Source organism: Lemur catta, chromosome Y, assembly GCF_020740605.2.
Source record: "Lemur catta isolate mLemCat1 chromosome Y, mLemCat1.pri, whole genome shotgun sequence".
Classification (NCBI taxonomy): Eukaryota; Metazoa; Chordata; class Mammalia; order Primates; family Lemuridae; genus Lemur; species Lemur catta.
This window is the reverse complement of record NC_059156.1, coordinates 4,215,207-4,503,564: the sequence shown is the minus strand read 5'-3', so window position 1 is coordinate 4,503,564 and position 288,358 is coordinate 4,215,207. Positions and strand designations below refer to the sequence as shown.

The following is a 288,358-nucleotide window of genomic DNA, read 5'->3' as shown; positions in this document are numbered from 1 at the left end:
TATTTTTTTTTTTTTTTTACTTTTCTTAATGGGCTACCATAAAAATTTAAATGACACATGCAGCTCACATTGTGGCTTGCATTCTATTTCTATTGGCCAGCACTGGTTCTAGACTATTCCACACAGTAATTTGATCAGCTGGACAGTATTATCACCTCCAAATTCTAGGTGAGGAAATTGAAGCTTAGAGAACTTAAGTCAATTGCTGTGATCATCCAGCTGTCTTAAACACAAATATGTCTGCCTCGGACACTGAATTCTTATCCGTTACTCTTGCAGTCTTCCCTGTCACCCAGAAATATAACCCGTGTATTACAGAAATGGTTATGATCTTAAGCTCTGTCAAACAGCTGTTTTCACATCTCTATTGTAGAGCATAAGCAAATCTGTCTGTGCAATTCTGTAAGGCAGAATTTAGGCTGTAGTTGGGGGAAATTGACCATGAGAAAATTTCTGAAATACTAATTCTTTCTTTGTAACAGTTTGGGGCTCACCCATTGAGAATAGAAGGTAGCTGAAATGCTTCAGTGTTTGCCCTGATTTCTATGATTCTGATACAATTCACATCAGATTCACAGGTTAGCCTCTGCTCTAACAGTCACAATGAGATGGGTATAATGACATGAATTAGTGCTTCACTTTCATTCTTTCTGTTTTTTTCCTGTAGAGGGTTTTAATTTTATTTGAACTTGTGAAAACCTCAATAGGACATTCTTCACAGCAGTCTTACCCTCTTCTAGGTTAAAGCAGAGAGGACAGGCAAAACTGGAAAAGAGAGAAACCATTCTCTAAAATGTTAAACCATTCTCTAAAATATATGTTTTAACTCAGTCAAGTCTTCCTTTTCCTAAGGGCATTAGTGTTCTTCAGTCATAAAAAATTCTCATGTGTGCATCATTAATGCTAGCTGTTACTATATTTTTTAAATGCTATGACTTAATTTTATTTGCATTTTACAAATACTTGTGTTAAACCTGTATCATGAGTATAATTTACTTATTTAATTTCAAATACCAAAGAGGAAGCTAGTTGAGAACACTAGCTCCCTGAGCTATTTTTCCAAGTTGGGAAAGGCCAGCAGAGGACTGGGAGTTGAGCTTTTCCATGGAGCTTCATTTCCAAGTGTTTAAACCCTCTCCTATTCTTCAGAGCTAGAAATGTTGCTGAGAACTGTTAAGCAAAAAAAATCCCATTCATTTCTTTTTGATTTTTCCCTCTACACTATAAGTTTACATTATACCAAAAAATATGGCAACTTTACTCCTGTATGATTAAGTGCAACTCAAAAATCAAACTCTAGAGAGAGAAGATGGCAGAGTGGAGATGACCACCTAGATTCATGCTCCCAGAGAGAAAGGCATGGATCTCGGTCTGCCACAATGCTAGAGGATCACTCCCCCACAAGAACAGTGGTGTGAATCCATGGAAAATCAGTATGGTACACAGAAAGCAAGAAAAGACTGAGGTGAATGAGAAATAAGATCACAAAAATCTGGAGAGTGCTGGATGGAAAATAGAGAGTGGAGTGCAGGACAGCTGTACCTGCCTCACTGGTGAGTGAGGTGGATTCAGCCCCACAGGAAAGTGGCTTGTTTCCCCACTGACCTCCATACCCACTCAATTAGGGATCTGCCGATGTCAGTGTAGAATCACCGTGGGAGATGTGGGGCTCTGCGGAGAGGAGACATTAGCGGGAGGCATTTTGGACCCCGGAGCTCTGTGCACAGACTGTGCCTGGCAGGGGAGAGTTAGCTCTAGGCTGCAGAGAAAGGTAGCTAGGAGACTTCGAACTGTCTTACTTGGCAGCTTTCTAGCCTGGAGACTGCAGGTGGCTGGGCATCCTCAATCCCTGGCTCCTCCTGCCCCTGCTGGACTCTGAACATTCACCCCTAGCTCCAGCAATCTGGACACGGGCAGCCACCATTGTTGGGGTCCACAGCCTAGCCGCTGCGGAGTGACTGGGTACCAGGCCTCTCCCTGGGCAGCTCCCTCCCCTAGTCTGTGGACCCCCACTAGGAGCTCCACCTTTGCGTGAACACAGAGTGCTTCCCCAGTTGCAAGAGAGTGGAGCATTGAACTTGCGGACATTAGGGTGGAGCAGACCATCACCTGTGGGAGTTGCAGCAGTTGGGGCACACGGTGAATGAGGGCACCGCCCCCTCCCTCTGGCCACTGTTTTTCACGTGGAGAGAGGCAGAAACCATCTCTAGAGGAAGAGACAAGAAAAAGACGCTTTGTGTCTGAAACCAGCACAGCCCAGTGACTTAACTTGTCAAATCAGTTTTAGTTCAAATTAATTCTCTGGGGCTAGACCCAACAGGAGCAGCCCCCCAGCTTAGGTAGCAAAATCCTAAACAACACATAACAGGCTGCCCCTAGTGACAAAGGAAGCAACTCACCTAGGCTGCTATACAGCCTAAGAACAGCACACATGGTGTGTCTCTATCCAGACTAAAGCTGAAAGAAGTGATCTAATGATTGATCCACATGGGAAGGGCTCAGCAAAAGAACATGGGGAGTATAAAGAATCAAACTGAAATCTTGCCCCCAAAAGGAATACCAGCTCTCTACCAATTGACACAAACCAGATTCAAAATACCAACATGTCACAGGAAGAATTTCAAACATGGATCATAAATAAGCTGAATATTATGCAACACAAAATGGATAACTAACACAAAGAAACCACACACACAAAAAAAATCCAGGACTTGGAAGAAAAATTCACTAAAGAAATCAAAATACTGAAGAAAAATCAAACTGAACTCCTGGAAATGACAAATTTATTCAGGGAGCTACAAAACACAGTGGAAAGTCTGAAGAGCAGGGTAGATAAAACAGAAGAAAGAATCTCAGAGATTGAAGATAACACTTTCCAATTAAATAAGTCAGTCACAGAGATAGAGCAAAGAAATAAGAGAAAAGACCAGAGTCCATAACAAATGTGGGATTATGTGAAGAAGCCGAATGTGAGAGTTACTGACATTCCTGAGGGTGAAGAAGACAATAACTAAGGGTTGGATAAGCTATTTGAAGATATAATTGAGGAAAATTTCCCAGGCATTGCCAAAACTCTAGTTATAAAGGTTCAAGAAGCTCAAAGAACCCCTGGGAGATTCATACCAAATAGGAAGACACCATGTCATGCAGTCATCAGACTGACCAAAATATCCACTAAAGAGGCCCTTCTTCAAGCTGTAAGGAGAAAGAAACAAGAAACATAAAAAGGAAAGCCCGTCCAAATTATGCCAGATTTCTCAACTGAAACCTTACAAGCAAGAAGAGATTGGGGCACCATTCTCACTCTTCTGAAACAGAATAATGCCTAGCCTAGAATCTTATACCCAGCTAAGCTCAGCTTTATATATGAAGGAGAAATTAAGACATTCACAGATAAACCAGGACTGAGGGAATTCACCAAGACAAGACCAGCTCTCCAAGAAGTACTCAAAACAGAGTTACACACGGACCAGCACAAGAAAGACCCATGAATGTAAAACTACTCAAGAGATAAAGATCAAAACCCAGTTATCACAATGGCTCAAGAGAGAATACATAACAATGAAGTTCTACCCAACAACATGAACAAAAATCTGTCTCACTTACCAATTCTCTTTTTTTTTTTTTTTTTTTTGAGACCGAGTCTCACTCTGTTGCCCGGGCTAGAGTGAGTGCCGTGGCATCAGCCTAGCTCACAGCAACCTCAGACTCCTGGGCTTAAGCGATCCTACTGCCTCAGCCTCCCGAGTAGCTGGGACTACAGGCATAAGCCACCATGCCCGGCTAATTTTTTTTTTGTATATATATTTTTAGTTGGCCAGATAATTTCTTTCTATTTTTAGTAGAGACGGGGTCTCACTCTTGCTCAGGCTGGTCTCGAACTCCTGACCTCGAGCGATCCACCCGCCTCGGCCTCCCAGAGCTAGGATTACAGGCGTGAGCCACCGCGCCCGGCTAATTCTCTTATTAAATGTGAATGGCTTGAATTCCCCACTCAAGAGACATAGACTGGCCCAATGGATAAAAAATACAAGCCAAGTACCTGCTGTCTTCAGGAAACCCATCTAACCTTCAAGGATGCATTTAGACTGAAAATAAAGGGGTGGAAATCAATATTTCAACCAAATGGAAGCCAAAAGAAAGCTGGTGTGGTGGTTTTAATTTCTGATAACTTAGTTTTTAAATCAACAAAAGTAAAGAAAGACAAAGATGGTTACTATATACTGGTGAAGGGTACAATTGAACAAGAAGACATAACTATACTTAATATATATGCACCCAACTTAGGTGAACGCAGATTCATAAAGCAAACTCTACTTGACCTGAATCAAATGATAGATAACAATACTATAATAGCCAGAGACTTTAACACACTGCTGACAGTACAGGCCAGATCCTCCAAACAGAAAATAAACAAAGAAATAATGGGCTTAAATACAATGCTAGAACAAATGGGCCTGACTGACATCGACAGGACATTTTACCCAAAATCCACTGAATATACTTTCTTCTCATCAGCTCATGGGACATTCTCTAAGATTGACCATATCCTAAGACATAAAGCATGGGTTAAAAAATTTAAAAAAATAGAAATTATACCATGCATCTTCTCAGATCACAGCAGAATAAAATTAATAATGAACCCTAACAGAAATTCTCATTCCTACTCAAAGTCATGGAAACTAAACAACCTTATCCTGAATGATTATTTTATAAATGAAGAATTCAAGATGGAAATCAAAAGATTCTTTGAATTAAATGACAAAGGAGACACAACTTATCAAAATCTGTGAGACACAGCTAAAGCAGTTGAGAAGAAAATTTATTTCCATAATTGCCTATGTCAAAAACTTATAAATAGACAACCTAATGAATAGACTCAAAGAGCTGGAGAAAGAAGAACAGATCAACTCCAAACCCAGCAGAAGGAGAGAAATTATTAAGATCAAATCAGAACTAAATGAAAAGGACAACAAAGAAACCATAAGGGAGATTAATAAAACAAAAAGTTGGTTCTTTGAAAAGATAAACAAAATAGACACACCTCTGGCTAGACTAACCAAGAGCAGAAAAGAAAAATCGCTAATAACTTCCATCAGGAACATGAAAGGAGAAGTCACAACTGATGCCACAGAGATACATGATGTCATCTATGAATTCTACAGACATCTTTATGCACAAAAACTGGAAAATGAGAAGGAAATGGACAAATTTTTAGAAACACACAGCCTTCCCAGGCTCAACCAGGAAGAAATAGAATTCCTGAATAGACCAATATCTAGATCTGAAATCAAAACAGCAATGAAAAAACCTTCCAAAAAGAAAAGCCTTGGACCATATGGGTTCACACCTGAATTTTACTATACCTACAAAGAAGAACTGGTGCCTATCCTACATAAACTATTCTCCTATAGAAGGATGGAATTCTTCCCAACACATTTTCCAAACCAACATAATTTTGATACCAAAACCAGGAAAGGATGCAACAACAACAACAACAACAAAAAAAAAAAACAAAAAAAACTACAGACCAATATTCCTCATGAATATAGATGAAAAAATTCTCAATAAAATCCTAGCAAATAGAACTCAAGTGCTTATCAAAAAAATAATCCATCATGACCAAGTGGGCTTCATCCCAGAGATGCAGGGATGGCTTAACATACACAAATCTATAAATGTAATTCACCACATAAATAGAAGCAAAAATAAAGACCATATTATCCTCTCAATAGATGCAGAAAAAGCATTTGACAAAATCCAACACCCTTTTATGATAAGAATGCTTAACAAAATAGGCATAGATGGGGCCTATCTAAAAATGATACAAGCCATATATAACAAACCCACAGCCAACATAATACTAAATGGGAAAAATTGAAAGCATTCTCACTTAGAACTGGAACCAGACAAGACTGCCCACTGTCCCCATTACTTTTCAACATAGTATTGGAAGTCCTTGCAAGAGCTATCAGGTAAGAGAGCAGAATCAAGGGAGTCCAAATAGGGAAAGAAGAGATCAAACTCTCACTCTTTGCTGACAATATGATGTTATATCTAGAAAACCTCAAGGATTCAACCAAGAGGCTCCTAGAATTGATCAATGAATTCAGTAAAGTCTCAGGATACAAAATCAATACACACAAATTGGAGGCATTCATATATGCCAATAACAGTCAAATGGAGAACCAAATTAAGGACTCAATACCTTTCAAAATAGCAACAAAGAAAATAAAATACCTAGGAATATATTTAACTAAAGAGGTAAAGGACCTCTATAGGGAGAACTATGAAACACTGAGGAAGGAAATCACAGAACATTTAAATAGGTGTAAAACCATACCGTGCTCATGGATCAGAAGAATCAACATTGTTAAAATGTCTATACTACCCAAAGTGATCTACAGATTGAATGCAATCCCCATTAAATTACCAACATCATTTTTCACAAATATAGAAAACATAATTTTACACTTCGTATGGAATCAGAGAAGACCCCGTTTAGCAAAAGCAATTTTAAACAATAAAAACAAAATGGGAGGTGTTAATTTGCCAGACTTCAAACTATACTACAAAGCTGTGGTGCTTAAAACTGCTTGGTATTGGCACAAGGGCAGGGACACAGACCAGTGGAACAGAACAGAAAATCCAAATATAAAACCTTCCTCATGTAGCCATATAATCTTTGACAAAGCAAACAAAAACATACTCTGGGAAAAAAATTCCTTATTCAATAAATGGTGCTGGGAAAACTTGATAGCCACATGTAGAAGACTGAAACAGGATCCACAGCTTTCACCTCTCACAAAAATCAAATCATGGTGGATAACAGACTTAAACCTTAGGTGTGAAACTATTAGAATTCTAGAAGAAAATGTAGGAGAAACTCTTACAGACATTGGCCTAGGCAAAGAATTTATGAAGAAGACCCCTAAGGCAATCACAGCAACAACAAAAATAAATCAATGGGACCTAATTAAATTAAAAAGCTTCTGCACAGCCAAAGAAACAATCAGGAGAATAAACAGACAACCTACAGAATGGGAAAAAGTTTTCGCATACTACACCTCAGATAAAGGACTCATAACAAGAATCTATTTAGAACTCAGGAAAATCAGTAAGAAAAAATTGAACAACCCTATCAAAACATGGGCAAAGGACATGAATAGAATTTTTTCAGAAAAAGATATAAGAATGGCTAACAAACATATGAAAAAATGTTTCACATCTCTAATCATCAGGGAAATGCAAATCAAAACCACAATGAAATGTCACTTAACTCCAGTGAGAATGGTCTTTATCAAAAAGTCCCAAAACAATACATGTTGGTGTGGATGCGGAGAGACAGGAACATCCATACACTGCTGGTGGGACTGCAAACTAGTGCAACCGCTGTGGAAAGCATTATGGAGATACCTTAAACAGATTCAAGTAGACCTGCCATTTGATCCAGCAATCCCATTATTGGGCATCTACCCAGAGGAACAAACATCAATCTATAAAAAAGACACCTGCACCCAAATGTTTATAGCAGCACAAATCACAATTGCAAAGATGTAGAAACAACCCAAATGCCCATTAATTCATGAATGGATTAGTAAAATGTGGTATATGTATACCATGGAGTATTACTCAGCTATAAGAAATAATGGTGATATGGCATCTCTTTGGTTCTCCTGGAGAGAGTTGGAACCCATTCTATTAAGTGAAGTATCCCAAGAATGGAAAAATAAGCACCACATGTACTCACCAGCAAATTGGTTTCCCTGATCATCACCTAAGTACACATTTGGGAATAACACCAATTGTGTATCAGACTGAGGAGGGGGGGTGGGGGGAGGGGATGGGTGTATACCTACATGATGAGTGTGATGAGCACTGTCTGGGGAATAGACACACTTGAATTTCTGATACGAGGGGATGGGGGTGGGGGGATGAGGGTTAAGGGAGGGGATGGGTGTATACCTACATGATAAATGCAATGTGCACTGTCTGGGAAATGGACACACTTGAAGCTCAGACTCAGAGGGATGGGGGGGGACATGGGCAATATATATAACCTCAACTTTTGTACTCCCATAATAAGCTGAAATTTTAAAAAAATCAAACTCTAAGAAGCTAAAAAGTTTCTAGACATGTATGTGCTATGAGGTTATTTATTTATTTATTTATTTATTATTTGCTGTTGTTGTTTTTTATTATTTTTTTTCAATTCAGAGTCAAATTTTCAGTGGCCCTAAATTCAGTTTGGCTTAAATAGCTACATGGAAAATACATTCCAGCATTTGTTTTTTAGGTAGTCATTCTTCCTTAAAATTCCCTAGTACTTTCAAACGTCATTTGGATTAGATGACAATGAATCATACAAAGAAGTCAGAAAGACAGAATGGTATTGGGAAAGGTATATGGAGCTAGAAATCAGATGACCTGATTCTATTCTGTTTTAAGAACAAATTAGCAACAAGATCTTGGGGAATTTCTGTTTGACAAACATTCCTTAGATACCTACTATGTTCAAGACATTGCAGTAAATGCTGTAGGAGCTACAAAGACAAAGAAGACAGAAATCTTCAAGGAAGCTATCACCTAGTAGGAAAGAACACTTATTCACAAAACTATTACATGACACAGAATGTGTGAGTGATGGAATAGAACTTCTGGGAACACAGAAGCACAATTCCAGCCAGGGAGACTAGGAGTGGCTTCATGAGAAAATGATATTTGGGGTGATCTGAGAAGTAGGTAGAATCTCTGCATGGGTCTGGGAGAGAAGGGTGTTTTAAACAGAAAGTGCAGGAAGGAGAGACAATGAAGCGAAGGTGTATAGTGAGAAGGTGCAGAGCTGGTTCAAGAAACTGGTTAGAGAGGAAGGCACAGTTACTTCTGAATAATAGGAGATAAGTTTTGACCACCAGATCACAATGAAATGGTGGTAGGGCTTGAATTCCAATCTAAAAAATTTGGGCCTTCTTAGTCATGAGGGGCAGGGAGGTAGCAAGGGTAATCAGCAGGCCCATAAACAACCAGTTTGCTGGGACTATTGCTGGGGTGGTGCTGGGTAGAGGCGTGGCGAGCAGAAGGACAGAAGGCTGGGGGATGAATTGGAAAACTGTTCTAGTGGGCTCTGGGACATGGGAACGAAGATAGAAGGCGGATGCCAGAGACATTTTGGACAGAGACTTGACAGGGCTTGGTGTCAATTGGTTTTGAGATGTAAAAGATGGCTGAGGTTTTGAGCATTGGTGAGTCAGACGACGGAGAGGCTGAGAATGTAGGAGCTTTGGCAGGAAAGAAGTTGAGTTTGGTTTCGAGCATATTTAGTGAATTCTGAGCACATTGGCTAATGGAATCATATAAAGCACAAGCCAATCCCTGACTTCCCCCTGCTCAAAACCTTTCAATCTTCCACAGAGTAAAAGAAAAATCCTTACAACAAGCCTCACATGTCCTGGAGGCCACTGTGCCTTCAAGCTTATCTTTTTCCATGACCCCTTTTCGCAAGGGGCACTTTCCCCAATGGCTGCCCAATGTGGATCTGCCTTAGGGCCTTTCTTGGTGTTTTCTCTCCCTAAAGCCCTCTTTGCTCAGGCAGTTGTCATACCTTTTCAGAAAGGCCTTTCCTGATCATTCTATATAAACAGCAATTCCAACTTCCTGCCACTTTCCCTGTCCCCACCTTCCTGCCCCACAGTGCTCATGCCCAGGAGACATACTAGGTGATACTATGTGTTTACTTGCTCATTATCACAGCCTGGAGACTGACACTGTGAAAAAATAAAATGGGGAAATGATCCAGTGTTTTCAAGGGTACAATGAGGTTTGTTACTCCCAGATATCATTTTTGGGACTGGCCATTGACGTAATTCTAGTAAGTATGAAGAGTCATAAAATCTTCAAGTTCAGGAACATTTGATGTTTTGGAAATTCTGAAAGTCAACTCTAAAAAGAAAATGTAAAATGTGGAAAAGAATATCAAGAAGTTGGGAAGATTCTAAACATCTAACAATATAAGGAGATAGTTAAATTAAGTAAATTACTGTTCATTTACTTAATGGTATATTATTCACTTGTTAAGAGGATAGTTATGAAAAGCTGGTTAGCAATAAGGGAAATGTTTATAAGATAATGTTAGATTTAAAAGAACAGGATCCAAACTAGAAGGAAATTAACGCAAATGCTAATAAATGCAACAGGCAAACAGAATTATAGATGGCTTATTTTTTTCTAAATCTTTTAGATTTTCTCTATTTAGGTTATATACTTTCTGTTATGTGGTTATTTGATTTTAAAAAATAATCAGTTAAAAAATATACTCAAAAGAAACTGCTGCTACAACTCAACTCACCATCTACTGCATTGTTGTTGCATATCAGTGTTAAGTGTGAGTTTCCAGGCTGATGGAACGTGTCTTTAGGACTGAAGGCCACTGAAACCAATGGCTGGCCCTACTGTTCATTAGCCCCTTATGTCTTGGTTTCTGGATCTCCTTATTCCTGACTCCTTCCTTTCTGCTACTTCCCTGTATAATTTTAACGTGTGTTCTCCTGGTTAAGAAGGCTGGAATCGTGAAACAATGAAGACTTTAAAAGCACAACTTGCTCCGTGCACCTTGACAACATCTATGTGCATAGATTGAGGTTAAGCCACCTTATTGATCGCTCCTATTTTTTCTTATTCTAGCTAATCCTTCCCCTATTGGTAAACATTTAGTGCAGTGGCTCTTAGCCTTTTTGGCACCAGGGACCAGTTTCATGGAAGACAATTTTTCCACAGATGGCGGGGAGATGGTTTTGGAATGATTCAAGAACGTTACATTTATTGTGCACTTTATTTCTATTATTATTACAGTGTAATATATAATAAAATAATTATACAATTCATTATAATGCAGACTTTAATGCCACTGCTGATCTGACAGGAGGCAGAGCTCAGGCAGTGATGCAAGTGATGGGGAGTGGCTATAAATACAGATGAAGTTTTGCTTGCTCTCCCGCAGCTCACCTCCTGCTGTGCAGCCCAGTTCCTACCAGGCCATCGACTGATACAGGTCCACCGTCTGGGGTTTGGGGACTGCAGATTTAGGGTTCCTCTTTTACCGTTCTCCATAGCACTTATCACCATCTGACATATTTTGTAGTTACTTGTTTATTATCATGGCTGAGAAACTGGAGTGACTTTAAAAAGAAAAAAATTAATTCAGTGTCTACCTAGTAGGCGTTAGTTAAGCTGTTTATGTATATTACTTCATTTTTGTCCTTATAAGCCAGCAAAATAAGTGTTACATTTTAGGAATGAGGTAACTGAGGCTTAGGTTAAACAATTTGCCCGAGTTCCCTTACATGGGAAGTTACCAAATGGAAATTTCAGCCCTCATGTTCTGGCCTTAAGTCCTCTGCTCTTAGCTGCTACACTGACAAACACACATCAATTATTGAAACAGCCTAATTTACTATATAGACATTGCCCAGGTGAAGCAAACAATTGAATAACTGAATACTTCACCCTGAAACTTGTAATCAATTGATGTCAAATGTCTCTATGTCTGAATTAACCAGCTTATTGCTTCATATTTTCTCTGTGTATGTCCACAGTGTCTCAATAACTATTAGAGACCCTAAAATTCACAATTTGAAGCATTTTAACTACTTTGGTTATCTGCAGTATTCTAAGCATTTATTTATTAGCTAAAATTAATTTCATCTGTTTTGATTAATGGCATCTTTTGAAGGATTCAGAAGTCTTTTTTGGGACAAAAATCTTTGTTTGATAAAGCAAAATCCTTAGTTATTATATATTAAGGTAGGCCCTTTCAATTGGCTAATTAGACTTAAGAATTGAGACTATTAATAGAAGACATGTAAGATGTTGAAAAGAATGCACAGTCTAGTTACAACTAATACTGTATCAGAGGAAATTTTTTACGTATATTTTCCATTTAATAACCCATTTATTTCAACAATAGTCAGTTTAATAAAGATTCTAAAGAAATTCATTATAAAGGGAATGAAGGAATTGAATAGGATTTCCCAAGAAATATTGTTCATAATGTTCAGTATGTCACAGAAGGCATTCTTCGTGTGACTTCTGTGACTAAAGTCACATTAGAAAACCTTTCAGCTCCTAACATAGATGTGCAAAGCCATAATGTGGTCACCCTCATCACAGCTAACATTTTTGAAAACTTACTGTGAGGCAGGCTTTGCTGCACACTGCACTCGATTATCTCATTTTAATGTTCAAAATCCAATAAAATTGGCACAAATGTCATGCTCACTATAAAATGACATAATTTACATAGATAAGATAAAATACATAATTTATATATATTATATAAGATAAAGAAACTGAGGCATAGAAATATTAAGTAACTTGTTCAAAAGAGAGTATTTAAAATAAAACACAAGATATGTCATATTGCCTGTCTCACGTTCTCTGTGAAGCTCAGAAAATAACATTTCTAAAGGAATGTCAAGTTCAGCTTTACAGCTGTTAAGTTAAAAAGAAAAATGAAAACCTTATTGAATTACTGTGGCTGTCATGCCTGTGACTAATTGCATTGGAAAATTGGTTCTGAGGATTGAAATTTTAGAAGTCTAAAGCATGTGAGAAAGTGGGTTTCCCTTGGATAGCGTGTGCTATGGTTTTCCCCATAATTCTTTCCACCAGCAGCCTGCACTGTAAATCTCTCTCATTCTAAGACATTTTCATCTCTGAGGGTTTGTAATTGGTGGAGCTGTCCTTGGTCTGACAAGACAGAGAAGAAAAGTTTTGCCTGAGGTCTCTACCTTTTCACAAAGTTGCTGCACTTCTCAGCTGATTGGTAGAAAGCCACCAACCCATAATGCAGAATAGATTGGGAGAATTCTTAGGAGAGGCCATGAAAATTCTAAAATACTTCAACATAGAACATTTTAATTTTTTTCTCCATTTGAGCAGAGCTTTCCCACTTGAGATCAGGAAATGGAGAACCTGAAGTTCACTTATTCAATAAAATCATGTTGAATACCTGTTTTGTGCATAAGGTAGTTTTAAGCATGGCAAAAGATCAAGATAACGTTCCTTCCTTTAAAAATTTTAATTCCAGTGATAAGACATTCATGAATAAAAAAGTAAAGTATGCAATATCAAAAAGAGATGAATCTGAAGCCAATAAAGTACCATGGATACCAAGTGTTTGAAATCCAAGGCAGAGCAATGAGGGAGGAGGTTATTGGATGCTGAAATGATGACAGAAGCTTCAAAGGAGAGAGAAAATTGTTTAATAATATAGATCTTGAAGAGGAGGAAGCTAGCCATAGAACAGAGTGTATACTATAACCCCACTTATGTAAAAACCAAACCAAAAAACTGAAATGCAGGTATATTAAATGAAGAGAAAAGAAGTTAGAAGGATACCTAGCACATCTGAAGAACAAGAGTGTAGTTGGCAGATGGTCAGAAAGGACAGGGAATGGCTGGAATTCATAGGAACTTTAAGTTTTTGCTGTACGTATATTTCTATATTGTTTGACTATTTTTCTAAAGAGAATGCATTCATATGTTATTTTGTATAATTAAGAAATACAAAATTAGGACTCAGTATGGTGGCTCACACCTGTAATCTTCACACTTTGGAAGGCCAAGGTGGGAGGATCGCTTGAGGCCAGAAGTTCAAGAGCAGCATAAGCAATGTAGTGAGGCCCATTTCTCCAAAAATGTTTTAAAAAATTGGACAGGCTTGGTGGTGTGCCTAGAACCCCAAGCTACTTGGGAGGCAGGAGGATCGCTTGAGCCCAGGAGTTTGAGGTTGCAGTGACCTATGATCACCTCACTGCATTCCTGCCTGGATGACAGAGTGAGATGCTGTCTCAAAAAAATAATAATAAAAGGAAGAAGAAAGAAATACAAAATTAACAAAGAAAGGATAATACTTGGTCTTGTAGAGCAAAAGGGAAGGGAGTGTTTTAGGTGAGAAGAAAAACTTGAGTAAATGCCTGAATGTGGGGATGTCCAGGGTGTGTTTGGGGAACAGGGTGTGGACCAGCACAGAAGGGACATAGTAGCTGGTAGATTAGAGCCAGGTGGAGAAGAGCTATAAATACAAGACCTAGGAGCCTTTCATCTTTGACCAGAGCAATGAGGAGCTTTTGAAGGATTGGTTTGGGGTTAATTAACCTGTCTACAGAAGACTGTATTTACCTGTGAGTATTCTTGTAAACGCAGCAAACTTAGATAATATAAATTCAAATCTACTTATCTTGCACACCATGAAAGACCATAGAAATGTCCCCTGTAGTAACTGCAGCAAGAAAGGCTCTGACTTATGCAAATCTGTTGTTTGGCTTTTCAGGAAACATGGAAAAATAGAAATGCTGTCAGATGGAAGTGGGAAGCAACCACTTATCCTTGATCCACAGTGTTAATTCCTGCTGTATAAATCTTTGTGTAATATTTAACATTTATGATGAATGACTCAAACGTATGAGGGAGATTTCTATACCCAGCATATGAGAAATGACTCAGTCAAATTTGTAAAAGTTGAGTAAAAATTACTTGATTTTAAAAAATGAAAATCAGATGTATTCTGTAACATGGTATTTGTTTTAGTTAATTTGTCCTTTACTAGGGTGCATTGACAACATTAATATTTTCTTTAAACATGTTTTTATAATTATACCACTATTTTATTTTTTGTTTTTTCTTTTTTTTTTTTTTCTATATGTATTTTTAGTTGGCCAGATAATTTTTTTCTATTTTTTAGTAGAGATGGGGTCTTGCTCTTGCTCAGGCTGGTCTCGAACTCCTGACCTCGAGCGATCCACCCACCTCAGCCTCCCAGAGTGCTAGGATTACAGGCGTGAGCCACCGCGCCCAGCCTATAGCACTATTTTAAATACTACATAGGTACATACTATATTTTGTACATACACACACATTCATACAACAGATACAATAGAACAAAAGTCTTCAGCTACCTAGGGGTGGGGAAGTAACTGACCTATAAGCCAATCTTGGAAGAAACATTAAACCTAACATGAGGAAAAATGCTGTTGTTAGTGGAACCTCGAGCCATGCCTGCTGACTCATTGTAAATGATTGGATGCTGGATGAGATAAATTTCTTTACTGACCAACAAGTGGAAGAGGCACACATCAGAGTCCCAGAATGATGATAGGAGTTAGGTTTACAAAAATATTGTCTTCATCTACTGCAGATTGTCTTGTAATCATAAGCGCTATTTGAGGAAGAAATTGACAATTGAATTTGATTTTCAGTTTTCACTTTTCATCTTCAAACTTTAAGGAAGTTTCATCCCATTTATCCCTCACCCCAGTTTCCTTCCCATCCCATGCTGTGTGTCCTTCTTCAGAGAGGCAGATGGAACTCTTAATAGGCAAAACAAACAAACAAAAACCCTAAAACTTAGTTTCTTTGCTTGGTAACTGGAAAACAAATATTAATAACAAGGAACAAGAAAGATTCAAAAAGCTTTAAAAATTATGTGGAAAAAGAGATTCCTAATATCGTATGTTACATTTTCCTCAGAACCTTTTCTCTGTTCTTCTTAATCCTTCTTTATACTTTAAAATTACTTTGTGGCATGTCTTTCCATCATGCGCATGAGGGTGACAGAAGGCCTCTGACCACTCCGCGGTATAGTTCCGCTGTCACAAGCCTGTTCTCTGTCTCTCTCTTCTCTCTCCCCTCTCTCTCAGTCTCTCCTGCTCTCTCCGTCTCCCTCCCTGATAAATGGGAAATGGATGGATAGATAGAAAGTAGCTGGAAGAAACTTTTTCCTGAGTTTGACTTTCTTCTACACATGAAAAGAAGATGGATCATCTATGCATGACTGTAGCTTAAGCAAAGACAGGGAAAGTATATTTCTGAGTTCAGAAGTTACTGAGAAGGTCATTCTAAGCAGAAAGGTGGGACCTGATGTGGTAATCACACAAAATTTTTAAAGGAGAGGTGGGAGTGGGGATTGGTGAAAAACTGATACCCTAAGATAACATTAAGAAAAATCAGGAACACATAAAGAGATAGGAAATGTTTAGGACCAAAAAACAAACAAAAAAAAAACCCCACGATCCTCAGTTTATCTATCTGTACATTAACATGTTTGAGATGAAACATACAAAAATATAAAAACACAAATATGACTCTGATGTTGTTAGAGATCACCAAAGGCAAAGGAACAATACCCTATTTATTCCCCGCTGCCATCAGTCACTTTGTCCTGGGTTTGTGACCTAAAATGAGTTGCAGTGGTTACTATATTCAGTTCATGTCTGCTTTCCCTCTAAATTCAGGGATAAAATTTTTAATTGTTTACTGTAGCTAATATTTTTATTAAAGTGAATTTTATTAAAAGTATATGTCAACATATTAAATACTTATGGTTTATAACCTATCCTACATTATTTGTAATTTGCTTATATGAAATAATAATCTGTTAAAATACGCAATTGCTAGTATTTTTGATAGACTGGCAAATGGTCACATATTAAAGTACTTGTTTGTAAAACTCTGTCTTTTCTTTACCTACTTTTAAGTGTTTTAAACAATACTATGTTTTGCTTTTATGATAGTAATATTTTATTTTGTGGGGTTTTCTTTGGAAGATATACAGTAGTGTTTTTCTTTTCCTAACCAACAGCTAAATTTAAAAGTTCTATCATAAATCACAAATGATCCTTGTTCGTACAAAAAGTTTGTATTTTGGGGAGCCATAAAGATGTCTCGTCCTTTAAGGCTTATTTATGAAGTTTTTTCAATTGTTTCCTACTGTCCCTCATATTAGCTTGCCAGAAATAAGCAACAATAAAGCTGGGACTGTGTCAAAAAAATTCAGTGGCCCACATTCATCCTTCTGCAGCAGGGTTTACTCAATAGTGTGCCCCATTCAGTGACCGTGCCAGCCAGCGGAAACAGCTAGTTGTTGTCTGAAATGAAGAATAATTGGAAACATGGTGCCTGTTTCTTTTCCTGCAAGTAACAACTCATCCATTTAACATTCTTTTGGTGCTCTTGAATTCTGTGCTAGACAGCCTTGTGTTCACTGTTCAATGGAAGCCAATCTGAGAAATGTTAACCATGTGGCAGTAGGAGCTTTATGTAGGTACATTGTCCTCAGGCTGGAAAATCGTAGGATTGGAGGGATAATAATAATTATAAAAGATGAAATTTCTGGCTACTTTGATCCACACTCTATAGAGAAAGAAACAAAGCTCAGAAAGGTTAAGTAATTTTGCTAGCAAGCTGTAGAGCAGACTGTTTCCAACACCTTTCTTCTTTACCCTACACTACAATCTTTTATGGCCACGTATGTGTAAATGTTCCACACACATATAAAAGATTGCATATTCTGTTTTTGTAGGGTATATCTATGGGTATATATATATATATATATATATGTGTTTATACTGTTTAATCACACACATATACTCATATATATGTGTGTGTAGAATACACTTTAGATTATTATAACTTTCTATATTCTTGCTTGTTTTTGACATCATGGTCTATCAGTTCTGAAAGGAGTATGTTAAATCTACCAGTATGGTTGTTGTTTCATCAATTGCTCCTTGTATTTTGATTTTTTAAATTGTGTGCTATGTTTTTTAGTGCATAATAGCTGACAACTGTTATAACTTTTTCAAGTTTATGCTCATGCCACAGGAAATTGGTCTGGCTGCATATAAAAGGATAAGAAAATAATAATGGCTTAACTAAGTAAAATTGTATTTTTCTCTAATATAAAAGATGTTTGGAGACAGGAAGTCCAGGGCTGGTAGAGTGGCTCCATGGCCACCTGGAATGCAGGCTTCTTCTGTTTTCCTATTTTGCCACCTTTTTTTTTCTTTTTTGAGACAGAGTCTTACTTTGTTGCCTGGGCTAGAGTGAGTGCCGTGGCGTCAGCCTAGCTCACAGCAACCTCAAACTCCTGGGCTTAAGGGATCCTACTGCCTCAGCCTCCCGAGTAGCTGGGACTACAGGCATGCACCACCATGCCAGGGTAATTTTTTCTATATATATTTTTAGTTGTCCAGATAACTTATTTCTATTTTTAGTAGAGATGGGGTCTGGCTCAGGCTGGTCTCGAACTCCTGACCTCGACCGATCCACCCGTCTCGGCCTCCCAGAGGGCTAGGATTACAGGTGTGACCCACCGCGCCCGGCCATATTTTGCCACCTTTAATATGTGGTGCTCATTCTCCAAGTCATGGTTGCAAGATGGCTCCTGCAGCTCCAGACATCACATACATATTCCAGACAGGAAGGAGGAAAAAGAGATAGGTATAAAGGAGTCATTTCCAGCTGAATTAGATTTCAACAGGCCTCATCTAATAACCTCTGCTTACAACTTATTGTTAAACCTACCTGTAAAAAGAAACTGAAAAATTAACTTTTAAAAAATCTGGACACATTGCTACTCTGAATTAAATTGAGGTTTTGTTAGTTATAATGAAGAGGAATGGACATTGTGTAGGCATCTTGCAGTCTCTGCCACAGTACCCTTAATCGTTCTATTCTGTCATTCCTATTGAATGCTTTTTGCCTTGAAATACTTGATGTGAATATTACCATTCTTGCTTTGGGGTTTGCCTGACATATATCTGCCCATTGATTTCCAAACTTTCATAGTAACCTTCTTTGAGGTGAGTTCCTTATACATAAATTAATTTTTATTTGTTTTTTTTTTCAGCGCAATCTGAAACTTTGTCTTTAGACATGGAGATCCAACTCATTCAAATGTATACTCACAACTGATATATTTATTTTTATTTTATTTTTACTATCCATTGTACTTCATTGCTATTTCCTTTTCTCCCCTTTCCTTAGGTTTACTGACTTATTATTTTTTTAAAGGTATGTCCCTCTCTAGTAAGTAGAAAGTTTTCCCATGAAGTGCTTACTTCTCTTCAACAAATGCCTTTTTATGACCAAATAACCATATCATTGTATGTCAGAGATAAGTTGTTAGCATGCTGAACAGGAAATGCAATCTATTTCTTTAACAGAGAAATAATAAATAAAGTCATTGGTGCCATATAAGAATTAAGGAAATTTATTTCCATTCCTTCAACTTCATATGTAGGCAGCAACAAGTATTTCACCGACTCTCTTAAGCAGAGCTAGAAATTAGGTCCATCTTGACAGCCCTGCTCTGGCAGCACCTCCCAGATTCCTTTTAGGGTCTCCCTATCGAAGTAAAAAGGACAGTTCTTGTCCTAGAATTCCAAAGTTCACATGGAAATGACCAGTATTCATCCTTACACTTCTCTACCTCTTTACTGAATGCAAAATAAGTTATCATGGTTGATGACACGAATAGTGACAAGTAATAACACCATAGTATGCCCCGTGTCTTGCTTTCTCCATTGCATTTGTTTTAAAAGAAGTTTTAAAACCTTTTTCCATTGAAAGCTTGAGTTCTGCAAGGTTTATTATAGCTCTGTAAAGAACTTGCATGCGAAATAAAGCTCTAGGTTACTTAGTGAAATTATTAATCCTTTTTTGATAGTTTTATGTTTACATGAATATATTGTTTCTGAGAGAAGACTTTATTGCATCTGGCTCCAACTTATACCTTCCCCTTCAGGCCACAGCAGGACACTTGTTCCCAAGAACAATCACAGATCCTAAAATTAAGCAAATGGTACAAGCGTTGCCATTTATGTAGTAATATTGCTGTTTGTGCCATGGAGAACAATATAAAAGAAGAAACCAAAGTTTTTATTAAAGCTGTATAACTTTTACCCAACTTCATTGTTCTGATTTACTTCTTTTTTTTTTTTTTTTCTTCCAAGACAGGATATCACTCTGTCGCCCAGGCTGGAGTGCAGTGGCGTCATCATAGCTCACAGCAGCCTCAAACTCCTGGGCTCAAGTGATCCTCCTGCCTCAGCCTCATGAGTAGATGGGACTACAGGCACATGGCATCATGCCCAGCTAATTTTTTTTTTTATTTTTTGTACTGATGGGGTCTTGCTATGTTACGCAGGCTGGTCTTAAACTCCTAGGATCAAGTGACCTTCCTGCTTTGGCCTCCCAAACTGCTGAGATCAATCACAGGTGTAAGCCCCTGTGCCCAGCCTGATTTACTGCTTTCTTAAAAATTATTATTTTAGATCTGTTATGGATATGATTTGTCTACAAACTGGTATGCATTTTCATATCTTAGAATGATAATTGTACAGAACAAACTCTGTATTCTGCAAAAATATATATGTAAATATACAATAAATTAATAAGTAACCTATAACATATAGGAAACTGTCCACCTTGAAACATTTGTCTCTGGTGTTCCTCTTTCCTTTAGTATCAGTGAGCTCCTTACAGTATCTGCTGGTCAACAGACATTCCCGGGGCAAAGGTACAAAGAATCAGTTCTACTGTTGGAAGCACCTCCATTTGCATCACCACTATTTTCCTACAACTCTTTGGGCAAAGAGGACAGGGCATGGTGTCACAGGAAAAGAATAATTAATTATTTTTAGTCTACCGCTTCCTCCTCTTCTTAAGTATTTTCCCTCTAGTATTCATTAGGAGTAGTGGGAGAGATTTGAGAGTGAGAAATAAAAGTGTCTGATGAAAATAAAATTATTATAGAAAAATATGTGTGAATAAGCATGTTATCAGGTTTGAACATTAAAATGTATTAGTGTATAGTGGTAAGTTTAATTTTACTGGCTACTAACACCCATTAAGAATGAGGCTTTATAGCTGTTGCTGTAGGGTGGGTTCATAAGGTTGGAAGTTGGTTCATTTTTATTCCTTTCTTACTTTTTGTATGTTTGAGACTATTCTGTAACAAAAGTTATTAAAAGAAAATAAGTAATGTTTCACAAAACTTTTCTGGATCGGTTAATTCTAAAAGAAGAGATTCCTCTATTATGTAAAAAGCCTCCATATAAAAGAACATCATAAATATGTTCATCAGTGGAGTTCAAGAGCAGTCTGGATTCAATACATTAACAAAATCTCCAAACTGAATACAAGCTGACACTCTGTGACTGAACTTGGAAAAACAGACTTTCATGGCTTTCAGGAATAGCATTTGAAAGTACTGAATTTGAAAAGTTTCAATGAGAGAAGACAATACTTACCACAGTCAAGCCCTCGATTCTCTAGTTATTTTTACTTTCATGTTATTTGGATCCAGAGAACCAGATATGGAAACAGGAGTTTATATAAATGACTCCCTGGAATATACAACTTAATTTATCTCTTAATGTCTCCATTTTTCTCACTGTTAAGTGAGAAGAAACCCTGAGACTAAACTCTGTATCTCCAAGAAGCATTCTGACAAATAACTGTGTTTGAAAGATTTTTGTAATGTATCATATAGAATTCCATTACTACACAGGAATTGTCTTCTTTGCTAAGAACAAATAGAGAATGAAGAGTCTGTTTTATAGTGTCACTTCTTTGTGAAATTCCCCTCGTAAACTGCCATGTCTTATTTTCTTCTCAGCTAGCCTAAACTGCCATGACTTATTTTCTTCTCAGCTAGCCTGGGATTAGAGAGATAATCTGCCACTCTCATGTGTCAACTATGTGCTAGAATACAGAAATATACAGAATCCTTACCTAGGGTTAAATCTGAGTGAACTGATGTAGCAGCACAAGAAAGGCTCTGAAACCTTAGTGGATACACATGCATTGATATTGACAAGTCCTGTGTGGTCAATGTGACCGTGGCATGCTTTGTGACTTTTTTGGTTGCTTGCTTAGATTTCAATCAAATGATAAAGGTAATTGTGGGGTAAAAAAGCACTAGGGGACATATCACACAATATCAGGAAGATGTGGAGTGGCTTTGCTGCCCAAATAAAATTAAATTCTGAGAAATAAAACCCTCAAAGGATATAGAAGAGAAAGGGGAAGACAATACTGTTAGGGTACAAAGTCTGTACGTGGGCTGAGAAAGATTTTTTACACAATGATTAGGACATACAGAAGTAAAAGTTTATTTATTTTTCTGAGAAAAAAAGAGTGTGGCAGTGGCACTGAAGAAAACTTAGAGGGTAGTGTTGGGCAGCTGAGGAAAGTTGTTTGGTGTTTTTAAAGGTAAAAATGGCTTTTTTTACCCCCGTGTCAGCAGGCTGTTAACAGAAGCAGCTGCAAAGATATTGTAGGTGTTTTTTATTTTTCTTTTCTCCATGAGGCTGGGTTATCTGAGTCCTTGAAACTTGGTGCTGGTGAGAACTGAACTGGGGAGATAATACTCTTATCTTCCGCTTAAGGCTCTTCAAGACTGAGAAAACGAAGTCTTAGACCAAGTTAAACCGTAGGTATTTTAATTAAACAAAACAAAGGGGGTAGTTGTGTTGTGGTTGTTTTTTTTTTTTTTTCCACTTTTTGTTAGTTTATTTTCCTCTGTTAGATAGGTTATTAGTAAGACCACCTTTCACATATCTTATCATTAAAGATTAGTCAGATATTTACTGACTCTTCTGATGATTTCTTACATTTCAGTTGCTAGCAAATCTTGGTTCACAAAATACTTTTACATCCATTATCTTATTTGATCCTCCTAAAAAAACTGTGAAGTAAAAGAGGTGATCTAAAGATGAGGAAATTGCATCTCTGAGACTACAGTGCTTCCTGAAGACCTGTGTGCAGTTTGAGGGGTCAGGGAGCACTGGAGCTATCCAGGTCTCCAAACACTCTGTCCTGTGGTCATTCCTCCCCAGCCACCAGCACTGTGCTCCTTCAATCTGGGTTTGGTCCTGTGGAGGGGCCCAAAGAAGTGAAGACAATCCTTGTTCTCTGGGAGTTTCTGATCTAGGTGGCAGAATGCCCGTTTTTATAACAAAACAAGCAGAGAATTGTTGTGTTAAAAACTGTATGAAACAGGCTATACATACAGTAACAACTGGATTATTTTCATTAGAAAACAATGTGCTATAAATTCTACCCAATTCCCTGAAAAATATGTAGGTACCCAAAAATTTGACCAACTGAATGTTTCTGAAGTTTTCCAGCTAGGCAGTCAGTGCTTTCCTAGAGAAGTCCCATGATTAATTCTTGACTAGGAGGAAAGCCAACAAGCATAATCATGCACACAGCTGTATAGTGACTTTCTTTCTTTTTTCTTTTCTTCTCTCCTTTTTTTTTTTTTTTTGAGAGTGAGTCTTGCTCTCTCACCCTGGGTAGAGTGCAGTGGGATCACCCTAGCTCACTGTAACCTGAAACTCCTGGCCTCAACCAATCCTCCTGTGTCAGCCTCCCCCATAATTGGGCCTACTACCACACCTGGCTAATTTTTTCTACTTTGAGTAGAGACAAGGTCTCTCTCTTGCTCAGGCTGATCTTCAACTCTTGACCTCAAGCAATCCTCCCACCTCAGCCTCCTAGAGTGCTAGTATTACAGGCATAAGCCACCATGCCCTCGGCCCTGAGAGCCAATTCCTGAATACTTGAATTCTTATTGGCCTCTGCTGTACCTCAGACTGAGTATTGGGAGCTTGTGAGAGCTAGACCTGGTCCTGGCACATGGGTGGGTCCTCTAAACTATCAGTAAAGGCCTCAAAGGAAATTGCCTCTTCTTCTCATGCTATTTATGTAATTTGCAAAGGGAGTAAACGAAGAGTCCAGTTTTTTAAAGAAAACTGCCTAAAGGTGGGAGAATGAAAACATTTGTTCTGTACTCAAAGAGATCCTAGACCAAAATTCTACAGGAACTCTGTGATTGCTTTTCTTTTCTCTCTTTTTCTTTTAATTTTTTTTTTTTTTTTAGAGTTTGGGGTCTCACTATGTTGCCCAGGCTGGAGTGCAGTAGCTATTCATAGACACAATCATAGCACACTAGAGCCTCCTGCCTCAGCCTTCTGGGTAGCCAGGTCTAAGGTACACACTACTGCCTCTGGCTTTATCTTCTAATGTCCTAATGCTCAGACCTAAAATTCTCCAAATCCATATCTGTTTCAGAAACAAAATTCTATTCCAAATATCTGGTCTTTCTTTTTCAGCAGAGTAAGCCTGCCCTCAGAGACAGCTGCAGGCCAGTCTCTGTCTATCCCTGTCTTTGTCTTCCCCACCAAGTGGCATGTTGCCTAAAAGGCCCCATGGGGACTTCCAAAGCCTTCAGTCAATGAACAGCAACAATGTTTTTTAAAAATTCATGGGCCCAAGCAGCTTCACCTGCATTATGGACATTCCTATGCAGTCTTCTTAAAAATGCTAATTTGCTAAAGTGTCCAGTGGAAAGGCCAGCGTGATCAGATTTACCATATAATCCTGCTTGTCACCAGGGAAGAGCTAAAACAGCAGACACATGCCGGAAGAAGCTGTGCTGGAGTTGCTCCCAAACACTGATGCATGCCACCCAAGAGGAGGGGAAGGTGGTGGGAAAAATCAGATTGGAGTTCAGAGTATAACCATAATGCTCTGTGAGAAATGTGAGTATGTCACCTGCAGGTGTGTCAACACGGCAATAACACTACTCACTTACATTGAGCACTTGAGTGGGAACATGAGCATGAATCTGTTTGACTCCTAAGCCTCAGCCCATCACCACCACCACTAGACCACTCACATCCTCAGAGATGCCTCCTTTGCATTACTTTTCCAGAAATAGAAAAAATTTATGCTGAGTCATCCAAGCTTTCATTTCATCCAGTGCTTGTGAACACGGACTCTGGAACCAGCTCTGTCACATATTAGCTGTGTGACCTTGGAAAGTTACCTAAAAATTCTCATGGCTTCAATTCCCCATATGTGAAATGGTGATAATTATATCAGCTACCCAATAAAGTTGTTATGGGGATTAAATGAGTTTAGACATGAAAAGAGGTTAGAACGTGGCCCAGCCAGCCCACGTTCTATGCCATGTAAGTATTAACTATTTTCATTTGTTCTTCTAATATTAATTTGAAATCTCTGCTCTGGACACTGCTAGGCATGACAGGTAAAGAACATTGGGCAAAGAGTCTACAAGTTACAATTTTCTTCATCTTTTTTGCCTAGCACAATAATTGGAAAGTGCTCAATAAATGTTTCTGAATGTATGACAGGCTTGAGGAAATGGGCAAGCATACCAAAAATTTCAATTAAATGGCAATCTATTATAGTGTATGGCACATAGGAATTGCCTGGTACCATATAAGCATTAGCTATTTTCATTATTAGTTTAGTAGAATAAATGCTGAGATTGAGTGTGCGGGCTGGAGGTTGGGGGTGAGGAGGTGGAGGTGCACTCAGGGAAGTCTTCCAAGAGGCAGTATCATTGGGCTTAGTTTAGATCAGTGAGCAGGCATTAGCCTGTAAGAGAAGAGGGCTAAGTGTGTTCTAGGCAGAAGGAGCGGTGTGTGCAGAGTTAGAGAGGCGTGAAATAGCACAATACATCCAAGGAATTCCAAATAGACAAAGTAGGTACTGGAGCGCCATCCTCATTGTGACATACAGCATGCATTTGTTAAATTAGTGTTTGAGATTACAAGCTGTGAAATGAGACAAAACAATTGAGACATTGTCTGTGTCACTCTGGGCTTTCGTGTTCAACTAAATAACCAGGCACAGACTAAGTGGCTAGCAGATTTTAAGATGTTTAGCATAGTACTTGACGGCATTGCTCTGTAGTAAGACCCTTGTTGTCTTCTGCTAGAGCAAGTAAATTCACTTAATTTATCTGTTTTTTCAAAGTAATTGAGATGAATTACAATTAAGTTGATGGGATCATAGTATAGATGAAGATGTTTTTCCATAGTAACATATTGCTGTGGATGAAAGGTCAGAAAACTGTGGCCTGAGAGCCAAATCCAGGCTACAACCTGTTTTTATAATTAAGTTTTATTGGAACACAGCCATGCTTATTTGTTTACATGTTGTCTGTGGCTGCTTTAGCTCTACAAAAGCAGAATTAGTAGTTGCGATGGAGACTCTATGACCTGCAAAGCCTGAAATATTTATTGTCTGGACATTTACAGAAAATGTTTGCCCGTCTTTACTCTAGATTCATCTGTTATAATCTGATCAGTAAAAACCACCTAAATGTTTAAAACAAGGGATTGAGTTGGTTTAGAACAATCATGGCAAACAATAGGTTATTGAAGTTTAAAAATTGACTATTAAGGAGAGAGAAGATTCCAAATATGTTAGTCATAAAGAATGCAATAAACATGAATAAATGAACATAGATTCTGTGATTGACTTTCAAATTTGTCTCTGAGCTTCCTGGCAATCAGAAAAAAAAAAAAAATTTAAAAAGGGAACAGTCATCTGTATTAGTTACCTATTGCTTCATAACAAATCATCTGAAAATTTAGTGGGTTAAAACAGCTACCATTTACTATTTCTCGTGAGTGAGTTGGCTGAGTAGTTTAGCAGATTTGGGCTGGGCCAGCTGATCTTTGTGGGCTTGCTTACACATGTGTGATAACCTGGTATGTGAGCTTGAAGCTGGTCCAGGACAGCCTCAGCTAGGACAGCTCATCTCTACTCCACAGGATCTCTCATCCTCCAGCAGGCTAGCCTGGACTTGTTCATGTAGCAGTGACAGATTCCAAGAAAGAAAGTGGAAGTGCACCCCTGAGGCTTAGACATGGAAATGGCACACTGTTACCTCACTGACATTCTGGCTGCCAAAGCAAGTCAAAAGGCTGACCAGCATTCAAAGGTTGGGGAGCTGAACTCCAACTCACGATGGGAGGAGCTGCAAAGTCACATTGGAAGGGGTGTGGAAACAAGGACAGAACAGGGCCATGTTTGATAACACAATCAATCAGTAGTCATGTTCTAAAACAGCATGTATTCCAACCACAGTTTTTACAAAATCATGTCTGTGCTCTCAAGTGGAAAGAAATATTCATCCTATTTTAGTCTATTCAGCCCCACCCACAGATATGAATCATCAGTGTCTTCAACTATGAGGACTAAGATCCTCTAGCTAATGACAAATGCAGAGAAGTGCAAAGAAGCCTGTTGGAAATAGGGTACATATGTAGGGCCCAGAGCCATATTCAAACAACACTTGATGAATTTCAGCAGGGAATTAGACTCAATTTGCATGGGTTAAAGGAATAATGAAAATTATCACAGATGTAACTAATGACTAACCGTTAGCCTTTGAGAGGCAAGCTCTTGCCAACAATTCCCATTCCCTGCCACTTTCACCATCAAGTGGTGTTAAAATTGGTCACCATTGTATTCAAAGGTGATGTTGCTATCTATGGATAAGGGTGTGATTGAAAAGACAGATAAGGGATACTTTTTTTGAACTCACTAGCCATGTGATGATTTAAATTTATTGCTTGAAAATCTTCACTGTTCCCAAACTTGCCTCAGTAAAAATAGTGTTAAGTATAAATAGCTACAGTGATGTCAGAAGACTTCCTTAGCTGTCCTTTCCCTGGTACCATGGGGCTGTCAATAACAAGAAAATAAACATAGATAGCTCTTGCTTCTTAGAGCATTTCAGAATCCCCCCAAAATATAAAACAAACAAACAAAGAAAAAGCAGGATCAAAAACAAAACTCTCAATTTACCCAGACAAAAAACCACACAGGTTAGGTTTGAGAATGTTCTTTCTGACCTAGAGACAGGATCCTTGGCTTTGTTTGCAAGAAGCCAGTGCTTTATGGTTGGACTTCTGTGTAGCTGCCAGTATCAGACTTTTGTAGTAACAGCAGTAGTGAGTGGGGAAGAACATGATGGAATTCAGGGAACTATTAGATGTCTGTTAACTCAGACATCGGGACCAGCTGTGAATGGAAATATCTTTCAACTTAGACACAGTGAAAGGGAATAGAGCTGCTGATATTATTGAAGAGGTGGAGACAAAACCTTCAGGATGCTTGCAGATGACTAGTTTATGGGAGGGGTGGGGATAGTTAGGACTGTCTCAGAAAGAACAAATGGTGCTTCAAAATCTGGGTGCAGAAAATCAGAAGTTAACTTTGGGTGGGTCACAAGGTTAAAGGAAATGAAGGTTAATGGTGACAAGGTTAAACAATATGACATATAGAAAATACCTGATGGATTACTTAGAAGAGTAGACCTTAACAAATGTTGGTTCCCTTCCTCACTCTGATCTCCTACCACCTTAGGGATTTCTTAACAAACAAAAAACCTGCCAGCCAGCTGCCACTGGAAGTATGTCAGGTGGGATAAGCCACTGATAGGTGGTAAGGCTCAACAAGATTCATGTTCAGGTGGGTGGAGTGGGTGTGTTACCTCTCCTGCCCCTCCCCTCATCACAGCTTGGAGCCAGCACTAAGAAATTCCTTCCTTCCTGCCAAGGAAGTGTATGTGTTCTCTCAGATGTACCTTGGCATTTGTTGATGTTTTACAGAAGCAGATGACCCTGGCTGAGCAAGACAGTCAGCAGAACAGCAGCCCTTGATGCTGCAATTGGAAATTTCCATTCTTTGCTTGCAGCTCTGAAAAAAAAATCTGAAGGGCCCAGTAGCTGGGAAATTTCCACAATAGAAAATTTTAACATATTCTTTGGCTCTAAACTATGCAGGTTTATAGAGACTATTTTTTTTCTTTTGCTAATTTCCTTCTTTAACAATAATTTGTGAACGTGGTAACACTATAGCTATGGGAATAGGGAGGGCAAGATGACTTGGAGGGGAATGAATATAGTTTGGCTAGTGGGAGGCTGTGCTGTGTACATGTTTGACCACCCAAACCATAGAAATGCAGATTGCTATAAGACCCACTGGTTGGGAACTCATGCAAAATAGAGATAGTTTGTTCTGGAGCACTGCAGAGAGATCTGTGTAGAGAATGGAAGTAAAAGGTGAATGGATACCACTTGGGAACAGGACATGTTGCGTTCTGTTGCTAGACAAAGCAAATCAGGGAGACCCTTTAGACCACTGCGGCTTAAACCTAACTGCGCATCCGAATCACCTTTTTAAGATGCAGATTTGGATTCTGGAGTGGGACCTGAGACTGTGCTTGGAACTGGCTCTCAAGTAATGCTGGTGTTGCCCTTCTGAGGACCACACTGTAAGTAGCCAGGTCACAGACAACAGGTCCTACTCAATCTGAGGTCCCTCTCAGTATAAGATCACCAGCTCTCCTTCCATAGCAAAACACTGCCTAAGGGCACCTGGAGGTGAGCTCTCTTGGCATTGCTTTCTCATGTTACAAAGCTAAAGTCTAACAGTAGAACCCATTGTTTTCTGAAGAGATGCTCTGGGCAAGTCTAGGTAAGGTGGATCTCTTGAAATGTGGGAAGACAAGCAGTTGCCAGAAGCCTGCCTACTCCAGCAGATGCAAGGTGGGGGCTTCTAGAAATCATTGTCTTTCTAGAGAAAACTCCTTACATCAAATTGGTTGAACTTGGCACATAGTGAAGCACCAATGAACTAGCTCCAAATATTGAAGGAGGACCATTGACTAGAATAATGTGAATGGGAGGAGTGCAGAGAATAAATTACTTCCTCCCTAGCCAGAATATTTGTCTCACTGTCACTGAAATAAAATAAAAGGGAATCGGAGAATTTTCCATTTTCTTTATACCTATCTTACCTTTGTGTTACGTACTTTATATAGAGAGAGAAAGATCAAAATCTGTGGCATCTTCATTCCAGGGTTTTATTCCCAATGGGTCTGTAATGTATTTGCTGTGCATACTTTTTTTTTTTTTGAGACAGAGTCTCACTTTGTTGCCCAGGCTAGAGTGAGTGCCGTGGCGTCAGCCCAGCTCACAGCAACCTCAAACTCCTGGGCTTAAGCAATACTCCTGCCTCAGCCTCCCGAGTAGCTGGGACTACAGGCATGCGCCACCATGCCCAGTTAATTTTTTCTATATATACTTTTAGTTGTCCAGATAATTTATTTCTATTCTTATTAGAGATGGGGTCTGGCTCAGGCTGGTCTCGAACTCCTGACCTCGACCGATCCACCCATCTCGGTCTCCCAGAGGGCTAGGATTACAGGCGTGAGCCACCATGCCCAGCCTGCTGTGCGTATTTTTAAAGCAATATCTGTCCCATTCGTTGTTTTGCATTCAGTTGAGTTCTAGATGCGTTATAACTACCTATTAATACTTTTCAAATTAAAATACACAGAGGAACATAGGAAGGGAAGAGGGAGATTACAATCATGAAAATGTGATGTTGCAATCAGAGTGTAACAAGCATGAAATTAATTTGATTATATAATACAAAGTATTAAAATATATTAGAAATAAATAGGCATCCCAGTATGCCAACATCTACAGAATTTTGAAAAATTCTAAATGATCTACAGAATTGTTTAGGGATTTGGACTTATTGGCTAATGTCTTCCCTTTCAAAACACTTCATGGTAGTGTCAAGGTATGATTCAGCAGTGAAATAGTCTTTCTGATGGCTTAATTAAAGGAGATCAGTTTGGTTTTTTCCTTATTATGGGTCTCGATGAGCAGTTATTCACCTAAGAACCATCTTACAGCCTACAGCCAATCAAATAGAATTTGTTTGATCTATCCAAAGTCACATTTTTAAGGAGTGCTTTCTTTTATCATTGAGGTGAAATTCACATAACATAAAATTACTTATTTTAAATTGAATAATTCAATTAGCATTTAGTATATTCACAACATTGTGCAGCTACCACTTGTGTCTAGTTCCAAAACATTTTTATCATCCCAAAAGGAAACTCCACATGCATTAAGCAGTTGCTTCTAATTTCCTCCTCCAGCTCCTGGCAACCACCAATCTACCTTCTGTCTCCATGGATTTACCTGTTCTGGCCATTTCATATAAATGGATTCATACAATATGTGGTCTTTTGTAAAAAGTCACATCTTCTTAATAAGAAACGTCATAATTATAATAAAATCTAATGTTAATGAGCTCTCATAACAAGTGAGACACTAACTCCTCACCACAAGCTTATAAATAGATACTATTATATAGATGAGAAAACTGTGACTTCAATTAAATAAAGTGTCTGAGATCCACATGTGTGGTCAAGCAGGAAATAATTGTCTTTGGCCAGGGCCACTTACTCCAGTACTCTTTTCCAAATGCCACAGATATATACCAGCTTCATGTCCCATATCACAAACAGATGGGATAGATACTCCTTCTCAAGTTTAACAACTTCACAGAGCTTGATTCAAATACTGAATGTGTTGTTAGTTGTTTACAGCTGCTATTTCTCTAGCAGTGCAGTAAGTCCAGGCAAAGTCTTTTGAAGAGCTCATTAAAACTGCTAAAATAAAGTCTTAGAAGCAGGTGCATTCATTAGCTGAAATGCAGACGATTATGTTAATATTGCATTCAGGTGACAAATTTAAAGGCATCAAAATCACGGAGGATAAAAGCATTTTCAAAGCTAAAGTTAACTTCTGCCTTTGTAGGGCTCTTTGTTCTGTTAAGCATGTGACTGATAGCATCTGTCAACATGGGGACCTCTAATGTTATCTGACAAAAACAAAGCTATTTTGCAGTATTATATTTCCTTTACAATTTCTTGGGTCTCTATTCTGGAAAAGAAAGGTAATTGTCTACAACACAAGTGCCATTTTTCAAACAAGAGATCATGCACTCTACTTACAATTTATCATCATACTGGGACCAAGAATAGAGGAGATATGTTAAGGAACATAATTAACATACATGGACAATAATTCCCATTTTGGAAAAGATGAACCAACAACTTTTTAGCTCTTTTACTTGATCTTTTTTAATCCATCTCAAAGAAATATTGAGCATGAACTATATAGGTGAGCACATATATGTATTTTGGGAGACTATGTTAACAATAGTTTCACCAAGATAATTCTAATTTTCTTTTTTGTGTGTATTTTTTATATCTAGAATTTTCTATGATAAATATGTAGATTTTTATCAATTTTAAATTAAATTTTAGTTTTAAATTTGTTTAATTTTTAAAAGTTATTACACAGCACTTAGACTCTCTACATTCAGTTGTTTGAAGTATAAAATTGGGTTACTATTTAATTTTTTAGCACATGGAAGCTGGATGAGCTGTGTGCCCAAATTCCCTTCCTCTTCTCACATCTAGGATGTCTGTGCAAACATTGCCTCCTCCTTTCAGAAGGAAATAGAAGAAAACATGGCTAGGTAGTCAGGCACTTATAAACCAGTATAAACATGCTTAAAGATTTTTATATCTTTCTTCAGAACTTCAATCGAGTGAGTACTCATCATAGTAATATGTCTGCCACTTGCAAACGAAAAAAGACTGAGTAATATTTTTAGGCCAAATTTACTTTTTATTTGTTTATTTTTTTTGGAGACACAGTCTTGCTCTGTCACCCCAACTGCAGTCCACTGGCAGCACCAAAGACTGGCAGTACATAGTCATCACAGCTCACAGCAACCTCAAACTCCTGAGCTCAGGTGATCTTTCTGCCTCAGCCTCCTGAGTAGCTGGGACTACTGGCACGTGCCACCATGGCCAGCTAATTTTTTCTACTTTGAGTAAAGTCCAGGTCTTGCTCTTGTTCAGGCTGGTCTTGAACACCTGAGTTCAAGTGATCCTTCCTACCTTGGCCTCCCAGAGTACTAGGATTACAGGTGTGAGACACTACGCCCGATCCTTTTTAATTTTTAATTTTTTTAGTTATACACTCTGTGAAGCCTTTGTTAGCTAATACTTGACGTGCTAAAATGATGGTATTACTGATTGCAAAATATGAAATAACGAAGCTGCTATAAACTTGAATCTTCTACTGATAGGGCATGCTTACACACGGTGTGTGTGTGTTTGCTGTACAGTGTAATAGTGCTATTTTTGCCTTCCTTCCTTTTCAACTCCTCTCCTGCCATGTCTTCCTGCACATTATTACTTTGTCTCTTTTTTTCCTACATAATTTAGAAGACTGTTGTTGACTCCATTTAAAATGAAAAGCAAAACATAAAGCAGGACAAATCCCCTTGGGGTGGGGCTGGGTGAGCATATACTTCTATAGCTTCCTGAGGGCAAGCCTGTTGTGTTCTGTCTTGCATTGCTAGCATGGAGCAGAATGCCTGGTACAAATAATTTGCCTTCTTTGGCTCTTCCTCCCCAGCCAACCTCCTGTGAAAGAGGACAAAGGCCAAGTGGTTCTGCAAGCCAATTCCTCAAACAAAGGCACTCTCTCCTCAGGGAACAGAAGGGAACAATTTTGAATATTTGTGATTTGCTATTTGTCCTGGTCACACCTAACTATTCTTTACTTCTCAGTTATGCTTATCCGAGCTCTTTTGGATTTCACTTGCCTAAAGATAAGATATCATTTCTGCTTCCCAAAACAGAATTGCCACACACTTTGTAAGAAAAAAATACCAAGTGGGAGGAAGACAGTGAAATGAAATCACTACCAGGCCACAGTGCACACGGCTGTGCAGCCTGGGTCAGCCCCGCACGGGAGGAAAAAGGGTGAGGCAATCAGCAAGTATTTGCATCTATGCAGCTTGCCTTTGTTCCTTCCCTGGTTGTTAGTCACTGCCTGATGCTAGTCACTGCCTTTATTCTCCTGTGTTTGTTTTTTTCACTTGGCCAAAAATAGAGAATCCAAAAAAGTTTCCTTGTACTTCCTTCAGCTTGTCTACTTCATTTGTTGTGTGTTTGGTTTCCTCTTGCAGGGCTCCTTCCTTCTTCCTGCCACCAGCTGGTTTCCCTGCTTTTCCTACCTTTCTCGATTAATTGTGGCTTTTCCTTGTGTTCCGTCGCCCTCGCTCGGTGCAGGTATTCATGATGGACAGGTAAGTGCAGCATTTAGTCACAGCACAGACACAGAGCCAGACAAGACCCTCAGGGACTCCCATTTCTGGTCCAGGCACTGGATAGAGGTCCCAGTGGTTGCTTCTGGCCTGGCATTGGCCTGGCCTTGGCCCTGCGCATGCACATTGCTAAGATTCCGAGTGGAACAGAAGTGCCTTGCCAAGCACTGGAGAACAGTCTCGAGGCACCTTTCTAGCTTCTCGTGCTGGTTGGAGGATAAGTACAGACCAGAGCCAATCGAAGACCTTCTTAGAAGACTGGCTCAATCATAGAACCCACTGAGGTTTCCAGACCTGGAGATTGGATCATATTACATTTTAAATGTGACACTTAAATAGTTCTTGCTATGTGGCAGACACTTTCCTAAGTGCTTTTAAATATCAGCTCATTTAATCCTTTAAATATTAACTCATTTAATCTTTACAACAATGCTATGAGCTGGGAACTGCTATCATGTGCATTTTATGGATAAGAAAACTGAGGCCCAGAGAGGTGAAGTGACTTGCTCAAGGTCACACAGTAATAGCACACAGTATGGTTCCTGAATTCATACTTTTAACCACTGTGCTATGTTGCCTCTCTGGTTTAGCTAGTCTCCCAGGATTTCCTTTGGAGATTTCATACCTGATTTTACAAAATGTCTTCTGCAAGGTATAACATCCTCTGTTGGGTGTTGGGTAATGTGTGTATCCCTCTGAAACTTCTGTGTGGTTCTTCCACTGGCAGTGGTGTGTCCACAGGCTTCATCCCACAGAAGACATCAGAATCTGACCTTCTTTCTTTCCAGGGATCAACATACAATGAAGCAAATTCTACCCTTGCTAATTTTAAGAAACAAGATTTCAAACATTATGCTATCTTCCTCATATGAAGTGCCCTGCCCCCACATAAAGAAGGACATTACCTTGGAATCCACCACCAATCAAGGTGAGTTTGCAGGTAAGTCATCCTCACATTGTGAGTAGGATCATGAATTTTTTAGATTGTTGGCTGGGGTCAGAGAGTAGTTCAGAGCTGTAGGGCAGATCTTCTGATGAGGGTAGCAAACTGGTCTGGACAGAAGCCCATGACCTTGGCTTCCTTACCCTGGAAGTTCATGGCCATGGCCCTGAATGTTCCAGAGTGCTATTCCAAACCTCTGACCTTCTACGTGTCCCTCTGGTTGTGTCCCAAATGACTTTCCCTAGTAAGAACTGGTTAGCAGAGAAGAAGGATTTACAGAAACTTAGGGTGAACTTGAGTTTCTGCTCCCTGCACTAATTCTGACTTGGGTTGGAGGACAAAGCCTCATTGCTATACAGAGAGATTTGTCTCTTCCTCTTCCACGCCTCCTGCCAGCTTCCTGCTCATAAATCCCAAGGCCTCTCTCTGCCTATTCCCCATCTCCAAAATGCTTTTCCTGGATCTTCTCGCCATAGGGCCCTGATGCTGCTAAGCTGGCTAGAACTGGTAGGAAGTAAATTCTTGCTAGGAAATTAACTGATAACATCTGAATTATGGCCTCTGCTCTACACATGGCATTTGCATTTTAATAGGGACATCAAAAGAGTGAACATCAAGGGCTACAATGTCAGGCTGGCTACAATGTCAGGCCCCTTGACATGTGAGAGATTAGGGGAGCTGGTGTCTTAGTCTATTCAGGATGCTGCAAAAAGATACCATAGACTGTGTGGCTTACAAACATTGGAAATTTATTCTTACAGTTTTGGAGTCTGGAAATCCATGATAAAGGTACAGCAGATTTGGTGTCTGGTGAGGGCCCACTTTCTGGCTCATGGATGCCATCTTCTCACTGTGTCCCCTTACATGGTGGGAGAAAGGAAAGCAGTTCCCTGGGGTGTCTTCTACAAGGGCGCTAATTGGAGCCCGCATGACCTAATCCCCTCTCAAAGGCTCCACCACCTTGGGAGTTAGATTTTCAATATATGTATTTGGGGGGACACAAACAGTCCATAGTAGTTGGTGTCCTGCGGATCTCACATTTTGTATACGCTTCTAAAACCGGCCCCAATGTCAGTGTCAGGTCCGCGGGCATCCTCAGATCCAGAATAAAAGCATTCACTTTGGAGCAACAGCTGTCTCCCTGAGCTTGTTCTTTGATTCACCAAACTCTAGCACCCAGGGCATGCTAACTTGTTCAGTTTCTCAGCAACTAGAGTAGGGTCCCTTGTCAAGTGTGGTATTTCCTCGGACATCACTGGGCTGCTCAGCAAGTTTTTGCAGTAGGTCTGTGCTGGGAAAACCTGAACTGAAGAGAAGGCTTGGTCTTCAAGAAAGGCAGCTTGTGTCCAGGGAGGCTAGGTGTGTCTGCTCCAGCCCAGCCTCTCATGGCTGCTGATAGTCTGGGTTAATGTACTTTTGACCCAAGAGGGGAAAAACAGTGTAAACAGTGGTGCTATAGCAGTTGTCTGTGATGGGGGGGACTTGTGAACTGGAGGGCCGGTGTCAGCCCAGCCCTCCCTCCTCACCCCTCCAGTCCCCACCGCCATATTCGCCCCTACACCACTTCTCATAAAGACCAGCTGCCTGGGTGACACCTTTTGCTTCCAAAACTCTTTGTTTTTCCTCCTTGGCCCCTTTCTCAGAATATTCCTCTCTCTTTTCTCCCTCAATGCCAGACTGTTGAAATCTGTCTCCCTGTCTTGTGCAGGCTGCCATTTCTCACTCACCATGGTTTCATAATTGTCTCTGGTTAAAGTTTAAATAGATGGGTTTCAGCCCAAGAAAAAAATGTAAAGAAGACCTTTCTGCAGTCTTTCAGAACTGCTGACTTCCAGAGCTTTTGAATTCTGTGCTAGGAAAGTCATTCTACTCCTCACTAACCAAGGAATTGAGAAACACTACGGGGCTTTCAGAGCTGTAAGAGCCTCTCTGAGATCATTGAGAGGCTTTTAGAGGTCTGCACTTTTCTTTTTAATTCAATTAAGCCATCAGGATCCAGTTCCCATTCTAGCATGTTTGTCTGGTGTATTGAGATGAGAGAATAGTTTACCAATCTTCACGGTCTGGCTTCTGAATACGAAGGAAGGTAAGGGAATTGTCATTTCCCTGCTGGAATTTTTTATTTGGAGGGAAGAGTGGATTGCGTTTGTTTCCCCAGGTTTTTGGGTTGATGGGGGTTGTCTTGTGAGTCATGAGAATGGGCCCATTCCTGGCTACTGTAGAAGGAAGAGGGCAGGCCAGGTTCGAGTTGAGCATCCAGGATATATCCCTTCATTTGCTATGTTTTTTTTTTTCCAGAAGTAAGTGGACTTTTGTTTTTGTTTTTAGTCTTGGTTAAGAATATTGATTTTCTATATTTTTCTGCTTTCTGTACTTTGTATACTTGTGATCTGGTGTCAGGATGGATTCAGCAATAATGTAGGATGTTTTAGTCAAGGATTTGATTGGATCTTTGCCTTCTCCTACTCAAGAACCTTCAATAATTCCCCATTTCAAGTTCAGAATCTTATTCAAAACCTTCTGTGGTCTTCCCCCAACCCATCTTCACCTTCCACTATTCCAGCCATACACTGGACTCCCATGAACTTTTTGACCCAGCTCCTGTAACCTATTGCCTTCCTCTGTTGTGTCCTCCCACCTGGGCCTCCTTCCCTGCTCTGCTCAGCATCTTCTCAGAAGCATCTCCCAGTGTTCTGTGAAACTTTCCTTGCCCTCTTGGCACAACCAGAACCAACTCCTCCTTCCTTTAGTCCTCAGGTCCAAGGTGACCCTCTCCACAGTGACCTGCCATTCATTGTCTGCCATTCAGCCTGTGTTTACACATCAGCTTCCTGCACCCCATACTTAGCTTTTTGAGCACAGGATGCTTTATTCTATTCTGTTGTGTTCCATATTGTACAGCCTCATATGTGGCCCATCATAATTGCTCAATAAATATTTGATCTTTATTTTCAGCCTGTCTGAAAAGTTGATGTCGACTGCGGGGGAGGGTGTGCTCCATTTATGTATTTTTACAATGTCCTTTCTTTTCTTTATTTTCTTAATTGACTAATACAAGTCATATTTATGGTGTACAACATGATGTTTTGATATCTGCATACATTGTGGAATGGCTACATCAAGCTAGTTAACATACACATGTGTTACCTTATATACTTGTCACTTTTTGTGAAGTGAGAAATGAATTTGAAAATTTTCTCGTTTTATGCCAATGTCATCATGTCCTATGTTTACATTAACTGTCTTTCTGTTGAAGGTCTTCCACTCAAGATATACTGTTAATTTAAAAAAAAGCAAGATAGAGAATAGAGTATGCCACTTTTGTATAGGAAAAGGGAAATAATAATAGCTATATGTATTTGCTTGCATATATGATGACTCTGGGAGGATACCCAAGAAACCATGGAGACTAGAGTGGGGACGGAGGGAGGACAGAGACATCAGTGGGATCCAGACTTCATGGATGCCTTTAAATATTGTGTTATTATTTATTTATTTCTAAAAATATATAATTTTTATTTTTTTAGAGACAGGGTCTTGCTCTGTCGCCCTGGGTAGAGTACACTGGAAATCAAAGCTCACAGCAACCTCGACCGCCTGGGCTCAAGTGATCCTCCTGCCTCAGCTTCAGAGTAGCTGGGACTGACTATCGGCACATGCCACCATGCCCAGTTTATTTTATATATACATATATATCTCCTTTTTTTTTTTTTTTTTTTAGAGAAAAGGTCTCGCTATTGTCAAGGGTGGTCTCAAGCTCCTGGCCTCAAATAATTCTCCCACTTCAGCTTCCCAAAGTGCTAGGATTACAGGCATGAGCCACCATGCTCAGCTTAAAAAATATAACTTTTAAAACCATTTCCTTTTATTGGAGAAGAGTTTTTCACAGACTGACCTCTTGTTTTCAAACAAAGAAAGGATGAGAATAGGACATTTGGGAAGGTGAGCAGGGCATAACTTACAAGCCAGAGGTAAAAATAGTCACAAATATGGTTGCCTTTTCTGTTATAATCAGCCTATACTGGATTAATTAGAGTTTTCAAAAGAAAAGAAAAGAATAATAATGCAACACATTGGTTTTATGTGGAATTATCTAAAAGTCTCAGAGTGCTTTTATAGCCAATCTTTGTTTATTGATATAACATTCCTAATAACTATGATAAAAAATGTTTAAATTAACTTTTTGTTTTATAAGATACTGCCAGAGCCAAGAATAAGAGTTGAACTGTCTACAAATTCATATTAGACTTGCAGACCAACCTTCTTGATTTCTGGGTAGCATCATTATAAAAAGTATGATTAAAAAACAAAAACCTCTGTATTGTAGCATTTTTACAAATATTTCCTCATTTAGTCTGCCCATAAGACACATGAATTAATTGGGTCTGGTATTATCTCAACTTCAGAGATGAAAAAACAATGGCGGACACTACAAATAAAGTTAAAAGGGTGATGAGAAATTGGGGGATAGGAGACTGTCCTTAATATATAAAGCACTATTACAAATCAATAATTAAAAGGCAAATACCCATATAGAAATGTCGCGCCCGCCTCGCCAGCAAGGAAGACGCGGCAACAGGAGTTCTTCTACAGTGCTTTATTGGGGATCCCTCTAAGCTTCAAGATGCGGAAGACCCTGAGCACAAGCTCTCACACAGTAATATACCCTCAGGGAAACAGGAAGTAACAGTGATAGGCCACAATCAATCACAAGCGGTCACCAATAGGCCAAGCCAGAAAACCTCATATGCATACTTATGTAACAGACCTACAGATGTACTACGCATGCGCCACACTTGTTTACCTCAGCCAGGCCACCGGAAATCGGCGCCATCTTGTAATGGCGTCCGCGCTCCCCACATAGAAATATTGGCAAAGGACATAAACTAAAAATCATAGAGATGTCAATAACAATCAAATAAACATTAAAAAATTTTTTCTCCGGAAAATGAAGATAAAAGAAAAATAGTATCCAGTATAGACAAAGGCATATGGAAATAGGAACATTGATATTTTTCTAATAGAGATATTATTAATAATTGGCAAAACCATTTCAGAATTAAATTTGGAAATATATTAAAACTTTAAACACATTTATACACTATAATCTTTAACTTCATTCTACTAATTTATCCTAATAAAATATTCAGAGAAACATACCAATTTATGGCAAATATTAATATTAGCATTCTTATGAGTTCAGTGAAAGGTGGATAAAATGACATAGGAAGGAAATAGGATACCAAGTTGTCATTAAAGAACTAGCTAAGAGCTAAAGGAAATTCTTAAGTGAAAAAGCATGATTCAAAAAAATACACAGAAATGTGTATACACCTTACAAACAGGTGAATTCTGAAAGACTGTTAGTAAGACAAACTGGCTAAGAGTGATTTAAGCTTAGAAAGACACATTGGTCCTTCAAGATTTAAAACGAGGCAGAGTTCTCTCCTTCTTGCTAATATCTGTTCTAGTGGGCCACTTTATCCAAAATAGACCAGTCCATACAAATCAGTCAAGGCAGCCCTTAATGAGCTCTGCCAAGTGTCACAAAGAACTCCTTACTGACCCCCATTAGAGTTTCCTGTTGTGTAGATCTAACAGGTCTTGAATCTATGGAACCCTCTCTGGTGTTCAGCAAAGGTTTCAGAATGAGAACTTTCACTACACCTAGCTTTTAAATGCTTAAACATAATTTTAGCTCTCACCTGAAGTAATATTTGGATCATAGGCATTCAAAGTTGATTCCAGTTCTCTAATGATACACTCAAAATTGTTTCCATTTCTTGGATTACTTTTCCTCCTTTCTTGCTGATTGTTGTTCTTTGCATAGACCCAGCCAGCAGTTTTCACATGTTTTGAACCTCTCTTTGTCTTTCAGAATCACCCTTGTTGACTAATGTTCCATCTCTTACCACGTGCAACATTAGGGATTTTTCTTACCACAATCAATCTGTTAATCTCTTTTATTTTCATCATAATCATAAACCTGTTGTCAACAGGACATTCAGCATTCTCATTGCTTTTACAATTATCAGACATACTGGGGTTAGTAATATTTCAAAACACCCAAGATTAAATACAGCAAACCTGGCTGCAACAACCATGGCCAACTGCTGTTGTGGTCTGTTGAGGGCTGGCAAAGCTGACTTTGCCTTTTGGAGCAAAGTACTTTTCATCTCCATGAAAGTTCACAGTGGCCAAGGTGCCCAAGAAGCCACGCCTTTCCATAGCCATGGAACCATTCTAGGGAAGTATGTTTGAGACAACAGTCACCAAATTACAAATATACATGTTATCAACCAAACTTATTTTTAGATAGCTGAACTAGTTTTTATGTTGTCTAAATGGGCTAAGGCTGTGAATTTGATCTGTGTGGGCTATTTAGCACATGAGAAAAATTGTGTCACTCAAGTGGTTTATACCTGTGTCCAGCCATCTCACACATACATGTGCTTCAGGGAGCCTAGGTATAGTGTGTGGCAGGGGGAGACAGTCATATCATTTCAGTATAGTCCTTATAGGACCGTGCAATTACCAATCTTCATAACCATGTGTGACCCTGAAATCTTCAAACCAAAACCCCAAGTAGCCATTAACAAGAAAGAAAATGTCTTAGTTATGTGTTTAATTTTTTAAAAAGTATATCTATGATTACAACGTGGATCACAAGCCTATCCAAATGTAAAATACTAAAGAAAGGCTGGGCGTGGTGGCTCATGCCTATAATCCTCGCACTCTGGGAGGACGAGGTGGGAGGATCGCTTAACTTCAGGAGTTCAAGACCAGCCTTGAGCAAGAGCGAGACCCTGTCTCTACTAAAATTAGCAAAAATTAGCCAGGTGTGGTGGTGCACACCTATAGTCCCAGCTACTCGGGAAGTTGAGGAGGAGAATCACTTGAGCCCAGGAGTCTGAGGTTGCTGTGAGCTAGGCTGACGCCACCACAGTCTAGCATGTGTAACAGAGTGAGACTCTGTCTCAACAACAAAGATAAATAAATAAATAAAATGAAATACTGAAGAAAGTCAATAGAGGCCCATTTTTCTGATTGAGCTTATTAGAAAAGTAGATGATGGTATTCAATTTACCTCTACTCCCAGGGCTCTGATGACAACTAATGCCTATTAAGTTATTATTCTAAAATCTGTTATAGAGCAGGTCAATGTCACTAGCAAATGCTACACATTTCTGAAAGAACAGAAGGGTATACAGATTCACAACTCAGCTTCTGGCCTCAAATGCAATTTTCTCCCTCTGTTTTCAGAATCTGCTCCTTCCTCCAACACCAGAGCTGCAGGCAGTTCTCTAAATAACACCGTGTCCCTGACCTCCTAGCTCCCATGTGAACATTTCAGCAGGACTCCTTTAAGGTCTGCCCCCCACCGCCTCCCCTCTCCCAGGCTTCTTGTTCCTTCATTCCTTTATCTGAGTCAGCCCGTGAGTCACTTCATCATTAGGGGAACTCAGAATGCCTCTCCATCCTCCAGATCCCTTTATCTCCCTAGTTGTAACTGGTTTTCTGGCAGCCTAAGAGCTGTGGACAACCTCAAAGCTAGAAGCCTGGTCGCTACCAAGATGTTCTGCTCAGTAAAGAGGTTGGCAGACAGCAAGTAGAATGAAAGTGAAGATGATAATGATGATGATGATGGCAGCACACAGTTGCCTCAAAAGGACTTTAGTGGCCAGATGTGGCATCTCTGCCTGTGTCCGTTCATAGGACAGCATGGGGGTCCTTGATTCTTGGTGCCTTCTTTTCTCTTCCTAGTCCTTCCTTTCCCACCTCCCCAGCTGAACATGTGGGTCCGAGCTCTGTCAAAAGATGGGGGAAACAGCAATGTCCTTACATTGGTGGGCCCTTCCTCCCGCCATGTCAGCCCTGTTGTTCTCATTCTTGCTCATTTGATTTTAGGTCCCTGGTGCTTTCCCTTTTGTGAGAGGTGGACTGGAAAGGATGAGTGAGAATTTAGCCCTCTTTGGTGTCTCCTGGGCATATAAAGAAGCCCAGTGACATGATACGAATATGAAACTGTGAAGTCACTGTGGAAAATATCAGTACCAAAACACTGTTATTCATTCTTAATCTCACTTAAAACCTTTTGTAAAATGGGTGATGCAGTCATGCCCCACATAGCAACATTTCAGTCAACCGACAGACTGCAGGTTTGAGGGTGGTCCTGTAAGATTGTAATACTGTTGTTTTGACTATCCCTTTTCTATGTTTAGATATGCTTTGATACACAAATACTATTTGTTACAATTTGCCTTACTGTGTACAGGAACAGTACAGGAACATGCTGCATAGGTCTGTAGCCTATGCACAGGGGATATGCACAGGAAACCTTAGGAGAACTTAGAGAAGGCCCTTCACTTAAGATTGGAGAGTTGAGAAAGCTTCACCAAGCACTTGTGACAGGCTTATAAAGCAGAGGGGACAGGGCATTGCAGGCTGAGGAGACAGCAGTGCCAGGTCACACAGGCTAGAAAGAGCACAGGCCACCTTGGGGACATAAAGGGGATTGGTAGGGCTGAGGTCAGAACATGCAGGGTAGGGGGAAAGAGATGATGGCTAGGAGGAGAGCAGAGGTCTGATTATAAAGGTGTGATCTCAAGGGGCATGCTAGGGGGTCTGAAATCTATCCTGAGGACACGGGAACCACTCACTGACTTTCTGTAACTTTGTGAAGGGCATGGGCAGGTCTGCTTTTCAAAGACATTTTCTCAGTGGTTATAATGTGGAGATTGGATGGAAGGAAAGCAAGCATGGAAGTACAAGGACCCATTTGGAGGATCTTGCAGTAACAGAAGACAGAAATGATATGGCCTGACCTATATCAGAGGCAACAGGGGTGTAGAAAAGAATAGTTTGAGAGATGTATAGGAGTTGTCCCAACTGATCCTGGCAATCAGCCACAGGTAGGGCCTGTGAGCTCAGAATGACTTCATCTTTGGTGGGTGGAAGGAGATGGGGGGAGATGATGACCTCATCTTTGGTGGGTGGAAGGAGATGGGGGGAGATGATGAGTTGAAGCTGAAGCAGGAACCTAGGGCAGAAACCCTTCCATTGGCCTCATTATCAGTCTGAATGTCACGGTAACTCAGTGGAGACAGGCACTCCCCAGGTGTACCCCAAATGAGGCTTGATGGCAGTTCTAGACCCTGTTGGCTAGAGAGGATGAGGCTCCTAACACACTGGCTGGGTTGTTAAGACTGAATGGTGCAGGATTGAAGCTGCAGATGAGAGGTCTTCAGTACCTGTAGCCAAGCAGGGCCTGACTACCCGTTGCCATGGAGATGCAGGGTGGGCAGGAGGAAGTGAGTGGGACTGCTGATCTATTCCAGAGCCTTGGGTCACAAGGCTGTGGTGGGCTAATAGATAAACAGGAAAAGGAGAGAGTCAATCAGAAAAGGATGTTAAAACTATTCCCAGTTAATTGGAGGTTGTAGCATCACAATTCTAGATTAAGTCTAACAATTGGGAAGGATTGGGGTAAGCTTTTGGAGCTCTTCAGAAAACTCAGATGCTGGCAAAGCTCCAGATTGGATATTGTTTTAGCAACTTGAGGAACATTCTGGACAGAGGGCTGGCAGCAATTGGGCCCCAACTGTATGTGTGTGTGCATCTGCATGTTCACCTCTGGTAAAATAGACATACATGAAGTTTGTCATTTTGACCATTTTTAAGTACAATTCAGTGGCATTAAGGATATTCACAATCTCATATAACCATCACCATTATCTGTTTCCAAAACTTTACCATCACCCAAAACAAAAATTCAATAACCATTAAGCTCCCCACTGGGCTCCAAAGACTTTAAACAACTTTATTGTGAAATAAAAGCATTCCAAGCTAAAGAAAATCTCAGAGAATTCATTAATAAGCTTATAAGAAGCTCTTTGGGTAGAATGCAAGTGATCCCAGTCAGTAATTCAAATCCAACAACTTGGCCTGCCAAGCAGGAGGATGTTTTGGCTGCTGTAAGTGAGAAACCCAGATTGATCTTGTTTGGTCAATTGTTCTCAATTCAGGCCTGGATTTTTTTTCCCAAAGATTTCTTGTCCTGTGGGTGAGCTTGTTAAACCTAATCTCTGAAAGGAGATTGACTTTAACCACCTTAATGACTGGTGGGATGTATTAACTTTAATTGCCAAGACATTCAAATGGCTGATGGGAGTGTTTATTGAGAAGACAGTAAATACTAAGTTGGGGCAACAGGCCCTTATAAAGATCCTTCTGTAGACACACTTGGTTCCCAAGGTAGATGGGCATAACTGTGGGATTAATTGTCTAGAAACCAACTTCATTTTAAGTAAACAAAAACAGCAGTGCCTGGGGAGGATAAGATATCATTCTGGCTTAGAACAGTAGACCATGAGTGGAAGATCAGAACCTGAAATTCCAAATGTTGCACTTCTCTTTATTTCACAAATTAAAACATTTAATATGTAACCTAAACATTTGTACCACAGTAATATGCTAAAATAAAAAATAAAAAAAACATTTAGTGAGAGTAGACTTAAGCCTTAGTGACTTCGTTTCCTAATGCAACAAGTTCAAGGTGTTGAACATGATGCTTATAGGCCAAGGCTCATTCTGAAGTTCACAAACCCAAAACAGCAACAACCCACCAAACCCAGAGAGATATCTCACAGATGCACAGGGTCAGTCACAAAGGACAGCAGGAGGGAAAAGAAATGGGATTGATTTAGTGAAAATTGCTTCACTATAAACACAGTCTAAACCACCTGCCTTATTTTGGGGACTGTGGTGAGACAAATACTTTAGCACAATATACTATTCCTGAGAACTGGAGCTCAGAGGAAGTTGGCTGGCTTGTCATCCAGAAAACCAGGGAGATAACTAAGAGTTAGTACCTTTGTCCCCTGATACCTAGTCTAGTGTTTGATTTTGATCAGCACCTGTGGTATTCTGTACTTGGGATGCACACAGGAGATGGTTCTCAGAGCCTCTCTATAAAGTTTTTGTACTATTAGGAGTGATCAATCAGTACCTTTATCTCCAAATTCACCTCCAATTTAGTCTTAATAGTTCACTGTTTTTTCATCAGAACCCAATCCTTGGATGGAAGCTCAAGACAAACGTTGTTAGCAATCAACAAAATATTTGGTGTATTAAGATCCTATTAGGTGATGATTTCCAAGATGGTGGTCTGAGGAGTTCCACAGACCAAGACCCAATGAAACAACCATAACTGATGAAAGTTTTTTTTTTTATTTCAGCTTATTATGGGGGTACAAAAGTTCAGTTTATGTATATTGCCCATGCACCCCCATCCTCCCAAGTCAGAGCTTCAAGCGTGTCCATTCCCCAGACAGTGCACATCACACTCATTATGTAGGTATACACCAATCCCCTCCCCCCACCCCCCACATCTGTCCAACACCCAATTGGTGTTATTCCCAAATGTGCACTTAGGTGATGATCAGGGAAACCAATTTGCTGGTGAGTACATGTGGTGCTTATTTTTCCATTCTTGGGATGCTTCATGTAGTAGAATGGGTTCCAGCTCTATCCAGGAGAACATACTCCATAGTATACATACACCACGTTTTATTAATACACTCATGTATTGATGGGCATTTGGGTTATTTCCACATCTTTGCAGTTGTGAATTGTGCTGCTATAAACATTCGGGTGCAGATGTCTTTTTTATAGAATATCTTTTGTTCTTTTGGGGAGATGCCCAATAATGGGATTGCTGGATCAAATGGCAGGTCTACTTGTATTTGTTTAAGGTGTCTCCATATTGCTTTACACAGGGGTTGCACTAGTTTGCAGTCCCACCAGCAGTGTACGAGTGTTCCTGTCTCTACAAATCCACACCAATATTTGTTGTTTTGGGACTTTTTAATAAAGGCCATTCTCACTGGAGTTAAGTAATATCTCATTGTGGTTTTGATTTGCATTTTCCTGATGATTAGAGATGTTGAGCATTTTTTCATGTATTTGTTGGCCATTCTTCTGTCTTCTTTTGAAAAATTTCTGTTCATGTTCTTTGCCCACTTTTTGATAGGGTTGTTTGATTTTTTTCTTGCTGTTTTTCCTGAGTTCTAAATAGATTCTAGCTATCAGTCATTGATCAGATGTGTAGTATGAGAAAATTTTTTCCCATTCTGTAGGCTGTCTATTTACTCTCATGACAGTTTCTTTGGCTGTGCAGAAGCTTTTTAAATTAATCAGGTCCAATTTATTTATTTTTGTTGTTGCTGTGATTGCCTTTGGGGTCTTCTTCATAAATTCTTTGCCTAGGCCAACATCTATAAGATTCTTTCCCACATTTTCTTCTAGAATTCTAATAGTTTCACACCTAAAGTTTAAGTCTGTTATCCACTGTGATTTGATTTTTGTGAGAGGTGAAAGGTGGGAGTCCTATTTCAGTCTTCTGTATGTGGCTATCCAGTTTTCCCAGCACCATTTGTTGAATAAGGATTCTTTTCCCCAGAGTATGTTTTTGTCTGCTTTGTCAAAGATTAGATGGCTATATGAGGATGGTTTTATATCTGAATTCTGAGTTCTGTTCCACTGGTCTGTGCCCCGTTTCTTGTGCCAATACCAGGGTGTATTAATAACCACAGCCTTGTAGCATAGTTTGAAGTCTGGTAAATTAGTACCTCCCATTTTGTTCTTATTGCCTAAAATTGCTTTTGCTAAACGAGGTCTTCTCTTATTCCATACAAAGTGTAAAATTATTTTTTCTATATCTGTGGAAAATGATGTTGGTAAGTTAATAGGGATTGCATTGAATCTATAGATCACTTTGGGTAGTGTAGACATTTTAACAACGGTGATTCTTCCCATCCACGAGCATGGTATGATTTTTCACCTGTTTATGTGCTCTGCAATTTCCTTCCTCAGTGTTTATGAGTTCTCCCTGTAGAGGTCTTTTACTTCCTTAGTTAAATGTATTCCTAGGTACTTTATTTTCTTTGTTGCTATTGTGAAGGGTATTGAGTCCTTAATTTGGTTCTCCATTTGACTGTTATTGGCATATATGAATGCCTCTGATTTGTGTGTATTGATTTTGTATCTTGAGACTCTACTGAATTCATTTAACCTAGTACACAAATCATGTCTTAAAAATTTTTTTTAAATAAAAATTATACCATGCATCTTCTCAGATCACAGAGGAATAAAGGTAGAAATCAACCCTAACAGAAATTCTCATTTCTACTCAAAGTCATGGAAGCTAAACAACCTTCTCCTGAATGATCATTTCATAAATGAGGAAATCAAGATGGAAATCAAAAGATTCTTTGAACTAAATGACACAGGAGACACAAGTTATCAAAATCTGTGGGACACAGCTAAAGCAGTCCTGAGAGGAAAGTTTATTTCCATAATTGCCTATATCAAAAAGATAAAAAATTTACAAATAGACAACCTAATAAGTAGACTCAAAGAGCTGGAGAAAGAACAGACTGACCCCAAACCCAGCAGAAGGAGTGAAATTAGTAAGATCAAATCAGAACTAAATGAAATGTACAACAGGGAAACTATATGAGAGATTAAAAAAACAAAAAGTTGGTTCTTTGAAAAGATAAAAAAAAATGACATGCCCTTGGCTGGACTAACTAAGACCAGAAAAGAAAAATCTCTAATAACCTCCATAAGGAATGTGAAAGGAGAAATTACAACTGATGCCACAGAGATCAAGATATCATCCGTGAATTCTATAAAAACCTTTATGCACACAAATTGCAAAATGTGGAGGAAATGGACACATTTTTAGAAACACACAGCCTCCCTAGGCTCAACCAGGAAGAAATGGAATTTCTGAACAGACCAATATCAAGAACTGAAATCGAAACAGCAATAAAAAACCTCCCCAAAAACAAAACCCCAGGATAAGATGGTTTCACACACGAATTTTACCACACCTACAAAGAAGAACTGGTGCCTATCCTACAAAAGTTATTCCACAACATCAAGAACTATAGAATCCTCCCCAACACATTTTATGAAGTCAACATAACTCTAATACCAAAACCAGTAAAGGATGCAACAAAAATAGAAAACTACAGAGCAATATCCTTTATGAATATAGATGCAAAAATTCTCAATAAAATCCTATCAAATCGAATCCAGGTGCTCATCAAGAAAATAATCCATCACGACCAAGTGGGCTTCATCCCAGAGATGCAGGAATGGTTCAACATACGCAAATCTATCAATGTAACACACCACATAAATAGAAGCAAAAACAAAGACCATATGATCCTCTCAATAGAAAGCATTTGACAAAATTCAACACCCTTTTTTGATAAGAATGCTTAACAAAATGGGCATAGATGGCGCCTACCTAAAAAGGACAGAAACTATACGACAGACCCGCAGCCAACATCATGCTGAATGGGGGAAAATTAAAAGCATTCCCACTTAGAACTGGAACCAGACAAGTTTGCCCACTGTCCCCACTGCTATGCAACATAGTGCTGGAAGTCCTTGTGTGAGCAATCAGGCAAGAGAGCAGAATCAAGGGTGTCCAAATGGGGGCAGAAGAGATCAAACTCTCACTCTTCGCTGATGACATGATATTGTATCTGGAAAACCCCAAGGACTCAACCAAGAGACTCCTGGAATTAATTAATGAATTCAGTAATGTCTGATATGATGTTATATCCAGAAAACCCCAAGGATTCAACAAAGGCAATTTTTTTTTAAAGCATTTAAAGTACTAAAAAATACTTTAAGATGAATGAAAATGCAGGCAGGGAGCAGTGGCTCATGCCTGTAATCCTATCTCTTTGGGAGGCTGAGAAGGAAGGATTCCTTGAGCTCAGGAGTTTGAGACTAGCCTAAGCAAGAGTGAGTCCCTGTCTCTACTAAAAATAGAAAAATTAGCTGGATGTGGTGGCATACATCTGTAGTTGCAGATACTCAGGAGGCTGAGGAAAGAGAGTCACTTGAGCCCAGGAGTTTCAGGTTGCAGTGAGCTCTTATAATGCCACTGCACTTTAGCCAGGGTAACAGAACAAGACCATGTCTCAAAAAAAAAAAAATGAATAAAAATGAAAGCAAAACATACCAAAACTTATGGGATGCCTAAAATTAGGTTGTGCCTAAAATGTAAATACAGAGCTCTCTGATAAGCTGGTCTGGACCTCATAGCCAAGACTAAAGATTTATGGGGTATTTTTCCTTGCTGTAAACCCAAATCTGAATCACAATTTTACCAAACACCACAAAATGTAAAGATAAGAGAACAAGCAAGCATACTTAGGGAACAGATGAGAACCAAATGGCTCAACTTTATCTCATGTCAGAGAAATGCCCTCTTAATATGGAGACCACCTAAAAGGAGGGAGAGAAGAGAGAAGGGGAAGAGAGAGAAGAGTAGGGGAGGGCAGAAGCAAGGAGGAGAGGAAATCTCCTTTTCCCACATGGTGAAAAGTCCTGGGTGCTTAGTTTACCATTTCAACATCAAGAAAGCAGAGAGGACAATACCAGAGAAAAAGTTACACTCCCATGTGTGATCTTTTAACATCCAGTGGCCTTCTCTTACAGAATAGGAAGGAGATGGTAAAGAGAAGAGTAGATGTTCCTCTCCTGAGATACTCTTTTGTTGGGAGGAATATTCCTGGCAGAGATATAAAGATGCTGGTAGCAGAGAAGATGAGTGAAACCAAACCTGAGTAGAGTGCCCCAGTGAGTAAGAATTCTTTGCAGTCCCTTGCAAATCAAAGATCTATTAGGGAAGTTGGGCATTTCAAGATTTCCAAGTAAGAATTTAACCTGGAAAGAAACTGCAGAATTATTAAAGCAACTTGTATTGCATAGCAAGGTTACAATTGTTGGTATAAATGAAGTGCTTTGAAGATGTTATGAGATATTTTGGGTAGAGGAAACCATCCATATACATTCCCAGAGCTGTACTTTATTAGTGCATTGTGTGGCTAGTCCCCACTTTTTCTTGCCTTCTCTTCTGAGCTCACTTCTAGTCAGGCTACACTAAATGTCTATTCATGAAAAAGAGTAAGGTTGGAGATGAACTTAATAACTGTCTAGAAAAGACACGACGACCTAGTGAGTTGCTTTCTGGTGCATTCATTTGTAAAAGGTAAAGGATCTACAGGGTGCCTTTGATGAAAATAGTCCCTTTATCCTCTGTTTAGCCCCCAGAAATGCGACAGACTGGCCTTGCAGTGTGATGAAGCAGCTCAAACCTTGAGGGAGGATGTGGTAGGTGAGGAGCCAGTGCTAGCTGAGAGCAATGATTCTCTGGGCAGACTTGCTGTGTGCACTCTGGCTTCCTGTTGAAACTTTTCCTCCATTCTTTCAAACTGTCTTTTTGGATTTTTTTTTTTTTAATATGTAACATCTCTGTTAGACTTACATGGCTCTGATGCCCACACTTATCCTGTGCCTCCCTGGCCTTCCCAAGAGTGTCACCTCAGGGAAACTCCTGTTTCCAGTTTAGAACTTCGTTCAAGATTAGATCATACAGACAGGGCTGTGTTCATGGTGCCCCCTCCCTTGCATAATTCTAATATAGAAAAGGAGAAAAAATAGTTTAATAGAAACCTAATGTCTGTTACCTACATCAAACGAGTGCTAACATTTTTGCCAGTGGTTTTCATCTTTCTTTTTCTTTTCTTCTTTTCAGAAGTAAAGTTAGTGATTGATATATATATACACACACACATATATATATTCACCCCTAAATACTTCAACATTCCTCTGTAAAAATTAAGCTCATTTTTGTGAAGTAATCCCATTATCTCACTTAATAAGACTCCTATAATGTCTCAATAGCATTAAATACTCATCAACATTAAAATTTTTCCTATTTGTGCCCAAAATATCTTTTTTATTGTGGTAAAATATGTATTATGTAAAATTTACAATTTTAGCCATTTTTAAGTATACAATTCAGTGGCATTAAGTACATTCACAACCTACTTGTACAATCATCACCATGATCTGCTTCCAGACTTTTTCATTACTCCAAACAGAAACTCTACACCCATTAAGAATACCTCCCCACTTCTCCCTCCCCCAATATGTCTTTTAATTCTGGTTAATTCAAAGATGATCCACATATCTCCATCGGTTATTATGCTTCTCAAGGCTCTTCATGAGAAATGTCTTATATGTCATGATTTAAACATATGATTAAACTAATGATTTTTCAGGTTTTCATCAAATATTTGGACATTGACAGAGAATTAAAATTTTGGAATTATGAGATTTTGGATTTGCAAGACTATCCAATTCTTATAGTCAATCCTGGCTTTCAGAACAGGATTCTACTACTTATCTAGGACTCTAAGGCATGAAAGACTATCAATTTGTGGAATCCAATAGCAGAACAGGATTAAACAGGAGTCATATGATGTACAGCACCACATCACAAGGGTCAGCAAATTCCTTCATGCTTTACAGTAATTTCATTGTTACCTCTTCTGTAGAAAGAGAAAAAAAACAAAAAAAAATGTTAGTTTCTTCCATGGCATCCCAAGTGTTTCTCAGTGACTAAGCATTGGCACAAGACTTAAGATGAATAACTTGGATAATGGCATTGCTGAATTGAATGGTAGGTCTAGTTGAATCTGTTTAAGGTATCTCCATAATGCTTTCCACAGGAGTTGCACTAGTTTGCATTCCCACCAGCAGTGTATGAGTGTTCCTATCTCTCCACATCCACGCCAACATGTGTTGCTTTGGGACTTTTTGATAAAGGTCATTCTCACTGGAGTTAAGTGGTGTCTCATTGTGGTTTTGATTTGTATTTCCCTGATGATTAGGGATGTTGAGCATTTTTTCATATGTTTGTTAGCCATTCTTATATCTTCTTTTGAAAAACTTCTATTCATGTCATTTGCCCACTTTTGGATAGGGTTGTTCGATTTTTTGTTGTTGATTTTCCTGAGTTCTAAATAGATTCTTGTTATCAGTCCTTTATCTGATGTGTAGTATGTGAAAATTTTTTCCCATTCTGTAGGTTGTCTGTTTACTCTCATGACTGTTTCTTTGGTTGTCCAGAAGCTTTTTAATTTAATCAGGTCCCATTCATTTATTTTTGTTGTTGCTATGATTGCCTTAGGGGTCTTCTTCATAAATTCTTTGCCTAGGCCAACGTCTGTAAGAGTCTTTCCTACATTTTCTTCTAGGATTCTAATAGTTTCACACCTAAGGTTTAAGTCTGTTGTCCACCGTGATTTGATTTTTGTGAGAGGTTAAAGCTGTGGGTCCTGTTTCAGTCTTCTGCATGTGGCTATCCGATTTTCCCAGCACTATTTATTGAATAAGAATTCTTGTCCCCAGAGTATGTTTTTGTCCGCTTTGTCAAAGATTAGATGGCTATATGAGGACAGTTTTATATTTGGATTTTCTGTTCTGTTCCATTGATCTGTGTCCCTGCACTTGTGCCAATACCAAGCAGTTTTAAGAACCACAGCCTTGTAGTATAGTTTGAAGTCTGGCAAATTAATACCTCTCATTTTATTTTTATTGCTCACCTAAATATACATTTGGGAATGACACCAATTGGGTATCAGACTGAGGTGGGAGGTTGGGGGAGTATGACTACATGATGAGTGCAATGTACACTGTCTGGGGAATGGACATGCTTGAAGCTCTGACTCAGGGGGATGGGTGGTACACGGGCAATATATATAACCTGAACTTTTGTACCCCCATAATAAGCTGAAATTTTAAAAAAAGAAAAAAATAAATAAAATGATTAAATAGATATTTAATCCACCAGATATTTGGGGATGTTAAAACAAAATCCTTAAATCTAAAGTCAAGCTTTAGAACAGAAATTTAAGCAAGATAAAATAATTACACAAATATGAAAAGCACAACAATGCAATGTAAAATTAGAGAAAAGAGTCATTGAAGTTTAGTAAATTTAAAAATATATATCAGAGACTAATTTTCATCCCGCATTACAAATAAACTTGTACGTCCAGAAGAAATGGAGAGATTTTACAAAAACAAAATTTGTCAAATTTAACCCAATTAGATGTAGAAAATTTATGAAAGACTAATTTCCATTAATAAAGTATAAACATTTATTAAAAGAAAGACCAAAGAAAAAATCAACAGGCACAAAGGATTTCAAGAGAATGCAGCTCTCAAAATCAGACAGACCTCATGTCACAGAAAATGCTACAGACTAGAAAAATGATGAAAATTTCCATGTTTTAGTGAAGAAAGTACAATATACATACATATCAAAACTTGATAAAAAGAATATATTAAATTTTCAGACTAATATCACCTATGTATTAAATTAAATATTAGTGAACAGATTAAAACAAATTTTAAAAAGGTAAGCAATGTTCAAGTTTGAGTTATTTCTGTTGTAGAAATAGACAGTTACGAGATTTAAAACAGACTAATTGTCCCAAGAGTTATATCAATGAGGACCTTCCTGGTAAAAATACTTTGATGTTAGAACTCATAACTGAAAATATCAGACCTGAAAGAGATTATCCTAACAAATTCCATTAGAGAATATGACCTCCAAATCAGAGTAAGGAGTAGTTGAAGTACTTTAGCTGTAGAGGTGGGAAAAAGATGAGTTTCCCTGCCCCAGAATTCAGCAGCATTCATACCCACTGCACTGTTTCTTTCCTTTTATAAAATGGGAGGAGGTACAGAATTGAGCAATGTCACTGTAAAAGGTCATTTGCCCTGTGTGGCTTACCAATTCAAGTATACTAAACCCAATGGAGCAAACAATTCTATTCCCAGGTGACGTCAAATCTGTCCTGCATATTCTAGGATACGAGAAATATTCTATTCAGGGGTGGCTGAGTGGGTCATAGAATAATCTCTGGAGCCCCATTGCATCAATGTTTATGCTTCTCTAAACTAGAGCATGGAATGGAAACATATTACACAAATATATGTGTGGTTGGCATCATTCATATAATATTTAAATTGCCCTTCTTTGCATGTCATATACAAATCAATTTATTCTTTTTGGAAATTTACATGATGCATAGAATGGTACATAAAAGTTAATTTAAAAACACTTATGAGTACAAATTTGGCTGGGTAAAATTTTTTGAATTGCCATCAAAAAATGAAAAATAAGCAAGAAAAATTATTGTAGCTTATTCTAGCATGGTAAGAGACTGGAGCCAAACAACTCTGCTTTAAGTCTTAGATGTACAATAAGTGTCTTGTAAACTTGCATATATTCTCTGTGTATAAGCGATCTTATTTGTAAAAAGAAATAAATATGACATGCTCCTTGTAAGTATTAAATGATTTATTACATCAAAAATGCTTAAAACAGTGTCTAAAATATGAACACACCATGTAAGTGTAGAATAGAGTCCTAGAAATGGATTAAAGCATGTTTAAGTGGTTAATGAAAACACTATATAAAAGAACTGTATCATTTATGGAAACATCAGCAAATTAAACACATTAAAATTTTTTTAAAGATCTTTATCAAGTAGAATTTATTTGAGAAACAGAAGATTTTTTCAGTTTCTGAAAACTAAGAAATGTAATTCCCTTTAAGAGAATAAAAGAGAAAATCATATGAACCCATAAGTAGTCAGCTATTAATGATTGAAGAATCTTGACAATTAGAAATAGCAATAGACTAAATCTGATAAAGAATATCATGAATCACCTATAGGTAACATCATCATTCTTGCAAAAATTTTGATTGATTTTCCCATAACATGAGGAATCACCAGGCAGTTAAATAAAGGAAGAAAAATCATGAGGGGCAGAAGGAAAGAGTGTTTGAGATTGAAAAGGAAAAATAATATTGTCTGTATTACCAGATGGCTAGGTGACAAATCTCACAAGAAATGTACATTTAAAAAGGCAATTACTGCTTGAAGCTCTGACTCAGGGGGATGGGCAGGACATGGGCAATATATATAACCTGAACTTTTGTACCCGTATAATAAGCTGAAATTTAAAAAAAAGGGAAAAAAAGGCAATTACTAAAATTAAAAGGGAAATATATTAGGATTACAGGATATAAGGTCAATATATAAAAATTAATTGTATTTCTGTACTGTAAGGTTTTTGGATAGACCAGCACCAGAGAAAGAAAGATGAGCAGAGTTGAAAGGGATAATAAAGAGGCTTCATTGGGGTGCTCCCAGGTGGGGGTAATGAATCCCAAGAAAGGGACCCAGGTGAGCTTTACGGGACCCATGGAGTGGTACCAGAGAAGTCGCCCTGCCCAGAAGTCTGGGTGGGCTTATATATGCTTTTTGGGGATGGGGGATGGGAGTTTTTCCAGAGGGAAGGTTTTGGTGGGAAGAGTGAGAAATTTGTTTGTTTGAGCTTTAGGGCGGGTATTGAGGAATAGGAGGGACTTCATTTTTTTCATTAGGGAAGGGAGGGGTGCCTGTCACCAGCCTTACATTCCAGCCTTTTAGTGATAATAGGGTGTCCCGGTCTTTCTGGCTATGTCTTTCTTTTGAGGGGCATAGTGGGGGCTATGGGCCAGAGTAGGCTGGTGGAGGGGTGACTGGAAGAAGAGAGTAGGGATGAAGAAGCATCTGATTTACTGCCACTCTAGATAATTTCTGCAGGTGGCATTGGAGAAACGAGTTGCTAGGCTGTCACAGAGAAGTTACCTGAGGAGAGAAAGATATGGGAAACAGGAGGCCAAAGGTGGGGGCTGGGCTGGAAGATAATGGTCAATGAGAAAAGGCCTAATAAGAAAAGGCCGGCCATACATGAGTTTGAAATCTCTGTGAGGTGGCGTTTGTAAGAGAGAGTCTCAAAGTTTTGGGAATGTATGGCAGACAGCCTGAGGGTTTAACAGAGGGCCAGTGGAGGCATCACATGCTGCCCCATAGAGGGGTTTGGCAAGGAGAGAAAAGTTGGGGATCCAGTGTCAGAAGAAACCAATGAACCTGAGGGAGGATAGAATTTGTTTTGCAGTAGTCAGAGGCTGGAGATTGTGGAGGGCCCATTGGCGATCAACAGTCAGATGACAGGAAGTGGGGGTGAGACTAAGTCCAAAGTATGTGACGGTAGGCTTAGACAGCTGAACTTTGGAGGGAGACACCTGATGGCCCATAGAGGCAAGAGAGTTGAGTAGAGAGGCAGTGTGTGTAGCTGCCAGAGTATGAGGGGCTGTAGAGTAATAAATTGTCCACATACCTGAGGACAGTACTTGGCTGTAAGGGGCATTGAAGAAGATCTTGGGTGAGAGCCTGACCAAAGAGGTAGAGGCTGTCCCTGAACCCCTGGGGCAGGACAGTCCAAGTGAGTTATAGAGATGTGTTTGTGTCAGGATCTTCCCAAGTGAAGACAAAGAGATTATAGCTGGCTAGGTTGAAAGGAATGGTAAAAAAAAAAAAAAAAAGTGTCTTTGAGATCCTGGAGGAAAAGTGGAGGGTGATGCCCAGCTTGGTTAATCAGTCCCTTCCCAATACTGGAGTGGGACAGGAGGGCATGATAAGGAAGGAATCGGTGATGGGACAGTCATATATTAGAGAGGTTAGGGGACCGGTGTGGGGGGGGGGATGTCGAGAGGGATTCCCATCAATTCCCACAACTGACACCTGGGAAGGATAAGTAGGGCCTGAAAAGGAAGGCAGGACAGAGTAGGCAGCCCCCATGTCAACCAGGAAGGACACTGACTTACCTGCTACCTTGATTGTTACCCTGGGCTCCACGAGGGTTATGGGGTTGCGGAGTCAGGGCCTCTTCAGTCTTCAGCAGCCAGACCCAAAGCTGCCATCAGCAGGTCTAGGGATGGAAGGACTGACCCTTCAGACTTCTGTCCCAAGGGGCAGTCACTTTTCCAGTGTCCCTCTTGACCACATGCCGGGCAAGATGTGGTGGGTGGAAGTGGCTACGGGCACCATTTGGCCCAGTGTCCTTCCTTACCACACTTGAAGCAGGTGCCTGGTGGAGCACAGTTGGTCACCTTAGACAAGGTTGATGGCATCACAGTTCCTGCCAGCTGCAGGGTGGTAAACAAGGCTTGAGCTTGCAAGTGTGCCTTTTGGCAGTCATGGGCCTCCTCTTGGTCCTCAGCCTGTTCATCTTGGGAATTAAAAAGTTTAAATGCCATGTTCGCCATGTATCGGATAGGGGTCTGAGGGCCCTCCTCTGCCTTTTTGAGTTTCTTTCTAATGTCAGGGGAGGACTGAGTAATAAAGTGGGTTGCAAGGACAGTAGTCCCTGTGGGGGAGGTAGGATCTAGGCGGCTATATTGGATAACGGCATCTGTAAGGCAGCTGAGAAAGGCCACGGGGTTTTGTCTGCCCTTTGAGTGATTTCCCTGAGTTTATCATAATTTACAGCATGGTGGGTGGCAGCCTGGAGGCTGGCAAGGACACACTGTAACATGCAGTCCCACCGTTTCCTGCCCTCCTGGCCAGCTGGGGTGTCGAGTTGGTATTCCTACTCTGGCTCTGTGTGAGGGACAGCCTTGGCCCCTACTGGCCTAGAGCAGTCCATAAGATAGACTTGGTCAGCATGTTCCTGAGCCGCTGCCCAGCTGCACTCCCTTTCATCAGTAGTGAGGGTAGAGGATAGTATAACAAAAATATCATGCCAGGTAAGGTCATATGCCTGTGTCAAGTAACGGAACTCTTTGGTATAGGCTACAATGTCATTAGAAAATGAACCTAGGTGCTTTTCAATCTGGGAAAGGTCAGAAAGGGAGAAGGGAACATGTACATGTATGACCCCCTCAGCACCTGCCACCTCCCATGGTGGCCAGAGGAGGGGCTGGTCTGAGGGATTTGTGTGAGAGCGACTGTGATGGCTGATGGAAGATGTTGGTGGCAAGTGGCTGGGTGGTGTGGGAGGATGAGTGGGCACATGTGGGTATGGTGGTGGTCAAGTGGGGGTAGGGCTGAGAGACTCGGGTGGATAGGAGAAAGCAGAAGGGGCATCTGAAGAGACGTCCAGTGGAGAGTTAGAGGGAGAAGGGGTGGAGGGGAGTGGGGGATCCAGCACAAGGAGAACCTGTGCAGGGTGGCAGGTCAGACAGAGAGCACTGGGGCAGAAACAGAAAAAGGCTTGGACATATGGGATCTCCGACCATTTGCGGTTCCTGTGACAAAAGTTATAAAGGTCTTATAGAATATTGACATCGAAAGTCCCATTTTTAGGCCATTGGGAGCCATTGTCCAATTTATACATTGGCAGGCAGTGTTGCAGTAAAGAATGAGGCGCTTGGGCTGGATGTCTAAATCCAGGACCTTCAGATTGGCCAGCAGACACTCTAGGGGTGTCTTGTGGGGAATTTTGGAATTTTGGTTACCCATGTACCTGAACCTGGATGGGGAAACAGCCAGGAACAGTTTCCTGGCTACGGAGGCAGCAAAAGTCTGGAGGGATGTCTCCGCCTGAGACTAGAGTGTCTGCACGGAAAGGGGTGAGAGGAATTCAGGCATCCCCGAATAGCCTCAGTCCCTGGAATGGGGAGCCTCCCCAATGTGGGCCCATGGTTTAATGGACAGGGAACAGCTTCCCGGAGGGAATGGAGGCTCCCAGTGGGGAATCCGGGTTGAGACAACCCGAGGTGACTCACCCAGGCTGAGGTCATCAATCAGGGACTTGAAGGCAGTCAGTAGAGGTCATGGTCCAAAATGTGAGAGTTCGCAGAATGGGGTGGTGCAGCCAAGGCCCCAGAGTGAGCCAGCGCAGCCAAACACCCCTCCCAGGTTTTGGCACCAAATGTAAAGTTTTAAGATTGGAGTTTATGGGAGGGGCGGCACAGCCAAAAGTCAAAGCACCTTCCTGGGTTTCAGCACCAAATGTAAGGTTTTTTGGAGTGGCCGGTGCCAGAGAAAGAAAGACAAGGAGAGTTGAAAGGGATAAGTAAAGAGGCTTTATTGGAGGGCTCCCAGGTGAGGGTAACAACTCCCAAGAGAGGGACCCGAGCGAGCTTTACAGTCCCATGGAGTGGGACCAGAGAATCCGCCCCACCCAGAAGTCTGAGTGGACTTATATATGTTTTCAGGGCTGGTGGATGACAGTTTCTCCGGAGGGAAGGTTTCATCATGAAGAGTGGGGAATTTCTTTGTTTCAGTTTTAGAGAGGGTATTGAGGAATAGGAGGGGCTTCTTTTTCCATTGGGGAAGGGAAGGGTGACTGGCACCAGCCTTACAGTTAAAATAAGGGCTGAATTGAATTAGACCCCTCAAAGAATAATAATAAAAGCAAGAATCCCACATTACATTTAGATCTGGGGGGAAATTTCCCTTTTGTTTCTCAACATAGTATTCCTAGGGAAAAAAAAAAAGAAATGGTTTCTCTTTTGGAACAAGCACTGTTCTTCACAGTCATTGTTTGCTTATCTGTCAGGAGCTGGCCTGCTAGTTCCATGAGTCAGCAGTTCTGTTGGGCAAAAAGAACATCTGAGGTCTTAATAAAGACTGCTTACAGACAGAAAAATATTTTCAGAATAGTTGGATGTTCAATGTGTTACTTTCTTTGTAGTAACTATATTTTCTGTTGTTGTAATAAATAGTTGTAAATGAAAACCTGTATCTTTTTCCTGTAAGGATTTGTGAATAAGTAAAATTTTTTGAATGAATTTAACTCTTGGTTATTTCTGTAAAGGCCCACTTGAAAACCTATGCTTGCCCACTAGGTGACACATGTCCGTCCACTTGACCTATGTCTATAATTTAAACCTATGCTTGCTCACTAGGTGACCTATGTCCGCTTGACCTATGTCTGTAATTGGAAAAATGTACCCTGTGGAGATAAAACAAAGGAATTAATTTGTAACTGATTGTTTAAACTATCCAGCTGCCTGTAGTTAAAATTTATTGTGCTTGCTTAATGCCTGAAAGAATGTTCCTTAGTTGATGCTATCTGCCTCTGTAAACCTGCTTGTTTAAAGATTGTAACTGGAACAGGGGGTGGGGGGCTCTGAGGTTGGTCCCAGACCCCACAGCTATGGAGAAGATGATGTAATGTTGTTTCACCCACCATGCCTAAAGTCATGAAGCTCTAACTTAGGATAGTATAAAACCTTCCTATTTTTTTGGCTCAGGACCATTCTCTGTACCTGTACCCTAATAGGACAGGGGTTATCACTGGTCAGCTAATAAAGAATCATAACTTGGCTCAATTCAGTTAAAGTGTGAGTTTCATGCTGAAAAATCATTAATCTGCCATTCTGCTTCTGTAAACCTGCTTGCTCCTGCTTACTCAAGATAGTACCCCTAGCACAGAAATTCCTAAGTGACTACAACACGCATGTTCTATGTAAAACAATTACAACACCCATGTTTTGCATGAACAAGGTATGATCCGGAGCCCAAACTGCCCAGATCCTGTTACACCAAAGATAAGAAAATGATGTAATGCTCACTCAAGGCTTTTTGTACTCATGCTTGCTCAATCTTAATAATTTTCCACCCACAAACTTACAATATAAAACCTTTCTGTTTCAAAGGGTCACTGGTGCTCTCTGTGCCACTGCCTTTTGAGGTGCACAGGGTAGTCACTGGCCAGCTAGTAAAGACTCCTAATTTGGCTCAATTCAGTCTTTAGGTGGTCATTTCTTGCATCTAAGTCCATAACATTTGGAGGCCCGAGCGAGATTCTGCCCTAATCTAGGGCAGCTGGCCACCACCGGTGCCTGGAGACCAGGTGCGGAAGTAGAGTGTCTTGCCTAGGGGAAGGCCTCTGAGAGATGTTCCTCAGCCCTGGGGAGAGGCTTGACAATGCACCAGCCCTGACACCTTCAAAACTGCAAATTCTTCTGGACAAGTCTCTTGATTCTGTTCACTGGTGAGTTCTTTTCTGGTCTGTTTCTGGCTCCAGATTGTCTGGCACCTCAGGAGATTGGCTGGACACAGCTTCACTCCTCAGGTGGGTTCCAAGAGGTGAGATGTCACCTGGAACTTATTGGATCTTGTCAGAATCTTACTCTGTTTCCCTTTTCCTCAGGCGAGTCCTAGGGTGTGAGGCATCACCTAGAACTTGTGAGTTCTGGTCAGATTGTAGAAATATGACTCTGTTTCCTTTTTCCTCAGGCAAGTCCCAGGGCATGAGATGTCACCTAGGACTTGCGAGTCCTGGTCAGATTCTCAGGATCTGAGTTTGTTTCCCTTTTCCTCAGGCGAGTCCTGGGACATGAGACATCACATAGGACTTGTGAGTCCAGGTCAGATTCCTGAGTATTTTCTTTCAGATTACTCTTCTACTTTCATTTCTCTTTGCTGCGATTCCATTTTGGTTTCACCTGTCTTCTGGACTCTAGATTATAGTTTTGAACTTTAAAGAACAGTGCACGCTTATCATTGGGATCCGTGATTGTCAGTTTCCTATCTGTCTTTTTCCTGAGGCCATCCAGGGTGGTAGAATCAGGCCTCTCCCTCCCTCTCCCTCTCTCTCTGTCCATGGCTTTCCCTTTGTGTGGTCCTCAGATCTTTTTTCTTTTTCCAAGGAGTGGGAGGCATCCAAGAGCAGTGAGACCAGAGCCACACTGCAGAAATTATGGTTCTGGTTTTCTGGTATTCTGGCTTCTGGGTGGTTAGTACAGAGCCAGTCTATTATGTCACCATTGGCACTTTTGGGTTGTTGGTCCTGTTGGGGCTTCGGTGTCTCTCTTGGATTACATCTTAATTAGTTGTAAGTGTGAAATTGTGCAACTAAAATGTAAAATCAGGTCATGGTCTAAGGTAATAATAAGGCTGACCCCAGGGCTGCCCAACACATGCATCTGCCACTGACTGCCCACCAGATGCAGTGCAGTCAAGAATGATATCAGCTGTCTTTGTCTTTGTAAGGTTTTTGGATAGGCTGGTGCCAGAGAAAGAAAGATGAGCAGAGTGGAAAGGGGTAAGCAAGGATGCTTTATTTGAGCGCTCCCAGGTGAGGGTAACAGGTCCCAAGAGAGGGGCCCAGACGAGGTTCACAGGTCCCAAGAGAGAGGGGCCTGAGAAGTCATGCTCCCCAGAAGTTTTTTTGGGCTTATATATGTTTTAGAGTTGGGGGATGGGGGTTTTTCTGGCGTGAAGAGTTTTGGCACAGAGAGTTAGAAATTTTCCCTTACAGTTTTAGGGTGGGTATTGAGAACTAGGAGGGAATGGTGGCATGTGTAGATTCCAAGAACTGAGACCCTTATTAGGGTAAACCATCCAGGTGTGTCTATTCTTTAACTTAGCTGGGCCTTGTAGGCATTGTTTTTGGCAGGTCTCATGGGCTTCTTCTTTTTTCATTAGGGAGGGGAGGGGTGCCCACCACCAGCCTTACAGTCTTTATGGAGTTCTTCTGAATGATATTGGCCAATTGTGTTTCTGTTTGTTCTGGTCTGTCTCCTCATGCTGTCTTTGTCTTCATGCCTCACAAAAGGTAGTCCTTTTGTCACCAGTATGGACCAATCCCAGTCTTGTGTCAAACGTGGTCTGCTTAGATGTTAAATTTTGTCTAATTCAGAGGTTATATAAAGGTTGATTCAAAATATAGATTTAGGAAGAAAATAGAAACAAGATAGAAAGTAACCAGTAAAGTAAGAGAAAGAGATGTAAAAAGGCTATAAATATATGAACATATTTTTGGTAAGAAAGGTTAAATAGAGAGGAGACTAATATTGTATAAGAAAGAATCTTGTATGGTAAAAATGGGAAAGTTAAGGCAAAACAGAAGGTTTTAAGTATGTTGTAGCTGGTCTGTGAAAGTTGGGATGAAATCCACAAAAGGGGATTTAAGCCACTGATATTTGACAGACTTTCCAAAATCCAAATTCCAGTCTTTTTGACCTGAAGCTAGCTTTTTTAAAATATTAAGGCCACTGAAATTCTAAGAAAGACATTTTAGGCTTGTTTGGTATGTTAAAACTGTAAGGCTGGTGGTGGAAACCCCTCTCCTCCCTAATGTAAAAAAGAAAAAGGCCCAGGAGACCGGCTGAGAACAATGCCTGCTAGGCCCAGCTGAGTTAAAACAATAACCACACCTGATGGTTACCATGACAAGGGTCTCGGCTCCTGGAGTCCTTCATGGTTCCTGGAGTATACCCATACCACCACCCCCTTCTATTTCTCCACACCTGCCCTAAAACTGCAACAGAAATTTCCTTGCTCTCCCTGCCATAAATCTTTCCATCAAAGAAACCCCCACACCCAGCCCTAAAAAAAACATATATAAACCCATTCAAACCTCTGGGTGGTGCAACTTCTCAGGTCTCTCTCTCTCTCTCCCCCGCCTCCCCAGGACCTGGGAACCTTGCCTGGGTCCCCGCTTGGGACTCATTACCCCCACCCAGGAGCACTCCAATAAAGCCTCTTTACTTATCCCTTTCAACTCTGCTTGTCTTTCTTTCTCTGGTGCTGGCCAAACCCAGGAGGGGTGTTTGGCTGTGCCAGCCAGCTCTGGGGCCCTGGCTACACCACCCCCTGCCTTGAACTCTCTCATTCTGGACCGGGACCTCCGCTGGCTGCCTTCCAGTCCCTGATTGATGACTTCAGCCTGGATGAGTCACCCCGTGTTGTCTCAACCTGGATCCCCCGCTAGGAGCCTCTGTTCCCTGGGAAGCTGTTCCTTGCAAACTGTGGGCCCATGTCAGAGGCTCCCGTGTTCCAGGGGCTGAGGCTATTCGGGGATGCCTGAATTTCTCTCACCTTTTTCCATGCTGGCACACTAGTCTTGGGTGGAGATGTCCCCCCAGACTTTTGCTGCCTCCATAGCCAGGAAACTGTTCCTGGATGTTTCCCCATCCGGATTGAGATGACATGTGTAGGGACCATCCCTGCTAGGCTCTGTTCAATGGAATGAGTCCACAGGAAATATCTCCTGTCCTAATAACTGCTCTTTATATACCTGCCTTAACCACTCTTCATGAGCTAACTTCAATGCTAGTTCAGAAAGTTTATGTGTTTTAAGGGCTAGGACAGAGCTTTGGATTCTAGTTAATTTATCCCGGCCTTGGAGTGAATCTGCCTTAATTACCACCTTTTTGAACAAAATAACTTCCTTGAGCCTCCGAGTTAAGAGAGCTATCGGTCTTATAATTGCCATTGTGGCAGGATTAATATCTATAGCTGCCACAGCTGCTACAGGAGGAGTAGTGTTGCAACAATCTGTTCAAACTGCTGACTTCATCCCTAAGTGGCATGAAGACTCCTACAGACTGTGGCAACACCAACAGGAAATTGATAGATGTTTGGAAGGAGAAATCTTGCACTTACAAAGTATTGTCCAATGGCTGGGAGATCAAATTCAAGTCCTAACCACTCAGTCATTTTTGCATTGCGATTGGAATTCTTCCAGGTTTTGTGTTATGCCTATTCCTTTTAACATTGGCGAGGTCTATGCCAACTGCTAGCTGGAAGGCGTAACCTGACGGCTGATTTGCAAAGCCTAGAACAAGAAATAACCAGTACATTCCAGAAAAATTTGCCAGAATTTAATGAACAAGATTCTTTCAAGGTTTGGCAAATGGCCTGTCACAAACTAATCCTTTAACAACTTTTAAATCTTTCCTTAATAACATAGGAACTAATGCTGGAATTTTAATTGTCTATATTCTTTGCCTGTTTTCAGTCTACAGATGCTGGCACTACCAAAAAATAAAAATCAACCAACGTAATCAAGATATCATAACAGTCTTTGAGCATATTCGATCTCAAACTTAAAAGAAGAGGGTGAGATGTAGGGACCATCCCTGGGCAAGAATTAGCTTGAGCCCAGAGTCAGCAAAGCTGGACATGTTTCTTGGGGCCAAAAGTCAATAGGTCCAGAATGCTCCTTGAGGCCAGAAGTTAATAGGTCTGGACATGGCCTATTGACTGCTGAAGGATTCCTGGAGCTAGAGGTCAATGGCCTGTTGAACAGACAAACTGTTCCCTGTGGCGAATAGCCAAGGGCCTTAAGTCTTGCACACAAGCCAAGGCGTGTCTCATTGTCCTGCACACCGGGTAATGAGGTTCAAAGGTTAAGATGCAAAGGTCTGCCTTCCTTGAGCAATTTCCATAAGAAATGAAACATGTCGCCTCAGGGCTCTAAAGATAGTCACATACCAGGAAGTATCTGCTGGACAAAAGGAGTATAAAAATAAAGCGACTGGTGCTTTCCGCACTGCAGTCTTGTACCGTCTTTGTGTGTCTGTGTGTTTCTTTATGTGTCTGTATGTTTCTTTCTGTGTTCATCCCCCATTCTGTAATTGGGCCGCTACAACATGGGTAGCCAATCTTCTGAAATTCCCTGTGAGACGTCCCTAGGGTGCCTGCTGGACAACCTGAAGGCCCTCAATTTAGACATCCAGACCAAGTGCCTCATTCTTTACTGGAATACTGCCTGGGCAATGTATAAATTGGACAATGGCTCCCAATGGCCTGAGAATGGGACTTTCAATTTTAATATTTTACAAGACCTTGATAACTTTTGTCACAGGAACAGCAGATGGTTGGAGATCCCATATGTCCAAGCTAAATTTTTCTATATATATTTTATTTGGCCAGATAATTTCTTTCTATTTTTAGTAGAGCCTGGGTCTCGATCTTGCTCAGGCTGGTCTCGAACTTCTGACCTTGAGCAATCCATCTGCCTCGGTCTCCCAGAGTGCTAGGATTACTGGTGTGAGGCACCTTTCCCAGCCCCAAGCCTTTTTCTGTTTGCGCTCCTATTCTTCTCTCTGTCTAAACTGCCACCTCGCCCAACTCCTCCTTGCATGGGGTCCTGCACTGCCCTCCACCTCTTCTCCCTCTAACTCTCCACCAGGTGTCTCCTCAGATGCCCCTTCTGCTGTCTCCGACCCACCTGACTCTCTCAGCCCTCCCCCCACTCAGCCTCCACCATACCCAGAGGTACCCCCTCACCCTTCCACACCACCCAGCCACTCGCCACCATCCTGTCACATCTCCTGTCATCCAGCACACTCGCTCTCAAGCAAACCCCTCCACTTTCCTCAATTGTCTCACTGACATTCTCATTCAGTACACCCATCTAGACCCGACATCCCCAGTGGACAATATTGTACTTACAATACATTTCATAACCCAATCCTCCGCTGATATCAGAAAGAAACTCAAAAAGGCAGAGGAGGGCCTCAGACCCCTATCCAAGACCTGGTGAACATGGCATTTAAAGTCTTTAATTCCCAAGATGAGCAGGCAGATGCCCAAAAGGAAGCCCATGTCCACCAAAAGGCACAACGGCAAGCCCAAGCCTTGGTTGCAGCCCTGCAGCTGGTGGGGCCCACAAAGCCATCAACCTAATCCAGGATGACCAGCTGACTTCCACCAGGCATCTGCTTCAAGCATGATAAGGAAGGCCACTGGGCCAAGCAGTGCCTACAGCCACGTCCACCCACCAAGACTTGCCCGGCATGTGGTCAAGAGGGATGCTGGAAAAGTGACTGCCCCTTGGGACAGAAGTCCGGAGAGCCAGTCCTTCCATCCTTAGACCTGCTGATGGAGGTTTTGGGTTTGGCTGCTGAAGACTGAAGAGGCCCCGACTCAGTGACCCTGATAACCCTCGCAGAGTTCAAGTGTTAGAGCCGGATTCCCTCGGCCCTGGGAACAGAATGACAGAGTCACTGAGGCTGTAAAAGGCAAAGGAGTTTATTGACTAGTTCAAACTAGGGTTCAAGCCCTGAGCACCAACGCAGTGGTCTCTTTCCATGGGCAGGGACCCCGCGCAGCGGGAGTACATGTCTTTTATATTCTTTGCTGGAATTCGTTACAGCCAGTTACCTCCAATAAGGGGACATACGCCCCTCACAAGCTTATTCACCTATTGATCAGGACTTGGCCCCCTTATCAGGAAGCTACTCGTGGTTGTTTTTCTCTAACTACATTGGAGCATGCTTTTTTAGTTCTCTGTCACAACCAAGCATTAAGCAGCAAGCCTTGTGTACAAAAGCGGACTTTGGCTGTTAGCTATAAGCAAAACAAGTCATCACAGAAATAACTAAAACATTGTTTCAGTCCTGTTCTGCACAGGGAACAATCAAGGTAGCAGGTAAGGTAGTGTCTTTTCTGGCTGACATGAAGGCTACCTACTCTGTCCTGCCTTCTTTTTCAGGCCCTGCTTATCCTTCCCAGGTGTCGGTCATGGGTATTGACAGCAATCCCTCTCAGTCCCCCACCACCAGTTCCCTAACCTGTCTAATATATGACCATCCCATCACCCATTCCTTCCTATCATGCCCTCCTGTCCTGCTCCACAATTGAGAAAGGACTTATTAACCAAATTGGACATCACCCTCTACTTTACCTCCGGAACCTCTGCCCTACTTCTCTTATCTCTCTCTCTCCAGATTCCTCAGCTCTTCCCACAGCCTCTCCCACCTTACCAAGTCCTATATACCCCCTCCCACCTGAACTCGTAGACCTCCCCAGGTTTGGGACACCTCCACCCCAGTGGTGGCCACACACCACATCCCCATCCTCAACCAACTCAAATACCCCTCATCCTTTCCTTCCCAGCCACAGTTCCCTATTTCACCAAACCACTGCAGAGGTCTAAAACCCATTATAGAACATCTTCTGTGCAAAACAAACAAACACCTTTTAATTCTGACCAACTCCCCCTAGGACACACTCATTCTCCCAGAAAAAAAGCCAAATGGCTCCTACCAGCTAGTCCAGGACCTCAGACTCATTAATGAGACAGTTTTCCCCATAAACCCTATAGTGCCTAATCCCTATACTTTACTCTCTCATATTCCCCCCTCTGCTACCCAATTTTCTGTCCTGGACCTCAAAGATGCTTTCTTTACCATTCCTTTAGACCCAGTCAACCACAATCTCTTTGCCTTTACATGGGAAGATCCTGACACATACACGTCTTGACAACTTACTTGACTGTCCTGCCTCAGGGGTTCAGGGACAGCCGCCACCTCTTTGGTCAGGCTCTCGCCCAAAATCTTCTGCAATGCTCCTTCGTGCCATTTCACTGTCGATGGCCAGTAGGCCCTTCACGACTTCCAGCCACCCACCACTGCTGAACAAATTCTGTCCTTCCTCGGGTTCATTGCTTTCTTCTGACACTGGATCCCCAAATTTTTCTCTCCTTGCCAAACCCTTCTATGAGGCAGCATGTGACACCTCTGCTGGCCCTCTGTTAAACCCTCAGGCTGTCTGCCTCATGTTCCTAAAACTTCACGACTCTCTCTTGCAAGCATCCCCCCTCAGGTGGATACAGTCCCCCCCAGCCACCTGGCTGTTACTCTTAATAGGACACATTGTCATCATTTGCCTCATCTTTCTCTTTGCCCCTGTCTTTTACAGTTTCTCTAACACCACCTGCAAAAATTATCCAGAGTGACAGTAAATCAGATACTTCTTCATCCCTACTTTCTCCTTCCAGTCACCCCTCCACCAGCTGACTCCAGCCCATAGACCCCACTAAACTCCTCAAAAGCAGGAAGTAGCCAGAAAGACCATGGCACCCTATTATCACCAAAAGGCCAGAATGTAAGGCTGGTGATGGGAACCCCTCCTCTCCCTAATGAAAGAAAGAAAAAAGCCCAGGAGACTTGCTGAGAACATTGCCTGCTAGGCCCAGCTGAGTTAAAACAATAACCACACCTGATGGTTACCATGACAAGGGTCTTGGCTCCTGGAGTCCTTCATGGTTCCTGGAGTATACCCATACCACCACCCCCTTCTATTTCTCCACACCTGCCCTAAAACTGCAACAGAAATTTCCTTGCTCTCCCTGCCATAAATCTTTCCACCAAAGAAACCCCCATGCCCAGCCTTAAAAAATATATATATAAACTCATTCAAACTTCTGGGCAGCTCAGCTTCTCGGGTCTCTCTCTCTCTCCCTCCCCGCCCCCCAGGACCTGGGAACCTCACCCAGGTCCCTCTCTTGGGACTCATTAGTCCCACCCATGGGCACTCCAGTAAAGCCTCTTTACTTATCCCTTTCAACTCTGCTTGTCTTTCTTTCTCTGGTGCCGGCCAATCCAAAAAACCTCACAAAAACTATACAGGAAGCATTGTCAAGTAGGAAATGGTGTTAATTTTCTTGGGATTGTATTTACATAAACATGTTAATATATGTTCTAAATTGTAAAATATTGATATATCTTCATATATATTATCAGTAACAATTATAGTTATTATGTTACATTGTTATATGCCATAAAATTAACCAAGTTTGTCAACTGTCCCTCTACCCATGGCTATTCGGAGAATTTTGTCACCCATAGACAATTCCTGGCCCTGACAGGCAAACTGCATTTGCCTTCCCCACCACACGCCCAGACTGGGACCCAAATGAGGAATGAGGTAAGGAGGCTCTCAGTCAGTATTGCCAGACTCTGCTACAAGGCATACAGACAGCAGCTAAAAAGCCGATTAATCTGTCCAAGGTAAGCGAGACCTTACAGGGACCTAACAAGTCCCTGGCAGTGTTCATAGATTGCCTTTTTGAAGCTACCACCTTTATACTCCCATAGACCCAGAGGCACCAGAGAATAGATGTCCCATTAATTATTGCCTTTGCTACTCAGTCAGCCCCTGATATTAGGAGAAAGCTGCAGAGATTAGGATTTAAGGAAAAATTGCTGTCTGAGTTAATAGAAATTGCCCTGAAGATTTATAACAACAGAGAGAATCCTGAGACTGCCCAGTCTAAAAATGGCCAAAATTCTCATATCTGTTATGGTGGAACAAGAGAAATATAAAACTGAAAAAGGCAAGAGGCCCAAAAGACCAGAGGGGGATACTAGAAGGAAGAAGACCAGCCTAAGCCATGCCCAGTGTACCAGTGACCAGTGACCAGAAAGAACATGGTCACTGGAAAAACAAATGTCCTCACTGAAAGCAGGAGGTGGCTAAGCCTGTGCCAGTCCTCATGGAGGACACAGACTGATGGGACCAGGGCTCCATTCTGATAAAACCCCAGGAGCCCAAGGTAACTCTGAATGTGGGGGGCAAATCTATAGAGTTTCTGATAGACATCTGAGCCACCAAGAATGAAGCCACATACAAAAGGGCTACTGAGGACCTGCTAACAGAATTAGCTCAGTTGGGCTACCATGTTCCAACTAAAAAGGTTAAGCTTTATACCCACACAACAGCCTACCTAGGGTACGAACTAAAGAAAGGCAAACAAACCCACTCCACCAGTAAAATCAAGCTATCCTAAAGATCCCAGAGCCCCAAACTAAGAGGCAAGTATGAGAGTTCATGGCGGCAGTGGGGTACTGCAGACTCTGGTTCCCCAAGTTTGCTGAGATAACAAAACCCCTATATGCTAGCATAGGGGGAAAGGAGGATGCTTGGATTTGTACTGAAAATGAGGCTAAGGCTTCAAGAGCCTCAAACAGGTGCTTGTGAGTGCCCCTGCACTGGCCTTGCCTGATTTGACCAAGCCTTTCCAGTTACATGTTGCTAAAACTGAGGGATAGCTAAAGGGGTCAAAAACTAGGACCCTGGAACAGACCAGTTGCATACCTGTCTGAAAGGCTGGACCCTGTACCATCTGTCTGGCCAGGCTGCTTGTGGGCCATTGCTGCAACCGCTGTCTTGGCAAACGAAGCCTCCAAATTCATTTTGGGGCAGGACTTATGTATGATTGGTCCCCTCCCACACTTGGTGGAGGCTATACTAAAAAGCCCCCTGGAGAGGTGGCTTTCAAACTCCCATATAACCCAATATCAGGTTCTGTTGCTAGACCCCCCAGAATCTGGTTCCTAAAGACAGCCTCCCTAAACCCTGCCACCCTGCTCCCAGATGATGAGCCATTGGAGCCACTCCATGACTGTCTCAAATTGCTTAAGTCTCTTACCAACCTGAGAGCTGACCTCACTGATCACCCATGGCTGGACACCGATGAAGAATTATATGCAGATGGGAGCAGCTACATCTTAGAAGGAGTCAGGTGTGCAAGGCTGGCTGCCATAACTGCAGGGTGGATTATCTGGGCACAGGCTCTTGGACATGAAACCTCAGCCCAAAAGGCTAAACTCATAGCCCTGACCCAGGCCCTAAGACAGGGGGGAGCCTTTACAACAGCACATGTACATGGGGCACTTTACCAAGAGTGAAGACTGACTCCCCAGTGATGAGAGACAATGTTTTGGGCGATGCGACAGCAAGAAAAGTCACACAAAAACCAGTGGAGCCTCTTCAAATTCTCCTTGTTCTGCCAGAACGGCTCCTGCCAAACTCTCCAAACTACAGCAAAGAGAAAGTTAAATTAAGAAAAGCCCTGAAGACTAAACCTGATTCAGGAGGTTAAAAAATCCTCCCAGACAATAGGGTCTTAATCCCTGAACATCTATGATTAGGGATTAATCCCCAATAGGACCTAATCAGACAAATACATCAGAACACCTACCTTGGCAGCACCAAGTTAACTGAACTTCTCCAGAGGGACTATACATTTCTCAGCTCCATCAGATGGCCCAGCAGGTAACAACGAGATGCTCGCCTGTGCACAAGTCAATTCAGGTAAAGGGACTAATCCCCCCCACATCCCGGGACCAGATTAAGGGGACAAGCCCCGGGGAACAGTGGAAAGTGGACTTTACAAAAGTAAAACTAGACAAATACAGATATCACTACTTGCTTATATTCATTGACACCTTCTCTAGATAGGCGAAAACTTTTCCTATGAAGTCAGAGACAACACAGGTAGTTGCAAAGAAGTTAATGACTGAAATTGCTCCCAGATTTGGCCTCCCACTTACATGGGGGTCTGACAATGGCTTGGCATTCATCACCCAAATGATTCAATTATTAAATTACACTGTGCTTATAGGCCTCAGAGTTCAGGACAGGTAAAAAGAGTAAATAAGACTTTAAAGAAAACAATAAGCAAGTTAAAGCTGGAGACTGGTACACACTGAGTAAGCCTCCTTCCCTTTGCCCTACTAAAAACCAGATATACTCTTTATGTTGAAAGTATAACCATATATAAAATCATGTTCAGCTGACTAACCCCACTCCCAAGAAAGCTCTATTTCAGATACAGCCTAGAGACCTCGTCTGGATAAGAAAACTTCAGCCTACCAGCTTAGAGGCCACGTGGACTGGACCCCTCACACTGATCCTCACCATACCAACAGCTGTGAAGGTTGCCAGAAAGTGTCATTAGATCCACCACACGGGGATCAAGAAGGCGACCCCAGATCAACTCCCTGAGAAATGGATCACCCAACCCACTGTGGACTCACTAAAGATAAGACTTTCCAGAGACTCCTCTGGTTCCTCCTAGTTATCTATTCTAATCCAGCAGGCGGCACCCCTCACCAGCCTACAAACTACACTTAGGTGCTTACAAAGACAATAAATGACAGTGTCATAATTAGACAGGCCTGGAGAGCCTTAGTGAAGGCTGGGCTAGAGCCTGTCCAAGCTCCCTGCCCCTCTGCTGCATTTAAAGACATATCACTGAGTGGCCTCCTCCCCCTCTTCCTGGGCTCGGAGAAAAGACTGCCCTTTAAACACAAAATTCCACTCTGTACTTAAAAGATAAATCCTTAGACATAAGCAAAGCACCTTATTTACTTAAAATATCTATGTGAAGGGCAGAGTGGTGCAGATAGCCAGAAAAAGGGTAGAGATAGATTGTTTGTGAGATCATTTTTAACAGTATATATTAATATATTTGACAGTGCTATAAACACCAAAAAGGAGGGGGAGGGTAAGTTTAAAAGCACTTGTCATCTCTAGCATTCCTAATCCCCGTGGATGACAACACTTTTGTCAGCCATAACAAAACCAGTTATTCTCATTCTGCCAACACTGCTCCTTGGCTCCTGCATCATAAACAGCCTAATTTCTTATGTTAAACAAAGAGTTCAAGCTGTCAAATTTATGGTCCTCCAAACCCACTATCAACGTGTCTATGATGTTAATAACAAAGAATCAATGGTTTGATTTCTCCTAAAAATCAGTGGGGAATGTTAGTTAGAGTGTGAGTTTTGCACCACAAAATCATTAATCTGCCATTCTGCTTCTATAAACCTGCTTGCTCCTGCTTACTTAAGATAGTACCCCTAACACAGAAATTCCTCAGTGACTACAACACCTATGTTCTGGGTAAAACAATTACAACACCCATGTTTTGCGTGAAGTGATTACAACACCCATGTTTTGCATGAACAAGATATGGCCTGGAGCCCAAACTGCCCAGATCCTGTTACATCAAAGATAAGAAAATGATGTAATGCTTACTCACAGTCTTTAGTACACATGCTTGCTCAATCTTAATAATTTTCCACCCACAAACTTACAATATAAAAACTTTCTGTTTCAAAGGCTCACTGCTGCTCTCTGTGCCACTGCCTTTGGCAGTGCAGAGGGTAGTCACTGGCCAGCTAATAAAGACTCCCAATTTGGCTCAATTCGGTCTCTAGGTGGTCATTTCTCGCACTCCACACTATAGCAATTGCTTTTTGTGGACTAGTAATATTTTCATCAGTATTTAACTTCCTAGTTCCTAAAGACCCTTATATAGTTTTAACAATTTTATGATCTTATATTTCAAATTTACAATTGTAGAGTAGGACTAAAACAATATTTTAGTTTGTTTGATGGTGACTTGTTTTTGCTCTTAGCTAACAGCCAAATTCCTCTTCTGTACACAAAGCTTGCTTGCTTATTGCTTGGTTATGATAAAGAGGCCAGCTGTGCAGGGCGAATGTCCTTGGGGAAGAAATCTTCTGGGAAGGAATCTCTTATCAAAAATAACTAACTGCAAAAGATGCCAGCAAAAAAAAAAGTATAAAAGCTTTGTTTTTACCCCAGGGCAGGGTCCTGGTTCGTACAGAGACCACTGCGTTGGTGCTCTGGGACTTGGACCCTAGCTCGAGCTAGTCAATAAAACTCCTTTGCTTTTAGCAGCCTCAGTGACTCCGTCTTTCTGTTCCTGGGGCCGACGGAAACCGGCTCTAACACAATCAATGAAAATCGAAGCTCTTTCCAGCCTTTTCTGTCAGTTTTTTTTTTTTTTGTCTTTCTCTCTTTTTTTCCCCTTTTTTGCCAAGTATTGAGGTTTGTGTACTTTTAAAAAAGTTTTCTCCAGAGAGTTGGAACCCATTATATTCAGTGATGTACCCAAAGAATGGAAAAACAAGCATCACATGTACTCACCAGAAAATTGGTTTCCCTGATCATCACCTAAATGCACATCGGGGAAGGATACCAATTGGATATCAGACTGGGATGGGGGTGGGGGGAGGTGATGGGTGCAGGCCTACATGATGAGTGCGTTGTGCACCATCTGGGGAATGGTCATGCTTGAAGGTGCTGACTCAGGGAGGTGGGGGGTGAGGGGAGGGGATGGAGGTATGACTACATGGTGAGTGCCAGGTGCACTATCTGGGGAATGGACACGCTTGAAGCTCTGACTCAGGAGGATGAGTGGGACATGGGCAATATATATAACCTGAACTTTTGTACCCCCATAATAAGCTGAAATAAAATAAATAAATAAATAAATAAATAACAGGCTTTTTAGTCATGTTTGTTGAAAGAATGGAAAATGACTTCAGTATCAATTCAATTTTATTAAAACTGCTTTTTTTCTTAAACTTTAAATGTAGACACCAACATTCAAAGCTGTCCAATAAAATGGTTTTTAGCTTATTATTAGACAAATATGAAATGTCCAATTTCAGATCAAAAGTTTAGTTTATTATATCTCAAACAAGAAGCAGTACAATTAATCAAAGTATGCACCTAAAATACTGACAAAGTTCTGCCATTTTAACCGTAGCTTGTTTATGCCAGCAGTGAAGAAGGCTGGAGAGTGAGTGGTGATGAAATTATGAAAGGCATTTTCAACAGCTTATTCAGAATTGAATATTTTTCCTTCCAAGAAGTGTTCCAAAGCCTGGAAAAAGTGGTAGTCAGTTGGTGCAAGGTCTGGTGAATACAGTGGATGACAGAGAGTTTCCAAGTCCAACTTCTGTAGTTTGAGCAGCATGGTTTTTTTGCAATATGTGGTCTTGCAAGAGGATTGGCCTGTCTCTATTGACCAATCTTGGAAGCTTAATCGCAAGCATCCTCATCATTTCATCCAATTGGTTAGAGTAGACACCCACTGTAATGGATTGACCAGGTTTCATGGAGTGGTAGTGGATAATACCAGCACTGGATCACCAAACACACACCACTAGCTTTTGTTGATGAAAACTGGATTTTGGACTGTGTTTTGGCACTTCATTTGTGTCCAACCATGCTGAATGCCTGCAATTGTCAAAATGAATCCATTTTTCACCACAGGTAAGAACATGGTATACAAACAGTTCGCCTTTATGTCATGACAGCAAAGAAAGGCCAGCTTCAAGACAATTTCCGTTGACTCTCGTTTAACTTATACTGGTACCCACCTATCCAGGTTCTTTACCTTGCCATTTTGTTTCACTTGGTCCAATATTGTTGGAATAGTAACATCAAACCTTGCTGCTAATTCACGTGTAGGGTGAGATAGATTTGCTTCCACTACAGGTTTCAGGTCATTCATTATCCACCTTGGTCTCAGGTCACCCTCGTGGGTCATTTTCAAGATTAAAATCAGGAGAATTGAACTTCTCAAACCATGGACATACTGTCTGTTCATTAGCCATATCCTTCACAAACACTTCGTTGATACTTTGACCTGTCTGCGCTACATTGGTTCCGCAATAGGACTCAAACTCAAAAATAACACGAATTTTTTACTTATCCATGGTTTCAGAAAAATTGCTCTAAAAAAACATGTTTTGAAACATAATCACAAACCAGATCATGCGTTTGAAAGACTGAGGATGTACCTTCACAATAAAAATAAAACACGAAGTGTCAAAGTGAAATGTCAGAAATAACTGTCAAAGTTAGTACTTAAAGAAATCGGACATTTTACACTTAATAACCTAGTATATCCGAGGTCATTCATACTCTTGACAGGTTTTTAACTATCAAGTTAATTGGTTTAAACAATCAGTTGAAGGCCGCACCGTTCCGGGCTCCCGGCTTTGGAGCTTTCCCTTTTCCTCTTCGCTGGGTGTTCTTTGCTGAAGAAACCAAAGACCAGGCGGGTGGGCTCCAGGCTTGGCCGCCCACCTCTTAACCCTCACAAGCGGCTCTCGGTGCCACGGGCTTCCCCAGCCTACCACCAAGATGCTGAGCCTCCTGTCCTCCTAGAGAAGATGCGGAGGGAGGGAAGGCCAGGGCCACTTCCGGCCTCGTGCTGCCAAATCCGGTCCTGAAGATGGCCGGGCTGTCTGTGATGCCGGGGGAGTCCAGGCCCCTGCCCCAGAGCTGGAGGGGACCCGGGCACCTCCCGCCAGCGCTGTAGCACTTTCCCAGTTCCAGAGTGATGGCTGACGATGCTGCCAGAGGGGAGCCAGGCGTGGGTGCGGCCACAGCGGTCGGAAAGCGGCCAGGAAGGAGACTGAGGTCCTCTTCACTGGGAGCAGGGGGAAACTGAGGCGGGCTGTGCGAGGAGGGGCGCGGCTCTGGGTGATATGTGAGGGGCCAGAGCGCCGGGAAACGTTAACAGTAGGGGCTTTGCTGGGTTCACTCGTTCATTTTTCAAATAAGAAACAAATGCCTGCGTTCCAGGTCCTTTGCTAAATGTTGAGGAATAAGCGACCAAAATGCCAAACAAGATCGTTGCGCTCACAGAGTTCCAGTCTAGGGAGGGAAACTAACAAACAGATAAATGACACATGCGTTAATTTCAAGTAGTGACAAATGCCAGATAGAAAGGAACTAGCTGAAGCCGTAGAGGATGGTAGGAACTTCACTGTCAGGGAAGGCCCCTTCAAGGAAGGGTTATTTAAGCGGAGACTTGAAGAATGGGAAGTAATCTCTACAAGGATTTACAGGAAGGAGAGGGAAACAAAGCGGACAGGATGAGTAAAGGCCCTGCCACGAAGAGGAGATTGACGTTCCAAGAGCTGAAATGATACCCTTGTTTATGGAAGGGGAGGAGAAGGAGGATGCCGTGGCCTGAGGCTTCTTGGTGCTCTGTGAAAGGTGGAGAATGGGGAGGTCATGGTGATAGTCCAACCTTCCTCAGACTCATGTTCCTCTGTCAGCTTGTGACCTGTGGTCAGGCAAGCTTTCTGGCAGCACTCAAAGGTCCGCATCTCAGTTCCTCCTAGAACACGCCAGTTTTTCTGTTCTCAACTAACAAAACTCCAGGCTAGCCATGAAGATGAGCACAAACCTCACCAGTAAAGCAACAACAGAGCTTTTCAGGATTCAGGTGATCGTCATTAATGCTTTTCTCAAAGACTTAGTGAAGGGACTGCCTTCGATAAATAGCTGGAAGTGGGGTGGGTATACATCTTGCATATAATAAACTCACTCAACATTTCTGTCTCAAATGAAAATAAAAAATAAGTTGAAGATTATGAGATGAGGGAGTTTCTAGCCTATACATGAAAAAAACGAACAAACTTTTGGAAATTGTTACTTATTTTGAAAATGTAGTCCCTGAATAGGTTTTAAGAGGGTTGTGAACTTGTACATAATTTTCTGTATCTATTTGGCATTATTGGGGAGAATTTCCATGAGGTTAAGAACCACTCGTATACAACGTAATTAGATGCAGAGTAAATAAATATGCTTTAATTTGAATATCTGTCTCCTTAACACTTGATGAACATAGCTATTAATTATATTGTTGATATGTCCTTCCTGTACTATTTTGTTCTTTAGGAATATCATTTTCATAGAATGAATTTTATTGATAAAGTGAAAAATTGTTTGAGGTAAATATTAATAGTGTGTTATGATCGTCTTGAAGGGGTTTTTTAATTAAAAAAAAAACAATGGGGACATGTCAAAGGACACGTGTTCCTGTGGCTTTGCTGCCAAAGATGGGACAACTTGACCATAAAAATAGGAATAATGAGTGCAATTTAGCAAAACATTTTGAACATACAGAAACCCACAAGTTACTGTTACAAACATTTATGAGACAATTAGGGAAATTTGAACATTGACTGGGTATTGGAATATACTAAGAAATTATTATTAACTTTTTGGTGTGATAGTGGCAATGTGATTATGTTAAGAGTGGGCAGAGGGGTGGGAAAAATACAAAATAAGGAAGAAGAAGTCCTTATTTTTAGAGATACGTATTGAAGTATTTATGAATAAAATAATATATTGCCAGGGATTTATTCAAAATAATCCAAGGTGGGGGTAAGGGCAGGCAGTAAGGGTAGGGATGAAACATGATGGGTCATATATTAATAATTATTGAAGCTAAGACAACAGTCTCTCTACTTTTGAATGCATTGGAAATTTACTTTAATAAAAACACGAAAACAATCTCATGAGTTCATACTCAAGAACTGATTTGATACTGAAAGAAGAAAAAGAAAAAAAATTGCAAAAAAGCAAAAAACCCAATGCATTGGTCAACACTAAATGTAGCTAGGATATTCTTCCCTCTTTACTTTAGAAATCAACAGAAAGAACAAAGCATTTTCCACCTTTTTTGTATGCACTGAATTGTAGAATAATCAAATAGCCATAATTGATGATGAAGGAAAACTCTGATTTTTTTTCTTTAGAAATGGGATCTCACCCAGGCTAGTCTCAAACTCCTGGGCTCAAGGGATCGTCATGCCTAAGCTTCCCAAATAGCTAGGACTACAGGAGCACACCACCACACCTGATAAGGGAAAACTGTTTACAAAGGCATCCTCTCTGATGAATCTGGCAAGAATGTTCACATTAGAAAGTCACCATTTGCAATCCTTAGAGTGATAATTGATTCAAACAAGGATGACCAATAGATGAAACCATTAGGTTTAGGTGGAAATTTGATTAGGAAATTTACAAGAGGGGTCAAGCTTTTCCCTCATAGATCCACTGATCAATCTTAGCATCACTAAAAGAGACAATTGCCATGTGTCACCTGGTATAAGACAGTCAGTATAAAGTACACAGAAGCACCTATGAAATAGTACTCTTCCTCAAAGAACTGACCTCAAATCTAATCAAACCTCTACAGGTAACAAGTTTAATAACAGGATAAATGACCACCTTTTACAGCAAATGAAAATCATTAAAAAAGGAAGGGCAGGGCTGGGCATGGTGGCTCACACCTGTAATCCTTGCACTCTGGGAGGCCAAGGCGGGTGGATCGCTTGAGGTCAGGTGTTCGAGACCAGCCTGACCAAGAGCGAGACCCCATCTCTACTAAAAAAAAAATAGAAAGAAATTAACTGGCCAACTAAAATATATATAGGAAAAATTAGCCGGGCATGGTGGTGCATGCCTGTAGTCCCAGCTACTCAGGAGGCTGAGGCAGGAGGATCGCCTGAGCCCAGGAGTTTGAGGTTGCTCTGAGCTAGGTTGATGCCACGGCACTCACTCTAGCCCAGGCAACAGAGCAAGACTCTGTCTCAAAAAAAAAAAAAAAAAAAAAAAGGAAGGGCAGAGGGAGTGCCATGTATGTGTGAGGGATGGTATATTTTAGACTTAAGAACCAGAGTGAGCATCTTATGTGGAACAAGTAAAACTGCAGACTTATTTTTGAGGTATCTAAAAATTCTGACTATTTGTTGACAACAAGAAATCATTAATTTTTAAAAGTATAATATGGTTATGCAAGAAAATATACACTTTTTAGAGAGTAATATTGAAGTATTTGGGGAGGAAAGGACATGGTGTCTGGGGTTTGCTTTAAAATACTTAGAAAAAATAGATTAAAAAGGGAAAAGAAGGGAGAGAGCTGAAATAGCAAAATCTTGATAATGGTTGAGTGTGGTAATAGGTGTGGAGATTCCTTATACCATTTTCTCTACTTTTGCACATTTTGGAAAACTATATGGTAGGGAGATGTTATTACAATGACATAGAAAGTGAAGTCCATTATCATTTTTAGCAGAAGTTTAAGAGATGTGAGAAGTAAATACGCTCAGAAACTCTTATTCCCATGCACTAGGTTTATAGTATTGATTAGTTACTTTAGCCAACAATAATTAAAGTCCCCATCCAATAAGACCAATTGGCAAGTGGGCAAGATACATTTTTAATGAAAGTTCCTAATTCAACTAATCAATGAACCACATTCAGACATACAAGGTAACAGAAGGAAACAGTTGGCTACTTTCTGTCCCAAACTACCTTTTCCATGGTCTTGAGTCCTTGGAAATATTTTGTAGAGCATCTTGGTAATGCTTCCCATAAACTGGTGGGAATCTTGGATTTGCAAAGCCCGTACAACCAGGAAATTCATGTTTCTCAAATCACTTGGATGTCTGGGGGAAATTGGTAAGAGAGAAAAACAACCTACGTAACAGCATCAGGAAGGCACCTAGACTTGCCACGAAGGCGGTACTCCCGGTTTCCTGAGTATCTGACTTGAACGGCAGTTGGAAAGATGGCAGAAAGGCAATCCCCTGTAAATTTGTGATAGAGTAGTAATTCTGGAGCACGGCAATTATGATACAGACACCAGCAATCATGTTCAGAGTCCCTGAAACAACAAATGCATGGCAGGCGTCATGCCTTTGAAGAATTCCCACATATACATTCCAAAGTGCATAGATGCTGAAGCCTCTCCCCATGAGCCCTAGTATGCTGGCAAGCAGCATGAGGTGTTGAGCAATACGACTGTCGAGAGGGAGAAAGTCATCATAGTAGGTGTACTGATGACAAAATTTGGCTGTGCTGATGTTGGTGTGATGGTGGTAGATGCAGACTCTCCACATTCGCACACAGGCAAGGCCAGTGGGGAAGAACGAGGGGTCGTCCATGTGCCACACTCGCCACTCCACGAGGCCCATGGAAGTTGAGGACAGGATCTATCCTGTGGTGGCAATAACAAAACCTGCTACTTGGCGATTGGCACTATTGCTGAGCAAGGGCATGGTGGCAGCGTGCTCAGGGGAACTGCAAACAACACAGGACACGGTGAGGTTGGGACCCTTGGGTCTGGGACAGCACCCCCATGGGTGAGCAGTAGCAGCAGGGAAGTCCTATATTTGAGAAAGGAGACAGTTGACCCTGCCGCTGTGCGGGCAGGAGTACACCCTTGCGAAAACCTTCAGCAAGGCCATTTGGCAATACTTACGGAAAGCCTTAAAATGCACAGATCTTCAGACGGGCTGTTTCACTTCTGGGTATTGGCCCAAGGATAGAATTAAGACTGGCCAGAAATATTTAGCCACAAAGATGGTCATCACAGCACTGTTTCTAATATTGAAAAATGGGAAACAACACCAAGTCCAACAGTAGGGCTCGGTTAGATAATTTATGCTATATCCATGAAATGGAGCTATATGCCAACATTAAAAATAAGCGTGGAATCATACAGTATGTAATATTTTGTGGTTGACTCTTTTCACTTGACATGTTCTCAAGGTTCATGCATGTTATAGCATGTATGAGAAGTTTGGCCTATTCGTTGCTGAATTGTATTCCATTGTACAGGGAGATACACCACAGTTTGTTTATCCATTCATCAGTTTTTTGACATTTCGGTTAGTTCCATGATTTGGTTATTACGAATAATGGTGCAATGAACATTTGTATATAAAACTTTGTATGAATATATGTTCTTGTTTATCTTGTGGAATACCTAGGTGTGGAGTTGGTGCTTCACATGGTAAGTGTGCATTTAACTTCTTAGAAATTGCTAAACTGTTTCCCCAGTGGCTACACCATCTTACATGGCCATCAGCAGTGTACGAAGGTTCCAGTTTCTTCTCCAACATGGGTTATTTTTAGTCATTTTGATAATAGCCATTCTAATTAACATTATATGTGACCAAAAGAAAGATGTTCACAATGTATCAAGTATAAACAGCATGTTACAAAATAGTGTGCATGATACATCATAGATATGACTTGGATTGGAAGGCTGTATGGTAAGTTACTAAGAGAAATTTTTAACTGGGTTTGGAAGGTTATAACTTTTTAAAGCTATTTGTATTGTGAAAAATTACATACATACAGAAAAGCATACAATGTCTAAGTGAGCAGCTCAATGAGTTATGATGGGGCAAACACCCATGTAGCCACTACTTAGTTTAAGATATGTAATAATTCACTTCCTGAATCTAAAATGCAGGTAACAAAACCATAATTATATACAGTAATATCTGATTTTTTGCTAATAACATATGCTGGGAAGATACAAAACAAGATGCATCTGAATACTGGGATTACTAACGATTTTTCTTTTTCTGTTTTAAGGTTAAAGACTATTACTTTTTTAATTGGAAAAAAGGGTGGCACATACAGAGATACAAACAGAGAAATGTACTTGTTAGTGACTATCAAGAGCAATAAAAACATGGGTGTCTTCCAACCCAATCTCCCACTTCTTGGAATCAATTCTAGGGGACGAATCAGACAGTGTGATCAAAGCTCCTGGGCAATGATGATCACAAGCAGTGTTACTGATACTAGGGGTAAGAGAAATCCAGAGACCAGTAATATGTGGATCAGTATGGATGCTTAAGTAAATTTCCTAATTCCATGTGACAGAACATAGTTTTCAACCGTTTACAATGAATTCTTCAAAAATATTTTAATGACAGGAAGTCCTCACTGTATGTTCAGAGAGGAAACAGATGCAAAAGAATGTATAAATATGTATGTTGTTATGTATGTTCTGGGGTGTGTGTGTGTGTGTGTGTGTGTGTGTGTAATTGACCACAGTTTTGTTTTTAAAAGACACCTACGTACATACGCATAAAAGTTTGGAAGGCAGTACTTGGGCTGTCATCTCTGGGTGGTAAAATACTCATTTTCAGCTAGATATGGTGGCATGCCCAGAGACAGAACTGGGCCCAGTTCTGGCTTTCTTGAATGCTGTGCAATTGCTCGTCTCTGCCTTTTCTCCTCCTCAAGTTAAAGCTTCCTTCTGGTCTCTGTCATCATTGTTGGTACCTCTGCAGCTTACCTTTGAGATACTCCACTCCCAATCACTGTCACCCCAAGCCAGATCAACAACGCACCAGGTGAGAAACCAAGGCCAATATGGACGTTTGTGGACTGACTGACCCAGCTGAGGAGTCCTCATAGTCCAAAGCCTTATATTCCAGGGGGCTGTAAACCCAGCAGTCCAAAGGTTCTATTTCCAGCTACATCCTATCAGCTCTCATGTCATTGAGGTTGATTTGGGTAGGCCAGCCACTTGCAAGGTTTTAACATCTCAACCTAGAATTTTCATTTGAAAAGCAGGACTAATCTTGATTTTTAACTTTTTTCTTAAAAAAAGAATAATTTTAGACTTACACAAAATTGCAAAATAATACTGAGAATTTTTCTATGCCCTTCATTCCAGCTACTCCTAACGTTAAGATCTTACATATCCATGGTACTATTATCAAAACCTGGAAGTTAACATTGATATAATACTATTAACTAAATTATAGCTCTTATTTAAATTTCACCATTTTTACCATTAATATCCTTCCTTTTTCTGGTCAAGAAACTAATCCAGCATCTCACATTGTAGTTTTCACTTTGTTGTCCAGGCTGGAGTGCAGTGGTGTGATCATAGCTCACTGCAACCTCAAACTCATGGACTCAAGTGATCCTTTTGCCTCAGCCTCCTGAGTAGCTGGGACTACAGGTGTGTACCACCCCACCCAGATATTTTTTTCTATTTTCAGTAGAGACAGGGTCTCTCTTTTCCTCAGGCTGGTCTTGAACTCCTGACCTCAAGTAATCCTCCTACCTTGGCTTCCCAGAGTGCTGGGAATAGAGGCATGAGCCACCTCACCCGGCCCCCACATTGTTATTGGTTGTTGTATCTCCTTAGTCTCCTACAATCTGTGATGGTACCTCAGTATTTCATTGTCTTTCATCACCTTGATACTTATAAAGAATACTATCCAGATGTTTTGTAAAATGTCCATAAATTTTCATTTGCCAGATGTTTTTTCATGACTTAAAAGAGGTTATGAATTTTGGTATGAAAATGCTAGTATGAAATGATGCTGTGTCCTTCCCAGGGAATCATATCAAGGGGCTCATGAAGTCTATATGTCTTATTACTGGTGATGTTGACCTTGATCACTTGGTTCAGGGGATACCTGCTGATTTCTCCAGAGTAAAGTTGTCTTTCTTTGTACTTGATCATTCTCTTGTATTTCATACATATTATGGGGGAATTACTTTGAGACTATGCAAATCCATTGTCCTCCCCCTTTCACCCACTGACTTTAGCATTCATCAGTAGATCTTGCCTGCAACAACTGTTGCTGTGGTATTCTAATTGTGATTTTGTGTCTCCTTTTTCTTCTATATTTATTGGTTGGAATTTCTTTGTAAGGAAGAGTTGTCACTTCTTCCCCATTTACTTATTTATTCAAGTACTTAGATCAGCATGGCTATTTATTTTGTTCTGTGGATAAAATTCAATATTACTGTTACCTATTTTGTTTCTTGAATTGTTTCAGCTTAGGCTGTTAGGAGCTTTTCCACATTGGCTCTGATATTCTTTCTTTTCTTTTCTTTTCTTTCTTTCTTCCTTTCTTTCTTTCTTTCTTTCTTTCTTTCTTTCTTTCTTTCTTTCTTTCTTTCTTTCTTTCTTTCTTTCTTTCTCTTTCTCTCTTGCTCTCTCTCTCTTTCTTTCTCTTCTTTCTTTCTTTCTTTTTCTTTCTTTCTTTCTTTCTCTTTCTTTCTTCCTTCCTTCCTTCCTTCCTTCCTTCCTTCCTTCCTTCCTTCCTTCCTTCCTTCCTTCTTTCCTTTCTTTCTTTCTTTCTTTCTTTCTTTCCTTCCTTCCTTCCTTCCTTCCTTCCTTCCTTCCTTCCTTCCTTCCTTCCTTCCTTCCTTCCTTCTTTCCTTCTTTCTTTCTTTCTTTCTTTCTTTCTTTCTTCTTCTTTCTTTCATTTTTTCTGAAACAGAGCCTCGCTCTGTCATCCTGGCTAGAGTGCAGTGGTGTGATCATACCTCACTGCAACCTCAAATTCCTGGGCTCAAGCCATTCTCCTGGCGCAACCTACTGAGTAGCTGGGACCATAGGTGTGTGCCATCACACTTGGCCAATTTTTGTAATTTTTGTAGGGATGGGGTCTCACTCTTGCTCAGGCTGGTCTCAAACTCCTGGCCTCAAGCAGTCAATCCTCTTATGTTGGCCTCCCAAACTGAGCCACCACTCCCAGCCTGGCTCTGGTATTCTTTAAACATGGCTACATTCTTTTCTGAGCACTCCTTACCTTCTGGTACCACAAGGCCCATTCTTCTATTTTCTCTGTCCTAGACCTGGAATCAACCGTTTCATCAAAGTGTCCCAGTTCCTTCTATTGAGAACAGTAGGACTAAACTGAATTTTATCACCACACTGAGAACCAAACTGTTCAGAAGGGTTGACTCTTGTTAGTTTTTTGGGATTCCAGTTGGCACATTAACCAAATGCCTTAGTTCAACCAATGCACATTGAAAAAAATTAACTGCCAGGCAGACTGGCATTTGTGGCGCGGTTTGTCTCTTTCTGTAATCTTTTTGGGGTTCTGGCCTCTACCCCAGACTTGTATACCCGACTGCCCACCTGACATCTCCACGTGGCCGTCTACTAGGTATTGCAGATTTAATACATCCAAACCAAACTCCCCAGCTCTCTTCCTCTCCTTGCCTCTTTCAGCCTCTACTGAAGTATCATCCTCCCACTGGGGCCCTTCCTCACAATCTCCTAGAAGTGGCACTTCACATGCCATCGCTGCTCACTCCCTCTCTACTTACTTTCTCAACATCTGGCGGCTTGCCCTGCCTTACCCAGCATCTTCCTTGCCTTACCCGTTTCGTGCGCTGCTGTGCCGTGGCCCTTACTACATTGCTTGGCGCAGAGGAGGTGCGTGTGGGTGGGTGAGTCAGTGAGTGAACGCAGGGGATCCCTGTGTGTGGTGACAGCTCTTGAATCCTCTGGTCTAGAGGATTGCTTCCCGACTCCAGCTCCTTGCCTCCTTCCTGGTAACGCACAGTTGCTTTCCTCTTCCTGCCTACTTCTTTGAGGGCAGCAGACATCCAGAGTGCAGCGAGCCTCTTGCCATCACTGTCCTCTCCTTCCTGTCTACATATCTCATGAGACCTTACTTGGAAACTGGGTCTTTAAAGAGGTAATCAACTTTAAAAGGTCATTAAGGTGGGCTCTGATGCAAGGTGACTTGTGTCCTTATAGGAAGAGGAGAAGAGCTGCACAGAGGGAAGACATTTTTGGAGCATCTACTATGTGCGAAACACTCCCCTGGGTCCGGGAAGGGAACAGCAGAGCTCACATGCTTCTCCTCAGGGAAGATCCACTTTGGAAGGGGAGATAGATTTTAAAGTGACAAATGAAGACAGGAGAAACAGGCATGTGAGTCAGGTACAAACACATACTGCAGGAGAGCAGAAGATGGAGAGATGAAGCCACATGGGGAAAGGAGAAGTTCTTTGAGGGAAAATTGTCCTAACTAAAACTAAAGGAAGAGTCCAAGTGTTAGAAATGGGACGGTGTGTACCTGTAGTCCCAGCTACTCAGGAGGCTAAGGCTAAAACTAAAGGAAGAGTCCAAGTGTTAGAAATGGGACGGTGTGTACCTGTAGTCCCAGCTACTCAGGAGGCTAAGGCAGGAGGATTGCTTGAGCCCAGGAGCTCAAGCTCAGCCTGGGCAACAGAGACCCCATCGAAGGAAGGAAGGGAGGAATGGAGGGAAGGAAGGAAAGGAGGCACGGAGGGAGGGAGGGAGGAAAGAAAATTTATTAAAAAGAGAAATGGGAGCAGGGAAGGCCACTGTCAGGTGCCTGCATTGAATTGAATGCCAAGGTCACAATCCATATCCAGGCTGATATCAGAAGTCCTATTCTAATGGCCAGCACATTCCCCGCACGTGCCAAATTCATAGGATGTATTTATTTTGGCCAGATAATCCTGGACGAATTGTTCTGAAGGGACAGTTTTGCTGGCACCCAGGCAGGAACCTGAGAGTAGGGCGAGTGAGTTTACTGGAGTGTATGCGGCTTGTGGGGGATGACTTTGGGAATACTCGCCGGAGGTTGCCCACTGGAACGTGCAAGGTCACAGGACTCCTTGCTGAAGAGGGAAATTCAAGCGAGTGTTACAGATGGCACGCCGCCTCAGCAGGCAGTGATGTGGACGATGGCTCACTCTGCAGGCCAGGGACGTGGGGCAACGGAGCCCACCAGTGCTTGATATGGTACATTCATGAGAATCATGTTGTGAAGGGAACGGAGGTTCATTAATGAGTTACAGTCCTGGCTCCCTCTGGAGTCCCAGAGATGGGGAACACTGACTCTGTCTCTTGCGGTAAGAGATCTAGTGGTGCCAGCAAAGCCACAGTAGGGAAGTCGCCTTGTCCTCAACTCCAGTCAGCACATTCTGCAAAAGAGCATGCATCCAAGCCCCCGTCCTCTTGCGGGAAACCCAACAGAATAAGCACTTCCTTCCGGGAACAGCGCACTCAGTGAGGTAGTTTTCCCAGCAGCAGGGAGGAGCAGTGAGGGAGTCAAGGCAGTTTGAAAGGGGAGCAGTTGTGACGACACCCCCAGCACGTGGGACCAGAAGGAGAGGGAAGATGCGGCTGCGGAGGAAGGGGCCATAAACGATGGGGCCACAGATGTTTGTGTTTGGATAACTGCATTTCAGAGCAAGTGTAATCCTGGGCATTTTGTGTTTTGCATTTGAAAATATCTTTTCTGGGAAGGGGTGTGTAGGCTTCACTAGATGTTAAAGAGACCTGTGCACAAATGAGATTAGCAAGCTCTGCTTTCCCAGGTGCCCGCCCGCAGGGGCCGCAGTGAGACAGGCCAGCAGCAGCCAGGGTGCTGTGATGCTCCAGATCTGAGACGAGGACACACACACACACACACACACACACACCCCATATACACACACATCACCTATGTACACACTCCCCTATACACACACACACACACAGACCCCTGTCTACACACACGCCCCCCTATGCATACACTCAGACGTGCGTGGAGAGGGGCGTGTGCACACACTGAGGAAGAAAGATCCATCACAGGTAAACGTTACAGAGCGATGTGCATTTTATCGTCTCCTTTGTGTAAATATGTAAGGACATACCTGGCTTCTTTCCATGCAAAATTCTGCAAGGACAGCACCTGCACCACCACGGGCAGTCCCCGCGATGGGTGTGGGGTCTGGGAGGGGAGGGCAATGCCCTGCTCACAGTATGTCTTTGGGCACAGTGTCCGTACCATTCGCATGCCTGGTTTCCATTCGTGAGGCAGAGATGAGAATGAGAGAGACATGCACACAGAGACAGAGACAGAATGAGAGAGAAAGTGGGGGGAGATTCCTTGCAAAGAAAGCTGTTCAAAATACTTTTCTAAGTAAAAACCTCAGTTGCAGAAGAGTTTGTATAGAAGTGGTCCCATTTCTGTGAAAGTTAAGGAAAATATATAATACACATTTATGTAAAATGCACAAGATATATATTTGTGGATATACATATATAACATGCTCATGATAGAGTTTCTGGGTGCGGGAGATGGGTAACAGTGGTCACCTCTGGGAAGTGGGGCCGGGCTTGGGGGCTGCAGAGAAGCTGTTCTCTGCTTCAGAGAAGTGCAGGCGTAGGGACGGCTCTGAAAAGCTGCCCTGGTGCGGGGCCGGTCTGCGTCTGGAGGGGACCCTGCACTGGTGAAGGCAGCAGCACACGCAAACAGGCTTCTCCGGGACACCCTCACCCGCGTTGTCAGGACGTAGGCAAGACTAATGCTCAGCAAGGGGAGTTGTGACCGAGAAACTGTCTCCAGGCTACTGTCTATTCTCTCTGCACTGTCACCTGAGAGACTTCATGTGCACAGCAAGGCAGCCACGTGTCTCCTCCCCTCTCCCTTCCGTGACCTGGCACCTCCTCCCCCCAGGAGCCCCACGCCCGTCCCCGTTCTGTGTGGTATAAACACTTCAGTCGTCTGGCCCTTCTTACAGTCTCGTGTTTTGAGTGGCTCCCGTGCACATGTGCACGTTAACACATTTGCATGCTTTTTCTCCTCTTAATCTATTGTGTGTTTTATAGACTCAAATTATCAAAACTTTGGGTGGGGGTAGGAAAATTCTCTTCACCCCTACCGAGAAGTGCCTTGCGTTTAGTATTCTGCAAATCGCTGTTATGTTGGGCTCAGTAGAAGGTACCAGGAGTCACAGCTACTTCTGCATTCGATCTTTTGACATCAAATGACAAGGAGCCTCTAGAAAGCTCCACTGTACACTCATGAGAGGAGGAGAGTGAAAAAGGCACAAAACGTAGTATTGTGAAAATAATTTTGACCTTGTGGACCCCACCCACACACTGCATGCCCCAAAAGAGCCTTGGAGACATTTGGGGCCTCCAGATCACACTTTGAGACCCACTCTTCTATGAGCTTCATGTTCATCTACACGATTTAATGCCCCAAACAACCCTTCCAAGTGGGCAGTACTCTTATCCCCATCTTAGAGTTGAAAGGACTAAGGACAGAGAGGTTAAGTAACTTGTCTCAAGTCACACAGGAAGCCAGTGGTGGAGCCAGATAGCCGACCACAGACTCCATCCTCTTACCACAGCATTTGTGGGTGAGGTGGGAGCAGGTTCGATTAAGGCCTGAGGTAGGAGTCATCTGGGAAAGGAAGGGCCCCCCGTCCTCTGAGCTGAGGGAGGAGGCGAAAGCTAGGGTACGACTTTCGGACTCCCGCACACTGGGCACCTTTCCCAAACCACTGAGTCACAGGTGGCACAGATATTATAACAGCTCCCTGGGTGGTGCCCACGTGCAACTAGGCGGACAAGCCACTGAGGCAGAGCAAAGATATTCTGAGAGGTGGGGGACGGGAAGACCATCAGCCCAGGCGGCCTCTGTTGGATTGAGGGGCGTGCCCCACTGCAGCGGGGAACAGACTAGAACAAAAAGCCGTCAGAGACTGGGCAATGAATGCAGTCAGGAAACTAAATGATATTTTAAATACATAACCTCAACGCCATTAGGGTGGCTACTGTTTAACAAACAACCCAGAAAGTAACGAGTGTTGGTGAGGATGTGGGGACACGGGAACCCCTATACATTGCTGGTGGGCAGGCGAACTGGCGCAGCCGATGTGGAAAACAATATGGCAGTTCCCCAAAAAACTAAAAATAAAACTACCACCCGATCCGGCAACTCAGCGTCTGGGTATAAACCCACAAGACGCGACAGCAGGGACTCAAAGAGATATTCACAGCACCATCATTCACAACGGCCAAAGGGTGGGCGCTGACCCCAATGGCCATAGGCGGGTGAACTGATAAACACAATGTGCTCTAGCCGTACAGTGGAGTATTATTTAGCCTTAAAAAGGAAGGAACATCTGACACATGCTGCAACATAATGAACCTTGAGGACATTGTTTCCTGAAATAACCCAGTGACAAAGGGACAAATACTGTATAATTCCACTCATGTGAGGTACCCAGAGAAGTCAGATTCGTGAGTCAGAAAGCAGACTGGCGGCTGCGGGGCCAGGGCGTGGGGAGCTGCTGCTGGCTGGGTAGAGTTCCCGCTGTGTGACACGAGAAGCGTTCTGGAGGCTGTTGCCCAACAAGGAGAATGTACTTAACACTATAAAATATTCACCTAGAAATAGGTGTCATTTATGTTACGTGCATTTTACCACACCATATGAAAATATACAACAAAGATGGGCTGAGCCTCTACTGACCTGTGATAGGGTCTGCACATGATCCGGCAAGCGGGAGCGGGCGCCAGCTCACTGGGCCCGCGGCTCCTTGGAAGCTGCCTGGCTCTGCGTGGCTGCCTGAGACCTGGGCCACACTGTGGCCCTTCTCCCGGGCCCTCCCCTCGGCCTCGCACTCATGCCCCCATTGCCTAGCGCCCTCACCTTCCAGATTCCCTGTGGTCACAAAGGCCATGGCAGCGCCCACTCTCTTGTGGCCACCGCACGGTCCTGGTTTCCTTTCTTCATCATGTTTAGCCTTCAAGGGTGGGGTATGTTTACTAACGGACCTTCAGGGTCCCCTTGCAAGATCCATCTGAGCTAGCCTGGCTCCTAATCAGGTCCTCTCTGCTCCCCCTGAAATGCTATCTCCCAATACCACCTGGAGGCGATCCATTTTTTAAAGCAACAGCAAAATCTAAGTGCAGGTGTTAGTAGAAGTGGCACCACCTCTTTGGCTGTCAAAGCCACTGACAAGCAACGCATTAGGAGAGACACTGTCATTCATGGGAAACGGCCTCCTTCTAGTTGAGTCTCAGGTTAGAGGCTTGTCGGGACGTGGTACACATGGGTAAGACAAGTAGGATGTGTAAGGTGATTCCTAACTTGTGAGAAATTGGCTTGCTAAGATTGCGGATAGCTTCAAAAGGAGCTCCTGGAAGAAATGAGGCTGCCAAAAAGGCAAATGATGTCAGCTAGCCAGCACTGAGGACTAAATGTTATATAGAAGCCCAAATTCCACTGCAATCTTTTGCTTAAAGTGTTTTCCACAATAAGGAATTTATCCCAAGCAAATGAGCAGAAATATGTACAAAGATATAAGTGCAAAGCACACCCAATGAAGTTTGTAACTGAGATGACAGCTGGGACCGAAAGGAAAAATCCTAAAACCACATTTAGAGACTATGTCCACAAAACCACTTTCTATCCTCGTAATGGGATATCATACAACGACTCAACACTATGTTGAAGAATAATTAAGGGAAAAGTTCCCAATATTGCTAAGAAACAGATTTCAAAAGTATTTGATTAGTATAATCTTGTTTCTTAAAAAAAGCAAAAGGGAGAGATGGAGAAAGGAAACGAAGGGAGGGAAGGAGAGAAGAAAGGAAGGGAGGGAGGAGGGAGCAAGGGGAGGAGCGAGGGAAGGAAGGAGGGAAGGAAGCAGGGGAGAAGGGAAGGAGAGATGAAGGGAGTGAAGGAAGGAGAGGAGGAGGGAGGGAAGAAGGGGAGGAAGGAGGAAAGGAAGGAGGGGAGGAAGGAGCGAGGGAAGGAAGGAAGGAAGCAAGGGAGAAGGGAAGGAAAGATGAAGGGAGGGAGGAAGGAGAGGAGGAGGGAGGGTAGAAGGGGAGGAAGGAGGGAAGGAAGGAGGGAGGGAAGGAAGGAGGGGAGGAAGCAGGGGAGAAGGGAAGGAAAGATGAAGGGAGGGAAGGAAGGAGAGGAGGAGGGAGGGTAGAAGGGGAGGAAGGAGGGAAGGAAGGAGGGAGGGAAGGAAGGAGAGGAGGAGGGAGGGTAGAAGGGGAGGAAGGAAGGAGGGAGGGAAGGAAGGAGGGGAGGAAGCAGGGGAGAAGGGAAGGAAAGATGAAGGGAGGGAAGGAAGGAGAGGAGGGGGGGAGAAAGGAGGGAGGGAGGAGAAGGGGAGGGGAGAAGGGGATATGTGGATAGGTTAATTAGGTGGGAAAAGACTTTGCAGATGTGATTAACTTGAGGATCCTGACACAGACAGATGGCCCTGGAAGGTCTGGGCGGGTCCCACGTCATCACAAGGGGGCCTGTGAGAGGGCGGCAGCCTGGTGAGGGCAAGGAGATGAGGGAAGCAGGGTCAGAGAGGGATGAGAGGACGCTGAACCGCGGGCGCCGCCCGTTCTCGGAGCCTCCAGAAGGGGCGCCGCCCGCCGCCGCCTTGCCCTGAGCCCGGCGCGGCGGGTCTCAGACTTCTGACCCTGAGAGCAGCGACGGAGCGAACTATGCCATTGCAGACCACAAGCGTGCGGTCGTTGGTCAGGGCGGCAACGGGAAACCGGCACATTGCCGGTGCGTGGCTGCGGACCCGTAAACGACTTTATTTGGTTTTTGTTGTCCTAGAAGGTGTTTTTCTGCTTTTCCGTACTGATGATTGGTTTCCCCGGACTCGCTCTCGGGGCCTCACCTGGCTGTGACAACTCTGGACACCCAGACGGAAGAGGCTGAGGGGTGGCAGGGTGCTGGGGGCGGGGGAGATCGGGAGGGTAGAGGTCGAGGAAGCAACACCGAGAGCATGGCCCCGGTGGAGTTAAAGCGCCTCGCAACGTCTTCCTCAGCAGCATCAGCTTCTTGAGCCAGCCTGCTGTGCGTGACGATAGCAGCACTTACCCTGCCCTTGCTGGGCGTGCCGGGACGTGGAAGGGGACGTGGAAGGTCTTCATGCGCTGCACACAGGGCGAAAGCTCGTGCCGCAGCGGCTGCACCGCATGGCTGCTTCATGTAGGCCTGCATTTAATAACCACGTATCAATTATTCACCTACTTTGCACCAGGCAGACAAACACGCACAAGCAGGGCACCCACCCTCGAGGGCTTAACGTTCAGTGGGCAAGTCTTTTATGTAAACTCATAAACTCAGTAAACTGGTGCAGGCGCCGGGCTTAGAAATAAAAGCATGATCCACGTACACAACACCGGTGGTATTACACGGGACCCTTTGTGTACGACAGCATGTTGCAACTCCACTTTAAAGCTCTTGGGCACTAGATTAAAGTGCCACAGGGTTACAAGGTACGAGAAAAGGGTCTTCGGGTGAGGACGAAGAACACTCTCCCTTAAAATTAAAAAAAAAAAGTACTTTTCATTTAGAAATCAATTTAGCCTTAACAAAAAAAGTTGCAAACAGCACAAGCATTCTTCACTCAGATTTTCCAAATGGAAACCACTCACAGAACTGCAGGACAATGACCTAAATCAAGACATGCACATGCACGTGATGCCATGACCTACAGATCTGACTCAACTTCACCAGTGGGCCAGCCAGCGTCCTTTTCCTGCTCCAAGAGCCCGTCTGGGACCATTGGTCAGGTCACCTTTGCCCCTAACGTTAAACTATCTTCTATCACCTTGACAGTGTTTAAGATAACTGGTCGTATGTTCTTTGAAAAAGAACTTCCCTCACTTTGGATTTGTCTGACATATTTCTGGCAAGAATCCCTCAGAAGGGAGGCCGCGCCCTTCTTGGAGCAGCAGCCCATGTACAAGGCTCGTTCCCGGTGTAGCTGGCGCTGGAACCGCCACAGGCGTTCTTGGGATCTGGCTGGGAGCTGGGATAATAAGCTTGGGTTTAGTGGGATATGTCCCTGTGGGTTGCCGCGACTCAAGACACAGCATATGCAAGAATAAACACACCACGCACGTGTCCTCTTTCGATGGAAAGCGCAGAACACAGAAACACTCAGACCACCTGTACCTGCAGGCACGAACCCGTGGCGGGCCAGCGAACAGGTCTGAAAGTGGATCGAACGTTTGCCGTGTCCCCACGAGTCAGACTGCGCATCAGTGTGCCCGACGCATCTTGTCGTGATGGAGTCCCACGGGTCCACGCCAAAGAGCAGACAAGACTGTCGCCAAGGTAGCACACCAGCTCGACGCACGAGTGCCAGCCGTGAGTCACGGCACCCGGCACACGGACCATTGGATTATGCAATTGCACATTCCGACACCACAGCAGCAACTTAGACTACATTTGAATTGCTCCTGTGTGTGAATTTCTTGGTCATTTCAAACCTCAGGACAGGCTGAAGCAGCCTTGTAGAAGCCAAAACCAAAAACAGAACTAAAATAGGAGTATTTGTCTGCTTTTTAAGTGTCTGTAATGTGTGAATTTTTCCCACTCAAAATATTCACCCTTCAACCTAATTTTGAATCGTTTTCCTTAGAAAGTGTCTTCCCACAAGTCCAGTGGCCTGACCTTCGGGTGTCACAACTCTGCTCCATCACAGAAGCATTTCTCATCCCACCAACCAGAGGAAGCCGACTGCCTCTGTCTGGCGGTTCCGGCAGGTCTGCTCCGAGGCACGGACGGCCACTCCTCCAGCTTGAGATAGAATGATGAGAATGGCATTCATCTGCAGGTGGGGGACCTGCGGCCTTAAGGCTACCTGTGGCCTTCCTGCTCTTAAGTGCGGCCTTTTGACTGAAGCCAAATTGTACAGAACAAATCCTTTTATTCAAAGGGGTGCAGCAGAGACAGATGAAGCTTTTCTTGCCTCCTTCGGTGCTTAAAAAAGCACAATGTTGAAATCAGAAGGCTGCAGGTTCCCCACCCTTGCGCGGGGCAGTGATGCCTGCTCGGAGCCAGGCAGGGGCTTTAAGCGCATGAACACGTGTCAACCCCTGAGAGGAAACTGGGCTCACGGAAGCTAGGTCACGTGCTCACCACCACACAGCACAGAAGTGACAGAGGTGGCTTTGCTCCAGCCAACCTGGCTCTGTGTCCTGGGTGCTTTGGGGCCACCCCATGTGAGCAGACACTGTTGGGGGAAACCCTCCGTGGCGCCCACCCTTCACACCTCCCTGTAGCCACCCTCTGCCGTGTGACTTTACGGGTCCTTCCACTGAAGAGGTCGAGCCTGGTCCACACCCTGGGGTGCTGGATTTGGCCACGCGATGTGCTTTGCCAACAGGTCAGCAGGCGACATAGGATCAAAGCTGTGACCAGCGCCCCCGTCACTGGGCTCGTTCTCTTGTGCACCTGCTGTGGACACACCAGGCCAGACTGCTGGTCCCAGGAGGAAGAAGAGGGGTGCACGGCACAGAGCCCTGCCTGGCTCAGCCGCAGACAGACAAGTCCATGGGCTGAGTACTTCGTCACACTGAGTGCTGCTGAGATTTTACAGCCATTTGTTCCACAGCACTATTGGGGCAACAGCTAACTGGCATGACCTGTGTCCCCGACCTTTTCCTGACTACACTCTCACTGGCCTTAGACTGGCACAAATCAATTACACACATATAACCAATGCCACGGTTTACTCAAATGGTTGAAGATGAGAATCTGACATATGGCGAGGATACTCGGATTCTTTTTTTCAAAAACCTGTAACACAGGTAAATCAAAGACACGCTCCATTCACTTGAAGAGACTATTTATTTTGTTAAAGTCAAGCAGGCTGATCTGGCGATAGGTAAGTGGTAAGCGTCGAGCACGAAATCTGTACACATCTGCCATGGTGGGCTGACGGGCGCGCAGGCCGCGGGCAACAGCCCACTCTGCAGGGCGTCTACAGCTGCACCACAACGGAGGGCAAGTGGGGACAGCCACCACCTAAGAATGCCAAGAGCTGACCATTAGCACCAGATTGTTCTCATGTGCAAGTATATACAGAGTTAGACACAGACTCACTAGAATCTTTGGGTCCCTGCCAACCAGACACTCAAGAGGCAAACAGGGGGGATGCACAAGACAGCTGTCATTACATGTGCTTTGCTAAAAGGGTACTCGAGCATTATATATTGCTATGTAGAAGAGGAAGTCCTAAAAAGACATCAAAAGCCTGGGTACAAACACACAAATTTGATTATTCACATTTTATACGTGTATCATCAAAACGACCACAATACTGTATTTGAGGGGGGAGAATGACAGGTGAAAGCTTTGTCAAATGAAGTACTCTGCTATGACCCGGGCTGTCTCTCCGAGGACAAAGTGGAGGCTGGTGGACGGCCAGCTTCGCCTCTGACCAACGTTCACAGCCAGTGACCTCCATGTGGGGAGGAGGACGCTTCATCGGCAGAACAGGGATGTTTCAAGGTAGCGAGGGCTTGATTTAACAGGAATAAACACTGCCGGAAAGACATTTATCCTTTCGACACTGGCAGGCTGCCAGAAAGGCGGTGTACTCACCGCCTGCGTTGCCAGAGCCTGCCGGCGTGGACGCCGACGCAGCGCCTGTGTGGTCCGGCTCCGCAACGCCGGCTCGGCCAGTGCGGACTCCAGGCCTTAAGACGTGTGTGTGTCTGTACGTGTCTGTGCGCTTTGGTGAGGCTGTGGGCACCGCTGACAAAGGGAACTCTACCCTGCTGGACAACTTGTTTCGTGGGAATAAGGGGAAATGAGGATTTAAATGGCTCCCTGACTGAACGAACGCCCTAATATCACCTACACATGAAGGCCTCGATCGGAGAGTCACTCACCACTGACCATGCATTTAAGTAGAGGAACAGTTTTCAAAGAAATACACCAAATCTACAATTATTAGATAAAAATACGTAAGTTACGACCAAGCTATCAACGGATGAACATCTTTTCATGTGCTTATTTGCCGTGCATACACCCTCTTTGGTGAAGTGTCTATTCAAGTCTTTTGCCCACTTTTTAATTAGGCTGTTTGTTTCCTTACTGTTGCGTTTTGAGAGTTCTTTATAAATCTTGGATACAAATCCTTTGGCAGATACAGGATTTGCAAACATTTCCTCCCAATCTGTGACCTGTCAATTGGAAACTGACAGCAAGACAGTGCTTTTTTAAAAAAAAGAAAAAGGCTCTTTTTAGAATCTTGCCATTTCAACCAATAAAAAGGGCACAGAACCTTTAAACTCTGTGGCAGAAAAAGGTCAACTTTAGTTGTATAGTCCATGGGACCTCTGAAAAACTGGAGGAAGGGGTCTTACAGTACACGGAATGTGGCCCTCGTGGTAACTGACTGGAGGCAAAAAGAGCAAAGTAGCCAATTATCATTCACGACCACACTCATACGAAAAAATGCTCTGGGCGGGGTGCAGTCACTTAAAAATATTCTGGGTCTTGGGAAATAGATAACAACCATATGATCACTGGACATACTTTTAACCAAGTAATTTGCTTTGCAGGAAAACATCATCCAAACTGTGATGTCGAGTGAGAATTCTGGACTAAAGCCACTTGTTGGCTTTTTGCGTGTGTTTTAAAGCATGCACGTTATTTCTTTAAGTGGCGATTTTAATCCTAGAATGAGGGAACCCAAGACGTAGGTTGTTCATTTCACAGTTGGTTTTTAACCACTAGAAAACTATTCATCCTTCCAAATGTTAATAAGTTATCATCATCACCATCATCATTTTTGCTGGGTCAGAGAACATCATACATGACAGACGACGAATGCTCACACCATTAACAAGCAGGGACAAAACACGGCAGTCCATGCCCCGACGAATCCGAGGAGAAGACACATGCCAGGGCCTCCCCTCTCATGCACCTAATGACACACTGGTGGCTTCCCAGGCGGCTGGTTCAGCATCTGAAGACGGGCGAGCGGCGGCTTTACCACGGAAAAGGACGGCTCGCATGCACCACCGGCCCAGCCCGCACCAGCACGGCGGGAGGGAGCTCCCTGGCCAACAGCGCCTGGCGGCAGGTGTGCTTACGTTTAAAGGAACACAGCTGACAGTGAGCCACTCTGCTCAGTGTTCAAAAGGAAACTAAAAAATTAAATAAATCATCCCAAACAAACACAGAGTTATTGCTTTTCTAATAGCCCCTTTGCTAAAGGAGGAGTCTCTCTCCAGGATATAAACACAGGTTGGGTTTTCACTGGCATCCTTGGGGACGGGGCTTGGCAGCCCCACGTTTAGCCTCTGCTGGGGACGGACCTCTTATTTGCCTCTTTCCGGCTGAAGGCTGTCAAACAAGCACTTCAGCTGCTCTTCCCCGAGGTGTATTTTGTCTTCCAGCTCCCGCTGCTCGATGATGAGCGCGGACTTCATCTTCACAAAGTGCTCGTAGTCCGCCAGGCTCTCCTCGCCGAGATAGCTGGCCAGGATGTCCAGGACGACGCGCTCCCTGCGGTCCAGGTTCTCCTTGAGTTCCTTGGCGTCCTCGTGCTGCTGGACGAGCACTCTCTGCTTCTCGAGCAGGGATTGCTGTCGAGAGAGAGAAACAAGCCCATGAGCAACGGCACGAAAGCAGGGGCTCTGGCCACCCTCGAAAACGCCGGTGCCTTTGGGGGCTGGCCCCGTGGCTGCCCATCAGATTGTCAGTGGAAACCCTGATGCCACCACAGACCCGAAGGGATCTACACAGAAATCTTCGGGAAGCAGGTGGCACGAGCCTGGTGGCTGTGGCAGGCTCCAGTCCAGCCCTCCCGAAAGCCGCCCCTGGGCCTGTCTGGGTTTCCTTCCATTGTCTGCACCTCAATCTCTTCCCACTTACCTGGACGGCTAACAGAAACAGTGGTGAGCAGAAGCGTCACCAAGGGAGTAAAATGACAGAACTCGGAGATGCTCAAAAGGAGCCTCAGACTCAGGGACCCTACTGGCACCAATGCCCTTTCCACGCCAACACTGTGAGGAAACTGGCAAAGGGGAAACTCTAAAGAAATCCCGGGGCAGGATTTCTCAACCCTCCGGGCAGAAGGCGAAGAAGCCCGCGAGTGTATCTGCAGACCAGGACACGCGAGGCAGGACCGCGGACGGGCAGCAGCCATCGCTTCCCTCGCTCCACACGAGGGTCCTGCTCTGGGGAACACTGACAACCCCTTCCCCAAACACCGCCCTCACAGTCGTTCTCTCTGCTGGAAGAACACGCACCTCGTTTCCCTACAGACTCTGACTTGAATGAAAACTAGGAGAGGACGAGAGGAATGTAGGCTGGAGGATGGAGGTGTGAGTCCCTGACTCTTATCCGGGCACCGGGACAGCCACTCTGTTGCTGTGCCGCTCTGCAATGCTGCACGACGCTCACCAGTGGCCACAGGTGGGCATCGGAGGATGCTGGGGCCCTTTGCCAAACGCCAGACACACAGAGAGGGTGCAGCAGAGAGAAGCTGTTGCCACTGTCGTGACACAGGGCTGCCGACGGAGCCTGCTCTTGGTGTGCGGCTTCCACGATGTGCTGTGACCACACCATCTTTCAGAGTACCCTGCCCGCTCGTGTGGAACACCCTGCTTCTCAGGCGTGTGTGACACAGAGGCAAGAGGCAAGGCAAAGCAAATCAATTCCAAACAAAGGGGGCACACATTGAAGGTTCTAGAAATGTGGTTCAGGGTGCTGAAGTCAGCCAGGCTCATGGGAACCTAGAAGCCGCTGGCATGGGAGGCATGGGGAGGAGGCCCCGTGTCTATGTCAGACCATGTGTCTATGTTCTAGTCAAAAAGACAAAGGAAGCCTTCTGCAACCTGCCTCCACATCTTTTAACTCATCAGCACCTGTCTCTGAAAACCTTAGCCTCTTCATGCCCCGGCTGCCTGGCACAGATGCGAGTACAGTGCTCGCTGCACTGGTCACCCAGGCCACTGCACTGCACCTGGACGTGGCCACCGGGGGTGCCCTTCAGGTCAGGAAGGTGCAGCCGCGTCGACTGCGCACAGCTACGAGGAAGAGCAGCCCACCGTGGACCGCCCCAAGGGTAGAACCTTCTCAGCGGGCCCTGCACTCTGTCACTGGCCCCTGGGGAGGGAGTGTGGGCTCCAGTACCTAGGGGACCACGAGCATGTACCCTAAGAGGGGGATTCCTTTCCTCTCCCCTCAATTCCAAAGAATCCTTTGTCAATTCCACAAAGAGGGAGGGCAAGAGGGATGGAAGGTGAGCCCAGCCAGCAGTTGCCAAGATGACTCCATTTTTTCAATTAAATCTATGCCTGAGAATTTAACTTTCCAATAATGTGTAAATCAGTCCCTCTTTCTTGTTCATGTTATTTTCCTAAATTCTTTCAGATAAATTTGGACAAGATGGCAAAAAGAGCAACATAGAATACAAACATAGCCCAAAGAGAAAGTGGGTGCAAACCGTGGTCACTGTCCTACACCTTCTATAGTGGGCTCAGTGACAGAGTTACTAGGGACTCGGCAAGAGCAGATGGCCGTGCCTCAAAGCCAAGTACAAGGAGGTCCCTCTGTGCAGCCACAGACCACCTTCACCCAGGGCAAGGGGAAGGGCACTTTGCTCCCCTTGAGAGAAGTTAAGATGTTTTATGGATGATAAAGATCATTTCGAAGGCCTGTTATGTGCAAAGGAGGAAACCTGATGTTTTACTGATATTTGACCTATGAGGTAGATATTATTTCCCTTATTTCGTATGTAAAAAAACTGAAAGACCTACTGAGCGATGTCTCAAAAGTCACACACCTTAGAAAGGGGGGAAAGTGGCCCAAGCCCTCTGATTCTTTCGAGAGCGCTTTGCTACATCACAGCAACAGCAGCAGTGGAATACCACCCGTTATCCAGGACTTACGATCTGTCAGGGGGTGGGCAAGCTCTGCCAGGGACTTACACGTGGTTAAAGTTAAAAAAGAACAGAAAAAAGACTATTTTCCAGGAGGGGACCATTATTAGTAATGACCAGCAGGAGTATCTGAAAAGACATCAAGAGGCAGCCACAGCTCTGCCGGAGACCCGGCGAGCACCTTCCCCCCATCAGAAGGAAGCACAGGGAGTGGCATGCACACAGGACGTTGCGATAGCATCTTGCACCGGGCGGCGGACAGGCCGCGAGGACACTGTGGAGCTGACTTCTGCAACACCCCAGGACAGCCTTCCCGCGGCCCCCCACCCCGCCGTGTCCAGGTCAGGCGTGTTTGCATATACCCGATCACCAGGAGAAGCGCTGTCGTCCAAATTATTGAGGGCATTTTCCACCCGGGCCAGGCGGCCTGACAGCGACAGCAGCAGGTTCACCACTTTGTCCAGGTCCCCGATGAACATCCGGAACTTGTCAAACTCGCTGGGCTTGCAGACACCCTTCACGATGGCCTCCACCTCGGCCCCCAGCGCGGTGTTGGCCTGAACATCCTCCAGCAGGCTCTCCCGGGCCTCCCGGAGCACTTGCAGCTTGCGGCTGATGCTCTCGATGAGCTCCTGCTGTTGGGCACAGGACAGCACGGAAACACGGTCAGGTGGTCAGGTCTGCCCCGCCCCTCAGCGCTCGCGCTCTGGGTGGGATTCAGCCCACCGGGGGGAAAGCTTGCTTCTGCATCGGCAAATAATAGAGGATTTATGGGACTAGGGGAAGGAGAATGACTGCTGCTTAAATTATTGGCATTTAAAAATGAAACAAAAGAAACCTATTCTCGTTTTGCTGATGTCCTACTAGACGACACCAGAGTTGGGGCTGCTGATGCCACGTCAACCCCTACCTCTGGAAGGACTCCCAGGACTATGTGATGCTCTGGACTCCATCCTTTGGAAGTTTCCGGTTTAAAGACTTACACAGAGAGAAATGACTGAGTCTTACGTCCCATACTGAGTCCCACAATTACAAAGTGACCTCTGCATATAAATAGCAATTAAAAATTAAAATACATAGAAGGATTCCAATGAACTTAAAAGACAGTCTTTTACTATACATACCGACTTCAACTTGACCAAAATGCAAATAAATGACTATTTTTTTTTTTTTTTTTTGTTGAGACAGAATCTCGCTTTGTTGCCCAGGCTAGAGTGAGTGCCATGGTGTCAGCCTAGCTCACAGCAACTTCAAACTCCCGGGCTTAAGCAATCCTACTGCCTCAGCCTCCTGAGTAGCTGGGACTACAGGCATGCACCACCATGCCTGGCTAATTTTTTCTATATGTATTTTTAGTTGTCCAGATAATTTCTTTCTATTTTTAGTAGAGATGGGGTCTCACTCTTGCTCAGGCTGGTCTCGAACTCCTGACCTCAAGCAATCCACCTGCCTTGGCCTCCCAAAATGCTAGGATTACAGGCATGAGCCACTGTGCCCGGCCTATTTTTTTTTTTTTTTTACTATGGCAAAATACACATGAAAGCCACCATCTTCACTGTTTTCAGCATCCATTTCTGTGACATGAAGGGCATTCACACTGCTGTGCCACCATCACCACCACTCATCTCCAGAACTGTCATCCTCCTAGACTGAAACTGTGTAACTATTAAACACTAACTCTCCACGCACGCTCCCACCAGCCCTTTAAAAGATTAATTATTATTATTATTTTTTTTGGTACAGAGTCTTGCTCTGTCACCCCAGCTAGAGTGCAGTGGCATCATCATAGCTCACTACAACCTCAAGCTCCTGGGCTCACGCAATCTTCCTGCCTCAGCCTCTCGAGTGGCTGTGACTACAGGCGCTCGCCACCACCACATCCAGCTAATTTTTAAATTTTTTTTTTTTTTTTTTTTTAGAGATGGGGTCTCACTATGTTGCCCAGGCTGGCCTTTAATTCCTGGCCCCAAGTGATCCTCCCACCTTGGCCTCTCGCAGTGTTGGAATTACAGGCGTGAGCCACTGAGCCCAGCCTAAAAGATTAAATTTTAAAGAGCAAACATAAAAATGAAAAGTATGAACCCTTTAAGTCAGCCACCATCCTGAAGAGAAGTGGCACCATATGGTCTGATTTGAAAGTTGATCCTCCCTCCTCCTCCTCCATCACCACATATTTGAGAAAGATTACAAGGGTGCTTCCAAAGGAGCACAGCAAGTAAGTTGTGCCCTGGAAAATCCCCCTGCTTGTGGCCATGGCTGTCTTTCTGCCACTGAAGCCACCCACGGCACGCATGTGTCCGGGTGCTGGCCCGCACGGGGTGAGGCATGAAGCAGCAACAGCTCGGAGGAGAGTGACATGCTGCCTTCTGAGAACTCCCACTGCCACCGCCCTGCGTGAGACACGCTCCGCTAAATCAGGCTTACATCCACCACCACGGCTCCCCTGGGTCCCCTGGCAGCATAAGGTGAGTGCACTGAAAGCCGCGGGAGTGCGCAGGTGCACGACCAAAACGAAGAACAGACAGTTCACGTGCACAGGAAAGTTCAAGTGGGATTTTAACACTCACTTCGTCATAACGAGCAACACTACTTTACGCAAAGAGCATACTTGGAAATCATCAGTGCCGTTACCCCTCCGCCGGGGCCGTTTTCAGACTGACCCCATGGGGAGCCTGCTGAGCTCAGCACAGCGGAGGCACACACCCGACAGGCAGGACGTGAGCGTCTCTCTGCAGCTCGCCAGGACACGGTGTCCCAGAGCGAAACTGGCGGCAGCAGCCACAGCTCTGGGACTGGACGAGGAAGAGGGAGACGACAGTGTGGAAAGCGCTCAGCCTGGTGTGTGAGTCCAGTAAGTGCCCGTGAGCACCAGTCAGCACCGACAGTGGGGGGTGGGATGAGAAGCGGCTGCCCTGACGCCGTAAACCGCAGTCCGGTAAGAGTGACTATCTCGCTGCGTGTTAGGGCGAGTCAACCCACAGCCGCAGAAACACCTGAGCCGCTGGCGCGGGGAACCACGCTTCCTGTTACAGGCCTCCGTGTCACACCGATGCTCCTACGGGGAACCTCCACCCAGCATTCGTGTCTGCAACACAAGCCCACAGCCGGGAAGTGTGCGCCCCCAGCAGGGTGCCTGCTCCCGGTGCCAGCTGCTTTCGGGTTGATCAGCACTCCCAGCCCCGCGCGCATTCACACGGTGAGAGTTTTACAGGACACCCTTCCCACCGCCGGCTAATCGGCACGGCTCTTCTCTTAAGACGGACCACGTGGAATTTATAAACTGCTCTGCTCTTTCAGCTCAGGATGTCAAGACATACTCTTTTCTTAGGATTTAAAAAAATGTATGTGTCTAGATTTTGTATATGTTTTCTCTCAGTGTGTGTCTGTGTACCTACCTGTGATATTATGATGTGTACATACTGGTTCTCATCCAGGGTTCCTGGCTTGTAACTCCCACACCCTTGTTATAATGTTGGGTGCTTCAGGCCTCAGAAAACAGTCTCTGTGTCTCTCTCTCCTTCTCCTGCCCCTCCTTTCCCCGGCCCTTCTGAATTTGAGTCAAAAGACCCCAAGTTTGGAGAGGGTCCTGCCCTGCGCCTGGGAGGAAGGATGCTGCACACAGGCCAGGGAAAACCCGAAAAGACAGGCCTCGCTGGGTTTCCCACTCAGTCTGTCAGTGCTGGATCACAGCCCTTCTGTCCAGTCCCATTTCCATATGGCTGTCAATCACGCCTATCCGATAAAGTCTCCATAAAGGGCCCGAGGGTTCAGAGAGCTTCCAGAGAGCTGAAACCATGGAGGTTTTTGGAGGTGGTGTACTTGGGGAGAGCATGGAAGCTCTGTGTCCCTTTCCCTGTTTTTGTTAAAGGGCCATTATACAAAGTGCACACTTTGGGTTTCAAAGATTGTGAGAGGAGCCCTGGCCCCGGGCAGCACACACATCAGTGGGTACCGGCACCACCCAGGGTGCTGAAGGCGTCACCACTGCGGGCTGCTCTGTCCACTGCCCGGCAAGCCCACCTGCTATCTGCGGCAGCATGTGCGATTCCGGGAGGCTCAGGCAGGAGCTGGCTGCAGCGCAGGCCGGGTGCACCGCCACCTCTCGCCTCTCCGTTGGGCTGGGCTGAGGCTCGGGGTAGCGGGGATCAAACCCTGGGCCGTTCCCTTCCTCCACCTGGTACCTTCCCAGGCGCCCACCTCTGTTCCATTCTGTGGGGGAAACAAAGTCTTTCCGCCCTTTGCACCCACTTCTTGGTTCCAGGGAAAAGGCTGGATTGGAAAAGATGGCAAACTTGGTTTCTCCTGAAGAATCCTCACAACTCAATCTGGGCCTCGTTTGCCTGAGCTGCCGCAGGCATAAAAACATATTTAGCCCTCCTAGACTGGCTGCTGGGAGGAAGGGAGAAAAGCGTGCAGTGGTGGCCGGTCTGTCAAATAAATCAAGCAGAAAAGTAGGACCACTGAGTCCCAGGCCCCACAGAGAACTGTGATTGACAGGATTTGCAGCTAGGGTGCAACTGCCCAACCCATCTCCCTGGCCGAGGAGGTTCAGTCTGCCTCACACTCACAGTGACCCATTCAGTCCCAAAGCCGTCACTGCTGGGAAGGCAGCATCCCGGGGTCTCGAGCCCCCAAAGCAGAGGGACAGAGGGCCAGGCGAACGAAGGCAGCAGGATCACGGCACGCTGCTTCTAAAATTCACGATCGCAAGAAAAACAAAGGCACCCTTGGGACGAATGTAGTCCTCTATAGCTAGGGTGTGGCCTAAATTAAAATGGTCCAAACAGTACAATTTTTCTAGTTTTATGAGAAAAAACTGAAAATGTTTTGGATTCTGGTTTTGCTTTTTTTTTTTAAAAAGGAACATGAAACCAGAATAAAGCAAATGGTACCCTGAGCCAGCCAGAGCGTCTCTAAAAGCCCCAAGACCCAAACCTTTACTTTTCATTTCCCTTTTTAATCCCTTGAACCAAAAAGTTGTTTGCCAAATTGAAAATAATTCTCCTTTATGTATGTCATAATATTTCCTACACAATGTGTCTATCATAATTGAAATCAATCAGTGGTATATTTTAAATTGCTAATAATACAAGGAGACTCTCAACATAATTGTTTGCAAAGGTCATGTCAAAAAAAAAAAAGAAAACTCAAGCCGGGTGTGGTGGCTCACGCCTGTAATCCTGGCACTTTGAGAGGCCAAGGTGGGGGGATCACTTGAGGCCAGGAGTTTGAGGTTGCAGTGAGCTATGATGACATCACTATACTCCAGCCTGGGCAACAGAGCAAGACCCTGTCTCAAAAAAAATATCATTTTTTATAAAAACTCTTTTCAAAATGCTATGTCCATAGCAAACACTCACCGAATGCTGGATCCCTCCTTTTCTTTCCCCAGTGCTGACTATTTAAGGCAAACTCAAGGCTCTGGGATAAACAACACATGCAATCCTCTGACCCTGACTGTCTTTGGCAATACCTTCATCCCTTTATGCTACATCCCTTTATGCTACGTCCTTTTTGTATAAGGCTGGCAATTGCCCAGATGTCACAGGTCTGGCTTGCCGATGCGCCATGAAGATTTAAAGCTAACAGAGGAGTAATGACATCAGCACTGATAGGAATAGCCCTACTGTGACCACCATGGCCACCCATAACCTGTGCCTGAGTCCTGTTCTAACCTCATCTCAACTCCCTCGCTGTCCACACAGCTTCAGCCACTGGCCTCTGCTGCTTCTCATACATGCCAGCAGTGTCCCAGCCCAGGTCTTCTGCACTTGCCGGCCTCCTCGCCGGCACACCGTTCACAGGCCTGCCCCTCACAGCACTCCAGATCTCTGCTTAGTCACCACCTCCTCAGAGCCCCTCCTCCATCACATGCCTTTGTCTCTCTCTATCCGTTCACGCTGTTTTAATGTTCTTATTGCCCAACCATATTACATCAAGGGTTGGTCAATGCTTTCTATCAGGGGCCAGAGAGTAAATATCTTAAGACTCTGCAGACCATACAGTCACTGCAGTTGAGCAACTGCTCAACTCTGCTGCTGTAGTGCAAAAGCCACCACAGACCATATGTAAATGAATGGATGTAGCTGTGTTTCAATAAAACTTTATTTACAAAAGCAAGGAGTGGGCCAGAGCCCACAGGCTGCAGTTTCCTGACCCTGCGTTGTATATTTGCTTTTGCGGCTGCAGTCCACCACTCCTGTAAGGGAGGCTCCCTCAGAAAAGGGCTCTATTCTGTTGTCCACTGCTAGATCCTCCAGGGCCTGGGGCAAGTTTATGGGAGCTGAATGAATAATGCCTTTCGTTTGACAAGGAACTTTTAGATCCGCTGCTGGATTTATGATCATCTGGTTATAAAGATTTGAACTTGCCATTCAAAGAGGACAGGTGATTTGCTGACAGTCACACAATTAAGTCCCCTAAATTTTAGTTGGGGTAGAGGGGACATATCGGTTCAACTTAAAGAGAATGGTTGGTGCCCGTTTAAACTAATCTGGCGTCGGATCTTAGCAGCAGAAAAAGACAGCAAAGAGACCCTGTGGACAGGCCCAAGATTGGAACATAAAATCAACCAGCAACAGCACAGTAATATTGCCGTAAACTTCACTGTCCTGCCTGAAAGCCAAACACCAATGCCCTCAGACTCGGGGTGCAGGGTCAGTGCTGGGGCAGACTGTGTGGTCCCAGCACCACGCGCCCGCCTACCTTCTTCACAGATAGGTCGTGGTCCACATCGCTTCCCGAGTCCTCCTCCGGCTCCTGCTGCTCCTGCAGGTCCTTCATCTTGATGAGCAGCTCCGCCTTGGGCGCCGAGGTGCTGTAGTAGGTAGAATTGGTGGCCAGGGACACAGCCGCAGGCGCACGCGGCTCCTCTTTCCTGTGTGAAGATGGTGGCACTTCAGTTAGCTGCAACCATACGCACAGACCAAGCCCCAGTCCCGCTCCCTGGGTGGTGACAAGTCAATGTGGGCGCTAGTGGAAGGCCACCAGCCAGGGACACGAGACAGCCAGAGGGACACAAACGAGTAGGTGATGAATTTAAAACTTTAAAAACCACCTCACCAAATAGATATTCATTAAGCCTGTGGAATGTAGTTTTTAAAAAGGGCAAAAAACTTGAGTGAGCAGGAATGTCTAAAAATTCCCACCGGGAGCCTGGGGTGGACGGGGACACAGAGGGGTGACGGTATCTACAAATGCCATCCCCTCGCACCTTTCCACCAGCAGCCACGTGGGCTCCTCTCACCAGGGTCCCATCTCCCGTTTCTCCTTCCTTGTCGCATGTCACAGCCTCCACCGTATGCCCTCGAGCGACAGTTGTGCGACAGAGCATGCCTTTGGGGTCAAATGACTGAAGGACGGGGCTGAACGTGTTATTCACAAAAATAAGTAACGCCAATTTTTTTGTTCAGATATAAACAAACTATACATAAATTTTTAGGAAACCAATTTGTGAAGAAACACATGCTCAATCCAGGCCTTCGCTCCTGTTAGGACACGGCTGTCACGTCAGCACTGTGGACACATCCACGGGGGGCTGGAGGACTCTGTGGGGAGGCCACTCCATGCACTGTGTTCGGCAGCGTCCCTGGGCCCCACCCACCAGGTGCCAGGAGCACCTTCCCCCGGGGTGACATTGCCAACTGTCCCCTGGGACAGACAATGCCCCCCGCTGAGAACCAAGGAGACCTGTGGGCATCGTGATAAACAGCGCAGCCTACCACAAAAGCCTGGTGGGCTGCAGCATGTATTTTCATGCCTTTGCTGGTCCCCAAAGTCATCATCCCCAGGGATGGGGCCATCAACCCTTAGCTTCTCTTTTAGGAGGCTCAAAAAAAAAGCCAATAATGCTAAGTACCGGGGAGCCCATATGAAAATCTGTCTCCCCCAAACGCAATTATGAAAACAGACAGACACACCTCCTCCCTTTATAAGCCTGTGAGAGGCTGGGCGGCGTCGCGCAGTTGGGAAGGCAGCCTCTACTTACCGCTCCTCTGTGGTTCTTGGGGACGGAATTTTGGGGAGCAGCTTCCTCCGCTGCTGAGCTTCTTCCAGGAGGTGCTCGTCTTTGGGGAAGATTCCTTCCATCAGGTCCATGGCGGTTTTTATTTTCACGCTGGGGTCCAGGATATCGGCCAGGGACTTATCCTTCCCCACGATCTCCCTGGCCAGCTCCTCCGACTTCAGGTCCTCCACGGTCTTCTCTTTGGCCTTAACATAGCTGAGCCCAGGCGGGGAGGCACAGCCGTCTTTCTCGGGGGGCGCCCGGGCGCCGGGGGGCTCAGGCTCGGCACCCTGCCGTGTGTACACGCAGAAGCGGGAGTAGAACTGCTCAGATGTGCTCAGCGTCTTGATCTGGTCTTTCTCCAGCCCGCTGGGCAGGGCGGGCAGCTCGGCAGGGCGCGCCAGGCTCTGGCGGCTCTCCCTCTCGGGCTGGCTCTCCGAATGCACGATCTTGATGGGCACCATCTTCACCGTGGTGTTGTTGTCCATCACCCGCTCGATTCTGGAGGAAGGAGAGGAGCCGTCTGCTGCGATCACAAAGTGCCCCCAGGCACAGACTCCCACCTGGGTCTCAGACTGGCAGGACCCCACCCTCCCCGTGTGGATGGGGAACCCGACCCAAGCAGAAGGACCTCCACAGTCACACGGCCCGGACGAGGTAGAGGAGGTTGAGAGCTTCCCTCCGACCCCTAACTGGGCCTCCGCCCTCCGCATCTGACTCCTTCCATTCTCAAACCGTCAACCACACGCCTACAGCGCCTGATGGAGGGACATGAGAATTGTTTACCATCTGCGGTTATTCCAATGATAATGCAAATTTGAGCAAGCCCAACTCGGTTAAATTTTCTTTTGCAGGGGAAACCTGCAGCGTATGGGCACTGCTCACAGCATGGCTGTTAGTGCTTAGCTCGGTGCAGGCCTGCGAGTCCCCATGTGTTCTCAGGGCCAGAGCAGAACTCCCCTCCGGGCCAGCTGTGCTGGACTCAGTGCCACCTCCCCGCAGCCCACTCCCACCTGGCGCCGCCCTCCCGCAGACTGTCACAGCAGCGAGACCAGGATCCAGTGGCAGACAGGGGCTCGCAGCTTCTGGGTTACCCTAAGTGACTCCCAAAGCACACACATTTCCTTCTTTACGTACAGTTTCTGGGTGAAAGGAGGCGGGAGGCACCTACAGCACCCCGAGGAGGAGAGAGGGGAAGAGGCAGCCGGCAAGGCCACAGTGCTGCCGTGTCTGGGACACCCCAGCCGGCCACTCTGCTGCACCATGCCAGACCACCAAGGAATTCTGGAGAAAGGGAGCCACCTGCTGGCGCCCAGGAGGGAAGGAAAAAAGAAAACAAGCCAGACTCCCTGGATCCAAACTCGGGGTGTGTTTCTAACACAATAAACTGCAAATCACTTCTCCAATGTTACACAAATGGACCCAATTTTCTGGAACACAAGGGAAGCCTCAATGCTCTAAATTAAATGCTGTTGTTTTCCCCTTTTACTGGTGACTAGGAACAGACGGTTCCTTCTGTATTCATAAAGGTGTGGTGCACAGCCCAACATGAAATGGTCTTCTATTTTCCTCCCTCCCTCCAATAGACACCAATAAGAGCTGATGTGTTTTATCCAGGCGCTCAAAGACAGTTCTCACAACTGCTTCTTCATGAGGAAATTTTAAAGAGCCTAACTGTGGAAACTGCCAGTAAGATATGTTAAACTTGAGATGGAAAAGCCTGCTGCCTTATCCAAGGTACAGCATGCAAAAACACGCAGATTCACTTTGTTCCACACTTAGAAAGCCCGATCCCCTGCGACTGACTTCTAAGTCAGCCCGTCCTTGTATCTCCCCCATCTGCGGAGAAACTTGGTTTCCAGTGAAGGAAAGCACAACAGCAGAAATTCAACAACAAAAACAACTCTTCTACAGGTTCGCGTACACTTTCTAACAAAGCACTGATTGCTGGGCACATCTAAACAGAAACAGTGTCTCTTCTGGAAAACTCTCAAGACTTTCACATGAAAAAAAGTTTGAACAACTCTGACCTCAAAATAAGGGCAGAACACGGTGGATTAGACCTCACAGCAACCAGCCCTCATCCATTCCTGACTGAAAGGCAGGACCAGGAGGGACAGAGAGGAGGGTGTGGGGTGCGCCAAGCCCTGGGGTCCTGCCAGGTGACGGCCCGCTGCCTGCAAGGCCAGACCCCAGAGTCATGCAGGCTGAGGCTCTGCCCACACCGACGGCAGCAGGAGCCCTTCAGCCCTGCATGTCATTCATTCTGGGCTGACAAACCACCTGACCCGCTCGAAGAGTTGCAGACACGGACGCTACTCAGCTGCAGGGACACTGTCAGGGGCCCTGGAAGCAGCCCGGCTGGCTCTCGCTGACACACTCCCAACGCAGAAATAGGCTTCCCGGAGAACTCTGCTGAGAACACTGCTGGGGGCAATCAAGTCACTTCCTGCCACTGACGGGGACGGCAGATGCTGCTGGCCACTCTCATCATCTTACAGTGTAAAAATCAAACAAGACCAAAAACCTCAAAGAATTTTAAAAGGCATGAGAGTAAGCTTCTCAGTTACAGGACAGGCATGGAGAATGTGTATTTGGCACGAGTGGCTACTCTGTGCTGTTCCTGAGAGGGTGGGACATTCTACTTCCTCTTGCTCTGCGTGCCTACCGCAGAGCTCGACACCTGGTGCCTGGGCAGAGGCTGCTGGCGCGTGCACACACGTGATGGAGACAGGGCGGGTGGCCCACGCTCAGAGAGTCCAAGGAAGTCACCAGCAGCCAGGACGAGGAGCGCGGCTCTGAGCTGCGGCAGTTTAGGAGCTCCTTCACAGCAATGTCATTTGGTGACCATTAAGTCCTTTGTCCTCGGCACAGAGCAGGGCCAGGACCCTTGCTGAGCACCGGCCTCTTATGAGTCTTACAGGTGACTCCACGTTTGCACACCAGAACCGACCAACACACCCGTCCTGGGGGCGGTGACACTAAAGTCAGTGCATCAGGAGGGACTTCCATGGTAGCAACTTCCGTAGGGGGCACAACCACCATCTGCCAGACCGTATCCCTAGAGCAGGGCAGAGAGAACACAGACGGGACTGCTCCGAAGCCCTTGAACAGAATGTGGCCCTGCACAAGCACGTGTGAGCACTGCCACTGCTTGTGGGAATCCCTCCCAACTAATGCAAGAGAGCGAGAAAACTAACACTCACTGGGAATGAGAAACAACGAGCACTACTCCCCACCTGCTAAGGCCCACACGGAAGGCCGTGTTCCCGCACAGGGCCCGCCTGTGCAGCAGCTCCCGCCACCACACCCAGGCGGCCCGACCTGCTTGTGCAAACACCACGCATTCTACCCACCACACAGACCACCTGATTGCTCTTCCTTCTGCTATGTTCTAAATGTTTGTGTCCCCTCAGGAACAGTATGTTGAAATCTCACCACCAAGGTGACGGTATAAGGATGCGAGGCCTTTGGGAGGTGATGAGGTCATGAGGGTGGAGCCTCATGGATGGGATCAGTGTCCTTATAAAAGGGACCCCAGAGAGCTCCCTCGCCCCTTCCACCATGTGAGGACACAGCGAGAAGGTGCCATCTATGAACCAGGAAGTGAGTCCCCACCAGACACAGACTCTGCCACGCCGGGATCTTGGACTTCCAGCCTCCAGGACTGTGGGGAATAAATGTCTGTTGTTTATGAGTTGCCCAGTCTGTGGGATTTTACTACGACAGCCCAGACAGACTAAGACACCTTCCTTTCGGAACCTAATGATGTTACCCATCAAAAGTCTATTTAAGTGATGTTTAAGTACATTTTAAATGATACAACACACAGTGTTGGCCCACAGATAAATCTGTGCTTGAGATGCTACAGCTGAAGGTACAGTATTAGTAACAGTAATGCCCTTTCTCTGCTGAGTTATTTGGAAGCTTTAAAAAAACAATTGGAGACTCTAGAGCAGGGAGGTCCAACAGAGCTTTCTGCGGTGATGGAAATGCCTGTTACCTGTGCCAGTATGGCAGCCATCAGCTAGACTTGGTGCAACTGGGAACTGAATTTCTTTGATTTGATTTTCATTAACTTACATTTACACAAGTGACTGGTGGCTGCTACACTGGGCAGTGCCTCTCCAGAGCAGGTTTCTCAGCCTTGGCACTACTGATGTGGGGGTCCAATTAACCCCCCGCAGTGGGGCTGTCCTGTGCACTGTAGGATACCTCGCAGCATCCCTGGGCTCCACCCACCAGATGCCAGGAGCACCCCTCCCTACTCAGGACAACAAAAACCGTCTCCAGACATTGCCAATGTCCCGCCCAGGTTGAGAACCACTGCTCTAGAGAATGAGATCAAAGTTCTCCCCTTCTATTTCTCAGTTCTTCAAAGACACTCAAGTAGGTGGGGTTTTGTGTGAAGAAAGCTAAACAGTTAGTGCTCTTCATGGTCGGTCCCCGCCTGATGACATCCATCAATGGATGGAACAACTCTATGCCTAACATTCTGACAACGGCACCATGAAGTGGGACTGAGTTTTCTTCTGCATTAATTAAAGGTATACAGCAGCTTAGCTTTTGTTTTTTTGGTAAAGATGGGGTCTTGCTATGTTGCCCAGGCTGGTCTCGAACTCCTGGCCTTTAGTGTTCCTCCTGCCTCAGCCTCCCAAAGTGCTGGGATTACAGGTGTGAGCCACCGCAGCAGGCCTGGCTTAGCATTTTAACATTAAAAAAAAAAAAAATCAGGGAAAAAGGGAGCATGAAAATACCAGACATCATGAAAAACACCAATTTCAGCATGCAGCCCTGAGTCTGCTAGGGTGCTCATGCTTAGCTTAAGCCCGAATCTGATCACAAATATTAAATGTGCAAAACAACAACAAACCGCCCCCCTGGTCTGCATATCGGGGAGGCAGGTGGAAACGTGGTACCTGGGGAAGGGGAGGGGCCGTGCACCACCCACCTCACATGTACCACGCTCCCTGCAGGAGAGGGCAGCCCCTAACAGCTACAAACCCAACCCTCGCTGGGGCTGCCTTGTCCTCTACACGGTCACCCTCTAGGACCATTTCGAACCTAGTGGCCTGAGCTGAAGCAGGGCCCCCGCGCAACCCCGAAAGACCCGCTGGAATCCCGCGTCCCTGGCAGCACCCTGGCAAAGGGGAGGAGGCCGGCGCCCACCACCACGGGACCATACCTTGTTGACTCCTCATCCTGCATGAGCAGGGGGGGCTTGTCCGTCAGCTTCTGGGGGGCGAACTGAGGCGAGGGGGAGCGCGAGGTCTCCATGGCCATGCGCAGGGGCAGGGCCTGGCCCGCGGGGGGCGGCGGGGCTTGTGGCTCCGGACGGGTGGCACCCTGGCTCACATGCTGGCAGGCGGCGGCCTCTGGGGCGTCCTGGGGCTGGGCGCTGCGGGCCACGGAGGGGCCGTGGGGGAGGGACAGGCGGGCCACGCACGTGTCCTCTGGGGGCACAGAGAGGGCCCTGCCCGGGGCCACCAGGTGCGTGGGGGCAGGTGGGCCCTCGAGGCCGCAGCACTTCCTGGGCGCACGCAGGGCTGTGCTCAGTGGCCGCGAGTCCTGTCCCCGAGCGTGCTGCCCCAAGTCTGCTGGGCCGCTCTCCTCCGGGTATCTGTAGTCGCGAGGTAGCGTCCCCGCTCGGCCTCGGCCCTCCCCGGGCGGTGCTGGGGCTTTCCACGTGTGAGACGATTCAGAGGACGTAGGTGGCTTCTGCGGGTTCTGAATGGGTGGGCGCCGCCCTGTGCCCGCACTGCCCTCCTGGCACGGGGCACCTGCTTGTCTAGAGGAAGGACAAACGAAGGTTAGCCAGCGAGCCCAGGTTACACCTTCCCCCACTAGCGACTGGACCCAAATCGTGTCCATCCCCTGAAACCAAAGGAGGTAAATCCATATACATTTCCCCATGGCAATTCCTAAAGCCAGGTGGCCAGTCCTGACACACGTTAGACAACATGGAGCTACTAACTGGCGTGTCACATAACAGAACACTGGGCATTCACACCACACACACACACACAAACTATATTTTTTTGCAACAAAAATTGAACAAAAATTTTAGAAAACAATATGAAAGTCAAAATTCTCACATATGGTTCTACTCAGAAATAGTTACTTCAAGTTACAGTATTTTATGTGGCTTATGGGAAATTGCCATACATTAATACAAAGGGGTAAACCTTTCTAAGATGGGCTGCAAATCAATTTTTTAATAAAACCTTGAAAACAAGTAGTGTATTACAAAAAATAAGAAAAACAAGGGCTCTTTCTTTTGGAAGTGGCCATGATTCACGGATCTTTCCACTACTGTACCACATACACATGTGTTTAGATGCACATACATGCACAAGCATGCCTGCAACACACACAGGCTGGCTCCACATGCGTGTTTATCCATGCTGTAACTACAGCTCATGGGCTAGCTACTGTCAAACTCACCACGAGCCAGCCTGCCATGCCTTTGCTGACATATTGCTTCTTCCGATCCAAAAGAGTAGTAAAATGAGCCTCTGATTCCAGGAAGGAGCTATTTTCAGTTAGAAGATGAGCCTTGAGTTGTTAAAGGAGCTCGAGCAAGGGCAGCAAATGGTCAGCAGGAGTGGAACAGCAGGTGCTCCCCAGCACCCAGTGCCCACACAGGAGCCCCGAGGCCCAGGAGCTGTGCTGCCTCTCAATGCACATCTTGGAGCAATCTGGACGTGATACCTGGTGGCCTGGGCACTTTAGATGTCCCAGCCCATCCAGTCCACTGCACTGTGAACTGAGTGCCCTGTGCGTGTCAACCTTGCTGTGTCCTCAGGGGAATGGTCCCTTCAGGTTTAATGGGTGACCAATACCCTCCCCACCTCCTCCGCAAGGTGGCTGCGGCCATGGGCTCCACTCTGCACTGCTGTCTTCAGGGAGGGGGCTGGGCGCTCCCACCCCACAGCCAGGAGCTTACGTCCTCAAGGTCTGGGAGAGGACAGAGCTCAAGTCCCGCTGGGACCCCAAAGAGGGCACATCTGTTTCCTGCTTAGAAGAGGCTGAAGACACAGCACAGGTTTAGAAAATGAGCTGTAACAAAACAGCCCAACCTAAGTGCTCCAGACAACAGCAACCCAACTGGAAGAAGTCGGATTTCTTACGTGTATTAGGTAGGCACTAACAGAAACTTCCGGTCTGAAGTTTTATCCAAGTAACTTGAACACAACTACGATGGTTTAGAGAACATACTCAACGCAGCAGCTGTCTGGTTACAAAACACAGAATGCCATTAAGATGCTGTCAAATAGACGATGATCCTGAGAGGTGCTTTCGTAGGTCAGCATTGACATTTCACTTAAATATTCAATATTTCATTTCATTTCAAAGAACTCAGGTACACTTGAACTTTTTTTCCCTATCAAGACTCCTGAAACCTAGCATCCATAGACCTACCTGAAAATACCTGGTACCTGTTATTTAATAAGTAACCACCACATCATATAAACAAATGGAGAATTAAATGAGCTACAATTTATTGCCAAAATCTAAGCACTTTTGGTCACCTGCTAATTAAAAAAGAACTCTATTTGCAAAGTGCCTTGGGCAGAAGTGAGCTGAGATCTACCCAGAAACGGAAGAGAACTCACCTGCCAGGAGCAAAGCCCCTCTGAGAAGTGAACAGTGACCGAGAGCAAATGACTCTCCGAGAAACCAAGCAGCAGGCCGGTTCCTGGCTCCTCTTCCCGTCCACAGGCTCCTTCCGCCTCACTAAAGGGCCACCCCATGTAGGATCTGATGCCATGTTCTCAGGAGGGCAGCCCAGCGTCACTTCTCATTCCTTCTCCGAGCCCCCAGCGCCCCAGCCCCACAATTCACTCCATTTAGATTCGCATCAGCACAGCAGCTTCTGCACCACATCTGCCCCCACCCCACCTTGCAAAGTCTAAGCTATAAAATCACTAACTGGTTTTTATTGTCCCCATTGATAAGAATCCAGGAAATTGGGGTCACAGATAAAAATGAAAAAGAGGACCAAAAATAGGAATTTGGGGCTCTGCTTCGGTCATGTTCCAATCTGTGTTTCTAACAGGCTCCAAGAGACTGCTTTGTAGACTGCATGTGATATGTCTGGGTTGCGTACGTGTATACATGTATATCTGTGTGTAGATGTATATTGCGCATGCCTGTGTTGCGTCTGTGTGTGGATGTATGTAGTATGCGTGTATGTGCATGTGTGTGTCTGTGTTATATATGTGTGTAGACACGTGCCTCTGTGTATATGTATGGATATCCCTTTTTCATACTTTTAAGGATAAAATAAATGGTGACAGAGAGATCCAGAGACACAAATCCAAGACACTGAGATGAATTAAGGACTTTGTGTGTCTCTGCACAAGCTCCCAGGAACACACGGGAGCAGGAAGGGAAGCCACACAAAGGAAAATTAAAAGGGCAGCTGCACTCCAGGATCCGACTGGTATTCAGACCGGGTTGGTGTTCACCCTCCTGCACAACATGCTGATGACATGCTACCCGGGAGAGGGCAGCTCGCACAGACCGGGAGGGGCAGGGCTGCAGGCTCCGAGCAGCGGAGGCTCTGGAGACCGCAAGGTGGAGCCCCGAGCCAGGCTGTCTTCCCTGGACTGGCGGCAGCTGAAGGACAGGGAGGGGCGAATGGCCTGGCACAGGACTACAAAGCCAAACACAGCCAGCCTGAAGGGGGCAAACTCGCAGGCAGGGCCGTCTTACACGTGCTCTGCGCTTCAACATACTATGATGGGACAGAAACCACTGCTAGGAAAAAACAAAGAACAAACCTTCTCGAGACCCCATGACCACTGCTGTTACATCTAAGTGTTCGATTCTGCTTTGGAGACAGTCAGCCTCATGTTTGAATGCGAGGGTGCCACGGACAGCCGTGGCGGTCTCATTTCCACGTTCCGTCTGTGCGTGCCGGGCCCCCTGCAGACGCTGGGCCCGTCCCTCTGCATCTCCCGTGTCCACTCCCTGCCCCACACCTTCTGCACAGTTGGTTTCCTGTCACACAGCCCTCAGCTTGGCCACCCCTGCCCTGCCGCCTGTCCCCCTTCAGATCACACCCAGCACAGGGCTCTGTCAAATGATTATAATGCTCGCCTGCCTCCACGCTCCTGCCTGGGCTGTGAGGGCCTCTTCAGACAGCAGGCAGTGGGGCTATTTTCTTCAGAGCCTCACAGGAAAACGTGACATGCATTGTGCTACACCTTCACGGGAACACACGTGAGACACGTAAGTACACTTGTTGCTTTCAATCACTTTAAATCTGTGCAGAATGTGAAGGAGAGAGGCTGCACTTCTTCCAAGACTCACACAGTTCTCAGCGAAATGAACTTTTGTACGAACGTCCCAATGCAACTAAACATTCCTGGACTGCTCTGTAATCCTGCTTAATTCACCACCGCTTGGTGAATAGGGTTAACAGTTACCTTCACCAAGAAGGACGGGAAAATTTCTGAATCTTTCAGATGACTTGAGGAACACATCCCATAGGGCCATCCTTCCCTGGCTACTTTGGATGTCAGTGATCGGTTGGGGTGCAGGGCCCATTCTGATTTGTGGACAGACCCATTGCTCAAATGCCCCAGCAATGTGCTCCGGTGTCTGAGGCCTTTCCGATGTACAGGTTGAGCATCCCTTACCCAAAATGTTCGGGACCAGAACTGTTTCTAATTTTATAATTTTTCTAATTTTGGAATATCTCCATATACATCATGAGATATGTTGGGGATGGGACCCAAGTCTAAACATGAAATCCATTTATGTTTCATATGTACCTTATACACATAGCCTGGAAGTATTTTTTCAATATTTTTAATAATTTTGTGCATGAAACAAAGTTTGTGCCCATCGAACCATTGGAAAGCAAAGGTGTCACTCTCTCAGCCACCTGGTGGACGGTCTGTGGTTGTGTGGCATCACTACCACTCCTGATGCTGAATCTCTACGCTACTGATAAGCAATCCTTCCCTTACACTTACTCATGCTTCAGTACCTCACAGTAGAAAGTATCACAGACCACGAACACAGCGACAATACGACGTGTTCAGGGTGCCCAAGCAGCACAGCGGCCTCACCAGAACACCCGCCTCGGCCGCAAGGCCGCAGCAACAGCGAACAGCGGCAGGCCGCCAGTCCCCACCTGCGTCTGTGACCCCTCACGTGAGCACAGCTGTGGAATTTCCTGCTTGTGGTGTCATGTCAGTACTCAGAAAGTTTGGAATTTTGGAGCACTTTGGATCTGGGATTTTCTGATTAGGCAGGCTCAACCTGTGCTACCCACATCTGCTTTGCGGTTTCACTGGGCACACAGTTCCAGTCAGCATCCACCGTGTGACATCAGGGAAGCAGTTGTGCCCCAGGAAGCTTCATCTCCTCACCTATACAGGGCCATCACAGGCCACTCCTCTCGGGGGGGCCGTGGGTTACAGGCAGATGAAGCCCACGACGTGGCAGAGGATTTTCGTGGCGTTCCTGGGAGCCAGGTGCCTGCTGAGCACCCCAGATGAAGGGCCAGTCTGTGGTGGGACAGACCAGGGCACGGGCCTCGTGACACCGGCACCCACACACGCTCTTCCCAAAGCACACCTCGACACAGCCCCGGCCTCCATGATGACAAAGGCATGCCCCAGGCGGGCCCAGCCAGTGCTGAGGGGTCAAAGGAGCACCAACAGAACTGTGGGCAACGCAACGGCCTCATCTTCACAATGCAGGGAGAGGGAGACAGTCAACAAGCTTCTGCCCTGCCGGGCAACAGCATTGAGATGTGTCCTCCTTTCATTTGCACGGGATGCAAAACGCCAACTCACACTGTACACAAATGTATTACACATCAGCATGGCAAGAAGAGCAACGGGTAGGGAGTTTGTGAGTCTGGGGGGGCCCAGGAATCCCCCCTGAGGGTTCGTGCTACAAAGCCAGGATCCGGGGCCGCAGCTGTTTGTGCAGAGCACGATTATCTCTCGGAGAACTGGGATACGACCCAGAGTTGCCGCCTTCCATGAGCACGGAACGAGGAATGTTCCACAACTCAAACATCAACTCAAATGCTCAACATTTACAGTTTGAGGTTATCATCTGGAAAACACACCTTGTTGGCTGTGGGTGTAAAGAAAAGTGATTCTGCAAAGTGCAGAGCTGTTCATCAAAAATCACAGAGAGCTATCTGCCATTCGGCCTGGCCGCTGGGTCAGACATCCCCAGGCACATGGCCTGCGGCTGAAGAACCACTGCCACGGGGCCGCGGCACAGGGGCGGGCAGCCGAGGAGACGGGACATCCATGTCACTCGAGTCACAATGTCCACTCTCCTTCCTGTACCCCAAGCAGTTCTTCGCAGACACACGCCCCTGGTGAAGTCACAGCACCCCCAAAGGCCACACAAGGTGGGGAAGGCCCTGAAGCCCAAGAGAGGTAAGCACCTGACCGACGCCCAACCAAGCAGCGCCTGCGCAGAGACACACAGGAAACATTTCAACTGGCAGGAATGCCCGGAGCACGGCACCGATCGCTCTTCCTTGCAAATACCAACTCATCACAGTTTTTCCCGGGCCGAGAGCACCTGCAGGGAGGGGGCCGGCAGGCTGTCCTTCGTGAGCTCAGCTTTCGGGCATAGAAACAATATTTACTGAATGAACAGATGAGCTCCTGACTGTTCCCACAAGCTCTGCTCCAACTTTTGTGCCTTGCGGAACTGCCTCGGGGGAGGACGAGCCCCGAGCCACCCTGAACTCAGTGCTCTCTTCCCTGCAGCGTCTCCACTAACGCTGTTCCCCACGCCAGGACAAACAGGCTCCTTCTGCCAGGGTTCGAATGTCACGTGGCGAAAGTGATTATTGCAGAAAACCAGATGAATTTTATTTCTTCAGTGTCTTCAAGATGGATAAAAAGGTTTGCTGCTTCCTTTGAGTTTTATTTTTGCTGGCAGAGGCCCGAAGGGTGAAGAGTAATGAAGTTGAATGAGTGAGACCGAGAGACCATTTGTGGTTAAGAGGGGGAGGAGAGAGTAGATTAAAAGAGAAATGCCACTCACAGATGATCCAAAACCAAATTTACAGGCACTGGTTTCTTGGGGAGTTAGTGTCCAATAACAGAATATGCCTAGATTTGTCGTGTATAACGCGTTGGCCCCTCAAGTATCCGACTCTGTGCTTTCAAGAAGGACTTCCCTGTTGGTCACAAGATTTGACCCCTGGGAGCTGGGCTCTCCTCAAACTCACTGCACCAGAAGGCCAGGCCTGGGCAGAGGTAGGGAACACCGAGGGATGGGAGGGATGGCATGTCTGCAAATCCGCATTTCAGGGACCGCTTTCCAGACAATTTGCATGTCAGGCCAGCATCGGGAATCTCTGCTTCATGGGACCCTCCCTCCCAAATTCCTTACCCCTACTTTTCTACCCACTTCACTGGACATTAAAATCTATTCCTGAAGTTTTAATTGTTGGCTTGGCACATCTCTCCTGAACTAAATTATCCTCATCTGCAGAGGTGGTGAGCTCGAGAGCCCCCAGTACAGACCTGAAGGGACCGGTCCATACTCCTCCAACCAGAAAGGCTTCTTGAACCCTGGCCCAAGCCGTGTTTTCTAACTGTAAGGACTTCAAAAGGCAGTTTGTGGAGCTCCACTCTGGTTCACATGCAGACCATTGCTCCCAGGAGCAACTAAAAAGAGGCCAGAAAAGAGCTTTTGAAACCTCTCCAGACCGTCCTCTCACCCCATATAAGTGGCCTCTCCCACCCCCCTCCCCTTAGCACCCTCTTCATATCCTTCATGGCACTTATCAGAACAAGCAATACTCATGTGGGTTTAAAAAATTAATACCTGTCTCACCTTCCAGATGAGGAGTCCACAAACTAGAGTCCCAGGGCCAAATCCCCACTGTTGCCTGGTTTTATGAGTAAAGTTTTGTTGGCACACACCCTCTCCTGCCTGCCAGTCAGAAAGCTGAGTGCACAAAGAGACCTAAACTCCAGAAAGTCTCAAGCCCTTCACAGGAGAGAAAAGCCCACGGCTGCTTTGCTTCCTAGGGAAACCACTCGAGGCAGGTGACTGTCCACCCAGCACACAGCTGCCCTGGGGCCAGCTAGTCCACCACTCCCGGGCACTCACCCCAGAGAAACAACACGGGTCCTCACTCATGCTAGCCAGAATTACCCACCCTCTGGTGGACGGATAAGCCAGTTATGGTACATTCACAGAAGGAACACTCCCCGGGTGACAGATGAGATACTAATATGCTCCTGAGAACATGTGCAGGTTAGATTTGCATGTAACTCGGATCCCTGGTGAACAATGCATATACGATAATAATAATGGTGACGATATTATAATGGCTCATATGCGGTAATAAGAATTCAGTGTAATACTGCAGTGATGATAATAATGTACTGTAATAATAAGTCACAGAAACTGCTGTGCTCTTTCTTTTAATTCCTAGGTAGTAAGAATGTTACACTTATTCTGATCTTCTAACAAAATCAATAATAAACTTTCCAGTTCAGTAATTAATCCACTACACAGCCTAGTAATAACTGATGCTATCCTTGGAGCACTGCCTTTCACGTTTCATTATTCTCACTTTATCCTTTAGAATTGTCCCAACAGCCAAGTGCCTGAAGCCTAAAGCTTTCCAAATGAATGACGGCCTTTCTCTGAACACTTAATTATTTCTACCTTCGTTTCCACTGTAACCACCTTTCTCTTTGCTGCAGGCTCAGCTGGACTTGCAGTGGACTTTCGCTTTGGAGGCATGGTCATCAGGGCAAACACAGACTCACAAAATCAAATTAAAAAGTTAAGACAAGTGATGCCACGCACAAGCGACTGTATAAACAATGAGACCAGCCACTAGTGTACAATGCTGCACCAACGGCGCGCTTACGCCATATGGGTTTGTTTACATGTGCGGGAGAAACTAGTTCCTGAATTATAATTTAATTATAAATTATCCCTGTGGGGAGCCTTGGAAGCCCATTGGTAAGTGCAGAACGCCTTACAGTCGCATCATCCCTAACCCAGGGACTGCCTGTCATCAAAGGAACTACTGAAACACAGAACTGTGAATGGGTCCCACGCCTTTGGGACCCTGCTTGAAGCAGCCAGCCGAAGAATACACACACAGAATCCAATTCAGATGAAGCTCAAGAACAGGCAACACTAACAAGAAGTCACAAGTCAGAGAGTGACTGCTATGGGGGAAGGGCTTGATTGGAAACAATAAGAATGAACTTTCTGGAACCTATTCTGCTTTGATTGCAAAATATATAAAATTAACAAAACTCATAGAACTGAAGACCTAAGATCTGTACATTTTACTGAATGTTCATTATGCCCTAATATAAAAAAAAGAGAGAGGGAATGGGAAAGCAGATGTCTTTCTGCCACCTTAAGTAACAAAGAGAAGGCAAAGGTAAGCACTCAGTACACTTGTGTGGCAGTTTTAAAATACGTCCCCGCAAATCCTCTGAAACTCCCTCCTTCAAAAAACCGATTCCCCTCCCCTCAATGTAGGCTGGGCTTCGCAACTCACTCACAGCAAACAGTGTATGGCAGGAGGCCATGCTCGCCGCAGCACTATCCACAAGTTGTGGCAGCGATCTGAGTGTCCAGCACCAGAGGAACAGATAAAGAAAGTGTGGCATACGCAGATGATGGGGTAAAAATGCATTTAAAAGAAGGAAATCCTGCCATTAAAAGGAAGGAAATTCTGCCATCTGTGATAACATGGATGAGGCTGGAGGACATTATGCTAAGTGAAATAAGCCACATGCAGAAGGACAAATACCACACAATCCCACTTATGTGAGGACTTTAAAACAGTTAAACTCACAGAAGCTGAGAGTAGAATGGTGGTTGCTGGGGGCTAGAGGAGGGGGAACCAGGGAGGTATTAGTCAGAGGCTAAAGTTTCAGTTATACAAGATGACTAAGTTCCAGAGATCTATAGCCTAGTGCCCATAGTTAACAATGCTGTATTATATACTTAAAAATTTGCTAAGAGGACAGATTTTATATTAAGTATTCTTATCATACCCCCCCAAAGAGGTGGGAGGAAACTTTTGGAGGTGATGGATTGTGGTGACGGTTTCACAGGTGTATGTATACTTATCTCCAAACTTATCAAGTTGTATACATTAAATATGTACAGCCTTTTATATGTCAACCATACCTCAACAAAGTGGTTAAAAAATGTATGGCAGAAGTGACAATGTGTGACTTCTGAGACGAGATCACACAGGCATTGCAACTTGCTCCTTGCTCTCGCTTGTGGATCACTCACTGAGGCGAAGCTAGCCGCCATGTTGTGAGGACACTCAAGCAGCCCCACCGCAATCCCCACGGTTGGAGGCGGGCGGACTGAGGCTTCGTGCCAACAGCTGTGTCTGTGGCCTCTTGGAAGTGGATCTTTCTGCTCCAGGCAAGCCTTCAGAAGACAGCTTTCCTGGCCAGCGTGCTGGCTGCAAGCTCATGAGATGCAGAGCTCTCCCACCCAGCTAAACACCTCCCTAACTCCTGACCCTCAGAGGCTATGGGAGAGAATAAATGTTTAGTGGCATTTCAAGCCACTAAATTGGAGCCCAATTCATTATGCAGCAGGTAACTAACACAATTTGTCATTCCACCCTGCATGCTGTAACGATCAAAGTGATCTTATTGATTCTCTGGAGGGCTCTTCTGTTTTCAATGTACATACAGGGAACTTGCGGTGCTGGGGATGGCAGGCAGGAAATAAACCTCACAAACACATCAGGACATCTGCTTCTAAAAGTTGGTATGTATATAATCGGTACCCTAACTGGATTTTATGCCAAGATTCCCAACAATAGTTTATAGCCCATTAGCTGATTTTTGTTTCATTACTGTATTCCTTTAGATTAAAAGAGGAAAAATCAAATCTGAATCCCTGTGAGAAATATTATTTTGTTGTGGCAGACATTTTCATTTACCCCAAAAACAGTTTTAGGAGCATCTAGTTTGTGTACTTTTATTAGAGATGATCTATTATTGGCAAATGCTCATGTGCAAGTTACAAGCTATGCATGAGTTTGGGTTCACCTTATCCTCATTCCCTACATCTACATGCTCTTCTGAGACACTAATGTGTGTCTGAATTCCTAGAAATCTAGCAATGGATCTAGAAGGTTTTCAAATTACAGTTTCACCTTTCTTCTTCCCTCCCCCAACTCTACCAGGCTATCAGTCACATACCATAAAATTCAGTGATTAAAGGTCTCATGAGTTTGAGTAGATGTATAGAGCTGTGCATTCACCACCACGATCGAGTCTAAATACAATTTCATCACCCCGGAAAGTTCCCTCTTGCTCCCCAGCAGCTGCTGCAGCCCTGATGAAACCCCTGCACATGAGTCAGTGTGCCAGTCTGCAAGGACGCCCAATCCCATGCAGCAGATGTAAAGGATTAAAACCCTTTAGCACTACATATCAAACCACACTGAAATGACAGTTGGGAAATACCCCATTCCAACAAATTAGAGGGTGAATCTATTTACAGCTTTCCCGAGTAAGATTTTCTGAGAACAAAGGCCGCTGGCAGGAGCTGCCCCACAGTGGCTCTGCTGCTCGGGAGGGAGGTCTCCTGAGGGTCGTTTCCCGCCTTGCTCTCTCCTCCAGCCATTCTGCTGTGTGTGCGTGCAAACACACACGCACACATACACACACACACACACACGCACATGCACACAGTCCTGGACCTGGGGACTATGATGGCAGGGAAAGTACAGTGAGGCCTAATCCTCTCCCCTGTCTTCCGGTCCAATGCCATCCTCCTGCCACCAGACTGCCACTCTGTCCCTCCATGCTCCCCTAGTCCTCCCCAAACCGCCCGCCACTCCTTGGGTCCCCACTCCTGCACCACACACTTTCGATAAAGGCCCTTCCCCACCTGCTGTGATCCGCATGCCCTGGAGCCCTCCCCACGGACACCACTCCAGTTCTGAAGATCCCAAGGTATTGAGCCTAAGAATACTGAGTTATAGAAATGCCCCTGTTATTTCTGGAAGGTAACATACTGATGGCATCTGAAGACCTGTCCCTGAGATTACAGTTCTTCTGATCCTAGAGGTCATTAAAACACAGGGACAAACAAACCAACCAACCCCTTAGACTTCCAATGTGCCAGAGCTTAAAGGCCTAGGAGATTCCATCTTCCACAAGAGGTAGACAGCCAGGAGCACTGCAGAGCTGCCTCTTAACTCCCTTCTACCATGTAATGCAACATTTCCACAATCACTGCAGAAACAGATCCAACTGACAGCTTCCATTAGGTTCACTTGCCCATTATAACGACTGTAATAAAAACATTAACTGGTCGTTGAGAAGCCCCTTACTCTTTAAAATGTGTTTACATCTATGGTTGTTTGGCCCCTGTTTGTTTTGACATAGGTATACCCTAAATGATTACATGTTTACAGGTAGCTTACCCAAGGAAAGCAAATACACAACATGAGCGCTAACATGAACATAAAAACATCACAGCGAAAGGCACAAGCCTGGGAAAGTGCCCACATGAGCAGAGCAGACCCCAGAATGGGGTGGGGAGGGGTCCTACAGCTGGGCCTCAAATGGGACCCTCGGTCTCCTGCCAACCAGAGAAAAAAGGCAGCTAAGAGGAGTCGGGGTTATGGGCAGGCTGTGTACTTCTTAACTCTTCCAAGGAGACAATTCTCTTCCCAGCTTCCCTGTGCAGAGCACAAGCCCGGCACAGGAAGCACTCCCGTCCCATACGTGAGCACGCCCAAGCCCGTGAGCGGAAGGACTTGCCCCACACTCTGAGCTAGCTAGGATCCAGATGTTCATCTGCTAGCCTCTGCTTTTCCTTCCGCAAGACCACATGACCTGTTAATCTGAAACCCCTGGCTGCTTTTCTTCCTCAGCAGAGTTGTCTTCTCTGCAAGACATTGTAGCTTTTAGATGGAGGTCTACACTTTCTAGGGACCTCATGCTGACAGAGCCACCAGTGGTTACCCTTTCTGGTTGCAAATGGTAATGAGAGACAAGTAACATTAACACAGAATCGCCAGAGAGGCAGAACTGGCCGCATAGAGCCACCATGGGAAAGGGCAACACAACACAACAATTCAACATATGTTGAATGTGTTTGGCAAAAAAGTCCACATTTAGCCAACCATTAACTTTTGAAAAGTGGGCGCATACACACACATACACACACACATGCACGCACGCACGGCAGGGATACATTTGCAACCTAAATGACAACGATCAAGAAAGGCTCCACCTTCAACAGAAACATGAACATGAACGTAAAGCATAATGCACAAAAGAAAAAATACGAATGGCTAATAAATACACAAAAAGTCTGACTTGGCTAGTTACCAAAGAAATGCAAGTTAAAAATGAAATAACTTTTTTCCTATCAAGCCACAGAATTTTAAAAATGTCTAATACTGGTCAAGTTTGGGGAGAGGCAGAACTGTCCTGGGCTGTGAGCAGTAAGCACACTTTACGGAGGGCAATGTGCTAGTATCTCCTAAATGCCTGCCTACCAATTCCATGTCTAGAACTCTATCCTAGGCAAATCAGCATAGAAGAGCACAAATACTTCACTACAAGCTGTTCACTACAGTACCATTTATAATTGTGAAAGCCTGGAAGTAGCCCTAAATGTTCACAGGTCACTCACTGCAAGGTGGTCGTATCTTAGCATGCCATGCACCATATGTCTATAGGTTTACAAACCAGGGCAGCTTACAGACAACATGTGTGCCATGACTACACATGTGAAAACATATTTGCAAGGACTTCTAAGCAGACACACTTCCACGTTCCACAGCAGAAACTGGGTGGCAGGACTGAGGGTGATTTGTGGTGTCTTTCTTCTGCTCCCCAGAATTGCCATATAGTCTAATAAGAAGGTTCTAATTAGTAAAACAGATTTAAAAAAAAAATGCTATTATAAACTGTACACCACAGCCTAGGAAGCTGTAGCCCCAGATTAGTATAAATCCTACTTCTCAAAAACATACAGCACGCTTACCAAATAAGGGGCAACTTTTAATTTTGGGCAGTCCTGTGGTAAAACATATTAAAACCTAGTCAATGTAGCATATCAGTTCCATAAATCAAGAGAAATTCTCAATCTTCCTTCTATCACAATTGTATGTGACCCAAAATTCTGAAAATTCTACATCTCAGGTTATTGCCTACTTACTATTTACTCAGCTGCATCAGATTCAGAAATGGATTATTCGCCCAATAGACTTCAGATATTTGTTCAACAGAAATTTACTTTATATATGTAACTACTATAGAAGATATCTATAGTACACACATGTAATATAGGTGTGTATATATGTGTACACACACATGCATGTACACAAATGTGAAATATCTTCCTAGAATTTCTAGTTATTCCACTTCTAATGGCCTCCAAGTACATTTAAGGGCCCACTAGCCAGATATTTTAACAAAATCATTAAAAACAAATTTCACACGACTTAGACCTGAGAGAGCCCATGTGGCAGCAGCTGACTTTATGAGGCTTCACCACGCATCACCTAAGCAGGTTTAACTGTCAGGGCACTGCCATCCACAAAGCCCTGTTGGCAGAGCACTGAGTCTGCTAACAGAGCTAATTTCATTTGTAAATGTGTATAAAAGACATACGTCTATTTGTGTCTCTTCTACATGTTTTTGTTCACAGAAATGATGATGGCAAATGAGCAAACCAACACAACCACAAATTAGCCCATGGGGCTGGATATATGATTTGAAGGGGCATTCAAGTTCCTGGCTTCTGTCCCTGAGAATCAAAAATCACTAGGGCTGAAAGGGACCTTAGAAATAATTTAATCCATGCTCCTTATTTTGTGGATGAAGAAACACAGGTTCGGAAAGGTTAGGCAGCTCACAAGCCACGCCAATGCAGGCTTGGGAGCACACGCCTCTGTCTCTTCTAAGTGGCTGGAAAACCTCTGCTTCACTAAAGGAAGCTGTGTGTGTGCACGTGTGTGCATGCACACATGGACATAGGATTCAGAAGCCCAAACTGAAACTCCTTCCAACTGCACCGTCAGTGGATGTGGGATGTGAAAGTTAGCAAGAGAACAGCTTTGGCATTTTGTACCTGTTCTACACTCAGGCTGTGCTTACCCGTAGGACCTTTTCACATGAGTCAGCAGGAGCCCACCAGATGGAAAGTCAGTCATCTTGCGTGCAAGGGCATTCCATTAACAAGCTGTGAGAATCCAGACACTTAACCCCCAGTCAGCTTAACTGTGAAATGAATACAGTACCCACATTGTGAGACCCAAGATACAGATGGAGAAAGGTACTGTGAACTTTCAGGAATTTTTTAAAAGGGTTCTGCAAATATGTTTTAAAGGTGAATAATTAAATAACTCTAGGATCTCCTTGGACATCCATACAGATGTCTATAAGCCTTCCAGAAATGACCCAGCTAACCTGCTCTAGCTAGGAAAAGCCAGCTAGAAAGCACGATTGTCCAAGGACGGGGGGAAGGTGCCTGGACACAAACTGCCAGCTTATTTCTACTGCTCCCCCACCCTGATCTTATTAAATTTTAATGCATAATGAGTAAAGAATTAAAGGTAGTGAGGAATAAAGTAAATGTATTCCAGAGGCCACATAGAACACTTCCTTCCCCAACCTCCACAATCCAAAGGCAGACTGCAGGAGCAGCCGGCCCATGCAAAACAAGCGGCAGGCGGCACACATTTACTAAGGTCATTGGTCCCTCCAGCTGGGCAGCAGGAGCCTTCTGCAACCTATCTGGCTAACAAACATGCACAGTTATTGCTAGTACTCTTTGTAAAAAATTGCTTTTGTGTGTGCTCTGTTCATGCCTCTATGAATGAGAATTCCCCTGCAGATTTTTCCCTTAAAGGGGGATGTGTGTGTGTGAGCATGAGAGAGACGGAGAAAGCATAAAATGTTTTTTTCATTATGCATGACAACAGAAAGCATAGCTATGTCCCTCTACCACTCATGCGACAAAATCATCAAAAATACTTGCAGAATATGCCCTTAAAGGCTCCACTCTGCAAAGAAGAGAAATAGAAATATGCCAACCATTCACCAACTCTATATCAAATCTTTCAGGTTTTTTATATGACATGTTAAAATATTATTTTCCATTAATTTTATAAATCTTAAGACAGTCTACAGGCAATAGGATGTTTATTACAAACGCTGTCAGGTAGATTTCTGAAAACCTTTCTTCAAACCCCTTTTCCTTTTTACCTTTCAAGTAGGACAACCACTAAAACATGTGTTTCAAAATGACACCTACTCATGTGAGTCAGTAAATGCAGACCCAAAAAGAGAGCGTGTATGTGTTGATACATATCTATGCAGCAACTTCCATGTGAAAATGGCATCGACCCCCCCCACACAAAGCTTCCTTTAGTAAAGCAGAGGCATGCCAACCACTTAGAAATATGACCAAAAATAATAATCTGTTCCTTTTATTATAAAAGAAAAAAAGCATGCGTACAGTAAAATCCTTAAACTGTCAAAATCACACCAAAGAGAGCAAAATAAAAGAACCCGAAAACGCTAAGAACCACAGTGATTCCATTTTCTGCACTTAAATTTTTTCACTGCAATCAGCAGGCTGTGTGTGAATCTATCCATGGAGCATTTCTCATGACTAAACATGCACACCTGATTTCGCCGCTTTTTCCCTTCATTTGGATGTGGCTGACTCACCATTTTCTTTCAATGTCCGCACTCAATGCCTGAGTAGTGGGAATGCCCGTTTCTTACTGCTATTGGAAAAGAAGAGGCAGCACTGGGCAGACAGGTCTTCATGTGCTGCTGGCGTCCTCCAGCCAGCTCCCTCGGGGAACCCATCTGCAGAACTCACATGCCAAGGGCTGCCAGTGCCACCGATGCGTATGACAGCGTGTCGGCTCCAGCCTAGAACATGATGTTAAGAGGCACTGCCTTCCAGTTCCAATGTGCTTTTAGCTCGCTGTGAAAACCAAAGCTGCAAACAATTGCATGCATCCACATGCACACATGCGGCACAGGCGCGAGTGTGCTTGCATACATATGTGCACGCCTGCAGAGCTCGCGCTGCAATCTGCACCCTGATTTGCATTATTTTCATCTTCAGGCAGAACAACAAACAATGCGAACATCTGCAGATCTCTCCAGCTCTTCCCCCAGCATCGTGAGCTGACAAGCAACCAGCCCTTCCAGACAGCAGAACAAAAGAGGCACTGGGAACTACAACCCCCGAACAAACAGCACGAACAAACAGCATGGGTGTTATCAAACCAGTCCCACTGGGGATGAGATGCCCTGAGAACGAACATGGGGGCTCTTACCTGGCTCTCTGTTTGCTGCAGTGGGCCCCGGCTCACCCCGCCTGCCAAGGCAGCGATGTGCTTCAGGGACCCCGCCGCCCGTGTCTGCCGCTGCAGCCCTCACACCTCGCTGCCTACAGCACTGAGGAGTCTCAAAGCCAAGCTCGCAACAGCTGGCCTGTCTGTGCCTGCTGCCGTGTGACGGACAAGTTCACACAGCCTCCGTCAACTTTAACCTCCACGGCTGAAGGCAGGTTTCACTGGCAACTCCTGACCTCGGGGGGAACGTTCCAAACACTTCAATGTTCAAACCCCAAAAGGCTTCTCCTTTTAAACCCCCCAAAACTTGAAGGTCTCCCTTTTCATATTTTAACAGGGTGAAATACAGGAAAGCCTGCTGCGCCGATGTTACACAGCTTTATTTAACTATGCTAGATGATCGTATAATGTGTGTGATGCATGGTTCAACCCCACAACCAGAACGAAGTGAAAGAGGACATTCAATAGCCTATTTTATGTCCATTTAGATTCCTGGGTGGATTACACACTCATTAGGAATGCAATCCATCAACTTACTAACCAAGTGTTTCCGGAAGTTTTACTGCTTGCGAGGCACTTGGGGATGAAGGCAAAGCAGCCCCAGGCTGACCTTGACTTACCCAATTCACCCCTTCACAATGCTCTGTGTTTATAGCCAGACCTCAGTGCCCCTGGCCTGCGGGTGCAGGAAGCAGCCTCCCCCAATGCTGGGCCTAACAGCCCCTACCCCCCAACAAAGGCCCGGGCTGAGCCACCAGGATGCATTTTCTTTCCAACCTACTTCTTCTACCAACCTCTTGTAAATTCACAGCAGTTACTTCCAACTCTTGCACATTACCCCAAATAACACATGCTACTTTGTAGCCTCTACTGTATTGCTTCAATTTAGTAAGAGTTACTCTTCAATTCTTTTGCACATCTACTTGATCTTAAGCACTGGGCTGGTATGTTAATGTAATATCCCTTTAGCAGTTACATAAGTCTGCAAGAAAGGGGGTGTGGATGTGCCAATCCTCCAAGCGTGTGAGGTCAGCAAGCGTGGGTGGCCTGACACAACAGTGCTGAGAAGCAGAGTGAGGACTTGAGCCTGTGTCTTCGACTCCAAAGCCAACATTCCTTCCGGTAATTTTTATCTTCACATATTATTTCACCAAGTACGTGTTCCCATTTGCCCCCAGCTGCCTCCATATCCCAAATGCTCAACAGACACTGGGAGGCCACACAGGAACAGGAATCTAGCAAGTAGCTGGGGGCTGATCAAATATTTCGTTACACTTCGTCCCCAAAAGGTGTGTTCCTAATACTTACAAATGGAGTAACTCAAAATGTACACTACACTTTTAAATACACATCATCTGACAATGGTTTTAGATTTACAGAAAAGTTGCTAACACAGTGGAGAGAGTTTCCATATACCCGACATCCAGTTTCCTCTACTACTAACATCTGATTATTATGGTATGTTTGTCACAACCAATGAACCAATCAGTACTGGTACAGTAATATTAACTAAAGCCCATACTTTATTCAGATTTTGACTTAATGTCCTTTTTTCTACCCAAGAATCCCATCCAGGTAGCACGTCACATTTATTCATGCCTCCTTAGGCTCCTTTTGCCTTGACAGTGCTTTAGACTGAATGTTTGTGTACCCTCCCCCAAATTCACACTTCGAAGCCCTAAGCCCCAAGGTGATGGTATTAGGAAGTGATGCCTCTGGGAGGGTCATGAGGGTGGAGCCTCAGGGATGGGATCAGGGCCCTTATAAAAGGGGCCCCAGAGAGCTCCCTCACCCCTTCCACCATGTGAGGACACAGCGAGAAGGCACCATCTATGAACCAGGAAGTGAGTCCTCACCAGACACAGACTCTGCCACGCCCAGATCTTGGACTTCCAGACTCTAAAATTGTGAGAAATAAATTTCTGCAGTTTACAAGCCACCCACTCTATTCTGTTATAGCAGCCTGATGGACTAAGACAGGCAGTTTCTCATACTTGCCTTGTTTTTGATGCCCCTGACAGTTTTGAGGACTGTTCAGGCATTTTGCAGCATGTCCCTCTACTGGGAACTGCCTGATGTGTCTTTACGACTGGGGGTGATGGACGTTCGGGAGACAGACCACGGAGGTGAAGCGCCATCGTCACACGATGTCGAGGGTACTGCCGTCAGCATGTGTCAGGTGACCAAGGTCTGTCGACGCTGACCCTGATCACCCGGCGGGGTCAGTGTCCGCCGGGCTTCTCCACCGGAACGTTCCTCTGTACCCGCACTGTTGCATACTGCACTCTTTGGAAGGCGCTTACTACACGCAGCCCACACTGAAGGTGTGGGGAGTCATGCTCCCCCTCCTTGAGGGCAGAGTAGCTGCATAAATTATTTGCAACTTTTCTGCATGGCAGATTTGTCTATTCTTCATTGTCTAATTGATTCAATTATTTCTGTATATCCATATGGGCTCGTGGACTTATTTTATATATTGCGTTATAATCCCCTACTGTATATATTTTGTTGTGTAAATTGTTCCAGCTTTGGTCGTTGCTGGCTCCTGTGCCCCTTGCACATACCCTCATGGTTGCTGCTGTGGGGTCTGCGTACGGGTGTTTGAGCCCTTCCTTCCGTTCTAGCCCTACGACTGCTCGACGGGCTCATCTCATACATTCCCCGCCCCGGCCACTCCTCCGAGGAGCCCCGCTTCCTTCCAGTGGAGAAGGGTACTAGAAACCAAGATCTGGCTGCTGGCTATGCTCTAGGAATCCATTCTTAAAGGAGACTCCCCACGAATCATTTCTAAGGAGCAAACACCTTTTTAATGTTAAGGTTTATAATTTGGCTTTCCATATATCCGTGTTTCTTAGAGCGAGGCATAATTACCAGGGCTTACAAGATGACCAAACCTTTTCATTGACTCTGCAGTATCAATACTATTTAGACTTTTAAATTATAAATCATTGTTATAAGTTGCACACAAATCTGCTTTTAATTGACACAAACATTTGTGCCCTCAAAAAGTACCACAGATAAAAAAGGATAAGAGCAAAACAACCACCCTAGCACGCTTACGTCCAAAGGACTTCTTCCTTCTCACCTCTGACAGTCTTGTGGAAACCTCGAATCTTTCCCAAGTCATTTCCCATAAACTGAGTGGCATGCCCACCCGCTGTGGTCTAAGGACAAGCTGCCCTAACCCGCACTGTCACTGGGAAGTGAGAGGAGCTGCTGTTTACAGCAGCCTACGTTCTCCTGCAGTTAAACCACCACACCACAGACTAGGAAAATAAAAGCAACAGAAAAATGGGTGCCATGTTGGAAGAGGATCATAAAATACCACAAAGAAACCTCTTTGAAACATCCAGACAGACTGCCATTCAGTTTCATGTTCCCTGTCCTGGAAGCACACTTGTTCAAGGCCACCCCTTGCATCCTTCTACTAAATCCAAGGCGGTTAGTAAACCTTTGCATAAAAGGCCAGAGAATAGGTATTTTCAGCTCTAGGAGCCATTTGATCTGTTGCAATGACTCAACTGTCTGCCATTATACAGACGAAGCAGCCACAGGCCATCTGTGAACAAAAGGTGGGGCTTTGTGGCCCTAAAACTTTATTTACAAAACTGGGCAGGGGGCCAGAGTTGGCCTGTGGGCTGCAGTGTGCCAGACCCCTCACTAAACCAGTGCTTACACAATCCTCTGCTGAGTCATCTGGACATCCGCTTCCTGGAACTCGAAACTGGTGAGTACAGTGATGCTCTATCAGGCTCTTCTAAACAGAACAAAAGCTACTCTGCTCTAGCATGAACCTCTGTTTCCAAGGGCATCTCACATAGACCCCCAACCTTCCTGGTTCTACCCCATCCTACACACCGATTTGGGTGAGCCCCTCTGAGAGAGTGTGTCACAAACCCTGAGACCCAGACTCCACAGATGACTCCAGAAGTAGCCCAAGGAAGGCTGTGAGATGCAGCCTGAGGGCTGTGCAGGTTTGCTGAGGAGGAGGAGGAGGAGGACCAGGAGGGAACTCTGGTGCCTACACACCAGGCAAAGACAGGGAGCACCGAGCCGAGAGAAGCCTGCCAGGGAACTGGCACATAAGATCGCATGGCAGCAGGGAGAATCTTTCTGCAGAGGTGCGATCTGGGGGGACCACCTGTGGTTCTACTCAGGGAGCTGACTCTGCTCTGCTGAGAGGTCACCTGACAACGACAATGTGTGCCTGATAAACAGGAGGGAGGGCTGACACACAAAAGACACAGATGGCTTTGCAGGAAGGCGGCCAGGCTAGTTCTGCCAGCTCACACCCACATCCTGGACACCCCCAGAGCATGGGGATTTTGCTCATCTTGGTTGCTGCTTTAGGGAGGGGCAGGAAAGAGCGCGGAGAAGGGAAGGGCCCCCATGGCTGCCAGGTATGGGGGGACAGTGTGGATGCTGCCCCTAGCTGAGGGGACAAATGGGGGCTCGGGTCCAGCTGGGCTCCCCCCCACCAGGCCTGATGGGGAGGGTGGCCAAGTCACATGACGGCTGCTGCTGTGCCGCAATGGCAGAGCTGAGAGGTCACTACAGGGACACCATGGACGACAGAGCCAAGAATACTGACCATCCAATCTTCTACAAAGTCTGCCGACTTCTGAGCTACACCAATTTTAGTGCACAGATCCATTTTAAATGAAAACAAAAACATTTTCTTGTGGATTTCCAGCGTTGACTGAGTTTTTTTAAAATTGAGATAAAATTCATATGCTGTAAAATTTTCCCTTTGAAAAGGTACAGTTCAGTAGTTTTTAGGATATTCAGAGTTGTGCAACCATCTCGACTATCTGATTCCAGAACACCTTTATTGCTTCAGAAAGAAACCCCGTGCCCATGAGTGGTCTCTCCCTCCCCACAGCCCCTGGCAACCACTAATCTGCTTCCTCACTCTACTCATTTGCCTCTTCCGGACATTTCACAGAACTGGAATCATACAATATACAGCTTCGATTTTTTTATTATATTGTTGAATATGTCTAAATATGTCATCTGTTTCAGTTTCCTTATTTTTATAGCTCTCAGCCTATAAAACACAAAACAAATTTGCAAGTTATATGCAAGCAAAACTCTAAAGGCGAGGTTAGTCATCGGGGCTTTGCTGAGAACGAACTGCAGAGCTTGTGGCCCCGGGCACTGCGGCGCCCCTTCTGGGTCCAGCTACCGCTTCTGGGTCCAGCTACCGGGGCTTCCCGAGTTGACTCATTCAACCATCACTTTTCTTTGGCCTAACAGGACACGGAGCTCAGCGGGCATAGCACCCTGGTATCTTGTCTGTTGTACTGAGGGAGAGCGTCGCTTCCTTCCACAGGGGCCCTGGACTTGCTCTTTCCTCCCAACCAGGGTCAATTATGTTGTCACCATGCACAATGAAATTACCACACACACACACACACACACACACACACACGAGTCGTGGCCATGTACACCATCCAGAATACACTGATAGGAATTTTAAGATTTAGCATGGAGGCCAGGAAAGGTGGTTCACACCTGTAATCCCAGCACTTTGAGAGGCTGAGGCAGGAGGATCACCTGAGGTCAGGAGTTCGAGGCTGCAACAAGCCCTGAACATGCCTGTGAACAAGCACTGCACTCCAGCCATGGGAACATAGCAAGACCCTGTCTCTTTGAAACACAAAACAAAACAAAACAAAACAACAACGTATTTCAGGAGCGACTGCGATATGAAATATGGGTACAGGGTTTCCCTTTGGGGATGATGAAAATGTTCTGCACCAGATAATGGTGATGGCTGCACAATCTTGTAAATGCGCTAAATGTCTCTGAATTGTACAGGTTGAAATAGCAAATTGTATGTTATATGGAGCTTTACAATTTAAAGATAAATAAATAAGTTGACAACACCATTTTTTAAAAAGCAAGCCATTTAGAGTAACTCACAGACAAACCCTCTAACCCTCAAACTACCGCCTTAAAATTCTTCCTTCTAAATAACATGGAGTCACGAGACCACACCGACAACAAACCAACCTGTGGCTGCCTGTCCTGCCAAGGTTTCCTAAATCCATTGCACTTGAGAGGAAAATGCAGTTGCAAATGAAGACATCAAAACAAACCCACTAGACCCACGCTGCAGTCTCTTTCCCCCGGCTGCTGCTGAGTGTGGGATGGGGTGTCATGTCTGCACATACTCCTGCACACAAAGCACCCAGCCACGCAGTGCACTGTGCCACACTCGCACACGGCTACGCTGGATGCCAGGCTCTGCCCTACAAAATTCCGAGCTTGAGTCTCGCCGTGTTACCCTGACCGATCCAGCACCAGCACGGGCTTCGTAATTACCCAGCAGAGCAGTTCAGAATGGAAAGCTGCAATTACTCCTCAGCTAATTGAAGGCCAGGAAGGCAAATGTCAGCCCTAAAGCAACAAATGAGGGGGAAAGCCCGGATGACAAATCTCTGTGACTTATATCCTGAAATCTCATCAGAAGCTTGTCTTCTAAATGTCACCTTAACCTCCGTACACCCAGTCGCCTCTCAGGGAAAACATCCAGCAACCCAACCCTCAGCTTCATTTAGCGTGTTTATAATTTTATGTTAAAACAAATTTTTCTGTAAAGAGCTCTATGCCACATGCATTCAATTTTGCGGCTGGTACTGTATATAGGATGTACTCGCCCCCACCCCTTTGCCCCATCAAAACACAAGCCCAAGGCCAGTGCCAGCCCGTTGGCGCTTGGCAGCAGCTCCAGCAGGCGGGGGCGGAAATGGCTGGAAGGAGGCAGAGAAGGGGGACGCTGCCAGCACCCGCAGCCGCAGAGGGCCGCCCCCAGATCTCATTTCAGCTCCAGCCTCCGGAGCTGCCCAGAACACAATCCTCAGTGAGGCCTCTCAAACTTGAGGAGCAACAATCAGATGCAGTCCATCTTCACTTCCTCACAAGGCTTACATCCAACACTGAAAAACAAGTCCATGCCACAAAATTTACTTTGAGACATTTATGTCTTCTTGATTCTAAATGCTATGCCAGTGCAGAAAGAGAAGTAAAGCCCATTTCATTTGCTACTGTGTAAGCTAAAATCTCAAATAAAATTTCAGCACGCAGAACTGTACCAACATGGAATGATTTCTCTTTTTTAAAGGCTAATCAAGTGAAGCAGTGGGAGTAGAGAAGGAACAAAGGAATCTGTAACTGGTTGTGATCAATTACCTGTAAACACCACTGAACTCAGACCAGCCCAATATGGAATGATTATCCACCATGATCAAGAAGGACTGACTCAAAGAAAGTTAGGCTGGTACCCATGTATTCAGCCACCAATCCCTCCATTTACGCGTCCCCCCACCCATCCTTCCAGCCATATGCCCATTCATTCACCCACCCACCTTCCCACCTTTCCTTCTAACCATCCATCCATCCACATACCCATGCAACCAACCACATACCCTTCCAACCATCTATCCATGCACTCATCCAACTATCCACATACCCTTCCATCCAACCACCCATACATCCACACACCCATGCAACTCTCCATCCATCCATGTACCCTTCCCATCCGTCCAGCTGTGCAACTATCCTTGTACCCCACTATCCATCCATCCACATACCCATGTAACTATCTGTATATCCTTCCATCCATCCATCCATGCATACACGTAGCCATCCACATATCCATCCACACACCCATGCAACCAACAACACACTCTTCCAACCATCCATCCACACACCCATGCAACTCTCCATCCATCCATGTACCCTTACATCCCTCCATCCATGCAACTATCCATGTACCCCTCTATCCATCCATCCATACACCCATACAGCCATCCATGTACCCTTCCATCCATCCATCCAACCATCCATTCATCCATCAACACACACATGTAACCATCCATATATCCATCCATCCATCCATGCACACATGTAACCATCCACATACCCATCCATTCAGTCACCTACTCACCCATCTCTCCATCCATCCACCTGTCCACTCATCCACTTATCTGTCCATTCATCAGTCCATCCATCCAACCAACCACTTACTGAGCACCTAATTTGCATAGGAATTATGCCAGGTACAGGGTGCTGAGAAATGAAAAGTAAAATCCTGGTCTTCCAGGAGCCATCAGTCGGATCCAGCAGGCACTGAGGACTGGTGAAAGGTGTGGCAAATACATCCATGATGTGAGTACACCACCACTGTCCCAGTCTTCAGAGCATGCCACTGTTCATGGGGTAGTGAGCATCCACTTGGAAGGTAAACTCTTAAAAGTGGAATTACTGAACAAGAAGTTATGTGGCTTCATATGGCTTTAGTTACACCCTGTCAAAAAGCCCCCCAGACAGGTTTTGCCAAATGCCCCTCTTCCGTGCTGCCCACATGGCAGCAACTGCTCTCTTCGCTTCATTTTAAGGTTTTCCATATCAGTTGTGAATCTCAAGGCTCATCAGCTCAAAGATGGCATGACACTTCTTGACAGAGCTGACACAGCACAGAGAATTAGCATAAAGAGAGAAGGGAGAAGCAGGGACATTTCCCACATTGTTACAGACTTAACTGTGCCCCTGAAAAATTAGTATGTTGAAGCCCTAACCTCCAGTAACTTGAAATGTGATTCTACTTGGAGACAGGGCCTTTAAAGAAGTAATTAAGGTAAAATGAGGCCGTTGGAGAAGGCCCTAATCCAATAGGACTGGAGTCCTCATAAGAAGAGGTGACTAGGACACAGGCACGCACAGAGGGATGACCAGGTGAGGACACAGGGAGAAGACGGCACCTACACGCCAAGGAGAGAGGCCTCAGGAGGAACCAGCCCTGAGACACCTTGATCTTAGACTTCCAGCCACCAAAATTGTGAGAAATACATTTCTGTTGTCTAAGCTGCCAGTCTGTGGTAGTTTCTTATGGCAAGCCCTAACTGATTCACCCATTCGAGGGACCCCACGAGAGCATTTGCAAGAGGCAGACTCTTGCTGGTTACGAGTGAGCCAGGGGACCTGGTGCAGGCCTCCGAAGGCTGCAGGGACAGAGGGTGAAGCACCTGGCACAGGGCAGGTGGGCTGCTCACGACGGGAAAAACTGGAGAGAAGGGAACGCTGCCGGATCTGCTCCCTTGGTCCAGGCTGACTTTAGCTCAAACACCATCCGTTTTGCCTGTGACCCAGCCAGAGGTCACCTGGCTCTCTCTCCTCTGACCTTCTGAAGCACCACATAACTTTTTAAAAAAATTATAAATCCGTGTCATCACTTCAATCCTAGGTATTTGTGTCTTTCTTTTCCTCCTACACTGTGAGGTCCTTTGGGGGCAGAACCTCTGCCCTACTTGCCTTTATACATAACACAGGATCTTGAACTTCACAAAAAATTTTATCTCTATTTGATCTGCATGAACAACAAACAAATGAAAATCAACTCCTATCCCAACATTCTTCTGCTATCCAAACAGAATACAACAGCAAACACTTTTCATTATCATGTGTCGATTAGCACATCAGTAATTTATATTATTTGCACAGACGTGTTTACATTGCATTAAATGTATGCAAAACACTGGGTATTGCTAAACTTTTGCATTACAGATTTTGGTTTTGGTGAGCAAAGGACAATCCTTCGCCAGAATTTTCATTTCTATTACTCTCAAATTTAATTTTTCAAGTGTATTCTTTCTTGCTGATCTTTCAGAAACTAAACCGTCTCTGGAAAAAGTTGAAAACCACTTTCCAACATTTGAATTTTACAATTTCCCTGAACCTCCCCACTCTTAAAAACACACAAACAATTCTGAAAATTGCCGGGTTTGGAGCTCAAAAGCGGAGAGCTTCTGGAACCAATTTCTTCAGCGTGGTTATGCAGTCTGCTGGAAGACACAGCCGTGATAAATGAGCTCCGGCCCCACCCCCTTCCTCTTGTCCTTTCAATGCTGACAGTGCCACTCACTCGCTCACACTCACACACACTCGGCATGCACACGAGAGCTGTTCATGGCAACCCCTCCCTACCCACAGAAGAGGAGCTACACTCTGGCCCCCGTGGGTGCCCTCTGCACAGTCTAAAGGCTCGCGGCACCAGGCAGAGTGCCAGAGGACAGCAAGGTCCTGCGTGGCAGAGCCCAGAGAGAGCCAGGCCCACAACGCACTGCACAACTGGGCTCATGATGGCAGCAGAGCCTGGAAGCTGGCTTTGAAGACAGACCACAGCTGGCGCTTGACACGTGACTGACTCGGAATCCATAAAGCTATAATTGTGCTTCTCAGACACGGCTAAATTCTGTGGGTGGATTATGCATCGGCCTTTCTTACCCATGGGTTCTTTGTTTTAGCCGTGCACACTGTTAAGTAATTGCAGGGACTTCCTACACAAGCACACACAGAATATCAATCCTGTCGCCTCAGAGCCACATAAATATTTGATAGTCTTGTATGAGGCTAACAGCACTCAGCTTAAAGCCAAGTGAAATCAAACCCCATTACATCAGGCTGTTGAAAGCAAATGTTTAAACTGGTTACTTCTGCAAAAGAACCGTGAGGTCACTGTTTAATTTGAATGGCACGCCACTCACACAAGATTCTCAAGGCAATAGAACAATCTGCACCCAGCAATCCTGTCCTGTGCACTTACTCCCACCCCTGCACCAGCCCTTTCAAAATAAGATCACACATCTTCTGCAGAGACACAGACTTCTCCTGCTCGCCTTGTATTTAATCTAAATCCCATCCGCACCACAGCGAAACAGCTAGAGCGCACATTTGGGAATTGCGGCACGCAGCATCGCAATGCCCTGCTGCTGCAGTGCTTGCAGATGCTCACAGCCTCTCGCCGGGAGTCGACCGAGTTCATATCTATTTTAAACCTCAAAATAAACTCATTAACTAAGTCCAATTTAGGAAGGCTTGCCCTGTTTTTTCCTGACAGACAATCCTCAGAGGCTACTCTAGTTTCAAGACCGTGGGCCAAGCACACAGCTGCGCACTAGGTGGCTAAAGCGTCCCTTCAGCCAGGTGCCCCGTACAAAGACTCAGTTCCAGTAGGTTAAACTGAACTTCTCGTTTTTCTCCATAAAGAGTCTCACTGTGGGGAAGACGCAGCAGCATTTTAAGAACCAAAAATGCCCCCATGGTGTTAGAAGGTGTCTCCGCCCTTGGCGTGCTTCTCCAGGCAGGGCTGCGGGTGCACCGGCTCTGCTCAAAACTCCAGGGCACTGGAGACTCTGGGAATCACGCCTAGTTGGCAGCTGCTTGGACTTGGCGAACACCAGCTGTCTGGCCTTATTAACCAAGCATCCACCCACCCTACAGAAGCCCGCCCCCAAGACACCTTTTGGGTAACCCCAAATCCCAACTGCACCCACCTCGGAGCGGACCGTCCCTCCTCTGCCTGGACTATGGAGGGCAGTGCTCGCTGCTCCCTGGCGTCCTCCGCCTGCCTTCGAGGTTCGACAGAAGGCTCCTGCGAGGGGCAACACAACGAGACACCAAGTCACCAAGCTGCCTTTCTCAAGACGTCTGTTATTATGAAAGCCCTCATTTGTGGGTTCGCCTTGCACGCCCGTAGCACGACATCAGTGACGCCGCCTGCTGTCTCGTACCAGGACCCGGCCGAGATCCTTGTCGGTTCAGCTCCACAAAGCATTTCACTGAAACAACTGAACTAAGACCCTGCCGCCATCCACTTCTACTCTGGGCAGGAAACTGCACTCCCACGTGAAGCCTGTAAAACTGTGTGGCACAACTGGCCAAAAGAAATAAAGCACAGCTGGTCACAAATCACCACAGGGAAGCCTCGAGTCCTAGGACTTGTCGGAGTGTGGGATTCTTTGCTCCTGATGCAGTAAGTGTGGCATTCTTGGAGGTCACGCTGGGTCGTCCACAAGCCAGGGCAGACCAGCAGCAGAATCAAAGGCTCGCAGTGTCTGCGTGAGGTTTCAGGGCCAGGATGCCACAGAGCAAAGTGGCAGCTTTCTTCCCAGGCACACATTAGGCATCTTACGTCAAATCTACCACTGGTTCTTTCAAAAAGAAATTGCATCTGTTACTGCAGACATTTTTTCTTTGAACTATACAAACTCAGATGTAATAAGCAAAAAGAAGCTGAAAGGGGGGAGAGACTGACTGTCGACTCTGAAGTATGGCTGAGAATATGGAGTTTTCTAGAAAGCTTGATGTTAACTCTCACCAAAAAAAGTGTGACAGTTTAAGGCATTTGAAATACATTTTGCCCCAGAGCAATTCTTAAAATTACTTGCAAATAAAAAACAGAATACCAAAAAAAGCCCAATGCTATAAATATTAAATGGCATCAGTGTTTGAAAAGGGGCCATCGCGTTTTATCTTAAGCCTGTAAATGAAGCGCCCATTTTCCTTTCAGAGGGAATGTCATTGTTTTCTACAGTCCCCTCCAAGTTCTCTGCTCAGCAGGAAGGTCGGGGCGGGCTAGCTGCGGGAAAGACAGGAGCTGGAGATTATGACCACAAGGCTGGGAACGAAAGGTGCAGGTTTGGGGGAATATGACATTTGATGCACCGTGAGCGTATCACGTCTTCCCCAAGGACCTCTCACACGAGACCTTACTAGAAAAACTGGTGAGCACAAACGCTCCAACAGCTGCACTGGAGGAGCACCCCCACCGGGCCACCTGATTTTGGGGGTCCTGGCTGTGCCTGAAGATGGCAGTCAGGGGCAGCTAGCCCCTCGCTGTGGAGCCACGCTCACCTGTTTGTAGTGATCCGTGGACGGTGACGACCGGGACCTTTCGTGAATGTACCTTGGCCTCTCATGCTGGTCCAGACCCACATCCAGAATGTCATCTGCCGAGTGATACCGCCCGGAACTCCTGGCTTCCAGAGGTTTCCTCTGTTCTTTCCAAGAGGCCTGATACTCTGCGAAGGTTCCGAGTCTCTGTGGCGGTTCCAGTTCCCCTGCCTTTTCTGCTTTTCTGTGGCCACCGAGGCTCTCCGCGAACGAGCTGGTGCGCGGCCGGGGCTCCGCGCCCTCACACCCGCGGCCCGCTGTCCGCGGCCTCTCCCTGGGCAACGCATGAAGCACCGGTCTCTGCCCGGGCCTCTGGGGAAGCGGTTTGCTTGTTTCCTCAAAAAACTTCCACCTGTCGGCAAAAGTGCCCACGGTGTCCTCGGGTGTCCTGGGGAGCTGGCGAGGACCGCGGTCCCCCGCGAGGCCGACCTCATTGATCTTCTCTGGCTCAGAGTACGACTTCAGCTTCTGCTCGGCCGTGAACCGTTTCCGGCCTCCGATGCGGGGGATGTGGGGCACACCGCCTCCAGGCGAGGCTGGCTTCGCCGGGCCCGTTTCCCAGAAGGGGGGGACAGTGTCCGGATCCCCAGGGAAGGAGGCTGAGGCCCCGTGGTGCCCTGTCCTGTGTTCTGGTGACCTTGGGTATTGGTTAACCGGGTTGGGGTCTAAGTCACGGCGCTTGAAAGACGTGGCCCTCAGGACCCGGGCCTGGGCCTCCTTCAGGTGGTCCTTGTAGGTGCCAGTGACGGGTCCTTCTGGGGGGGTGCTGGCGGCCCCTCCCAACTCGGCCCTCCAGCCACCCTCGGCGTCCTCGGTGTCACCGGCTCCGGTCAGAGTGGCCGTGCTCTTGCTCTTCTGCAGCTTGGCCCTGCGCATCTGGATCTCATTCCTCAGCGTGGTGGCAAACCGGTCGCTTCTCCGCGTGGGTCTGCCTACCTGGGCGTCGAACGGCGGCGGCTTTGCTAAGCCACCACCCTGGCCATTCTCCGGCCGACACGTCCCCTCCCGGGTCAAGGAGTGCAGCAGGGGTGTCTTCTGGGGAGAGATCCTGCTGCTCTCTCCGTCCTCCCACTTGAAGCCGTCTGTCGCTGTCTGCTGGCCGGCTTTGTCAGCGTGGCTGGCCCCGGGAGGCTCCTGGGTCGCTGTGGAGCAGCCCTCAGCCCCTGCGTCTGGCGGGTCACACCGTCCTGTCTCACGGGCATCCGGAACGCCCTCATGCTGAGGTAGGTGACGACGTGGGCTCTGGCCCACCAGCTGAGAGGGAGGACGCTGGAGGGCCCCCAGGCCCGCATCGGAAGGCCAGCATCCCCCTCGGGGCTGTGCTGCCTTGGCGCCCGCCTGCAGAGGCTGCCTGGTGGGCACACAGTGACGAGAGCCCTGCCCGCTGACATCCGCCTTCTGGTCGGCAGCACTGAGCCACCTCACCTGAGGAGGGCTGTCATCCTGGAAGTGGGCGGTGGGGGGCTCTGGCCCGAGGCCCATGGCCGGCAGCTCCCTTGGTGACACGGGAGCCCCGGGGCTCTCGTCACTGTACTGGTGCGGGTGCTGGCCCCCGTGGGGAGGCTGCGGGAAGCGCACATCCGTGCTGGACAGAGAGGCCTGGAGCCTGCCGGGAGCCCTGTCTTCAGAGGATGGCCAGCCAAAGTCCAGGCGGGCCTCCTGCAGGTAGCCTGGGCCTCCGGCTCCCTTCCCGCTGCTGGGGCGCACCAGCCTCCGGGGCCGGTCGGTGGGGTCTGGTCTCCAATCGCTCTGGGGCTGAGCCCGGGCCAGGGCCATAAAGTGCCTCGTGGTGGCCGCCTCTGAGAGTGGGGGGCCCTGGGCCTTCTCGTGGCTCTTGGTGGCAGCGAAGCTATCACTGCGGAGAGGGGGTGGTGGCGGTGGTGGGGAGGAAGGTGCTTTTCTCTTGTCAGGAACATACCAGACGGGCCCAAAATTGGCCCTCCCAGAAGAAGCCGGTTTGGGCTCAGCGCTGTCCTCTGGCCTGGGGCTTTTACTGCTGTCACCGAGGGCCCTGGGCGGGAAGCACCCAAGCCTCTCCTCCAGGCCCTGAGGGTCACTGGCAGCCTGGCCTTGCCAGCTGCCACCCTGCCTGGAGGCGTCCCAGAGGCCCTCGCTGTAGAGGATGTTCTCTGCGGAGGAGGCGTCGGCCTTGGACAAGGTGTGGTCGGGAGTGCTGGAGCTGGTGGAGAAGGAGCCGTAGGCCGAGTCGCGCTGGCTGTGGCCGCCCAGATGGTCGATGCTGCTGTTGGACTTAGCCGTGGAGAGACGGCCAGAGGGGTAGGGGTGGGAGGGGTGGTCCAGGCTGTCCACGCTCCCCAGGGAGCTGAAGTGGCCAGAGGTGCGCTGCAGGCTCGTCTGCTCCCATGAACTGGACAGGTCATGGGAGGAAGAACTACAAAAACAAGGACAAGGCACACTTTAGCAAAAGGACAGGACTGCAGGACAACAGCATCTCAACACAGCTGGCCCTTGTGGAAGTGTCAAGATTCTGAATGATAACCCCCTGGGGTAAGATCCCTGGGTCTGACATTTCACCTCAGCATATCTAAACTGCGGCAGAGAGAGGGAGAAACTGTCTGAGCACAGGCTGAAAAGACTGTGTTCTCCCCGCTGATGCCTTTTAACCAAACAGATACCTTTCAAAGCTAAATCCCATACCGCCAACAGGCAGCGCCTGTGTTAACACTTCTATCTTCAGTCGATAGTTAAGTGCAGGAGTCAGCAAACTACGACCCAGGAGCTGACGATGGTTTTTATATTTTTAAATGGTCAGGGGAAAAGAATTCAGAGGAGTGATATTCCTCTGATTTGACCTGTTAAAGTTATATGAAATTCAAGTTTAAGTTCATAAATAAAGTTTTACTGGAACACTGTGACCATCTGTTTATGTCTTGTTTGTGGCTGCTTCTGAGCAGAGCTGTAAAGGAGCTCAGGAAATTTCACCCCAAAATATGACTCCTTGGTATTTTGAATTAAGACCCTTGGAGATTAACAGGCCCTTGAAAAAGAACAATAGACTTCCCTCCCTGCCCCTATTATCTCAGTATATTGCAGGGGGAAAAAAAATGATCAACGATGCAACCAGACATGGTCCAAATTATTTAAATATAACACCTGTCCCTCAGGATGACTTAGTTTGCAAAGAGAATCATTTACAAGTCGATATGCCTCCCCATCCATTTGTCCTCCCTAGCACCAACATCACCCCTGAACAGAACTACCTGTACTCCTCATTTCCCCTCCCCTCCAAAAAGACAGGTATAAAAACATTTGAACTTAATTGGGATATTCAGTGATTCTCCCCATGTGCAAGGTAAATAAACCTTTCTCTTATTAATTTGCCTTACTTGTGAGTTGATCTTTCATCGAACTTTTGGGGGAAAGGGCAAGTTTCCCCTCGCCCCTACTGTCAGGTCTGGCAGAGGGTAAACAGGTGTCAAGGACGTGGCCAAGGGCAGAGAGCGGGAACCAAACTGCAGCTAGGAATTGTTCCCTAGTGGGAATGTACACAATAAAAAGTTCCTAGTAACCTTTAACTGATATACAGAGCTCATTACCATCTGATTAGCATAACATGCGTGGAGCCTCGTGAAGAATTCTGGGGAAGAGGCATGTGCAGAAAAGGAAACTGTAGCATAACCAACCTCTTGTCAATATGTGACCACAGCCTGTCAGTCACTCCAAAGGCAGGAAATGACAACCAATCCTGCCAGGAGAAAGGCAAGACAAGCTAGTAAATGACAACCAATCCTGCCAGGAGAAAGGCAGGACAAGCTAGTGAGCTTCTAGAAAGCAGCTGTGCTCAGCCTTGGGAGTCTTTCTCCACTCCTGGAGACTGACCCGTTCCATTCTCTCTGGAAAGTATTTTCACTTTGTAGCTTCCTTCCTTCCTTTCATTCTTCCTTTTATGTGATAAACCATTCGCATAAAATTGCTCTGTGTTTGTGATCACTCCGTGATTGAATCTCGACTCAGTACCCATACTCATTCTTGACACTGGGACCCGGGAGAGACCAGGGAAGATCCACACAGACAAACCTAACACTACAGCTGGGTAACTGCAGCAGAGTCTGTCTGGCCCTCAAAGCCAAAAATGTTTCCTATCTAGCCCAGGGGGATAACATTTCCTTTCCAAACCAAAATATTAAAGTATTAACAGGTTCTCTCTAAACTCTCAGTCAGCTGGATATTTGAGAGCGTAAGTGACAGGCTTTATGTATTAGCAAGAGCATATGCTGCTGTGTTCAGGTGACTAGTTACACCACACACAAGTCGCCGGAGCTATACACGAACACCAAACAACACAGGCTCCTAACCAGGATGGTGTCTAAGAGGGGGAATAAATGATTAGCTGAGAAATTAACTCTTCTGTGAGGCAGTAATTGTATGTGTGGCTGATAGCTCTCAACAGTGACACTACTTATCCAAGGTGCTAAGTGCTTTCCTTAATGCTCAACAAGCTGGGACATTCACACTCCAAGGGGAACAAACGGCTGTGGCACAATCAAAATGAGGGGGAGAGGGAGAGAGAGAGAGAGAGAGAGAGAGAGAGAGAACGAACACGAACTGAGCACCCAGGAGAACGGACTGGCTGAGTCCTCTTTTACACTGTTTTTCCACGAGGACAGACCAGGTGTCTGCAAACATGGGGCATATTCCCAGCCACCCTCCCCACAACATTCTAGAGGTGACTCTTCCACAAAATCCTACGTCTGAGCAGATATAAATAACACTAAGTGCTGTTTCCACGCAGATGTGGGCAGGATGGGTGTGTCTTTAATCGAGAGACTGCCAAATGGGCTTAATGGAGACCCTACTACACCAAGTCACTTCAGCAATGAAACAAAAGGCCCACTTCTCACTTAAGCTTCACTACTCACTTGAGATCTTGGTTTTTCAAAAATATTCTGAGCTCTAGAGTACTCTACTCATCTCGTCACTCCAAACAGTATACTGTATTTGAGAAGTATTTCCTCCACGTCACGGAAGTCCTTTACTTTGCAATTCTGCAGCACGCCCATATTTATTAACAGCCAGAAAATTGATTTTGAGAGATTATGTTACCTGCAAACACACACATACATATATATATATACATAAACACATGCACACTCATACTTGCACACTCAAATACACATTCTGGCACACACACAGATATGCATGTGACATACAGGCACACTCACATATACATATACAAGCAAACACGAAGATACACATGCACATATGCAGGCTCGCAGACACACATGTATACCCACACACACAAGTACAGACATAAATACACACAGATACACATGCACACCCATACACACACGTGTATACCCACACACGCACATACAGATACAGACACACATTCACACACACACATACACTGATACACGTGGGCACTCATATACGTGGGGACATACACATGCACACACACACTCCAAAACCACACTATCTGCTGTTACCATCATCCTTCTAGCAGACTAGTGAGGGGAGGGCAGGGTGCAGACACTTATGAGAACCACCCAAGGAGCTTGCATGAAACACGCCTGCTGCCCAGTAAATATATTCTGCCTTCCAATCCACACGTAAAACTGTGGAAAGAAGGGTGGTGGTGGTGGTGGCTGTGAGCATGTGGGTGCCACAAGTGGCAGCCCCACTGGCTCAGACCCCTATTGCCTGGCGTCCACTCAGCCGCCCAAGGGCACTGCACCGAAACCTAAGCAGGAGGCTCTCCTCACTTCAGCACCACGCAGCAGGGGGCACGCCTGCTCGTCCCGTCTTGCCGTTTTATTTTTCGTTTTCTAGCGTCACACACTTGCCTGCTCAGAGAAACATTTACGGAGTTCTAACAATAATCATGTGCCCATGGCCCTGTCTCATCAGAAACATGAAAATCATCCTGACGTCAAGACATGTGCTCTCCTGACAGGGCCACAAGGCCCGGGTATCCGCAGAATGCCGGCCATACCTGGGGTCCTCGAGCGGAACGAGTGCCTACCTCGAGTGGTGCCAGCCGTGCCAGGAAGGGCAGCCGCTGGCAGAGGGGAACAGGGAGGCCACCGGCTCGATGTGGCTGTCAGAGAACTTGGTGGCGTGCCAGGAGTGAGGCCTCCAGCTCAGCTCACTCTTCCTGGAAAAGAAAGAACGCAGGCGATTCAGGGACAGCACACGCTGGACGTTCTCCTGCCAAGACAGGAGTGCAGGGATGGATGGCCATGGCCACGCGGGCAGGTATGCAGCTTCACACTCGGGGGCTGCCTGCTGAAACTGCGCACACATGTTCTTCTTAGGTTTTTGTTCAGCGCCAGTTTGCCCTAATGCAGAGCGGGAATCACAGGCTCCAAGTGTGAAGCAGCCCTCTTTAAAATTTACTGCTCCACAAATAGGTACAATTATCATTTAGCAACTTAAAATTTTACAAGTGTAAATATAGATAAAACTGATTCTAAATAAGTAAGTAAGTGAGCAGATCTTGCCCTCTCCCACCCCAATATGACCAAAACCAGAATCTCCTATCTTTTGCATTTCAGCACAGTTTTGCACAGGGCTCTGGCTCCTTGCGGAGAAGGGACCCAGCGAGAGAAATGGTCAATGAGGCCCGGGTCACCTGGGGTTCGGGCTGCTTATCTATTTACCTAGGTAACCAAGTAACCACAGCTGGCTGGTAGTTCCCTAAGACCAGGAGACACATCCTCCCCGGAGCCTCTCGGTGTGCACCTGCGGAGTCAACCAGGGGCCCCCGCCGAGAATCATGATGCCCCAGAGCAGCAGGCTCGACTCCCTGCCAGACAGGGCTTCTGAACGTGAGATGTGCCTTCCGGGCTCCTGAGCACAGCACGCCACCCCACGTGGGGCTTATCAGTGTTCTGGCCACACCTGCCCAGGTGTAACAGCTGTGTCCAGCTGGAATCCCTCCGCATGTCAGTGAGGTAACAGAGCCTCCAAGAGAATGCCACCAAGCTTGCAGACCCACTCCTCTCCCAGCTTTACAGTAGGAAGTGAGCTGTACTCGTCTCTTCTCTAATTCGGGATGGAAATGACCTCACTTTGGAAAGTTGACAGCCCAGTTGAGAACGGAGAAAGAGCTCCACTGAGTCTCTTTAGGTACTTTATGGAAATCAAACATTTTTCCCAACAGGCAAAATATTAAAGACCAATACACAATAAAGAATATCTTACAAAACAAAACAAAAAAGCATTCATAACACAAACCTTTTGATGAGTCAGATCATTTCAACAAGGAAAAGTATATGGGTGGCAAAATGTGGAAGGTATTGACTTTATAATAATAGTTTCCCGTGAACCAAAGAGAAAGCATAAAACAGACAAATGCATCACACCACAGAAGGACAGGAATTGCAAAACCCAGACCGTACCTCATAGAATTTCTCAAAATCCTCGAAAGGAAGATTCTGGCCGCGTGAATTTCATTTTCAGCTGGCTTTTTCTGTGCTATGATGTCCACGACTTCTTTCATATTCCTTTGTAGTTAATTAATGAAGGAAATAAACTAGACTGACTGAAATGGGAGGCAAAGGAGTTGGGGGAGAAGGCTGGGAAAAGATGATGCCTGACACTCGTGGCCACGCTATTTCAAACCCGCCACTAGAAAACTGAGCTGCTAGCTGGGAGGAGTGGGACAGCAATTCTCCATGGGTAGAATAAAAGTTCTCCCAGAAAAACTACCATTAGCAAGCACATATAAAAACATCAGGAACAGATTTTGTTCTCACAAAGTATGTGTGGTAGACTATGAGGAGTCCAACAACCCTGAGACGCCATGTTGTGAGGGAGCCCAAGCAGCCCCGGTGGTGATGGCGTCTCAGCCCACGCGCCAGACACAGGAGGGAGAGAAGCCCTTTGTACACTGTGGCCCCTGCAGAGGGGACATGACAAGACACTGAGGATTTAGCCAACAGCCAGAACCAAGGATGAACCTTCTGGACATCTCCAGCAGTTCAAGACACCCCTACAGAGGCCCCTGTCATTGTCCCTGCTGTGCCCAGCCTGGATTCATGGCTTTGGCCCCAGAGAGATGTGCTTCAACCCTAGGTGGGGCCCCCCCGAGTCACGGGTTAGGTTAGGAGCCAAGTTACTACTCATCCCCTTAGAGCTCTGCTGTTCCATCTGGTAATCACTAGCCACAGCAGTTATTTAAACTGGTCAACATGAAATGAAATCCAGGGTTCAGTTCCTCGGTCATGCTAGCCACATGGCAAGCCACGTGTGGCCAGCGGCTGTGTGCTGGACGGCGTAGATACGGACCATTCCCAGCACTGCGGGAAGTTCTCCAGGCAGTGCTGCCCTTAGAGGTGTGTTGAGCCAACCTGCACGGTAAGAACACTGCTGCCTGCCTGAGTGCCTGCTAGCAAGTAACAGTCTACACCGCCTTCCTCCCCACCCTCCCCTAAAGTGCAGATGACCACCTTTTGGAGAGCTTCCATAGCAGCTTCTTCATGTGAAAATAACCAGCCACAACACACAGCATGCTTCTGGGTATCTCCACAGAGGTCAAGTGCTTTGTGCTAATACAATTTTACAACTGGAAATGCTAGGGTGTCCTTGAATATTAAGAATCACAGATCTAGAGATCAAATATTCTGTTTCATCTTTAAAAGAAATTATTAGAAGAACTGCTCCAGCGAAATCCTTATTATTCACAAAAGAGAGAATTCCTTCCCTCACCTCAAAAAATAAATCAATCAATCAACATCAGTGTTGGGTTACTTTCCTAACCTTTTATAAGAAAGCAAAAAAGCACCACCTCCCAAGACAAATACACAGTGTGGGTTTTGCCCCCCACCCCCCGCCCAGCTGAGGTGGGGCCAGGAGGGAGGGGCCCTGGCCTGCTGGGAGCCCACATCTGCAGTCTGCACCCCTGCCTGGACGGGGAGGGCTGCACAGGTGTGGAGCTGGAGGGCTTCGAGCCCGGTTGCGAGAGGTAGGAAAATAAAGAATGGTGTCTTGGGGCATCTTAGGGTGAAGAAGAGTCGGGGTTTGAAAGAGCCAGAGGTGGGAAAGGCCTTGCGGATAAGGGGCCAGGCTGGGAAGTCCCAAACACACCCTGAGCTTCCTGACTCAGCCCTCAGAGTCTGGGAGGGGCACGGAGGGCACAGGCTCCGGGAACACCTGGGGTAGAGGAAAGAGGAATTTGCCTGGCCACTGCCCACACTCTTCTGACTCTTAAACAAAAAGCACCTCCCTCCAGACATCAAATGACCCTGCACTTCCTTCCGTTTCCTGCCAGTCCTTGCAACACAGCTCTGGCCAGATCTCCCCCCTCACTCCAGAACCATCAGCTGCTCCCAGTCTCCACAGAAGAAAGTGGTGGCTCCCAGGCTCTCCACTGGCTAGCCCAGGGGTTCTCAGGTCACACTCCCTGGGGCAGCAGCACTCTATCACTTGGGGACTTGGTACATACAGCAACCTCTGGGCCGCCCCAGACCCGTGTGTGCCAAGTGTGTGTGCACAACCTGAGCAGCTCTGCGCAGCCCTGCCCCTCCTCTCCCCACCCTCTCCCAAGCCTCCCTTTTGGCTGCAGCCCTTCCCCTCTGCCACCATCTGTAGGACTTCCGGCTCTAGTTCCCGGTACGGCTGACATAGGTTTACGTCTCCATCTCAAGCGTGGCTCGGCTCCAAATGACAGCTCCACTGCCCTGTCCTCAGGAAAGACCTTCCTGGGGTTGGCTTCCAGCCCTGCTTCCCTCTCTCTGAGTCACCACCTGTCAGAGCTCAGCTGCGCACTCCAGAAAGGCAGGTCCTACTGGGATGACCTTAACCACCTGGCTGGAGTGCTTCTAACACACATTAACTGCGTGTATAAAAGACACGTCAGAGCACTCTGTAAGTGATCACTGTGTGTGTTTACTATAAGAAGAAACTCGACTCCCTAACGGCAATGTAGCAAGACTACAGAGCGTTCTTTTCCCGGGCGGCAGTGTGGACAATGCCGCGCCGTGGACGGTGACATCATGCCTGATAAAATCTATAGTCCTAGAAGATACGAGTCAAGTAGTTCCTGCCTTTATACATGAAGTGAATTAAGGCAAGATAAAAATTCCCAAGTGACCTAAGTAGCTGAAACTGATACAAGACATCAAAGCCAAATTTTAAGCGAATGCCAGGGCCAGGAAGCGGCATTCATGTCAGATGAAGGCATGAGAGCTGCCGTCCACCAGGCCCGGTTTCCCATCTGTCCCTGAGCAAAGCAAGCATGGCCCGGCTTCTGGCGTCAGCCCCTGGCGTTCCTCCTGGCTACTTCAGCAGAGTCTGCGGAGGAATGTCACCAAACAGACACAGGCAGAACAAAGAATGGGAGCAGACCTAAATGACTTGATTTTTTCTATTAACATTTATAATCCTCATTTCTTTCTTTCTTTCTTTTTTTTTTTTTTTTGAGACAGAGTGCCGCTTTGTTGCCCTGGCTAGAGTGAGTGCCGTGGCTCAGCCTAGCTCACAGCAACCTCAAACTCGTGGGCTCAAGCGAGCCTTCTGCCTCAGCCTCCCAAGAAGCTGGGACTACAGGCATGCGCCACCATGCCTGCCTAATTTTTCTATATATATTTTTAGTTGGTCAGATAATTTCTTTCTATTTTTAGTAGAGATGGGGTCTCGCTCTTGCTCAGGCTGGTCTCGAACTCCTGACCTCGAGCGATCCACCTGCCTCGGCCTCCCAGAGTACTAGGATTACAGGCGTGAGCCACCACGCCCGGCCTATAATCCTCATTTCTATAAACCTATTACTGTTGGAAAGAATAAAAAGACCTCTCCCAGCATCCAAACCACCTGTGCTCAACAACAGACATCCCCCGACTATCTAGTGCCTCGTTTCGTTCACGTTTTAAAAGGCACCAGCACAATTCCTGGCAACACTGCAACAGAATGGATGTGATGGCAATGAAACTCAGGATGTTCAAATGGGCAGTCATTCATACGACTAATTATACTGAACAGCCCTAAGGACTAACAACAGGGCTGAGGAGTCTTATCTAAGAATAAAGACAAAAAAATTTCACTGACACACTGAGTCAACGTCTCTGTATAAACAAGGAAAAAGCCTTACCAAAAAAAAGCAACAAGAGACTGCAGACGGCTGTCATCTAAATGCTATGGAGAAAGAGTTCTATCCATGTACACAGACGTGAAGGAAAAGGAATGAGATCTCAAGAAACAATCTCACCCACCTAGCCCTTTCTGGAATTCCGTCCACTACAGAGCCCATAATTAACTGCATTTTCACTGAATTTGTCCTCAAGTTCCCCTCCTGGAGCCCATGGTTGCTCACAGTGTCCTCAAGTTAAACGGTACTAAAAGTTAACAGGGTATTTCTCCTAGAAAATGGAATGAGGAACAGGGATATACACAGAAGATATGAAGTTTAGGGAAAGTAACCAAAGAAAGGGACTTCGGAGTCCCGGCAAGAAACATTGAACCCTCCCCACAAAAAGTGACGGAAGTCTGCAGCAAAATCAGGACAAGACGAGGTCTGTGAAATGTAGTAAGAAAACCAAGAATTCCTCTGAATGCAAAGCATGGGCACTACCACTGTAGGTTAACTGAACGTGGCAATAGTCAAATGCTATTTCCATTAAATAACATTTCTCCAAAGGAAACCTGTAATTTTACCCCAAACATCTTACAGATCCTTTAAACATTCGGAGAACTATTATATAGCACCACGCATATGTGGTCGCTATGGCCAACTACCACTCCACTCATTCGTGATCATCAGCACATGCTGAGTGGCTGAGCTTCTATCTCTGAGATAGAGGCATTTTTTTCTTTGCAAGAGCATCGAGCCAGAGAATGGTCCTCTGTATCCTTAAATTTAATAAACCACCACATCAAAGTTGAAAAATAAAAGTAGGAAAGTTGCTCAAGAAAGATCTGATTCCTCCCCATATGTTATTTTTGCCATTTTACTACAGCTGCTGCAGACAAACACCCTTGCTGTCCTTGTTATCTTATCACATGCACGCACACTCACCATAAATAAAGGGCACAACCACCCTTCACGGTGTGGAGCACTGTTGCCACCTACTGTCCACCCACCCCTGACGCTGGCCACCCCACCTGAACAGGAGCAGTCGTTGCCAGGATCACCCAACTTGGCTAATCGGCACACTTCACAACTGTCCCCCAATGCTGTCGTGACTACCCTTCAGCAACTACCTCCTGACTACTTGCCGTAATAATGCCACTTCATTCAATTAAAAGGCCTTTGGACTCTAGCCGCCATGAACAGGCTTTCTTTAAGAATCAAATCAAGTTATCAGACACCTACTCTAAATGGTGGCAAGTAGCTTGTCGTCAGGGGTGGCAGGGAGGCAGGCATGGGATGAGGCTGTTCTCACCACTGAGCGTTTTCTTTGTGTGAATAACAAGTGCTGCTCAAACAAACCAAGAAGAAAACCAGGCTTTCTTTAATGGTAAGGTATGCCCTTCACTTTCTAGAGAAGGCCAGGGCCGTCTCGGGTACTTGTTTTCTTCCCCTGGAACTCCCTGCTTGGAACCGAGGGCCGTTAGTGGTAAGCCGGGCTCGCGGGGGCAGTTCTAAGGAGAGGTGGCGTTTACTCCTTTATGACCCACTCACAGCCATCTGCTCACAGCTCTGCCAACCTCACCTCTCCCTACCCCTTGGCAACAAACAAAAAGTGCCTTCGTTTTGTCTAGACGAAGCAGCCAGCACAGAGCATCCGGCTGCCTGCCGGTACACGGCTACAGCCAAAGGCAAGATGGGCAGAGAGGGGACCCCCTCGGTGTGCTGAGTGTGGGCACGCAGAGCCCCTAGGAGCCTCTCAACCCAAAAAGGCTTCATCCCCCTGCCCCTTGCGAGTGATTAGGAGGACGAGAGGAACACTGGATAGAGCCAGATATGGACCACCCGCCCTGCCAAGCCCCTGGGTGTCTGCTGAGCTGCTTCCTCTGGCAGCCACCCCATCCTGGTGACAAACACCGAGGTGTGCCCCAAAGAGGACACACCCAGGATCTACGCTCCAGGGCCTCACCCAAACACTGCTCCTTCCAATCCAACAGCAAACCGCCCGGCAGGAATAAACCTTTTCTCCTAAAGCTGAGGGCTTTCAATTTTGTGGATCACATTAAAGCTGCTCCTTTTAAAAAAATAAATAAGGAATAGCCATTTTAACCTCATCATTAATGCCATTATTAATTTCTCAATAATTTTCTAATACTCAAAATGAACTTAATCTGTCCCGTGTGAACCCCACTAGGCAGTATTCACAGTGCCTCTGGAAACCTCAAGCACAAAAATAGGTGAAACACTCTCTGGATGTCTTAATATATTAGAAACCATCAATGCTTTCAAACTAAATTCTGTAGACATCACTTGCGTGCCTCAGTTATCAGTGTGTATTACATGCTTTATACAGGTCTAGTTCCTTCACTGCAATTAGTAACGGAAGAAACAAAAAGCAACATCTTAACTTTTTACCATTCTCTACTTAGGATATGAAACATCTCATGTAATTAGAGATTCATCTGATTAAACTGCTTATGTTACACACTAAGTCTAAACCTGAACAGAATGAACTTTCCTCGAAATAAAACAATTATGATCTGTGTGGCTGTGTTTTATATCCTGATTTTAATAAAAACTATAAGCCCAGCTACTCAGTAGGCTGAGGCGGAAGGATCACTTGAGCCCGGAGTTCCAGGCCAGCCTGGTGAGACCCCACACTTCATTCATTCATTCACTCATTAATACATAAATACAGAAGTAAATAAAAATAATGGAAAACATCCCAAACAAGTTAGGGTCTTCTTTGTCTTAACAGGAAGACAGGCACAGTAGCAAACAGCCCTAAGCCCCCAAACACTGACAGAATAGAAAAACCCACTCTGGAACCACAGACAAACAACATCAGACACCCTCCAAAGCTCGGGTTTCCTCTGGTGTTTTCCAGGGTCCCCACTAAGGAGCACACACCCCCCATCTAAACACACACACAGTTTCTGCCCCAGGAAGAGCTCTCTGGGGGTGGAGGGATGGGGAGGGGGGCAACCTGCTGACGTCTGAGCCGGCCCCTTACTCCTGTCACAGTGTCACCGCTGAGCAGCAGCTCCTGGAACGTCTGTGCTAATCTATGTTGGGGCCGCAGAGCCACCTGCTCAGGGACAGCTCCAAGGAGCCAGCACCAGAGGGGAGTGCTGCACAATGCTGGCAGGAACCAGAAGTCACCACAACTCAGTAACACCCGAGAAGGGATGCATTCTGTAAGGAACTCGCTCCCAAAAGCAAGAATGCCGTCCCTCGATGGGAAGCCTCCTTTCTGCAAATGTGTAACCACACCACTCAGTCTCACAAACCCTTGCAGCCTGCTGCAAAAAGACCCTCCCTTCTGCTGCTAATCTGCTCCTGAATGCAAGCTTAGCGGATGTAATTAGATTCACAGGAGGGTTTAAGGCTGCCAGCAAAGAGGCAGGAAATAACATGAAGCAACCCTATGCTGATTTGGCCCCAACAAAACTACTTGCAACCCATGGTAGGTTCGAGAGACACCACCCAGAACTGGGATCAGCGAGGTGGCAGGCGTACTTCACTGCAAACAGAGCTAACATCACCATGCGAAGTTGTGAAAAGGGCCAAAAGAGTAATTACAAGGTTTCAAAAATAATTTATGATGTGGTATTTATTATAAATATTCCCTAGGACGTTTGAAATTATACTTTTTAAAAGCTGAACTTTCAGTGATTTGCCTTTGAAGTGGGAAAGATGGGTGACTCTGCCCCCAGAGCTGTTAATGCCATTTTAGAGCACTGAGTGGGTAGGACAGTCCCAGCCAAGCACGGTAGGAGCTACTGCACCTTCTCCGTCCTTCCCCTCCCAGTTCCCCAACTCCAGCAGAGTTCGAGGGCATTGGGCAGACCTCCACTTCGCACATCGCCACAGCGAGGGACTTACCTACTTGGCTAAGTTAGTCAGGAAAATGCCAAAGTGCCCCCCAGTCTCTGGCCTTAACCTTATCCAAGCGCATTTGCTTACGCCAGCGAGTGGCGGAACTGCCTCGGCTGCCCAGGGAAACAGCCTGTGGCCCTCTGGGAAAATCCCAGAGCCCAGATCCACTCCAGACCTGCCCGTCAGGATCCCCAGGGGCGGGCCTGGGCACCTAGAAAAACAGTGCAGGTGCAAACCGGAGAGACACACACACACGACTCAGGCTAAGCGCCCGCCCTGAACTTCCCTGCGAGGGGCACTTCCTTGGCGCAGCAAAGACGGAACAGGCTGCCTGGGAGCAAAGGGCAAGTCAAAAACAGCCTCTCCCCGTGACCGGACTGGTGGATCCAACCGGTGGCTCCAACTCCTGGGCAATCACACCCCCTCTTCTGGCCCCATCCCCCATCTCAGGTCCAAGGACTCTGCCCAAGCATCACAAAGGAGAACACACGTGTGAGGGTGACTGTCAGGAGCTCTTTGTTTCCCGCTAACCCTGCCCTGGGAGAGAGGAAGTGCCGGCCCTCGCCTGTCTGGGGAGACAGCGATCACGCTTCACTTTCCCAGCACCACCTTCTCCATGACAACGAGATCCGTGTTGCCCATGAAACAAGATGCCACCACTTTGTGAAACTGGCCCGCTGCGATCCTATCTTGGCTGCGTGGTCCCCTGGCCACCACATATGCTAAGACAAAACGAGCGTACAAATAAAAGACGTGCAGCAGCTGTCAGGAGGGGGAGGGGATTTTGTATGTGATCAGCTATTCAAGCAATGTTTAGAAAAGCACGGTACAGGTGCTTTGTACTGAGGTGTACCGACCTCCGCCCCCCACCGCTTCCTGGGCGCCCCAAGGTGGGCAGGCGGCTGCTTCAAGTTGAACAAGGGCTGAGCAACCTAACCTACCATTTGGTCACACTTTTAGGAAGGGCAATAAGGAACACTTACACGTCTTGTGGCCCCATGAACGGCCTGCAGAGTCCCTCTGTATGAATGAGCCACTATTTTTCTAAGAGTATACTCCCCATTGTGGAGCGCAACATAAAAGGCTAGGAAATGCTAACCAATCCACTGGGAGAGAAGGAAGGTGAGCAGCTCCCTGGGAATACACAAGAGGAGGGTAGGGAGACTTAAAGAGAGATTTAAATTTAGATAGAGAAGAATCCATGTTCCGGCTTTCAGACGAATATTTTTTTTTTTTTTTTTGAAACAGATTCTTGCTCTGTCTCCCTGGGTAGAGTCCAGTGGTGTCATCAAAGCTCACTGAAAACTCAAACTCCTAGGATCAAGCAATCCTCCTGCTTCAGCCTCCTAGGTAGCTGGGACTACAGGAGCATCCCATGACACCCAGCTAATTTTTCTATTTTAGTAGAGATGGGGTCTCACTCTTGCTCAGGGCTCAGGCTGGTCTCCAACTCCTGAGCTCAAGTGATCCTCCCACCTCAGCCTCCCAGGATTACAGGCGTGAGCTACCACGCCTGGCCAAAAGAATAATTTTAAAAGCACTTTTTGGTGTGTCTGCGATAAGGAAAACCATACAAAGTTAGCTGGGGTTTTAGGAGTCCTGACTATGTCCACATTTGGTCACAGAAGTCTCCTGTGTTGATTATTGTGGTGTAAGAGCAGAGGAAAAATAGTTTGTGGGTTTTTTTCCCTAACACAGTTAAAAGTGTGTTCGAAAATAAAAGTGTTTGGCCAGGTGTAGTGGCTCATGCCTGTAATCCTAGCACTCTGGGAGGCTAAGGTGGGAGGATCACTTGAGGTCAGGAGTTGGAGATCAGCTTGAGCAAGACTGAGACCCCGTCTCCACTAAAAACAGAAAAATTAGCCAGACATGTTGGCATGCACCTGTAATCCTAGCTACTAGGGAGGCTGAGGCAGGAGGATCTCTTGAGCCCAGGAGTTTGAGGTTGCTGTGAGCTAGGCTGATGCCACAGGGCTCTAGCCTGGGCAACAGAGCGAGACTGTCTCAAAAAAAAAAAAAAAAGAGAGAGAAAAGAAAAGTGTTTAAATAAACTGCTTTGCTTCTTTTTATATCTAGTTATGCACATTACTTAAAATATTAAATTCTATTGAAATCACCCTTCTGTGTACACTTCATTTAAAGGAAACCACGAACACAGTTGCTTTATTCAGGACACAAAATGGACATGCTATACCTCGGCTCCCGTCAATAACCCACGGCAGACGTTTAATCCTCCTTCCCAATAGTCTGTAAGTACCCTCTCAGCTAAGTCAGCTAGCAGGTGCCCTAAGGCCTTTTCTCTTTCCTCCTACCAACCAGTTCTCATGTGGCACGGAGACTTTCCTTTGAACAGATTTCAGATTATCTATGTTCTTAAATACGTACTTCTAGTTCAAAAAAGAATTATATCCTCAGCCACAAAAAACAATGGTGATCTAGCACTTCCTGTATTACCCTAGATGGGGCCAGAGTGCATTCTACTAAGTGAAGTATCCCAAGAATGGAAAAACAAGCACCACATGTAGTCACCATCAAATTGGTATTAACTGATCAACACTGAAGTGCACATATAGTAATAACATTCATCGGGTGTCAAGCAGGTGGGAGGGGAAGGAGGGGGTGGGTATATTCACACCTAACGGGTGCGGTGTGCACTGTCTGGAGGATGGACACACTTGAAGCTCTGACTCGGGTGGGGCAAATGCAATATACGTAACCTAAACATCTGTATCCCCGTAATATGCTGAAATTAAAAAAGAAAAAAAAAAGAAAGAATTATATATATCATACTTCTAAACATATGGAATGATGCCTGATCTCACAGTTACAGAAATGCAAATTTCAATAATAAAGCCATATTTCACCTATCACATTCACAGAAAAGAACAAAAAAACAAAAATACCCTATGCTAGAATGATGGGGAAAAACAAGTGGTCTCAGAAATTAGGGAATGTCTATCAACATCCACAGTGCAGTATCTTCTGACTCAAAAACAGCCATGCTAGGAATTCATATGCGCAGACAGGCCCTGCTGATACAAAGTTTGCCTGCTGTGTTGACTAAGCGGCCATCCCCCCATAGAAAAGACAGACAGACAACAAGCATAGCTGGCTCAGTGCTTAGGGGGCTGTGGCAGCCCAGAACCCAGATGGTACAAGAGACAGAAGAAAAGGGAAACCCCAGAGAGCCTGGGGCCGGGTGGTGATTCCCAGAGATGGTTTGTAACTCCCTGTCTTAGCTCTGCAGCTTCCCCCACCAGCACCATCCCCTGAGTGAACTGAATCCTGTGAGAACAAAGAACTGCCTCAGGAGGGCCACAGAGGTGACCACAAAGGAATCACAGCACAGTGTCACGGTGCACGCCCACCCTCCCCAAACGGCTCAGACCTGCCATTCTGAGATTGGACTGTCTGACTTCAGAGAGTCGTGGCAAGGAAAGCACATACCACTGAGAAACTAGATTGCTAAATTCATGTGGCAAAAAATGTTTCTCTTTCCTCATTTCCTTTTTTCTTGAAAGTTTATTTCTTTATTTTTATTTGTATCTAGTCGTGGGGTACAAGTGCAATTTTGCTACATTGCTTTGCTGCACTGTGGCGAAGTCCAGGCCTTCATCCTTCCTCATTTCTTTCTTCCTATGTGCTCTTTTGCACCGCCTCCCCCTAACCCCCCAAAAAAAGTCTTTTGGGAAGATGTCTTCAAGTCTGCACTAAAAATTAAAATAAATGTTTGAGTCTATTTATCTATTAAAATCTACAGCCAACTTTGGAAAAATGCACTAATTTTGCCAAAAAGGGCATGCAAATGCTTTGCCGCTAATTAGCCAACTATAAAACCAGGTGGAGAATTATTTCTATTTGAAAACAACAAATCACAAATACTTTTGTGCTACCCAGGAGTAATGTTTTAGTTTCTGGATATAAAAGCATCGTGTCCCTAAGTCCATTTTCTAACCTCTTAAAAACCATCCAAGCTCCTGTCAACAACCTGATGTATGGGAACAGGCAGGCTGCTCCCCTGGGACTCTAAACACAGCACTGTAAGCACCTGGGAGCCGCGCTGCAGCCTGTGTGGCAGTCACTCTCTTTCTAGCATCAACACCGAACGCTCAGAAGCCTGCCACCTTGTGTAAGAAACAGGCACCGTCATACTGAGTCACTGGAGCAGTTTTCTCTCTGCCAAGAGAGTATTAAATCTATCTGTTGCCAAGGGAAAGATATGGGTATGCAAATTCACTTAATACATCAAAAATTTGTGGCCAGGCGTGGTGGCTTGTGCCTGTAATCCTAGCACTCTGGGAGGCTGAGGCGAGAGGTTCGCTTGAGGTCAGGAGTTTGAGACCAACCTCAGCAAGAGGAAGATTCCATCTCTACTAAAAATAGAAAGAAATTAAGTGGACAAATAAAAATTTAAAAAAATTAGCCGGGCATGGTGGCACAGGCCTGTCTGTAGTCCCAACTACTCGGGAGGCTGAGGCAGGGGGATCGATTGAGCCCTGGAGTCTGAGGTTGCTGTGAGCTAGGCTGACACCATGGCACTCCAGCCCAGGCAACAGAGAAAGACTGTCTCAAAAAAAATAAAATAAAATAAATTTTTTTTTTGCATCAATAGTTATAAAATACGGAACCTTTTAAACTTTTATACTGGGTTCATCCTTGGCTAAAAGATATAATTCTAAGTGCGCGCACACAAAGTCCAAGTCAGAATCTCTGCAGTGACACAGGCTGGCCATTCAGGCTTCCCATCCCGATATTCTACTCACTGTGTGTGTCTTAGTAACGTGGCAGGTGGCACAGATCTTACCTTTTGACCACCAGCTTCAGGGTCTTGTGGGACCCCTTCACCAGGCAAATCGCTTCCTGTCTAAACCCCGAGAGACCGATGTCATTGATGCCAACGATCTCGTCTCCGGCCAGTAACTTGTCGACTGCTGCGGCTTTACTTCCTTCCTCAATCTGAAACAGAAAAGCATGTTCCATGAGCCTCGTGCGTGAGCGGGCCATTCCTGATAAAGGAACACCATGCGCGTGCAGTGAACAGGCCCCAGGGCTGACCCTGTTCCCACTCGGGGCACCAGGGCTGCGCTAACACAGGGCTTCTTTCACTGACCCCTCGTGCTGGTAGCCTTTCCCAAGGACATGGGTGCTGTTCACCGGGAGAACAGGAATCTCAGAAGCACACACAACCGAAAATATGGGACCCCAAGATATCGATTCATTTTCTGGATAATTTTGGACCATGTTTATCATTTACTAATTATTTCTCATGCATTAACCCTGGACCCAGTTAGATCACTTTTGCAAAAGCTTTATTGAGATATAATTCAAATACCACATATTCACTCATAAAGTATACAATTGCATGGCTTTTATAACAGTATATTCACAGAGCTGTGCAACCGTCACCACCATCCGTGTTAGAACATTTCCCTAATCCTAAAAGAAACCTTGTGCCCATTAGAAGTCACTTTCCAATCCCCGCCCCAGCCCTTGGCAACCACTAATATACCTTCTGTGTCTACGTATTTGTTCTGGACAGTTCACATAAATGCAATCATACAATAACTCGGCCTCACGCACGTGGCTGCTTTCACTGAGCGTGATGCTTTCAAGGTTCATCCACCTGGTGGCATGCATCAGCGCTTCATGTCTTTTTATGGCTGAATAATATTCCACTGCATGGACGGACGACACTTTGTTTATCTATTCATCAGCTGATGGACATCTGAGTTGCTTCTACTTCTGGCTACTGTGAACGATGCCGGAATGAACATGGGTGTGCAAGTTTTTGCGTGGACATATGCTTTCATTTCTCTTGGGTATATACTTAGAAGTACAGGTGGGAATTGCTGGGTCCCCTGGTAACTGTGTTTAACACTCTGAGGAACTACCAGACTGTTTTCCAAGGAGCTGCGCCACTGCCCGTGCCCACCAGCAGTGTTTGGAGGTTCCAAGCCCTCCACATCCTGGCTAACACATCTGTTTTCTATTACAGTCCTCATCAGTTACTACACCATGCTGTGTGTATTAAAATACTCACTACTCAGTGCTAAACAGTCTGCTCTCAACACATACCCTTGACTCCTTAAAAAGCTTGACTGTCACTCATTTTATGGTAACTTTTATCCTGAGAAACACTGGTCTTTAATTCCTAGACGGTACTAATCCAATTTACCTGCAATTAACCCCAGTTGACACACCTATTTTCTGAACTAACAGTGGTCAGTCAAACCCAGCCAGCAGCCTTTTTTCATATATAAAATGTTACTGCAATACAGCCACACCTATTCATTTACATATTGCTACAGGGCAGAATTGAGTAGTTTGGCCACAACGCCAAATATATTTACTACTTGGCTTGTTCCAAAAAAGGTTTGCCAAACCTCGTTTTACACCAAAAAGCTTTACAAACTGCTAGGAAAACCAGTGAAATAAAATCACTGCTTATGAGCACATCAGTGTATAGTTTGCAAGTTTGCTGCCGTTTGACTCTACACCATGGCTAACGCAAGAATAGCTTCCGAAAGTCAGCACGAAGCACTAACTCAGTACATTCCCCTGGAGTTAAAAAAACTAGGTGGTAAGCAACTTAGTTTGCCTCAGTTTTACAGTTGCATTTTCCCAAAATCTCCACCTACATTCGAGGACAACTGAACTCTTGTGAATAAAGCAATTTTTCATTGCAAGTCAACACCATAAACAAAATTAAAAGACCACTCCTAACAAAAATATGAAGCAATTCAGTCAACAACTGGCTTCAAAAGTCCAGACGATTATATCCAAATGTCATGACAGATTGTAAATAAGTTTCCACCAGTCCAAGACTGCACACTCAGCCACAGATAGCAAGGTGCAGGCGATACATGCTGGAGAGTAGATTCTGACATGCCCTGAACGAGAGGCCAAGGGGTCGTCTGGGTGGATGTCCAGGGGCTGGGGGATCTGGAGTAGCCCCCCATGTTCTGCACACAGGAAGGGTCCTTGTCCCAGGCCGCACCAGGAGGATGGTTCAAAGACGGAGTGGGGCATTTGTATGGCCACATCACTGCTAAGTGCTGTAGCTGGAATGATCCATGCACATCTGTATGTCAGCGACAGAAAGCCTGCGTGTTGACGTGGCTGACTCTGCTCATTGCTATTCCCCCTCTGAGCCAAGTAAGGTGGGAAAGATAGTGAAACTAAGGGTGTGGACAAGGAGGCAAGTTACCCAGGGATTCCAAGGCAGTTCCTGGCATCCTGGGGCCAGTCCTTCCTTTCAGAGAACTCTGGTCGTTAATAACTTTCCTTGACTGCAAGAAATTCCACTTTGTTCAAAGGCCACAGAAGTTTCTTCTATCCATGTGCATGCATTTCATGGCTGCAAACTCTAGCCCCTAAGAATTCTGGTTTCTTTTTCCTGGTATCCTGGTATTAACAGTGGATAACACAGCTTACCTGCAATATTGATGCTATTAATTACTAATGTACGCCGAGCGCAGTGGCTCATGCCCATAATCCTAGCACTCTGGGAGGCTGAGGTGAGAGGATCACTTGAGGTCAGGAGTTTGAGAGACCAGCCTCAGTAAGAGCAAGACTCCGTCTCTACTAAAAATAGAAAGAAATTAGCTGGGCAACTAAAAATAGAAACAAAAAATTAGCTGGGCGTGGTGGTGCACACCCATAATCCCAGCTACTCAGGAGGCTGAAGCAGGAGGATCGTTTGAGTCCAAGAGTTTGAGGTTGCTGTGAGCTAGGCTGACGCCACAGCACTCACTCTAGCCCGGGCAACACAGCGAGACTCTGTCTCAAAAAACAAAAAATTACCAATGTACACAATGCACACAAAAAAGGTCTAATATAAGGAAATTGCAATTCAAAGCTTAAGTTGGATATAACAAATCATTTCCTAATAATTCTTAGCTTAAACTGTCTACAAATGACCTCATTCAGAATAAATAATAACTCCTTTTTCCCACTGAGATACGCTCATGACTAAATGTAAACATACAACTTATTTACTACAAATAGGTAGAAAGATTGGCCTCTTTAAGTACATTTTGGTAGTGATATTTCTCCCCTGAAACTGTACTTCATGTTATTGTTTTATAAAATTTGCTCCAGAGTAAAGCAGCAAAAAGAAACAATTCATATACATTTATATACATTTATCTCATTTAAGATTTAAACACTGACCTCTATGAGTATAGACGATTTCTCTCAATTCTAATTCTACTGTGAAAGGAAACATGGTATAAACTGAGAATTCAATTTATACATTTAATGAGTTAGAATGATGACACGGAAAGGTACTAACAGGAAGAATCCAGCGTTTTAGGTAGAAAAGTAAAACATAAAAACATTGCTCAAAATAACAAAATTGTGAGAATAATAACACCAGTCACATGCTAATGAGGTATCTGTTTACAAAACTAATTTAGCCTATATTTTGAAGACTACCCCAAAATGCACATTTACAAAGTATACTTCTATCACCACAAATTTCTAAGGACAGAACTTTATGATTATTATTATTTGCCTTTAAACAATTCTGAATCCTAGGTGGAAACAATCCAAATGTCAATCAACAAGCAAATGTATAAATAAAATGTGGTCTATACATATAAAGGAATAGTATTCAGCCCTAAAAAAGATGGAAATTCTATCAGATGCTACAAGATGGACGAACTTTGCGGACACTGTACTCAGTGAAATAAAGCAGTCAAAAAAGGACAAATACCTACGATTGAACTTACGAGGTACCTGAGTTGTCAAACTCACAGACACAGAAAGTAGAATGGTAGGGGCTGGGGATGGGAGGGAATGGGAGTTAGTGTTTTAAGGGCAGAGGTTCAGTTTGGGAAGATGAAAAGTTCTGAAAACAGATAGTGGTGATGGTTGTAAAACAGTGGGAATGTGCTCAATGCTGCTGAACATACACTTAAAAATGGTAAATTTTATGTATATTTTACCAGAATAAAAAGTTATGCATTCCTTGACGTCTAAAAACAAGGAAACTATTTTGGCCCACTATAAGAGTGATATATGCTAAATTTGTTTTTTTGGGGTTTTTTTTTTGAGACAGTGTCTCACTGTGTCACCCGGGCTAGAGTACAGTGCCATCATGATAGCTCACTGCAATCTCAAACTCCTGGGCTCAAGCGATCCTCCCACCTCGGCCTCCCAGAGTGCTAGGATTACAGGCGTGAGCCACCGCTCCGGCCAAGCTAAACTTTCAAACTGTGTCCTTTTCCCTATACTAACACCTTTGAATTCAACTATTATAAGAAAACCTTTAGGCAAAACCACGATGACTAAGGCTTGTGGGGTTTTGGGACAGTTTTTGAACCAGCACTTCCTCAGGGCGACACATTACCTGCGTCTGATTCAGCTGGGACCAGGTGGGTTTTCAGCCTCATCCCCACAAACGCTTATATAAACAAGTCCTACGCAAAGTGCTGCCATTTACTCTCTGACCTCACTGGGGAGGATGACACGGTGTTACTTCTTCTCGTCTGTAAAGATCCCTAAAAGCTCGTCCTCCAGAAACAAAGACCACATTCCACAACACCCACCCATCGGCCTCCCCTAACCACACTCCACCTACATTTCCCAGCAAAAATGTGTTTTGGTTTGGGAGATAAAGTGGTTTTTTTCCCCTCCTTTTGCTTCCTCATCAAGAGAGAGTATCTCTACATGTTTATTTTGCTCATGGGGAAAGCTGTCAGAAAAGAAAAAGCAGCTTTGAAAACTTGCATTCTATATTCTTTACCCCATGAAACTTCTCAGGTTCGGGAGAATTAATTAGGCTCAAACTTGGCGGAGAACAAACCTAAAGCTGGCGCTGGTGTTCACAGGATAATGCCTGGGACTGGCGGCCTCCCTGAGTGCACCACACATGGCAGCACTACAAAGGGAGGCTCGTTTTGTCTTAGCCTCCTGTTTGCAAGGTAAAGACGGCACTTGGCGCTGTAACTGTTCATGGCAATTGCCTCAGGTCTGCAGAATGCCAGAGCCACAAACAGGGCAGTTCTGTCCTGCAGTAGTTAGGAAAAATCTCCAGTGGCACTTGCTCTAACTCCAAAAGGTCCCTCTGCAAAAAGCCGAGAAGTAAATCGTTCCATGCTCACAACAATGCTGGTCCCGTGTGCCACGCTGGGGGCGCTCACAGAATGAAGCACCAAGTCCACACAGCAGGTCTCAGCTATTAAATGGTAGTATTCTTATGGAAACTCATTCCCCCTCCCTGATAGCAAGAGTTAAACATCCCACAAGGAGCAGAATACCTCATGGTTCTTACAGAAATGTTTTCTCTACAAACAACAGGGAAAAAACAAACAGTTAATGAAAATCTTCCCTGGAACAAAGTTCTTCATACTTCACTGAACAGACGATCAAGGATGAAGACCCATGAAGGTGAAAGCATCTTGATTGCAGCAGGGGACCAGGCTCACACCGATAGGACCTGTGTCCCGAGCAGTGGCAGCGTGAAGGGCCATCGATGTCCCCCTCTGCCTCACGGCGGAGACGAGAACTTGAGAAGGCCGGGAGGACATTCCACAGAGGTCCTACGTGATAGTGAAGCAGGGTGCCGGGCAGGAAGCCTGAGGGAGCGCCTGGGGAAGGAGTCTGGCAGGGCGTGTGCAGGGCAGTGTCTGAGATAAGGGCCTGGGGGTGGCGGGGGAGACAGAGACCCGAACCTGGAGTTGGAATCTGGGCCATCCTGCAGGCGGTGGGGGCCCAGCGACGGCAGGCAGGGAAGTGGGGAGGGAACTTACTATTGAAGCCACTGCTTCTGCAAGATCAATCTCATAGTTACACACAAATGAACATCTCCGGCAGTAAGAACAAAATAGCACGGAGGCTGACCCTGAAGGGTGTCCACCCACCCAAGTCTGCAGTACTTTTGGGGAAAGAAGGGTCCCAGAGAAAACAACAGCAGGTGCTCCAATCGAGGCTGCAAAGGAAGAGACCTAGCCACAACGTCACCTGCTGCGAGACTGAGTGAGCTTCAGGGATTTGGAAAAATCATAATGACCAGAGATCAAAATGAAAGGGAAAAGAACAACTTTTTAAAGTTTGATACCGTATTGCAAGAGCCATGAATCACACCTGCAATGGATCAGTCCTGACCATCTCAAGAAAGCTTGATTTTCCAGAGAATAAAATAACTCGATGATGAGGCAACACCTTTTGTTAGACAGGACCGGCACTGAAGCCACCTCCTCAGTCTGTTTAGTTTAATTCTCTTACTCATTCTAATCGAGCTCAGTTTCTGGGGAAAGGAAACCTGACTCACCCGGGAAAAGGAGCGAATGGTGAAATGACCTGAGAACACCTTGTCCATGCCCAAGGCTCGCCATGAGGCACACGGCACTCTGATGACAGTGGAGCTCCTTGAAAACGGAAACCACCGCCCTAATGTGCTGAGACTTTTAAAAATAATAATTCCTGTTCCCACTGCAGTGCCAGCAGCTGGGCGGCAGGAGGAGAGGCAGCGGCCAGCAGCCCAGATCCACGAAGGCGCTCGGCCCGTGTCACCAGGTACCACCACGAAAATGTCCGAGAGGAAGGTCGGCCAAACACAAGGGCAGTGGAGGAAGAGCCCAGAGGAGATGGGCAAAGTCAGCTCACCCTGCTCCTGCAAAAGCGGAAATGAAGCCCAAAGAGGCAGCAGGACTGGATAAATCTTCAGACAAAAAAGTGCAAAACAAAAGGAAAAAGCAGAACAAAGGGCAAACTGGCCACGTGGCTAACCAAGCAACCAAGGTTTACCTGGGGGCAAGGGAGAGACCTCAGCCTCTGGCGAGGCCTCCGGAGGGAGAGCTGACTGCTATCACACACCTTGTCCTACCAGGGCTCCCTGTCCACCTTCTTGCACAAACCAGAGGAATATTTTTATCAAGTATTTTGTAAATGCAAGTTTTCCAATAGCTCTAAAAACATTTTTAAGGAGAGATCCCCACCTCATTCCATTTTTTAAGTGTAAATGCTTTTATAAAAAGAGATGAAATCACTTGCTGGTTGTTTATTTTTTGGCATATATTTCATGTAAAGCTTTGACTGTTTTGGGTGTCAGGTTAACATTCCATAGGTGGGGGCTGGGAGAGCACTTTTTATAACCTATAATACAAAGCATACTCAATGGCAATTTGGAGTCACAGTTGTACATTTTAATAGTACATCTTGAACAGTTTAAAGACTTATTACTCCTAGGTTGTTGTTTCTCAGTAGAATTGTTTCCTAAAGAAAACTGCCTTTTTTTTTTTTTTTTTGAGACAGAGTCTCACTCTGTTGCCGCAGCTGGAGTGCCATGGTATCAGCCTAGCTCACAGCAACCTCAAACTCCTGGGCCCAAGCAATCCTCCTGCCTCAGCCTCCCGAGTAGCTGAGACTACAGTCATGCACCACTATGCCCGGCTAATTTTTTCTATATATTTTTAGTTGTCCAGCTAATTTTTTTCTATTTTTAGTAGAGACGGGGTCTCGCTCTTGCTCAGGCTGGTCTCGAACTCCTGAGCTTAAACGATCCTTTTGCCTCAGCCTCCCAGAGGGCTAGGATTACAGGCGTGAGCCACTACGCCTGGCCAGAAAACTGCTCCTTGATCCTGGCTCTCCCTGCCATCGGTAACATTTTTGGTCCCTATAGTCAGTTTTCCTAACGACTTTGTTAATGTGCTATGAAAGATTGAAAATTTGAGTTTGTCATTTTTAAGATAATAAATTGTGAATGACTAGGACTGATGATGTAACAGCTTAACAACACCTGAAGATAAAGGTACTTGATATCTACACAACTCTTCAGATTTTCTGTAAGTAATTTAAGAATTGAATACAAATTGAAATGTCTGTCGTGATCTTCAAAACATCCAATAAAATCTCAATTATGAAAAAAAAATTATTTTCTTGACCATTGACCAAAAAAAAAAAACAGAAAGAAAAAGAACAAATCCTCCTCCCCCCAAAAAAGCCTAACAAAATAAACTAAAAACCCCACCATATGTGTTTTGGAACTAGACGATCAAAGAGGTATTTGGTCCTGTGCTTAGGAACATAAAGGTCTAATGCTCCTTTAGTCCTTGCCTAAAATGAGAGCTGGGTGACTCGAGGCCCCAGTACCCCAGGACGGGAGGGGGGATATCACCTGCATAGGGGACAGGGCCGGGCTAATGGACAGACAGGCCAATGAGCTGGTGCCCTGAGGATCAGCTCAGGTGCTAAGGGGTGTGTGGCCACCAAAAATGTTGGGGGAGGACTCCATGAGAGTGTTGCCAATATTTGGAGGACAATATTTGGAGGCTGTGGTGCCTGAGATTAACAAACAGCAGCTCCACACAGAAACACGGAAGGAGTCTTCCAGGAGTGACTGGGAGAGCCGAGGGGGGTGTGACATGTGCCTCAGGCAGCGGGGAGTGGCAGCCTCAGAGTCCACGCCAGCTGGACAGGGAGGCAGGGGAGCGCTGTGTGCTCTGTGGCAAGGACTGACCACCCTCGTGGCGGACAGGATGAAGCCCAGAGACGTGTGCCTCCTTTCCAGATGGGGCAAAGTTCCCAGGGACCCGGCAGAGTCCCAATCATCACATCAGCCCTGTACTCCAGAGAACACAGGCCAAGATCCGCCAAAGAGACAGTTAATGGACAGCATCACTCAGGGAAGGTTTTTTGAACACTGTTGGGTGTCGGAGGAATTTACAATCCAGAAGAGAAAGAAGATTTGCAAACAACCTATTCCAACCCTGCCAGGCAGCACCACGTTGCCTCTCAAGCCCAAATCCCCCCACTGCCCGCGTTGTGATCCTGCAGCTGGACCCTGTGAACATTTCCCCAGTAGGCTGGCACCTGGTGGGCACTGCCAGCAGAGGGCGCTGGAGGCACACTGGCGGCAGAAAGGGCTTCCCTTCGTCACTCCAGTGTGCTTTCCTCTCTGCCACTCCTGCTCCTGAGGGTGGTGTCCTAGCAAGTCCCACTGCTGCGCCACCGGGCAGCTTCCCGGAGAGTTTTAGTAATCCAGTCCCTCGGGAGGCTCTCCAGTGAGTCCCACGGACACCCGGCCAGCTTCCCAGTGAGCTCCACGGGCAGCCCACGGGGCCCCCTGCTCTCCCGCTGGCCACGGCCCCAGAGAGCTTCCCCGCCAGCCAGTGGCGCTCAGTCACGCGCACCCCAGGGAGGTCCGTCCGCTTCTCAGCGCTGGAGGGCTGGGGAACCTAGTTCCACACTTCTTCCTTCCTCGGGTCCTCGGCCTCTGGCCTCTGCCCAGAGGGAGTCCCTGCTCCCTGCCTCTGCTATTCCCGTATTCTGGACAGTTCTCTTTACCTGTAGTAGTAACTAGTTAATAATTAGTCAATAATAAGTAATGACCTGTCGCCGGTTAATAATTCGTTACATTTGGGGCGAGCAAATTTTTTCATAAAGAGCACAGAGTAGATGTTTCCGGCTTGCGGGCTACAAGATGTCTACGGCAGCTGCTCAACCTCGCTCTCGCAGACGGACAAGGCCCAAGGAAACGGCACGGCGGGATCTGGCCGATTCGTGGGATTCCGCTTTATAGTAAGCGTTCCTGTTCCGGGTACCGTGTGGAGTCCGTCTCCTCCCCGGCTCCTGGCTGACAGGAGCGCCGTGAGAGCAGGGCAGGAACAGACATGCAAGGAGAGCCTGGCTGCACACAGCAAGCCATAACCCCTCGTGGGTGGGGGACCGGGGACCACGGAAGGTTTCAGAAGACGGGGAGTGACCTGGCACTTAGGCTTGCCTCTACCACTTCCTTAACGGCATGATTTAGAGACAGTTACTTAATGTTTCTTAGTCTCAGTTTTATCACCTGAAAAATGGTGGTAAGAGTTGGCTGTCTTACACCCTAGGACAAGTAGGAGGATAAAAGGGAGGCAATTAAGAAACTGTGTGGCAAAGGCTAAAGCACTGTACAAGCAGATTTGCAGATCATCGGTCTTTACCACTATCGTTTGCTCGTGTCTAGATCATAACTGGAACCTAGGCTAGTCTTCTGCACCCTCAGGTTCAGTGACACGTGAGAAACTAGAAGCGTAAGGGGTAAAGAGAAACCTCTTCATCTACAATACTTTGAGCGGTTTAGGTAGAGTGGTTCCTAAGCCCTTTTACACAAGATTGTTTGAAATAAAAAATCCAAAAGCTCTGTTATCCTAGATGTTCTTATCGTTTACTTTAAACCTAATTTAACCTAATTTAAAGTTTCCTTTTTCTCTTGTTTAGCTACGACAGCATTACAGAAAACTCTGTAAACACAGAAAGTTGCAATTTATAAATGGAGTGTCTTATAAAAGTTTAGCCTAAGTGGATTATGTGCAAAGCAGGCCGCATTTCCTCCATTTAAAAAAACATGATTTAAATGGCAGCTAAGCCACAAATGCTGCTTTAAAATGTGTCATGATTTAATTACTGTGTATTCGCAATCAAGCAAGGATTAAAAAAGGAACCACGTACATGTCCCCAGCTGGCCCCTTTGAACATACAAAACATACGCATGGGTCAGGTGTTGATAATCCAGGTACAGTACTGAACCAGCCTGGTTAAAATGGGAACTACATTTTCCAGAATCTCTGGCCCTGTACGGTTCCTTGTTAGACTGGGTCAGAAGAGGAAGCTGCCCAAGGTGCAAGGGCAGAGGTGACCCAGCAGGCACTGTTCTGTGCATCACAGTCACATGTGGCAAGGGACAGGCACAGAGGTGCCCACTGAGCTCTAGCATGTCTTCACACCCCACTGCCTCACATCCCCTTCTTCTTCCCAACTGGGGGTCCTGTGATCCAGCAACGGTGGCCTCGGCCCCCTGGGAGATGCCTGGCCCAGACCCACGGAGGGCAGCCTCCCCTACAGCTCCCTAGAGCGTCCCCTCCCCAGGCTGGAGGGGCGGGCTTCTCGGAGGATTGGTTAGCGACTCCTGTCATCCAGGACCCGTCAACTCTCCCTGTGGCCCTTCTCCCATAGTCACCTAACTCCTAATGCCTTTAGTGACCTCCTTACACATGGAAAGAAGGGTCTGTCCACGTGCAATTACCTGCCCAGGGCCAGCCCGTGCAGCCACAAGTCAGAACAGAGCTCGAGCAGCACCTGTCACAAACTCCAGAATAGCTAAGGAACGAGATGCCCACATGGACAGGTACACCTGCAACTCTTTTGTTTTTTAATTGGGATTTTAAAAAAATACGTAAAATTTACCCTCCAACCGTTTTTTAACTGAACAGTTCAGTAGCCTTAACTATAATCACATTGCTGTGTGACAGATCTCTAGAACTTGCAAAACTGACGCTGTACCCAATGAACAACCCCACACTGTCCCCGGCAACCTTCACTGTATGTCTGTCTCTACGCATTTGGCCACTCTAGACATCTCACATACGTGAAATCACACGGTATTTGCCCTTCTGTGACTGGTTTATTTCATGTTAGCATAATGTTCTCAAAGTTCATTCGTGTTGTAACATGTGACAGGATTTCCTTCCTTTTTAAGGCTGGATACTATTCCACTGTACACCTCACATTTTCTCTACCCATTCATCTGTTAGACACCTTAGGCTACTTCCTACACCTGCAACTCTTGTGTACTGGGTGGATGCAAAAACTGATATGACCACTTGGGAAAACAGCCTGAATAACACACAACGCAGCTATGTGCACATATGTTAACCAAAAGACCCACAGAAAAATGTTCATACCAGCACATGTGTAATAGATAAAAAGTGGCAATTTTACCCAAATGTCTGATAACTAAAACACAGATAGGCAAATGATGGATGGAATATTCCAGACAGACTTCTCTTCGGCACTAATGACGTCTGGGCCACATCATTCTTTGCTGGGGGTGGGGGGCTGTCCTGTGCTTTGCAGGACTTTTAGCAGCATCCCTGGTCTCCATCCACCAGAAGCCAGTAGCGCCCTCCACCCTGAGTTGTGACAACCATAAATGTCTCCAGACACTGCCACGTTTCCCCTGGCAGACAAAATCATCCCCAAGTGAGAACCACTACTCCAGAGCAAGAATCATGTATTAGAGATGGTCATTACAGCTTGTGTGGAGCAAAAAAACAAAACCAAGCCACCTTTAAAGTCACATTTAAACCTCCTGCCCTGTAAAACCATTTACTACAGCAGGAAACACACAGCCACCTGCCTTACACAAATCGTCTTCTCCCCGGGCTCTAGCAGCAATGCAAGACCGCGGGGAGCCACGGTATTTAATAAAGTCCTACCATCACCATGCAAAACAAGCCTCGTGGGCTGTGGACAACATCTGCCATGCCCAAACATCACACACCCACACAATGGACCCTTTGTCCTTCCTCCCTAGAGAAAGTTGTCTTTTTTGCCTGCAGAGCTTTGTTTACCGGGTCCCCTCTGGTCCCACCGTCCATCCCCACAGCTCCTGTGCACGCACTCTGCCTGCCCTGCCCACCTTCAGCCCTTAGGACACCACTCCGGACCCCAGGCCTCCACTATGGGACCAGACAGCTTTCTCCCGGCCTCTCTGATGCTTCGGACACATCACCATTCGCCGTCCCTAACCCTCTGGTGACCTGCTAGTGCTTCCTGCCCCACTACAAGACTAGCATCTCCCTGAGGTCAAAACCCAAATCCTACCTGTTTCTTCCCCTCCTGTACAAAGGTTTCGCGCAATGCAACAGCTGACGTTTCTGGAAGGGATGAACAGAGAGGAAAAGGATCGGTGAAGATAAGTCAAAGCGAAGTTCCTGTCCATACCCCTGCTTTCTTGTGACTACAGGAGGGTGAAAAAAACAAATCGCACCACAGCCCTGATCTCTCAAGTCAGCTTTAGAAGTATCGAGAACTGTCGGGGCCAATCTAGGAACACAGACCTGCACGGATCCTCACCTTTCTCAGAGAGCTGTTGAAAAGAGTAGCCGGATCACTGAATCGGCTGCTTAAGTGGAGGCGACTGGGATGACTTAATGTTGCAGTTTTCAAAGTGAAAAGGCCATCTTGGAGGACTGGTATGCAGTCAAGAAACAGGAAAAGGAACTGCTGCACAGGACAAGAAAGTGTCCCCGCTTCTCAGAACACATGGCTGTTTATTTTCAACGACTTTCCCATCCTGCCGCTATTCAAAGACACAGCACTTGTCCCGTTAGATAATCTATCGCTGCCACTGTGCGGCAAAAGGGGAGGTCGGGAGAGGGGAACTGGGCCAGGGCGATCCCACCTGTCTTTGAAGTGAACGGCAGGCCAAGCCTTCATCTTGTGATTGGATAAAACATGGGTGAGCTCACACTCATCACAAGCGCTATCTTTCTTTTTGGAAAACTCTTTCCAGTTATGTCTTTTGTCAGAGGTCTGCCCGGCAGAGCCTAACAAAACAATTTGGGGAAAACCTGAAGCCCGGGTTGCACACGCAAGTGCCACAGGGTCAAGGGGGGCTCACAGCAGTGAGGGGTGCACAGAGCACACCCTTGAGGCACGTCTGCAGCCCCTTGGGCAGTGCACCTCGTACGGAAGTGGCAGGGCCCTCCCTTCCGAAGGAGCAGTCACCACTCGGCACCAGCTGCTCACAGCCACGTGGAAACCAGCGTCCAGGTCAGGCAGACTGTGCCATCTGTTTAAAGCAGCTAAAAATCTGGATGTGGGGGTGGGGGGGAGTAATCGCCCTATGTCCTCAAATGTTGGCAATCCTTTTGCTTTTAAAACTAGGTGAGACCCCTCCTCCTGCCCCCCAAATCATGTCCGAGGCTCACATCCAACTGGCATCCTCTGGTTTGGGTAATCTGTTAGAGCCGGTCCCCTTCGGCCCCGGGAACAGAAAGACAGAGTTACTGAGGCTGCAAGAAGGCAAAGGAGTTTTATTGACTAGCTCGAGCTAGGGTCCAAGCCCCGAGCACCAACGCGGTGGTCTCTTTCCATGGGCAGGGACCCCACGCAGCGGGGCGCATGTCTTTTATACTTTTCAGCAGATTACAGGCATGCCATCCCCCCTCCCTCCCTTAATTCATTTGCTTCTTCAAAAGTGGCTGATTGTCTTGGCTCCTGATTGGTTGGTTTTCAAGCCATGGGACTGGCTTTTGATCGGTTGGTTTTAAGTTGTGGGACAGGCTTTTGATTACGCCTTGCCCTTCTTATCTGGTTAATTGGTTGGAGGGCCCTGGGACTCTCCAGCCCTTTATCAGGAAGTAACTTGTGGTTATCTCCCCGGGGCCTGTTACCACTGCCACGGCTTCACTTAAGCTAGGTCAGCAAGCCATATTTACAGAAGCAATTAGCATCCGTTGGAATCAAAGAGAGCACACTCTTTTTTTTTTTTCTTTTTTTTAAACAATTCCCATTCTTCAAATCCACACTCACTCTCTGATGCAAACATCAACCTGTTCTTTAATGTTTCTGTGTTAAAATCCACAGTGCTGTGCAGGAACCCCACACAGCGAGGCAGCTTCTTCATGCTCCCTTGCTGTTTCCTCTTCGGCCTGGACTTCACTAACTTGCCCACCTTTGTGTCCTCTTTCACCCTCTCCAAAGTTGACCATTCTTTGAGGGCTTCACTCAAGTGCCCAGTTCTCCAGGATCCTTGGCTGCATCTTTCAGAAGTGAATGCCCCCTTCCTCCCCCGTTACTAATAACAGAAAACCTGTGGCGGCCAACAGCCCTGGCCTGCCCAGTGTCTGAAGCCATCACAGAGACCAGAGGAGCTGCGTCCGCCTTGCAGCGAGGGCAGTGCGTGGCGTCCAGGCAGAGGGCAGGCTGCAGCAGAAGTCAGCTGGAGGCTTGAGGAGAGCCTTTGTCTCTGCAATGGAAGGGGCAGAAACGTCTGGTACCGCCCTTTCCCTTTTCTTCTGGCCTAGAACAAAGACAGGATCCCTGGCGATGCAGCGGCTACCATGCAACGAAGACAGGCAGACCTGCAGAGTCACAGAGCCCAGGAATGGCAGAGCCCTCTGCCTGGAAGCAACGGTGGCCAGCAGCAGAGAGGTGCCCGGGAGCAGAGAGGTGCCCGGAGCAGAGAGGTGCCCGGGAGCAGAGAGGTGCCAGGAGCAGAGAGGTGCCAGGAGCAGAGAGGTGCCCGGGAGCAGAGAAGTGCTCGAGAGCAGAGAGGTGCCGGGAGCACAGAGGTGCCGGGAGCAGAGAGGTGCCGGGAGCAGAGAGGTGCTGGGAGCAGAGAGGTGCCCAGAAGCAGAGGTGCCGGGAGCAGAGGTGCCCGGAAGCAGAGAGGTGCCTGGAGCAGAGTGGTGCCAGGGAACACAGAGGTGCCCGGGAAGAGAGGTGCCCAGAGCAGACAGGTGCCTGGGGGAGAGAGGTGCCGGGAGAAGAGAGGTGCTGGGAGCAGAGAGGTGCCCAGAAGCAGAGGTGCTGGGAGCAGAGGTGCCCAGGAGCAGAGAGGTGCCCAGAGCAGAGAGGTGCCCGGGGGCAGAGGTGTTGGGAGCAGAGAAGTGCTCGGGAGCAGAGAGGTGCCCGGAGCAGAAAGGTGCCCAGGAGCAGAGAGGTGCCCAGAAGCAGAGGTGCCAGGAGCAGAGGTGACCGGGAGCAGAGAGGTACCGGGAGCAGAGAGGTCCCCAAGAACAGAGAGGTGCCCGGAGCAGAGAGGTGCCGGGAGCAGAGATGTGCCCAGGAACAGAGAGGTGCCCGGAGCAGAGAGGTGCCCGGGAGCAGAGGTGTCGGGAGCAGAGAAGTGCTTGGGAGCAGAGAGGTGCCCGGAAGCAGAGATGCCGGAGAAGAGAGGTGCCCAGAAGCAGAGGTGCCCGGAAGCAGAGAGGTGCCCCAAGGAGAGAGGTGCCCGGGAACAGAGAAGTGCCCGGGAGCACAGAGGTGCCAGGGAGCAGAAGGTTCCCGGGAGCACAGGTACCGGGAGTAGAGAGGTGCCGGGAGCAGAGAGTTGCCCAGAAGCAGAGGTGCCAGGAGCACAGAGGTGCCCGGGAGCAGAGAGGTGCCAGGAGCAGAGAGGTGCCCGGGAGCAGACGTGCCGGGAGCAGAGGTGCCCAGGAGCAGAGAGGTGCCCGGGAGCAGAAAGGTGCCGGGCAGCAGAGAGGTGCCAAGGAGCAGAGGTGCCGGGAGCAGAGAAGTGCTCAGGAGCAGAGAGGTGCCCGGAGCAGAGAGGTGCCCAGAAGCGGAGGTGCCGGGAGCAGAGAGGTGCCCAGAAGCAGAGGTGCCGGGAGCAGAGAGGTGCAGGGAATAGAGAGGTGCCGGGAGCAGAAAGGTCCCAGGCGCAGACGTGTCGGGAGCAGAGGTGCCCTGGAGCAGAGAGGTGCCCGGAGCAGAGAGGTGCCCGGGAGCAGAGGTGCTGGCATCAGAGAAGTGCTTGGGAGCAGAGAGGTGCCTGGAAGCAGAGATGCCGGAGAAGAGAGGTGCCCAGAAGCAGAGGTGCCCGGAAGCAGAGAGGTGCCTGGGAACAGAGAGGTGCCCGGGAGCAGAGAGGTGCCCGGGACCAGAAGGTGCCCGGAGCAGAAAGGGGCCCAGAAGCAGACGTGCAGGAGCAGAGGTGCCCGGAAGCAGAGAGGTGCCCGGAGCAGAAAGGTGCCCGGGAGCAGAGGTGCCAGGAGCAGAGGAGTGCTCGGGAGCAGAGTGGTGCCCGGGAGCAGAGAGGTACCCAGAAGCAGAGGTGCCGGGAGCAGAGGTGCCCGGGAGCAGAGAGGTTCCCAGAAGCAGACGTGCCGGGAGCAGAGGTGCCCGGGAGCAGAGAGGTGCCCGGAGCAGAGAGGTGACCGGGAACAGAGAGGTGCCCGGAGCAGAGACGTGCCCCGGAGCAGAGGTGCCGGGAGCAGAGAAGTGCTCGGGAGCAGAGAGATGCGCAGAAGCAGAGGTGCCGGGAGCAGAAAGGTGCCAGGAGCAGAGACGTGCCCGGGAGCAGAGTGGTGCCTGAGGCATAGAGGTGCCGGGAGGAGAGAGGTGCCCAAGAACAGAGAGGTGCCCGGGAGCAGAGGTACCGGGAACAGAGAAGTACCGGGAGCACAGAGGTGCCCAGGAACAGAGAGGTGCCCGGAGCACAGAGGTGCCCGGGAGCAGAGATGCCGGGAGCAGAGAAGTGCTTGGGGGCACAGAGGTGCCCAGAAGCAGAGGTGCCGGAGCAGAGAGGTGCCCAGAAGTAGAGGTGCCCCGAAGCAGAGAGGTGCCCCGAGCAGAGAGGTGCCCGGGAGCAAAGAGGTGCCTGGGGCAGAGAGGTGCCCGGGAGCAGAGGTGCCAGGAGCAGAGAGGTGCCCGGGAGCAGAGTTGCCCGGAGCAGAGAGGTGTCCAGAAGCAGAGGTGCCGGGACCAGAGGTGCCCGGAGAAGAGAGGTGCCCGGGATCATAGGGCCCAGGAGCAGAGAGGTTCCCGGGAGCAGAGAGGTACCCAGGAAAAGAGAGGTGCCCGGAGCAGAGAGGTGCCCGGGAGCACAGGTGTCGGGAGCACAGAAGTGCTTGGGAGCAGAGAGGTGCCCAGGAGCAGAGGTGCCAGAGCAGGGAGGTGCCCAGAAGCAGAGGTGTCCGGAAGCAGAGAGGTGCCCCGAGCAGAGAGGTGCCCGGGAGCAAAGAGGTGCCTGGGGCAGAGAGGTGCCCAGAGCAGAGAGGAGTCAGGGAGCAGAGGTGTCAGGAGCAGAGAGGTGCCCGGAGCAGAGAGGTGCCCGGGAGCAGAGGTGCCCGGTGCAGAGAGGGGCCCGGAGCAGAGAGGTGCCTGGAAGCAGAGGTGCTGGGAGGAGAGAGGTGCTCGGAGCAGAGAGGTGTCAAGAAGCAGAGGTGGCGGGAACAGAGGTGCCCAGGAGCAGAGAGGTGCCCGGAGCAGAGAGGTGTCCGGGAGCACAGGTTCCAGGACCAGAGAGGTCCCCGGGACCAGAGAGGTGCCTGGGAGCAGAGAGGTGCCCAGCAACAGAGAGGTGCCGGGAGCACAGAGGTGCCAAGAAGCAGAGGTGCCGGGAGCAGAGTTGCCCGGGAGCAGAGAGGTGCCCGAAGAAGAGAGGTGCCTGGAGCGGAGAGGTGCCTCGGAGTGGAGAGGTGCCTGGGGCAGAGAGGTGCCTGGGGCAGAGAGTTGTCAGGAGCAGAGAGGTGCCGAGAAGCAGAGGTGCCCGGGGGCAGAGAGATGCCAGGAGCAGAGAGGTGCCCGGAGCAGAGAGGTGCTCGGGAGCAGAGAGGTGCTTGGAGCAGAGAGGAGCCAAGAAAGGAGAGGGGCCGGGAGCAGAAAGGTGCCCGGGAGCAGAAGGTGCCCCGGAGGACAGGTGCGTGGAACAGAGAGGTGCCGGGAGCAGAGAGGTGCCAAGAAGCAGAGGTGCCGGGAGAGGAAGTGCCCGGGAGCAGAGAGGTGCCCGAGCAGAGAGGTGCCGGGAGCAGAGAGGTGCCCAGGAACAGAGAGGTGCTGGGAGCAGAGAGGTGCCGGGAGCAGAGAGGTGCCAAGAAGCAGAGGTGCCGGGAGAGGAAGTGCCCGGGAGCAGAGAGGTGCCCAAGCAGAGAGGTGCCCGGAGCAGAGAGGTGCCCGGTAGCAGAGAGGTGCCTGGGGCAGAGAGGTGCCGGGAGCAGAGAGGTGCCCAGAAGCAGAGGTGCCCGGGAGCAGAGAGGTGCCCAGAGCAGAGAGGTGCCCGGGAGCAGAGAGGTGCTTGGAGCATAGAGGTGCCGGCACCACAGAGGTGCCGGGAGCAGAGAGGTGCCCGGAGCAGAGAGGTGTCTGGGAGGAGAGAGGTGCCCGGGAGCAGAGAGGTGCCAGAAGCAGAGAGGTGCCAAGAAGCAGAGGTGCCGGGAGCAGAGAAGTGCCCGGGTGGGGAGAGTTGCCCAGAGGCAGAGGTGCCGGGAGCAGAGAGGTGCCGGGAGCAGACATGTGCCCGGGAGCAGACGTGCCGGGAGCAGAGGTGCCAGGGAGCAGAGAGGTGCCCAGAAGCAGAGGTGCCGGGAACAGAGAGGTGCCCGGCAGCAGAGAGGTGCCGGGAGCAGCGAAGTCCCGGGGAGCAGAGAGATGCCCGGGAGCAGAGAGGTGCCGGGAGCAGAGAGGTGCCTGGAGAAGAGAGGTGCCGGGAGCAGAGAGGTGCCCAGGAACAGAGAGGTGCCAAGGAGCGGAGGTGCCGGGAGAAGAGAAGTGCTCGGGAGCAGAGAGGTGCCCGAAGCAGAGAGGTGCCCAGAAGCGGAGGTGCCGGGAGCAGAGACGGCCCAGAAGCAGAGGTGCCGAGAGCAGAGAGGTGCCGGGAGCAGAGAGGTGCCGAGAAGCAGACGTGCCGGGAGCAGAGGTGCCCGGGAGCAGAGAGATGCACGAAAGCAGAGAGGTGCCTGGGACAGAGAGGTGCCCAGAGCAGAAAGGTGCCCAGGAGCAGAGACGTGCCCGGAGCAGAGATGTGCCAAGAAGCAGAGGTGCCAGGAGCAGAGAGGTGCCGGGAGGAGAGAGGTGCCCAGAAGCAGAGGGGCCGAGAGCAGAGGTGCCGGGAGCAGAGAGGTGCCCGGGAACAGAGATGTGCCGGGAGCTGAAAAGTCCCGGGGAGCAGAGAGGTGCCCGGGACCAGAGAGGTGCCGGGAGCAGAGAAGTCCCGGGGAGCAGAGAGGTATCCGGGAACAGAGAGGTGCCCGGAGCAGATAGGTGCCCGGAGCAGAAAGGTGCCCGGGAGCAGAGGTGCCAGGAGCAGAGAAGTGCTTGGGAGCAGAGTAGTGTCCGGGAGCAGAGAGGTGCCCAGAAGCAGAGGTGCCGGGAGCAGAGGTGCCCAGGAGCAGAGAGGTGCCCAGAAGCAGACGTGCCGGGAGCAGAGGTGCCCGGGGGCAGAGAGGTGCCCGGAGCAGAGAGGTGCCCGGGAACAGAGAGGTCCCTGGAGCAGAGACGTGCCCGGGAGCAGAGGTGCCGGGAGCAGAGAAGTGCTCGGGAGCAGAGAGGTGCCCAGAAGCAGAGGTGCCGGGAGCTGAGGTGCCGGGAGCAGAGAGGTGCCTGAAGCATAGAGGTACCGGGAGCAGAGAGGTGCCCAAGAACAGAGAGGTGCCTAGGAGTAGAGGTGCCGGGAGCAGAGAAGTGCCGGGAGCAGAGAGATGCCAAGGAACAGAGAGGTGCCCAGAGCAGAGAGGTGCCCGGGAGCAGAGGTGCCAGAGCAGAGAGGTGCCCAGAAGCAGAGGTGCCAGAGCACAGAGGTGCCCAGAAGCAGAGGTGCCCGGAAGCAGAGAGGTGCACCGAGCAGAGAGGTGCCCGGGAGCAAAGAGGTGCCTGGGGCAGAGAGGTGCCCGGAGCAGAGAGGTGCCAGGGAGCAGAGGTGCCAGGAGCAGAGAGGTGACCGGACCAGAGTGGCGCCCGGGAGCAGAGGTGCCCGGAGCAGAGAGGTCCCCAGAAGCAGAGGTGCTGGGAGGAGAGAGGTTCCCGGGAACAGAGAGTTGCCCGGAGCATAGACGTGCCCGGGAGCAGAGGTGCCGGGAGCAGAGGTGCCGGGAGCAGAGAGGTGCCAGGAGCACAGAGGTATCTGGTAGCAGAGAGGTGCCTGGGGCATAGAGGTGCCAGGAGCAGAGAGGTCCCCAAGAACAGAGAGGTGCCTGGTACAGAGAGGTGCCCGGGAGTAGAGGTGCCGGGAGCAGAGAGGTGCTGGGAGCAGAGAGGTGCCCAGGAACAGAGAGGTGCCCGGGAGCAGAGGTGCCGGGAGCACAGAAGTGCTTGGGGGCATAGAGGTTCCCAGAAGCAGAGGTGCCCGGAAGCAGAGAGGTGCCCCGAGCAGAGAGGTGCCCGGGAGCAAAGAGGTGCCTGGGGCAGAGAGGTGCCCAGGAGCAGAGGTGCCAGGAGCAGAGAGGTGCCCGGGAGCAGAGTTGCCCGGAGCAGAGAGGTGCCCAGAAGCAGAGGTTCCGGGAGGAGAGAGGTGCCCGGAGCAGAGAGGTGCCCGGGAGCAGAGGGCCCAGGAGCAGAGAGGTGCCCAGAAGCAGAGGTTCCGCGAGGAGAGAGGTGCCGGGAGTAGAGAGGTGTCCAGAAGCAGAGGTGCCGGGAACAGAGGTGCCCGGAGCAGAGAGGTGCCCGGGATAGAGGGCCCAGGAGCAAAGAGGTGCCCAGGAACAGAGAGGTTCCCGGAGCAGAGAGGTCCCGGGAGCAGAGAGCTGCCCACGAGCAGAGAGTTGCCCTGAAGCAGAAGTGCCGGGAGTAGAGAGGTGCCGGGAGCAGAGAGGTGCCCAGGAACAGAGAGGTGCCGGGAGCACAGAGGTGCCAAGAAGCAGAGGGGCAGGGAGCAGAGTTGCCCGGGAGCAGAGAGGTGCCAGAAGCAGAGAGGTGCCCGGAGCAGAGAGGTGCCCGGGAGTAGAGAGGTGCCGGGGGCAGAGAGGTTCCTCAGGCAGAGAGGTGCCGGGAGCAGAGAGGTGCCCAGAAGCACAGGTGCCCAGGGGCAGAGAGGTGCCCGGAGCAGAGAGGTGCCCGGGAGCAGAAAGGTGCTTGGAGCAGAGAGGTGCCAAGAGCAGAGAGGTGCCGGGAGCACAGAGGTGCGGGAGCAGAGGTGCCAGGAGCAGACAAGTGCCTGCGAGCAGAGAGGTGCCCGGAGCAGAGAGGTGCCAAGAAGCAGAGGTGCCGCAGCAGAGAGTTGCCCAGAAGCAGAGGTGCCGGAGCAGAGAGGTGCCCAGAAGCAGAGGTGCCCGGAAGTAGAGAGGTGCCAGTAGCAGAGAGGTGCCTGGAGCAGAGAGGTGCCGGGGAGCAGAGGTGCCGGGAGCGGAGAGGTGCCGAGAGCAGAGAGGTTCCCAGAAGCGGAGGTGCCGGGAGCAGAGAGGTGCCCAGAAGCGAAGGTGCCGGGAGCAGAGAGGTGCCCAGAAGCAGAGGTGCCGGGAGCGGAGAGGTGCCGAGAGCAGAGAGGTGCCGGGAGGAGAGAGGTGCCCAGAAGAAGACGTGCCGGGAGCAGAGGTGCCCGGGAGCAGAGAGGTGCCCGGAGCAGAAAGGTGCCCGGAAGCAAAGAGGTGCCAGGGACAGAGGTGCCCGGAGCAGAAAGGTGCCCGGGAGCAGAGGTGCCAGGAGCAGAGAAGTGCTCGGGAACAGAGAGGTGCCCGGGAGCAGAGAGGTGCCCAGAAGCAGAGGTGCCCGGAGCAGAGGAGCCCAGGAGCAGCGAGGTGACCAGAAGCAGACGTGCCGGGAGCAGAGGTGCCTGGGAACAGAGAGGTGCCCGGAGCAGAGAGGTGCCTGGGAAGAGAGAGGAGCCCGGAGCAGAGAGGTGCCCGGGAGCAGAGGTGTTGGGAGCAGAGAAGTGCTCGGGAGCAGAGAGGTGCCCAGAAGCAGACGTGCCTGGAGCAGAGGTGCCCGGGAACAGAGAGGTGCCCGGAGCAGAGAGGTGCCCAGTAACAGAGGTGTTGGGAGCAGAGAAGTGCTCGGGAGCAGAGAGGTGCCCGGGAGCAGAGAGGTGCCCGGAAGCAGAGGTGCCGGGAGCAGAGACGTGCCCAGAAGCAGCGGTGCCGGGAGCAGAGGTGCCCGGGAGCAGACAGGTGCCGGGAGCAGAGAGGTCCCCAAAACAGAGAGGTGCCCGGAGCAGAGAGGTGCCCGGGAGCAGAGGTGCCGGGAACAGAGATCGGCTGGGAGCAGAGAGGTGCCCAGGAACAAAGAGGTGCCCGGAGCAGAGAGGTGCCCGGGAGCAGAGGTGCTGGGAGCAGAGAAGTACTTGGGAGCAGAGAGGTGCCCGGAAGCAGAGGTGCCGGAGAAGAGAGGTGCCCAGAAGCAGAGGTGCCCGGAAGCAGAGAGGTGTCCCAAGCAGAGAGGTGCCCGGGAACAGAGAAGTGCCCGGGAGCACAGAGGTGCCCGGGAGGAGAAGTTTCGGGAGCACAGGTATCGGGAGCAGAGAGGTGCCGGGAGCAGAGAGGTGCCCAGAAGCATAGGTGCCTGGGGCAGAGAGGTGCCGGGAGCAGAGTTGCCCGGAGCAGAGAGGTGCCCAGAAGCAGAGGTGCCGGGAGCAGAGAGGTGCCCAGAAGCAGAGGTGCCGGGAGCAGAGGTGCCCGGAGCAGAGAGGTGCCCGGGAGCAGAGAGCCCAGGAGCAGAAAGGTGCCTGGGAGCAGAGAGGTGCCCAGGAACAGAGAGGTGCCCGGAGCAGAGAGGTGCCGGGGAGAAGAGGTGCTGGAAGCAGAGAAGTGCTTGGGAGCAGAGAGGTGCCGAGAAGCACAGGTGGCAGAGCAGAGAGGTGCCCAGAAGCAGAGGTGCCCGGAAGCAGAGAGGTGCCACGAGCAGAGAGGTGCCCGGGAGCAGAGGTGCTAGGAGCAGAGAGGTGCCCAGAAGCAGAGGTGCCGGGAGCAGAGAGGTGCCCAGAAGCAGAGGTGCCGGGAGCAGAGGTGCCCGGAGCAGAGAGGTGCCCGGGAGCAGAGAGCCCAGGAGCAGAAAGGTGCCTGGGAGCAGAGAGGTGCCCAGGAACAGAGAGGTGTCCGGAGCAGAGAGGTGCCGGGGAGAAGAGGTGCTGGAAGCAGAGAAGTGCTTGGGAGCAGAGAGGTGCCGAGAAGCACAGGTGGCAGAGCAGAGAGGTGCCCAGAAGCAGAGGTGCCCGGAAGCAGAGACGTGCCACGAGCAGAGAGGTGCCTGGGAGCAGAGGTGCTAGGAGCAGAGAGGAGCCCGGAGCAGAGAGGAGCCCGGGGGCACAGGTGCCCGGAGGAGAGAGGTGCCCGGGAACAGAGAGGTGCCCAGAAGCAGAGGTGCCGGGAGGAGAGAGGTGCCCGGAGCAGAGAGGTGACCGGGAACAGAGAGGTGCTCGTAGCAGAGAGGTGCCCAGAAGCAGAGGTTCCGGGAGCAGAAAGGTGCCAGGAGCAGAGACGTGCCCGGGAACAGAGCGGTGCCTGAGGCATAGAGGTGCCGGGAGCAGAGAGGTGCCCAAGAACAGAGAGGTGCCCGGGAGCAGAGGTGCCGGGAGCAGAGAAGTGCCGGGAGCACAGAGGTGCCCAAGAACAGAGAGGTGCCCGGAGCAGAGAGGTGCCCGGGAGTAGAGGTGCCGGGAGCAGAGAAGTGCTTGGGGGCACAGAGGTGCCCAGAAGCAGAGGTGCCGGAGCAGAGAGGTGCCCAGAAGCAGAGGTGCCCAGAAGCAGAGTGGTGCCCCAAGCAGAGAGTTGCCCGGGAGCAAAGAGGTGCCTGGGGCAGAGAGGTGCCCGGGAGCAGAGATGCCAGGAGCAGAGAGGTGCCCGGGAGCAGAGTTGCCCGGAGCAGAGAGGTGCCCATAAGCAGAGGTGGAGGGAGGAGAGAGGTGTCGGGAGCAGAGAGCTGTCCAAAAGCAGAGGTGCCAGGACCAGAGGTGACCGGAGAAGAGAGGTGCCCGGGGGCATAGGGCCCAGGAGCAGAGAGGTTCCCAGGAGCAGAGAGGTGCCCAGGAACAGAGAGGTGCCCGGAGCAGATAGGTTCCCGGGAGCAGAGGTGTCGGCAGCAGAGAAGTGCTTGGGAGCAGAGAGGTGCCCAGAAGCAGAGGTGCCAGATCAGAGAGGTGCCCGGAAGCAGAGAGGTGAACCGAACAGAGAGGTGCCCGGGAGCAAAGAGGTGCCTGGGCCAGAGAGGTGCCCGGAGCAGAGAGGTGCCCGGGAGCAGAGGTGCCCGGAACAGAGAGGTTCCGGGAGCAGAGAGGTGCCCAGGAGCAGAAAGGTGCCGGGCAGCAGAGAGGTGCCAAGGAGCAGAGGTGCCGGGAGCAGAGGAGTCCTCGGGAGCAGAGAGGTGTCCGGAGCAGAGAGGTGCCCAGAAGCGGAGGTGCCGGGAGCAGAGAGGTGCCCAGAAGCAGAGGTGTCGGGAGGAGAGAGGTGCAGGGAACAGAGAGGTGCCGGGAGCAGAGAGGTTCCAGAAGCAGACGTGCGGGGAGCAGAGGTGCCCTGGAGCAGAGAGGTGCCTGGGACAGAGAGGTGCCCGGAGAAGAAAGGTGCCCGGGAGCAGAGGTGCCTGGAGCAGAGGTGCCGGGAGCAGAGAGGTGCCTGGGAGCAAAGAGGTGCCCAGAAGCAGACGTGCCGGGAGCAGACAAGTTCCCGGGAGCAGAGAGGTGCCCGGAGCAGAGGTGCCGGGAGCAGAGAAGTGCTCGGGAGCAGACAGGTGCCCAGAAGCAGAGGTGCCGGGAGCAGAGGTGCCGGGAGCAGAGAGGTGGCAGGAGCAGAGAGGTGTCCGGGAGCAGAGAGGTGCCTGAGGCATAGAGGTGCCGGGAGGAGAGAGGTGCCCAAGAACACAGAGGTGCCTAGGAGCAGAGATGCCGGGAGCAGAGAAGTGCCGGGAGGAGAGAGGTGCCCAGAAACAGAGAGGTGCCCGGAGCAGAGAGGTGCCCGGGAGCAGAGGTGCCAGAGCAGAGAGGTGCCCAGAAGCAGAGGTGCCAGAGCACAGAGGTGCCCAGCAGCAGAGGTGCCCGGAAGCAGAGAGGCGCCCCGAGCAGAGAGGTGCCCGGGAGCAAAGAGGTGCCCGGGGCAGAGAGGTGTCCGGAGCAGAAAGGGGCCCAGAAGTAGATTTGCGGGGCGCAGAGGTGCCCGGGAGCAGAGAGGTGCCCGGAGCAGAAAGGTGCTTGGGAGCAGAGGTGCCAGGAGCAGAGAAGTGCTAGGGAGCACAGTCGTTCCTGGGAGCAGAGAGGTGCCCAGAAGCAGAGGTGCCAGGAGCAGAGAGGTGCCCAGGAGCAGAGAGGTGCCCGGAGCAGAGAGGTGCCCGGGAGCAGAGGTGACGGGAGCAGAGAAGTGCTTAGGGGCAGAGAGGTGCCCAGAAGCAGAGCTGCCGGAGCAAAGAGGTGCCCAGAAGCAGAGGTTCCCAGAAGCAGAGGTCCCCCGAGCAGAGGTGCCTGGGGCAGAGAGGGGCCGGGAGCAGAGTTGCCCGGAGCAGAGAGGTGCCCAGAAGCAGAGGTGCCGGGAGCAGAGGTGCCCGGAGCAGAGAGGTGCCCGGGAGCAGAGAGCCCAGGAGCAGAAAGGTGCCTGGGAGCAGAGTGGTGCCCAGGAACAGAGAGGTGCCCGGAGCAGAGAGGGCCCCGGAAGAAGAGGTGCCGGGAGCAGAGAAGTGCTTGGGAGCAGAGAGGTGCCCAGAAGCATAGGTGCCAGAGCAGAGAGGTGCCCAGAAGCAGAGGTGCCCGGAAGCAGAGAGGTGCCACGAGCAGAGAGGTGCCCGGGAGCAAAGAGGTGCCTGGGGCAGAGAGGTGCCCGGAGCAGAGAGGTGCCCGGGAGCAGAGGTGCTAGGAGCAGAGAGGAGCCCGGAGCAGAGAGGTGCCTGGGGGCACAGGTGCCCGGAGCAGAGAGGTGCCCGGGAGCAGAGAGGTGCCCAGAAGCAGAGGTGCCGGGAGGAGAGAGGTGCCAGGAGCAGAGAGGTGTCCGGGAGCACAGGTCCCAGGACCAGAGAGGTGCCCGGGAGCAGAGAGGTGCCCGGGAACAGAGAGGTGCCCGGAGAATAGAGGTGCCCGGGAGCAGAGGTGCCGGTAGCAGAGGTGCCGGGAGCAGAGAGGTGCCAGGAGCATAGAGGTGCCCGGGAGCAGAGAGGTGCGTGGGGCACAGAGGTGCCGGGAGCAGATAGGTGCCCTAGAACAGAGAGGAGCCCGGAGCAAGGAGGTGCCCGGGAGCAGAGGTGCCGGGAGCAGAGAGGTGCCCGGGAACAGAGAGGTGCCCGGAGCAGAGAGGTGGCCAGGAGCAGAGGTGCCGGGAGCACAGAAGTGCTTGGGGGCACAGAGGTGCCCAGAAGAAGAGGTGCCAGAGCAGAGAGGTGCCCAGGAGCAGAGAGGTGCCCGTGAGCAGAGAGGTGCCCAGGAGCAGAGAGGTTCCCGGACCAGAGAGGTGCCCAGGAGCATAGGTGCCGGGAGCAGAGAAGTGCTTGGCAGCAGAGAGGTCCCCAGAAGCAGAGGTGCCGGAGCAGAGAGGTGCTCCGAGCTCACAGGTGCCCGGGCGCAAAGAGGTGCCTGGGGCAGACAGGGGCCCGGAGCAGAGAGGTGCCCGGGAGCAGAGGTGCCATGAGCAGAGAGGTGCCCAGAGCAGAGAGGTGTCCGGGAGGAGAGGTACCTGGAGCAGATATGTGCCCGGGAGCAGAGAGGTGCCGAGGAGCAGAGGTGCCCGGAGCAGAGAGGTGCCGGGAGCATAGAGGTGCCCAGGAACACAGAGGTGCCGGGAGCACAGAGGTGCCAAGAAGCAGAGGTGCCGGGAGCAGAGTTGCCCGAGAGCAGAGAGGTGCCCGAAGTAGAGAGGTGCCCGGATTCGGGAGGTGCCCTGGAGTAGAGAGGTGCCTCAGGCAGAGAGGTGCTGGGGCAGAGAGGTGCCGGGAGCAGAGAGGTGCCCAGAAGCAGATGTGCCGGGGGGCAGAGAGGTGCCCGGAGCAGAGAGGTGCCCGGGAGCAGAGAGGTGCCCAGAAGCAGAGGGGCCGAGACCAGAGGTGCCCGGGACCAGAGAGGTGCCCGGAGCAGAGAGGTGCCCGGGAGCAGAGGTGCCGGGAGCTGAGACGTGCCCAGGAGCAGAGAGGTGCCGAGAAGCAGAAGTGCCGGGAACAGAGCGTTGCCCGGGAGCAGAGAGGTGCCGGGAGCAGAGAAGTCCCGGGGAGCAGAGAGGTGCCAAGAAGCAGAGGTGCCGGGAGCAGAGAGGTGCCCGGGAGCAGAGAGGTGCCCGGAGCAGAGAGGTGCCGGGGAGCAGAGCGGTGCCGGGAACATAGAGGTGTCCGGGAACAGAGAGGTGTCGGGGAACAGAGAGGTGCCCGGAGCAGAGAGGTGCCCAGAAGCGGAGGTGCCGGGAGCAGAGAGGTGCCCAGAAGCAGAGGTGCCGGGAGCAGAGAGGTGCCGGGAGCAGAGAGGTGCCCAGAAGCAGACGTGCCAGGAGGAGAGGTGCCCGGGAGCAGGGAGGTTCCCGGGAGCAGAGAGGTGCCCAGGAACAGAGAGGTGCCCAGGAGCAGTGGTCCCAGGACCAGAGAGGTTCCCAGGAGCAGAGAGGTGCCAAGGAACAGAGAGGTGCCCGGAGCAGAGAGGTGCCCAGGAGCAGAGGACCCAGGAGCAGAGAGGTTCCCGGGAGCAGAAGGTGCCAAGAATCAGAGGTGTCGGGAGCAGAGAAGTGCTCGGGGGCAGACAGGTGCCCAGAAGCAGAGGTTCCCTGAGCAGAGAGGTGCCCCGGAGTAGAGGTGCAGGGAGCAGAAGTGCCCGGGAGAAGAGAGGTGCCCGGAGCAGAAGGGTGCCCGGGGCAGAGAGGTGCCCGGGAGCAGAGCTGCTAAGAGCAAAGAGGTGCCCTAGAGAAGATGGGTACAGAGAAGTACTCGGGAGCAGAGAGGTGCCCGGGAGCACAGAGGTGCCCGGCAGCAGAGAGGTTCCCGGGAACAGAGAAGTGCTCGAGAGCAGAGAGGTGCCTGGGAGCAGAGACATGCCCGGAAGCAGAGAGATACCTTGGGCAGACAGATGCCTGGAGCACAGAGGTGCTCAGGAGCAGAGGTGCCAGGAGCAGAGAGGTGCCCGGAGCAGAGAGGTGCTCTGGAGCAGAGGTGCCAGGAGCAGAGAGGTGCCCGGAGCAGAGAGGTGCCCGGAAGCAGAGACGTGCCCGGAGCAGAGAGGTGCCTGGGGCATAGAGGTGCCGGGGGCAGAGAGGTGCCAGGAACAGAGAGGTGCCCGGAGCAGAGAGGTGCCCGGGAGCAGAGAGGTGCCTGGGGCAGAGACGTGCCTGAGGCAGAGAGGTGCCGGGAGCAGAGAGGTGCCCAGAAGCAGAGGTGCCCGGGAGCAGAGAAGTGCCCGGAGCAGAGAGGTGCCTGGGAGCAGAGGTGCCGGGGGCAGAGAAGTGCTTGTGGGCAGAGAGGTGCCCAAAAGCAGAGAGGTGCCCCGAGCAGAGAAGTGCCCGGGAGCAAGGAGGTGCCTGGGGCAGAGAGGTGCCCGAAGCAGAGAGGTGCCCGGAGCAGACAGGTGCCCAGAACCAGAGGTGCCGGGAGGAGAGAGGTGCCCGGAGCACAGAGGTGTCAAAAGCAGAGGTGCCGGGAGCAGAGTTGCCCGGAGCAGAGAGGTGCTCAGGAGTAGAGGGTCCAGGAGCAGAGAGGTGCCCGGGAGCAGAGAGGTGCCCAGGAAAGAGAGGTGCCCGGAGCAGAGAGGTGCCCAGGAGCAGAGGTGCCGGGAGCAGAGAAGTGCCTGGGAACAGAGAGGTGTCCAGAAGCAGAGGTGTCACAGCAGAGAAGTGCCCAGAAGCAGAGGTGCCCGGAAGCAGAGAGGTGCCCCGAGCAGAGAGGTGCCCGGGAGCAAAGAGGTGCCTGGGGCAGAGAGGTGCCCCGAGCAGAGAGGTGCCCGGGAGCAGAGGGCCCAGGAGCAGAGAGGTGCCCGGAGCAGAGAGGTGCCCGGGATCAGAGGTGCCGGGAGCAGAGAAGTGCCTGGGAACAGAGAGGTGTCCAAAAGCAGAGGTGCCAGAGCAGAGAGGTGCCCAGAAGCAGAGGTGCCAGAGCAGAGAGGTGCCCAGAAGCAGAGGTGCCCGGAAGCAGAGAGGTGCCCCGAGCAGAGAGGTGCCCGGGAGCAAAGAGGTGCCTAGGGCAGAGAGGTGCCCGGAGCAGAGAGGTGCCCGGGAGCAGAGGTGCCAGGAGCAGAGAGGTGACCGGACCAGAGTGGTGCCCGAGAGCAGAGGTGCCCGGAGCAGAGAGGTCCCCAGAAGCAGAGGTGCTGGGAGGAGAGAGGTTCCCGGGAACAGAGAGGTGCCCGGAGCATAGAGGTGCCCGGGAGCAGAGGTGCCGGGAGAAGAGGTGCCGGGAGCAGAGAGGTGCCAGGAGCACAGAGGTATCTGGTAGCAGAGAGGTGCCTGGGGCATAGAGGTGCCAGGAGCAGAGAGGTCCCAAAGAACAGAGAGGTGCACGGTACAGAGAGGTGCCCGTGAGTAGAGGTGCCGGGAGCAGAGAGGTGCTGGGAGCAGAGAGGTGCCCAGGAACAGAGAGGTGACCGGAGGAGATAGGTGCCCGGGAGCAGAGGTGCCGGGAGCACAGAAGTGCGTGGGGGCATAGAGGTTCCCAGAAGCAGAGGTGCCCGGAAACAGAGAGGTGCCCCGAGCAGAGAAGTGCCCGGGAGCAAAGAGGTGCCTGGGGCAGAGAGGTGCCAGGGAGCAGAGGTGCCAGGAGCAGAGAGGTGCCCGGGAGCAGAGTTGCCCGGAGCAGAGAGGTGCCGAGAAGCAGAGGTTCCGGGAGGAGAGAGGTGCCGGGAGCAGAGAGGAGTCCAGAAGCAGAGGTGCCGGGAGCAGAGGTGCCCGGAGCAGAGAGGTGCCCGGGAGCAGAGTGCCCAGGAGCAGAGAGGTGCCCAGGAACAGAGAGGTGCCCGGAGCAGAGAGGTGCCCGGGAGCAGAGGTGCCGGGAGCAGAGAAGTGCTTGGGAGCAGAGAGGTGCCCAGAAGCAGAGGTGCCAGAGCAGAGAGGTGCCCAGAAGCAGAGGTGCCTGGAAGCGGAGAGGTGCCCCGAGCAGAGAGGTCCCAGGGAGCAAAGAGGTGCCTGCGGCAGAGAGGTTCCCGGGGCAGAGAGGTGCCCGGAGCAGAGAGGTGCCCGGGAGCAGAGGTGCCGTGAGTAGAGAAGTGCTCGGGAGCAGAGGTGCCCGGGATTAGAGAGGTGCCCGGAGTAGAGTGGTGCCCAGGAGCAGAGAGGTGCCTGGGGCAGAGAGGTGCCTCAGCCAGAGAGTTGCCCCGATCAGAGAGGGCCCGGGAGCATAGAGGTGTCGGGAGCAGAGAGGTGCCCGGGAACAGAGAGGTGCCCATAGCAGAGAGGTGTCCAGAAGCAGAGGTGCCGGGAGCAGAAAGGTGCCGGGAGCAGAGATGTGCCCGGAGCAGAGAGGTGCCCAGAAGCAGCGGTGCCGGGAGCAGAGGTGCCCGGAAGCAGAGAGGTGCCCGGAACCAGAGGTGCCGGGAGCACAGAGGTGCCCGGCAGCAGAGAGGTTCCCGGGAACAGAGAAGTGCTCGAGAGCAGAGAGGTGCCCGGGAGCAGAGAGTTGCCTGGAAGCAGAGGTGTCGGGAGCACAGAGGTGCCCGGCAGCAGAGAGGTTCCAGGGAACAGAGAAGTGCTCGAGAGCAGAGAGGTGCCTGGGAGCAGAGACGTTCCCGGAAGCAGAGAGATACCTCGGGCAGACAGATGCCTGGAGCAGAGAGGTGGTCAGGAGCAGAGGTGCCAGGAGCAGAGAGGTGCCCGGAGCAGAGAGGTGCTCTGGAGCAGAGGTGCCAGGAGCAGAGAGGTGCCCGGAGCAGAGAGGTGCCCGGAAGAAGAGAGGTGCCCGGGAGCAGAGACGTGCCTGGGAGCAGAGAGGTGCCTGGGGCAGAGAGGTGCCTGAGGCAGAGAGGTGCCGGGAGCAGAGAGGTGCCCAGAAGCAGAGGTGCCCGGGAGCAGAGAAGTGCCCGGAGCAGAGGGGTACCCGGGAGCAGAGGTGCCGGGAGCATAGAAGTGCTTGCGGGCAGAGAGGTGCCCAGAAGCAGAGGTTCCGGAGAAGAGAGGTGCCCAGAAGCAGAGAGGTGCCCCAAGCAGAGAAGTGCCCGGGAGCAAAGAGGTGCCAGGGGCAGAGAGGTGCCCGAAGCAGAGAGGTGCCCGGAGCAGAGAGGTGCCCAGAAGCAGAGGTGCCGGGAGGAGTGAGGTGCCCGGAGCAGAGAGGTGTCCAGAAACAGAGGTGCCGGGAGCAGAGAGGTGCTCGGGAGCAGAGGGCCCAGGAGCAGAGACGTGCCCGGGAGCAGAGAGGTGCCCAGGAACAGAGAGGTGCCCGGAGCAGAGAGGTGCCCGGGAGCAGAGGTGCCGGGAGCAGAGAAGTGCCTGGGAACAGAGAGGTGTCCAGAAGCAGAGGTGCCAGAGCAGAGAGGTGCCCAGAAGCAGAGGTGCCCGAAAGCAGAGAGGTGCCCCGAACAGAGAGGTGCCCGGGAACAAAGAGGTGCCTGGGGCAGAGAGGTGCCCGGAGCAGAGAGGTGTCCGGGAGCAGAGGTGCCAGGAGCAGAGAGGTGACCGGACCAGAGTGGTGCCCGGGAGCAGAGGTGCCCGGAGAAGAGAGGTCCCCAGAAGCAGAGGTGCTGGGAGGAGAGAGGTGCCCGGGAACAGAGAGGTGCCCGGAGCATAGAGGTGCCCGGGAGCAGAGGTGCCGGGAGCAGAGAGGTGCCAGGAGCACAGAGGTATCCGGTAGCAGAGAGATGCCTGGGGCATAGAGGTGCCAGGAGCAGAGAGGTCCCCAAGAACAGAGAGGTGCCCGGTACAGAGAGGTGCCCGGGAGTAGAGGTGCCAGGAGCAGAGAGGTGCTGGGAGCAGAGAGGTGCTTGGAGCAGAGAGGAGCCAAGAAAGGAGAGGGGCCGGGAGCAGAAAGGTGCCCGGGAGCAGAAGGTGCCCCGGAGGACAGGTGCGTGGAACAGAGAGGTGCCGGGAGCAGAGAGGTGCCCGGAGCAGAGAGGTGCTCGGGTGCAGAGGTGCCGGGAGCATAGAAGTGCTTGCGGGCAGAGAGGTGCCCAGAAGCAGAGGTTCTGGAGCAGAGAGGTGCCCAGAAGCAGAGAGGTGCCCCAAGCAGAGAAGTGCCCGGGAGCAAAGAGGTGCCAGGGGCAGAGAGGTGCCCGAAGCGGAGAGGTGCCCGGAGCAGAGAGGTGCCCAGAAGCAGAGGTGCCGGGAGGAGAGAGGTGCCCGGAGCAGAGAGGAGTCCAGAAGCAGAGGTGCCAGGAGCAGAGGTGCCCGGAGCAGAGAGGTGCTCGGGAGCAGAGGGCCCAGGAGCAGAGAGGTGACCGGGAGCAGAGAGGTGCCCAGGAACAGAGAGGTGCCCGGAGCAGAGAGGTGCCCGGGAGCAGAGGTGCCGGCAGCACAGAAGTGCCTGGGAACAGAGAGGTGTCCAGAAGCAGAGGTGCCAGAGCAGAGAGGTGCCCAGAAGCAGAGGTGCCCGGAAGCAGAGAGGTGCCCCGAGCAGAGAGGTGCCCGGGAGCAACGAGGTGCCTGGGGCAGAGAGGTGCCCGGAGCAGAGAGGTGACCGGACCAGAGTGGTGCCTGGGAGTAGAGGTGCCCGGAGCAGAGAGGTCCCCAGAAGCAGAGGTGCTGGGAGGAGAGAGGTGCCCGGAGCATAGAGGTCCCCGGGAGCAGAGGTGCCGGGAGCAGAGGTGCCGGGAGCAGAGAGGTGCGAGGAGCACAGAGGTATCCGGTAGCAGAGAGGTGCCTGGGGCATAGAGGTGCCAGGAGCAGAAAGGTCCCCAAGAACAGAGGGGTGCGCGGTACAGAGAGGTGCCCGGGAGTAGAGGTGCCGGGAGCAGAGAGGTGCTGGGAGCAGTGAGGTGCCCAGGAACAGAGAGGTGCCCGGAGCAGATAGGTGCCCGGGAGCAGAGGTGCCGGGAGCACAGAAGTGCGTAGGGGCACAGAGGTTCCCAGAAGCAGAGGTGCCCGGAAGCAGAGAGGTGCCCCGAGCAGAGAGGTACCCGGGAGCAAAGAGGTGCCTGGGGCAGAGAGGTGCCCGGGAGCAGAGGTGCCGGGAGCAGAGTTGCCCGGAGCAGAGAGGTGCCCAGAAGCAGAGGTTCCGGGAGGAGAGAGGTACCGGGAGCAGAGAGGTGTCCAGAAGCAGAGGTGCCGGGAGCACAGAGATGCCCGGCAGCAGAGAGGTTCCCGGGAACAGAGAAGTGCTCGAGAGCAGAGAGGTGCCTGGGAGCAGAGACGTGCCCGGAAGCAGAGAGATACCTCGGGCAGACAGATGCCTGGAGCAGAGAGGTGCTCAGGAGCAGAGGTGCCAGGAGCAGAGAGGTGCGCGGAGCAGAGAGGTGCTGTGGAGCAGAGGTGCCAGGAGCAGAGAGGTGCCAGGAGCAGAGAGGTGCCCGGAAGCAGAGAGGTGCCCAGAGCAGAGAGGTGCCCGGGAGGAGGGAGGTGCCTGGGGCAGAGAGGTGCCTGAGGCAGAGAGGTGCCGGGAGCAGAGAGGTGCCCAGAAGCAGAGGTGCCCGGGAGCAGAGAAGTGCCCGGAGCATAGAGGTGCCTGGGAGCAGAGGTGCCGGAGGCAGAGAAGTGCTTGTGGGCAGAGAGGTGCCCAGAAGCAGAGAGGTGCCCCGAGCAGAGAAGTGCCCGGGAGCAAGGAGGTGCCTGGGGCAGAGAGGTGCCCGAAGCAGAGAGGTGCCCGGAGCAGAGAGGTGCCCAGAACCAGAGGTGCCGGGAGGAGAGAGGTGCCCGGATCAAAGAGGTGTCCAGAAGCAGAGGTGCCGGGAGCAGAGTTACCCGGAGCAGAGAGGTGCTCGGGAGCAGAGGGCCCAGGAGCAGAGAGGTGCCCGGGAGCAGAGAGGTGCCCAGGAACAGAGAGGTGCCCGGAGCAGAGAGGTGCCCGGGAGCAGAGTTGCCGGGAGCAGAGAGGTGCCTGGGAACAGAGAGGTGTCCAGAAGCAGAAGTGCCAGAGCAGAGAGGTGCCCAGAAGCAGAGGTGCCCGGAAGCAGAGAGGTGCCCCGAGCAGAGAGGTGCCCGGGAGCAAAGAGGTGCCTGGGGCAGAGAGGTGCCCGGAGCAGAGAGGTGCCCGGGAGCAGAGGTGCCAGGAGCAGAGAGGTGACCGGACCAGAGTGGTGCCTGGGAGCAGAGGTGCCCGGAGCAGAGAGGTCCCCAGAAGCAGAGGTGCTGGGAGGAGAGAGGTGCCCGGAGCATAGAGGTGCCTGGGAGCAGAGGTGCCGGGAGCACAGAGGTATCCGGTAGCAGAGAGGTGCCTGGGGCATAGAGGTGCAAGGAGCAGAGAGGTCCCCAAGAACAGAGAGGTGCACGGTACAGAGAGGTCCCCGGGAGTAGAGGTGCCGGGAGCAGAGAGATGCTGGGAGCAGAGAGGTGCCCAGGAACAGAGAGGTGCCCAGAGGAGATAGGTGCCCGGGAGCAGAGGTGCCGGGAGCACAGAAGTGCGTGGGGGCATAGAGGTTCCAAGAAGCAGAGGTGCCCGGAAGCAGAGAGGTGCCCCGAGCAGAGAGGTGCCCGGGAGCAAAGAGGTGCCTGGGGCAGAGAGGTGCCCGGGAGCAGAGGTGCCAGGAGCAGAGAGGTGCCCGGGAGCAGAGTTGCCCGGAGCAGAGAGGTGCCCAGAAGCAGAGGTTCCGGGAGGAGAGAGGTGCCGGGAGCAGAGAGGTGTCCAGAAGCAGAGGTGCCGGGAGCAGAGGTGCCTGGAGCAGAGAGGTGCCCGGGAGCAGAGTGCCCAGGAGCAGAGAGGTGCCCAGGAACAGAGAGGTGCCCGGAGCAGAGAGGTGCCCGGGAGAAGAGGTGCCGGGAGCAGAGAAGTGCTTGGGAGCCGAGAGGTGCCCAGAAGCAGAGGTGCCAGAGCAGAGAGGTGCCCAGAAGCAGAGGTGCCTGGAAGCGGAGAGGTGCCCCGAGCAGAGAGGTCCCAGGGAGCAAAGAGGTGCCTGGGGCAGAGAGGTTCCCGGGTCAGAGAGGTGCCCGGAGCAGAGAGGTGCCCGGGAGCAGAGGTGCCGTGAGTAGAGAAGTGCTCGGGAGCAGAGGTGCCCGGGATCAGAGAGGTGCCCGGAGTAGAGCGGTGCCCGGGAGCAGAGAGTTTCCTGGGGCAGATAGGTGCCTCAGCCAGAGAGTTGCCCCGATCAGAAAGGTGCCCGGGAGCATAGAGGTGTCGGGAGCAGAGAAGTGCCCGGGAACAGAGAGGTGCCCAGAGTAGAGAGGTGTCCAGAAGCCGAGGTGCCGGGAGCAGAAATGTGCCGGGAGCAGAGATGTGCCCGGAGCAGAGAGGTGCCCAGAAGCAGCAGTGCCGGGAGCAGAGGTGCCCGGAAGAAGAGAGGTGCCCGGAAGCAGAGGTGCCGGGAGCACAGAGGTGCCCGGCAGCAGAGAGGTTCCCGGGAACAGAGAAGTGCTCGAGAGCAGAGAGGTGCCTGGGAGCAGAGACGTGCCCGGAAGCAGAGATATATTCGGGCAGACAGATGCCTGGAGCAGAGAGGTGGTCAGGAGCAGAGGTGCCAGGAGCAGAGAGGTGCCCGGAGCAGAGAGGTGCCCGGAAGCAGAGAGGTGCCCAGAGCAGAGAGGTGCCTGGGGCACAGAGGTGCCGGGAGCAGAGAGGTGCGAGGAACAGAGAGGTGCCCGGAGCAGAGAGGTGCCCGGGAGCAGAGACGTGCCCGGGAGCAGAGAGGTGCCTGGGGTAGAGAGGTGCCTGAGGCAGAGAGGTGCCGGGAGCAGAGAGGTACTCAGAAGCAGAGGTGCCCGGGAGCAGAGAAGTGCCCGGAGCAGAGAGGTGCCCGGGAGCAGAGGTGCCGGGAGCATAGAAGTGCTTGCGGTCAGAGAGGTGCCCAGAAGCAGAGGTTCCGGAGAAGAGAGGTGCCCAGAAGCAGAGAGGTGCCCCAAGCAGAGAAGTGCCCGGGAGCAAAGAGGTGCCAGGGGCAGAGAGGTGCCCGAAGCAGAGAGGTGCCCGGAGCAGAGAGGTGTCCAGAAACAGAGGTGCCGGGAGCAGAGGTGCCCGGAGCAGAGAGGTCCTCGGGAGCAGAGGGCCCAGGAGCAGAGAGGTGCCCGGTAGCAGAAAGGTGCCCAGGAACAGAGACATGCCCGGAGCAGAGAGGTGCCCGGGAGCAGAGGTGCCGGGAGCAGAGAAGTGCCTGGGAACTGAGAGGTGTCCAGAAGCAGAGGTGCCAGGGCACAGAGGTGCCCAGAAACAGAGGTGCCCGGAAGCAGAGAGGTTCCCAGAGCAGAGAGGTGCCCGGGAGCAAAGAGGTGCCTGGGGCAGAGAGGTGCCCGGAGCAGAGAGGTGCCCGGGAGCAGTGGTGCCAGGAGCAGAGAGGTGACCGGACCAGAGTGGTGCCCTGGAGTAGAGGTGCCCGGAGCAGAGAGGTCCCCAGAAGCAGAGGTGCTGGGAGGAGAGAGGTGCCCGGGAACAGAGAGGTGCCCGGAGCATAGAGGTGCCCGGGAGCAGAGGTGCCGGGAGCAGAGGTGCCGGGAGCAGAGAGGTGCCAGGAGCACAGAGGTATCTGGTAGCAGAGAGGTGCCTGGAGCATAGAGGTGCCAGGAGCAGAGAGGTCCCCAAGAACAGAGAGGTGCCCGGGAGTAGAGGTGCCGGGAGCAGAGAGGTGCTGGGAGCAGAGAGGTGCCCAGGAACAGAGTGGTGCCCGGAGCAGATAGGTGCCCGGGAGCAGAGGTGCCGGGAGCACAGAAGTGCGTGGGGGCATAGAGGTTCCCAGAAGCAGAGGTGCCCAGAAGCAGAGAGGTGCCCCGAGCAGAGAGGTGCCCTGGAGCAAAGAGGTGCCTGGGGCAGATAGGTGCCCGGGAGCAGAGTTGCCCGGAGCAGAGAGGTGCCCAGAAGCAGAGGTTCCGGGAGGAGAGAGGTGCCGGGAGCAGAGAGGTGTCCAGAAGCAGAGGTGCCGGGAGCAGAGGTGCCCGGAGCAGAGAGGTGCCCGGGAGCAGAGGTTCCGGGAGGAGAGAGGTGCCGGGAGTAGAGAGGTGTCCAGAAGCAGAGGTGCCGGGAGCAGAGGTGCCCGGAGCAGAGAGGTACCCGGGATAGAGGGCCCAGGAGCAGAGAGGTGCCCAGGAACAGAGAGGTGCGCGGAGCAGAGAGGTGCCGGGAGCAGAGAGCTGCCCGCGAGCAGAGAGTTTCCCAGAAGCAGAGGTGCCGGGAGCAGAGAGGTGCCGGGAGCAGAGAGGTGCCCAGGAACAGAGAGGTGCCGGGAGCACAGAGGTGCCAAGAAGCAGAGGGGCCGGGAGCAGAGTTGCCCGGGAGCAGAGAGGTGCCCGAAGCAGAGAGGTGCCCGGAGCAGAGAGGTGCCCGGGAGTAGAGAGGTGCCGGGGGCAGAGAGGTTTCTCAGGCAGAGAGGTGACGGGAGCAGAGAGGTGCCCAGAAGCAGAGGTGCCCAGGGACAGAGAGGTGCCCGGAGCAGAGAGGTGCCCGGGAGCAGAGAGGTGCCAAGAGCAGAGAGGTGCCGGGAGCACAGAGGTGCGGGAGGAGAGAGGTGTGCAGGAGCAGAGAGGTGCCTGGAGCAGAGAAGTGCCCGGGAGTAGAGGTGCCAGCAGCAGCCAAGTGCCTGGGAGCAGAGAGGTGCCCGGAGTAGAGAGGTGCCAAGAAGCAGAGGTGCCGCAGCAGAGAGTTGCCCAGAAGCAGAGGTGCCGGAGCAGAGAGTTGCCCAGAAGCAGAGGTGCCCGGAAGCAGAGAGGTGCCAGGAGCAGGGAGGTGCCTGGAGCAGAGAGGTGCCCGGGAGCAGAGGTGCCGGGAGCGGAGAGGTGCCGGGAGCAGAGAGGTGCCCAGAAGTGGAGGTGCCGGGAGCAGAGAGGTGCCCAGATGCAGAGGTGCCGGGAGCGGAGAGGTGCCGAGAGCAGAGAGGTGCTGGGAAGAGAGAGGTGCCCAGAAGAAGACGTGCCGGGAGCAGAGGTCCGGGAGCAGAGAGGTGCCCGGAGCAGAGAGGTGCCCAGAAGCAGAGGTTCCGGAGCAGAGAGGTGCCCAGAAGAAGAGAGGTGCCCCGAGCAGAGAATTGCCCGGGAGCAAGGAGGTGCCTGGGGCAGAGAGGTGCCCGAAGCACAGAGGTGCCCGGAGCAGAGAGGTGCCCAGAAGCAGAGGTGCCGGGAGGAGAGAGGTGCCCGGAGCAGAGAGGTGTCCAGAAGCAGAGGTGCCGGGAGCAAAGGTGCCCGGAGCAGAGAGGTGCTCGGGAGCAGAGGGCCCAGGAGCAGAGAGGTGCCCGGGAGCAGAGAGGTGCCCAGGAACAGAGAGGTGCCCGGAGCAGAGAGGTGCCCGGGAGCAGAGGTGCCGTGAGTAGAGAAGTGCTCGGGAGCAGAGGTGCCCGGGATCAGAGAGGTGCCCGGAGTAGAGTGGTGCCCAGGAGCAGAGAGGTGCCTGGGGCAGATAGGTGCCTGAGGCAGAGAGTTGCACCGATCAGAGAGGTGCCCGGGAGCATAGAGGTGTCGGGATCAGAGAGGTGCCCGGGAACAGAGAGGTGCCCAGAGCAGAGAGGTGTCCAGAAGCAGAGGTGCCGGGAGCAGAAAGGTGCCGGGACCAGAGATGTGCCCGGAGCAGAGAGGTGCCCAGAAGCAGCGGTGCCGGGAGCAGAGGAGCCCGGAAGCAGAGAGGTGCCCGGAAGCAGAGGTGCCGGGAGCACAGAGGTGCCCGGCTGCAGAGAGGTTCCCGGGAATAGAGAAGTGCTCGAGAGCAGACAGGTGCCTGGGAGCAGAGACGTTCCCGGAAGCAGAGAGATACCTCGGGCAGACAGATGCCTGGAGCAGAGAGGTGCTCAGGAGCAGAGGTGCCAGGAGCAGAGAGGTGCCCGGAGCAGAGAGGTGCTCTGGAGCAGAGGTGCCAGGAGCATAGAGGTGCCCGGAGGAGAGAGGTGCCCGGAAGCAGAGAGGTGCCCGGAGCAGAGAGGTGCCCGGGAGCAGAGAGGTGCCTGGGGCAGAGAGGTGCCTTAGGCAGAGAGGTGCCGGGACCAGAGAGGTGCCCAGAAGCAGAGGTGCCCGGGAGCAGAGAAGTGCCCGGAGCAGAGAGGTGCCCAGGAGCAGAGGTGCCGGGAGCATAGAAGTGCTTGCGGACAGAGAGGTGCCCAGAATCAGAGGTTCCGGAGCAGAGAGCTGTCCAGAAGCAGAGAGGTGCCCCAAGCAGAGAAGTGCCCGGGAGCAAAGAGGTGCCAGGGGCAGAGAGGTGCCCGAAGCAGAGATGTGCCCGGAGCAGAGAGGTGCCCAGAAGCAGAGGTGCCGGGAGGAGAGAGGTGCCCGGAGCAGAGAGATGTCCAGAAGCAGAGGTGCCGGGAGCAGAGGTGCCCGGCGCAGAGAGGTGCTCGGGAGCAGAGGGCCCAGGAGCCGAGAGGTGCCCGGGAGCAGAGAGGTGCCGAGGAGCAAAGAGGTGCCCGGGGGCAGAGAGGTGCCTGGGGCAGAGAGGTGCCCGGAGCAGAGAGGTGCCCGGGAGCAGAGGTGCCAGGAGCAGAGAGGTGACCGGACCAGAGTGGTGCCCGGGAGCAGAGGTGCCCGGAGCAGAGAGGTCCCCAGAAGCAGAGGTGCTGGGAGGAGAGAGGTGCCCGGGAACAGAGAGGTGCCCGGAGCATAGAGGTGACCGGTAGCAGAGGTTCAGGGAGCAGAGGTGCCGGGAGCAGAGAGGTGACAGGAGCACAGAGGTATCCGGTAGCAGAGAGGTGCCTGGGGCATAGAGGTGCCAGGAGCAGAGAGGTCCCCAAGAACAGAGAGGTGCCAGGTACAGAGAGGTGCCCGGGAGTAGAGGTGCTGGGAGCAGAGAGGTGCTGGGAGCAGAGAGGTGCCCAGGAACAGAGAGGTGCCCGGAGCAGATAGGTGCCCGGGAGCAGAGGTGCCGGGAGCACAGAAGTGCGTGGGGGCATAGCGGTTCCCAGAAGCAGAGGTGCCCGGAAACAGAGAGGTGCCCCGAGCAGAGAGGTGCCCGGGAGCAAAGAGGTGCCTGGGGCAGAGAGGTGCCCGGGAGCAGAGGTGCCAGGAGCAGAGAGGTGCCCGGGAGCAGAGTTGCCCGGAGCAGAGAGGTGCCCAGAAGCAGAGGTTCCGGGAGGAGAGAGGTGCCAGGAGCAGAGAGGTGTCCAGAGCAGAAAGGTGTCCAGAGCAGAGAGGTGTCCAGAAGCAGAGGTGCCCGGAGCAGAAAGGTGCCGGGACCAGAGAGGTGCCCAGAAGCAGCGGTGCCGGGAGCAGAGGTTCCCGGAAGCAGAGAGGTGCCCGGAAGCAGAGGTGCCGGGAGCACAGAGGTGCCCGGCAGCAGTGAGGTTCCCGGTAACAGAGAAGTGCTCGAGAGCAGAGAGGTGCCTGGGAGTAGAGACGTGCCCGGAAGCAGAGAGATACCTCGGGCAGACAGATGCCTGGAGCAGAGAGGTGCTCAGGAGCAGAGGTGCCAGGAGCAGAGAGGTGCCCGGAGCAGAGAGGTGCCCAGAAGCAGAGAGGTGCCCGGAGCAGAGAGGTGCCCGGGGCATAGAGGTGCCGGGAGCAGAGAGGTGCCAGGAACAGAGAGGTGCCCGGAGCAGAGAGGTGCCCGGGAGCAGAGAGGTGCCCGGAGCAGAGAGGTGCCCGGGAGCAGAGAGGTGCCCGGGAGCAGAGAGGTGCCTGAGGCAGAGAGGTGCCGGGAGCAGAGAGGTGCCCAGAAGCAGAGGTTCCGGGAGGAGAGAGGTGCCGGGAGCAGAGAGGTGTCCAGAAGCAGAGGTGCCGGGAGCAGAGGTGCCCGGAGCAGAGAGGTGCCCGGGAGCAGAGGTTCCGGGAGGAGAGAGGTGCCGGGAGCAGAGAGGTGTCCAGAAGCAGAGGTGCCGGGAGCAGAGGTGCCCGGAGCAGAGAGTTGCCCAGAAGCAGAGGTTCCGGGAGGAGAGAGGGGCCGGGAGTAGAGAGGTGTCCAGAAGCGGAGGTGCCGGGAGCAGAGAGGTGCCCAGAAGCGGAGGTGCCGGGAGCAGAGAGGTGCCCAGATGCAGAGGTGCCGGGAGCGGAGAGGTGCCGAGAGCAGAGAGGTGCTGGGAAGAGAGAGGTGCCCAGAAGAAGACGTGCCGGGAGCAGAGGAGCCCTGGAGCAGAGAGGTGCCCAGAAGCAGACGTGCCGGGAGCAGAGGTGCCCGGGAACAGACAGGTGCCCGGAGCAGAGAGGTGCCCAGGAGCAGAGGTGCCGGGAGCAGAGAGGTGCCCGGGAGCAGAGAGGTGCCCAGGAACAGAGAGGTGCCCGGGAAGAGAGAGGTGCCCGGGAGCAGAGGTGTTGGGAGCAGAGAAGTGCTCGGGAGCAGAGAGGTGCCCAGAAGCAGACGTGCCGGGGGCAGAGGTGCCTGGGAACAGAGAGGTGCTCGGAGCAGAGAGGTGCCCAGGAGCAGAGGTGTTGGGAGCAGAGAAGTGCTCGGGAGCAGAGAGGTGCCCGGGAGCAGAGAGGTGCCCGGAAGCAGAGGTGCTGGGAGCAGACGTGCCCGGGAGCAGAGGTGCTGGGAACAGAGTTGCCCAGGAGACGAGAGGTGCCCAGAAGCAGACGTGCTGGGAGCAGAGTTGCCCGGGAGCAGAGAGGTGCTCAGAGCAGAGAGGTGCCCGGGAACAGAGAGGTGCCCTAGAACAGACAGGAGCCCGGAGCAGAGAGGTGCCCGGGAGCAGAGGTGCCGGGAGCAGAGTTGCCCGGGAGCAGAGAGGTGCCCGAAGTACAGAGTTGCCCGGAGCCGGGAGGTGCCCTGGAGTAGAGAGGTGCCTCGGGCAGAGAGGTGCTGGGGCAGAGAGGTGCCGGGAGCAGATAGGTGCCCAGAAGCAGAGGTGCCGGGGGGCAGAGAGGTGCCCGGAGCAGAGAGGTGCCTGGGAGCATAGAGGTGCTTGGAGCAGAGAGGTGCCAAGAAGCAGAGGTGCCGGGAGCAGACAGGTGCCGGGAGCAGACAGGTCCCGGGAGCAGAGAGGTGCCCATAAGCAGAGGGGCCGGGACCAGAGAGGTGCTCGGATCAGAGAGGTGCCCGGGAGCAGAGGTGCCGGGAGCTGAGACTTGCCCAGGAGCAGAGAGGTGCCCAGAAGCAGAGGTGCCGGGAACAGAGCGGTGCCCGGGAACAGAGAGGTGTCCGGGAACACAGAGGTGCCCGGAGCAGAGAGGTGCCCAGAAGGGGAGGTGCCGGGAGCAGAGAGGTGCCCAGAAGCAGAGGTGCCGGGAGCAGAGAGTGGCCGGGAGCAGAGAGGTGCCCAGAAGCAGACGTGCCAGGAGGAGAGGTGCCCAGGAGAAGAGAAGTTCCCGGGAGCAGACAGGTGCCCAGGAACAGAGAGGTGCCCGGAGCAGAGAGGTGCCCGGGAGCAGAGATCCCAGGACCAGAGAGGTCCCCGGGAGCAGAGAGGTGCCAAGGAACAGAGAGGTGCCCAGAGCAGAGAGGTGCCCAGGAGCAGAGGACCCAGGCGCAGAGAGGTTCCCGGGAGCAGAAGGTGCCAAGAATCAGAGGTGTCGGGAGCAGAGAAGTGCTCGGGGGCAGACAGGTGCCCAGAAGCAGAGGTGCCCTGAGCAGAGAGGTGCCTGGGAGTAGAGGTGCTGGGAGCAGAAGTGCCCGGGAGCAGAGAGGTGCCAGGAGCAGAGAGGTGCCCGGGGCAGAGAGGTGCCCGGGAGCAGAGCTGCTAAGAGCAGAGAGGTGCCCTAGAGCAGATGGGTACAGAGAAGTACTCGGGAGCAGAGAGGTGCCCGGGAGCAGAGAGTTGCCCGGAAGCAGAGGTGCCAGGAGCACAGAGGTGCCCGGCAGAAGAGAGGTTCCTGGGAACAGAGAAGTGCTCGAGAGCAGAGAGGTGCCTGGGAGCAGAGACGTGCCCGGAAGCAGAGAGATACCTCGGGCAGACAGATGCCTGGAGCAGAGAGGTGCTCAGGAGCAGAGGTGCCAGGAGCAGAGAGGTGCCCGGAGCAGAGAGGTGCCCGGAAGCAGAGAGGTGCCCGGAGCAGAGAGGTGCCTGGGGCATAGAGGTGCCGGGAGCAGAGAGGTGCCAGCAACAGAGAGGTGCCCGGAGCAGAGAGGTGCCCGGGTGCAGAGAGGTGCCCGGGACCAGAGAGGTGCCTGGGGCAGAGAGGTGCCTGAGGCAGAGAGGTGCCGGGACCAGAGAGGTGCCCAGAAGCAGAGGTGCCCGGAAGCAGAGAGGTGCCCCGAGCAGAGAGGTCCCAGGGAGCAAAGAGGTGCCTGGGGCAGAGAGGTTCCCGGGGCAGAGAGGTGCCCGGAGCAGAGAGGTGCCCGGGAGCAGAGGTGCCGTGAGCAGAGAAGTGCTCGGGAGCAGAGGTGCCAGGGATCAGAGAGGTTCCTGGAGTAGAGTGGTGCCCGGGAGCAGAGAGGTGCCTGGGGCAGAGAGGTGCCTGAGGCAGAGAGTTGCCCCGATCAGAGAGGTGCCCGGGAGCATAGAGGTGCCCGGGAACAGAGAGGTGCCCAGAAGCAGCGGTGCCGGGAGCAGAGGTGCCCGGAAGCAGAGAGGTGCCGGGGAGCGTAGAGGTGCCCAGAAGCAGAGGGGCCGGGACCAGAGGTGCCCGGGACCAGAGAGGTGCCCGGAGCAGAGAGGTGCCCGGGACCAGAGAGGTGCCGGGAGCTGAGACGTGCCCAGGAGCAGAGAGGTGCCCAGAAGCAGAGGTGCCGGGAACAGAGCGGTGCCCGGGAGCAGAGAGGTGCCGGGAGCAAAGAAGTCCCGGGGAGCAGAGAGGTGCCAAGAAGCAGAGGTGCCGGGAGCAGAGAGGTGCCCGGGAGCAGAGCGGTGCCGGGAGCATAGAGGTGTCCGGGAACAGAGAGGTGTCCGGGAACAGAGAGGTGCCCGGAGCAGAGAGGTGCCCGGAGCATACAGGTGCCCGGGAGCAGAGGAGCCGGGAGCAGAGAGGTGCCGGGAGCACAGAGGTATCCGGTAGCAGAGAGGTGCCTGGGGCATAGAGGTGCCAGGAGCAGAGAGGTCCCCAAGAACAGAGAGGTGCCCGGTACAGAGAGGTGCCCGGGAGTAGAGGTGCCGGGAACAGAGAGGTGCCCGGAGCAGAGAGGTGCCCAGAAGCGGAGGTGCCGGGAGCAGAGAGGTGCCCAGAAGCAGAGGTGCCGAGAGCAGAGAGTGGCCGGGAGCAGAGAGGTGCCCAGAAGCAGACGTGCCAGGAGTAGAGTTGCACGGGAGCAGAGAGGTTCCCGGGAGCAGAGAGGTGCCCAGGAACAGAGAGGTACCCGGAGCAGAGAGGTTCCCGGGAGCAGAGTTCCCAGGACCAGAGAGGTTCCCGGGAGCAGAGAGGTGCCAAGGAACAGAGAGGTGCCCGGAGCAGAGAGGTGCCCAGGAGCAGAGGTCCCAGGAGCAGAGAGGTTCCCGGGAGCAGAAGGTGCCAAGAATCAGAGGTGTCGGGAGCAGAGAAGTGCTCGGGAGCAGACAGGTGCCCAGAAACAGAGGTGCCCTGAGCAGAGAGGTGCCCGGGAGTAGAGGTGCTGGGTGCAGAAGTGCCCGCGAGCAGAGAGGTGCCCGGAGCAGAGAGGTGCCCGGGAGCAGAGCTGCTAAGAGCAGAGAGGTGCCCTAGAGCAGATGGGTACAGAGAAGTATTCGGGAGCAGAGAGGTGCCCGGCACCAGAGAGGTCCCCAGAAGCAGAGGTGCCCGAGAGCAGAGAAGTGCCCGGAGCAGAGAGGTGCCCGGGAGCAGAGGTCCGGGAGCAGAGAAGTGCTTGCGGGCAGAGAGGTGCCCAGAAGCAGAGGTTCCGGAGCAGAGAGGTGCCCAGAAGCAGAGGTGCCAGAGCAGAGAGGTGCCCGGGAGCAAAGAGGTGCCTGGGGCAGAGAGGTGCCCGGGAGCAGAGGTGCCAGGAGCAGAGAGGTGCCCGGGAGCAGACTTGCCCGGAGCAGAGAGGTGCCCAGAAGCAGAGGTGCCGGGAGGAGAGAGGTGTCGGGAGCAGAGAGGTGTCCAGAAGCAGAGGTGCCGGGAGCAGAGGTGCCCGGAGAAGAGAGGTGCCCGGGAGCAGAGTGCCCAGGAACAGAGAGGTGCCCAGGAACCGAGAGGTGCCCGGAGCAGAGAGGTGCCCGGGACAGAGGTGCCGGGAGCAGAGAAGTGCTTGGGAGCAGAGAGGTGCCCAGAAGCAGAGGTGCCAGAGCAGAGAGGTGCCCAGAAGCAGAGGTGCCCGGAAGCAGAGAGGTGCCCCGAGCAGAGAGGTCCCAGGGAGCAAAGAGGTGCCTGGGGCAGAGAGGTTCCCGGGGCAGAGAGGTGCCCGGAGCAGAGAGGTGCCCGGGAGCAGAGGTGCCCGGGATCAGAGAGGTGCCCGGAGTAGAGTGGTGACCAGGAGCAGAGAGGTGCCTGGGGCAGATAGGTGCCTGAGGCAGAGAGTTGCACCGATCAGAGAGGTGCCCGGGAGCATAGAGGTGTCGGGATCAGAGAGGTGCCCGGGAACAGAGAGGTGCCCAGAGCAGAGAGGTGTCCAGAAGCAGAGGTGCCGGGAGCAGAAAGGTGCCGGGACCAGAGATGTGCCCGGAGCAGAGAGGTGCCCAGAAGCAGCGGTGCCGGGAGCAGAGGAGCCCGGAAGCAGAGAGGTGCCCGGAAGCAGAGGTGCCGGGAGCACAGAGGTGCCCGGCTGCAGAGAGGTTCCCGGGAATAGAGAAGTGCTCGAGAGCAGACAGGTGCCTGGGAGCAGAGACGTTCCCGGAAGCAGAGAGATACCTCGGGCAGACAGATGCCTGGAGCAGAGAGGTGCTCAGGAGCAGAGGTGCCAGGAGCAGAGAGGTGCCCGGAGCAGAGAGGTGCTCTGGAGCAGAGGTGCCGGGAGCAGAGAGGTGCCCGGGAGCAGAGAGGTGCCCGGGAGCAGAGAGGTGCCTGGGGCAGAGAGGTGCCTTAGGCAGAGAGGTGCCGGGACCAGAGAGGTGCCCAGAAGCAGAGGTGCCCGGGAGCAGAGAAGTGCCCGGAGCAGAGAGGTGCCCGGGAGCAGAGGTGCCGGGAGCATAGAAGTGCTTGCGGGCAGAGAGGTGCCCAGAAGCAGAGGTTCCGGAGCAGAGAGGTGTCCAGAAGCAGAGAGGTGCCCCAAGCAGAGAAGTGCCCGGGAGCAAAGAGGTGCCAGGGGCAGAGAGGTGCCCGAAGCAGAGATGTGCCCGGAGCAGAGAGGTGCCCAGAAGCAGAGGTGCCGGGAGGAGAGAGGTGCCCGGAGCAGAGAGGTGTCCACAAGCAGAGGTGCCGGGAGCAGAGGTGCCCGGAGCAGAGAGGTGCTCGGGAGCAGAGGGCCCAGGAGCCGAGAGGTGCCCGGGAGCAGAGAGGTGCCGAGGAGCAAAGAGGTGCCCGGGGGCAGAGAGGTGCCTGGGGCAGAGAGGTGCCCGGAGCAGAGAGGTGCCCGGGAGCAGAGGTGCCAGGAGCAGAGAGGTGACCGGACCAGAGTGGTGCCCGGGAGCAGAGGTGCCCGGAGCAGAGAGGTCCCCAGAAGCAGAGGTGCTGGGAGGAGAGAGGTGCCCGGGAACAGAGAGGTACCCGGAGCATAGAGGTGACCGGTAGCAGAGGTTCCGGGAGCACAGGTGCCGGGAGCAGAGAGGTGACAGGAGCACAGAGGTATCCGGTAGCAGAGAGGTGCCTGGGGCATAGAGGTGCCAGGAGCAGAGAGGTCCCCAAGAACAGAGAGGTGCCAGGTACAGAGAGGTGCCCGGGAGTAGATGTGCTGGGAGCAGAGAGGTGCTGGGAGCAGAGAGGTGCCCAGGAACAGAGAGGTGCCCGGAGCAGATAGGTGCCCGGGAGCAGAGGTGCCGGGAGCACAGAAGTGCGTGGGGGCATAGAGGTTCCCAGAAGCAGAGGTGCCCGGAAGCAGAGAGGTGCCCCGAGCAGAGAGGTGCCCGGGAGCAAAGAGGTGCCTGGGGCAGAGAGGTGCCCGGGAGCAGAGTTGCCCGGAGCAGAGAGGTGCCCAGAAGCAGAGGTTCCGGGAGGAGAGAGGTGCCAGGAGCAGAGAGGTGTCCAGAGCAGAGAGGTGTCCAGAAGCAGAGGTGCCGGGAGCAGAAAGGTGCCGGGACCAGAGAGGTGCCCAGAAGCAGCGGTGCCGGGAGCAGAGGTTCCCGGAAGCAGAGAGGTGCCCGGAAGCAGAGGTGCCGGGAGCACAGAGGTGCCGGGAGCACAGAGGTGCCCGGCAGCAGTGAGGTTCCCGGGAACAGAGAAGTGCTCGAGAGCAGAGAGGTGCCTGGGAGTAGAGACGTGCCCGGAAGCAGAGAGATACCTCGGGCAGACAGATGCCTGGAGCAGAGAGGTGCTCAGGAGCAGAGGTGCCAGAAGCAGAGAGGTGCCCGGAGCAGAGAGGTGCCCAGAAGCAGAGAGGTGCCCGGAGCAGAGAGGTGCCCGGGGCATAGAGGTGCCGGGAGCAGAGAGGTGCCAGGAACAGAGAGGTGCCCGGAGCAGAGAGGTGCCCGGGAGCAGAGAGGTGCCCGGAGCAGAGAGGTGCCCGGGAGCAGAGAGGTGCCTGAGGCAGAGAGGTGCCGGGAGCAGAGAGGTGCCCAGAAGCAGAGGTGCCCGGGATCAGAGAAGTGTCCGGAGCAGAGAGGTGCCCGGGAGCAGAGGTGCCGGGAGCAGAGAAGTGCTTGCGGGCAGAGAGGTGCCCAGAAGCAGAGTTTCCGGAGCAGAGAGGTGCCCAGAAGCAGAGAGGTGCCCCGAGCAGAGAAGTGCCCGGGAGCAAAGAGGTGCCTGGGGCAGAGAGGTGCCCGAAGCAGAGAGGTGCCCGGAGCAGAGAGGTGCCCAGAAGCAGAGGTGCCCGGAGGAGAGAGGTGCCCGGAGCAGAGAGGTGTCCAGAAGCAGAGGTGCCGGGAGCGGAGGTGCCCGGAGCAGATAGGTGCTCGGGAGCAGAGGGCCCAGGAGCAGAGAGGTGCCCGGGAGCAGAGAGGTGCCCAGGAACAGAGAGGTGCCCGGAGCAGAGAGGTGCCCGGGAGCAGAGGTGCTGGGAGCAGAGATGTGCCTGGGAACAGAGAGGTGTCCAGAAGCAGAGGTGCCAGAGCAGAGAGGTGCCCAGAAGCAGAGGTGCCCGGAAGCAGAGAGGTGCCCCGAGCAGAGAGGTGCCCGGGAGCAAAGAGGTGCCTGGAGCAGAGAGGTGCCCGGGAGCAGAGGTGCCAGGAGCAGAGAGGGGCCCGGGAGCAGAGTTGCCCGGAGCAGAGAGGTGCCCAGAAGCAGAGGTTCCGGGAGGAGAGAGGTGCCGGGAGCAGAGAGGTGTCCAGAAGCAGAGGTGCCGGGAGCAGAGGTGCCTGGAGCAGAGAGGTGCCCCAGAGCAGAGGGCCCAGGAGCAGAGAGGTGCCCAGGAACAGAGAGGTGCCCGGAGCAGAGAGGTGCCCGGGAGCAGAGGTGCCGGGAGCAGAGAAGTGCTTGGGAGCAGAGAGGTGCCCAGAAGCAGAGGTGCCCAGAAGCAGAGGTGCCAGAGCAGAGAGGTGCCGAGAAGCAGAGGTGCCCGGAAGCAGAGAGGTGCCCCGAGCAGAGAGGTCCCAGGGAGCAAAGAGGTGCCTGGGGCAGAGAGGTGCCCGGGGCAGAAAGGTGCCCTGAGCAGAGAGGTGCCCAGGAGCAGAGGTGCCGTGAGCAGAGAAGTGCTCGGGAGCAGAGGTGCCCGGGATCAGAGAGGTGCCCGGAGTAGAGTGGTGCCCGGGAGCAGAGAGGTTCCTGGGGCAGAGAGGTGCCTCAGGCAGAGAGTTGCCCCAATCAGAGAGGTGCCCGGGATCATAGAGGTGCCGGGAGCAGAGAGGTGCCCAGGAACAGAGATGTGCCCGGAGCAGAGAGGTGCCCAGAAGCAGCGGTGCCGGGAGCAGAGGTGCCCGGAAGCAGAGAGTTGCCCGGGAGCAAAGAGGTTCCTGGGGCAGGGAGGTGCCCGGAACAGAGAGGTTCCCGGGAGCAGAGGTACCAGGAGCAGAGAGGTGTCCGGGAGCAGAGAGGTGCCCCGAGCAGAGAAGTGCCCGGGAGCAAAGAGGTGCCTGGGGCAGAGAGGTGCCCGAAGCAGAGAGGTGCCCAGAAGCAGAGGTGCCGGGAGGAGAGAGGTGCCCGGAGCAGAGAGGTGTCCAGAAGCAGAGGTGCCGGGAGCGGAGGTGCCCGGAGCAGATAGGTGCTCGGGAGCAGAGGGCCCAGGAGCAGAGAGGTGCCCGGGAGCAGAGAGGTGCCCAGGAACAGAGAGGTGCCCGGAGCAGAGAGGTGCCCGGGAGCAGAGGTGCTGGGAGCAGAGATGTGCCTGGGAACAGAGAGGTGTCCAGAAGCAGAGGTGCCAGAGCAGAGAGGTGCCCAGAAGCAGAGGTGCCCGGAAGCAGAGAGGTGCCCCGAGCAGAGAGGTGCCCGGGAGCAAAGAGGTGCCTGGAGCAGAGAGGTGCCCGGGAGCAGAGGTGCCAGGAGCAGAGAGGGGCCCGGGAGCAGAGTTGCCCGGAGCAGAGAGGTGCCCAGAAGCAGAGGTTCCGGGAGGAGAGAGGTGCCGGGAGCAGAGAGGTGTCCAGAAGCAGAGGTGCCGGGAGCAGAGGTGCCTGGAGCAGAGAGGTGCCCGGGAGCAGAGGGCCCAGGAGCAGAGAGGTGCCCAGGAACAGAGAGGTGCCCGGAGCAGAGAGGTGCCCGGGAGCAGAGGTGCCGGGAGCAGAGAAGTGCTTGGGAGCAGAGAGGTGCCCAGAAGCAGAGGTGCCCAGAAGCAGAGGTGCCAGAGCAGAGAGGTGCCCAGAAGCAGAGGTGCCCGGAAGCAGAGAGGTGCCCCGAGCAGAGAGGTCCCAGGGAGCAAACAGGTGCCTGGGGCAGAGAGGTGCCCGGGGCAGAAAGGTGCCCGGAGCAGAGAGGTGCCCAGGAGCAGAGGTGCCGTGAGCAGAGAAGTGCTCGGGAGCAGAGGTGCCCGGGATCAGAGAGGTGCCCGGAGTAGAGTGGTGCCCGGGAGCAGAGAGGTTCCTGGGGCAGAGAGGTGCCTGAGGCAGAGAGTTGCCCCGATCAGAGAGGTGCCCGGGATCATAGAGGTGCCGGGAGCAGAGAGGTGCCCAGAAGCAGCGGTGCCGGGACCAGAGGTGCCCGGAAGCAGAGAGTTGCCCGGGAGCAAAGAGGTTCCTGGGGCAGAGAGGTGCCCGGAACAGAGAGGTTCCCGGGAGCAGAGGTACCAGGAGCAGAGAGGTGTCCGGGAGCAGAGAGGTGCCCAGGAACAGAAGGTGCCCGGAGCGGAGAGGTGCCTGGGAGCAGAGGTGCCGGGAGCATAGAGGTGCCCAGAAGCAGAGGTACCGGGAGCAGAGGTGCCCGGGAGCAGAGGTGCACGGGAGCAGAGAGGTGCCCGGAGCAGAGAGGTGCCGGGAGCAGAGTGGGGCCCAGGAACAGAGAGGTGCCCGGAGCAGAGAGGTGCCCGGGAGCAGAGGTGCCGGGAGCAGAGAGGTCCCCAGAAGCAGAGGTGCCGAGAGCAGAGGTGCCCCGGAGCAGAGAGGTGCCCACAGCAGAGAGATGCCGGGAGCAGAGATGTGCCGGGAGCACAGGTGCCCGGGAGCAGAGAGGTGCCCGGGAGTAGAGAGGTGCCCAGGAACAGAGAAGTTCTCGGGAGCAGAGGTGCCGGGAGCAGAAAGGTGCCTGGGGCAGAGAGGTGCCCTGAGCAGAGGTACCTGGGAGCTGGGCACTCAGCCCGGAATCTGCGCCACAGGCCACACTCCCCATTCCAGACACCCAGGTGAGGGGCCTGGGGCAAGGTACTTAGGAAAACTGAGCAACTCATCCCAGAAAACACAGATATTTCAGAGTGACTCACAGTTTTACGTTAAGTCCAAATTATTCTTCCTTTAATTTTAATAACTTTTAAAAGTCAAGACCAAATGGAATAGTTCTAAAAACAGCAACACTTTGCTTCTGTAATTAAATAAAAAACTATTGTGGGGTACAATTAATTATTGTGTCTGGGAAATAATCAAAGAAAAGCTTTAATGTCTGGCTGCTTTTATGTTTTTCCTTAAGAGTGAGACGTGTTGCATCTGCTTGAAAAATCCACCAGCTACAGGGGAGTCAGGGCATTTCCCTCATCCAATGCCATGCTCCTCACTGAGAAAGAAACATAATGGCATAACGAACTCAAACAGATATGAAGGAGGGCAGTGAGGGCAGCACACTTACAAAATTTGGACAGTTGAAATGCAACTGGGCTACAAGGCGGCAGGTTTTTTTTATTATGCGAAACACGTTCCTCTTCTCATCGGTGCTATTATTTCTCCACGCTGGATTCATGTTAGAATCCAACCAAAACAGCTAAACCCTTATCTAATGTGTAAGCTTCCTCTGTCACATCAAAAATAGCAAAGCACTTCAGATGGACACCTCTCAAATCAAGACGGGCACGGGACAAAACCCAGAAACCTTGGCTGGCTTTTCTCGCAGCCAACTCTGATACACAAAATCTAATTCCTTAAGGATATGTTTATTTCTCGCGAGTTCATTCATAGTTTTGCAAGGGAGAATGGAAACGTTCAGTCTTTTTAAAAAAATGCCTCCCATTAAAATTACTTAATTCTTTTGACACGGTAGCACCTCAGCCCCAGCTGAGCCCAGCAACGTAGGAAGCTTTTTAGCTGTGCTCTGCGGGGTGTGCAAACTTCCACCAGTAGGGCAGAATTCGATTAGGTGCCTACCTCTACTTTTTCCCAAGTTAAAAAATGAATCATCCTTCAGTCAGCCATAAACGCCGAGTTAAGTATCTGCCTAGTGTGCAATGGGCAAGAGTTTGCAGAGTAAAGCAAGATGTGACCCAACACCCCACATGGTCACTTGGGCCAAGGATAGGCTGGTGGCTTCTTCCGGGGGCGGGGCGGTTCCCACAGGCCACGGCCACGGCAGAGCAAAGCCGTTTTTGAAACTGGCAGCATCCTCGTTTCATTTATTCCACTGTCCTGTCCCATATTCAGTCCTTTTAGGGACAAAATGTGATGCCAAAAATATATACATTATCTGTTAGGATTGACGTGGGAATATTTGGGATTTTTATCATCCCATTCTTTTCATACCATATTTGAGATTTATTCAAAAAATGGGGGTGGCACGTCAACTATTTTCCATGACAGGCTATTAAAAAATTTCTGTCCAAGGATTCTAAAAACAAAATAAGTCTAGGGAACAGTGACAGATTCTGAACATAGCTAAAACACCAAACACAACTGGCAAAGGTCCCGGCTGCCATATTTTGACATCAAGGGCACAATTATAAGATGGCATGCCAGTTGGGTGGGAGGGAAGTGGACTGTTTACGTATGTATGATTTTTAAAATAACAAAATTTCAAACAAATTAAAAAGGGAAAGGTAAATGGTAATTTTTTTGTTCTCCATTAAGAAGATGTCCCAGAGCATCTCCCCCAGTATCACTCATGGCATTCTTTGACAAGGTTTTGATGTGGAGCATGGTAAAATTACACGTGCTATGCACTCCGAACCAAAATCACTGAGGAAGATTTTGCAATAAAGCCTGTCTCCCGTACTTCTATTCATTCTGACTCATCAATTTAGTACGATGTAACTTTCCACGGTATAATCCCAATCTAAAAGTCATCCTGTGTTGCTCAAAACTTCATGTCTCACTCATTTCCTGCTCGGTTTCTGCAGAACCTGCTACAGCAAAGGTTCTAAACTCCCCGTCTGCCAGCTTTGATTCCTTTTTTTTTTTTTTGAGAAGGTTTTGCTCTATAGCCCGGGCTGGAGTGCAGTGGTGAGATCATAGCTGGCTATAACCTCAAACTCCTGGGCTCAAGCCTCAGCCTCCTGAGTAGCTAGGACTACAGGTGCACTGGCTAATTTTTATCTTTTGTAGAGACGGCGTCTCGCTATGTTGCCCAGGCTGGTCTCCAACTCCTGCCATCAAGTGATCCTCCCACCTGAGCCTCTCAAAGTGCTGGGGTTACAGGCATGGCCACTGCACCTGGCCTGATTCCCACTCCTAAAAACAACCACGGCACGAGAGCTCAGTCAAGTAGTTCTTTCTCAACTCTACAGGGAAGCAAACTAAGGATCATGAAAATCTGCAAGTTGCTGTTAATGGTTACTATGTATGTGTGACTTCCACAAGAACAGTGGAGCTGGAATCAGTGAGCAACATGGCTTTAAAATGGGAGAAAATGTAGACTTAAGGGGCAGCAACCATGAGCCCCATCCAGGTGTCTTCAGCACACCAGGCTCAGCTGGGCTCAGCTCTCCCAACCTGGGTGACAAGAGCCTGGGACTGGCCTGGACTGCAGTCCCCTCCCACTACCCAAGGAAGAAAGCCATCTAGACAACCCTTCCACTTTATAGACAAGGCACCCAAGATGTAAACATGGATGGCCTGAGAGCCCAGGGTTCTCCTAAACTGGCAATGACAAATTAGAGTGGCATCTCTGCTTTCATGAGGTAACAGATCATATCTGAGATTTATTTGATAAAGGAACCTTTGGTAGAATCTCTAACTTAAACCTCATTATTCCTACTCAAAATGCAATTTGTCTTATAGCAATATGCTTTACAACAGAGTTCTCAGGAAGCCACAGGGTTAAACTGAACTTGTCAATTACGATTTGCAATACAATACTCCCATCCTTGAGTATTTCCTCTCAGAGTACTTGGTCTAAAGTGTCAATAATGTACCAGATTTAACTCTAAAAGCCCAAACCAGGCTAAAAGAGCCTTGGGAAAAATCCCTTCCAACAGAGGCTTTCCTTATAAAGCATGAGATTTGGGGTTTGTTTTTTAAGACTATCTCTTATATTCCTTCATCTAGGTGGAGGTTACAACTGTGGTCTGCTATGTAAAAATTCAGCAATGTCTACACTTACAATTTCAGCACTTTTCTGTACATAGATTACATCTCCAATTTTTTTTTACCCTTTCTTATGGTCTGAATTGTGTCTCCCAAAAGATATGTTGAAGTCCTAACCTCCAGAACCTGTGCATGTGGCCTTATTAGGAAATAGGATCGTTGCAGATGTAAGTACTTAAGAAGAGTTTTCCGGCGGCGTGGTAGCTCATGCCTGTAATCCTAGCACTCTGGGAGGCCGAGGTGGGCAGATTGTTTGAGCTCAGGAGTTTGAGACCAGCCTGAGCAACAGCGAGACCCCGTCTCTACTAAAAATAGAAATAAAAATTATCTGGCCAACTAAAAATATATATAGAAAAAATTAGCCGGGCATGGTGGTGCATGCCTGTAGTCCCAGCTACTCGGGAGGCTGAGGCAGGAGGATCGCTTGAGTCCAGGAGTCTGAGGTTGCTGTGAGCTAGGCTGATGCCACGGCACCCACTCTAGCCTGGGCAACAGAGTGAGACTCTGTCGCAAAAAAAAAAAAAAAAAGAGTTTTCCTGTATCCAGGTGGACCCTAACCCAGTGGCTGGCGTCCACACAAGGCGAGGGAAACCTGGACACGATGCACAGGGGAGAACTATGTGAAGCTGGAGGCAGAGACGGAAGTGATGCACGTGCAAGTCAAGGAACACCTGCAGCCACAAGCTGGAAAGGGCAGGGAAGGCTCCTCTTCTAGAGCCTCCAGAAGGAGCTTCAGACTTCCGGACATCTTTACTGTGTGTCTTCACTATGACACACTAAATTTCTGTTGTTGTACGCTGCTTGGTTTGTGGCACTTTGCTTTGACAGCCCCAGGAAACTAACGTACCCTCCTTTGGTTGCAAGGAAAAGGCTCCCAACCAGAGCGCAAAGAACTGCTGGTGTGGCCACTAGAGGTTCCAGAACGGGATGAGGCTGTCTCAAACCCCATAGGGCCCAGCTGGGAGCTCATTGTGCCCCCCCGCACCCCTGGAGTCTTGGCAGGCAGATGTGGTGTGCCCTGCCCCTCCACAGGACCCCTCTGGATGCTGCACCCAGCAGGAAACACTGAGGCTCCTTTTGAGCTGGTGGTGCTGGGTCTGTGAGCATGCAAGTAATGCATCTGTATGAAAAGTCTTTCCTATGAGAATCTGCAATCCCACTGATACGTACTCTCAAAGCAGTAAAGAGGGCAGCCTTTCTAGACTGTTTGAATTGCATGCCGGGGAATGCATGGTGAGGCAGACGGTAGGTCTACACCATCCGTTATGCAAAACTTGTGTAGGCTGGGTGCCCCTGACTGAAGAAAGAATAAATTTCCAGCTTTCCTCAGAGATACAAACACACCTTAGGGGCAAACCAGGGGCCCTTTCTGGGCCTCAGTTTCCTTATCTATAAAAAACCAGCTCAATCCTATTTTTAAGATCTTTTTTAGCTTTGAAATTTTGCCATTACAATTCTACAATCATCACACTTACTGCGGGTCTTTAAAATTGCAGTTCATGCATGGGCAAAATCACACCTAACGGGTACAATGCACACTGTCTGTGCGATGGGCGTGGCACAAAGCAGTTTATGTAACCAAATTGTTTGCACCCCCGTAATATTCTCAAATAAAGATAAATAAATAACATCAACAATAGCAATAAAAAAGGGAAGGAAGGAAGGAAGGGAGTGAGGGAGAAGGCAATTTATCCAAATTTTTGCACTAATAAGGTGTGAGGGGTGTCCAGGGAGAAACTGGGCGGAACAGAAAAATAAAGCCTTTGGCAGACCCAGCTCGGGCAGAACTTCAAGGTGGTGGCAGTAAGAATTAGGGCTCAAATGCTATGAAAAACCAGCAAGGGGCTAGAGCGATCCCAGCTGGAAAACTCCTACAGGTGGTTCAGGAATCAGGAGGCAATCCCTCGGTACCCACTGCCTTGCCAAAGCAGAAAGTAGGGTGGAGGGCCCTTCCCCCAAGCAAAGCATGGCAAAAAATCTCGTCAATCAACTGTTCAATCAATCAAGGCTTTGGCCGAATGTGCTGCCAGTAGGTCACCCCGAGATTTTTCAGACTACCTCATAAACCTTTTCATGGGCACTAACCTCCTCCCAAGCGTCTGAGTCGCGCTCCGCATGCCGGCACATCCCGGGCAGCTGCACGAGACACCGCGTTGCAGGAGTGCCCTTCCCACCGACCGTGACGCTTCAGAGGAGCCCAGAGGGGCAGCGACAGGCCTCTCTCCTCTCCCAGTGAACTCCTGTTAATCCAAAACTAGGGGCCGAAGGGATAAAACAGACTTTGGCCACCTGGGGAACATCCTCGGCTCTAAGTTAAATTCCTGTCTAAAGGGTCAATAACTGATTAACAGAGTTTTACTACATAATAAAGTTTTGAACTTTGTATCTTTACAATAGCGAGAGAGGGTGGTGTCATAAAGCCGAAGCTAAAAAGGGGCAACATGAGGGCTCCTTGTGGCATGGGAAGGTCGTGTGTCTTCAGAGTGTCTAGGACAATGTCCTGGTGGTGACAGTGTTACCACAGCGCTGCAAAGCGCTGCCATCGCGGGAAACTGGGTACAGGGCCCAAGGCATCTCCCTGTAGCCTCACAACTACACAAGTCTATAATGATCTCAAAATAAAGGTTTAATAAAGAAAGAAAGATGACAAGACTGGCAAGGAGGGTATCATGAGGTGTCCCTGACTCTTCCAGGGACAAGATGCATCCCGCGGGCCCTTAGACGGCCTCAATAAGAGGCAGGGGCCCTGCCGCCAAGACTCTCAACACAGGGGAACAGCTCATTCTCAGAAGGAAATGGGGGGCCACGGGGAAGGGGCACGTGAGCCAGGAAGCCAGCCTCCTACAACACTGGCCCACCGTGAGACTGCGAGGAGAGGACGAGCCCTCCTAGAGCAGGCCGGCAGGCCACTAACTCACTTCATAACCGGAAGCCACTTTTTTTTTTATAAAGACTAGAAAAACCACCATACCAAAGTTCCAGCAATCAGCCAGTCATTTATTGCCACAGACACTCAGAGGCTGTTAGCAAATGAGACCGTAGGAAAAATGAATGGAAAGTTACAGTGAGCAAAAGAAACAGAGTGTCCTAAAGCACATCGAAGGCAGCACCCTTCTCTCTGCTGCCTGTTCTAAGCCAATGCAGGGTTTGGTTTTAAATCAATGCCATTCAAAAGTGCCTTGTTTTTATAATAAGCAAGTATATTTTCCATCTCGACTGACAGAGAAGACACTAATATCAATAACATTTCATTAATGTAAATTTATCTATTTCAGTTGAATACAAAACCCTGGGAAATAGACACAATGTCTTTTTAGTAAGAGATTTTTAACCATCCACTCATTTGAGTACATGATTTAATGGGGAATGTTCGAATGCATAATCTTTTGTGGTTGTAAAATTAAAGTTTGCTTGCCTTACTTTGGCTTGACTACTGAAAAAAAAAACACAACTATGTAATTGTAAACTCTAAAATAATGTCAGGACACAATCATGGAGTTTGCTCTGTGATATATCCAAATCAGAGCAAACTCGTCTTTCTGGACACCTTCCTAAGCTGCCTACTACAGAGCCTGGCCTATATGGTAAGCACTCAAATATTTTCTGAATAAACAAGTGCATGAACAAATAACCCAAAACTTGTATAACTGAGCCATACCTTGTCATTTCCCCCACCATACTCAAAACCAATGAGCAATACCTGTGTGAAGCATTTTAATAAACATGTTGAAAATCCTTTGAAATTCAAGAACCATTTTTAAAAATTTAAGCCTTTATGGTAGAAGAGAGAGACCATATGGCTCAAAGTGATCTGGAGCTGAGCATTCACAGGTGTGTAGGAGTCTGGATCTATGGGAGCTTCAACCATGCAGCATCATGAGGCTGAGGGAATCAGTCCAGCACTAGCACTGACAGCCAGCACCGACGTCCTACCCTCACCCCCAAAGTGACAGTAACACACAAAGTAACCAAAACAAACAAAAAATATATGTATAAAAAGTTGAAAATACTTATTGAAAGAACATTCTATGGACGTGACAATAATGAAGCAGAACCAACACCAAGACATGTTAGCAACATTGCTAGACTAAAAGAAAAAGAAAAAATTATTTGGTCATCCAGGCAAAAAGGTCCCATGATTTATAAAGGAAAGAAAATTAAATCATCATATTCTTTGACAGCAACGTTTACACCAGAAGAAAATGGAGGAATATGTTTATGATACTCAAGGAAAAGAAATGTGAGCTAAGCATTTTATATCCAAACTGAATTACGAAGGGCACACAGTTATCAACATGCAAAACTTCAGGGAAGAATGCTGCCATGACCCCTTCTTGCGGAATCCACTGTGGAATGAATTTCACACAACCAAACTATAGGGGAGACCTTGACATAGGACTGGTGCTGAGCATTAATCATATAGTTACCTGTAGAACTAAAATTCAGTGAAGAGTAAAACGCATATGCTATGTAAGGACTATATGCTCGGGCAATGGAGATACAGCCTATCTTTAAAAATTAAAGAAAATGAAGAATACGTACGAAAAAAATTTGAAACTATTCTCAGTAATTATAATGGTGATGGGTATCATTAGTATTGTTATTCAGAGACTGTTCTGTATGTAATGTGGAATAAAGTCAGCGAGTAACTATGGAATGAGGAGAAAAAAAAGCATTTCTTCCTGAAGACACCCTCCCGGCCCAGTGGCACACCCAAAGGCTAAGGGGGCAGGGGAAGAACATGATGGCTCCTACCAGAGATGCGGGTGCGGGAGATCAGAGCGGGCCACCAGACCCCGCGGGGGCTTCGGGCCACGCAATGAACCACCCCTTGCATGCTGCAGGCGGGATACGCCACCAAGAGCTGTCTACCAGCCCAGCCTGGGCCTGGGCCGCCCTCCAAGTGTGAGAGGGACAATGAACACCCGAGGCCTGGGGTGCTGTCCTCACAAATGTCAGCCTCTGCTCAAGCACAGCAGTGTCACTGTTGCTGTCAGCTGTCCCCACTGGGAGAGCAGATCACTGCCCCCAAGCCTCCCCCACCAAAGTAGGTACAGTGTACGCGAAGCGCTTGTTCTGTGTCAACCTGTTATGGTGAAAAAATATACAGAAACACGCACTCTTTTTTAATACAATCTAATGTATGCATTCCTTGCTAAACTGCATGTGACTCCTCTGATTCCTTTCAAACTCAAGAGAAAGCTATCTATTTTGTCTGTTGGTGTAACCTTCATTGTTATCTAAAGGCTAGCAAACAGGTTGGCAAAGTTCCTTGACGTTAACCGGCTGGGATGTTCGGGATGTCCTAATGTGATCGTGGAAGCTTGCCAGCACTTCCACCCGAGTGAGATATTTTGGGGGGAAGAGGGAGACTCAGCCCTACATTGACGCAGAAGGCTCCCAATGCAGCGGCCGATAGAGACATGCTCTCAGCAGTGTGTAAAACTGACTGCCACCATCCCAGAGTGACTGATCCATGAGACCTCAACAGGAGAAACTCTAGTTACCGCCTGAAACCCCCAGCCACACCTGCCCAGCTTAGGAAGTGCCACAAGGCCCCAGCACTCCCACGGGGCGCCGGGGAGCCGAACGCAGCACTGGCGCCACATGGGCAGTCTCTGAAGTCAGTCCAGGGAAAAGCACCTTTACCATGGCGAGTGGGGAGGGAGCGTGGGAAGGAAATGACAGTGTGCTGCAGAGGGACACAAGACCAGCAAGGGGAAAAGCAGAGATGGGAGTGCATAGCCACCTCCACGGGGCACTCCTGCCAGCCAGCCAGCACCTGCTGCCTCTCCTTGTGGCACTGCACTTAGTAAGTGATGAATGCCCCATCCTCCTGGGCCCTCGGGTGCACTGGGTTTGCAGCACTCCCACACCGTCTACCAAAGGACGCCACCCTGGGATGGTTCAGGGGTCCAGAGAGGAAGGACAGACAGCCGCACAGGGCTCCCATGAGCTCCATTTCACCTACACTATCTTCCAGGAGAAGTGAGGGCAGGTCCGGCTATGCCATTCGCTCCTGGAGCAAGGAAACAGTATCCCTTTGGGGCGGGAACATCTACCTGAGTGGATGCTCCTTTGCTCTGGCCCTTCAGGTGAACAAGGTGGATGACTGGAAGGGAGTCCAGGTGTTCCAGGAGTAACAACACATAGCCTTCCCCAAACACCTCACTCATGCAGGGCCAGGTTCTCAGCACTATCTAACCCTTCTCCTAATGCTGGGAGATATACCAGAATGTCCCCATCTTGTACATGAATAGATCCAGGAACCTAAAAAATTGGCCAAAGGACAGGCAGCTTATTCGTCCCAGAGATATGAAGTAACTTGCTCAAGGTCACACAGCTAATTAGTGGTAGAGCATAAAGCAGTGTAAGATAAAGCCTCCTTCTATTTCCACTCCGGATATCCTTGTAGCACAGGGATTTTATCTAAAACATAACAATATGCACAGGGGATACACAAAGTGAGGCTCTTCCGTGACCTAGCCATGTGCTGGAGAATCTGTAAATGTGGGTTTGTAAATGTATGCAACACACTCGCTCCTCTAATTCACACAGCATTCGCCCTAGTGCATGCTCTGACACTCTTATGAGCTTTCCAGGGTATTGGTAAACAGCCCCCAGAATGCCAAATCCATAATATATTCCTGCTTCCACCCCTTTCCTAGGCATTGCAGGAGAAACACAGTGACAGATGCAAGGATTAATGCAAAGAGAAAACGATCACAAAATGAAAATTTCGTTAGGACATGAGTAAATCAAATGGAAGATACCTTTAGAAAAGGAGTAGCCAACACTGTAAATGCCAAAGAGCCTGGGGACTGTTGTGTACAGCAGTTTACTCATGTTAAGTTAGCACCAGCATTTAGGCATTGTCAGAACGCAGACTCCAAAGTTGCTACGAAGGACAACAGCACTAAATAAAATAAATCGCAGATATCATTCATATTTTAGGACTGGCAAAGGCTTGCCCTGAAGACTTCTTAGGACAGCATACTTTCTAAACTGGATGTTTAGCCAGTTACTCTCCAGGCAAAAACCTTTCCTCTAGCCCCCTCACCCCACTTTTACTGGGGTTCAACTTACCCAGTCACCTCTGTAACACTGCATGTCTTACGTTCATCTGTGTTGACTACCTCAAAGCTACATTGATATTTTCTGACCCTATCTGGATTCACATAGCTATTGTGACAACCACAAAAAAAAAAATCCGAGCTTCCTTTGGTGTGCGCCGAATTCCAACACAGCATGGTCTCTTGCTGCAAAAGACTGTTTATGAAACAGTGCTCTCATCTGGCAGCCCAGGCCTTGTGCCCTGGAAGTTCCCAAAGTGAATGGCCCCTACACACCGTAATATAGTCACCCCTCTTGTAATTACAGCCCCAGCCCATAAAGGGCCAAGAGAGTGTGATGTACAGCAATTTTGGGGTCTACTTCCTTCTCACTGGGGTGGAACGTTATAAGGCTGATTTGCCAGGCTTATTCTACAAGGAGATTTGTCTGGTTTCATGGATATTGCACTGAAGCCAAGACAAGCACAGAACAATAAAAATGGTCAACAGCCTTTAGAAACCAAAATGAGAAAAACCTACAGATCAAAGATGATATTCTGGCGGTTGGACTGCCCTTTCACAAGTAGGAAGTCCATGTGTCCTAGAGCCCAGATTCCATCTATGAAGCCAACCCTCTCCCACCTCTACAGCCGTCAAGCGTGTCAGACGTTAGGTGAACTAAAACGCAGAAGCAGCTAGCATGAGTCCCAACGCTCCACTGAAACAGTTGCACAGGGACTGTGGGAAAACAAGGAATCTTCTGGAAGCCAGATGCCAACCACAAGGCAGCCGAGCACAGGCTCTAAGGCAACACAGATGCCAAATCTGTGTTCAACACAGCTAATCTCCAGAGAAGGATGAACAGGGACCACAGGAAGGTTAAGGCCACTAAGCATTTTCAAACACACCCTTTAAAAACAACAAACTGAAGTTCACAGCAATAAAAATGAATACACTCTGACGGCCGTCAGCAAGGATATGAATGAACCTCACAAACACAATACTGACCGAAAAAAGCTAGAAACAAGAGTCTCTGCTGGAGGTCAAATAGAGGCTGACCTAATCCATGCTATGAAAATTCAAGAAGATAGCCGTATCTTTGGGGGGTGGGCATTCCTAGAAGATAAATAAGAATGCCCTATTTCTTGATCTGGCTAGTGTGTCACATAGCTGTGTTCACGCCATAAACCGTGGAGGACGGGGCTGCTACGCCAGAGCGCCAGGAATGATGCTTCTCGGCTCATGAAGAGTGACTGCAGCAGACAGGGTGGAGACCAGGACTCGAGAGGAGCAGAGAGGGGCAGAAAGGACAGTGACAGGGGCAGGAGGGCTGGTGTGCCCAGAGGCGAGGGCCAGGTGCTCCCCCGCAACCCATTCCTTTAATTCTGGAAGCTACCGCCACCATCTTCCTAACAACTCCAGACAATAAAAGCTTGCTTCATTTGTTTATTTGTTTATTTATTTCAGAAAAAAATAAAAAGGAGGGGGTGGGGGACAGTGGGATGCTACCTTGAAATAACCCCCCTGCCATTTCAAAAGCTAGTCATTCCTGCAGGAATCAGGGGTAGAAAAGTGATGGAGAACTGAGACCCCATCTGATTGCGCAGGCTTGCTCCTTGGTCAGGTTTACTGGGTGGGTTTAAATCTCACCAAAACATTGGTTAGCAGCACAGCACTGTGAAAGCAAGGGTCAGAAAACTGCAGCCCCGGGCCAAACCTGCTCACCACCTGTCTGTGTAAATTCAGATTTATAGGAACACAGCCACGCCCTTCACTTACACATCAGCTGAGGCTGCTTTCTCCCCCTATGACAGCCTGGAGTAGTTGCCACAGCGTGGCCAACCAAACCTAGAACATTCACTATCTGGCTTTTAACAGAAGACGCTTGCCAACTCCTAGCCTAGAGAAGTGTGTTGACTCGTAAGCCCAGCCTCGCCAGAGTGGAGGTGATGGTGGACAGGTGTGCGAGAGTCGGGGTGAAGGCAGACACAGGAGATCGCATTACTAAGTAGTTTCAAGCACTAATTTGAAACCTACAATATTTATTTTTAGGGTACAGAATGGCACAGGACACGATAAATAACATATCCACAGGACATACTTAGCGGACCTTCCTGTCTAGGACAATTATCTCTATGAACCTGCTATACTCAGCAGCTCTGACCACCAATATTCCAGGAACAAAGTTCGTTCACCAAAACACTTTCAGAAGAAATTTAATTCTTTTCCTGTTTAGAAATTTCATCATCAACGGCAACTTTCCAAAGCATAGGGATTGTGAAAAATCTTCATTAATTCCTAGAGTTAAGAAAATTTGGAAACTCAAAGAAAACAAACAAACAAACCAAAAACATTGCATGTGATGAGAATGGTCTGTCGTCTTCTTTCCAAAAAACCATAATCTCATTCTCCTGTGCAAAAATCATCAGGCAAATCCCAAGAGAGGGCCATGGTCTGCAACATACCTGGCCAGCACTCCTTAAAAGGTCACCAAAACACAAGGACAGTCTGAAAAGCTTCCACAGCCAAGAGGAGCCCAAGGCAACAGGAAGACCCAGTGTCATGGGGCATCCTGGATGGAATCCCAGGACGGAAAAGGACATTAATGGAAGACCGAGGAAATTTGAATACAGTATGGCCTTTAGTCAACAGTAAACAATGAATCAATATTCGCTCATTGCTGGCACAAATGTAGCACAGTAAGGGAAAATGTCAGCAACAGGGGAAACCCAGTGCAGGGTGCATGAGAACTCTGCACCGTCTCTGCAACTTCTCTAGATCGAAAACCCTTCTAAAAATGGGATTTAAAAACAACAACGTATTATGTTTGCATAGGACATGTAAAACTCAGCCCCAGGAGTGTCCAGCACTCTCCCCTGAGCCCATGTTCCTAACAAGTGGTGCCAGTAACCACCACACACTAGGTCAGGCGCCCCTGCCAGCCGGGAGCACCTGACCTTTCAGATGGGCAGGACAGTGTCAGGAAAGGGCTCACGGAGGCTCCAGACAGCTCAGGGTACAGATGCCAGCTTCCTCTCCTGCCCCGCCCTCCTCCCCTTCCTCCTAAGACAGACCCCACACCCCACCCCACCCTCTTGCCAGGGATAGGGAAGAGGGAGGAAGAGTGGGAGGGAGGAAGGGAGAGAAGGGCAGACAGCCAGAGACTACAGACAGATCCTAGGCCTCCTGCCCTCACCCCGCCAGGAGCCAGGGCACTAGGTCTGCTTTCTTGTGGAAACCAAAGGACCAGACAACCTGGCAGGAAACCTACCCCACCCTTAGCCTTTCTTCTGGTGGGAGGGGAAAAGGGGGGATGAATTATTAATATCTCCAGTATGAATTATCTCACAAGGACCCAGGGCAGGCATCGACCCATCATAGTTAAAAGAAAAAATATGAGAATATCTCAAAGAAATCTCTCAGAATCCCACATGGGTCTTCAGGAATTCCTTCAAATAAAAATTTGTCAGTCATGCAGTAGAACAATAAGTAGAGAGGGAAAGAATGCAAAGTCTCTAAATTTACGCTGCTTTAACAAGAATTAAAAGAAAGGAATCTCAAGAGGTCATAAATGAAAACTTTACAACCCAGAATATTAAGTACAAATGACCGTGGCGTGCAGACACTACACAACACAGCATCACCACACATCAGGATGTCTGACATCAAAGGACTCAATTCTGTGGCCCATTTGTGTTGGAACTCTCTGTGATCATTCCGCACATAACTCATTTGGAATCACCGTGCTAAAGAGTGCCCAGCAATGGCAGAAAGGCTCAGACCACGGCCAGTGTAGACTCCAACTATAACTGCCTGGCTATGCCGCTGGGCCTTGGGCAACTACCGCTAACCTTTAGGAGTGGTCAGGGTGCAGGGCCAGGCATGGGGTGCATCAACAAAAGCTCCTGCTATCCCACCACCTCCTCCAGTATCTTCCCTCCTCTTTCCCTTCCTAGGAAGGCCAGATGGCCCTGTCAAACTCCGCAGGGTTTTCATCATTTATTATGTCATTCAAGGGAGAAGGAAAGTAAAACAATTCAAAGAGTGTGTGTACCATCATTCATATGACATTTTATGCATTATAAAAATCCCTGTATACATATTATTTTACTGTGTTCAGTGTCTGGAGGATATGAAGAAATTTTAAAACTGAGGAAAACAAAAATCTTTCCGTCTTCAAGTAACCCTACTGGGAAAAGCAAAGTTTTGCAAAGTAAGTTGAATACAACATTTCTCTGCTTTCTTAAAAATAAATATGCACTACAGAAGAGTTTTACATTATATAAAACTATAAAGAAGTAGGGGGAAGAACTCACCCATATTCCACAACCTAAAGACAAATATTTGCCATCTTGGTGTACTCTCAATTCTTCTTCCCTTTCTATGCTACATATGCACTTTTACGTTAGACTGTAGGCAACTACCCTACTATCAACTCCTGACAAACAGCAGCTGGAATTGCTACAGAATATTCCACAGTGGGGGTGATTTTAATAGAATTCTGAACATTTTCACTTAGTAACTGTGAAAATAGCATCAGCAAAAGATCTTAACCCTGAGGTTAAAATTTTTGTGTTCTAACATGTATTCCCAAGAATTTAAAATAGGAACCAACTGTGAGTTCAATTTACAGTATTTTCTGTGTAACAAGACTTCTAAGTATACAGACAGACATTCTTTCAATTTTTAAAAGATACTGGTATGAAAGGGGGCTTAGAAATGGTATATACTAAAAGAAAGCATGTGGTCCTGCATTCTCCTTTCAAATTAACAATGCATCCCTTAATCACCTGAAAACTTTCATAATAAAGTGAAGGTCTCCAATGACCTCAAATGGGGTAGAAAATAACCCTTATCTAAACTTGGAAAGTGGCATCAAAGTCGAAGTTAGAGTTCAGTGGCCCCGGAAACGGACTTGCGAATCAGCAAGGGCACAAGCAGCCTTCTCTCCCTCAGCCGGGGTCGGCGTCCTTCAGGGGACATCCTTCACAGGCAAGGGAAATGTCTCTCTTCTCCCTGCTGACTCTCCTTGCAACTACTTTCTAAAAGCTCGCCTCTAGTATTAAAAAAAAAATAAAAGTTCCACCAGCATATAAGTCACTACCCGACAATGCCATACCACTCAGCAATAAAATGAGCTGTCGATACACCGAACAACACGGGTGCATCTCAAAATAACCATTCCGAGTGAAAGCAGCCAGACGGGAGAGGACCTGCTGTAGGACTCCATCTGCATAAAATTCCAGAAGATGCGCACCAACCTACAGGGACAGGAAGCAGATCTGTGCTGGGCCTGGGGGAACAGGCGGGACAGAGATCACAAAGCGTGCGCCTTCAGGGGTGATGTCTAGTGTCCGTCCTCTTGACTGCGGTGAGGGTTTACGTGAGGGTTTCACAGGAGCAGGAAAGTTCTCTGACCTCAGGACATGACAGACTGACAAACAAGGCTTCCTTTCTGGTCACATTCCAGACCCAGTGAGGAAATGTGGGTGACAAAAGAAGGTGAGCGATCCCTCAGACAGGGCACCCAAGCCACAGAAGGTGACCCGCAGGAAACCACAGCCCTCCCCCACGCTGCCTCGTTACTACGGAAACCTAACATCCACTCAGGTGTGACCACAGGACACTCACACGATGACTGTCAGAGTCAAGCACACCAATTAGGAAGTGACAGGAATAATTAATACTCGGTGGGACCTGATATGGCTCAGTGACGTCTGTCTGAACACCCAGAGCCACCTGGTGAAATTTCAGTCAAGAAAGTGACGCACTCCTTTCATGCACCTGGCGATCTTACTTGGTTTCTGATTTCCTTCCAGCCTAGACTAGAAGGAAGCCTAGAAGTCCTACCTGAGCAGACTGTTTCTCTCGCACATCAGTGAAATATCTGAAGCTGCTTCCAGAGAATGTGCTGGCTGTATATGACTATCACAGGCAAATATGTTTTGAACTACAGTGAGGTATGGGCCAGGCACGGTGGCTCCCACCTGTAATCCCAGTGCTTTGTGAGGCCAAGGCAGGAGAACTGTGTGAGGACAGGAGTTCCAGATTAGCCTGGGCAACAGAGCCAGACCCCATCTTTAAGAAAAATTCTTTTAAAAAAATTAGCGCAGCATGATGGCGCATGCCCACAGTCCCACCTGCTCTAGAGACTGAGGCAGGAGGATCACTTGAGCCCAGGAATTCCAGGTTGCAGTGAGGTATGATCATGCCAGTGCACTCCAGCCTGGGTGACAGAGCAAGACCCTATCTCTAAAAAATAAAATAAAATAAATAAAATAATTGAGGCATGAAGAGGAGGTTGTGTAAATTCTCTTATTTAAGGTTTTATGTTTGTTTTGCTTGCTTGTTTTTCCTCGGGTTGCTGGAGGGCTTAGGTTTGCACTGGACTTGCTGCAAGGTGCTGAGAAGAAACAAAGGCTATAGTATGATGAATGTTTCCCTGTCTAGATACTTTCCTGCAATTACTGTCACTCCTTCCTCCACAGGAGTCAAGACTTGATCCATATGGTGGGGTTAGTGAATCTCTAGGCTCCCTGCAAGTCACACACCCCAGAATAACAAACTACACTAACAGCAGCATTTTGTAAGTTTTCAGCTGTCACGGGCGCCAGCCATACCCAGTCCCAGGCAGCTCCCGGCCTTACCACCGCTGACCTAAATCCCGACCTTCCTCAGCGCACCTGCCCCTCACAGGCAGTGCCCAGGCCCACTCATATCCAGCTGGCCCGCTCGCTGTGACCCCCGACGCCCACTGGCCTGATCCATACACAGGACAGGCGTCACCCATCGTCCCGGCTGCAGTGCCCTGGAGGAGGTACCCCGCCTGGCCCAGGGAGGACATGCAGGGCCTGCCACACAGGACCCCAGCCAGACACACAGACGCCAGCCAGCGAGGACGAGACCGAGGGAGGCCTGTGCTGCAGAGCTGGGCACAGGGGCACAGGCTGCAGCCCCCACACATGTCTGACCCCCTGGTGCCATCTCCACCTGTGCAGAGAACAGAGCAAACAAGGCAAGGAGCTGTGTCTCAGGGCGCAGCCCACGCCCCACTCCACTGTGACACTCACGGCGACTGAAGCAGCGCTTTTCCCCTAATTCCCTTCCACACTGTGCACCCACGCAGGGCAGGCCAGGACACGCACGCACCACACGTCTTCTCTTCAGAAAAGTGACACGGGGAATGTGCCTTCAGAAGCCTCTGTCCACTGAGTCATCAGTTTAATGAAGTTGGGGGTTTTTCTCCACAGGACAAGAACTGAGAGTTACTTCCCGAGGTCAGAGAGAGACAACGTGAAACACATTTTTCAAATATTTGGTTTATTAGATTTTTCTAACAATCCTATGATATATAAAAAAACTTGCCCCTGCTCAAAAGTGATGGAGTTGATGTTCCAAGGACCTAAGTGAGCGGCCCCTGCAAGCCATAGAGCCAGGGACTCGCAGAGCGGGGCCACGTCCTGTGCGCCCACGGCGGGGCACGGGGGGCCACCCATGTGAGTGGCTGGTTCAGGGCGGTGCGGAAAAGCCACCAGTGACCGCCAGCTGACACACGGTAACAGGATGCAGTCTGCCCACAGCTAGGAACAGCACCCACCAAGAGAGAGGAATGGGGCATTCATGCCCCCTGCAACCCAGGTGGCCCCCAAAAACATCATGCGGGGAGTACAAGAGGCTGGTCCCGGGAGATCACGGTGTGAATCCAGGTACAGGGAATGACCCAGATGGGCAGATCTATAGACACACAGAGGGTCGATTCATGGATGCCTGGGGGTGCAGTGGGAACAGGCAGTGACCACTTAATGGGTACAAAGGATCTCTCGGGGTGATGCTGACGTTCTAAAATTGGATATGGTGAGGGATGCACAACTCTGAATTGACTTTAAGTCACTGAATTGTACACTTAAAATTAAATGGGAGAATAGTGTCCAAATCACACACCTCCATAAAACTGTAAAAGAACAAAACTGAGGGGGAGGAGAAGAGGTCAGGAGGAGAAGGAGAGAGACGGAGAAGCCGGGGTGAAGGGAGAGCAGCAAGGGAAGCCGACGTCGCAACGACGACAAGCCAGGCCCAGAAACGTTCTCAGCAATCTCCAGCTCCGATCTGTTGGGCACGGGCCACGTGTCCAGCAAGCCACGAGGCCCCACATTCTGCAGACTTATGCTGCATGGGCTTCACCCCCTTTCTCAGAGGGAGACACTGAGTCTCGGCATGGTTCACATTCTATCTGAGGTCACCTGTCTAGAGAGGAGCTGGGAGGAGGGACGCCGCCCTCCCCTCTCCACCACCAAGCGGGCTGCATGGCTCCTGGCCAGGTGGACTGCACTCTGCCCTCCCCTGCCCTCCAGACCTGCAGGCGTCTGCGGGAGGGCTGCACGGGGCTGCGGGAAGGCGCCCAAGGGTGCAAAGACGCTCCCGGGCTCAGCTCCTCAGCAGGGCTCTCCACCTTCGATAGAGAGAGGCTAATTTAGAACTCCAGCTCCAGCTCCACCCAGCTGTCCTGGGTGAACCTGTGTCCACCTGCAAACAGCCCCATGAGAGCCAGTGAGGAGGGGCCTGGTGAGGAGGTGGGGGGGAGGTGAGGAGGGGCAGGAGCCTCCAGACTTCTCCATCTGGCCCCCAGGGCGGGCTCACACTCTTCCACAGCCTTGGCAGAAGTTCTGTTTTCTAAAGTGAAAACTCTTGCAGCGTAGGCTTGTGCTGGAAGCCACAACCTTCTTCTGGGTGTTTAAACGGACTATACCAGCCCTGCTTTTCGTTTTCATTTTGCCCGTTACATCTGCAGTAGGACAGCAGGAGCGCACAGTGCCGTTTCCCTAAAACCTAGTGTGGCCACGTGCTGTTTCTTGGTTATAGATTAGAGTCTGCATTTCTAGCATGTCCCACGGGGCTGAGGCTGCTGCTGGTCCTGCTCCTCTAGGACAGCAAAGCTCCAAACGCTAGAAGGGCTGCAGACGGAGGGAGGGCGGGAGAGATTCCCAGAAAGTACACGGCATGTGCACATCCAGACACGCACAGACTCACTGGCCGCTTCCCGCTGTGGACGTCTGTCCCTGTGGACGTCTGCCCCCTGTGAACGTCTGCCCCTGTGGACGTCTGGCAACTCCGAGCAGCGGCAAAGCACAGGTCCTCTGGCCTGAGGGTCAAATTTCCTGACTCTCAGTTTTGAAAGGAAAATATTAGGTCACTATATTTACAGTAAATACTGTCAATGTGGGTTTTTCCCCATCAGTGCCTTGTTTTCAGGGTTAACCACGATAAAACCTACTGTAAATAAAGAAAAAAATCCTCTGTAAGACCCTGGACATGGGAATCAATAGGATGAACAGGGACCGACCCTGCCTGGCACCTTGAGTGGGACATAACAGCCGCCCGCCCCCGACAGAGCCACCTGTCTCCGCACGGTGGCAGGTGCTGGATGAGGTCTCAGAACCAGCCCGGGCCAAAGCTAAAATGCGAGCTCTGCACCAGGCATCAGACAGCGCCAGGCACAGACAGGGTACCTGGCACACATCCCCTTCCTCCCCTGGCTCAGCCCTCTGGCGAAGAAAACCCAAGGACAGTCTGTGCCGGACCCTCGGCTGCACGTTCGCCATGCGTCTGCTGCTGGGACCTGGCGTTGGAGCCTGTTTGTAAGAACCCCCCAGCCCGCCTCCTTCCTGGGCCCGCTTTTCTTCCTGATGGCTCTCGGCCCAACTCCTCCCCACGAGGCACGATCCCGTCCCACGCCTCCAGACGCAAAGCCGGCGTGCTGTCACTGAGCCCTCAGCGTCCTCCTCCTCTGGTCAGCTCTTCCTGGGCAGTGAGGACTGTTCATCTTTGGCCACCCGCTGCCTTCGCCGCTCACTTTCTCCCATGCCCTCTCCACTTGCCCCCAGGGTGACATGCTCAGATCTGTCCCTTCAAGCAGCAACTTTCCCCACCAAAGTGAAACCTCCAGCCCTTGTGACTCGTCCTGAATGGGGGTATTTCCAGCTACTCATTGGAACCTCTTCAGTTACAAACAGGAAAAGACACAACAGATCTTAGAGGCTGCGTCGTCCACCACGTGGGATTCATGCAAAGCGCCCAAGTCCACTACCCCAGTGGGGGCGAAACCAGGAGTGGAAACCACAGGAGTCGCAGGGAAAAGGCCACGCTGAGGGATGGGGTGCCTGTCGCGCACTGTGAAAACCAGGCTGAAAGCAGTGGCAGAGGTTCCCCAAGGGACCGAAGGTAAGGACAGAATAAGGGACCAGAGACCGACTAGTGGGGACGAGAGAGGATAAACTCATAGAAGAAGTGGAGACAGAGGCGTCCGAGAACCAAGGGCACAGCTGCTGTTTTTAAGACAAGAGAATAAAGGAGGAAATGTCAGTGAACGACACTCAAACAAAAACTCGCCAGATGACTTAAAGGACAGAACAGGCCTTTGTATCTCAGCTAGAAAAATAAATTCATTAGAGAAGGCTGCCCAATATAAGAGACAGTATTTTCTGAAGTGACTGTTTGGTACCATCCCAATAGCAACGATGAACACTTCTTTAAAGCAATACCACTGGGGGCGGGGAGCCAGAGCATCTGCCGCCCCCACACCCTCTTTAAAATGCCGCCCTCTTTAGAATGCCACGGTGACAACAAGTACCAGCTGTCAGCGATGCAGAGGATCACAGTGCACAGGGTTTGGAAGGAGACGGCCTGGCTTTGCACCCCTCCCTTACCACCTCACTAATGAGCAGCATTGAGCCTGTCATTTTAACACGTTCCGGCCCTGCTCCCCGTGTACAAAGAGGAACAATAATCCCTAACCAAGAGAGTCCCTGTAGGGTTAAATGGCATCACGCATGTCCTGCACTTAGCAGAGAATCTACTACATAAAAGAGATATTTAGGTGGCAACATCTCTACGGCCACTGCAGAGAACCAACCAGAGATAGGAGAGAAGCATCCACAGTCGTGGGGGAGGGCGGAGGAGGATACAGGAGGGAGAGGATGAAAAACTGTTGAATTTTATTTAAAAAGAAAATCAAAATTTCACTCCATAAGTAGTAACACAATTTTCTGCTCTGCAGGAAATTTCAAAACTAAAATTTACCCCTATAATTCCACACTGTCAGCCCACAAATTTCTAATTGGAAAAAATGCCATGTTAAAAAAGAGACACCAGGGAGCCCCGTGTGCATTTAATTTTCATGCATCTCGGAAAGCCCAGGCTGGAATGATTGCTGATTTCTATCAATACCAACTGCGGCTGTCTTGCTGACTCTCTTTAGAAGTAATTATATAATTTCTTACACCATTTGTAGGAATTGTTTAAGAAATGGCTCAACACAAGCCCTCTTTTAGGCACCCTTATTGTCCAGTTAGCCATTGTCCTGCCATCGGCCAGCTGTGTGACCTTGGGGACGTGTCCTTCACCTCCCTGGACTGCAGGAACTGCCTCCCTCCCGCAGGGGAGGCTGTGTAAGTGACAGTCCCCTCTGGCCCTAAGACATTGTCAGAGTCCCAGATGACACCTGAAGCAATACAGGGGTGTGACTTCACAAAAGGAGCCCTGCCAGGTGGGGGAAAAGAACTGGAGTTAAAACAGCTAACAGAGGAAGTGTCAAGGTTTGTACAAACAAAAATAAGGTAGAGAAAGGAGACTGGGGAGGAATGCCCAAGGGCACTGAGGAGCAAAGCTCGCTAATTACCCTTGATCTTTTCTAGATGAAGTCCCAGAAGCTGCACCTGGCCAAAGCAAGAAATGCTGAGCTATACCTCCCTGTTTTAAAGCACTCTCTGAGCCTCGCCAGCTTGGTTCAGCAAGCGTCCCTGTAGAGCGCTCCCCTGCGGTGCATTCGTCTACAGAGCATCCCTGTGCACACACACCAGCACACGGAGTGCCGGGCCAGCGTGCGCGCGCGCGTGCACACACACACACACACACACACACTCTCTCTCTCTCTCTCTCTCTCTCTCTCTCTCTCTCTCTCTCCCTCTCCTTTTGTCTGCCAGCATTCTTTCCTCTTGTGGAAACCACCTCTCCCCCACGGGCTTCCCTGGCATTCCCCTGGGGCACATGACTGAACCCACACTAGCGCCCACATCCCAAGAGAAGACGATGGGTGCAGGGCCGCAGCCCACAACTCGGCACCACCGCCACGCTGCGGCACCACCGCCACGCTGCTGCGTCACCACCGCCACGCTGCGGCACCACCACCGCCACGCTGCGACACCACCGCCACGCTGTGGTACTACCACCGCCACACTACGGCACCACTGCCGCCACACTGCGGCACCACCACCACGCTGCGACACTACCACCGCCAGGCTGCGACACCACCGCCACGCTGTGACACCACCGCCGCCACACTGCGGCACCACCACCACGCTGTGACACTACCACCACCACGCTGTGACACTACTACCACCATGCTGCGGCACTACCACCGCCACACTGTGACACTACCGCCACACTGCGATGGGTGCCTGTGTGCTGTGGGGCTGTCCTGTGCGCCCACCGCAGGGGGCTGAGCAGCATCCCTGGTCTCCACACACAAATGCCACTAGCCCTCCCCCCACCCTCTCGAAACTCCCAAACATACCTCCTGGCTTTGCCAAACGGCCAGAGGGCAAAGTACCCTCCTGATTGGAACCACCAGTCTAGATGAGAACTTCTGCAAGACCTGACAGGGAGGAAAGTTCCCTTCCTTTGAGACCGCAGGTCTGTAAAACATGAGCCCAGAGCCAACGTTCACACCCCAGGGAAAAGGTGCTTGCAAATTAAGTCAGCAGGAAGGAGATAATCAGATCTGGATCTGGTGGGGGTGGGACAGGGAGCCACAGGGTCCTCAGGCATGTGTATGAGCCCCTGTCCCATCAGCCTGAAGCACTTCTGAGACTTCCCAGCTGGTGGGGGAGTCAACGAGGTCCTTTGCCACTGAAGTTGATAGTCTAGGTTGTGTTTCTGTCACTTGCAACCAAAACAGCACTAGCTCTCGCAAGTTCTATATTCTGATAATCAGACACACAGGAGTCTGCCTATGTGTACCTTCACTGGGAGTGTTCCTCACTGCGCCATGTCTTAGCAACTAGGTGCTTAGTTACGAGGTCCTGAATTAGGTTTGCGGGGGGAGAGGGAAGCTGAAAATGTACACAGAGATTCACAATATAGTCGTAAACAAAATCAATTTGCAGATCAAACATCACCCAATATGTTGAACCATTTACCATCACAACCCAGGAGAGGGGAATTTCAGAAACGTTAAGAGAGTATGTGGCTCTCCATCTTGGGGAGGAGAGACTAGGTCATCACCTTAACTCAAGAGACAGAAAAACTGGAAAGAAGTGCATTGATTTTAACGTATGGCATCAAGAAGTCTCTGGTAACAAACGCCCACTGGGCAATGAGGTGGACTCCTGTTGCCAAGTGAGAACTAAAGTGCTCACACGCGCAGACAGTGAAGGAAGCTCAGGGGTGCTCTCTACAGGAGTGCGGCTTTTTAAAGTGTGTCATTTCCTAGTCAACAAAGTGTAAGGGATGCCTGCAGTTTTCCTTCTCCGGAAGGGTGTGTGAAAACATTTGTTAATGAGCAGAAGGAAAGCGCCCCCTGTAGCACTGGCATCTCCGTCCTCCCTTCTCTCTGCCCCTGTGCAATCACGTGGTCACAGGAAAGCTTTTGCACTTGGCCACATTTTCCTTTAGAAACCGAGACAAACACATTCTCACCCTTCCTTTGAGCCATTACCAAGTGGATTTCTACTACTTCCTAGACACAAAACAAGAGACATCAAATATTTGACATTCTGACCTTGGCCAGGGAAACACCCAGCAGACCGGCAGGCGAGGGGGCATCAGAGAAGCCGGCTCAGAGTGGGTGAGCCCGGCCCCTCTGTGCTGCACACACCTGAATGTCAACAAGAAGCGAGCCCGGTGACTCATGGCCCTGTGACACGCTGATCCACGGGGGACCCAGCCACACGGTCGGTCCACACACAGTCTCCTGCTGGCTTTCCCACAGTGCTTGGGGGGTTCCCAATCACTCTAGCTGTGCCCACGGCCCATCCATCTGCCCACTTTAGTGTAAATGGTTTCCTAACTACTAAGCCTGCGTGTGCCACCTGGTCACAGGCACTCTAGTTAGAGGGAGGCGGCACATGACCGTGCAAGAGATGTACACATCCCGGATCCCACAGGGCTTGGCTTAGTCCTTCCACTGCTGCCCACGCTCGTGACAAATGCCAAGTGCAGCATGAGGAGGGAGTGCTGTGCTGCAGAGGGCAGTGCCGCCTCCCCCCCATGCCAGAACCAAGTCCTGACGGCCCCTGGCCACCCGCTCTGTGGGCCTGGGCGGGCTCCCTGCCTCTGCACAGGCGCCCTGGGCCCCTCTGGGTCTCAGGGTCTTACCAAGGCCATCCTGCCTCCTCAAGGACCAAACCCTCGTAAACTCCTGGGAGTGGCAAAAGCAAACTTCAGTGCGAAGAGGCACACTCACCAGAGACAGTGCGGGGACCTTAACCAAGCCACAGGGACATGGTGCGGGGACCTTAACCAAGCTTCTCCCAGGCTCCCAGCCCAGAGGCCAAGGGAAGGATGACCCACTGCAGAATCTGACTGTGCACAGCAGTGTTTCCTAACTGTGTGTGCTACAGACAGAATGTGCACGTCCCCCCAAAATCCTTATGCTGAAAGCCTCACCCTCAAGGTGATGGCATCAGGAGGTGCGGCCTGTGGCAGGTGACGAGGTCATGAGGGTGGAGCCTCGTGGGTGGGATTTGTGCCCTTATTAAAGGGACTCCAGAGAGCTCCGTCGCCCCTTCCACCATGTGAGGACACAGCGAGAGGGACCTGTCTATGAACCAAGAAGTGAGCCCTCAGCAGACCCTGACTCTGCTGGGCCTTGGTCTGGGCCTTCCAGCCTCGTGTGAAAGAACTGTGAGAAATGCGTACCTGCTGTCTGTTAGCCACCCAGTTTATGGTATTTTGTTACAGAAGCCTGAACAGGCTAAGAGTGGCTGTGGTCCCCACCCCCTACCCCTGGGACACATGGCAACGTCTGGGGACACTTTGGGTTTGTCCCCACCTAGGGCTAGATGCCAGGGATGTTGCTAAACATCCTACAATCCACAGGACAACCCCCACAGGGCAAAGAATAGACCAGCCCTGAATGTCAATAATGCTGTGGTTGAGAAAGAGGAAGGGGGGAGGGGGAGAGAAAGGGATGGGGGAGGGGGGGTGGGGCAGGGGGAAGACACAGAGGGGCTCACAGACATGCCACTGTGAATGTGAAACTAATGTATTTTCTGAAGCCATTAACTAATGACCCTAAAAAAAAAAAAAATAAGATCCTACGTCAAAATGTTCCGAAAGCATCAACTGAACCTGAAACCTGAATAATACTGTATTAGATCTGAGTCCCTGGTTTTCTCATCCTGAAAACATGCATGATAAATAATCTTTGTACGCACCCTGGCTAGAATGTCGTAATGGGCATATTCAGGTAACTCTGCCGCAACAAGCAGGTGTGCTCTTTTTCTAATCTGAATCAGACTTTCTGACTTAGAAATACCCTCACTTGTGATTCACCTTCAGACAACCGCAGTTTCTCAACCTTGAGGTTCTCTGTCCCTATTTTCACGTATTAAAGATAATGTCTTCTACCAGGCCTGGCTCCCAGTGCCCTGTGCCTCAGCACAGAAAGGGACTCAGGGTGTGTAAGGACAGAGGGCAGCCCTGGGATTCCATCTCGAGAGGGTGGCCATCTCTGGTCACTGCCGTCACTGACTGCCAGGGTCAGCTCTCGGCCAAACAGACCCATCACACCTACCGCAAGGGCGAGTGAGAAGTGGGGACTGTGCCCAGCACTGCTGGCACCACCACTGGCAGCTGCATGAGTACAGTGCAGCCACTGCTACGCAAACCAGCCCAGGAAGCATCACTTCCCAACTCTAGATGTGGGAAAACCGTGCTCAAAGATTTTAAGTGCAAGGTCACTCAAGAGAAAGGATTACTGTCTGGTTTTCTACCTCACACTTGATGCTGTGGTCTTTATACTATACCCTGCTAAGGTGTTTTTGTTTGCCTGTTCAAGATGGAAAGAACCATAGCTTTGCCATTTGTAAAACCGTATGTATGGACAAATAGATAAGACAGGTGACAGATAGAAAGACACAGATACACACATATGATTTAGTTTAAAACACCCAAGCACCATAGTCATGCATAAAATATAAAGGGAAAGTAACCCCTTATAAAGCCTAGATAAATAGTTAAAAAAAAAAAACCTAAACATCTATTAACACCAATTCCTGGCCACACACATTTACATATCTTACTTCATTTAATTCTGTCAACTCCAAAAACAAACCTAGCGAACAGAAGCAACTTGGGATTCAGAGGCTTTCAAATGAGTAGCCCCAAGTCCTGGAGCCACCTTCTGTGGCCCGGGGGCACCCACTGGACCCCAGGCCAGCTCTGCCCTTCGCCAGCTGCGAAACTCTGGGCCGATGTATCCCTGAGCCTCAGTTCCCAATGTCAACTGTAACAACAAAAAATAACACGCGCTTTTGCAGAGCAGACATGAGGAGCAGAGGAGAGGAAAGTCTGCAAGGGCCAGGGCTCCCAAACTCCAGCCCACAGTCAGAACGCCCCAGAGGGCCCTTAAGGGGCAGCCATCGCGGGTCTGGAGCAGGACCCGAGACCCTGCATTTCCGACAAGCTCCCAGCTGCTGACAGACTCCCCATTGCAAAGCATTTAGCCCGGCACCTGCCAGGCTGACAGCTGGTACCCAGTACAACTCATCACCCACCCGCGGAGGACCCCGCTCTCTCGGGAGGATGAAGGCCTCCGCAGTCCTCCACCTCCTGGCCCTGTGCCCCACACACTTTCTAAGAAGCTCTCTGATCTACTGGTCTCTCCTTTTCTTCCCCTGTTGCTCCCCAAGGCGGGAGAGTGCATTCCGTGCTCCTTGGAATTCCTTCTGTTTTAAAACCCCGCAGCACAGAGACTGCGCCTTGGCCACCACAACCTGGCCAAAGTTGACCTGCTCGCTTACCCCTGGCCCAAAGGGAACTAACGTGGCCTCCTGTGGCTCAGAAAACAGCCTGTTTGGGGCATCTAGGAGGGCCCCTGGCCAGAGAGATTCATTTTCTCCTTGAGCGCAGCACAGAATGCCTGGTGCCTGCCAGCAAGACTGGGTTAAATTAACCCTGTGATGCCTCACCGGGTGGCATGCTGGAGTCTCCTGGTGAGCTTGAAAGTCACTGGTACTGCTGCTCCCCCAAGTGACCTGATGACCTGAACTCACAGCCAGGGTTCCCACCTGCTGAGCCGGAGGAATGGACTCAGCCCTTCCTCTACAGAACGGGCACCCACAGTAACACTTCCAGGGGTCAGTTTGGGCACCCACAGTAACAAACACTTCCAGGGGTCAGTTTTCACATGGGCTTTAAAAGCGGACCAGAGGCCTGAGGCTCAGCATTCTTTACCACTGCCCACATTTCAGAAGCATTTGGGCCTTTTTGGTAAGTTTTCCCAAATCTTCATGCTGTGCAAGGTGAGAATGCATGCAGTGATCTCTTCTTTTGTTATTGTTTTTAAATGATCAATAAGAGATGAAGATAAAGTTCTCCTCAGGAATAGACTTTTTTTTTAAAAAAAGGAAAAGGCTAGCTATGGAAGAAAGGTTACTTAGAATAGAATCTGTATGTCCCAACAACCTTGCATTATTCAAAAGTCTATTCCACCTGGGTCATCTGAGCCCAGCAGTGATGCATGAAGGTCAGGTTATTCACGCAGAGCACAGCTTCGCATGACCACAGACTTGCTTGCAAAACCCAACAGGCAAAAATAAGGCAAAGAGGCCAGGCAAGGTGGCTCACGCCTGTAATCCTAGCACCTTGGGCAGCTGAGGCAGGAGGATCGCTTGAGGCCAGGAGTTCAAGACCAACCTGAGCAAGAGTGAGGCTTCGTCTCTACAAAAAATAGAAAAATTAGCCTGGCGTCATGGCATGAGCCTGTAGTCCCAGCTACTGGGGAGGCTGAGGCAGAAGGATAGCTTGAGCTCAGGAGTCTGAGGTTGCAGTAAGCTACGATGGCACCACTGCACTCTAGCCTGGGCAACAAAGCAAGACCCTGTCTCAAGAAAAACACAAAAAAGGCAAAGGGAAGAAAGGTGCCCCTTGAATTAGACAAAGGGCACCTCACAACACATTCCCTGAGGACCTGAACTGTGGCAGACACTGGGCAGTGTTACTGGGGATGCTGACCCCAGAGGAAGCGTGGCCCATCAAGTCAAGCTGTGAAGCTGCTACCTTGGAAGCACAGGCTTCCACCCTGGGAGAGGGCTCGTGCAGCTGCAGGAGGCTGAAGTTCAAGGCAGGCTTGCCCCAGCCTGTGCCACAGGTGGATCACAGGGAGGGCATGAGACACGCCCAGAGGTTCTGATGGAACTGCAGCCCGACCACCCCCCTCCCCTTTTTCTTATGTGCATCCAGGGTCTTCAGTGCTGAGTGAGAGGGAAGTAGCTACTATCTTCCTCACAGAAACACAAACACACACTCTCCTTACGGAACCATAAAAAATGCTAGAGAATGCCCATTTCTCAAGGGTTGAACAGATTGTCCTTGACACTTGAGTTCCTGGAGAATGAGCTGTACAAGCTTGCATTTTTATCAGTGTGGACATAAACACAGGAAGAAGCAGGACGTTACAGCTGAATGTTCTTAAAATGCCGGCCCATTGATTTTCCCATCCCCAACTGAGTTTATGGGAACAAAATACCACAAGATTCTCACCATGTTGTGAGAACCCAAAAAGCATTAAGAGTGAAAATTAAAATTTCATGCTGTCACGGGATTACTGGTTCAAACACTGTTTTCTTGAAGCAAGAACTAAGCAACATAATAAACAGGGTCTCTACTAGGGGACAGAGTCCTGGGGCAATAAGAACCCCAGTGAAGGAAGCTGGTTTAAGATATATTCTTCAAGTCTTTCATTTTTTTTCAAGAGCAACCTATATATATATAGCAATATATATATATATATATATATATATATATATATATATAGTAATATGTGTATATTGTGTGTGTATCTGAGACAGAGTCTTACTCTGTCACCCAGGCTAGAGTGCAGTGGTGTCATCATAGCTCACTGCAGTCTCGAACTCTTGGGCTCAAGGGATCCTCCCACCTCAGCCTCCCAAAGTGTTTGTATTACAGGCATGAGCCTCCACATCAGGTGCATGTGTTTTAATATAGAGCTGCAAAGAGAATTTTTTAACAACTCGAATTTTTCTAGATAGAGACCTTAAAAGCTATTCTAAACACATGTTATTTCATAACCTGTGTATATTGATATTTAGGAAGATTTTCCTTTTTTTTTTTTTTTTTGAGGCAGAGTCTCCCTCTGTTGCCCGGGCTAGCATGAGTGCCGTGGCGTCAGCCTAGCTCACAGCAACCTCAAACCACTGGGCTTAAGCGATCCTCCTGCCTCAGCCTCCCGAGTAGCTGGAACTACAGGCATGCACCACCATCCTCGGCTAATTTTTTTCTATATATTTTTAGTTGTCCAGATAATTTCTTTCTATTTTTTAGTAGAGACAAGGTCTTGCTCTTGCTCAGGCTGGTCTTGAACTCAAACAATCCACCCATCTCAGCCTCCCAGAGTGCTAGGATTACAGGCCTCAGGCACCACACCCGCCTAGGAAGATTCTCCAAAGCTCCCAATGTATTAGTGAACTTGGATCCAAGAGAAATCCTTCCTACGTTACTCCACGACATCCCCCAGCGGACACCTGAAACCACAAAGAGGACTGAACCTGACTGCCACCCACTGGAACATGTCTCTGTCCATGCCTTCCACCCACTAAATCTGAACTAAGCACTTATCACACACAGTGGCTGCAACTTTTGCAGTCTGAAGTGCAACAGCAAAACTAGCACGAATTTCTTTTTCCTTCTTCACAATTTGACAAGTAGATTTGTTCTTACCACAGATCTTAGCAACCTCTGCATTTGATTAGAAATACTTCAGAGAAGAGAAACGGCTTTACTCCTTTCATGAAATCGAACCCGCCACGCCCTCCCCAGTCCTGAGACTATTTGGAGACTGGAGTCCCAGGCAGCAGGCAGCCCAAATGCTGCCTGGCAGGAAACTGCAGGAATGTTGGTCTTGGAGCATCTCGCCCTACACTGCCAGGTACTGAACCGTAACTGAACGTCCTAATAAGAGAAAATAGCCACACGGACTGGCCCAGCCCACCACAGACCCCGCACGGTTCAAAAGGGCAGAATTCTTGTGTGCTGGGATCACAGAAGTACAGCAGGGCCACCGATCCACTTGCTCACATTCCAATACCCCAGATGCTTCTCCAGGTCTCACCATTGTTCATCCGGGGACACTCTGGGGCCCACTAGGAGTGCAATTCACGCAATTACCTTTGTGTAAAGGAGTTATTTCTTGGGAGCTAGAGGGAGGAAGGGAGGAAAAATCCATGGAAGACTTCTAGGTTTATGTGTCCCAACTCACACATTCCTGCCTTCTCTTACTAGAAATCAACGATCTTTTATTCTTAAACTGTTGTTTAAAGATTTGGGGCAAAACCAAGAATGTAAGTGAACCTCCTTCATTTAATACCTACATGTTGTTTCCTCCTTCATTTAATACCTTCATGTAAACCTGGAACATAATGTCATGATTACCACCAAAAACAAAGAAAAAAGAAAACAACAAAAATGACTTTGTGTGGATCCTGCCTCTTCTGGGAAGAGTTAACTATCCAACTACATCTTCACAGCACATTACATGATTTTACGTGAATTGAAGGCATAACTACATAAATAAGATCTCATTACTTATGGTGACCATTCAAACAGTATTATGATTAAGAATAACTTGAAATTAATGAAAACAAGACACTGAAAAGCTTTATTTTATCACATATTATTCTAGAGTGTAATTAATTTGGCAGCAGTCACGTAATCAGAATAGTTATTAATCGGCAAAATTAAGCAATTCATCGGATGAATTACAGTTTCTTCTACTGGGCTACAGCTTGGGGCAGAATTGCAAGGACAAGTCCAGCCTTAAATGCTACTACTGGCATAGGGTCCCCAAAATCCTGGCAGCTCAACACAGAGCTGTTTAATATTCACTGATTCTCCCAATTAGGCTGGACTTTTAAATTTCCTTCTTCTCTCTTAAGCACAGAAGGCTTCTCCATCCATGGTCTGTAATCCATCCTTCTACATAAAGGCACTGTGCATAACTGTTTGTTAATGACAGGGACAAACAATGCTTCAGCTATCTCGTCACTTCTTCAGCTACTGAAATCATAATTATGACATTCAATCCCCACCAGGAATTGCTCACTACAGCTTATTTTGAAAAAGAAAAGAAAAAAGGCTCTAATCTTCCCTTCCAGAGAAGCCCAACCAAAACATCTCTCCTGCATTTATTTGTGACATCCTTATTCTGTCTCATGTTTCGTGAAAAGGAGAACAGAGTGACTCAAATATTCTAGCTAGAAAATTATTCTTTATTAATTCTCATTCTCAAAATGGAGTTTTTTCCCAATAAATCGCTTCTTTTCCTTTAGAAGCAGTTAGGACAACAGAGCCTGGAAAACGCAGGCTGACAGAAACTGTCCGGAGCCCTCAGGGAAGGGAGGGAGGGAGCCCTGGGGAGACCCGGCCCCTGCCCCCAGGGCACCTGCGCACATCTGCTCCTGCAGCCCCGCCAGGTGCCACACCTGGGCCTGTGGCAGAGGGAAGATCTGGGTCTGCACCAGATGCGCCCATTCCCTCCACGGAGCTTTCTAGAGCTGCCGCCTGTCTGGCACTGGGACTCCCAGGACTGACCCCTGCTCATCCCTGGCTCCCCCAGGCAGAGGGGACGGAGGGAGGGAGGGAGAGGCAAGCAGCCCCTGCAGCCACACCCCTATGTTCAGGAGCCATCCCCGGCACCCTCCATCCCAGCACCAGGTGCACCTCCCATGCCTCGGATCGCTGGAATTTTCTCCGTGACCACAAGGCTTCCCGTGTCCTCCCTGTAACTCCTGCACCCATTTGCCCTTCTGCTGCCAGAGTGATCCCTGCCACCACACCCTGCTTAAAAGCCCTCCGTGGCTCCCACTGATCCTGTAGCAAGGCCCTGGCTCCCGCCTGCCTTTCTCCCCTTCCGCTAACCTGCAGACTCCCCCAGCCCAGGGGCCTTCCAGCTGCACACCCCCGCAGAACACCCTGCAATTTCCTTCCTCAATCACAGATTACCCGGTCAGGGGCGAGGCTCCTTAAGAACACCCAGCTCTTTCCCAGGCCTGTCCGCCCGTGGGTCAGATCCAGCATCAACACAGACAGCTCAGCGGTGATCCCTGTGAAAACAGATCTACGGGGGCCTCCTCTCAGTAAGGTTTTTGCTATTCAAGAATAAGGCTGAACTCCCTAACCCATTTCATTTTCTCAAATAATGGCTTTCTTGAGATGTAACTCACATACCATAAAACCCACCCATCACTGCCAAAGAACCGCCATGCTCACCGCAGTCCCTCCCGCCCTGCCTCTGGCAACGGCCAATCTGCTGTCTCCGCACTGGCCTGTTCGGGATACCGGGTATCGATGGGATCATACAGTATTTCTCGACCCATTTCCACTTCAAATACTAAACACAGGTTAGCAAATGTGGTGGGGTGCAATGTTTATTATAACCAACAGGCTTAATTAAAATTCCAGAAATTCCTGGGCTTCAGGATATACATTAGATGTTAGAAAAAAAGATATAAACCCACCTTCGCGGGCAGGGGCTCCGGGCGGGGTTCATAATAAGGTAATAAAAAGCCACACCCACCCCAATTTTCCTCTCACAAAACACCCCACCCGAGTCCAGGCTGGAGTTTGAAAAAGTTCCCTGACACCTCCGCTATCCTGCTCTGCTGGCACAGAGAGGCACTGCCGTAGAAGTTGGTTCTTATTTCAGTGTATATAAAACCATCTGAGCCACTTGTTAAAATCTAGGGCCCTGGGCCCCTGCGACCACGATTCTGTGGGTTTGCACATGTTAATTCTGAGGCAAATGGCAGACGGGCCACATCTCTTCAGAACAGTGGTTCTCAAACGGAGCCAGCACCGCATTCGCCAGGGTGACTCGCAGCCAAACCCTCAGCAGGCGTGGAGTGGGGTCTGAGGATTTTCACCCTCCCAAGTGCCCAGGGGATACTGATGCCGCTGGTGTGGGGATCACACTTCGAAAACCACAGCCTCCTGGGGGGCGGCGACCCCCAGCCAAGGTGCCATATCCTGCCCACTGCCTGCTTCTGTACATACAGTTTTCTTGGCACACAACCCTTCACTTACACATTGTCTATAGCTGCTTTCATGCTACAGAGGGAATAGTCTGGCCCACAAAGCCAACGATGTTTACTCTCTGGCCCTTTACAGAAAAAGTTTGCTGACCTCTAGTTTATAAAAGATCATTCAAATATTAAAAATATCATGAGCATGTCTGTTGCTAAGTTGAGCCTTCTGGTACTTCATACTGATTTCAGAGAATGGGGGGGAATGTGTCATTTTATAAAATCCTAAGGATTTTTACACTTTGAAAATTTATCTTAAGAAAGACTGTTTTTCTAGGTCACACGGAAGGACAAACTACGTGCTTCTGCACTCAAAGGCCCAGGCTGGAGCCCTCGTTCTCTTGAGCAGCTAACAGGACCTTCAGCAGGACCAGGGTTCCGGGCTCAGGGAAACATAAACAGCCTTGGCCAAACCTCCGGGCAGGCTTGTTGCAAGATCAGGGTCCAAAGAAACGTGAAATATACAACAGAAAACCTTATAAACTCTACAATGCTATAATGAAGACACTATCACTGTCCCCTGAATCTAGAAAGTTTAAGGTAATTTAGGGATTCCCCTCTAGTGTGTGAGTTCACCGACCATAACCAGAAATGGTTATGAAGTAAAAGGCGAGGCTGGGCGAGGAGGCTCACACACATAATCCCTGAACTTTGGGAGGCTGAGGTGGGAGGATCCCTTGAGGCCAGGAGTTTAAAACCAGCCTGGGCAACAGTGAGAGCTCGTCTCTACAAAAACTACAAACATTAGCCAGGTGCAGTGGCACACACCCGTAGTCCCACCTACTCAGGAGGCTGAGGCAGGAGGATCACTTGAGCCCAGGAGTTTGAGGCTACAGTGAGCTATGATGATGCCACTGCACTCCAGCCTGGGTGACAGAGCAAGACTCTATCTCTGAAAAAAAAAAAAAAAAAAAGGAGAAGAGAAAAAAAAGAAAAAGAACTGAAAAAGTGAAGGTTTTCATTTTCATTTAAAGCTGTGCTGCAGCTAGGAAGAAGAAAAAGCAGGGAGAAGAGAACAGCTCACCTCCCCAGCGGGGATGCCTCGCTGAGCTGCCATTAACTACCCCTGCGCCACGGAGGGACCCTGCACTGTGTCCGAACCCCAGAATAACCTGCAGTGGGGCACAAGGCATCCTCCTACAATGCCAACGGAAGAACAGAGGTCAACACGAAGCATCAGGGAGGGATAATGTCCTCCTACAAGAAGGTATGTCTAAGGCTCTGGGCATTGTGCATGCAGACACGTGGCCACTTCCTCTTCCCTCTCTCCAGCAACGCCCTGCGGGGTGGGGCAGAGCCAGCAGTGGCCCGGAGCACAGCTGCCGGAGACGCAGTGCAGTGTCCCCCATTGGCAAATCTCTACCCTCATGGGCAAAACAGAAAATGACCGTGTCCACGCTTCCCAGGGCTGTTGAAAGATTTCCCACGCTCTTGCTCAGAACGCAGCCGCTGCAGACAGGGAGGCTGTGCTTACCGGCAGCTGCCACCCTAAGGGCCACGGGGATACTGGCTGGCCAAGGCACAGCCCGTCTCGGGGTCCTGAGGGCCAGGCCAGGGAACGGGGAGGGACTGCTAACCAATGCAGGGTTTCTTTGGGGTCACAAAAATGCTCTGGAATTAGATAAAGTGACAATTTGCATAAGTCAGTGAAAATATGAAAAAAAAAAAAACCCCCACAGAACTGTATACACTTTAACAGGGAGAATTTTGTGATATGTGAGTTATATCTGTTTTTAATAATTAAAAAGACTCAAGCAAAAAGAAACACGGGCAGGGCTCCCCCAGTCCTCCCCCCACCAAGTAAAGGGGCTCACACAGTGAGCGGCACACGTTTCATCTGAGAGGGGCAGCGCTACCGCAAACACCCCGCATCAGAATGCTCCCGGGCGGCAAGACCTGGGAGGGAGTCAGGCCGTGGGTGACCCACCGGCCAATCCCGCCAGCAGCGCCAGGCCTGGGCTTGTCCGGACCCACAGCTCGGGGCTGCACGTGCAGGTGAGCTCTCTTCCTCTGTACTGGCTGGGCCACACCCCTCCCGACCTCCCCATGGCATTGAACTCCAGTTCAAAAAGGATTGCAGAGGAGTTAAGATAGGGAAGTGCCCCCACCAGCAAGAACCGACAGCCCAGGGGCTGCAGGGGACAGGACACTCAGGACAGCCCCAGAACCGTCTCCCCTGGGGAACTGGGGCAGGGCTTCCTTTACACGGGCCTATCTGCACATGCCTTTTCAAAGCATCGTCGACTTTACAAGCAATTTGGAAGGGAAAGCAAGTCGCTTTAATCTCTGGAGTCTAATTTCTCTGCTTTACTTCTTTTTTGGTGGGGTAGGGGTACATTTTTCTTACAGTTCAGACCACAGGCCACACACAGTTCTACATGCTGGTTTCACTACTGCCACACAGCACATGCTATGTGATATGCCCGGCTGTGGTGAGGCCCGGAAGCCTGATTCTGTGATGCCTTCACGCTTTGTCAGGGCCTTGCTCCTTGGAAACACCTAAGGCCAGTTCTCCCAGGGCTGACGGCGCCCCCACCAGTCCCCTAGGCTGACTCGGACTGATGCAAACAAGTGCCCTGCATGACCTGCTTGGTCCTGGGGACACTGTGACCTTTGCCCCCACAGCCCCATGTCTGAAGCAAAGCAGCAGCATGACCCCAGCCCTGGTACCAGGCTGGCTTTCCTGCACCTACCAAACATCTGCTGAGCGTCTGCTGGGCACGGCTGAAGGAGAAGCTGGCCCTGCTACAACCTTGGGCAAGCTTCTTAACCTAAGTCTAACTCCTCTCACCAGTTGTCTTAGTCCATTTGGGCAGCTAGATCAAAACACCGCAGACTGGGTGACTCAAACAGCAGAAATGTATTTCTCACGGGTCTGGAGGCTGGAGGTCCAAGAGCATGGTGTGGCAGAGTCCGTGTCCGGTGACAGCCCACTTCCTGGTTCACAGATGGCGCCTTCTTGCTGTGTCCTCACATGGCAGAAGGGGTAAGAGAGCTCTCCGGAGTCCCTTTTTAGGCACTCATCCCATTCCTGAGGCTCCACCCTCATGACCTCATCAGTTCCCGAAGATACCACCCCCCTGGGGGTTTGGCTTAAACATGGGAATTTGGGAGGACACAAACATTCCAACCATCGCAGTAGTAGAAACTCATAAACCTACCCCACAGAACCGCTATGAAGTTCATGGAAAACTGAACAGCGCCTGGAACACTGCAGAGAGCCAGCAGGTGCTGTGTGGATTCTGGCTGCACCACTTTGACACGCTGTGACGTGGGGGGATGACGGCAGTTCCAGCACCCAGGAGTCGCAGCACAGTGCACAGCCACTGGCATACAGCCCGTGCTCAGTGGAGCCAAGGTGTCATCACCTACAGTGTTCTACCAGGACTCCAGCCCAGCCAGTGCTGCTAAGAGTAAAAGGAAACCTGCACCCTCCCAATTCTCAGAGGTCTTGGGGTGGCCACCCGGGAAGGTCAGTGTGTAGGAGGGGGCCACACCCAGTGCCGCTCCTCAGAGCCTCTGGAGCAGCGACTTCCCCACAGCAGGTCGGGCGCCACTTTTGTAGCGGGTAACAAATGACAAAGTGATAAGGTACCAACACCTGCACACTTCTTACTAGGTGTTTTCAGGCCTTGGTTTCCTTGGTTGCAAGCCCAACTCCTACCTCTAAGCTAAAAGGCGATTTATTAACATGCCACCAGGAACACCAGGGCCGGTGGAAGTCTTGAGAAAAGGGTCAAAAATGAGCCAGAACCAAGGAGCCCGAGGAAGGCCAGTCTGGCAGATCACCGCGGCCAAGCTCTCATCTCCGGGCACTGGCCCGTCAGCCACAGCAGGCCGCAGGGCTGGGCTTCCGCAGCTCCTAGTCCTCAAGCACCTGCTCAGGCTCAGCGTCCCAGGAAGGAGCATGAAGTCACACATCCACTTCCTGCAGCACCACAAGCCTATGTCCCTTTGGCCTCCTCCCCCCACGGACCCCATTCGGTGGGGAGCTGCCAAAGGACGACGGGGAGCGAACAGGTGGGACTGTGCTCCCCACCAGCGCAGTGTCTAGTTAGCCCAGAGGAACCCCCTCAGCCCACCTTGCCCATCTTCCCAACACCAGACACATGGCAGAAGACCTTCAAGAGCTGTAGCAACAGCAAACTACTAGATGCTGCACATTGCGATTTTAGAAATACTTCTAGGTTCCTCTTAATTTTACCCACACACCAATGTTTAACAGAAAAAAATGCCAACAGGAGAAGAAAGGTTGAGTGTGCACCGTATCCACATTGCACGTAAGAAAAACAGTGCTCCAAACAGCACTGTATACACCACGGTCACAATTACCAAATGAAGTCAAAGGGAGAGGACAACAGCAGCTTGAACTCTACACAGCATGCAGCAACAGGCCCATGAGGACACGCAGGGCACAGCAACTCCTGTAACCAGGTTTACTTTTGCTTATCCACGGTACGTATCCTCTCTCATCTTCCCTAGACTTTGTTCAGTCGGATTAACCATGTGTACTTACCTTTCCTTGTATAATCAAAATAATGTCTGTAGATGTTTAAATGCCTAGATTCATTAACAAGATTGGTTAGCTGTTCTTACATCCAACACACACACACGTCAAATGACATGTATCGTGAACCCACGCTGTTGAAACTTTTTTCCTTGGCTGCGGAATTTTTTAGCATTCTGCCGAAAGCCAGGTATGCCTGTGGAGCGTCCTGCACACATGAACATCACCTGCTGTGTGTCACTGTCAAAGAAAAAAGGCTAAAACCCTGATTTCTGTGTACTGAGGTGGTCTGTGGTGGCGGCCCTGCTAACAGCGGGCTATGTGTGATGTAACGATTAATGATTTATGCACACTTAGTAAAGCCAGACCCTCATTCACTGGTACCGCATCAAAATCACCTTCCCAGGAGGGCAGGAGAAGCTCCCAAATGCCTGTGCTTTCTCCCCGACAGGAGGCCTGCAGCAGGAGCGGCGGGCAAGCAGTGGGCACCCTGCTCTGGAGGCCTGGGAGCAGGCGCCACAGAAACACTGCTGCAGCCTGCCTCACGCCCACCCTCTGGCACCCGAGCAGGTGCCAACCCCCATGGGACCACGGCTTACCCCAAAGCAAAGCTGGTGTGTGCATTTGTATCGTAGAAGAAAATCTTGCAATATCTTTTGACCCTATGTTTTTAAAAATGTTTAAGAAGGCTTGGTAAGGCTTCGGTGGTTACTCAGTAAGACAAGCTGAGCATCTCATTTAGCAAGGAGGCAAAGAGGAGAAAGAGCTCTGATTATCACCCAGGTGCAAATCTCAGATCCCGACTCGCCACATGTGATCTGCAGGCCTGGGGCAGGTCCCCTTCAGCCCAAGTCACTCTGTCTCCGAGGGTCCTTATAAAAATAAAAGTAATGAGATGAAGGGCCTACCGGCACACAAACCAGTATAAGCCCTCGACACGTCTGCAGTCTTTTGTCCCTTCCCAAGGTTACATGTTAACTGTGTTTAAAGGAGTTTAATGCTTGAGGACCTACTACGTGCCAGGCAGTAAGCCTGCGATGCCGAGAAGGAACGAGAGTCAGTCTCCACTGTCAGGGACCTCCCAGTCAACCGGCTCGAGGACGCTGCGAGACCAGTGATCAGAGAGGCACTGAGGGCACTATGGGAAAACCGCGCCTGGCCGGGAAGGGAGGCTCAGAGGCCACTTTGCCTGGGTGGTGCAATTTGAGCAAAGCCATCAACAAAGCCATGAATGTCTCAGAAAGAATCTGTGCAGAGCCTGAAATAACAGGATGCTGGGAGACCAGCAAATTGTTCTCTCCAGCAGCACCTGGCAAACTTCACCATATGAATGAGTCACTTTGTTAAAATATGGGTTCTGATTCAGCAGGTACAGGGTAGGGTGTGAGATTCTGCATTTCTAACAAGCTCCCAGGTGATGCTGATGTTGCTGCCCCAAGGACCACACTTTGCCTACCAAGATTCTAAAAAGCAGAGCTGTCCAACAGAAATATGAGAGCCACACAGGTAACTTTAAATCGTTTACGAGACACATTTTAAAAAGTAAAAAGAAACATACAGTTAGTTTTAATAATATATCTTTTTTAACCCAATGTAGTGAAAATATTATAATTCCAACATGTAATCAATATAAAGAAATTATTGAGGTATTTTACATCCTTTTTGTTTCAAAGTCTAAAATCCAGTGTGTATTTTAACGTACGGCACAGTTCAATTTGGACTAGCCACACTTCAAGTGCTCAACAGTCACATATGACAAGTGGCCACCATATCGGACAATGTGGAACTAAAGGATCAAGGTGGTTGACAGCAGAAGATGAGGCTGGGAAAAAAGCAGGTGTTAAAACATAAAGAACCTTTTATACCCAGCTGAAGTGTTATATGAGTGAACAGCAGATGAGGGTAGAAAAGAGGCAGAAGCTAAACCATAAAAGGTCTTCTATACCTAGCTAAGGGGTTACATGAGGGGTGACTGGGCCCCGTCCAGCAAGAGCATGAGAAGCAGAGGACTGTTTGGCACATCCACTGTTGGAGGTCTGGAAGAGTGTGCCATACGCACGCTCAGAGGCAGTATGCAAGTTAGACACTGCTGGGATTGCCAGGAATAATGAGGGCAGTGACACTGGGAATGGGGAAAAACCGACATGCATAAGACATTAGGCTCGAAATCAACTGGGTGTGGCAGGTTAATGGGAGGGAAGCATCGAGGATGACTTCTAGATTTGGGGATAAACCTATGGTCGAGATCAGAAGTTCAGAATTAGAGAAGGTAAAGGAAGAAGGTAAAGGAAGATGAACGATTTCAGTTTGGATGGTGCTGAGTTTGAAGGGCCTCAGCAATCCCCAAGAGCCCTTCCAGGGTTCAGAAGAGAAGTGGAGGCCGCACATGTAGATTTGAGAGTTGTCTACAGACACACATTATTTCAAGGAAGCACACGAGACCACCTAGATGAGACAGGAGAGATAAAGGGATCTTTGAGAAAAACCAATATCCTAGCAGAGGGCAAAGGAAAACAGCCAATAGAAGCCACTCCAAAAACAGAAAGGAAGGGAAACAAAGAGTTTTCATGTCAATTAAACACCTTTTTCAGAACAGCAATCACAGCATGGTTAAATGGAGAATTAAACTCTCTGTAAAAGCAAAGCAAGTTCCTGACTCAAGCTACAAGGAGCATCCTTAGGAACCAGCAGAGAATGCAAAACTTACCTTTGTGTTAAAATCTCCCAACTATGCTGAGTGGTATGAGGTTTGAATTACTTTTCCCCAAAACACCAGCCACTAAAAATGGGAGGGGGGGGCATAAATAGCCCCCCCAAACCCTAATGGCATCAGCTGTGTAAGATCTCTGTTGGTTAAATCAGCACAAAACAAGTATGATTCCAGCAGCAGCAGGTCTATCCTTTTAAGTACAGGTGTTTTCTTTCCAAACTTTAATTAAAGATTCAGGGCATCTAAACATAATGAAAATGTTAAGAAAAGTTGCACATACAAAAAAACACACAGTTGTTTTGATATTTAACCAACACAGTACTAGTTTTTACAGAAGTTAGGGGATTTTCTATATGCTTGCCTAGAAAAGCTAAATTATAAAACTCAATATAATCCATAATAACAAAACATGCTATTTCTTAAAATTTCAAGTGGCATACACAAAACTTTCTTTTAATCTGATTCCAAAGATTGCTGACAATGGAATTCTAAAGAGAATTATCTTGAAGCAATTAATACTTACGTCTGCTTGGTTCAAAGCAAAGAATTCCAGAGAAAAAGGGTGAAAAAAATCAATATAGCTGTACTTCCATAAATAAGACTACTATATACATAGGGCTACTGACCAATCTTTTCCTTTATTTTCAGGTTTTTCATTTTAATGTTTGTGCAACAAGAAAAAACAATACCGCTGTACTTACAACTTTACAAGCACATGTACAATCAGCACAGACTAGTATCACCGCCTTTACAAATTTACAAACATATGCACAATTAACAGACAGATGCAGAATTTAATCGGCTTCAGAATCTGCAAGCCATAGGCAAAGAATCACCTTTGCCTCTTTTGCAAGTCCAGGGAGGGCTTTCAGCTCCAAGGATCTGGGCACTGGTCTCCTTGAAGCCACACCTTCCCAAGGTTTGCTAACTCCTCTCTGCAGGGGGCCGGTACCTGACCAGCCAGAGCCCTCCTCCCCGTCCACGGCAGTCTCCTCCCCCCACCTTCCTCCCAAGCCAGTTTCACTTGGCTTTCGTCTTTATCTCCCTTCTCACTGCTGGTGTCACTCATGTGTCTGTGTGCTATTCCCCAGGGCCAGGGGGAAAGTCTGCCATACAGGCTAATTAATTAATCTGATAAAGGCAGCTCTGTTAATGATGCCTTAATGTGTAGCCCTCCCAGGCAACATGGGCACTTTAACCAAGGCAGTTAAGGCAAAAGACAACACAACCAGGAGGAAGGTCCAATCCCTGAAACCATGCCAACAGCTGGCCCCCCGCCCCCCACCTCTGCTTCTGGCCAGCCCCACCTGAGGCCTACACACTGGGCATTCTCCCAGTCTCCCCACCTCTCCAGCACTCCCAGGCAATCATCTGCAGGGAGGGGCAGGCAAAGTAAGACGGGGAAAATTAAATTACCAGCTGAGAGAAAAGGCTAAGTAAGATGGAAAGAAGCTGATGGTCGTGGGAAGCCTCATTTTATATAGTAAGTGTGCTGGGAATAAGCTATGTGCTAATTGGACACCCAGGGCACTTTCCTGCCACAAAGTAAATAAATAATCACTACCTCCTGTATGGGTGTGAATGAAACACTGCATATTCCATCGCTTACAGCTGGGTGTATTTGTTAAAAGGAAAACAACTATTTCTTTCAGGATCTCAGTTGTTAGAAAATAGTCTGTTATAATAAGTAATCCAACTCACGCCTGTAATCCTAGCTCTCTGGGAGGCCGAGGCGGGTGGATTGCTCGAGGTCGGGAGTTCGAGACCAGCCTGAGCAAGACCCCGTCTCTACTAAAAATAGAAAGAAATTATCTGGACAACTAAAAATATATAGAGAGAAAAAATCAGCCAGGCATGGTGGCGCATGCCTGTAGTCCCAGCTACTCAGGAGGCTGAGGCAGAAGGATTGCTTAAGCCCAGGAGTTTGAGGTTGCTGTGAGCTAGGCTGATGCCACAGCACTCACTCTAGCCCGGGCAACAAAGCAAGACTCTGTCTCAAAAAAAAAAGTAATCCAAGAAGCGTACACTGGCACCACAGGCCTATTTCTTGCTCATGTAATGGTACTGCTGACAGAGTGGCCATGGCACAGCAGCCACCTCCTAACTGGTTCAGGGACTCATGCTGATGAGCTCTGCCCTGGGGCCAACCTCATTCTAGCTGGGGAAAAGTATGGTGGGGCTGTAAAATGGCAGACATCACTTCTGCCTGCTCTCCACTGGCTAGAACTGTCACATGGCCACACCCAGCAGCAAGGGAGACTGGGAAATGTAGTCCAACCCTATGTCAGAGAGGAGGAGGAGATATGGACTCAGCCACCCCTGTGGGTCCAACTCTAGACCCAGAAAGACTTTCTACTGTCAAAGAGTGAAGGAGTGAAGAAATGGAGTCTTACTGCAGGTACAGTTAACCTTCATCTTTTTCCCACTATTTTCACTTCCCCAAAGCACTTTTTAAAAACGCTATTCTTCTGAGTATCATATTCACCTGAAAGAGCTACTGCATTAACGTTATAAAAAGAAGAAAAGCTACTTCAAAAAATTAAATTTTTTGGTGCAGAAAAGAATCATTTCCAGTGGGCTATATATAGCCCAGGCAATGCATTGGTGCTGGGCATTAGCAGTATCTTTTAATTAAATGCTTTCCTGCAAATCTCATACTAAACAATCAAAATCAGTAACAAAATTTCTTGGAGAGACATTAAACCTCTGCCATACAAAGTCCAGCTTAAAGTTTTTCCATAGTAAATTGGTTCCATACATTTTTTTTTTTTTTTTTTTGAGACAGAGTCTCACTCTGTCGTTCAGGCTAGAGTGAGTGCCGTGGCGTCAGCTTAACTCACAGCAACCTCAGACTCCTGGGCTTAAGCGATCCTCCTGCCTCAGCCTCCCGAGTAGCTGGGACTACAGGCATGCACCACCATGCCCGGCTAATTTTTTTCTATATATATTTTTAGTTGTCCAGATAATTTCTTTCTATTTTTAGTAGAGACGGGGTCTCGCTCAGGCTGGTCTCAAACTCCTGACCTCGAGTGATCCACCCGCCTCGGCCTCCCAGAGGGCTAGGATTACAGGCGTGAGCCACCGCGCCCGGCCTACACTATTTTTAATAGTTTTCCACATTCTTAGTGAATCAGGATTAAGTAGGCAATGGGGATGGGAGAAGAAATTTAAATTTACTAGAGCTAGCTTTACACATTGCCTCATTTAATTCCCATGATACTACAATAAAATAGGAATGACTGGCTTGACAGACTGTAGATTAAGAATTAGAAAAAGTGAAGAACTGAGCGCAAGATCCAGCTCCAAGCACTGACATTTCTTCCCAGTGGTGACCCTCCCTGCAAACTGGAACCACGATAGCCAGAGTAGGGAGCAGAGATGACCAACCTCACCCAGCGGAGCAAAGCAGGGATTCCCTCAACTGGCAGACTTCCCATCATTTTTCAATCTGCTCTACACCAGAAATGTATTAAGTAGAGAAAAGTTACTATCAAACAAGGACATGGCCGGCCTAAAAAGAAACAATCTGAAGCGGTGGCCTTAGAGGAATCCCCAGGGAAGCAGCCATGTCAGATCACTCACCCACATGCACAGAGCCAGGTCACTATATAGTGATAAAGGGGTTGATTCAGCAAGAGGATATAGCACACGCACAAAGCCTTCAAAAGGTATTTACGTAACCCACTCTTCGATCCCAGCAGATGGCCAAGGAGCACTAGACATTTGAAGACCTTTAATAGGAAAGAAAGAAGCCAAAACAAACAATAAAAGCAGAGCTCTGAAAGAGAAACTGTGCAGAAAGAGAACAGTTTTAGAAACTAGCTTAATATCATTAGAGATATGAGAGAAGAACCATAAAGCAAGATCAGTGTGGTATGCAAAAGGAATATATCAGAAACAAACAAAAACTTTGGAATTTGAAAAACATGAGGGCATAAATTTAAAACTTGATGGAAGGATTGGAAGAGGAGGCTGAATAAAATCTCCCAAGAACAAAAATACAAAGAAATGAAAAATGAGAGAGATGGTATGCTGTTGCACACCTGTAATCCCAACTACTCATGAGGCTGACAGAGGATCTCTTGAGCCCAGGAGTTGAGGCTGCAGTGTGCTATGATCAAACCTGTGAATAGCCACTGCACTCCAGCCTGGGCAACACAGTGAGACCCTGTCTCAAAAAAAGAAAGCAAAGAGAGAGAGAGAGAGAAAGAGAAAGAAATGAGAGAGAAAAAATCAGAGCCACCCCAAAATATCAAGACACAGAAAGGTCTGATCTCCCTCCAGCAATACTGTGCCCCAGCAGAGAAAGGACACCACCTTCAAAGACCACCTCAGTCTCCAACTGAGACTGCACCCAAGTAACCAATTCATTGTTGAGATAGAAACCATGACATTTTCTGACACAGAAGGTCTCCAAAGATGACCCCCTGTGTATTTAAGTATATTAAAAGCTGTTTCATCATTGGGGAGGAATTGAGGGATGAACCAATGATAAGTGCATAGAAAATTAAGCAAAGAAACAAAACTATTCTTAACCCCAGTGACTGCAAAGACTTGTTCAGGAACAATAATCACAGTATGTACCCCCTCAGGTGTAGCAGTGATAGCATTTGCAATTGAAATAATGTAAACAATGAATATTCACTGCCCTTCTCAGAAGGGGAAATGTTGTTCCCCTCCCCAGAGGACATCTGGCAATGTCTGGAGATAGGTCTGGCTGTCACACTGGGGGAGGGGGTGAAACTGACATCAGTGGGAAGAGATGGCCCCACAACAAAGAATTAGGTGACCCACAATGTCAGTAATGCCAAGGGTAAAAAACCCTCTTCTAGCCAAAATTATGATGTGATTTCATTAGGAGTGTGGGGGCCAAGAAATGTGCCTGAGTGACCAGGGGGAGGCGGGTGGGCAGTGAGTGTGGAGGTAAGGCGACATCCTAATCTCCTATGGCAGGAAGAACAAGCCAACAAACAAAAGTAGGAACACTACACAAAGTAAACCACAGTTCAAGGATATGGGTGGAAATGCCAGAAGAAGCGCTAGGAAGTTTCAACAGTCTTTTCTAGGGAGGAGAAATGACAGAGTGGAGAGCTATTACTATATAACAACCTCTGAAGAACTACTTGATAATTCATACCATGCAAGAGCCACTTTGATAAAATAAAAACAAACGCATAAAAGATACACTAACGCTTTGCCCCTTTCCTTCTATAAGTAAAAGTGTTGCCTTTTCAAGGGCACAGATCTACCCCGCCTGGGTTCCTGTTGACCTTCACAATTTCCCTTTGATCTGAAAGTCTTAAAGTCACCTTTTTGCCAAAAGGAAGATAATCCCAACCCTTCCCACCCAATCCAGAAAACAGCTTTTCCTCCTCCTCCATTCAACAAATGCAGCCCTAGCTGCCTGCAACTTGATACCCTGGAGATCAAAAAAAAAAAAAGCTCAGGGTCACCTCATCCAGAAAAAAATGTTACCTTTGCAGTTCAGATTCTAGTTTTGAAGTTCATCCAAATAAGGTTGGTCCAATTTTTTTTTTAATGATACGCTATTGTCCTTCTACTAAGGCATGCTCCCCCAAAGAGAAGCCTGAACATTCACACCCAGAGTCAGAACAGGCTCACTCTACTACAGGACAATGCAAATATTGCATCAAACAAGGTAAAGGAAAACAATTCTCCCCTGTATTGGAGCCTGGTAATGTTTTTAAAACGCCTAAAAGAGCAACATGCCACCCAGAGCTCTTTCAGAATCCTTCATGTGGGTTAAAGTTTACAGCTTGCACATGTAGGAAGAGCCGTGGCTTGCAGAAACCTGTAGAATTTCTCCTCAAAGTGTTGCCCCATTCCTGACTACAGTGTTTGAAAGTAAAAGAAGACCTGAATAAAAAGTCTATTCAGCCTTTACACCCCAAAATTATCCTGGAGAAAGTTTCCACTGTGCCCGGTGTGCAACAAGAAAAGTTCCACAAAGTCCCAGCGTTCCTCTCCTGCCCCTAAGAACTTGGCCACAGATCCAGGTTTATTTGCATGCTGACACAAAACAATTCTGGCAAGCGGACAACTCCAAAAGGCTTTCCAAAGAGAAAAACCAGCCCTTCCTGAGGAGCCTAGTTTCTTTGGCCATGAAGTATAAAGATGGGTCAAGAAACTCCAGCTCATTATGCCAAGGTGAAAACTACCATTTGTTATGAGCCTTTCATTATCAGACTATTCTACATTTAGCTCTTGGGCACACTTCTTTTTTTTTTTTTTTTTTTTTGCAAAAGATAAATGTTAGGACATGTTAAGAAACACTCATAACTGAGCTACGAAGACCGAATTCATTGTGGTACAGGAGTGTGATACACAGCTTATGTTTATAGCACTTCATAATCTTTGATGCCTCTGGATTTATAGGTGTGAGTCAAACTACTGTCTAAAAGAGGAAGAATACTCCAGGAGTTGAACCCAAAGCCTCCAGCTACCAGACCTTGGAACAGGACTTCAGGCACTTGGCCCAACTCCCCACCCTCAAGCCGAAAACATCTCTGGAGGAACAAGGATTAGAATTCAGCAGGGCCAAGTTAATTCGCAGGCTGGGAAAAGGTAATAAAGATATATTTGGAAGCCAGTTGGCAAGGCAGGTCTACCAACTGAAAGGGTCTTTCAGCACAGGAAAGAAAACTTGCCTCTTGTTTTTTAACCATAGTATTATTAATAATTCTTAAATGCAAATGAGTCTTTAGAATTACACTCATCCTAATGATTCGTGAAAACACTGTAGGTGTCATCAGAAAGTGACCAGGATTTTACAACTCGAAGGAGTCACTGTGGCCACAGCACCCAGGGCTGGCAGAGGCAGGGGGCCCCTGAGCTCTCACCCACCCCCCAGTTCTCAGACACCTGGGAAGGTAGCAGCATTCTCTGTGCAGACACTGACTGAGCACCGTGTTTAAACACAGACATGGACCAACATCCACGAAGTTTATATCCACCTCTTCCTGATGCACTGCTGAACTCAAGGGATCCCTCTTTTTTCAAAAACATTACTGATATTTAACAAAGAACTTGACTGGCTCTTGGGGGCAAATATATAAGGACATAAGTTACAACTTACCCTGACCAGGGTTGTCACTGTGCCCTCCCAACCCCAAGTCACCAATGACCATGACTTGGCACAATGGGCACATCTGATGGAGCCACCTTTTCAAACCACTCAGGAAGGTGCAATAGGTGCACACACACCCCCTCCCATCACCAACCTCTGGTCTTTGCCCTGAGCTCTCTGCTACCACTGACTCCAGCTAAAGCTTTACATAGGACATCTGCGACCTGGCCATGTAGCCCCCAAAATGTGCCCTGATTCCACCTTTGGCATTCACACTAGAAAGAACGTCTCCAGGCTCTGTCTCGTATCTAACGAAATGCTCTAATACTCTGAAGCCACCCAGGAACGGCGAGTCATGTGTGGGACCCCCAAGCATCCCAGGTCACAGCAATCCTGACCCCCTACAGGATGGCTCTGTTCCCCAAAGGCAACCTTGGGGCTAGGCCTGGCTCAAATTAATGTCTCCTTTGGAGCTTCTGGCTAAGGCTTCTGGCATTCTTTGTGTGTGTGTGTGTGTGTTGGGGGGGCGAGGTGTAAAACATGGTGTAGCGGGGAGCTGGGGCTTCATTCCCTCCCTCCCTTAACAGACATTCCTGAGGCTGCAGGGGGCCTGCTGACACCCAGCTGGTGGATTTAATGCTTCCTAATGAATCCCCCAAACAGCTTTGTGGCATTCCAGCCACTCCAGTGACATTCTAGAAATCAGCTCCCTCCCCAACCCCCCACAGAAGTTTTCCACAGGTTGAACTGATGGCGGTGGAGGCGTGCAAAAACCGTCAGGATCCCCTATATCCACCATATCGACTCACCCAGGTCCTGAGAGGTCCCACATCAACCACCACGCAGCCTGGGAAACACGGTCAGTTTCCTACAACATGGACATGATTCCTGCGCCCTTTCTAACAGCAGCGAGGAAAAATGGCTTTGTATTTTTTCACTAACTACAGCAAAGTTTCAAGCTACAAATCAGCAGAAATGTACTGAGTAGGTAGGAATCCTGTTGCCATCCTTCAGCGGAGATCTCACCGGGCTTCATGCATGCACCTCGAATTCCAAGAATGCTAGTCCCCTGAAGTTAGCCGTCTCTTTAACTTCAAACTGGACCCAGGAAAAAGTTAGTCCTGACCCAACAGCCACTTTGAACACCCATAAAGCACAGCATTGGGAGTTCCTACTTCAATTTCCTTTCTCCAGCTACAAAAATGCAGATGAAGCAAGTATTTGTTTGAGTTTTGCTATGTAAATAAAGCCTACTCTCAGGGCCAAAGCTCGGGAAGAAAACAGGCCTCCAAGCAAACACTGGCAATGCCAGGGGCCTGCAAACACACATCACCCTAAAGGCCAGTGTCTTCAAAAAGAATTAAATATGACCTCTAAAAGCAAAAATCTTTAAGAGCAAAGGGGATACACAGTTAACCTAACAAAAGCGATGCCCAACCAGAGTGATTCTGCCCACAGAGAACATCTGGCAATGTCTGGAGACGTTCTTTGGTCGTCGTCACACCTGGACAGAGGTGCCAGTGGCACCAAGTAGGCAGAGGCCAGGGAAGCGCTGAACACCCCACAAAGCACAGCACAGCCCCCACAACAAAGAATGGTTCAGCCCAGAATGTCAACAGTGCCAAGGCTGACAAACCCTCACCCAACAGATGTGCCAAAGTTATCCAATGTGGCACATAAGAGATCGTGGACCCAAGCAGATGGCAATGACGGGGAGTGGGAATGGACATTTGGGACCAGGATCTGATTCTCAGTGCCCCTTCCAGGACCAGACAGGCTTGTGACCTCAGGGCACACCATTTAACCTCCCTGGGCCATAGCCGGTTCATCTATAAAATGAGCTAATAAAATCTCTCTATCTGAAGATCGGGACTGAACCAGACTTGTTCTTGACACCCCTCGCAGCTGTAAGAGGAGCACTCCTGTGAGGCTTTCTAATGACACTCTCGGTGTCACAAAGAGAATGTGCCCTCGTCCTCTTCCACTGGCTCAAACCACCCCCAAATCAGAATCTGCTAAACAGAAAGTGAGTTGTAATATGTAACTATTAGAAGGCTTTTTAAGTGTAAAAAAACCTATTAGAAGAATTACCATGTAATGAGCCTGTGACTTTTCAGTAGCTACTGGAAGAGAAAGATTCAAAGCTTCCATTGATCCAAATGCTGGTGATGGGATAATTTTCCCTAGTCTATTTGCACTCTTTAAGTGGTTATAAATAGACACGTTTTCCTTCGTCTTTTTCTAATAATGTGACAATTACCACCTGTCAGATTGTAGGTAAGCACCCCCAATGATCTTAATCCAGGAGAAAAGACAGGTGTGTGAAATACTGCTCATGCCACGCAGTAAGACATGGTTAAGGGCATGTGTGAGTGCATGTGTGCACATACACATATGTATGCTTGGAAATTTACTACAAAAGTCCAAAGTTGTTCTGAATCCCCTCCATCCTAAGCAGCAAAACCACAATTTTCCAGTCATATTGGAGCATATATAAAAATTAAGCATCAGTGTAAGGGAGGGATTTATCAGTATCTCAGATAGGAATTAAAAGCATCTTTATTTCTGCAAAATCCCGAGGCACAATCTGGAAAGGCTACTACATACACTGCTCCTAGCGTAGCCACAAAAACTTCCCCAAAACACCTTAGCAACTGCCCTGAGCACAAACCAAAGGGCGGAATCCAAATCAGGAGCAAACGGCCCAGCTGCTCTGAAAGGCCCTGGCTGTGTCCGCTGGGGGTTACAACCTACCCGCTTCCATTTCTGGAATTCCAGGCTTTCAGACAGGGGCAACAAGGAGGCCACTAAGAATACACCAGAGTTTTTAGAACTTGGGGTACCTGGAGAAAGGAGGAGGGGCTCTGGGGTCCCTCCTTCCAGCTTCCGGTGAGACAACAAGGCCAAAAAGCAAGACTTCACCTTAAATAATGTTTTACAGCTTCTTCCAGTTGCTATAAAGTTGAGTCTGAGGAAGAGGTGTGGAATCATGTGTGTATCTTTTTATTTTTTTAAGAAATCCATGAAACGGTGACAATCTGAGTGATTTACTGGAAATCTTATTATCTGTTACCATTAGAAATGGCCCCTAAAATCTTTATTAAAAAGGCAGACGCTAATATGTTTTAAGAAATATGCAGAAGAGTGCCCTGGCTGGGCAAGATGTACACACTTTATGACTGCCCACTGTCTTTTCAAAGAATCCAGTTAGATAAAGGACTGCACATCGGTTAAATTCATAATAATACAATTTGTTTCTCAAGTTCAACATAAACTTAGCGCACAGCTAAACAGGCCTCAGGTTTTGTAAATATAAAACGAGAGAAAATGCAGAATAGAAAAGTTTGCTGTGTCATGTGCTATTTGAACAAAGCCTTCCCACTTCCCAAATTGATTAGCAGTGGGGAGGGCTGGTCACTTAATTTCTTCCTGCTGTGGCGAGGCAGAAACGCAGAGAAAACCAGTAAGTCACCTTCAAACGCTTCTAGTTGCCAAGACTTTTTACATTTTAGAGGGAACTTTGTCCCTAGGAATGGCCCGACTCAACCCTTCCCAAAGAAACTGATCACTAGACACTTCTAACCAGAAGAAAACAGCGTGATTGGATCGCTGTTTCTGTTTGTGTTTACAGATTTATACAAGTTCGGCTGGTAAGTTTCAAGACGAATTTTGAGACAACTACAGAATTCAATGTTCTAAAGCAAACCCCACACATACACACACACGCCCCCCATTCCTGATGAGACACACCAAGAATTTCTTACTATTGGAATTCCAATCCAACTTTTTTAAAGTACGCTTTACGGTTCCTGTAAATTTCTGCAAGTATCAGCGCGCGGTGTATCCAGGTCTGGAAGCCGAAAGTCAGTAAATATTGATGGGCTGATGGGAATCGAGAGCTGGGCTGGCAGCAGCTGCTGGTCTGGGTTTCGCAGTGATAAGGGATGCAAGTCCAAGGGGTGCAGAACCAGGGGGGCACCCAGGAGGGCAAACATAGGTAGGGACGGCTCCATTCACCCCCTAGCTCGTGGAAATATGCCCGCCCTTAACCTCTGGGCAGCCCCGCAGGTGCAGGCCGCCGCCGGCGAGCCCGGGAGTGACAGAGGACCCTGCCAGGCCCCTTGCCGGAGGGGGAGGGGAAGGGGACCCGGAACAAGAGCCATTTAAACTCTGTTAGGCTCTGGGAGCCGCCGCAAGGCGGCCGGGGTGACGCCAGGACCACACACCTACGCGTGTCCCGGCGACCAGGTCCCCGCAGGTGACCCCGGCAGACGCGCGCCGCCCCCTCTGGCGCCCCAGCCCCGGCCCCGCGGCCGCCTTACCTTGGTGATGACCAGGGGCTCGCCGTGCTCGCGTCCGCCCTTCAGGGTGAAGCCCCACGGGGCGCCGCCGCTCAGCTGCACCTCCACCAGGCGCCCGCCGTCGGCCGCCCGCGCCTCGGCCTCGGCCGGACGCTCGGGCCGCGCGCGGGGCTCGGCGCCCTCCATGGCGGGGGCGCGGGGTGGCGCGGCCGCTCAGCCGCCCGGGCCCGCACCCATGCACCGCGGGGAGCCCCGGCCGTCCGAAGGCGAGGGCAGCTCGAGGCGCTCGCGCCGCCGCCGCCGGCTCCTGGCGAACTTGCGCTGCAACTTGGGAGGAAAGTGCCGGCCCGGGCCGAGGAGGGAGCCGGGAGCGCCAGCGGCGCGGCGCGGGGGGCGGGGCCGGCGGGGCGGGGAGAGGCGGGGAGGGGCGGCCGGGGGCGGGGCCGGCGCGCCCGGGAGCTCGCTCCGCTCGGACCCGGGAGCCGGGAGCGCGCGCTCGGGGGCTCCAGCCCGTGGCCCCGAGGCCGTGGGGCGGGGTCAGGCGCGCGCTCGGAGGCCTGCGCGGGCCGCCTGGGCTGGAGGGGCGGGGAGGCGCGCGCTCCGGGGCTGCAGCCCTTCGTCCGGAGGGGGGAGCAGACGGGGAGGGGCGCTTTTCACTTTCCGTAAAACCCTGGTTTAAAAGAATACCCGCTTTGGTAGGTATCGGAATTCTTTGCAAAAAAAAGTTTTTTTCATTGCTGTTTATGTGTGTAGCTACATGAACACCTGTTTCCTCAAAGCGGCTCCATCCAGGCACTTGTAGGAGGTGATGACGGCGGGAGAAGGCTACAAGGACAAGCCGGAAAAGCACTGGACCCAGACAGCCAGGGGTCCCTCTGTCTTTGGGCTCTGCCGCAGTCAAGCTGGGAAGGGGAAATCTCAACTCTGGTCTCAGTTTCCTCAGGTGTCAAATGAGAGATTTTTATTCTGTGGGTGATCACTTTGTATCTCATCCAGGTAATGGAATTAGGAGTCCAGGCTCCACTGGGCACCTGTCCTGGCACTGGGGCACATGGTTCCTGCCCCATGAATTAACTTGCAAACTACAGTTGTCGGAGTGCCTCCAGTTAGAAGAATGAGGCCTTTTTTTTAAAATTCAAAAGAGACTTAAGGAGTGTTCCTCTCAGAATCAATCTCAAGTGTATCATGACTGTGGTGGTCACAGACGTTTTTGCAGATTGATTAAATTGCGCAGAACTAGATACGCAAATGAGTGCACATGAAACGGGAAATCTGAACAAACTTGGTGGATTGTATCAATGTTAATATCCAGGTTGTGATACTGTGCTGTAGTTATAAGGTGTTGCCATTGGACAAGGCCGGTGAATGGTGAATAGTGCACGAGACCTCCCTGTATTATTTATTACAACTGCATGTGAATCCACAGTTAACTCAAAAAGTTTAAGAAGTGGATGGATAATGGTAAACCAAAAGATAAACGACCATATAAATGTTCTGAATGTGCTCACTAGAGTTTGCAGAAGTCTCCTTGTCCCAAAACCAGCCCTCTCCACACCACCAAAGCTGGTATAGACTTAAGTCTGATCTCCTATCGGGGCTGAAATTCAGACCATTAGATTCACTATAAAGCAGAGACAATGATTTCATTGTCTGCATAAGTCCGTGGTTATTGTTTGCAGCCCCAAAGTCATCTTTCACATTTTATGTTCATTGTATAATCATTGTCAGATTACCCATGTGCCACTTGAAAGGGTTATACTTTTAAAACTCACCAGTTCTTAAATTTAGGTGCAAATTTACATTTATCCTTACTAAACATCCTTTTGCTGAGGTTTTTTCAATCTTCACATTAGGCATCCATCCCAGCTTAGCATCATTGGAATATTTATAAGGCTGCTGTCTACAATAAATTAACATGCTTGAAAGAGATTGGCCCAAGACTGGTGTGGCCTGCTATGAGACAGATGCACGCTCAGACTCATAATCCTTTCATCAGAATTCTAGGGGTTACCATATAGTTGAACATGTCTTATCTGTGGTGTCATCTAGGCCTCTATATTCTGTTTGTTCTCTTACCACAAGACACCATCAGATGTTTTGTGAAAATATCAGTCTGTGACTGAAAGGCATCACCCCAGTTTATCAACTTTGTACCCCCTTTGGGAGAGTTTAGTATAACATTGAACTAGTGTGTAGACTCCTAGTGGTGACGGCTTTCTTTTCTGAGAGGTCACTACTCAGCCAGAATTTCCAAAGGTAGAATGTATTTATGAGCATTTGTCTTTTGTCCTTTTGGAAAGCCTGGGGCACCACATTTGTTCTGTGTAACTTCTCACTGAACGTTCAGCTTCTTTTCTGAGAGAACTCGAGGGTGAGCATATACTCTTCTGGGCCTGCAGAGAGCATTACCTGTGAGCACCTACATCAAGGAATTCAGTAGCTTTAAGTATTCATTGAATTTTCCCAAATCTGAGGTTTATTTCCTGTGAGAGGGAAGAGACAGGTAACATGGAAGGTAGTTCTGCTTTCACTTTGTCAATGAATTAATGAATGAATAACAGGCAAATTAACCAACTTTGAGAAACTAATCTTGTTTATGAAATAGAGGCTCAAATTATTTTAGGTTTTGCTCTAACAAAAAAAGATTTACGCTCATTATAAACGTGATGAAGGATGGAGTTCCAAAATTTTACTTTTATCTTTCAAGTTAGTGGCTCAGGAGGGTGATGGTTGGTCCTTTTTTAAAGGCAATGTTAGCCATTTCCTGCTTGCCCCACGTGCACCCAAGTTTGGGGCCCTGTGAATTCAGACTGGCAGAGGATCAGTCAAGATCAGAGAGCACATGAGTGATGCAGTTAACGGAAAACTTTGACACAGCAAGTTTGCGTTTTGTCCCCGAAGGTTGCCATCTTATCCTTGATTTCTACAAGTGATTAATATGAACATTGGGATTTAATTTAGGCGCACATCTTGTACCAGTGATAAAAAGCTGAATGCCGAACCCCCCTCCTCCCGACACCCACTGCCCCATCTGACCTCATAAGGATTTTATTTTACATGGATCTTTTTGTCATTGAAATATTTACAGACCTCCAGGGGAGAGATTTCCCCTTTCTGTGCAGGGGGAGAGGGTTGGGGAGACCACTTGGTCTCTACCTATAGCCAGCATCATTATCCTATTTACAGATTCCACGTTTGGAGTTTCATTCAAGGACCCAGTACTTTCCACTGATGAAGAAAGTAGCCACAGCAACTGAAAAATAGTAGCTGTCATTCACAGAGTATCTTCTGTGTGCCAGGCACTTTCTATAAATTGACTCAGATCCTCTCTGCAAACTTGCTTGGTCTATGTATGCATCACCCCATTTTACAGTGAAAGGAACTGAGACCCAGAGGGGTTAAATAACTTGCCCAAGGTCACTGAGCCCGGGTCCCCATGAGGGACTCCTGTTCTTCCTCTCACAGGCACCAAACCTCTGCTGGAGCCAGTGATGAGCAGCAGAGGGTAGTTCTCACTGAGTGGGTGTGTTGACTTTCCTCTGCCGGATATAATGTTTGGGACACTTGGCCACCTTAGAGATTCCCTTGATCTGCAGACACCAATTTCCAAACAGGAAAGAGGCTGAAGCCTGCCAGTGAGACAGCTGTGCTCATCTTAGCAACCTGGACACTCACTGAGGTCTGCCCAAGTGCTGATTCTTTTACATGTAGGATGTGCTCTTTAAAATGTTATATGTGTGATATATGACTTATATGTCAATGAGGCTGTTTTTAAAGAAATGTTACATACAAGCCATATATAAAATTATGTAACATATAATTATAGATGTAGATACATATCAATAAGTAACTTTCAAATCAGGAGTACTTAATAAGAGAGAATACTTAGCTGCAGATACTGTAACAAAGTTTTTGTATTTTAGAATGTAGCTTTAGGAAGCCATTGACTATTTTCTGCATTGTAATAAAGTAGCCAGTGAACCTGTGTTTCCAGATCCCATTTTGCTCACCCAGCACTGGCCGGGTGCTGGGAAGTGTTAAAGTCGCAGGTAATATGAAACATTAACTCTGCAAGGAAAAAGAAACGAAATCTCATGAAGAAAATCACAGAGCGATTAAGTACTAAGCCACTTTTAACTGCAAAAGTTTCAACAGGAGAGAAATTAGAAGAAAAATAATTAATAAAATCGTAAGTGAAATCTTTTATTTTTCACCTTTCATTGTGGAAATTTCAAAGGGACACACAAGTAGAATTCTTGTTTGAGCCATCGCCCACTTTTTTTCCTGAAGTATTTCAAAGCACATCCAAGCCAAGAATGAGCGTCTCTTGGGGGTGGAGAGGAAGTGGGGGGGAGCGGGCTCATTGGGTGGTCCCATGAAGACTGGAAGGTCTATCAGGAGCCTGAGGACTGGAGGTAGAAATCTCTCAGTGAGTACAGTTCTCATTGAACTTCTCAGAAGAATAATGTCAAACGCAGGTTTGGAAAGGCCATTCCCACGTCCAAAGTAACGCCCCACTAGTGCCTGGTGGCCAGCAGAGGTCATTCCTTCCACAAACCTGCTGGGCCCCTGCATGGTGCACCAGGCTGTGTCTCAGAGCTGGAGACAGGCAGTGAGGAAACAGGCAGGACCTGTGCCCACAGTGGGGTTGGACATGTGGGAAGGACGCCCAGAGATGGTGGAGGGACTGTTGCTGCTGCCAGTAATGTTGAGGACCAAGGTGTGGCTTCAGCGTGGTGACTGAGCTCAAGGAGGACAAGATCACCGGTTGAGGCACTGAGAGGCCACAGAACTCGGAGGTGCATCCACACGGACACTGAGACGGGAACGGTGGAAGAGGGCCGCAGTCGGCCAGGGACTACTTCCAAGGAATGAAGGGGGTGACTCTGGTCCGCAAACAACGTCAGCCTGAGCGGGGACTGGGGGAGGCCGAGTACTTGAAGAGCGAGGTGTCCCCTGTGCACTGGCAAAAGGGGATTTCTGGTGATGGAGGGTGTGGAGTGGAGGAGGGCAGGAGATGGGGTGTGTAGGGAAGAGGTTGGCTCGCTCGCACAAGCAGAGATCAAGGGCGTCGAAATGGCAGATGCTATTGGGAAGACAGTGGATGGTGGAGGCTGGGGTGGGTGTGGAGGGCTGCGAGACAGATTCAGTGGGGTGCATGTGTGTTGGGAGTGGTTTCAGAAGGAGCTCCTGGGGTCTGGCTTCAGTAACTGAGTAGAGACACTGATAGCTGGAAGATTGGAAGCAGGGTGGTGGTGGCGGAGCGGGGAGAAGGCAACGAGTTCTGTTTGGGCAGGTTGCGTGTAAGATGCCTTTTGTGTTAGTTTCCTAGGGCTGTGTGTGCAAATTACCAGAAATACGGTAGCTTAGAACAGGAGAAACGTTTGCCCTCCAGTTCTGGTCTGACATACAGCTGTCACCAGGGCCATGCCCCTCTGGGGGCTCCAGGGAAGAATCTTTGTCCCTTCGGGGTTCTGGTGGCAGCTGGCCTTCCTTGGTTTGTTGTCACATCACTCCAGTCTTTGCCTCTGTGGTCACACAGCCTTCTCCTCTTCTTGATTTCGGACCTCTGGCCTGCAGAACTGTGAGAGAAGAAACTGTTGTTTTAAGCCACCAGTTTGTGGTCATCTGCTGCCGCAGCCCCAGGAAATGAATACAGAACAGTTTCAGATTTGCAGAAAAATGGAGCAGACAATAGAGTTCCCAGACACGTCCTACCCACTTGCACCTATTAACATCTTATGTTGTGAAGGCATGTTTGTCACAGTTAATAAACCAACCTGGGCACATTATTATTCACTGACGTCCCCCTATTCCGAGTCCCTTAGTTTTTCCCTAATGTCCTTTCTCTGTCTCAGGATCCCATCCAGGAAACCCCATTGCATTCAGTCATCTTGTCCTCTTGAGCACCTTGAAGAGGTGCTTTTTATTTTTACTGCAAGATGTCTCTCCGTGAGGCTTGGGTACCAGCTGAAGGCGGCTGAGCCACTGCAGAGTCTGAGAGCTCAGGCTCTCTCTTCATGGGCTCTGAGGCACTGACGTTGAACGTGGCCAGCCAACCTGACTGGATCGTCATGAGTCACCCCCGGGAGGCTGTTCTTCCCACACCCAGGTGTCCATCCCTGCCCTTCTGGATATGCCCAGGTGTGTCTCAGGCACTGTGGTGACCCTGCCTCACTCCTTCCCTCCCACCCCATATCCCACCTCCCCACTCCACACACACACACACACGCACACGCACACGCACACGCACATGCACTCACACACGCGTGCATCCACGGAGACATCCTCGGAGCTGACATAATTCTGTGAGGGAAGGAGGGGGTCTGGAAACTGATACCACTGCGTCCTCGGTGTTGGAAGAGTGCTGATTCAGATTCTGGAATTTCTTTGCTGGCCGCTGGCCAAAATACTTGCTTCAATCAAACCTATTTTACTGAACTTCAAGGAATATGGAAACATTCGATTAGCAGTAAAAATAACAAGAAGCAAGTAATGGAACACAACTGTGTGAAAGGTGGTGCAGCAGACATAGGAAGTTTCTAAAAAATTAACTGGTCATCGTAATTCTTTACTTTTGTGTAGTTATCCTCACAGAAGTCCCAAAAGAAATATTTACCTTTTCAAAAATAAATTTTTATTTTGGAATAATTTTAGATGTATAGAAACATCATCAAGATTACAGTACATAGTATACGCTTTACCCTGCGTGTAACGATGGTACCTTCATAGCTATGGTACTTTTGTCACAACTAAGAAATTATCTTTGATATGTTACTGTTAACCAAACTCCTGGCTTTGTTTGGATTCCCCAGTTTCTCCCAGGATCCCATCCAGGGGCCCACGCTGCATTTAGTTGTCACATCTCTGCTCTGTGACAGTGTCTCTGTCTTCTCTTGTTTCTTTGTCCTTCCCTTGAGAGTTTGAAGGACTGATCAGGTATTTTGTAGACTGTCCCGCATTTTGTCTGACCTCTTTCTCTTGATGAGCCTGGGGTTGTGGGATTTGAGGATGATTTCTACAGATGTGGGGTGTCCTTTTCATCTCATCAGGGGTCCTTGACATCACACAACTTATCACTGGTGGTGGCAAATCCTGTGGGTAAGGTGGTGATTCTCGGGTGACTAGGCTTCCTCACTATAATGTCACAGTGAAAATTTCCCCTTTCCTGGTTGACTTTTTAAAAAATATTTTATTTTTAATTATTCTGGGTACATAATAGTTGTATACCTGGCTGACATTTTTAGCATAGTAGTTTTTACCATTCAAAGGTGTTCTGTGGGAAATCACTTTGATTCAGTGGTAGCCACTGCGTATGTCACTGCGCAGGCTGTCCCTGAGACCTCGGGTCACGTTGCTGATTAAATCAATTGAAAACCTACAGCGAGAAAGGAGGAAAGGCCGGGTGGTGGCTGCGTGTCGGGCAGGCTGCCACCTGGGGAGACGCAGCACTGCGTTAATGTGGACGATGTGCACGTGTCTTCTCTCCCTCTTGCTGCCCGTCCTGCCCTGCCGGCTGTGCGGTTGGGAGGACCTCAGCTGAGGCTGAGCCAGGTCAGCACACGGAGGGGGCTTGGAGTCAGCACCACTGCTCTCCCAGAGAGGTGCCGGGGCCAGCGCCTGGCCACCGCTGTGGCTTGCTAGGTAGCCCGCTAGCAGCCATGGTGTGGGCTGCCTTTCTCAGGCAGGGGACGCAAGTGGCCAGACTGGGCAGCCCAGGGCAAAGCAGTGAGACCCAAAGACGTAGGGGGAACGGGCCACCACATTTAAACCATCAGGCTCCGCTCAGGGGAGCAGCTTATCCACATCGTGGACATTAGCACCATTAGGTTCCCCTGGTGCTGAGATGTGTGCCGTAGCGAGCGTCTCAGATGGTGTTTCTGCAGCGTGCACGAGAGGGCTGGGGGAAGGCTGTGCCCTCCGCCAACACACCAGCCTTAACCACAAGCCAAGTCCCTGAGGTTAATGTGGATTTCCTATTCCCTGCTCACAGCCACTTGAGTGCCAGCGAAGCAGTCATTTCAAAATCACCCACAGTCTATGGTTAATGAGCAGATTTAGTTCTTTTTTTGTTACATAGGTGAGATTTGAAAGTCCTGTGTGAATGAGGACTCCCAAGCATATAGTCATCCTAGAAAAAAATCACCATCTCATTTTAGTATATTCATAGAATATGCTACAAAAGGAAACATTAGGTAAAATTGGGTTTCAAAACTGTGACATGTATATATGCGTGTCCATCCTAATCATCCCACCCCACCCCACCCCACCACACACATACACACACACACACACACACACACACACACACACACACACACACAGAGCCTTGGAAGCACAGTTGCAACAAGCATGGCATCACGATTTGCCATCTGTGACCTGCTTCCCACTTCTAAAAAGTGCACTCCGTGTTGCTTCAATAGGGTGGGGTGAGGAGGTACGTTTCCTGGGTCTGACCAGCTCACGTGCACTCGTGGTGACTGGACGTGCATCTCCGGGTCCCCTCCTGAGGAAGTGCTCATGGCCTAATCTGCTCCGGTTTGATTCTCAACTCCCTGCCTCTGTGTCCCTGGACACATTCCTTCACCTCCTCTGGCATCTGGTACATTAAAAAAAGAACAAAACAAATGAGCCATGGGGGGCGGGGAGCGGGGAGAGTCATGCAAGACACTGCACACAGAGCACCTGATGTTCCAGCCCACGAAGGGCAGTCAGGTAATGTTAACACCCTTTCTTGGCCGGGTGCAGTGGCTCACGCCTGTAATCCTAGCACTCTGGGAGGCCGAGGCGGGCAGATGGTTCAAGCTCAGGAGTTTGAGACCAGCCTGAGCAAGAGCCAGATCCCGTTTCTACTAAAAGTAGAAAGAAATTATATGGACATCTAAAAATATATATGGAAAAAATTAGCCGGACATGGTGGTGCATGCCTGTAGTCCCATCTACCTGGGAGACTGAGGCAGGAGGATCGCTTGAGCCCAGGAGTTTGAGGTTGCTGTGAGCTAGGATGACACCACTACACTCTACCCAGGGCAACAGAATGAGACTCTGTCTCAAAAAAAAAACAAAAACAAAAACAAAACACCTTTTCTTTCCTCTTTTCAGGAAAGAACCCACCTTCTCTCCAGCTCATGTTTATTTGTTTGTTGAGACAGAGTCTCCTTCTGTTGCCCTGGGTAGAGTGCAGTGGTGTCATCATAGCTCACAGCAACCTCAAACTCCTGGGCTCAAGCGATCCTCCTGCCTCAGCCTCCTGAGTAGCCAGGACTATAGGCACATGCCACCATGCTGGGCTAATTTTTCTATTTTTTGTAGAGATGGGGTCTCACTCTTGGTTAGGCTGGACTTGAATTCTTGACCACAAGTGATCCTCCCACCTTGGCCTTGCAGAGTGCTAGGATTACAGGCACGAGCCACCACACCTGGCCCCTGGCTCAGTTTTGTCACCTCTTTTCCATGCCAAGACCACATGGCTCAAACAGACCCTGCCTGCTGCAAAGCTGGAGTTCTACTTGTAGGCACCGTTTCTCCATCCATGAACTTCTGTTGATTTTCAGAGGAAGGGCACAGTCTGAGACTCTGATGCTTCCTTGGGCGAGGGCAGTACTCAACAGCCATCAGCAGTCAGGCGCTCTGGGTCCTGAGCCTGCTCCAACACCCACTCCTTGTGTGGAATATCTGCAGAGCCGCTGACTTCCCCAGGGGGGCAGAGGAGGGGTTCACTGCCAAGGTCTAAGCCATGGCCACATGTTGTACCCTCTCAAGGCTTTGTAGCCAACCCTGAGCATGTTTGTCCATTCCACAGGGTCAGTCCAAGCAGATTTAGTTGTGGATGGAGATTATAGCAGATGGTGCCTGGAGTCACCCTTGTTCTTTTGTCCAAGACTGTTTTTCTGCATCCCCAGCAGCCAACCCTTGCCTCTCCCTGGAGGTAGAGGCCCTCAGGTACAGCAATCCGCTCTGCCCTTGTGCTCAGAGAGCCTGAGGGGCCAGACATGCAAGGAGTGGAAGTGCCCACCTCAAGGGCAGCCTGGACTGGGTTGCAGACAGAAGTGGGGCAGGAACATTGTGGCCCTCTCGCTCCACCGGACAGCGCTGAGACTGGCTGTGCTGGACACCCTCTCTGGGGGACTCTCTCGGGCTCCCTTTGAGGAATCAAGCCTTTGTGCTGTGAGCTGCCCTTTGGAGGGGCTCGAATGTCAAGAAACAAAGCAGCCCACAACCCACCAGGAACTGCATCCTGCCAATAAACACTGCGTCCTACTCTGCTAATGGTGTTCATGTCTTTTGACTTTAGCAGGAGGCAGGATATTCAAGAACATCTGTGCATTAAGGACATTTCAAGTTGGAATGGATTTACTGACATTTGATTGAACAAATCATTTCCATCATTCATATCTTAAAAGCACAAATGAAACTTTTTTTCTAAGTTCAATTTGGCTGTCAGTGAAGGGTATATGATTTTTCTACAATTCTGTTAAGAGTTAATTTTGTATATACATTCAAACAAAAGGGGAGTGTGTGTGTTCTGTGTGGGGGGGGTACTTTCAAAGCCACTCCAAAGAGCAGATTTATGTGAGAGTTTGCCTTCCATGGGTCTTCAGTGTTCATCAACAGAACTCAAATACACAGCTGAGCATCATCAGGTCTCAAAATCATTACATTCCTTTTTGGGTGTTGGAAATTTCCATTAAAAACTTTTCTCCTTTTGAGCTGAAAAGTCCAAATGTCAGCCTATAGAATAAGGTGAACTGAACTGAAACTCTGACATTCCTTGTCATAGAGAATGGTAGGGAAATGTCTTTAGGTATGCAAATGTGAGGATTGTTTCCTACCATGAAGGAATGTAGAATTATTTATGCTTTCATGCACATCCGGAAAAAGCACAACATGTCAATTTACATGTAAAAATACTTCATTTGGCAGTAACTTAAGTAAACACTGAACTGTCTTTAATAGTTTCTGCTTGTCTGTTTATTTGTGGCACTATTCTCTTAGTTGTTAAACATTTTAAATAATAGCATTCGCTACTCATATCACAATCAACTTTTAATATATTTTGTTTCCTTTTCTTTCTACTTGGTGTTTATTCCATCACTAATGCCAGTTTCAGCTCTGAGCTATATGAAAACTGTTACTCTTGGTACATTTGCTTCATCTGACTGTTACCAATCATTCATTCCTATGGAAGGGACGGAGTGTGTTCCAGGAACTTTGGCTGTGAGTTGAAAATTGAATCGCTGAGAGACAACGCCTGTCTTGCCTTTCATTTGAGCTTTATTCTCGCAGTTGACAACTGGCCAGCTGACATTCACTGAGAAAGCATTTAAACTGGTGTGTGAGGAGCTGGGATGGTGAGCGATAGGCTTGGTCCACGGAGGGCAGGGAACTGCTCACCAGAGCAGGAAGAGCTTCTCCGGGAGCTCACACAATGCCGGCTTCCTGTTTTATCTAGACTAGGATGGAAGTTCTCCCATAACTTTCAACCTGAGAAAATTGTCAGGACATCCTCTGTTTCTGACACAAGTCATTTGTGTTTGTCGCTCCCAGCCCTTATCTGTCATCCTCCTCTTCCCTTTGCTCCCTTTTCCTGCCAGCATCCTGACTCTGTCTCGGGTTAGTCCCAAGCATTTCTCACTCAGACCCCAAGAGGAAGGCGGCTGCTTGTCATTCGCAGATCGCCGCCTCCCTTCCTGACTCATCCTTTGCTTTGGGAATGCGCCTTGGCTTAGTTGGGTGCTAATCAATTTTTCTGCATCAATTTTGAACCAAGCCCTCCCCAAATTCAAATCTGACCTGGGAGTGCCCTTTGTGCTTCAGGGTGAGATACAAGCCCTAGGGCCTTGCTAGTCCAAGTAGGAGCCACAGGCCAACAGCCACCAGGTCTCCTGGGAGGCGGTTAGAAATGCAGAGCCTTGGGCCCCACCCCAGACATCCTGCATCAGACCCACCTTTTCACAAGATCTGCAAGTGAATGCACAACAAAGCTTGACAAGTACTGTTCTCAGGCCTGATGTCATTTCAGGTGTCTCCCTATTTTTAAAATGTATAATACAATTTAATTTTAAACCATACTCATTCCCTATCTTTTTTCACCCTGTCCACTTTTCTCATAATTATGATTGGTTAGTTTATTTGGGGTTGGCAATGCCTTTGCTCTTTTGGTGTTCTTCTTCGTTAAGGTCTGGTAACACTCCCTTTATTGATCACAGATTGTCTCTTGATTGATGCTCAATCAGCTTGCATATGGTACCCAACACATTTCTGCAGAATTGAACTGAATTGAAAAGCAAAGATGCTGCTGGTCCTCCGATGGACGGGAAGGAGGTTGTGGCCCAAGCAGTTCAAATCCTTTATCAAGAAGGCGGCTGTCTGAGCCTGGGCTGCTTAGCGCACAGAGCCTAAGGCACACTGTGCCAAAGCTTTATTGGGGTCAGGTCCCAGGACTACAAGACTGAAGACAAAGGGAAGTGAGTCAGGGAAGGAGGAAAGCACATGGGAGCAGCGTATTTATGAACTGGCCACAAGGTTCCCAAGAAGCTGAGCTGGTGGTCGGGAACCACTCCTCCCACAGGTCCATACAGAGGAAGGAAGGACGGGCAATTTATCTGCCAGCAACTTCCTGCTTCCACTCTCTCACTGGATTCCGTTTGCCTGCCCCATTAAGTGTTAACCCCCCTGCAATTCCCAGTTAGCTGCCCAGCCCTTTGGAGCAGCTGCTAGGTAAGCCAGAGCCTCAGTTGGTAGTCTTATAGGAGCTACAACCTACCCTACGGCCCTTTGCCTATTTTGTAAATAAAATTTTATTGGAACACAGCCATACCCATTCACTTATGTATTGTTTACATCAGTTTAAATATCAGTAAAACCCACCTGTATGGCTCCTTCCAAATACAAAATGTAAACTTCAGAGCATAGTGCCTGCCCACGCTCCATAAATTATTTTATTATTTAAATTCAGATTATTGTGAATAACAGTCTCCTCACTTAGGCTGTGGCAACCGTTGTCTGTCCCAGTCACTTCATCTACGGGACTCTGTAGGATACCTGAGATTTTCACCATGAACTCAGTCCTTTCGGCTGTGAAAAATAAGCTGCCTGGAAGAGAACCCCACTGAGCACCTTCCAGCAACTGGTGCATCTGCTCAGGCGAGAGTGGTGGGCAAACGGATGCACGTTCATGGACTTGGAGACCGACTGTCACTGCACAAATACACTCAGCAGCACCTTCTTTGTATAATGTTTCTCCCACCTACAACACTTCCAGGTGTTTCTGCCTCCTAACTGTGTGTGTGTGTATGCATGTGTGCCTGTGTGTGCTTGCTGTACTCATCTACTTGTATTTGTAGTTGTCCTGTTTCATGAAAAAGTTTCTGTCACCACCTCCATTTTATTTCTCATACGAATTTCAAGTTCCTTCTTACTTTGATGACAGATTTTTAAAAATTTAGTCTTATATCCATGCTTCTGCACGTTTGCTTGGGGGGCCCACCTTTAGCATAGTCAACTGCCAACGTGGGCCTAGGAATCTGCATTTGTAGCAATTTCCTCCCCAAGCAGATTCTGACTACTGACCCCTGTGGGAGGCAGGTCCTTGAACACTTGCACTGGAGCCAGCCAGAGCCCCTGGCGAGCACCCCCAGGTTTGCAGGTGGGAAGCAGAGAGGTGGACATAAAACTGAGTTGGAATGCACCACCCGTTTGAGTGCATTGGCCACCCAAGCCCCTGGCATTTGGGCAAGCGTACAGACACTCCTTTTCCATTTTTATCCTGTAAAGCACATTCCTTTACAAGAACCTCCAGAAGCAGCCTCTGCTTACCAAGAGAGAAGATCAACTGTCCAAATTAGATATCAGGATTCATGCTTTACAATGTCAACATTTGGGAAGTAGTTCTAGGGTGCTTTCTACTGTTTTGACAACTGAATGTGTAACGCAGAAGAGCTGTTAAGGTTTTTGAAAATGTTGGTCTGTTCTGACTTCTGTCAGGGCAGACACAGTGTGAACAGGCTGCATTTATAGACGTGCCAGGTCTCCATTCCTTTGAAGTGGTGGCATTTGCAGCCCATTGTTAAAGACAGCTCTGCTTCCTGTCTGGTACTGGAGCCTCCAGTCTGCCCTCCGCGGGGTCCCAACGGAAGCCCAGTCCTGGGATCCCCAGAGGAAGACGGCATAACACTGAGCACACACTTTGCCTTCCTTAAAAATGCAGGACTGCTGGCGGAAGTTTAGCTCAGCCGCCCTGGTGGGAAGGCAGGGAGAAGAGCCCATGGAAACAATGGGGACACCTTAGCTTTGGCTGATTGAAAAAAACCTGGAGAGGGGCCCATTTCACTGGGGTAGAGTAGGAGGAAAGATGTCTCTTTTGTGGTCGAAAATGAGCCTATTAGGTTTACGGATGATGATAAATATTATAGACCCAAGATTTTTTTCTTTTTATAAAAAATAAAGGCCATAATCTGGAGGGGCATTTGTATTTTCAGCCTTGAAGAACTTTTTTTAAACATCACTCAGTATGCTTATTGTTATCATTAATACTGATATTATTTTGAAACTCATGTGTATAGAATAAAGCAAGATTTTCAATGTGTAAGAAAACAGAAAAATTAACACACTTATGAAAAATCTGAATAAACTTGCATAGCTTTTTTTTTTTTTTTACAGAGGATTGCTTCTGAAAGCTAATTTAGAGTGTCAGAAACTTTTCTGTGTTGCAGCTGAGTAAAAATGGAACAGAACTGAAAGCTAAGGTGCAAAATGTGTGTGTGTGTGTGTGTGTGTGTTAAGCAGTTTTTCCTTTCTTTCAGATTGATCTCGCTGGGCTCAGTGGCTCACGCCTGTAATCCTAGCACTTTGGGAGGCTGAGGCTGCAGTGAGCTATGATGACACCACTGCACTCTAGCTTGGGCAACAGAGCAAGAACCTGTCTCCAAAAAAATAATTGATTGATTAAATTTAAAAATTAAAATTGATTTTAGTGGTTCTTTTGTTAACTTTAAAGGAAAATCCTACCTCTGTGGAGTTGTTTCCACAAATGAGAGGGGCTATAAACAAGCACTGCGCTATTTTAACAACAGTCGCTACTTACAGGCATTTGTAGGCATCCGACACAGTGTGTGCACATGTTCTGGTGCCTGAAAGGCATCAAGATCAGGAGGTCAAAATCCTAAATAGGAAAGATCTGCCTCGTGAGGCCTGTGTTTCTAGTAAGACCAGTTAAGAGGAGACGGCAGGTTTGGGGCTCTAGACGCTGGAGCATGAAACCACCAGGAAGCCTTGGTGAATGGGGAGAAAGCTGACCTTACAGATCGCCCCCCTCCCCCTCCCCCTCCTCTCCCTCCTCCTCCTCTCCCCCTCCTCCTCTCCCCCTCCTCCACCGCCCAAGCATCACCCTCGTGAAGCCTCGTGGCGTTTGCGGAGGGCACGGGCCCCCACCGCGCCTGGCGCCTTTTCTGCAAGCGCGGGGGGTTGGGGTGGAGGGGGAGAGCAGGGCGCGTGATGCCCCCGGCCCGCCCAGCACATGACCCAGGCGGGCCGGCGGGGTCCTGGCATTCCCGCGCCGCTTCCCCCAGCAGGGCCATGGCCTCTCCTCGCCTGGGGACTTTCTGCTGCCCCACCCGGGACGCGGCCACGCAGCTCGTGCTGCGCTTCCAGCCGCGGGCGTTCCACGCGCTGTGTCTGGGCAGCGGCGCGCTCGGCCTGGCGCTGAGCCTCCTGCAGCTGCTGCCCCGGCGCCGGCCCGTGGGTCCCGGGGCCCCCGCCAGCTCCCCGCCGGCCTCGGTCCGCATCCTGCGCGCCGCCGCCGTCTGCGACGTGCTCGGCTGCCTGGGTAAGGGCGCCGGCCCGCGGGGCTGGACCTGCGGGTGTCCGGGGAGGGCGCGCGGCCCGGGGGTCGAGAAGTGACGGGCCTCCCGGGAGGGCACAGCCCTGGGGTGGGGCAGGGATCCTACGCTGGAAGCTGGAGGCGGTTCTCTAGGGATCCGACCGGACGACCAGGTGATTCTGCAAAGCGAGATGGTCGGAAAAATTCATGTCCAAGGGACGTTGAGTTTTTAAAGATAAGTTTATTGTGTTTGATAGAGGGAAACTTCAGACAGCGCAGTTAAGCAGTGGGTTTTGCTTAACTGCACCGAGAGCCTAACAGTTAACACACTGTGTGTGTGTGTGTGTGTGCGCGCGCGCCTTTCTATTTTGCACTGTATAGTCTTTCCAGAGTGTTTTTTAACCTGAACCCCTTCCCTGTCCAGGCCTTTTAGGTTTGGTTTGCACAACACATGCGTGCAAACTGCAGCGCCCAGGTCAAATCCTGCTGCCACTCCTCTACATGAGTTAAGAATAGTTTTAGATTTTAAGTTTTTTTTTTTTTTTTTGAGACAGGGTCTCATCCTGTCGCCCTGGCTACAGTGCAGTGGTCTGATCATAGCTCACTGCAGCCTCAAGCTCCTGGGCTCAAGCGATCCTCCTCCCTCAGCCTCCCAGTAGCTGAGACTACAGGCACCCTCCCCAACCCCCGCTAATTTTTCTATGTTTTGTGGAGCGGGCTTTCACTCTTGCTCAGGCTGGTCTTCATCTCCTGACCTCAGGTGATCCTCCCACCTTGGCCTCCAAAAATGCTAGGATTACAAGCATTTTAAGACGTTTTTAAGAATCAGAATAAGAAGGATATTTGCTGGCATGGGACTATACACGAAATTTAAATATTAGTGACCATAAATAAAGTTTCATGGGTATGAAGCTATGCCATGCACGTGCACTTATGCATTGTCTAGGCCTGCTTTTGCCCTAGGAGGGCAGACTGAACGTTGGACGGAGAAAGTATGGCCCACAAAGCTGAAAATATTTACTGTCTGGTCCTTTACAGAACAAGTTTGCCAACATCTGCTTTAAACTATAGCATGACATTTTTTACAGACCTCTAAGCTAGGTTTTGCCATTTTAACTTTTCATTTTGGAAAATTTCCAATATACATAAATGTAGTATATTATATAGAAGCAAGTGTAGTGAATTTCCCTGTACCCATCACCCAGCTTCACCCACATCCCTCGTCACCCTCCTCACTGGATTAATTTGAAGCAAATCCCAGGCTTTGTATCATTTTGTCCATTTGGATCTCAGTATAGAGCTCTAAAACATAAGAACTTTAAACATATATATCTCTAATTTCATTATCACTTTCAAGTAATTAAAACCAATTCCTTAATATTATCAGTGTATGTCCATTTGTCTCAAAAAGGTTATTTTACAGTTGGTTTGTTCAAATCAGGATCCAAATACTGTCCACCCTTTGCAATTGGCTGATGGGTGCTGACCATTTTGAAAATGTATTTTCCAGTAATGTTTGTCCTTGAAGCAAAGGCTGTTAAGTATGTGTTAACTGTCCTTTGTATGGCACCTTGAGCAGGTGTCTGGGCACAGGTGGCTATGTGTCCCAGGGCCCAGTCCTGTCCTGTTCTATGCCCAAAGTGACAAAGATTTGACTGGAGACACTCAAGAACCTTGACTTCAAATAATGCTGTGCAACCTCAAGTTGCTTTCTCAGATGTGAGGAATGAGATGAGGAAGCAACATTCCCTTTCCATTAGGGATAAAATCATTTTGGCACAGGACAAGTCAATCAAAATTGGTTTTTTTCCTGGTTCCACTAAATCACTTTGAAAAGCGTCTTCATAGTAATTTAGTTTCTATAACTTGAATGTCTGGAAATAAGATGTACCTAAATATCTTTTAATGGTTACCGAATAATACTTGCATATCCTTTAGCCTTAGAAAGGAAGTGATGACATTGTGGCAAATGGGCAGAAGTGGAAGTCAGGAGAGGGCTGCGTGGTCGGGACCCCTTACCGAAAAATAAGAAATTTGAATGCGTACTGCATTGGGCTTTCCTTAAGCTCAAAGGAGTGCTATATGCTGAAAATTTTAAGGTGCTATACAGAAGAAAGGAATTTTTTTGTTAGCAGTGGCTTGATAATGAGAAGATATATCTTAAGCTTTTAGTGTCCACAGTTGTCCTTTAGTGGCATATTACATAGTATGTGTTCAGGAGTGTAGTAAATCCTTTGTGTTTAGTAGGGTATTACATAGTATATTATTAGTGGTGTACTATATAATGAGTTCAGTAGTGTATTCCATAGTGTCTTTTTAGTAGTATGTTACACAATATGTGTTCAGTAGTGTATTACATAATGTGTTCAGTAATGTATTGCATAGTGTGTGTTCAGTAGTGTGTTACATAGTGTATGTTTAGTAGTGTATTACACAGTTTATGTTTAATAGTGTATCACACAGTATGTGTTTAGTAGTGTATTCCATAGTGTGTGGTCGGTAGTATATTGCATAGTGTGTGTTTGGTGGCGTATTGCTCAGTGTATTACATAGTGTTTGGCAGTGTATTACCTAGTACCTGTTCAGTAGTGTATTGCACAGTGTGTGTTTAGTACTATATTACACAGTATGTGTTCAGCAGTGTACACATGGTGTGCACATGGTGTGTGTTCAATAGTGTATTGCATAGTGGGTGTCAAGTAGTGTGTTACATGTACACCGATACACACTAATATATAGTGTGTAGCTTTGTATTGTTTACAGTTTTCCTTTAGCAGTATGTTACATAGTACAAGTTTAAACAGAGTATTGCATTACCTAACAAAGTACCATAATATATTCCATGAGTGGGTGTACTGTTTTGAGTGTTAGATATTTGTGTCTAATAGCAAGGGAACTCACAAATAATAAATGTTAGAAGCAAATTATTGAGACCTAATTTGTGAAAATCTTAAATGTATTTTTAAAAAGAATGAAGGAACTATATATTAAAACTTCTGAATTGTGCTTTTTGAATCATTCTTTTTTATATGAGGAATAATTAACATGGACATTAAAAATGCAGCTGAGAAATAGATTGCTAGTCGCATAGTGGTTTTGTAATGCCAAGTAAACAAAGAAATTGGGGATGAGACTGTGACTAACAGTGGTTTAAGTCAAAATCAAAGTGCCCAGGTTTGCTTTGCTGCTGTAGGAGTTACTTTCTGAGTAACGCTGTCTTCTTTTGTTCTCTCTCTGCACACACCAATGTACGTATTCTTTCTTTTTTCCCTCCTCCCTCCCTCTTTCTTTTCTTCTTCTGTTCTTTTTCCCTTCCTCCCTCCCTTTCTTCCTTCCTTCCTTTCTTTCTTGCTTCATTCATTCCTCCTACCTCCTTACTATCTATCTACCTATCAATCATTTTTACAAAGCAACAAGTCAGCTTTAGATTTGAATTAAGATCAGACATAAAGTACCATCTAACTGTCTCTCAGGTATTGTAATCCGGTCTACAGTGTGGTTAGCATGCCCAGATTTCGTTGACAGCATCTCCGATGTGAACGGAACAGACATTTGGCCTGCTGCTTTCTGCGTGGGGAGTGCGGTAAGCCCACCCCCCTTTGTCCGCCCTCCCCCCTACCTGTGCTCAAGGTGTGAGCTGTGGGCCTCAAAGCCCAGTAGCACCAACCTCAGGGAGTCTGTAGGAAATGCAGATCCTGAGGCCCTGCCCCAGCCCTACTGATCAGGAACGCAGCCAACCATCTGGGTTTTAACAAACCTTCCAGGGGCTGCTGCCACGCACTCAGGTGCTGTTCCCCCACCTCCACCCCTCAGCACACACGTGCACCTGGCCTGAAATAGAGCCACAGTCAAAACCAGCTGGCAAAAAAAAAAAGTTATCAATGTATTGGATGTATTTCGCTTAATGAAATATATATTTAAATAGATTAGAGTATGCAAACATATAAACAAATCATTAAATAAATAAGTATACATTATACCTGCACACAGACACACACATATGTTATGTGATGCTCAAGGGAGTGACGCGAAGTGCGTGCCTACGCACACTGATGCGGTGGTGACTGCCTGCTCCGTGGCAGAGTGGCCACCTTCCTTGCCTCCCTCCCTGACCATGGAGTATCTGTTTCAGCTCGTGATAACGAGGCATCTTGATCTTGTTTCGAACACCCCCTTCGCCTTCTACTTGAAAGCGCGTTCTGAGTCTTTCCTGCCCGTACTAATTCGTTCTCAGAAAAACAGCTTCCAGTTCAAAGCCCCCGTGAGCCTTCTTACCAGTTTAAACCGCACATCTTAACCTTCACCTGCCGAGCGTACAAGTGGGCCAGAAGGTGGAGTTCGTTAGTCAAATCTGGCTGAGGAGACAGGACAAGCACACACACCCAGGCCACGTCTTCCCCTGGGTTCCGGGCTCTGCGCCCACACGTGTCCCGAGAGCTTTCCTGGGCTGCTTGCTGATGTCAGCTGCTTTATTCCACGGGTGGGCTGGGCAGCGCGTGGTGCTTTGATGCTGGGCTCTTGTTGATTGCAGATGTGGATCCAGCTGTTGTACAGCGCCTGCTTCTGGTGGCTGTTTTGCTATGCGGTCGACGCCTACCTGGTGATCCGGAGATCAGCGGGGCTGAGGTCTTCACCCAGGAAACAAGCAGGGATTTCCGCCCAGTTCTATTTTATGAGGAGAATTTGGAGATACCGCTGAGCCAAGTATTTTGCAGTAGGGCAGGCACCGTCCATCAGACTCTGCCAGCTGGCCCCTCTGTCTAGAACTATCCACTGAAGCTCAATTTGTATAAGCGGCCAAAGTCAGTTTCAAAACATGAGGATTTAAAAACCTTAAAAACAAGTAATTCAATAAATTTGGGACTAGAGAAATACTAAAAAAGAATTGGCGTGAATGTGAACAAGTTGTCATTGCGTACAAAGGTTCAAGGAAAAATGTTCTAAGTATGTATTGATGGTTCATGCTAAGTCTGGGGCCCAAGAGTGCTGGAGCGGAAGGGGGCTGCTTGGCAGGGAATGACTCAGCGTTAGTAACTTGTGTGCCGGTGTGTTTGAACTCCAGCCCAGTCACTCGTGAGCCATGTAACTGTTGGCAAGTTGTTTAACCTCTCTGGACCTCAGCTGTAACATGGTACCCACTGCGTGAGGTCACCGGGAGGCGTAAACGTGATAGTCCCTGTGAATGGTTAAGCACAGTGCCTGGCTGTCGAGGCTCTCGATAGATGTCAGCTGTTACTGTAGTTGTATGTGCGCATGTGTTGAGGAAACAGCAACACAGAGAGCTTAACGGACAAAGAGAAGCTGGACGGTGGCAGGGCAGGGCTCCAAGTCCAGGAGGCATTTGCCCGCCCCCCCCCCCCCCACCAAGTTCATGGTCCACTTGAATCAGGTCCTCTTTGGTTGGAGCCTTTGCTTGCTTTTTTTTTTTTTTAACAGCTTTACAAAGTTCACCTGTTTAAAAGTGTAAAATGGGGTGGTTTTTACTATACCCACAGAATTGTGCAACTATAACCATCATCCAATATTGTGACATTTTAGTTATGCCCCCAAAATCTCAGCCAGTTATTGGTTA

General features: G+C 48.6%; 2 protein-coding genes across 4 annotated transcripts; both read right to left on the bottom strand.

Annotated features, from left to right (window-relative positions):
• Positions 1 to 80,389: 80,389 nt before the first annotated feature.
• On the bottom strand, positions 80,390 to 81,655 carry LOC123629082 (claudin-34-like). The gene is given in 1 exon segment (XM_045539029.1): positions 80,390 to 81,655. A coding segment is annotated over 1 exon segment (624 nt). The 5' UTR covers positions 81,312 to 81,655; the 3' UTR covers positions 80,390 to 80,687.
• Positions 81,656 to 93,213: 11,558 nt separating this feature from the next.
• Positions 93,214 to 267,152, bottom strand: LOC123629085 (protein Shroom2-like). 3 transcript variants are annotated; one of them, XM_045539033.1, is made up of 11 exons: positions 266,988 to 267,152; positions 164,076 to 164,227; positions 150,353 to 150,484; positions 144,331 to 146,761; positions 142,971 to 143,068; positions 114,469 to 115,071; positions 109,266 to 109,784; positions 107,984 to 108,155; positions 101,641 to 101,913; positions 98,708 to 98,977; positions 93,214 to 93,581 (listed from the first exon to the last, which is right to left on the bottom strand). In XM_045539033.1, exons 1-10 carry the CDS (start codon positions 267,150 to 267,152, stop codon positions 98,711 to 98,713), a joined length of 4,812 nt encoding a protein of 1,603 aa, XP_045394989.1. In that variant the 3' UTR covers positions 93,214 to 93,581; positions 98,708 to 98,710. The 3 variants fall into 3 exon arrangements, with proteins under 3 accessions (XP_045394989.1, XP_045394988.1, XP_045394991.1); XM_045539032.1 differs by lacking the exon at positions 93,214 to 93,581 and having other exon boundaries at positions 96,315 to 98,977; XM_045539035.1 differs by lacking the exon at positions 93,214 to 93,581 and having other exon boundaries at positions 96,315 to 98,977; positions 101,641 to 101,910; positions 266,988 to 267,032.
• Between the last annotated feature and the right edge of the window lie 21,206 nt (positions 267,153 to 288,358).

Coding starts and splice junctions, on each gene's coding strand:
- LOC123629085 (XM_045539033.1), bottom strand. CDS start 267,152: ATGGAGGGCGCCGAGCCCCGCGCGCGGCCCGAGCGTCCGGCCGAGGCC. Junction 146,762..150,352: donor CACGGCTGGCACCACTCGAG/GTAGGCACTCGT, acceptor TTGTTTTTGTAG/TTCTTCCTCCCATGACCTGT. Junction 108,156..109,265: donor CCAAGAACCACAGAGGAGCG/GTAAGTAGAGGC, acceptor ATCTTCACACAG/GAAAGAGGAGCCGCGTGCGC.